Below are 288,358 nucleotides of genomic sequence, written 5' to 3'. Positions count from 1 at the left end.
TATCAAGACATACTGTACAGTCAGAATCTTCTGATTGACCGAAATCCTCTTATGTGAAAATGTTGAGCAATCAGGAAATGTTCCAGCAATGCAGCACAGATAACAACTGCGGAGATGGATTGCTCATATAGGACACAATACTGGGACGATTCCTATTTTAAAAAAATAGCTGCATTTTCCAGATTTTTATCTCTATTGAAATACAGGGTTTTACAGTATTAAGCATATTTAAGGTACTTTGTAGACCGACACCAGGCACATAGCGTGCAATAGTGGCACTGATGGCTGCATTTAGCCGCGAGCCTCGCCGTTTTGGCGTCCGCACTCGCTATTTCCACTTTGCTGTAAAAACGCAGCAAGGTGGAAACGGCGTTGAATCAGCACTGCTCGCCGTCACAGCTCACTAAAGACCATTGAATATACCCCATTGAGTTTAATCCCTGATTAATACAATGAATGTAACATTCTCAAACATTCTGTAAGCGCATTGGGGTGGTATTCAATTAGCAGCAATATGCACCTGCGCACCTCATAGCTCATTAAACACTATGCAATGTTGCTGCTTGTGAGGTATCAGATAAACAATTGGGTACTTGTTTCCTAGCAGGGCGCCCACGATTTTGATCATAGTACATCTTAGACAATTGCATCGCATGCAATATAGCGGCATGCAATGCAATTTTTAATTGTACAAGCTGATGGGTGCTTTCAATGTTAAATGCACCCCATTGGCAACACCACCCCCACTATCAATGCCAACCCGAAGCGTGGTGAGCACAGCGGTATGCGTCCTCGGACCTTTTCATACCCCCACTATCCACGTCGGAGTGGAGTTGATTTTAGATAGTGTGGCAAGCGCAGCGAGCCACCAAGCCCGAAGCGTGGCGAGCACACACGGATTACTTACATGTATTCCGCGGGGCTCGCTGCGCTCGCCACGCTTCGGGCTCGTATTCCGCTTACCCTCGTGGGGCTCGCTGCGCTCGCCACGCTTCGGGCTTGGTGGCTCACTGCGCTCTCCACACTATCTAAAATCAACTCCACGCCGAATGGATAGTGGGGGTATGAAAAGGTTGGAGGACGCGTACCGCTGCCCCTCGCCACACTTCGGGTTGGCATTGATAGTGGGGGGTGGCGTTGATAATGGGGGTGCATTTAACATTGTAAGCACCCATCAGGGTGCTTGTACAATTAAAAATCGCCTTGCATGCCATTTGCAGGCATGCAATGCTATGCGATATTTCATTGTAATAGCACTCCTGTTAATTTAACATGAATATTGCATCGCACACCACTAAGTATGGTATGCGATGGGCGCCATGCTAGGAAACAAGTACCGACAAATATATCTCCTTGCATCAGTCGCTGCCAATTTATGTAAAAAATAAAACACCCCCCCCCCCCCCCCCCTCCAGTCCCTCTCCTCGCCTTATGTAGAAATGTCCTACAGTATGTGCTATGCAAAATCAAGGTTTAAGGAAAAATCTATTTATCTGCTTTGTAAAATCAATGATGGATTAATGATTTAATGCCAGAAAGCATTGTAGCATGATTTATCCTTTTATGCTGACAGCTAAATCCTGATTAAAGTTATTTGTCTCTCCCTTCATTACAGGCAACCCTGTGTCAGCAGTAGTTACCTGTAATCTTTTTGTCGTACCAGCACTAAGAAAGATGCAGGGAATTCTGGATCCAAGACCTACAATCATCAAAGCCAGGGTATTTACAACGGCTGCCACAAATAGGCAGTATTCACAATACTAGGCTTTGCCATAGAAACCTGGTTCTGGTTATAATAAAATGTCACATATATATACATATCAAGAAGCTTCTAAAATGACTATGTGATATACCATTTTCTGTGGGGTTGGGGTCGTTTGGTCGACAAGCATTAGGTCGACATGGGTTTAGGTCAATAGGTCAACACAAGCATTAGGTAGACAGTGTCTAGGTCGACAGTCAAAATGTCGACATGGGGTTATTCATTTTTCTTTTTTTTACCCAAATGTCGACATGGACACAGTTTCCCCTTCGCATTGCTTCAGGCACGGTGCCTCGCTGCACTGGGCACACTATTTTATTCTCCCACAATGCCCTAACGGATGGTAGGGCATGAAATACCGCCTGTCGGCACATGTCAGCTCAAAAGACAATGAAAAACCCCATGTTGACCTAGATACTGTCGACCTAATACTTGTGTCAACCTAATACCATTCGACCTAAACCCATGTTGACCTTGACCCATGTCGACCTAACGGTGTTGACCCAATGCTTGTCGACCAACATGCTGTAGACCCAATGACCGTATCCCTTTCAGTGTGCTATGTGCTCATAGAAAAGGATTGTATTATTACACTGCCCACTCTGTGGTCATATGAAATGGCTATATATGTGTCAGTGTTTGATATAAAATGGCTGTATCACAGAAGTTACATAAAGTGACTGCATCTCCATGGAAAGTTACATATAGCAAGTGCATCATATTATGAAGTCACATAAAATGGCTGTATCAGTGTTTGAGATTACATAATGGGCGGTATTCAATGCCTACTTTTGAAAATTAGTTTCAGGGAGGTTGTAGACGTGACATGCTCCACCTTGCCCAGCCGATCAGTGTGGTATCCTGTAGTGGCATGTGTAAACTAAAAAAAAAGGGGAGGGGGTAACATGCTACTGGTTTCCCAAATGCCATCTGCACCCACCCCTGTCCTTCCCTGAGAACACCTCTGTCTGTCAATCAGGCAGTGGTGTTTGCATTTCTGAGATGTGATCACAGCATATGTGCAGAACGGATCCTACATGCACACAGCTTCCCAATAATCGGGAAACTCGATCAGTACTGAATAAGGCTGTAATGCTTATGTGATCTTATATGGTTATGTGGCCCACACTATTGTATCATTGTGGCTCCATTTTAAATAGTAAAGAATAATTGAAATGATAATTTACTTTATTGGGGTCACAACCAGCCTACACACACACACACACAGGGGTCACAACCAGCCTACACACACACACAGGGGTCACTACCTGCCTACACACACACACAGGGGTCGCTACCAGCCTCCACACACATACACAGGGGTCACTACCAGCCTGCACACACACACAGGGGTCGCTACCAGCCCCCCCCCCCCACACACACACACACACACACACACAGACACAGGGCTCACTACCAGCCTGCACACACATATACAATGGGGTCACTACCAGCCTGCACACACACACAGGGGTCGCTACCAGCCTCCACACACAGGGGTCACTACCAACCTACACACACTCACGCACATCACTACCAGCCTGCACACACACAGGGGTCGCTACCAGCCCCCCCACATACACAGGGGTCACTATCAGCCTACACACACACATCCCTACCAGCCTACACACACACATCACTACCAGCCTGCACACACACACAGGGGTCGCTACCAGCCCCCCCCCCCCCACACACACACAGGGGTCACTACCAGCCCACACACACACATCCCTACCAGCCTACACACACACATCACTACCAGCCTGCACACACACACACACACACACACACAGGGGTCGCTACCAGCCCCCCCCCACACACACACACACACAGGGGTCACTACCAGCCTGCACACACACACACAGGGGTCTCTACCAGCGCCCCCCCCCACACACACACACACACAGGGGTCACTACCAGCCTGCACACACACAGGGGTCACTACCAGCCTGCACACACACAGGGGTCAATACCAGCTTACACACACACAGGGGTCACTACCAGCCTGCACACACACAGGAGTCACTACCAGCCTGCACACCCGCACACACAAACAGGGGTCACTACCAGCCTACACACACACGGGTCACTACCAGCCTGCACACACACAGGGGTCAATACCAGCTTACACACACACAGGGGTCACTACCAGCCTGCACACACACAGGAGTCACTACCAGCCTGCACACCCGCACACACAAACAGGGGTCACTACCAGCCTACACACACACGGGTCACTACCAGCTTACACACACACACAGGGGTCACTACCAGCCCACACACACACACAGGGGTCACTACCAGCCTACACACACACAGCGGTTTAAACACAGTCCCAGCCAGTATGAAGCTGCCGAGGAAGAACCACATGCACTGCCACTAACCTGGGAACGGAGTACTCCTGCTCCTCCTCCGAGCTCCCTGGGCTGTCAATCTCCCCACAGCTGCTTATTCCCCGTCACTCCTCCTCCTGGATGTCTTCATCATGCAGCTCCCAGTCCCAGTTGAGGGGAAGAGGGGAGGGCTCTGCTGCTGCTGCCAGGGATGCTAGTAAAGTCTCCCTGGTTGCTGAGTCTCTGCTGGGCGGCTCTAATAGGACTATGCATACTAGTGCTGACCTCCTCCCCATCACGCCAGAGTAGCATATGCGCGGTGTGGTTTTTCAGACCGTGTTTTGGAATTCTGGGGGATTGGAAGGGCTTTGTGGGGCACTGGGGTACTGGTGGCTGAAGCGGGAGTCTCCCACAAAATGGGGGAGTGTCGGCAACCATGAGTTAAATATCATGTCCCCAGTAGTGCCAGTTACATATCATGTCCCCAGTAGTGCCAGTTACATATCATGTCCCCAGTAGTGCCAGTTACATATCATGTCCCCAGTAGTGCCAGTTACTTATCATGTCCCCAGTAGTGCCTGTTACAGATGTCCAGAGTATTGCCTTTCTCAAAAAAAGTACATTATTAAAACTATGGTTTTTGGAATAATTTGGATTAAAAAAAAAGTCTTTATCACTGTGTGAAGATACGTAAACTGGCAGCTTCTCCTTGTGAAGTTGCAAATAATGGCTGCATTACTGTGTAACTTTACATAAAATGGCTGCATCACTGTATGAACTCAAGGTGGCTTAATCTTTACATTATGCAATATTACTTAAAATGGCAGAATCACTGTATAATGTTTTGTAAAATGTCTGAATCCCTGTGTATCATTTGCTAAAATGGCTGCATCTCGATGTAATATGACATAAAATGGCTGCATCGCCATGCAACATTACTTAAAATGGTTGCATCTCCATGTAACATTACATAAAATGGCTGCACCTCCATGTAACATTACATAAAATGGCTGCATCACTGTGTAAACTTACATAAAATGGTTCAATCTCTATGTAACATTACATAAAAGGAATGTATCACTGTATGAAGTTAAAGAATGACTGGAAGCAGCCTAGGATATTATCAGTATATAATGAAGCCTGTCTTGATGGAGAGGGGAGACTGGTGGGGGGTGCAGAAAAGCCTGGGATGCAGGGGGGTTAAAGGTTAAACCAGACCAATGGAATGCAATGCTTTCATTTTGTGGTTCCTGACTCATGTTCTGTATTACAGTTATCATGTGATGTAAAGTTGGATCCACGCCCAGAGTACCATCGCTGCATACTAACATGGCATCACCAAGAGCCACTGCCTTGGGCACAAAGTACAGGTCAGTGCTCCTATGATAAGTGCTATGTTGGGGTTTTGGATTGGCACAAGCTGCAAGCATAGCTAATGTCACTCAGTGCTTTTTCTGCCTTTGTACCCACAGAAGCAGCATATAAGTGTGAGGTGACACCAGCAGCCATAGTGAGTCAGACATCATGCATCTGCCATATGGCAAGTGCAATATGCTATGGTGTGACCAATATTGTGCCAGTAATGTGTCTCTTTACTTATATCTGCCGATGGGCATCTCAATAGGATGATTCCAATAAATACACAATAGCTGCTGCAGTAAAAGTTGCAGCCGCTACCTCTGAATCATCTCCAATCTGTATATTGAGACAATGTTGTCTTGACCATTACTAATGAACACAAAAGTCTTCATATAAAATCTAAAGTATGAACACCTTTATATCTTTGATTTAGTACTTTAATAATGAAATGGGAATCTTCTTTTCCGCAGTGATGAAATTATCTATTAGGTAATGCAAATAGATGGCCGACATTATGTGGCAGTACTATACACAATCAGAAGCTGCTAGACCAGGGGTGGGCAATTATTTTGGCTGGGGGGCCGCTTCACACTTCCAGTAAATATTCGAGGGCTGCACATAAAATTATATGATAGATATATATATATATATTTATATATATATATATATATATATATATTATACACATACACACACGTGTGTATTTGTATGTCTATATATATATATATATACGGTGTGTATATATATATATATATATATTATATATACACACACATACACAGTATATTTTCACATATCGTAATATAGGCTGGCAGAAGCAGCTTCTTACTTTTAATTGTTAAGGGTCACTATTTCCATAGTTAATGCGATGTGCGCTGCACAAAGCAATCTGACATAGGCACTCACCCCACCATCAAAACCAATCACTGCGCACACCTTCATCACTTCTCCATCACTGCACAATCCCTGATAGCATCCCCATCACTGCACAATCCCTGATAGCATCCCCATCACTGCGCAATCCCTCATAGCATCCCCATCACTGCGCAATCCCTGATAGCATCCCCATCACTGCGCAATCCCTCATAGCATCCCCATCACTGTGCAATCCCCAATAGCATCCCCATCACTGCGCAATCCCTCATCGCATCCCCATCACTGTGCAATCCCCAATAGCATCCCCATCACTGCGCAATCCCTCATAGCATCCCCATCACTGCGCAATCCCCAATAGCATCCCCATCACTGCGCAATCCCTCATCGCATCCCCATCACTGTGCAATCCCCAATAGCATCCCCATCACTGCGCAATCCCTCATAGCATCCCCATCACTGCAAATTCCCATCAAACCCCCTCATTTCCTACCCACCACTGTACCCCCTATCAGCGAGCACCCTCTGATCACCCAAAATTACTTCACATTTCATTCATGCCCCTCATAACTGCACTTCCTTCACATCCCTATCAGAACATCACCCACCAAAAAACTGCAGCCACCAGTCTGCGGGGAGCCTGAGCGAGGGGAGCCAGGACAGGAGGATCATGCAGGACTTTCTGATGCTAGCAGTCGTCAGTCACGCCACAGGGCTAAAAGAAATGCAGTGCCGCCGATGTCCGACCGCTCCCGCCCCGCACAGCTTTACTGGGAGTGTGGGAGGGGACGCGGTCACACTAACCAATGGCGGGGAGGCAGCTGCCGCGTCACCGCGTTCCCTCCCACACTCTCAGTAATGCTGTGCACAGTGGGCGCAGTCAGGCATCGGCGGCACTGCACTTCGTTTAGCCCTGCAGCTGCCGGTTAATTGACAAGCGGCTCATCTAGTTGGGCCACTTGTCATAGTGATAGAGGTCAGTGCTGCGGGCCAGACCTGAGCGTCTCGCGGGCCACCTGTTGCCCACCACTGTGCTAGACAGTACTGGGGATCATCATCCTGTACATCTGGGACAGCCTTCTATTACTGGTAAGTACTTATCATAAGGCCCCATACACGTATGTGACTTCTCTGAGGTAGAAGTTTCATAATATTTCCCTTGAACCACCTGGCAGCTTCCCAGTCAACAGGATCGCATGCGATATCATATATGGTCCTTTTGCATACGCTGTATCATATACGATCCCAGGAATGGCTGGAGTGTGGTATTGCGGTCCGACAAGGGGGATCCCAACGGCTAGTATCCCGACGTCGGAATCCTGACTGCTGGTGCTCCGACGGGGGCAAGCACAAAAATCCCCTTGCAGGCTCGGTGGCTCGCCACAGGTTCCATTCTCCTTCTATGGGGGTCGGGGACCCCCACAAGGGAAAATAGTCAGTTGGGATTCCCCCTGTTGGATTCTGACGTTGGGATACTGACCGTAGGGATCCCCCTGTCGGGCATTCATCCAGCACCCAAGGGCTGTGGGAATCCTATAAATCTATAGCCCTTGTAATCTCTGGTTTCAATGTGATGCACTCAGGACCACATATCCGGTCGGAATCGGATCTGAAACACATGAAATTTGACACTTTTCATCCAATTTCTTGGCCTGATCTATCTGAATCCTGTCAAAAGGGCTCAAATTGCACTAGTGTATGGTCATCTTTAGGAATGTACCAAATGTCATTGTTTGCACATGAATTACATTAATTGTTACTTTCCTGCCTGCTCCTCCTTCAGTCTCTCCCTGCATAAACCATTTATATGCACAGATCTCTACATGAATGCATGCACAGCATAGAAATGCTGTCTTACATAAAATGAATAGCCTAAAGTCCAACTGTAATGGAGCCCAGAGTATGGATTCACTGTAGCCATAGCTTAGATTTCAGATATATTTTAAAACACTCACAAAAGACTCTTGTCCAGGTCACTGGTCTTGGTCCCACAAAATGGAGACGACATGTTCTCATTTTGTGAAACAGACATGTCTCCACTCCCAAATGGCTGCAGACCGTTAATCAAGCTGCTATGTGCCCTGGGTTGAAGTAACATGCAGCACTATGGCTTTGGGGCATGCGCAGTCCCCAAAACATTGGTCATTTGTGACCAATTAAAGGTTGTGCGATGGTGAGAATCAGCAGCTATATCTGGAATTGTTCGAGGCACACATTGTGGTAATAAACTTTAAGGCAGGGATGGGGAACCATACTAAAACTGTTGCAGGGCATGCTGGGATTTGTAGTTCAACAACAGCAGAAGGGCCGAAGGTTCCCCTTCCCTGCTTTAATGTAAATATTTCTTTATTTAATTATTGTAAAATGTAATTATCTTAAGATTTTTAATATATTGCATTGTGGTGATAGTTTGTATTGATATACCCAGTAGGGGTTGGGATCATTTGGTCTACAGCATGATGGTCGACAGTCATTAGGTCGACATGGGAAAAGGTCGACAGGTCATTAGTTTGACAGGTCATTAGGTTGACAATGTCTAGGTCGACATGGGGATTTTCACTGTTTTTTTTTTACCTGAATGTCAACACAGTCGACATGGACACAGTTTAAAGTGCTGCGCTCGCAATGTGTCGGGCACTATTTTATTCTCCCACCATGCCCTAGTGGATGGTAGGGCATGAAATACCGCCTGTCGGCACATGTCGGCTCAAAAAACAGTGAAAAACCCCATGTCAAACTTTTGACTGTCGAACTAATGACCTTTCGACCTTTTCCCATGTCGACCTAATGGTGTTGACCTAATGACTGTCGACCATCATGCTGTAGACCAAATGACCGCATCCCACCCAGTAGTTCACCAAACGGCCACCAAATGGACATTGTGCTGATGTAAATGTGCTCTACATTACTCACAGGTAATCAGATGAGCAGTCGCCTGATGAGTATGCGCAGTGCCAATGGACTGTTGATGCTACCTCCAAAGACAGAGCAGTATGTGGAACTTCACAAGGGAGAGGTGGTGGACGTCATGGTCATCGGGCGACTATGATGGCAGCCGCAAGAGAGAAGCTTTGATGCATGTCCACATATTATTGACTGTATCCTGTAATATGCAACAGCACAGCTAGTTTTTATGATTTGGATAAAGTTGATCAGTGTAGTCAACATCTCGAACTAAAATTTCAACACCAACAAAAATAAATGACTTCGAGGAGAAAAATAAACCTACATTTTTTTTTCAAAAAAATAAATAAAAAAAAAACCTGTTATAAAACCTTATTCTGATTATAAGGCAACTTTTCCTTCATTGCAATTGCTTTGTGTGTTATAATGCTAGGTCTAATAGCGGTAGCTTTTAGTAGACAGCAGTAGATGCCTGCAAAAGTTGTGTTTCTCTCATCCTTAAAGTACAAATACTTAAGCTCTTAAACAAGGCTGTCTGCTTAATTTATACTAGCTTAGATAACACTGCTGTTTCCCTTATCAGTATGCTTCATAAACGCTTCACACAAGAGCGCTGCTTGTTCTTTATCTTGTATAATGTGTTGATGTGCACAGTGCCAACTGCAAAGTGGTTGGGCCCTGGATAAAGACTTCTGCCTACTTAACAAGGAAGGAGATACGTCCTGGCCATCACTCCGCTCAGTACTATTGGGCAGTAACTGAATACCTTTTCTTTGAAAAAAAAATTGCTTCCTTAAGTGCTGAGAGCCTTTTTAACCAATACATTAAAAAAAAAAATGTACAGAAAAAAAAAAATCAAAAACTGATCTTGTACAGATTACAGTGTACCAGCATTCATGTGGAGAAAAAAAAGCAAAGAAAATATTGAAGAACTCTGTACCATAACATTTTCTGTAATGATATTGAAACAAGATGAATTAAATCCTTGATCATTATTTAAAAAAATTAGTAAAATCTGTTTCTTTTTGTCATATGTTAATTCTGTCATAAAAATTCGTATGATTCTGTTTTGCTAAATTGCCTTGAAATCATGGATATTGCTGCTTTTCCAGCTTGCATGACACTTTGATGGATGGGCTGTATTCTATGTTTAGTTAAAATTGATGGAAGAGTTTGTAGTTCCATAGATGTGGTTTGAAGCCACAATGGTTGTCCTGAAACAGGGCTTCTGCTCAACTGGCTGAAGGTCAAAACAAGTGTGCTGTGACATTGGTCTTCAAAGTTGGCGTGGATAAAAGCAAAAAAGAAAAAAATCAGTGCAATATTACAGCTCCTGCAGGTCACCAGAAAAGTAGATACTAGTCACTAGTGTATGTTGATTTACAGAGTCAATATAGGCAAAACTCAATTGGATATTTTTTAGTTCTAAAGGGGTGTAAGCATGTTGAGATTTTGAGATGAGCCAAAATCTCCTAGATATTCTCTTGATTAGATACCGATGCTATTAGTCAGTATCTCCTAGCAGGCCAGGCAATTTTGACTAGATCATAGTATATCATTACATTCGTTTAGACAAAATCGCTTAGTACAAAAACTCCAGTGCATCTAGTCAAAATCACAATATCTCACCATGTGTAAGGGGTTTAACAGTTTAAAGTAATTATATAGTATAATAGTAAGAAAGACTATTCCAAGCCCAGAAGCCCATAGTTATGGGAGATAAGGACAATCAGTCATTGCGGTTAGATTTCGCCTGTCTTATGTGGTGTGATAAATATAGACACTGTCCATATAGTATTAGACTGACACATTTCCTTTGTTCGAATACACACACTGCCGTACATCCCACTAGTCAATCTATTTATAATGCTGGCCATAGACTGGGTAAAACTCTCCATCAGACCGATTATCTGATGTTGCCTTAAACTTTGAGATTATTGCACAGTTTATAGCCACCTTTAAATATTATTCTCCTGGACTACTTACCATTGGCTAATATGATGCGACAATGTTATGATGTTCTTTCTTGTATACTTTAGATGTTCTACCCCATCACTCTTTTCACAAAAACATGTCAATTGTGGTCACAATTATCACACAAGGATGAGACATATATATTGTGCTGCTGTCCTATTTGTGGAGGTATTAAACTGGTGCGCTGCAACAAGAGATTGTGTGTTATGTCCAGATTTCTTAAAACAGTTGTATTTTTCCGTGAATTATCATTGGATACTTTCATTACCCTAATGAACCATCCCAACAGTCCTGCTGATATTTAATGTCTCAACAAATAATTTTGTTATGCAGGAAGATTTACTAAGGTACCGTTTACACAAACCTAAATTATTTCTTGTGCTCTGATGTGTAGATGAAAGAAAGATGCCTAGGGGTAAATGTACTATAGCTTCTAAAACGTAAAAGTGGTGATGTTATCAGTGGCGGCTCTTACCTCGTTGGAGAAGAGGGGCTGCCGAGATGCCACCCTCCGGTCCCGCCACTGCTGGTCCCTACCGCTGCCTCCATTTTCTTGTCCCAATCATTGTCACGGGGGCCCGGCGCATGCGGGGTAGTTTCTTCGGTAGTACGTATGCGCTGCCCCCAGCCTATGGGGATGCTTCGGGAGCAGACCTGTAGAATTGTATTGACAGTCCCAGGTCCAGCGCATGCGCCGTCTGCGGTACTGTGCATGTGCAGAACCTGTTTTTGTAGTTTGCGCCCGCAGCTGTGCATAGAGAGGCATTCCGGAGGGAGGGAACACCACCTCCCTGGGGGAACTGCCTTGAGTGACTGGCAGGTTGGTCTTCCAATAGGAAGTCACTGCCGGTTACAGTGAAGCCAGAGCAGTCTCACAGACCACAGAGTGGCTGATTTTACTTGGGGGGGGGGGGGGGGGGGCTGCAGCCCATAGGTAAAAACCGCCACTGGATGTTACCCATAGCAACCAATAAGATTCTGTCTATTACACCCCAGAAAATGATACAGAAGCTAAATGATTGCTATGGGCAACATTACCTCTTTTCATTTTAGAAGCTTCAGTTAATGTACCATCGAAAACCTCAAAACCAGTTTTTACAAATCAGAAATTTATGTGGCAGTTTCCAAACTCCATGGCTACCTGTGGCTTATTGGTCATACAAAAGATATGGTAGGACATTCAGCATATGTCTCAAGCTATCTTTCCTATAAAGCCTAATAAAACCTCAAAACAACCTTCTGTAGTCTTTTATCATCCAGCCATGGTTATCTGGTGTGAGTGCACTACAGGTGTGAGTGAGAAACTTATCTTTATTATCTTTTTTTTGCTGAAAAAGCATAGTCACAATGGGTCAGATGTATCAAGTTTCAAAAAGCTCTAAAATGGAGAGTGATGACAGCACTTGGGGGCGTGGCTTTGGCGGGCAAGTGAGTGGACGTGCTCTCCTGTTGCTCCCCACTCCAAATATCCTGTAAGCCCATCCTGCGCACTTACACCTCTCCAGACTACCTGTGTTGGTGGGGGAAGCCTCCTGGCCCATCCTGGTTGTTTCCGGTCTCGGCTCCGTGCGACCGCTGAGGGGATATCCAGCCTGCCGCTGCGGGCCTCCTTGATCGTGGGGCGAGCCGGCGCCATTTTGTTACTGCGGCTCCAGACGGCCGCACTTCTTATATCCTGCCCGGACCTCTCTGTCGGCACCCTGCTGGGCTGAAGCTCTGCCCCCGACGACTCCCTGCGGGATCCTTCGAATTGGACCGCACGGTCTGAGGCGGCGGGCTGGGTCCTCCCTGCTCTCTGCTGCCGGGCGCCATCTTTGATCGCTCCCCCCTCCTGTGACTTCGGCTGTGGCTGTCGGACGGTTGCAGCGGTGAGCACCGGTGGCGCTGTTGGGAGTCTCCTCACACGTCTGGTGCCTTATGCGGAGCCCTGTGAGGACCTGAGTGGAGGGATTCTGCCCCACTTTCCGGATACACCGCGGCCTTACATTGCTGGAACGGGGAGCAGGCTTCGGCCATCTTGGATCTGAGGGACACTGCAGTATCAGGTGCCATTATTCACTGCATTCACAGCCTTCTTCGGTGCCTGTTACATTGGCCTGGTACACTGATTCTTATCTACAATTGAAGCTTGGAGGTGTGCTAGCCACCACCAAGTAATCTTTGCACTTCTCTGGAGGACTATACTGCTGATATCATAGGCATGCCTTCCTCTGTACAAATGCTCATTAAGGCTATTGAGGAGTCCACCCAGAGAATTATTAATAAAATTGATAATGTGACCCCCATGCCTATATGCTCTGTGCCCAGACATTGCACATTGACAGAGTCCCAGACTTTCTTTGTTGCTGATTGCCAGGTGGAGAGGTCTTCTGTAACTCCGGATGTTGGTAGCGTAGCTCCTTTTGTCTCTCTGGATATTGACCTCGACGGAGTGCTGTCTCCCATGGGATGGCCTCGTCCAATCCTCTGTTGTGAGACTGTCCCAGATTGCTTTATTCTCCAGGACTCCTTTCCTGTTTGTCTCCAGAATATATATATAACTCCTAGGTTCCACGGCTTGTGTCTGGACTTTGTGCTCCAATATATCTTCTCTTCATCTGAATATCCTCAGGATCGTGATGGAACAAATGCTGATTACTCTCCTGTTCTTCCTCATGTGCGATGGGCCATTACTGGCTTTCTGTCTATGTCCTTCAATGAAGCTGAATATTGGCCTGATTAATAGAAGATAATTATACTTAACACTGCTATTACTAAGAACCTGGCCGGCCTGATTTCCATATCCTCTGATGTAGCCTCTTATTATACTGTATATCTCTACATTATGTGCGCTAAATCTGCAACCTGAGTTGGGGTAGCTCAGCTTTGATTAGGGCCATTAACCTACTGCTTGTTGTGTATTCCTAATTTCTTTATCCTGGTGGTATATGGCCCCATGCTACTAGCTTTGGGCTAGCTAGCCCAAAAGTGCAAAATATTTGCCCCAGTCAATTCATGTGTCTTATATAGCCCCTGTCAGTTCTCCGATCTATAATCCTCATTAGTTAGTTAGTTGGGTGGGTGGGTGGTTGGGTGGTTGGGGTAAATCAGATTTTCTGGTAAGTATTAGCTTAACTCTGTGTTAGCTAAAGGCCACTGATTTACTCCTCCTTATAGTATATTGTAGATAGTGGGGTAGATATTAGAGTTAGTTAGCTTAGTTAGTTGATCGGGATCCAGGTATACCTAGAGTTGGGGTTAGGTCATACAGGGTGGGGGGTTCTGGGGGGCTTTACTTTGGGTCTAGCGGGCAGTTAGGGAGGTTTTGATTTCATATTTAGAATGTAGTCAAGTATCCGGATGGGCATAATTTTACTTTATTCTCTTCCCTTTCTCATATCCTGTTGACATTGCGATACATCACTGTGTTTTTTCTTATTTTTTTATTTTTTATCTATTCTTTGTCACCAAATGTCTGGGTGCACTTGCCTTGATATATGGACAGATCTGAATCCTGATGCTCCTATCCTTGAATGTTTACCCGAATGGCGCCTTCGGGTTTATGTTGTGCATGTATATTTATCCTAAGAACGGAGTGCTATTCTATGTCCTATTGCTACCTCTGCTTAACTGTTTATCCCTCCTTTGTATGCACCCAGATCTGATAATGTCTGTGTGCTTTTTTCCACCTTTCATATATGTATCGTCACCATCAATATGCCCTCTGAACATGGTTATGTAAATGGTTAAAATTTCAAATAAAAACTACACAATTAAAAAAAAAAATGGAGAGTGATAAACAACCAGCCAATCGACCTTACTGTAATTTTTCGAACTCAGCCTGTGATATGGCAGTTAGGGGCTGATTGGCTGTTTGTCACCACTCTCCGTGTTATCACTTTTTGAAGCTTGTTGCATCTGGCCCAATGTGAAATAAGTAGAACACCATAGGAGACTGTGCTGATTAATTACATAGGCAACACTTGGATATTGTGTGTGACTGAGTCTGTATGCAGAGCACTACGGTAATTGTATTGGAAATAGCTTTGGCTGATACATTGTAGCACATTTAAGCTACAATGTATCAGATAAAGCTATCTCCAATACAATTACCATTGTGCTCTGTATACAGACACAGATATAAATTTTTTGGACATATATTAAATGATTCCCCTCCAGTCTCCTGGTACATCCTATCCCATCGCCACTAGCAGTGTCACAGGACCTGGAGCGCCTAGAAGGTCTGTTTCGTGCAATTGACGCAATTATATATGAAGGCACATCTGTATGGTACAGCATATGGCCAGCATAGTTAGATCATGTCCCCATGATACTGTCAATTCTAACAGTTGTATTACATGCCTGCTACTACAGGTGTAAGCTAACAATTGTACTACCACAAATAAATACACTATATTTTTACAGTATTAAATATGGTAGCCATTATCCAAGGGTAGTGAGGGACCTAGTGCTTTTTTACAGGTGCTGGAGCTTGATCATTTTTGGGTCCCCTTCAAAGACCAGGTGGTACTGTAAATGTACTATGCCATGGTTTGATTTGACTGATGATTTAAAGTAACTGACTGCTCTAGCACTTCTTTGTGCTTCCATTTTAAAGTCATCAGTAAGCGCCACTGACTCCAGACATGATTAAGTAAGCCGAGCAGGAAGGGTATAAACTGGATGTATCACATGCCTACAATCTAGCATAACCATATGTGCACCACCACACACCGGTTTGAATTTCTATCTTTCATAATCAAAATAGTAAACCCTGCAAATTCTGTTCGGAGAACCACATTCATTATGCAAACTGTGACTTAGTAAATCAGCCCCTCCCCCCTGCTTTGCCTTAAAAGCTTCAGCAAGTTTATTTGCAACTGTATTTGCTCAAAAAGTTGAATATTACACATCCTTAAAGAATTCTGATTTGGAAGGCGTCAGACCCATTTGGATGAGGAATAACGCTTGTTGGAAGACCTTTCAAGAAATTTCAAAAATGCAAAGAAATGTTTTACCATTTACAATGTTTTACACTTTTCTACAATTAAGTTTGATCATTTGATGCTGGATTTTATATTTGTTACTATCCTAAAAATGGTCAATTATGTTTGATCATTAATAACCATGTTTGTTTAAAAGTTTAAATTAATTGGAGTCTAAAGGTGCCTACACACTGTAAGATATTTTAAATTATATGGCCGTTTTCGACGGATCGGAACATCCAATTTTTAAAAAACTTACCATGTGTGGGCTTGATTATGATCAGATTCTTGTGCCTTTGGGTTGTTCATGATCCCTTCAGCAGGTGGAAAGATGAACGACCCATCCTTCAGGATCATGTCTACGTCGTTCTATGTTGTAAACATGATGAAGAATGTGGCCATGTCCCGGCATCAACATCTCTTGTTCCCCCCGCTGCTGGCAGATGGAGACAGAGACCAGCCGCGGGCAGGAAATTTCAAAACTCCACTGATTGGCTAAGAGAGCTCTCCCAAATTCAAATGATTAGGAGTTGTGAAACCCCTGATCATGGCCACACAGAACGATTGAGTAAACCCTCTGATAGTTTACTCAATCATTCTGTGGGGTCATGATAAGGGGTGTTCTGATTTTCAAGGGAAGTTGGATAGATATCGGATTATCCATGTGGCGGCACTTTAAAATAACAAATCTTTTCTTGTAATCTGTCCTCCATTGTGCAACATGGTGAGCCCTTTATACATGTGGAAGTCCTGAAAATATGTGAAGATGCTGTAAAAGCAAACAACAAACTACCTACCCTGTGTTTTCTCATGTATTTATTACTGTATGCCAATGTTTTGAACTGATATGTGAGATTGTAGATGAGTAACTGGTATGTAGATGAGTAAGTAGTATTGGTTTGGCTTTCAGTACCTGTTTATTTATCCATACACATGGAGGTATCTCAGCCCATTTCTCTCTTTTTAAATTGCTTTAGTTCGTTAATAATGTCTGTCTTGCATGAACCGTTGATCAAGTAATGCTATTATGTTTCAATTTAGTTAGTCCCGAATTTGATTTAGCCATTTAATTCAATCTCTTTTTTGTTCCTGGTTCAGTAGCTCAGAACAAGTCCAATTATGTATTTAGGATCATTCTAAAGTTTTTTCTGTTGATCTGTTAGATTATAAGTGGATGCCGACACAGCCTACTGGTGCAATTGAGAATTTACTGTTCGGGGAAGAGAGATTGCATTGCAGCCCTTAACCAAATACTCCTCCGTTGGTCTGAGGTTCATCAATATATATGATGTTTTGATCATCTAGATCGCCTTAGCAACAGTACATTGGCCACATCACTTTCTCATGACAGAGCAGTTTCACACTGTAGGGCAGGCATTCCCAACCACGGTCCTCAAGGCACACCAACAGTGCAGGTTTTGTAGATATCCAGGCTTGAGCACAGGTGACTTAATTAGTATCTGAGGTATTCTGATTAAACCATCTGTGCTGAAGCCTGGATATCCCTAAAACCTGCACTGTTGGTGTGCCTTGAAGACCGTGGTTCGGAATGCCTGCTCTAGGGGGATAGTAATAATTTCTCTACTCAAATTTGTGTTGGTGTCTTTGACTGTAATTACCTGTGAGTATAAAAATGAAGGACAACGATGGATGTAGTTGGTTTTTTCAGATTCACCTCTCTGTTCATCACACCAGATGGCACAGTATGTAGAGAAAATCACACATAGCTAGTGGCAGGTGCTCAATTAGTTTAGTAATACCATTTAGGTGCATGAGACTTCCGCTTCCGGGTTGGATGGAGGCACAGCTCCGTCCTTGAGCTCCGTTCCATCCGCCCGCATCCACTATTATTACAAGGCTCCTGGAGCTTCTACGGTCCCCGACCCCGTCCACATAACTCTCGGAACAGGAGGTGAACGCAGATGGAGCGAGACCCGGCTCCCCAGACCTCCCAGACGCCGCTACAGCCGCGCGCTGACAGAAGGAGAACGGCAGGCAATATGGCGCCGGATGACGCCGGAGAATCACAACTCCCAGCCTCAAAGAAACCTTCTGCTAAAGGTACTTCTCCTGGGGGACTTGCCAGACAGGGGCTGGACACCCCTGTCACATACAGGGAGGTAGTGGAGGCCATCACAGCAACGATGACCCCCCTCCTATCCAGAGCAGTAGATGACATAACTGCGCAGATACAGCAGCTCTCCCAGAGAGTCTCAGTCGCTGAAAATCAAATAGGGTCCATTGCCCATAACATGGCTAATGCGCAGCAGGATATTATAAAAATATCTAAAGAAAACTACCAGCTGTGGAACAGAGTTGAGGAACTCGAGAACAGGTCCCGCAGAAATAATATAAGATTGGTCGGCCTACCTGAATCTCTAAAAGGCCCCGAGCTGGCCCGTTTTGTGAAAATCACCCTGCCTTCGCTACTAGGCATAGAAGCGATTTGCCAAGACCTCATGATAGAGAGGGTACACAGGGTGGGACCGGCACCCACGCCCAATAGACCACGTCCCCGAGTTACACTCTTTAAATGCTTAAACTACCTACATAAAGCAGAAATTTGGTCCGCTTCCAGGAAAGTTAAAAACCTCTCCTGGGAAGGCAACAAGTTATTTGTGTTTCAAGACTTTTCGGCAGAGCTATCCCGAGCACGGAAAGCCTTTTCCACTATTTGCTCCACACTTGCCTCGGAGGGCCGGAAGTTCGGCCTATTGTATCCAGCCAAACTCCGTATATATGATGGAACATCCTTCAAAGACTTTACAAATCCTCACGACGCTGCTGCTTACCTGAAAGAATCTTCCAATCTCCCCCCAGAAGACATCTCGGACACCACTAACTGATAGTACGCCTTTAGAGAGTTTTCAACTTCAATACTATTCCAGGACTCATATTGTGATCTCCCTCTCATGAGTTAAAACAACCAGCATGAAAGAACCACATCAGGCGACAGTCTTAACAAACCCCTGGACTACTTCAAGTTATCCCCCTTCAACCCCGGTTTGATACCCAGTGATCCACTCATATATGTTTTACTAATGCCAGATGTGCCTTGAGTTTTTCATCCTTATCTAATGTAGATAATAACCAGTCTAAGTTACTTAATGCTACTAAATATGCTGGGGGCCCGGGACTCCCCCAAAGATGTTTCAGTTTATATTATATTGCTGTATGATTATGTGTGTTCCCTATGTTCTCTCTCCTTTAAGCTAAGAATTTATTTCTATGATTAGTCTAGAAAGGGACGGCAAGACCGACTCTTAGTTTCCCTACCCCAGTTAGAAAGTAGTGGATGTTAGGATGGGCCGGCGGAGCTGTCTGCTTCAACCGGTAAACCTCAATTCATGCTACTTTCCATTTAATATGCCACTGATTATAGGAAGTTCGCTCCAAGGCCCTATAGCCTGTGGAGTTGCTCTTGTTGTTCTATCCTCTTTCCTTCTTTCCTTCTCCCCTCATTTCCCTTCCCCTGGATACCCCTATCTTTTGTGTCATGATGGCCCTGTCTCGCTCGCTTCTCCCCCTCTGCTCTCCGCTGTGGGGCGCAGCCCACAGATTCCTTTAATTCAAAAATCTCCACGAAGCGGAGAAATAGGTGACTGCCAAGGTTCAAAACTTTTCTGGAAATATATTCATCGATATGTGAAATGATAGTTGATTTAAAAATAGCCACATGGAATGTGGGTGGGATTAACTCCCCAATAAAACGGAGAAAACTCCTGACTTATCTAAATAAAAATAATGTAAATTTGGCTTTTCTACAAGAAACCCATCTGGTGCCAAAGGAAATCCCAAAATTACAAATGTTGGGTTGGGTAGTACTTGCTCATGCTTCTTTCTCTTCCAGAGCTAGAGGGGTTGCGATCTTGGCTCGAAGATCTCTCGCACTGGACATTATTTCATCAGAGGTAGACGCTGAAGGCAGATATGTGGTGGTCAAGGTAAAATGCAATGGACATCCATACACACTGGCTAATATATATGCCCCTCCTCCCTGCTCTAAACCCTTTTTTAGGTCCATAATCGCTCTTCTTTCCCCCTTTATGGAGGATGACCTTATAGTGGGCGGAGACTTTAATATGGTTCTTTCCCAGGTATTAGACAAGTCACTCGTAAAAAGCAAGCCCTCACCACTACCCAAGGTGGGGGTTAACATGCTAATTAAATCCCTGAGACTAGTGGATGTGTGGAGGGCCCATCACCCAGACGAACGTGATTTTACCTGTTTATTGGTCGCGCATGGTTCCCTCTCCCGAATAGATTTCCTGTTAGTTTCCCACTCTCTTTTCCCACTGATAAACAACTCTCACATAGCCCCAATAGTCATATCAGACCACGCCCTAGCTTCAATAACTATTCAATTCCCCAAAGAACCGGGATCAGCCAGGCTATGGAGATTCCCCTCCCGTTTCACCAAGTCGGCTAAATTTAAACAATTCTTGGAGATGGCCTGGAAAGATTATTGCACTAATAATGGTGAACACCTTTCCTCAGACCCAGTTCTGTTTTGGATGTCTATGAAGGTGGTACTAAGAGGTGCACTCCTGTCCTTCACAGCCGCCTCCAACAAAGAATACACAAGAAAATACCTATCTCTACAATCCTCAGTCTCAGACTCCTTCCACATCTACAAACAATCCCCTACCCCTTTGTCCAAACAGAACTATTTGATGGCTAAAGCTCAGTTTGAGGGCTATATTTCGGAGATGGGAGACAGACAGCTCTTTTCAATATCCCATAAATTCCATCGTTTTGGGAACAAGTCTGGTAAACTCTTGTCAAATTTACTAAAAGGTACCACAAAACCGGCAGTAGTCCATCCCCTAAAAACCCCATAAGGTCTTCTAACCAAAAGCAATAAGGAAATAGCTCAGACAATGCAAGCCTTTTACAAAGACCTTTACACTTCCACCATCAATTCCCCCAGCCCTAATTCCAACACCTCAGCTTTGAATCCTTCTGAAACTGTGGTCACTGATCCTCCCTTCCCTATGTGGAATTCTCTATCTTTCCCGAACCTGACCCCTGAACAGTCTGAATCCCTTGTAGCACCAATCACAAGTGAAGAGTTGGAGAGAGCCATTAAATCACTAAAACCAAATAAAGCCCCTGGCCCGGACGGCTACAGTGGAGAATTTTACAAACTATTGACCCCTCTTATTCAACCTGTCCTTCTTAAAGTGTTTAACACCCTTCTCTCTACCACTACCCCCCCGGTGCAGTTTAATGCAGCAGTTCTAAAGATCCTCCCTAAACCTGGCAGAGACCTCTCCCTGCCAGGATCATATCGCCCCATTTCATTATTAAATTTAGACTATAAATTACTAGCGAAAGTTATAGCTGATGGGCTCAAAATAATTCTGCCCTCTATTATACATCCAGACCAAACTGGATTCATTGCAGGAAGACACTCCAATCTCAATGTCCGGAAGGTCATAGCTGCAATTTCCCCAAACTTACATGGCCCTGTCCCCACAAATCAGGCTATTCTTTCGGTAGATGCCGAAAAAGCCTTTGACCTTATCGAATGGTCCCATCTATTTTACACCTTACATAGATTTGGATTCCCCCCCCCCGCCTTCACGCATATTTTAAAAGTCCTCTATCACCACCCCCACACACAAGTTGCTTGCAACGGTTTCCTATCTTCTCCCTTTATAATTGAAAAAGGAACCAGGCAGGGATGCCCCCTTTCACCCTTACTCTTCGCGATAGCCCTGGAACCGCTGGCGATGACCCTGCGAGCTTCCCAGGTCTACAAAGGCATTCATATCAGACAAAAGGAGCTGAAAGTTTCTTTGTTTGCAGATGACATGCTGCTATTCATCTCCGACCCAATTACATCTTTGCAGAAAATATTCCGACTCATAGAAGAATTTGGATCAAAGGCAGTAATAAAATCAATGTAGCCAAATCCGAACTGCTCCCTCTAAACCTCTCCACTCACCTTCTAAACCAGATCACTTCCACCTCCCCACTTAAAATAACAAACACTCACTTTAAATACTTAGGCGTTCAAATAACAGGCGATCCCCTCTCACTATATGACCTCAACTTTAAAACTACTATTACCAAATTAGTTACAAAAATGGAAGGATGGATGGACTTGCCCCTTTCCCTACTAGGTAGAATTGCGGTAGTGAAAACAATCCTATTTCCCAAACTGCTATATGTAATGCAACTTCTTCCGTTCTCTTTTACTTTAACTGATGAAAAACGTCTAAAACGCTCTATTACCAGGTTTATATGGCAAGGAAAAAAACCTAAGATAGCATACTCCAAACTAATCCTGGACAGGGGGGAGGGTGGAACAGGGACTCCTGATTTCCCCACTTACTCTTTAGCTATCTTGTCCCGATGTGCAGCAGACTGGATCTTAGAACGTAATACCTATACGGACTACACCTTAGACTCAGAGATATTTTTCCCATACTCACTTAACGCCCTATTACACTCAAAAAAATCTCTTATACCCCCAGCAGTGTTCAACCACCTTCTCTTTCGAGACACGTATCTAGCCTGGATAAAATTCCATAAAAAATTAGGTCTGACCCACACTTCATCAACACATACCACCCTTTGGGGCAATCCATCATTTCCCCCCTCATTTACTAATAATCTTTTTCTACAGTGGAAGGAGAGGGGACTATGCGCGGCGAACCAAATCTTTGACCCAGGGGGCTCGATATGTACCTTTGCCACATTAAAGGAGAGATTCGCTCTCCCCAACTCCCATTTTTTTATGTTCTTGCAGGCCAGACATTTTGTATTATCACTGTGTCAGGGCCAACCCGACTCCTCATCACCAAACACAATTAAGATGCTCTTACTACGTTGGGCGAACTCCCCGTATAAGCTAAAACATATTTATGCCCCATTGGTGGGTCTCCATGCGCCCACATCCTTTCAATCCCTTGTCAATGCCTGGAAAAGAGATGTGCCCTCTATAAATTCCGCCGAGATATTATTCACAAATTTTGCCTCCTCACTCAAAATATTAGGATCCTCATACCTTCAAGATGTCCATATAAAAACAATTCATAGGGCTTATATGCCTCCGTCTACCAGAGCATACTTTGACCCCACTGTCGATGCCCATTGTTCCAGATGCGGGAGATCTCGAGCCGACTTCCTACACAGTTTGTGGGACTGTCCCAAGATTAGGAGGTTTTGGTATAAAGTATATGTCTTCATAAACTCACATTTCTCTTTAAACCTACAACTGTCTCCTAAAGCTAGTCTATGTCTGATATTTAATGACTGGGATCACGATCCTAAGGTTATTCCTTTACTTCATATGTTATCCATGTTATTCACGGTCGCGAAAAAATTAATTTTAAAACATTGGACTGTCAAGACGGCTCCCTCCCTTGGTCAACTCCATACCATAATGCTCCAACATATTTACTTCGATAAAAAGACATTGCTGACCGTACCAACCGCCTCTCCTGGCAGATTTCACAAAAAATGGGACCCATATATCTCTACGCTCTCACCAGCAGACAGACTTAAGATTCTCCAATCAAACGATTTAATTACCTGGAAATCGATATTACACCCTTCCATGAATACATCAAGCACCTGATCTAAATTGGGTTTTGTTCTTCTCTCACAGCAAACCTACCCTCATCCCGAGAGATACCCAAACCATGATATGCTTTTTAAAAAAAAACTAAAACCATCCTCCTCTCCTTCATCACAGCTATGAAGACTTATCAACGTTTTTATTAAACCCGAATGGAGAAACCTTGTCTTCCTCATCAGCAGTCTGGGTTGACGCCCCTTGGCGGCGACGAAGTGGGCCGGAAAAACCTGACGAGACAACACCCCCCCTCCCCTTTCTCTCTTTTCTACCTTGCCCCTATTCCCCCCCCCCCCCCTCTTACCACCATTACAAATATATTCAGTTTTCCCAACGGGTTGTTGATCAGATAATTTTAAAAAGAAAGAAGTTAAGCACAACCTTGAGTCAGTAATGTTTTGTTTAACTGGGCGCTTCAGCCCCTGAAGAGTTCGAGCGAGAACTAAGACAGCTAAACTAACCAATAACTAGACCTCTTTTATTACTCTTCGGAAGTTTATAAGACATAATGATGCAATTGATTGTGTTGCGAAATACTTTGACATGATTTATTATATGCCATGTAACGTCTGGCTGGAAAGCCTATTTCATTCAAATATGTAATACTCAAGGAATGTTTCACAACAATCTTTATTGTTTAATGTTTGTTTGTCATTTACAAATACCAATAAAAAGTTATTCAACAACAACAACCATTTAGGTGCATGAGAGGAGGGGTAATACTGAGTAAGTAATGGTTAAGTACACAGTATATATTATGGACACGTAAGTATGGGGCTGTTACCTGGGCATAGTATGATGGGCTGATATTTCTCCTATTCACAGAGCAACAGGTATATTTTGCCTACCATAACCCACAGACTAAATATGTATATTGTTTATATGGCGCATTAGGCTTTCGCAGTGCCAGACATAAATGAGCAAAAAACATTAAATTAGGGTACAAGGCGATTTAGCACAATACATGGTAAATAAACACAGTTGCATCAGGGGACGAGACCCTAAAGCAATTATCAGAGTGGCAGATTTTATATATATAGCTGTGGGTAGCTGTGAGTATAAACAAAAGGTAATGATGAGAGATGGATGGATTTAATGAAGACATGGGTCTTGAGAGACCATTTAAAGTAGGGAGGGGTAGAGAATTCCAGAGATAAGGCGCACAATGACCAAAATGTTGGAGATAGGAAGTAACCAGTTGGCAGGAGAGGCGGCGTACATTTGTTGAGCGAGCAGGATGGACTGTTAAGAGAGATAAGGTCAGATATATAGGTGACGAAGATTGGGTTGCTTTGTAAGAGAGTGTGAGGAGCTTGAATTGTAATCTGAAGGGGAGCCAGTTTATGGCTTTTAAGAGAGGGGTGGTGGACATTTAGAGAGCAAGATGATCCAGGCAGTAGCACTGAGGATAGATTGGAGTGGAGAGTAAGGCCAGAATGGAGATCACAGTAGTCCAATCTGGAGATTATTAGTGAGCTGATGACGGTCTTTGTAGCATCCTGGCTGAGAGAGGTTCTGATCCTGTAAGAGAGGTGTTGAATGTGTGGTTTAAAGGAGAGTGAGGATTCAAGAATAATGTCACGGCAGCATACTTGGTTGCTAGAGGAGATAGTTGTTCCCTCAATAGATAGTGAAATTATTGTGGAGGTGATCAGCTCAATCTTAGACATTTTAAGTTTAAGAAAGAGCTGAGACATCCAAGAAGAGATAGCAAAGGGACAGTTGGAAATAATAGTGAAGAGAGAGATCAGGAGAGGTAGATATGAGTATCATCAGCATAACGTGATATTGGAAGTCGAATAAGCTCACCTAGAGAGGATGTATAGAAAGAGAAAGAAAAGGACCAAAAACAGCCTTGGGGAACAGCTACTATCAGTGGAAGCACTGTACAGGAGTGGTGGGGTCATGGGAGAAGTTGGAAGATAGCCAGGAGAGGGCTGTGTAGTGCAGACCAAGGAAGTGAAGGATTTGGGGGAGAGGGTGGTCCACAGTATCAAAAGCAGCAGAGAGGTCAAGAAGAATAAGCAGAGAGTAGTGGCCCTTAGATTTGGCAGCATGAAGATCATTGCAGAATTTTGTGAGGGCAGATTCAGCTCTTCAGTGGAGAGGACGTATGCCAAACTTGAATTATATCAATCAGGGAGTGGGAGGAAAGAAAGTCACTAAGGCAGTTATAAGGTCCATACACACTAGGCGACTATGCCCAGCGTGTATGGACAGCTAATGACAATCATCGCTGCTTTGAAAGCCGCTCCGTTCATACACACGGAGCGGCTTTCCCCCTGCCCGGCGCTGTCAGCGGGGAGAAGATGGCTATGCAAAGCCTTCCTGAAATTTTCTCATCTGCTGGTATAACGGCTTTCCCGACGATGTTGCGGGAGCACGCAGCAGTGCTCACCGGGCCATACACACTGGGCGGCTTTGAGCTGAAAGCTGCTCAAACCTTCTGTTTTGAGCGACTTTTAGCTCAAAATCGCCCAGTGTGTATGGGCCTTTAGACTCAAGGCGTTTGGAGGCAAAAAACAGGATCATTTTGGGACGGTCATTGGAGAGAAAGTATTCATATTACATTTTTTATATGGTCATAAATCAAACATAATAAAGTATGCGAAAAGAAAAATAATTTGTGTCTATCTCTCTTGTTTTTTGCATTGTTTCTATGAATCCTTTCCTATCCAAATTATTCTCCAACAGAAATATATTCGCTGAGGGTAATTTAGTAGGGTATTATGAACAATTCAGGGAAAATTGGATATTTACACAAATGTTTAGATAATTATCAGCTAAACCAGCTATTAGACATATATACATATATATATATATATATATATATATATATTAACTTATCCCTCTCTGCTTCTCCATCTCAACCTACTAAGGCTACAATCACCACACATAACAATGAGGCCATTGACACAGATTCGTTATCCTCTCTGCTTGACATACTTCTGTCTCCTCTCTCTCCTGAACAAGCCCCTACTACTCCCTTACTTCTGTTCTTGACTGTAGATGAGTGACCACCAATCTCCCTCGCAGATCAACACCTAAAACCCTGGCACACAAAATTCACCAGCTATTTGCAAAAATGATCGCTATGCAACATAAAAAGCTTGAAAGATGCATGCAAATATGCATGACAAATACTTAAAATATGCATGAAAAGTGTTAAAATATGCTACACTAAATAATAAAAAAAGTAATTTTTAACTTATTTATTTAAAAATCAGCATACAATTAGTTGCAAATAAACCTCAAAAATAGGCCCACAGCATCTGCAGATGTTTAGTGCTGTACACAGGATTTTTTTCTTCCTGGCTGCTACAGCAGACTGCAGCCTCCAAAGCTCTTCTTGCATCAACTACAAGGACCCTCATCTCCAGCGCCGATGTATCAAATGTCAGCATAGCGTGTGAGGGCGGCGCAGTGGAAGGCTTCCTCCCTGCACCGCATACTCACTGTGACAAGGCATTTCCTCCGCGCCGCGTGATGTCACAACCCTTCCGCCCACCTCCTCTGCTACAGAAGTCTGTAAAGTCCCAGGCCAGGGGCAGGCAAAGGTTCAGGAACTTCGTAATGGCATCCGCCCCGACTGACTTTTGTCAACATGGCTTGGCAGACTAGAGCAGTATCAGACATAGCGTACATCCAAGGTTCCCCACACTGCGCACATATTGCCCCAGCCTGCACACTCTACCACTACCTGGCTAGCAGCAGCAGAGCAAAGTAGTGCTGTGACTCGCGGGTGGAAAGAAGATGGGGCCTAAAATATGCACCATCACTAGATTTTAGGTAAAATATGCAATAACCAGTGAGAATGGGCAAATATATGCAAATATATATAATCCTGTCTCTAATGATCACATATCGCTGAGCGTCAGTGGAAGAATTCACAATCTAATGCAGACTTCCTCCATTTCAAATTGACATTCTCAACAGTCATACTTCAAAAACCTCATCTCATCCCAATCTTCTAACCCCCAGGGGCCTCTTTGTCACCATCAACTCCCTCCTCTGCCCACCCCCGCCTCATCCCCATTCCTCACTATCTGCCCTTGACTTTGCCACATATTTCACATCCAAAATTGACTCCATATGGCAGGACATCAAATCCCAACAGACCCTCAACAACCTGCCCCCTCCTTTACCTAAACATCTTTCCCCATCCATTTCATCAACACTAACTTCTTTTTCCCCTGTATCTGGCGATTCATTAATGGCCCTCATCTGGTCATTTTCCCTAACCACCTTTAAACCCTTTCCCCTCCTGCCTCCTCCACTACCTGTCTCCTTCTTATTCCCACATTGCACTCCTCAATCTCTCACTCTCATCTGGCACTGTCCCCTCTTCCTTGAAGCATACTCTTGTCTCTCCTATTCTTAAAAAAACCTGACATTCTTACACCATCCTTTGTTAGCGCGCCAGATTCAGACACCTTTTTTTCTTTTTTTTTTCTTTTTTTTCTATTAGCTATAGATCAGCAAGTATATTCTATCATCAAAGGCAAGAACATGTGGGTAGCCCCTTAAACAACTTAATAAGGATTTTTTTTTCCACCCGGTAATCTGTTCAGTGTAAAAGGAACAACCTGGGTCCTGAATTCTGTGTCGCCGACCCCACGTTTTACCAGGTTTTACAATATACAAATACCTGCGTAATTCAGCAAATTACCAAGTTGAAATTTACCAAGTAGTTTTCAGCTCAGTGGAATAGCAGGTGAGACTGCACCCGGCAAAATACCCGGCACTCAAAATGCCGGGTTATTGCAGGGTTGCCAGTCTAAAAGGGGCTTTAGTGATATAGTAGAGACAAAGTTGTTAAAATTCCAGAAACCTGTGGACAATATTGCTAGAACATCTGCCTAATACACTAAAGCTGCCCATACACGTACCAATTACCCGGTACTTTTTGTGCTAAAATAGCATCGCATCCCATGCACAACATATGCACAACGATGCTATTTTAGCACAAAAAGTACCGGGTAATTGGTACATGTATGGGCAGCTTTAGGCACAGGTTCTCAAAGTCGGTCCTCAGGACCCCACACAGTGCATGTTTTGCAGGTCTCCTCACAGAATCAAGTGAAATAATTAGCTCCACCTGTGGATCTTTTCAAATGTGTCAGTCAGTAATGAATGCACCTGTCAGGTGACATGGAAAACATGAACTGTGTGGGGTCCTGAGGACTGAGTTTGAGAACCCCTGCATTAAGGACACAAAGTTTAGTGGGACAAAGTACAAATTATTTGCCACAGAGAAGGGGAAATTGGTTTCAGATTGACTAAAAAAATCTAATTGCTACAAAGTAAAAGCATTATAGCAAAAGCGTGAATAAGTGAAGGTGAACCCATCACAGTCAGAGGATCTTATTCTAGTTCACTCTTTCTGACAAAATCCTTCTTAGATGGACAAAACCATGTGCACTGCAGGGGGGCCGATGTTACTTGTGCAGAGAGAATTAGATTTGGGTGGGGTTTTACTTCAAAGTGAGATCTATATTGCAGTGGAAAAATAAAGCAGGCAGTATTTACCCTGCACAGAAACAAAATAACTCACCCAAATCTAATTATCTCTGCACATTTTACATCTGCCTCCCTGCAGTGCACATGGTTTTGTCCATCTAAGAAGGATTTTGTCAGAAAGAGTGAACTAGAATAAGGCCCAAAGTCCTCACATCATCTAAAGTTAAGACAAATAGAATGAGCTTTAAAATCGGACAAACTGTATTCACAGATATTAAAGAAGTTTTATTTGTACCAGACCTAGGAACTAACCTAATCACCATCAATATCCTTGACACGAAAAACTGCAGAAGGCAAGTATATTGTGTACAATAATAAAGGAACAATAACAGCTACAACCACCCAGTGCCAGCAACCCTGTCTTAGGTGCTAAACAGTGTTATGGCTGCTGATGATTCTAGTCAAAATATGGAACTTTGACATAGGCAATTTGGACATTTAAGGAAAGAGAACATACAAAAACTTTAAGGAATGATAACCAGAATAATTGCAATCCTGATTGTCCAGTGTGTTGCAGTTTCATCAAGAATAAGCAATCCTGATAACCCTTCCTGAAATGTGCAACTAAAACTGAAGCACCACTAATAATTGGTGCACACAGATGTGCTGTGGTCTGTCACAAGCAGAAGCATCCAGGCCTTTTCAGCAGAGCTCTGTATCACCTGTACTGTCTTTTGGGACTCCTCAGTTTCCAGAACACTGGACATCAAATCCCAACAGACACTCAGCCATGACTATGTGAATCAGCTGACTGACCAGTTTGGAAACATGTCTCAGCTTAAAGTCACGTGTTACACTCAACCTATCCATGTTCTGCCACGGGTATAAAGGAAGCTCACTCCACTCGTGCATTCAGAGACTTTTAGTTGGTTCACCCAAGAGCTTTCTGGCTCTTTTTGCACTGGTCTCATACCAGTATCTATCCTATATAGCTGGTACTTCTCCGCAACCCAGCTTATGAACCTGGATAATTGGTACTGCTTTGAAACCCAGCATCTACACTGTATAGCTGGTACTGCTCCTCAAGCCAACATCTGAACCTATATAGCTGTTACTGCTCCACAACCCAGCATCTATCATGTGTAGCTGGTACTGCTCTGCAACCCAGCATCTATCCTTTGTAGTTGGTACTGCTCTGCAACCCAAGAACCTCATCTGTGGACCTGGAACTGTACCGCCACCTAGCATCTGAATCTCTGTAGCTAGTACTGCTACATAACTCATAATCTATCCTTTGTATCTTGCAACCCAGCATCTGAACCTGTTTAGCTGGTTCTGCTCTGCATCCCAGCACCTAGTCCTTTATAGCTGGTACTGCTGTGAGCTCCAGCATCTGTTCTGTATAGCAAGCACTTTACAGTAGTCATCCTAGCATCCAAGCTCTGTGTTATTCATGCTAGAGCTTCCCGGCTCTTGTTGTGCTGTTCTCATCTATGCATATATCCTGTGTAGCTGATACTGCTCTGCAACCCAAATTCTGAACCTGGATAACTGGTACTGCTTTGAAACCCAGCACATTTACGATATAGCTGGTTCTGCTCAACAACCCAGCATCTAAATCTGTGTAGCTGGTACTGCTTCATAACTCAGCATCTACCCTGTGTAGTTGTTACAGCTCTGCAACCCAGCATCTAGTCTTTGTAGTTGGAACTGCTCCACAACCTAGCATCTACACCTGTGTATAGCTAGTACTGCTCCGCAACCCAGCATCTAACCTGTGTATCTGGAACTTCTCTGCAATCCTGCATCTGAACCTGTGTAGCTGGTACAGCTCTGTATCCCAGCTCCTAGTCTGGTACCGTTGCGCAATCGAGCATCTGTCCTGTATAGTGGGCACTGCTCTGCCACCCTTTACTCTCTACAGTAGTTGTCTTAGCATCTAAGCACTTCAGTACCTGTACTGTCTGGTCTGTGCGCTTAGTTTGAATCTTAAAGTGCATGAGAAAGAACTACATCAAGCCTCCAGCTTTGTCCCACTACTCTAGATTTTAACCCTGCAACTCAATAAAGTCTGGATTCACAATCCAATACATCCGTGAGCACTGGCCACATGGATTCAGTAGGCACTGTTGGATTGAAAACATACTGGCTGGAGACCATTGCAGTTCATCTGGAGGGAGCGCAAAAAGCAATTGGTTCTTCCAGTATGCCAAGATGGTTTGTGCAGACTGTTAATGCTGCTACTTGACCACCAACTTTAACATCCAGTTTGATAGCTTCAGCAAGCTCTTCTGTTCCATCCCAATGAGTATGATCCAATTCCATTCACATCATACGCATCAGAGGGCATCAGATTAGTAACATTGTCCAGTTACAAACCCTAGCATCTGCATTACAATGGAATGAGCAGCTTCTTACAGCTGCTTTCTAAAATGGTCTATCTGACAAATTCCCATCATGTTGTACTCCTGTCTCCATAAGTGTTCCATTACGAAATTCTGTAGTATCATTTCCAGTCTGGTAGCCTGTAACATTGTTTCCATGTATTATGGGTATTGTGGCACTGTGGAGTTGGGGCAAGCAGTAATTTTAATATTTGCCCAAGGTGCTGAGAAGCCATACACCGGCCCTGTTGCATTGTTGTATGTTTTGTTTTTATGTCTCACCTTACACACTGCACACTTATTCTTTTTTTTTATTGTTTACAAGCCAAGTGCTGCGGAGCACTTGCAGTGGTGCCACAGGTTATTGCTTAAGGAACAACTCAAGTTTTTTTATGGTCAAACTGATGGGCAAAATGAGGGCCGATGGCTACAAATCCTAAAATATGCAAACAGAAGTGCAACCCTGTCCACCACCACATACAGTAGCAGAAGGCAGTGAAGTACAGTTAACTTAATTTATTATATTTTCTGAATTTCTTAGTAAAAACTTTTGTAATATGCGGATTACCTTTGCTGGCAGCCGGATGATTCTTCTCCCCGCAGGTTCTTTTCTCCGCCAGTTGGGAAGACCACGCCTCCGTAAGAACCAGAGCAAGACGTTCGGCCAGATGCAACTATAATATTTATTTAGTGCAAATAGGACACGAATATACAATGTGTACCTAACACAATGGGTTTGTTAACAACTTACTTATCAGAGAACCAATTTCCCCGATAATCTCCAGTATACTGGGGAGCGAATAAACTGACCCCGCTGACAGCCAATTGGGTCCTGACGGGCGACAGTCTACTCCCTCGCCTATGCGATACCCAACCAAATGACACTAGGAGCTAGTACAATAATCTATGAGGTAATTAACATATCATGTAACACAGACAAATTACAACATACCGCATAACCAACAAACTGACACAGTGGATGTATCACCAAATTAAGATCCTGACCGGCATACGCCCTGGCGAAATATTTCCTGATGGACAAGGTTAGTCCAGCATTTGGGATAAAGGGCAAAGTTGAAGTTCCGCAGTGATCACTTTTAACCACAAGATGGCAGTATTCCTAAAGCTGAATTAATGTAATGCAGGACTAATAGTATCTAACAACGTGTGAGGGTTCCTGACTGAGGTCCTTTTAACCGACAGAGTGACTACTCTACTTAAACAGGACTGGGATAAACTTCCCTGAGACTGCAGCTGTTCCGGGGATTGAAAAAGGGGACAAGGCAGATCCGGATAAGGAAACGTGGGTTCTCCCTCTGTTCGCGGAAATAGACTGTGTTGGAGGTGGGGAGTGTTTAGGGGTAGTCCGGTTTTGGGGCTCCTACAGAAAATTACTATTGATTGAGGATGTCTGCGTTGGTGGCAGGGAGTGCGGCTTGTGATTTCCGGCCTGGGTGCTAGGACAACTGGTGTCCGTGGATTTAAAGTCTTCTCCGTTGGTGGCAGGGAGTGTTAGTGGGGGTTCCAGCCGGGGCCCTTACATGAACAGTACCTGCGTTACTGGAGCAAGGTGCGGGCTCCTGCCCGTCTCGACCTGGTCCCCGTCCGTCTGTAGGGCTGGCGCTGACTCCTTCCTCTTCTGCAGGGGCACTCTAGTGTGGGCTTTGCGATTGCAGCGTTGCCACACTCAGACGCGCCGCTCCTGCTCTGTCTTCCGTCCCGACTGAAGACCTCACCGGCGTCTTCAGCTCCTGCCGCCGCTGCCCGGGTCTCACGCTACAGGCTGGTCTCCGTCACTTCAGCTGCGGCGTCTCTCTTCTCCGCGACCTCTGTTCTCCCTGCACGCTCCGGTCTCCGTCCTCCTCTTCTTCCCCACGCCGTTCTCCTTCCTCCGCGCACGTGCCAGCCGTCCTCACTCCACCCCCTCCACCTCCGGCCCCCTCTGATTTGCTGGTTCAGGCTGTCAGTCAGCCTGACCATCCTGACCTCGCGCGCGCTCCCTGTTAACCCCTTATTGCTGGGTCTGTTGCGCGGCGGTACAGTGCCTGGGGCAGGTTCTAAATGGGGCAGACCTAATTGGGGGTGCCACACTTTGGCTTAGGGTGCTGTGCAAAAATTGATCGGCACTGTGATTCAAGAAAGATTATTTTCGATGCAAATTATCATGTCTTATTCTGAACATCTGTTGCTGTTGGAGATCACATTCTACATAGTAAAACCAAGGGTTAAAGTGGGCCAGAACTGCATTCCAACAGTTGTAATTGGAAACAAAACGCTTTCCGCCTCCACCTGCCCACCTTGCTCAGCCGCAGAAACCTAGTCAGAAGTTTGGTTTCTCTGTGGTTGTCTCACATTGCATCACCTACATCAATATATATGGTAGATGGGTGGCACTACAGCCAGCAGTTAATAACTTAGTTGGTCGACCTCCTGGAGTTCCTGACCCATCTTTAGTCCCCTTTGCCTGATGGCAGTGGTTGAAATGAGAGGGTGGCACATCATCAAGCTACATCTGAATCTCATGTTCTTTGCCGAGTTCTTCTGGAGTGGAGTGGAGAAGACCACTCCACTCTCCAGTGCAGCAAGTTGTGGGAGGCCAGGCAGTGCAGGGCACGGCTACAAGCTTAACAAAGTAACTGATTCAGAATAAATGTAAAGTTATGTGTAGGCAGAGTAGAGTGTATGCAAGTCAGTGTCAGCAACAGCAGCAATCTGAGTGAATATAGAGTTTTTATTGTTTTTACCAGTTATTTTTATACAGTACACAAATTATTCAATGCATTACAGAGAATATTTGGCTATTTACAACTGTCCCTGCCATCCGTACTGCCCAAGTTATAGGGGAGGTTGCATGCAGGTCACTGTCAGCAATAGGCACTTCCTGGCTGGAGATAGAAGTTATAAATTCTAAGCCATAGTGCCTGTTGCTGCTGCCACTGACTTGCATGCACCCACCCTTTGTATGTACACACCCAGGTAGCCCATGGCTACCAGGTGAGATCCCATATACAGGAGAAACGTACACATCCTGTGCTGTGGATACAGGTAATTGTATCTGGTTATATACATTATACCACCGGCTTGCATGGAACCTGTAATGACCTGGTCAGATCCTACACCATCTCAGGCATCATTTGCTGTTTGATTTCCCCATGAAGAGAATTGATAATGAATTCATGAATTGCGGCCTCCATTTGCCAAACCTTCTCAGAGTGAGGAGACTGCTCTGAGTCTGGTTGTGTTTCTTGTCTGGGTGACCATTCCTCTGCCACAGCTCAGATTTTACTGCTCTGTGCAGTGGAGAGGCTGGAGGTGGCTGCTTGCTTTTGGTGTGGAGGCTGACACAGGCCACCATCAGTGCAGGATCTGCATCCCTGAGAGCTTCTACTGGTTACTAACTGGACACATTTATACCCCTGTCACAGATCAACCTCGGCTTCAACCCACCTTGGATCCAGAACACTGAGCATGGGATGAAGCCAAAATGTTAGTACTGACCCTCTTTTCCCTGTACAGGTACTGTATAAAATTGCAAAAATAAGAAATAGTACATTGGCTATGCAGTGACATTAGTGATTTAGATATAACCACAAGTGATCACAGAGTATGTTACACAAAGAAGAACCACAACTGTCAATATTATAACAATTGTAATAGTAAAAAATTTTTTAACAAACACCCACTACCCTTGACAAAGGATAATGGACCACGTGACACTCACCTACCCCACCATACAGAGTGTATCACTTATTCTTTGCTTTATTGTGCTATTGGAGGATCCTCATCAAATATTCTTAACTCGTACTATGTAGTCAAGTGTAAGCTAAGGGTAAATGTAATCCTTCTCCACATAGAGAGAGGCAATGTTTCAATATAGCACTCCCAGACGGGATGCAGTTACCATCCCGGCGGTCGGGATCCCGGCGTTCAGAATCCCGACACTGGAATCCCGACCGCCGAAATGCCGACACATTCTCCCTCCTGGGGTGTCCACGACACCCCTGGAGGGAGAATAAATGAGTGTGCCGAGCGTAGCGAGGCACCGGGCCCGCAAGGGGGGGCGAGCCCCGTCCCCCCCTTGTCGGCATTTCGGGTGTCGGGATTCCGGCGTCGGGATTCTGAACGCCGGGATCCCGACCGCCGGGATTCAATACTGAATCCTCCCAGACATCAAATAATGGAACCCCTCATCTTTTTTCACAAACCTGGTCTGTACTTACCTTCTTAAACACATAGGTGACAGACCCTGGTAATTCCCGGGTCACCCAGTGATCCAGGTTTTCTAGATTACAGTGGAAACTTGGAGATCAGCCCCATTTTGGTTGTGCCGTTTACACTACAAGCGACTCAGAAATAATAATACTAATAATACTTTGATTTATATAGCACGTTTCCCCAGAAGGACTCAAAGTCCCTTAACAGGCATTACAAATAGCACAAAATAATTAGTAGCTGAGACCTGGGTCGAGCTGCAAGCCCTGGCAAAAACTGGGGTAGAAATAATAATAATAATATTTTTTTTATATAGCGCTCTTTCTACAATAAGACTCAAGGCTGTTAGGATTTCTGGCCACCGCCGCCACTGTCTCTCTGTGCCCGAGCGCTGCTCTCAGCAATCACGCTTCGGGCTCAGGGACCAGGGCTGGCGGAGGCCATCTTCTGTGTGGCAGGGCTGAAAGCCTCGGGACGTTGTTAGGCAACGCCCCTGAACTTACACACGATGGCAAACAGCACTGTAGGGAAGCGTCGGGACGTTGCTAGGCAACACCCCGAACTTCCGCCCAGGGACTCCGGGCGAAGGCAGCAGCGGCGTCTGATGTCACCCACACCTGTAGGCGGGTGATTTGTATTTAAGGCACCTTCCCAGGCTCATGGCGCCGGTTATAGCGTGCAGTGTGCCTGTCTAAGTAAAGTGCCTCTGTTAGCATGGTTCTGGGTCTCCTTGCGGTATCCCAGCCTGCCTGTCAGTCTGCAGAAGCAACTCCTGTACTGATCTTCATTCTCCATCTCTTAAGATAAGTCAGGGGTTGCCAGTCCTTGTTTATTATTGTATTTCTGGGGTCATCCCTCTTGCATTGTTGCGTTCATTAGCTTGTGTTTTTATTTAACTACGTTTCCACCTTGTTTATTGTTACATTTAGTATTTACATTTGCCGGTATAATTTTCCTACATTGTTCCATTTGCTTTTTGGGCATTGAAAGTGTGTGTACTTTTGCCAATTACCCTTGCGGTACCTTACCTCCTGTAGCAGCCTTGTCATCCATAAGACCGGGCGGCACTTGGGTTGGGGTGGAACTTATCTACCCCTTCGAACGTGGCTGTTATTGGTGAAGCCTAGTTCGCAGGAGGCAATCAGGACAGCTAGGGGCCTGCAAAGGACTAACAAAGGCACTTAACAGATAGAATGAATGTAATACAGTACAGAAACAATGAAGTACAGAAAAGCTTTTCATAAACAATACTTAAGGGAATGAAGGATATGCTTAAGTAAACATGAAAGTCTTGAGTCTGTTTTTGAAGCATTCTAGAGTGGGGGCATCTTGAACTGTGCAGGGAAGGAATTTCCATAAAGTCAGAGCTGCATGGCTAAAAGCTCGACCCCTCCCCCCCCCCCCCCCCAAATTAATTATGGGAGATCCTAGGTACTGCTAAAAGTCCTTCATCTAGAGATCGCAGTAATCGGCACCCAGGGCAAGGCAGTCACTTGGTCGCCCCCCCCCTCCTTCCCCTGACCGGGGGGGGACACACCAAATGACCGCCTTGTCCCTGGCCCCGGAGGCTGGGTGACCAGCCCCCCCCACTGGTGTAGCCGTCTCCTACTAGCGCTATTTGCCTGGCGGTGGGAAGCGCTGATGACTTTGAAAAGACTTGCCGGACGCTGATTGGCTGAATTCAGCCAATCAGCGTCCGGCAAGTCTTTTCAACATCTGCTTCCCGCCCACCTCCCGGGCGGTGGGCGGGAAGATTCCCGCCGCCAGGCATATAGTGCTAGTAGGAGACGGAGTGAAAGTAAGCTGCCGCTACAGCGGCTACACCAGTCCTCAGAACCCTGCTGACTGTCCCCAGACCCCCGCTGCCTGTCCCTGGACCCGAGCTGCCCGGACATCACAGCGCCCCCCCCAGATGAAAGAATGAGGATTTGATTGTGGCTGATATCTGATTTTAAGTGTCAAACCCCCATCAAGTACCATGCCAAGATTCCGCACATGATCAGAGTTTTATAATTCTGTACCCCCAAGTATCAGTCCAGTTGGGTGGCTATGCTGTTTTATCCTTAGGATTTTGAGGTCTTATTGTCAGGGCTCGGGTCTCTGGTGTTCCCAGCTGTGACAGCAGTGGGCCAGTGATGGATGCTGGGAACTGGAAATTGGGAGGCTTAAGATAAGGACAGTTCATAGGAGTAAAACTGACACTGTGGGCACAGCTAGGTGAGGGGAGTTGATGTGTCTCTGGTCAGAGGGGTGGAGTCTAACACCACCTACGGTTTTTACAAGGGACCCCCGCAAGGAGGTTTGGACTCCGCTGCATTCGGTGGGGAGGTCGCAGCCCTCTGACCTGAGTTCCCCACAGCTAACTGGCCTGTCACAGGAGATGGAAAGTGACCAATGGCAGTGAGATTGGAACTTTGAATGTGGAGCGTGGAACCTTGGTCTGCGCTGGCCTGGGAGGCAGATGAGTAGTCAACAGCCTGGAAGCAGACACAGAGGGTTGGCGGCCTGGGAGCCGGAGGGGTCTTGATGACCTGGGTGTCGACAGGAGCTTGTTGACAACCTGGGAGTCGACACAGAAGTTGACGGCCTGGGAGCTGACATGGCTGTTGATGACCTTGGAATCAACATGGGATTTGGGAATAAAGGAACTGCAAAGTTGACACCTGTGTCAACTTGGGAGTCGCAGATGGTATGGCCCTTTAAGGCAGTAGCAAACTCTGCTGAGGGATGCTGTAGTGCTCTATCCTCTTACCTTGGGAGCTGGAGATGGTAGACAGTGTGGAAGGTAACCTGGATGGTGAGGAGAGCCAGGGAGCTTTAATATCAGCAGCAGATGACAGCAGCAGATTGCACAGAGTTTTGCACAGGGTATCCACAGAGACCCTGAACAGGATCCTGGAGCCTTGGAACGCTGAGGACTGGATATACACAGGAATCAGACAAGTTGTTCAAGGCAGGGAAAATGGGCCAGAGGCCTCAGCTATATCCCCCCTGCTGGCCTGTGATTGGCTGCAAGTTGCAGCAGCAATTAAGTCCAGGAAGTACCTGTGCACACCTTTGGTCACATGGGTCAGTGCACAGGTCAGAGTATCAAGGTCACAGGGAAATCATTGGACAACAGAGTCATGTAAATGCAGGTGTCATGGCGGCGCACATGTGGCGTGGGATGCTGGCAAGAGTTCAAGGTAATGCCACTCAGATCCTGCCAAGGAGAGTACCCAGGGACAGCACAGGACAGGGTACTGTGCCGCAAGACACACCAGTGTGCGGTTAAGGAACCCTGACGCATGCGCAGATGTGAACGTGCACGGCGGTTTCTGACAGTACCCCTCCCCGAACCCCTTAGGCTTGCTGGGATTCTCCTGGTGCAACTGAGCAATCAGTAGAGGAGCATGTACATCACCATCATTGACCCAGCTTCCCTCCTCAGCACCATATCCTTTCCAGTCAATGAGATACTGGATGCGACCATACCTCTGACAAACATCCAGAACTTTGTTGACCTCGAACTCCACCCCACGATGGGTGCATACTTTTGGAAGCACAGGTGAGGATGTCTGGAATCTGTTCAGTATGAGAGGCTGCAGTAAGGAAATATGGAAGGAGTTGGGTATCTTGAGGTAGGCCCATATTCAGATCTGATTGCAGTACAAATTTGTACTGCGATGATATCTGAATAAAGGCCATAGTGACGTAATTTGATTTTGTAAGCAACAGGGTTAATTTTCTGAATGACCGAATACAGGCCAATAAATCTTGGGGCGCATTTCATGGATAAAGTTTGGCTGTCCACCCGCAACTTGAGGTTGTGCGTTCCACACAACCTCAAGTTGCGGGTGGACAGCCAAACTTTATCACCTGGTTTGAACTCGGGTACCATTCCTCTTGCAGTCTGCAAAGAAATTGTACCTCTTGGACGCTTTCTTGAGAGAAAGATGTACATTCTTCCAGATTTGAGATAAATAAGTATAAGCAGACTTAGCAGCAGGGACGTCCATTGGAGGCAATTCTTCAAAAACTGGAGGACGAGGATGTTGTGAAGAATGGAGTGTGACCTATGGAAGTGTGAGCAAATTCTGCCCATGGCAGCAGAGCGACCCAGTCATCTTGGGAGGATGAGATGTATAAGCGGAGGAAGTTTTAGAGGTCTTGGTGAGCCCTCTCCATTTGTCCATTTGACTGTGGGTGGTATGCTGATGAGAATTTGAGTACTATCTTGATCACCTTACACAGATCTCTCCAGAATCTGGTGACAAATTGAACGCCCCGGTCAGACACTATCTCCTTGGGAAGGTCATGTAGCCTAAAGATGAGCTGGATAAACAATGTTTGAAAAATCGTTCCACCACAAATTGTAGCCATTTTGAGCGATAGTGTTAGGACCTGAAGAAAAGTGGGGTCCTGTGAAGGGGGCTGCAGGCTTAAATGCATTGATCAATTCATGACCTAAATCTCCACTATTTATTCATTTATTAATATCAGTTAATTTAGTGTGTGCAGAGCCCCTACAATGTCTGTTTAAACAATGTGGTCACAAGCCATAGGGCACCCCAAAACTAGGAAAGGTGAGTGACGATGTTTAGTGTATATATTGTTTATTAGATTCATTTTTTAATTAGTCTTATTGTGGTCACATTCTCTCATGCACCCTGTATTAACCTATATTTCATAGCTTATGTTAACCACTTCCCTAGATGATTAGTGACAGGTGTGTTGGTAACTGCTCACCTTTAAAAGCATAGTCTGCTGTGAGCTTTAGACCAGATAGCATGCCTGGAGTCAAACATTATTGCGATAGCTATGTGTATTGTAGCCATTTTGAGCGATAGTGTTAGGACCTGCAGAAAAGTGGGGTCCTGTGAAGGGGGTTGCAGGCTTAAATGCATTGATCAATTCATTAACTAAATCTCCACTATTTATTAATATCAGTTATTTTAGTGTGTGCAGAGCCCCTACAATGTCTATATATACATAGATATATATATACAATATATGCCACACAATGCTTCCAGTTTGATTAGATACAGTATCTGTGCCCAGTTAGTAATTTAAAATATCCAGATCCAAGTAATGATACATCAGTTCCTTGGAAAAACCAACACCAGACGAATATGCATATAAAAGCTTTGTATTTCCATAAGCCAAAGTCCAGGCATCACATGGCAAGCATCATTTAAAGCACAATGGCACCCTCAGGTAATGATAATGGTATACGTTACATATCCCGGCTTCATAAGCCACAAGTTCCCTTAATGGGCCATTTCGGCATTATCCATGCCTTTCTCCAAAGGGGAAAAGATTTGCAATCAGTGATGACCGGAAGCCACTATAAGTAGCCTCCAGTTACACACCCACCTGGCACCCGGAAATGACATCAGATGCCAGGTATCACATACAAACAGGCGGGGAAGAATTATAGGTTCCCAGGTGCACGCCGGATGTGGTCATAGTTACCATGGCAATGAGGCCAAACATATGTATTGCTAGTACCATAATAAATAATCACATAACATCAATTGTGAATACAATCTACAAATTATTACACCACACCAAAAAGACAAACATACATAGAAGAACACACTATATACAAATGGAAGAAATGCATAAAGAATCTAGGTAATCATAATAGCAATACTGGATCGATCAGTGTGTGCATATATAGCTCTAGAAACATAAATGAACAATGGGCAGTCCCAATTAATTCCATTGTATTTGATTAGAGGAATGGTGCAAATGTAAACTCCTCTTTTAACCCATCTGGGTTCATAGATCGTAATTCATGGATCCAGTAACATTCGCGCTGCAGGAGCATTTTGTGGCGGTCCCCTCCCCGTCTCTTAGGTAACACACAGTCAATAGGCATAAATGAAAAGTCACTAATCTTGTGACCACAATTGGCATAATGTCTTGCCACAGGTGGTGTGCCAGGCTCGATTTTAAATAGTGTCTTTTTGATGGAACTTCTATGCATCGAGATTCGCTCTTTTAGCATATGGATGGTCTTATTGCTGTGCGTATTTCCTTTGATGCGATCGAAAATGTGCTTGAAAATGTTATTCTTGGCTTCTGCATCTTAGCACTTCTTGGCTTTAGAAGCTCTGTCCTAGTCAAACCTTTAGCCCGTGTCTTGGCTATCTGAATTTCTTTGTGGTTGTATCCGCGAGATCTGAAATCAATTGAAACATTATCTAATGTTTCATCAAGCTTTTTCACATCAGTGGTATTACGGACTGCTCTTACCATTTTAGAGTAAGGCAAACCCCTTTTGAGGGGTTGAGGATGGAAACTATCAGCGGCCAATAGTGTTTTTAGTGGTAGCTTTTTTAAATAAAGTAGTGACAAATTGGCCATCCCTGCAGTACAATATTATGTCCAAATAATCGATACAACTGGAACTATATGCACAAGTAAATCTGATTGATCCGGGTAACTTGTTTAAGAATTTAACAAAGTCCAGCAGCTCACCTTCGGTCCCAGTCCACACCATAAAGATGTCATTGATGTGACGTGCATACAATGCTATAAATTAAAAAAAACTAAATTATGAATAATGTTTGTGAACTGATATTGATACATAAAAATGTTGGCATATGATGGGGCCATATTGGACCCCATCGCTGTCCAGATTCGCTGTAAAAAAATGAATTATTAAACAAAAAAAGTAATCAAAAATTCCATCGGTGGGCCCTTCATAGTGTGGACTGCAGCCTACTACGCTGCAGACCGCTTGTAAACCATCTTCACTTCTTGGGGATTCAGCCACACACTAGAGGTGATCCTGTATACTATTTTTGTGATGAGGTGCCTTCTACAATGGATCCGAAGTTCTTTGTGTAAGTGTTAGGTTCCCAAATATTATTCTCTGTTTATATTTCTGAGATATCTGTATACTGTAATTCCTTCTATTTGTTATCTTTTTTGTAATCATACCTTGGATCATTTTGTTTGAATTAATAGATAATTAATTCTAGCGTATTCTCTGTGTCTCTTAAGGAATCTACGTGCCTGTAAGGCCAAACACTACCTACTGTAAGTGAATTTTGCAATTAGTAAGCCTGCATACAGATAGCTGCAAAAGTATGTGTGATATCTATATTATATAAACACACATACATACATACATACATAGCTATATATATGTTGATATTTTGAGTTATTTTGCTGATAGCAGAAAAGAGGAGGATATACAAATATCCAAAGAGGGCGCTTAGTGCGAGTTTGCTTGGCTAATTAGCAGCAGTCTAAAAAGGGGTAGTCAACCCCAATACAATATACAAGAAAAAAGGGGTGTTAAAAAACAATTTAAAGCATAAAATTTCTTAAAAGAGAGGTCAGGTGTATAATGAAAAAGAATTACAATTTATTAAAATAGACACAAATGTACATATCATAAGAACAACAAATAACAAATGACTGAAAGTTGATGTATAGTCACCCTTAGATTTGCGAATGTCCAGTCCACTGAATTTGTTGTGGAAAAAAGACTTTGATTTATAATCCACTCAAACGATTTTTGGGTAAAGATGATTTCACATCTGATGTTGGTGTCCCGATATGAGGAATGAATTTCCAAGAGACGGGGGGCAAGGAAGCAGTGGGAGGGATGGTACCTCAGAAATTGTGGGGGGCCAATTCACTTGATCTGAGGGACTTTCAGACGATGGTATTAACCTTCTCAGAGCTGGTGAAAAATTTTCACTAACAGGGAGCACTGTGCGCCTTCATTGATGTTACCGGGCTGTTATTAGGGGGTAGCGTACCTCCAAAAGATTGTGTTCGCCTCGGGTAGATGGAAGGTCCAGGTGCTGATTCCTATTGATGGAAGGTGATCTGGGAAAGGCAATGGTCCCACTGTAAAATGGAGTATTTTCCGACTGCAAGTAGTAGGTTGGAGTGGAGTTCAGTGTTTGTCGTGACAAATCTGTAGGGTGACTGGGGTCATCTGTTTGCACCTACGCGTTTCGCTGCCCACAGCAGCTTGTGGGCATTTGTTATTTGTTGTTCTTATGATATGTACATTTGTGTCTATTTTAATAAATTGTAATTCTTTTTCATTATACACACGACCTCTCTTTTAAGAAATGTTATGCTTTAAATTGTTTTTTCATAATATATACCCCAGCGCAGTCGACCACCCCTTTTTTCTTGTATTTTGCTGATAGCAGTGACCTGTTTTTCAGAAATCACATGTGTTGGGGGCTCAGATCGGGGCATCTGGAGAATCAGCCGGCCAGTTTGTGATCAGGGAAGATCTCATATAGCCTGCAGAGCAGAAAAGGAAGACACTGTTCATCAACTAGTCAATTTGCTGTGCCCCGTGGTGCATCCAAGTAATAAAAGTGGAATTAGTTCCATCTGGGGAAAAATTAGGGTTATCAAACAAAGGGGTCGAGGTGGATAATTGGATTTATATTTTCCAAAATCTGTTCCAGAGAGCCAAAGTGTGGCCAATGGCAGAATGACAGACAACAGGAACTGTGGACCGCCAGGGGTACTGTGAACCCATGTTAAACTTTTATATCCATCCAACACCCTCGTCTCAAGCAAGACAGATTTCTAGTAAACTGAGAAGTGTGGCAATTGGAACCCCCCAAGTGTCTGTATCTAAATATCTGCAGATATATGCAACCAAGATCTCTGTATTATCTGATTAATATGTAGTTATTTTCTCATTCAGTGTGCAATTGGGATACAAACTGTTTTTTTTCCTAACCAGATTTACCCCTCCCTTTTGGCACCTGAATGACACACCTCTAATTGAGCAGCTTACCAACAAAAGTGTTGTGCAGTTGAGAGGCATAGATGGGTCAGCATTAGGAGGGATTGCTGACACCTGAGTGCCATTGGAGAAGCCAGGGGTATCTCCAGGTAAGCTGGCTCTCAGACGTTATAAGCCATTATCATGTGGCCTTACAATGGGCTATTAAGCCCAGACATAAATGTTATTGCTTATGGGATGGGTTTGGGAATGTGGTGCCCCCTGTGTTGGTAGGGCTGGTCTGCTCCATGTTAGCACACCCTAACACTTTATTAACTCTTATTTTTCCTATCACATTGTATATATTTTGTATTTTAATCCCACCTTCACTTCCCTAAATAGCACTTATGTGCTTCTTATTAACCCTTACTTATTTTCATTTGTGTGCTGCCCTGGAGTACTCAGCCTGTGTCGGCATGTTGGGGGCCCACACCCCAGACCCATACCCAGTATTAGGGACCCCCAGTGACAGAGAGGCCTTGACGTACGGCCTGGGGGCTTAGCCCTATATCTGCAGATATATGCAACCAAGATCTCTGTATTATCTGATTAATATGTAGTTATTTTCTCATTCAGTGTGCAATTGGGATACAAACTGTTTTTTTTCCTAACCAGATTTACCCCTCCCTTTTGGCACCTGAATGACACACCTCTGATTGAGCAGCTTACCAACAAAAGTGTTGTGCAGTTGAGAGGCATAGATGGGTCAGCATTAGGAGGGATTGCTGACACCTGAGTGCCATTGGAGAAGCCAGGGGTATCTCCAGGTAAGCTGGCTCTCAGACGTTATAAGCCATTATCATGTGGCCTTACACTGGGCTATTAAGCCCAGACATAAATGTTATTGCTTATGGGATGGGTTTGGGAATGTGGTGCCCCCTGTGTTGGTAGGGCTGGTCTGCTCCATGTTAGCACACCCTAACACTTTATTAACTCTTATTTTTCCTATCACATTGTATATATTTTGTATTTTAATCCCACCTTCACTTCCCTACATAGCACTTATGTGCTTCTTATTAACCCTTACTAATTTTCATTTGTGTGCTGCCCTGGAGTACTCAGCCTGTGTCGGCATGTTGGGGGCCCACACCCCAGACCCATACCCAGTATTAGGGACCCCCAGTGACAGAGAGGCCTTGACGTACGGCCTGGGGGCTTAGCCCTATATCTGCAGATATATGCAACCAAGATCTCTGTATTATCTGATTAATATGTAGTTATTTTCTCATTCAGTGTGCAATTGGGATACAAACGGTTTTTTTTCCTAACCAGATTTACCCCTCCCTTTTGGCACCTGAATTACACAACTCTGATTGAGCAGTTTACCAACAAAAGTGTTATCTAAATAGGATAGCAGGCTGAAAATATGGTTCTTATTCCTCCAGCTAGGCTGAGGACATCATTGCATTGGCGATTTGGAAGCGGTCTTCTGACTTCCCTTACATAGGGCCTTATTTTGGTTCATTCTTTCTGACAAAATCCTTCTTAGATGGACAAAACCATGTGCACTGCAGGGGGGGCAGATGTAACATGTGCAGAGAGAATTAGATCTGGGTGAGTAATTTTGTTTCTGTGCAGGGAAAATACTGACTGCTTTATTTTTACACTGCAATATAGATCTCACTTTGAAGTAAAACCCCACCCAAATCTAATTCTCTCTGCACAAGTAACACCTGCCCCACCTGCAGTGCACATGGTTTTGCCCATCTAAGAAGGATTTTGTCAGAAAGAATGAACCAAAATAAGGCCCATAGTTACATAGTAGGTAAGGCTGAAAAATGACTTGCGTCCATCTAGTTCAACCTGGTATAGATATCCATTGCTGATTTGGTAGGTTCTGGTATTTTACAGACAAATTATATTTCTTATTTGTACCCATGGATGTTTTTCTCCAGTAAATGTTTGTCCAACTTTGCCTTGAACGCAGTTAATGAGCCAGCCGTTACCACCTCTCTGGGAAGAGAGTTCCAGAGTTTGACTGTTCTGACCGTAAAGAAATTCTTTCTACTAGCTGAATGAAATCTTTTTTCTTCTAATCTATACTCATGCCCTCGTGTCCTAGATTCCTTTCTAGTAGAAAAGAGGGTGTGTGACAGTTCCTTATATTGGCCCTTGATATACTTGTACATGTTGAAAGCGCTGCGGAATCTGTGTGCGCTATATAAGAAACTGCTAATAAATAAATAAATAAATAAATAATAAATGTTGAGCATGTCCCCCCTTAAACGTCTCTTTTCTAATGTAAATAGTCCCAAATTGCTTAATCTCTCCCCGTAGCTTAAATTCTCCATTCCCCTAATAAGCTTTGTTGACGCCTTTGGACTTTTTATAATTCTATGATGTCCTTTTTATAGTGTGGGGCCCAGAACTGTACTCCGTACTCGAGGTGAGGTCTCACCAATGCTTTATATAGTGGCATAATTACCCTTGAGTCCCTAGTTTCCATTCCCCTCTTAATACATGCCAGAATTTTGTTGGCCTTTTTTGTAGCTACATTACAATGGGCACTACATCCCAGTTTGCTGTCTATTTGGACTCCTAGATCCTTTTCAAGTATGGAATTACCCAGTTCCTCTCCGCTAAGGTTGTAAATTGCACACTGGTTGTGTCTCCCAAGGTGCATAACCTTACATTTATCTACATTGAACCTCATCTTCCATTTTTTTGCCCACTCATCTAGAATTGCAATATCATTTTGAAACATGGTGACATCTTCTGATGATTTGATGACTTTGCTAAGTTTTGTATCGTCCGCAAAGATGTATACATTGCTGAGTAACCCTATCCCAATATCGTTAATAAAAATGTTAAACAAAATGGGCCCCAAAACCGAACCCTGGGGCACTCCACTTAGTACCGGTATCATATCTGATACGGCACCATTCACAACCACTCTTTGTTCTCTATTACATAGCCAATTCCCTACCCATCTGCAGATATTTTCACCCAATCCTAGGTTCTCCATTTTATTAATCAATCTCTTGTGTGGGACAGTATCAAATGCTTTAGCAAAATCTAGGAAAATCACATCTACAGCATTTCCATTATCAAGGTTTTTGCTAACCTCTTCATAGAACCCTAGTAGATTAGTTTGGCATGAACGATTTTTCATGAACCCATGTTGGTTAGTAGACGGTGATGATCTAAATATTCCTGGATACCATCCCTTAAAAATCCTTCAAATAGTTTACCCACTATTGATGTTAAACTAACGGGTCTGTAATTAGCGGGATCTTCCTTTTTTCCTTTTTTGAATATTGGCACTACCTCTGCTATTCTCCAATCTTTTGGTACTATACCTGACGATAGTGACTTGCTAAAGATATAATGTAGGGGGGTAGCTAGTTCATCCCTTAATTCCATTAATACCCTCGGATGAATCCCATCTGGCCCTGGTGATTTATTTGTTTTGAGTTTGCTTAGCCTCAGTATTATTTCCTTCGGCGTGAAATCCACAATGAGATCTGGCTTATTTGTCCCGTTTGTGGTAAATGTTCGTTCCACAGTCTGCTCTCCCTTAGTAAATACTGATGAGAAGAACTCATTTAACAGTTTTTCTTTTACTTTGTCCTCAGTAACACTTTTTCCACTAGTATCAGTTAGTGGGCCTATGTTTTCCTTAATTAAACGTTTACTATTTATGTATTTAAAAAACTTCTTTGGGTTGGTTTTGCTTTCAGTGGCTATGCACTCTTCATATAATATTTTAGCTGCTTTGATTACCCCTTTACAAGTTTTGTTTGATTCTTTGTATTTTGCGAACGCCTCCTCATTCAAGTTATTTTTATAGAATTTAAAGGCTCTGGTTTTATTGTTGATAGCTGACCTTACTTCTTTGTCCAACCATGGTGGCTTTTTTTTGTTGAATTTACCTTTAGTTACTTTAGGAATGTATTCAATAGTTAGTGAATCAAGCACCTTTTTTAGAGTATCCCACATTTCCTCTGCATTTTTCCCTCCATAACTGTTTCCCACCCAATTCCTGTTAGGGCTTCCCTGAATGATTCAAAGTTCGCTTTTCTGAAGTTTAGTATTTTTGCAGATCCTTTTTGATGTAATTTACTGAAGTTGATTTCCAGTGAAACCATATTGTGATCACTGTTCCCTAATCAATTACTTTTGTGTTTGAAACTAAGTCTGTGTTATTTGTTAATACTAAGTCCAAGAGTGCCTCATCACGAGTTGGAGTTTCTACCGTTTGTGTAATAAACTGGTCTTTAAGTAAGCTTAAGAACCCATTGCTTCTTGCTGATTTACCTGTTTCGTTTTCCCAATCAAAGTCGGGTAAATTAAAATCCCCCATAATTAATACCTGACCCTGATTTGATGCTTGTTTGATTTGGTTTAAAAGAAGAGACTCTTCCCTTTCATTTATATTTGGTGGTCTATAGCATACCCCTATTATAAATTTGTTTTTTGTTTTTTTATTATTGTCGGTTATCTCTGCCCACACTGTCTCCGAGTTGTCTTCTTCCAGGTCTGTGCTCATATTTTTCTCACATGATGTTAAGTTATAATTTACATATAGGCACACACCCCCGCCCCTTCTATTTTCCCTGTCTTTCCTGTAGAGTGTATATCCCTCCATGTTTAATGCCCAGTCATGCGACTCATTACACCATGTTTCTGTAATACCAATTATGTCGTAGTCGTCCCTACTGATCACCGTTTCTAGCTCCCCGATTTTACTCACTAAGCTTCTTGCATTAGCCAGTAAGCATTTTAATTTATGTTTATTTTTAGATATGGCTCTAATATTGTGATTAGTTTCACCCCAGGACCCATTTGAATTCTTTACTAGCTTCCTCTTTCCCCTCTCCCCTTCAATAGACTCTCTACAGGCCTCCCCACCATGCACACAGCCTGCCCTCTTTATAGTTCTGGGAATTCTTCCTCTGTCATTCCCTCCTTCCCGTATACTAAGATCATCTGTACCTAAGAACTGTAATGGGGTAACGTGACTGTTATAACATAACATTTTATTACATGACATTCCTGATGCACCCTGAGAGTTACCCCCGATTATACCCTTGTTATGTCCCAGGACTTTGTCTATGTCTCCGTCCCCCCCCCCCCATCTCCTTCCCCCATATGATTCCTGATCCCAGTCCGGCTTCTCTCCCTGATGGTCCCATAATGTCTTGCTGCCCCCACCCCCCGTCGCCTAGTTTAATATCTCCTCCAACCCTCTAACCATCCTTCCCCCCCAGCACCGCAGCCCCCTCCTCGTTCAGGTGCAATCCATCACGGCAAAAAAGATGGCGCCTGACCGAGAAGTCCGCCCAGTGTTCCATGAACACGAATCCCTCTTTCCTACACCAATCCTTAAGCCACACATTTACCTCCCTGATCTCCCTCTGCCTCCCTGAGCTAGCGCGTGGCACTGGTAATATTTCCGAGAAAATTACCCTAGATGTCCTCGCCTTTAATTTCCTATACTCTTTCTTGAGGACATCCCACCTACCATTGACTTTGTCGTTGATGCCGATGTGCACCAAGACCGCCGGGTTGCTCCCAGCCCCTCCCAACAATCTGTCGACTCGGTCCGCGATGTGCCGTACCCGAGCACCCGGGAGGCAACAGACCGTGCGGCGATCGCGGTCCCGATAGCAGATTGCCCTGTTTGTTCTCCTAATGATGGAATCCCCTACCACCACTATCTGCCTTGGAACCTCACTAACTGTCATCCCGTTTGAGCTAGAGGGACCGCTCCTCTGGTTGCTAGAGGGAGCAGTCTCCTCCAGCTCCGTCATTTCGTCTCTATCCTCCCCCGAAACTTCATCCAACCGGGCAAATTTGTTCGGGTGTGATAGATCCGAGATGTCGTTCCTGTCCCTCCTGTCCCTCTTGTTTCCCCTTCTAACCGTGACCCAGCTGGCTGCCTGATCCTCCTCCTCTACCAGTGACCCCATCTGCAACTCCTCCACTGTTCTATTTAGGCTTTGCTCAAGATTGTAAATGTCTCTCAGTCGCTGAACGGCACACTCTAGATCAGTGACCTGGGCTTCCAGGGCAAACGTTCGCTCACATCTCATGCAGATGTATTCGCACTGGGACTCTTGCTCCAGGTGCGCATACATCTTGCACAACATGCACTGAGTGAGATTCTCAATCAGGGCCCCACCCATTTTATCTACCTCCCTGCGACTAACCCCCTAGTATACAATAGAGAGTTAAATTACAATGCAATTACACACTACAAGTTAATTTCTATCAAAATATAAGAAAGTTGATACTTATCTGTTCCTGCAGCTGTGTCACACTCCTGGTGTCCTCACACCTGATGTGTCTGCAGCAGCGACAGTAGGGCACTAATCTTGTCCTCTGGTCTCCTGCTGATACTGGCTGTCTTGCAGTCTGCTGACACACCACTCTGTATCTGTCTGCTTCCTCTGTAATTTCTTCCAGTTGCACGTTTTCCTCAGTGGCCCACTCTCAGATCATGCAGCACACTATCTGCACTTTGTGGACCCTTTAACAGGTCAGGCACCTGGGTTTCAAGCAAGGAGAAAAAAAAAAACAGAAACAGTACCAGGCTATAGGCTGCTGTGGTCAGCTGACCTTCAGAAAATACAGAATTAGCTGTGGAATGATCATGTGACAGAATCTAAGATGGCTGTGCCCATGTTTGAATCCTGGAGGGAAACCTGGGATGATGCAGGCATTCCAGAGGTCTGTAAAAATGGTGGAGGAGTGCAGTGTTGCAGGGAGTTGTGACTTTTATCCGCTAGTGGCATTGTACAGCGGCAGCTTGGACAGAGTGGAGTGATCACTGGGGAGGCAGACTGAGCTCTGATCTCCATACTGTATGTGAAAAGCGCAAGTGACAGAGACCACAGCGTAAGCCTGGATAAGCATCTTAGCAGTAAATGGGTGTGTGACACGCCAACGGCAGGGGTGTGTGTGTTACCTTGAGTTACTGGATACTCTCGGTTCCGCACCGGTTCTTCTCCTCTTCGGCTGCAGGGAACGCACCGCCCCAAGAACTCAAGCAAGGCGCCCAGCAGGTACAACTGTTTGCGTTTTATTTAATACAGACATGACATCCAGGTTTAGCGTGCACTAAACTGGTAACGGTACTCTAACGACTTGCTTAACTAATAACGCTTACAATCGACAGTATCCCCACTCGACTATACCATAGGAACGGAATAGCACTAGTCAACTATTACATCTGACTATTGGGTATCGGACATACCATATATCCCTAAGGCACTATAACATGTCATACAACATAAGAATCAACACAATAAATACAACATTGGGTGGACACCTGTCTTGGCATGCACCCTAGTGAATGTTCCTGGTACTACCAAACAAACAATGTAATATTAGATCCGGAGAGGATTGGTTTCCTGGTGACAATCCCTTGGGCCACAAGGTGGCAGTGTTCTCCAAGTTAGGCTAGGGAAAAGTAGTGTCCGGAAACTTGCCGGGCTGCTAAATTGAGGTACTTTGAGAGCAAGAATAGTTCCTCTGGTTAGCTGGGGCAGTAGTAACTCTCTGGTGCTGCGGCACAAAGGGGTAGACTTCCCCAATAGCCAGGTGCTCCCCGGGTGTCCCGAATGCTTAGGCCCCCTGTGTGGCTGGCTGCCTATTCCCCCCCCCACTGGTTGCTAGTGGGGTGCTGGGCAGTGTAGAGTCTGGGCTGAACCTGTCCTAGCCCGTAGTGGAGGTGTCCGGGTATAGGGGTTATGGTAGTGACGGGGAGTGACGCTGGGCAGCCAGCACGTGGGGTACCTGTAGTCAGGATCAAGATGCGGGCTCCTGCCCGTCACAATCGGGTCCCTGGACGCTGGCGCTGGTCACTCTTCTGCAGGAGGGCTGCTAGTGTGGGCGCTGCTATTGCAGCGTTGCCGCACTCAGCCAGCCACTTCTGCGCTGCTGGGCTCCCCACTCCGGTCTCTGCTCGCCCCTCTCCTTCTTCCCGGTGTGCGCCTGGGGGTCGGCGGGGGTCGCGCTCTTCATGCGCCGCGTCCCTGCTCCCGGCGTGTGTCTGGGGTCAGCGGGGGTCAGGCGCTCACCACTGCGCCGCCGCTCAGCCTCCCTCTCGCGCTCGCAGCTCCTTCTCCACTACGGGACCTGCTGTGTGGTTGCCGCTGTCGCTCCCTGCTTGGCTTCTCTCCTTCTTCCACGCCGGACGCCACGCCACCCGAGTCTTCCAGGTCAGCTTCCTCCTCGCGCGCCAACTCCCTTCCGCGCCTCCGACCTCTCGCCCCGCCTCCTCTGCTCTCCTCATTGGTCCCCCGCTTCCTGCCTATCCATCCAGGGGTTCTGTTTCGCGCCCTCCGCCGCCTCTGTATTTTTAACCCCTTAGGTGCTGTGTCAGGGGTTTCCTCAGCGCTGCGGTTGCCTAGCAACCCAGCGTACAGTGTCCCTGCACTGGGGTATCACAGGTGGGGGTGCCACAGGTGTGGTATAGGGTTCCAACAGTCGGGATCCCGACTGGCCAGACTGGCCAGACTCAGACAGGTCGTGGACCCCCACAAGGGAGAATTGCCGGTGGCCGTCGGGAACCCGTCTGTCGGTGTTTTTAACAGTCGGGATCCCGACAGTCAGGACACTGAGGAAGCTTGATTACCGCGAAACGGACGTTTGTCCACTTATTTATTCACAAGCCAGACAGGAGATACCAGTCCTATCTGGCTTTGAGACCCCTGAGGGAATTTCAGCTCCAGCACCTCTAAATAAGGACCTTACAATAGCACTGGCTATTTCATTGGGAGGTGGTAAGATCCCCTTTGAGGGGAACCAATATATCCCTGTTTAAAATAACTGCACTATTTTAGTACTGTATATGTTATTAGAGATATAGGAAGTGTTCTATGCAAAAATAAGAAAATTAAATGACAGGAACCACAGTGGACTTATAAAAAGGTCCATTCATTGATATAGATATCGCTCCTACTGGTCACTATAAAATCTATTGCATAGGACTGTCCTATCTAATTAATTCTAATTTCTGGGACACTGAAGAAGGGACACATCGCTCATCACCCACCAATGCCGAGAGCACATGGGAGAAAGCAGCATGTTGAGTAGTCTATATGTGTAACTAATCTAACCTCAGCTCTATCATCACTTTCTGGGCACACTCATTCACGATTGAAGTGACAATTCCCTGCAAGGGCAATAGCCAATCAGGGGGGTCCCTTCCCTAACGTGAATAGAAGTAACCCATTTTTTCATATCCATATCTGCAACTGTCGCACGGATAAAACCCGCTCAATTGTGGGGATTGGTCAAACTAATCTACTAACGACAATCAGCAGCAGTTGCCGTGCAACAACCACACTGCAGGGATATACTGACACACCTTTATCTACTCAAGCTCTATTTTCCATTTCTCCGCTATCTGTTCCTATTCCTGAACATCTCTCTCATGTTTCTTAAATAGAGCAGTAAATTGGTGACCACTAGGTGGCGCTTTAATAACAAAAACACTTATATTGTGCGTTGGCTGAAATTTTCCCCTCTATAATTTTTTTTTTTGATATCAGGGGCACCCTGTCTTTTGTCAATGTTGTACAATCAGGTACATAAAAGAATCTTTCACATCAGACATTGAGAATAAGTTAAAGTAAATTTGCTAATCACCCATAATAGAGAGGTGTCCACTAATTAATTCCTTATTACCTTTTTTACAATCAGATAAGCAGTGTCAAGAATACTGCAAAATATAGACGGGGGTTTTCCTATACAGGTACAAGGAATATTGTGTGTATATGTTTTGTGTGTCACGTATGTTTTATGTTATGTCTAGAGATGTGCGGCGGCCACTTTTTCGGGTTTTGGTTTTGGATCTGGATCTCCCTTCGTGTTTTGGATCTGGATTGGTTTTGGCAAAACCACCCTTGCGGGTTTTGGTTTTGGTTTTGGATCTGGATTTATTTGGAAAAATGCTAAAAATTGCTAAAATAATAGTTTTCAGGCCTGTTTTTGCCCCTAAAGTGTTATTAAGCTCAATAACATTAGTTTCCACTCATTTCTAGACAATTTTGATCACTTCACAGCTCACAAAATCGTTTTCATTTACTGTAGTAGGGCCATAAGGTTATCCCGATGTAGCTGGATGACTAAGCTAGGCGACAGCAGTGGGCATCACATACATGTGGACCTTACACTTCCAACCTGGCACATGTCGGAAGCAGAGCAGCACTACAGGGGCAGACATTGTGGCAGTTTAATAACCCCCCCCCCCCCTTGTAGCTGCACTCCTCTTTTAGAACCTCCACACCATTAGCAAGAGAAGAGAACATTTGATTAGTTTAATATCTAACAAGACCCCTATCTGGCGTGAGGTCACGTGGTTTGTGAAGATACCTCCTTATCAAACTTGATCAGACAGGCTAGGCGTACGTTTTCCATTTCCTCCCTCACCACTTCACCACATTACATGTGTTCCTCCCGAAGGCACGCACTTGGTCTAGTACACTGACCATCAGCAGCTGTTGGGACTACTTCTTCCCAAACATTTATCAATCCATCCATACTATCCCAAAAGAAGGAGGATATACTCTGGATGTCACTGATGACATCTATTCTTCCCCAATAGAGAAGGACCGATCTTCGTTCAAAGCTATACTAGTAGCTGCGCTCCTCTGGTAGAAGATCCAATCAAGTACCAAAACCCCTGTTTGGCTTGATTGAGCACTCTTCCTCATGTTCAGCCAAGGAGCAGTGGGCGTTTCGTGCAGCACTTATTTAGTCTGCAAGGTAGTATCTGATTTTATCAGTTTAATATCTAACAAGACCCCTATCTGGCGTGAGGTCACGTGGTTTGTGAAGATACCTCCTTATCAAACTTGATCAGACAGGCTAGGCGTACGTTTTCCATTTCCTCCCTCACCACTTCACCACATTACATGTGTTCCTCCCGAAGGCACGCACTTGGTCTAGTACACTGACCATCAGCAGCTGTTGGGACTACTTCTTCCCAAACATTTATCAATCCATCCATACTATCCCAAAAGGAGGATATACTCTGGATGTCACTGATGACATCTATTCTTCCCCAATAGATAAGGACCGATCTTCGTTCAAAGCTATACTAGTAGCTGCGCTCCTCTGGTAGAAGATCCAATCAAGTACCAAAACCCCTGTTTGGCTTGATTGAGCACTCTTCCTCATGTTCAGCCAAGGAGCAGTGGGCGTTTCGTGCAGCACTTATTTAGTCTGCAAGGTAGTATCTGATTATATCAGTTTAATATCTAACAAGACCCCTATCTGGCGTGAGGTCACGTGGTTTCTGAACGCTGGGAGCATTACCAGTTGCCTCCTCATCCATCACCTAATGGGTGGAGGGGGGTGGGGTAATTGGTGGCAGGGGTGGGGTAATTGGTGGCCTCCACCTCTCTAGGACCCCAGGTTAGGAGATCCCTATATAGGTCTACCCTTATAGACCGCTATCTACGTAGTAGGGTCAATTAGTCTGCTACATCTGTCACCCAATTCACCGCTAAGGTTAATTTGTTTGAGCTGGCTGGCTAGGTGTGTTTTCCCTTACCTCACTCACCACTTCACCAAATCACGTGTGTTCCTCCCGAAGCCACGCACTCGGTCTAGGAATGAATAAGACCATGGATGTCCCTGAGGACATGTTTTCATCCATTATGGATGGGCTGGAGAGCGAATCACCCATCTCCCCACCATTCATCCATCAAAGATGTAAAAATTTATGACGCTACAAAGAGCCAACAAATGACGCAGAAAGAGGTGCAAGAAAAAGATTTGCTGGGGCCCTGCCACCCAGCCATCCATCCATCCGGGACATCCTATCCAAAAAGTACGATAGGAAGGGATAAGACCATGGATGTCCATGAGGACATATTTTCATCCATAATAGATGATGTGGAGAAAGACACCACCCATCTCTCCACCATTCATCCATCCATCAAAGATTTAAAAATTTATGACGCTACAAAGAGCCAACAAATGACGCAGAAAGAGGTGCAAGAAAAAGATTTGCTGGGGCCCTGCCACCCAGCCATCCATCCATCACATCCCATCCAAAAAGTATGATAGGAAGGGATAAGACCATGGATGTCCATGAGGACATATTTTCATCCATAATGGATGATGTGGAGAGAGAAACCACCCACCTCCCCACCATTCATCCATCAAAGATTTAAAAATTTAGTACGCTACAAAGAGCCAACAAATGACGCAGAAAGAGGTGCAAGAAAAAGATTTGCTGGGGCCCTGCCACCCACCCAGCCATCCATCCATCCGGGACATCCTATCCAAAAAGAAGTACGATAGGAAGGGATAAGACCATGGATGTCCATGAGGACATATTTTCATCCATAATAGATGATGTGGAGAAAGACACCACCCATCTCCCCACCATTCATCCATCAAAGATTAAAAAATTTAGGACGCTACAAAGAGCCAACAAATGACGCAGAAAGAGGTGCAAGAAAAAGATTTGCTGGGGCCCTGCCACCCAGCCATCCATCCATCACATCTCATCCAAAAAGTATGATAGGAAGGGATAAGACCATGGATGTCCATGAGGACATATTTTCATCCATAATGGATGATGTGGAGAGAGAAACCACCCACCTCCCCACCATTCATCCATCAAAGATTTAAAAATTTAGGACGCTACAAAGAGCCAACAAATGACGCAGAAAGAGGTGCAAGAAAAAGATTTGCTGGGGCCCTGCCACCCAGCCATCCATCCGGGACATCCCATCCAAAAAAGAAGTACGATAGGAATGGATGAGACCATGGATGTCCATGAGGACATATTTTCATCCATAATAGATGATGTGGAGAGAGAAATCACCCATCTCCCCAACATTCATCCACCAAAGAGGTAAAAAAATTAGGACGCTACAACAGCCAACAAAACGACGCAGAAAGAGGTGCAAGATGACATTGTCCTTGGGCCCTCCCACCCACCCTTATGTAGTATACAGGACATGCACAGTTTAACAAACCAATCATTTCAGCGACAGGGACTTCAGCGGCAGGGACTGTCAACTGTGGCTGAAATGATTGGTTTGTTTGGGCCCCCACGAAAAATAAATGGCAATGGCCATTGCACAAACTGGCTTTACAAGATGTCATCCTCAGCATCAGATTCCTCAGCCTCATCCTCTTCTTCACACACAATTAATTCGTCGTCGCTGGAATCAACCAATACAGGAGGACTGTGTGTATTAGGAGGACATAAGTGCTGGTGAAGGAGGTCAAGTTCGTGGAATTTGAAATTCATTTTTATGAACATCATCTTCTCCACGTTTTGGGGAAGTAACCTCCTACGCCGATCGCTTACAAGGTTCCCAGCTGCGCTGAAGACTCTCTCAGAATATACACTGGAGGGTGGACAACTTAAGTAAAGCAAAGCCAGTTTGTGCAAAGGACGCCACATTGCCTTCTTTTCTTGCCAATAATGGAATGGACAATCTGACATACCTATATCGATGCTATCGGCAAAGTAGTCATCCACCATTCTTTCAATTGTGATAGCATCATAGTCAGTAGCAGTCGACATGTCCATTATGCTAGGAAGCTCCTTCAGTCCGGACCAGATGTCAAATATATTTCCGGACTGAATAGCAGTGGGTCTCCTAGGAAAATTTAGCTTTTTCCTCGCAACCCCAGTGGTAGAAATTGAAGGAGAAGTTGTGTGCCTGCCACTTTCCGCTTCAGCTGACAAATTTTGGAGCAAGAGGTCTTTGCACCTCTGCAGATTTGTTCCCATTGGTAACAAAGACACAATGTAAGACTTAAACCTAGGATCCAGTATTGTCGCCAAAATATAATGATCTAATTGTAAGAGATCGACGACCCTTTGATCCTTGCTAAGTGAACTAATAGCGTGATCCACTAGTCCTACATATTTTGCAGATTCACTGTGCTTCAACTCCTCCTTCAATTTCGCCAACTGCTTTTGCAAAAGGCCTATCAAGGGAATTACCTGGCTCAAGCTGGCAGTGTCAGAACTAACTTCGCGTGTAGCAGCCTCAAAGGGCTGCAGGATCTTGCACACCACGGAAATTATTCTCCACTGAGCTTGACTCAGGTGCATTCCCGTTCCTCTCCCTATGTCATAGGTCGAGGTGTAGGTTTGGATGGCCTTTTGCTGCTCCTCCATCCGCTGAAGCATATAGAGGGTGGAATTCCACCTCGTGACCACCTCTTGCTTCAGCTGATGGCAGGGCAAATTTAGCTTTTCTTGCAAGTCTTGCAATCTCCTGCACGCACTTGCAGAATGGCGAAAATGTCCACAAATTTTCCGAACAACGGACAACATCTCTTGAACACCCCTGTCCTTTTTCAAGAAATGGTGCACCACCAAATTTACTGTGTGAGCAAAACATGGGACATGTTGGAATTCGCCCACATGTAATGCACTCAATATTGGTGGCATTGTCGGATACCACAAATCCCGAGGAGAGTCCAAGTGGGGTAAGCCATTGCGCAATGACTTCCCGTAGTTTTTCTAGGAGGTTTTCCGCTGTGTGCCTTTTACTGAAACCGGTGATACACAGTGTAGCCTGCCTCTGAATAGCAATGGGAGATGATGTTGCTGCTGCTGCTGTTGGTGCTGCTGCTGAAGGCAATACATCCACCCAGTGAGCAGTCACAGACATGTAGTCTTTTGTTTGCCCTGTTCCGCTTGTCCACATATCCGTGGTTAAGTGGACAGTGGGTACAGAGGCATTTTTAAGGACAGTAACAACGCTTTTTTTAATGTCCGTGTACAGCCTGGGTATTGCCTTCCTGGAGAAGTGGAACCTAGATGGAATTTGGTAACGGGGACACAGGATCTCTAGCAACTGGGTAAAACCCACAGAATTAATTGCGGATACTGGACGCACGTCTATTACCAACATAGTTGTTATGGCGTCAGTAATACGCTGTGCAATGGGGTGACTGCTGGCATACTTCATCCCCCTTTCAAAGGATTGACTTACAGTCAGTTGCTTGGCTAAGTGATCAGGACTAGCATTCCTGGTCCCTTTCCTTGAAGCAGCAGCAGCAGCACCAGCAGCAGAAGCAACAGGTGTACCTGATAAGGATGCTTCTGAGGAATCCAGGATAGGAGAGGATTCAGTCAGGATCATGACATTGGGTGCAGGACTACTTCCCAATCCCATAATCTCTGAGGATGGGGATGATGCAGTTGTTTGAGGAGATTGCAGGACCTTGGATTTAACAGAGAAAGGGGAGCAGGACGGTGACGCTGGGCGGGCTGCTACATGTTTGTTCACAGTTTCTTTTGACAAAAACTTCTGATGGATGCGCTGCAAATGCCGTAACAGTGAGGAGGTCCCAAGGTGCTGCACGTCCTTACCTCTACTTACAATAGCTTTGCAAACGCTACACACGGCTTGACAGTTGTTGTCCGGATTTGGGTAGAAATAATTCCATACATACGAGGTGGATTTTTTGGTCTTTTGCCCTGGCATGACAATGGGCTTTTCCACACCCCGGACAACAACTGTCTCCGTCGGTGCCTTAAAACAAACAACATCATCCCCAACATCGTCATCATCCGCATCCCTCTGTGTGCCAGCTTCACCAACAGAATCCACATCCAATTCCTCAGAAGCATCCTCAATAACCAGGTCAAAATCTTGACTGGGGATGCTCTTGCACACACTTGCAGAGGGCATGCAAATGGTGGAATGAACCTCCTCTTCACAAACAGTATTTGAAAGGTCCGGCTCACATATGGCATCCACGGACACACTTAGACTCTCCTCTGGGATTTGTGACATTTGTGAACTCGCCTTTGTCTTAAAAACTTTCATTCTTTTTTTTGTAGTAGCAGAAGGGCTACCATCATTCTTCTGAGACGCTGTACCATCAGTCAGAAACAAAGGCCAAGGCCGTAGCCTTTCCTTCCCACTGCGTGTGGTGAACGGCATATTGCCAATTTTATTTTTCTCCGCACGTGACTTAATTTTTTTTTTATGGACCATTGTAAAATTTGATTTCTGCTTTGCTTTTACATGGCCTCTAGGCCTTTGACCATCGGCCTTGCCATCATGAATCTGACTAGTGGTAGCAGCTTCAGAAGTTCTATCAGGTTGCTGATCTCCCACTATTTCCTCCTCCATCATCCTCCCCCCCCAAAAATTTTTTAATACTTTTATTTATTTTTCTGATTTTTTACACTGGACACAGCCTGTGACACTGGACACTGCCCCTGGTCACTGGACACTGCAGCACGACACAGCCCGTTACACTGGATATATGTCGTCACACTGGACACAGGATATATGTCGTCACACTGGACACAGGATATATGTCGTCACACTGGACACAGGATATATGTCGTCACACTGGACACTGGATATATGTCGTCACACTGGACACTGGATATATGTCGTCACACTGGACACTGGATATATGTCGTCACACTGGACACAGGATATATGTCGTCACACTGGACACAGGATATATGTCGTCACACTGGACACAGGATATATGTCGTCACACTGGACACAGGATATATGTCGTCACACTGGACACAGTATATATGTCGTCACACTGGACACAGGATATATGTCGTCACACTGGACACAGGATATATGTCGTCACACTGGACACAGGATATATGTCGTCACACTGGACACAGGATATATGTCGTCACACTGGACACAGGATATATGTCGTCACACTGGACACTGGATATATGTCGTCACACTGGACACTGGATATATGTCGTCACACTGGACACAGGATATATGTCGTCACACTGGACAATGGATATATGTCGTCACACTGGACACAGGATATATGTCGTCACACTGGACACAGGATATATGTCGTCACACTGGACACAGGATATATGTCGTCACACTGGACACAGGATATATGTCGTCACACTGGACACAGGATATATGTCGTCACACTGGACACAGGATATATGTCGTCACACTGGACACAGGATATATGTCGTCACACTGGACACAGGATATATGTCGTCACACTGGACACAGGATATATGTCGTCACACTGGACACAGGATATATGTCGTCACACTGGACACAGGATATATGTCGTCACACTGGACACTGGATATATGTCGTCACACTGGACACTGGATATATGTCGTCACACTGGACACAGGATATATGTCGTCACACTGGACACAGGATATATGTCGTCACACTGGACACTGGATATATGTCGTCACACTGGACACTGGATATATGTCGTCACACTGGACAATGGATATATGTGACATATATCCATTGTCCAGTGTGACGACATATATCCTGTGTCCAGTGTGACGACATATATCCAGTGTCCAGTGTGACGACATATATCCAGTGTCCAGTGTGACGACATATATCCAGTGTCCAGTGTGACGACATATATCCAGTGTCCAGTGTGACGACATATATCCAGTGTCCAGTGTGACGACATATATCCTGTGTCCAGTGTGACGACATATATCCTGTGTCCAGTGTGACGACATATATCCTGTGTCCAGTGTGACAACATATATCCTGTGTCCAGTGTGACGACATATATCCTGTGTCCAGTGTGACGACATATATCCTGTGTCCAGTGTATACACAGGATATATGTCGTCACACTGGACACAGGATATATGTCGTCACACTGGACACAGGATATATGTCGTCACACTGGACACAGGATATATGTCGTCACACTGGACACAGGATATATGTCGTCACACTGGACACTGGATATATGTCGTCACACTGGACACAGGATATATGTCGTCACACTGGACACAGGATATATGTCGTCACACTGGACACTGGATATATGTCGTCACACTGGACACAGGATATATGTCGTCACACTGGACAATGAATATATGTCACGCTGGACACAGGATATATGTCGTCACACTGGACACAGGATATATGTCGTTACACTGGACACAGGATATATGTCGTCACACTGGACACAGGATATATGTCGTCACACTGGACACTGGATATATGTCGTCACACTGGACACAGGATATATGTCGTCACACTGGACACTGGATATATGTCGTCACACTGGACAATGGATATATGTCACGCTGGACACAGGATATATGTCGTCACACTGGACACAGGATATATGTCGTCACACTGGACACAGGATATATGTCGTCACACTGGACAATGGATATATGTCGTCACAGTGGACACAGGATATATGTCGTCACACTGGACACAGGATATGTCGTCAGTCGTCACACAGGACAGGACACAGGATATATGTCGTGAGTGACTTGTGACACTGGACAATGGATAAGATATAGGCCGTCACACTGGACACAGCCCCTTGTATTAATGCTGCCCCTGTACACAGTGTACTACTCAGCAGCACTGCAGCCCCTGTGTGTGAGCACTGCAGCACTGAGTTAGTTAGTTAAATCACAAAAAAAACAAAGGGTTCAGGGCTAAACACAGGGCTTAGGGCTAAATAAATCACATCAGGGCACGGGCCACAGGACAGCCCCTGGACAGTGGACACTGCAGCCCCTGCGTGTGAGCACTGCAGCACGACACAGGATATATGTCTTCACACTGGACACAGGATATATGTCGTCACACTGGACACAGGATATGTCGTCAGTCGTCACACAGGACAGGACACAGGATATATGTCGTGAGTGACTTGTGACACTGGATAAGATATAGGCCGTCACACTGGACACAGCCCCTTGTATTAATGCTGCCCCTGTACACAGTGTACTACTCAGCAGCACTGCAGCCCCTGCGTGTGAGCACTGCAGCACGACACAGGATATATGTCGTCACACTGGACACAGGATATGTCGTCAGTCGTCACACAGGACAGGACACAGGATATATGTCGTGAGTGACTTGTGACACTGGACAATGGATAAGATATAGGCCGTCACACTGGACACAGCCCCTTGTATTAATGCTGCCCCTGTACACAGTGTACTACTCAGCAGCACTGCAGCCCCTGTGTGTGAGCACTGCAGCACTGAGTTAGTTAAATCACAAAAAAAAACACAGGGTTCAGGGCTAAATAAAATAAATCACAACACAGGGCTTAGGGCTAAATAAATCACATCAGGGCACGGGCCACAGGACAGCCCCTGGACAGTGGACACTGCAGCCCCTGCGTGTGAGCACTGCAGCACCTAGTTAGTTAAATCACACTACAGTGCTCAGGCCACAAGTCTACAACACAGGGCAGTGAGGGCAGGTCACGGAGCACAGCACAGCATGGAGCACATGGCACGGAGCACAGCACAGGGCAGTGAGGGCAGGTCACGGAGCACAGCACGGAGCACATGGCACGGAGCACAGCACAGGGCAGTGAGGGCACAGGTCAGGTCACGGAGCAGATGGCACAGAGCACAGCACGGAGCACACGGAGCTTCCCAACCACCCTCTTCCCTCTCCAAGATTGGAGTGAAGATGGCGGGCGCGCGTGCGTCTTTTATAAGATCCCGCTCCCGCGAGAATCCGACAGCGCGATGATGACGTTCGGCCTCGTTATTGGTCCGGAATTCAGGCGGGAACACCCGAGCCGGCTCGGATCTGGCCCGGATCCCCGATATTCGGATCTGTCGGATCTCGGGGATCCGGACCCGCTCATCTCTAGTTATGTCCAAATCTATTTAAAAAAAACTATTTTATGACAATAAATTAAACGTTAAGTTTTAATCAAGTGTGCCCCCAAACAAAGAGAGTACTTTCTCTTTTCTCTTTTTGAACTAGATGGACGCAAGTCTTTTTCAGCCTTACCTACTATGTAACCAGGGGCGGAACTTGTGACTGGTGGGCCCAGGTGCAAAAGAACAATTTAGGCCCCACACCCATGGGTGACAGGGGTACAAGCTGCTGGTCTAGACAGCAATGGGCCCCTTAGTCCTCAGGGGCCCCGGTGCAATGCACCTGCTGCACCAATGGTAGTTCCGCCTCTGTATGTAACTATGTAACTATGTAACTATGTAATGTGCTATGGAGACTCCATCACACTGGCGCAGAAGCCACTAGCACACGTTGTTTCATTTTCGGTTTGGGGTTACACTGAACCAACTCCCCATACTAGCTATTCTGTAATAGCATACAGAAGTAGAAATCTGATTGGTTGATATCATCTTCAGTAGAACTCCTATCTACCTGTAATTTTACCTGTAAGTTTACCTGTACAGCTATATACAATATGTAACAAATTAAAAATGTCTATGTGAGTATAGAAAATCCAAGCTTTCCGTTAATAATGTTACACTTTGTCATTAGTAGTAAAATAGATTTATTATGACTATTTAATATTTAGTAATAATATTTTAATTTGCATTTTGATAACAGAGCCGCTATGTTTCAAAGACATCACAACACAATTCCATTTTAAGCAGCGGGTGGCGCTGTATTCACAGCGTAGAGATGAAAGTAAATAATACGCATGCGTGCAGCTGACCTAGTCGTGCGTCTGGCCAGCGCCGCACACATGCGCAGTAGCGTCATATAGGGTAGCAGCTCGCACATGCGCAGTAGTAGCTTCTCGTCGCGTAGTTCCCTCACACATGCGCAGTGGATGTGCCTGAAGTATGGGATACTCCCGCGTCAGTGTCCTCCTGATCCTGACGTTCCTTGCGCAGGGAGACAACGTCACGGTCCCGACACTACTGGGCTGCTGCTGGGGCCGGGAGTCAGTGTGAGCCGCTGCTACTGGCTGGCTTAAGGCACAGGGAGCAGAGGGAGGACCCCCAGCGCAGTCTGTATGATTGAGGTAGGCAACCTGTGGCTTCTCTCCCATAGAGGGACTACAAGTCCCAACCCTCCGTGACATCCACAGTCTTACAGGACATGCTGGGATGTGTGGTTCTCTGGTAGCTGGACCTGTTGCTGCAGCTCCCAGTGGTGTAATGGGAAGGCCTGCATACTGGGGGAGAGGGTTAGTGTAGAGGTGCTGCTCGTCCCCTTCTCTGTCTTATGCTGATGTATTATTACTAAATGGAATATCTGCAGTTTATAACTGGGAACAAATTAGTAATAAAATGCAACTATCACGCTGAGAGGTGAGTGGGATTGGCCTGCAGGCTAACACTCTATAGGGAAATAAGGATTGCATGTAGTGCTGTTTACTGTATAGAAAGTGAGAAATTATTAGTGATCACTGAGGAGAGAGCACCGATAATCTCTGTTATGGTGTGTGGGGTCAGGCTAGCGGGATACCCCCCACACTGTACTTGTCAGCTGCCAGGATAATCCTCTTAAGGGTTAACCCATGTCATGGTGTGTCTTATCATGTGACTATGGTATCACCTTGTTGTACCTACATGTCTGCATTCAGCACCACTCCCATTGCACAATGCATGGGTGACTGTAACATGTTGTCATCTGGGATCAGCAGCACTAATAGACTTTCTATGTATTCAATCACAGAACCCCCTAATGTCTGTTTGACCTTTTTGCTTATTTAATATTTGTAGGACAGCTCTAAAATTGCTGATGTCTGCTTACAAGCATACCGTATTTGTGTGGTAGCTGATGTCCAACAGTATTCTTGTGTGTATATTTTATTATTGTGATTAGTGTATTCTCGATACTTGCAAATGTTTATACGCTTAATAATTATTGCACTTCATAATGATTAGAACCATTAATGTAGATCCTTTACTTATCTCGCAAGTGATGTGGTGGAATTTGTGTATGTGTGGTGGCGACTATTCTTATTATTTATATTTTACTTCTATAGCACCTGTTGATTTGCACTTTAAAATTGGGAACAAAGCAGGAATTGGTGTTTTGTGATAGTTTGTTTATCAAGAGGACAATCAAGGTGTCCATACACGGTACAATTATTGCATGCAATTTTTACTAGATCGCATCGCATACGTTTTGCGATGCGATCTAGTACAAAAAGTATATGCAGCACATCTCATCACACCCAGCAATTGTACTGTGTATGGGCAACTTTATGTTTTTTCTTTTGCAGTTGGCACACACATTGCGTTGTTGTTGTTATGGAAATACTGTTATTTATTCAATATGTTATTTACTTTAAAGAGTACTTTTCACCCATATGGGGCAAAATGCTTGAAACAGTGTATACGCTCATTGATTCATACTTTTTTTTTTTTTTCCCTCAATTTTGCACATTATTTGCATATAGCCATGACACTGGCTCACAGTTACAGTAGATCACTGCTTTTGTCACAATGTAATTCATATTCACCCTCTGAGTGCCATCATCTCTGTGAGAGATGTGGAAAATGTCAGCTAAAAATTCCAGCATTGCTCATGTTTGTTATATAAAGTCAAATAAAAAAAAATGTGAAAAAACAAATGAAATAAAATGATATTTTCTTTTATAAGGTAAACATTACAGGTCATTTTGGTGTATACAATTGACAAATTCACTTGACACTTAAAGGGTTAAGTTGCATATTAAGCAAATGATAAACAGGGGATTTAGAATTATAAAGTGTCCCTAAAAAAAATTCTGAAAGTGGTCCCGTGGAGGCATGGCCAAAAGCAAACATTGACATGGTTAGCAGACCAGTAGCCCTACTGCTGACCGCATCCCGGTTCATGCCATGGGCTTGTGTAAATCCCATGTCCGTGAGCCACTCCCATTGGCCAGACTGCAGCTTTAAAAAAAGTATTGTACCTTCTCATCACACACTACCACCAATTACTACATAAAGAACCTCCCCTACAATTTGTCACATTAGTGTTAAGGTCCATACACACTGGGCGACTATGCCCAGCGTGTATGGACAGCGATGATGCTAATCATCGCTGCGGGGAAAGCCGCTCAGTGCATACACACTGAGCGACTTTCCCCCTGCCCGGCGCCGACGGAGGGGAGAGGACGGCGTTGCATAGCGCAGCGCTATGCAAAGCAGTCCTGAAAGCCGCTCATCTGCTGGTATAACCAGCAGATGAACGGCTTTCCCGGCGATGATGTGGGAGCGCGCAGCAGCGCTCACCGCTCATCGCCGGGCCATACACACTGGGCGGCTTTGAGCTGAAAGCCGCTCAAACTGGGTGTTTTGAGCGACTTTCAGCTCAGTCGCCCAGTGTGTATGGGCCTTTAGGAATATGATGAACATTTTGAGGAAAAGGTGACTGAATAAATTGGCGTTATTAGTTATATCTAGATCAGCGGTTCTCAAACTGTGGGTCCCGACCTTCGCAGTATGGGGTCACGACTCTATGTTGCTGACCGTCAGGCTGATGATTTTTCTAATCTTAATCAGTGATTCAAGGAGTCTGAAAAATCGGTACTTATGTATTATCTGGACTCCCATGTTAAATGCACCCCATTTTTTCATACCCCTACTATCCAACTACGCATGGAGTTAATTTTATATAGTGTGGCGAGGGCAGCGGTCTCATAAGAAAAACGGGAGCCCAGATATTACATAAGTACCAAAAAATCTGTTGAATTGTCTGTTATTTTAGACTCACATTATTTTGTGCCTCCAAAATGCTGCCAGCTGTCTGCTGACCACACAGGTGATGGGATGACCTTCTGCAGTAACTTGCTGGGGTCCGGTAATCAATTTTATTGTCTGATGGCGTCCCAGAACAAAATAGTTTGAGGACCTCTGATCAAGATGATCTAGTGTCCATTCTATCACCCGCTATCTTTGAAAACCCACGCAGTCCCTCTTCCCTGCCTCGGGTGTCACTGTCTGCTGTAGTGCTTCTAGCACAGTGTGGTCTGTATATCAGCACTGATATGCAAACCAGACCTGTGCTAGAAACACTACAGCAGACCGTGACACCCCAGGCAGGGAAGAGGAACTGCATGGGTTTTCAAAGATAGCGGGTGCTAGAATTAGCACTACTAGATGCAGGGTGCTGATTATTGAGGAAGGGCGTATTTATATTATGAAGGGGGACATTTTAGACATGATGCCACAGTGCCTTGGAAACTATTCAACCCCCTTGGCATTTTTCATGTTTTGTTACATCACAATTTCACAACCTGAAATTAAAATGGATTGTTTGAAGGTTTGCATTATTTCATTCACAGAACATGCCTACAACTTTGAAGATTTTTTTTTTTTAATTGTGAAGCAAACAACAAATAGGAAAAAATAACAAAACTTCATCATGCATAACTATTCACCCCCATAAAGACAGTACTTTGTAGAGCCATCTTTTGTGGCATCTTTTACAGCTTCAAGTCGCTTTTGATAAGTCTCTATCTTCTTGCCATTGGGATTTTTGCCCTTTCCTCCAGCTCCTTCATGTTGGATGGTTTCTGCTTGTGAACAGCAATCTTCAGGTCTGACCATAGAATTGGATTGCGATCTGGGCTTTGACTAGGCCATTCCAATAAATGTTTCCCCTTAAACCACTCAAGTGTTGTTTTGGCAGTATGCTTTAGGTCAGGCATGTCCAACGTTGGCCCTCCAGATGTTGTGAAACTACACATCCCAGCATGCTTTGACACAGTTTTGCTATTAGAGAATGCTAAAACTATTGCACAGCATGCTGGGATGTGTAGTTTCAAAATATCTGGAGGGCCAACGTTGGACATGCCTGCTTTAGGTGATTGTCCTTCTGGAAGGTGAACATCCGACACATCTCAAATCACAGGCAAACTGAGTGAATACTTTTGCAAGGCACTGTATATTTATATGTGTTCTAAGACATTGCTTATAATGGAAACTTTTATCATGAAATTCCCTGCCACTGAGTCTATGGTAGGATGCTTGTGTGACTTGCACAGTGTAAATGGATTAAAGCGTAGAGAGATCAAGTACCAAACAATTAGTTTAGAAAGCCCTACACACACTAGACAAAGGGGGATATTCACTCCCGGGTCACGACAGTTGGGCTGGCCCGACAGCCGTGACCCTGTCCTGTTCTCTGCCGGCTTGACAGGTAATCCACAGGCAGGATTGAATGTCCCGCCTGCCGAACGCCGAAAAGGGGGTGTGGCCATGATATATGGCTGTGGAACGTTGAGCTGCGGCCGGGAGCTCGACAATCCACGGCCGTTTTCAGCAGAAAGGGCCTGACTGCTTCTAAAGTCGGACCCGTTCTGCCGAGATCCCTGTTCAATGCTGTCGTGAAAGACGGCATTGAATAGGGCCTAGCCGCTATTTCCTCCACTGGAAATAGTGACGAGTGATTGAATACTCCCCTTTGTCTTTGAGCGACCTGCATGAGAAGGGGTAGGGTCAACAATGTCGTTGAGTGTGTACGCACTATATCATTTACCCATGGCCACTGCTGATACCAGTGGATGCCGATGGTGATTGTAGTGTCACGCGCTATGGTGATTGTAGTGCCACGCGCTAGCTCAGGGAGGCAGAGGGAGATCAGGGAGGTAAATGTGTGGCTTAAGGATTGGTGTAGGAAAGAGGGATTCGTGTTCATGGAACACTGGGCGGACTTCTCGGTCAGGCGCCATCTTTTTTGCCGTGATAGATTGCACCTGAACGAGGAGGGGGCTGCGGTGCTGGGGGGAAGGATGGTTAGAGGGTTGGAGGAGATTTTAAACTAGGCGACGGGGGGGTGGGGGCAGCAAGACATTATGGGACCATCAGGGAGAGAAGCCGGACTGGGATCAGGAATCATATGGGGGAAGGAGATGATGGGGGGGACGGAGACATAGACAATGTCCTTAGACATAACAAGGGTATAATTGGGGGTAACTCTCAGGGTGCATCAGGAATGTCATGTAATAAAATGTTATGTTGTAACAGTCACGTTACCCCACTACAGTTCTTAGGTACAGATGATCTTAGTATACGGGAAGGAGGGAAGGACAGAGGAAGAATTCCCAGAACTATAAAGAGGGCAGGCAGTGTGCATGGTGGGGAGGCCTGTAGAGAGTCTATTTAAGGGGAGAGGGGAAAGAGGAAGCTAGTAAAGAATTCAAATGGGTCCTGGGGTAAAACTAATCACAATATTAGAGCCATATCTAAAAATAAACATAAATTAAAATGCTTACTAGCTAATGCAAGAAGCTTAGTGAGTAAAATCGGGGAGCTAGAAACGGTGATCAGTAGGGACGACTACGACATCATTGGTATTACAGAAACATGGTGTAATGAGTCGCATGACTGGGCATTAAACATGGAGGGATATACACTCTACAGGAAAGACAGGGAAAATAGAAGGGGTGGGGGTGTGTGCCTATATGTAAATAATAACTTAACATCATGTGAGAAAAATATGAGCACAGACCTGGAAGACGACAACTCGGAGACAGTGTGGGCAGAGATAACCGACAATAATAAAAAAACAAAAAACTAATTTATAATAGGGGTATGCTATAGACCACCAAATATAAACGAAAGGGAAGAGTCTCTTCTTTTAAACCAAATCAAACAAGCATCAAATCAGGGTCAGGTATTAATTATGGGGGATTTTAATTTACCCGACATTGATTGGGAAAACGAAACAGGTAAATCCGCAAGAAGCAATGGGTTCTTAAGCTTACTTAAAGACCAGTTTATTACACAAACGGTGGAAACTCCAACTCGTGATGAGGCACTCTTGGACTTAGTTTTAACCCCTTCCTGACAGAGCCAGTTTTTGCGTTCCTGACAGAGCCCTTTTTTTCAAATCTGACATGTCTCACTTAAGTGGGGATAACTTTTTTTTGCTTTTACTTATCCCAGTGATTTTGAGATTGTTTTTTCGTGACACATTGTACTTCAAATTAGTGGTAAATTTTCGTCGATGCAGTCTGTGTTTTTTTGTGAAAAATACCAAAATGTCGTAAAAAAATGGAAAATTTAGCAATTTGCAAAATGTTAAATTTTCTGCTTGTGAGACAAATAATCATACCACTCAAAATAGTTAATAACTAACAAAGACCATATGTCTACTTTATGTTGACATCATTATTTCAACTTCCTTTTAATTTTTTGGGACACTAGGAGGCTTACAATATGAATAGCAAATTCTCAAATTTTCAAGAAAATTTAAAACACTGATTTTTTTAGGGACCAGTTCAGTTCTGATGTGACTTTGAGGGACTTGTATGTGAGACACCCCCATAAATGATGCCATTTCAAAAACTGCACCCCTCACAGTATTCAAAACAGCATTTTGGAAGTTTGTTAACCCTTTAGGTGTTTCACAGGAATTAAAACAAAGTGTAGGTGAAATTTCAAAATTTCTTTTTTTTTGCAGATTTGCAATTTTAATACATTTTTCTAAGGAACACAGTACATTTTACTAGAGAAATGTGACTGAAAATTGATTCCCCCAATTCTTTTGTTTTCATAAATATCCTATGTGTGGCCCTAGTGTGCACGGTGACCAAACCACAGGCTTCATAATAGAAGGAGCACCTACTTGATTTTGGAGCCTCCTTTTTATGAGATTATTTTTTAGGCACCATGTAGGTTTCTAGGCACCATAAGATGCTAAAAGTTAGGAACCCCCCCACAAGTGACCCCATTTTGCAAACTACACCCCTCAGGGAATTCATCTAGGGGTATAGTGTACATTTCAAACCCCCAGGGGTTTCACCAATTTTGATACAACTGGGCAGTGAAAATGAAAAGTTACATTTTTTTACACAAAAATGCAGTTCTGGCTCAAAATTTTTCATTTTCAGAAGGTATGAAGGAGAAAAAGCACCCCAAAATATGTGCCCCAATTTCTCCCGAGTACGGCAATGCCTCACATGTGACCAAAAAATACCAGTTGGGTGCATGGCAGGACTCAGAACGGAAGGAGTGATTTTTGGATTTTGCGGCTCAGATTCTGGTGGAATGAATGGTGGGTGCTATGTCGCATTAGCAAGACCCCCCAAGCACCAATACAGTGGAACCCCCCCACAAGTGACCCCATTTTGCAAACTACACCCCTCAGGGAATTCATCTAGGGGTATAGTGTACATTTCAAACCCCCAGGGGTTTCACCAATTTTGATACAAGTGGGCAGTGAAAATGAAAAATTACATTTTTTACACAAAAATGCAGTTCTGGCTCAAAATTTTTCATTTTCAGAAGGTATGAAGGAGAAAAAGCACCCCAAAATCTGTGCCCCAATTTCTCCCGAGTACGGCAATGCCTCACATGTGACCAAAAAATACCAGTTGGGTGCATGGCAGGACTCAGAACGGAAGGAGTGATTTTTGGATTTTGCGGCTCAGATTCTGGTGGAATGAATGGTGGGTGCTATGTTGCACCAATACAGTGGAACCCCCCCACAAGTGACCCCATTTTGCAAACTACACCCCTCAGGGAATTCATCTAGGGGTATAGTGTACATTTCAAACCCCCAGGGGTTTCACCAATTTTGATACAAGTGGGCAGTGAAAATGAAAAATTACATTTTTTTACACAAAAATGCAGTTCTGGCTCAAAATTTTTCATTTTCAGAAGGTATGAAGGAGAAAAAGCACCCCAAAATATGTGCCCCAATTTCTCCCGAGTACGGCAATGCCTCACATGTGACCAAAAAATACCAGTTGGGTGCATGGCAGGACTCGGAACGGAAGGAGTGATTTTTGGATTTTGCGGCTCAGATTCTGGTGGAATGAATGGTGGGTGCTATGTTGCACCAATACAGTGGAACCCCCCCACAAGTGACCCCATTTTGCAAACTACACCCCTCAGGGAATTCATCTAGGGGTATAGTGTACATTTCAAACCCCCAGGGGTTTCACCAATTTTGATACAAGTGGGCAGTGAAAATGAAAAATTACATTTTTTTTACACAAAAATGCAGTTCTGGCTCAAAATTTTTCATTTTCAGAAGGTATGAAGGAGAAAAAGCACCCCAAAATATGTGCCCCAATTTCTCCCGAGTACGGCAATGCCTCACATGTGACCAAAAAATACCAGTTGGGTGCATGGCAGGACTCAGAACGGAAGGAGTGATTTTTGGATTTTGCGGCTCAGATTCTGGTGGAATTTTGGTGGGTGCTATGTCGCATTAGCAAGACCCCCCAAGCACCAATACAGTGGAACCCCCCCACAAGTGACCCCATTTTGCAAACTACACCCCTCAGGGAATTCATCTAGGGGTATAGTGTACATTTCAAACCCCCAGGGGTTTCACCAATTTTGATACAAGTGGGCAGTGAAAATGAAAAATTACATTTTTTACACAAAAATGCAGTTCTGGCTCAATTTTTCATTTTCAGAAGGTATGAAGGAGAAAAAGCACCCCAAAATCTGTGCCCCAATTTCTCCCGAGTACGGCAATGCCTCACATGTGACCAAAAAATACCAGTTGGGTGCATGGCAGGACTCAGAACGGAAGGAGTGATTTTTGGATTTTGCAGCACAGATTCTGGTGGAATGAATGGTGGGTGCTATGTTGCACCAATACAGTGGAACCCCCCCACAAGTCACCCCATTTTGCAAAGTACACCCCTCAGGGAATTCATCTAGGGGTATAGTGTACATTTCAAACCCCCAGGGGTTTCACCAATTTTGATACAAGTGGGCAGTGAAAATGAAAAATTACATTTTTTTACACAAAAATGCAGTTCTGGCTCAAAATTTTTCATTTTCAGAAGGTATGAAGGAGAAAAAGCACCCCAAAATCTGTGCCCCAATTTCTCCCGAGTACGGCAATGCCTCATGTGTGACCAAAAAGTTGCAGGACTCAGAAGGGAAGGAGTGATATTTGGATTTTGCAGCACAAATTCTGGTGGAATGATGGTGGGTGCTATGTCGCATTAGCAAGACCCCCAAAGCACCAATACAGTGGAACCCCCCCACAAGTGACCCCATTTTGCAAAGTACACCCCTCAGGGAATTCATCTAGGGGTATAGTGTACATTTCAAACCCCCAGGGGTTTCACCAATTTTGATACAAGTGGGCAGTGAAAATGAAAAATTACATTTTTTTACACAAAAATGCAGTTCTGGCTCAAAATTTTTCATTTTCAGAAGGTATGAAGGAGAAAAAGCACCCCAAAATATGTGCCCCAATTTCTCCCGAGTACGGCAATGCCTCACATGTGACCAAAAAATACCAGTTGGGTGCATGGCAGGACTCAGAACGGAAGGAGTGATTTTTGGATTTTGCGGCTCAGATTCTGGTGGAATGAATGGTGGGTGCTATGTTGCACCAATACAGTGGAACCCCCCCACAAGTGACCCCATTTTGCAAAGTACACCCCTCAGGGAATTCATCTAGGGGTATAGTGTACATTTCAAACCCCCAGGGGTTTCACCAATTTTGATACAACTGGGCTGTGCAAATGAAAAATTACGTTTTTTTACACAAAAATGCAGTTCTGGCTCAAAATTTTTCATTTTCAGAAGGTATGAAGGAGAAAAAGCACCCCAAAATATGTGCCCCAATTTCTCCCGAGTACGGCAATGCCTCACATGTGACCAAAAAATACCAGTTGGGTGCATGGCAGGACTCAGAACGGAAGGAGTGATTTTTGGATTTTGCGGCTCAGATTCTGGTGGAATGAATGGTGGGTGCTATGTTGCACCAATACAGTGGAACCCCCCCACAAGTGACCCCATTTTGCAAACTACACCCCTCAGGGAATTCATCTAGGGGTATAGTGTACATTTCAAACCCCCAGGGGTTTCACCAATTTTGATACAAGTGGGCAGTGAAAATGAAAAATTACGTTTTTTTACACAAAAATGCAGTTCTGGCTCAAAATTTTTCATTTGCAGAAGGTATGAAGGAGAAAAAGCACCCCAAAATCTGTGCCCCAATTTCTCCCGAGTACGGCAATGCCTCACATGTGACCAAAAAATACCAGTTGGGTGCATGGCAGGACTCAGAAGGGAAGGAGTGATTTTTGGATTTTGCGGCTCAGATTATGGTGGAATGAATGGTGGGTGGTATGTGGCATTAGCAAGACCCCCGAAGCACGGTGAAATTATGAACCTAATAATCCATAGATGTGTGGTATATTTTAAAACACTCCTTTATACATAGGCCGGGTTTGTCGGGGCAAGTGTCACACTGGAAAATAGTTTGCTTTCTTATTCCCTTTTTATAGCAAACTTTGCACCTTTTTTGTGTCCTGCCCTTTTTTCCAGTGGAGGGGATTTCATCAGGAAAATGCTGCCCTGGTACAATACGGGGGCCAGTACTAGAAGTACTGGGGCCCTCAGCCTGCTGGTTCCCAAATATTAGGCCCTTTATGACTTCCTCTTGAAAGTGCATAAATGTCCCCCTCTGGCCGGTAGAACGGAATAGCACGTAAGCGTTATACAGTGCCATCTGGATGATATACACGGCCAGCTTCTTGTACCAGATTTTTGTTTTCCGCAGGGCACTGTACGGCTTCAGTACCTGATCTGAAAGATCCACTCCGCCCATGTACCTATTGTAATCCAGGATACAATTAGGTTTGGAGGTGTGGGTACTGGTACCTCGTACAGGGACGGAGGTGGTACTGTCTCCGTGAATTGTTGTCAGTATAAGGACATCCCTCTTGTCCTTATATTTGACCAACAACATATTTTCGGTGCATATTCCCCTGCTTTCACCCCTTCTCATTACTTGGGCAATGTGCGTTTTTGGGAGGCCTCTTTGGTTCTTGCGCACAGTACCGCAAGCTGCTGTACCTCTTGAACCAAGGGCCTTAAACAGGGGGATGCTGGTGTAAAAGTTATCCACATAGAGGTGATAACCTTTATCCAGGAAGGGGTGCACTAAATCCCAGACAATTTTTCCACTAACACCTACGAGGGAGGGGGGGCATTCTGGCGGTTCAATTCTTGAATCCTTCCCTTCATATACCCTAAACCTGTGGGTGTACCCTGAGGTGCTTTCACACAACTTATACATTTTTATGCCATACCTTGCCCTCTTACTGGGAAGGTACTGGCGGAATTTAACCCTTCCTTTAAAATGTATAAGGGACTCGTCTATGCAAATGAATTTATCTGGGATGTACATCTCTTCAAATTTGGCACTGAAATGATCAATGACCGGCCTGACTTTGAATAGCCGGTCAAAGGTGGGATCATCTCTGGGTGGGCACTGTGCATTATCGTTGTAATGCAAAAATTTAAGGATCGTCTCAAATCGAGCCCGGGGCATGGCCATACGGTAAAATGGGGTGCTGTACAGAACATCTGTACTCCAATATTGCCTAATTTCTGGCTTTTTTACTATGCCCATATGAAACACCAGACCCCAAAACGTCATCATCTCTACTGCATCTACAGGGGTCCACCTAGCAAATGATGACGTGGGGTTTTGAGCAATAAACTGCTGGGCATATAAATTAGTTTGGTCCACCATTAAATTTATAAAATCATCAGAGAAAAATAATTTGAAAAAGTCAATTTCTCTGAGACCTGTGGAATCAAATTGGATTCCTGGCATGGCCAAAAACTCAGGAACCTGGGGCTCAAAATTGTCTGGTGGTGGGGTCCATACGAGATCAATTATTGGGGGGGGGGTCTCAGCTGCTCTACGGGGGCGTCTTTGAGGGGGTCCCTCATCACCAGAGGAGGAAGAGGAGCTTAAGGCGAATCCTTCAAATTCCCCGCTTGCATCACTGGCTGTGTCAGAGTCAGAAGCAAGCAGGGCATATGCCTCCTCCGCTGAATACATTCTTCTGGATGACTGGGATGACATTTGGGATGACATTTGGGATGACATTTGGGATGCCATTTTTATTTTTGTGTTACTGGTAGTGAAATGTTTCAACACGTGTATAGTGTAGGGGGGGGTACAAACTTTATTTCAACCCGGGGGGTATGTAGTGTGTAGTGTGTATGTAGTGTGCAGAAAAAAAAAATACTTTATACAAAAAAAAAAAATGGAGGGGTTAAAAAAAAAAAAATTGAAGGGGTTAAAAAAAAAATTGAAGGGGTTAAAAAAAAAAATTGAAGGGGTTAAAAAAAAAAAAAAAAAGGTCCTGCGCCAAAAATTGAGCACAGATGTTGGTCAGTAACGTCCGTCACTGAACAGCGCTGAAAGGCAACAGGAATTTGATAAAAAAAAAAAAAAAAATAGATCAACCCTGTGCCGAAAAAGATGATCAGTGATGTACGTCACTGATCCGCGCACAGCGGCCACAGGACACCCACAAAATCACAGTGTGTGTAAAAAAAAAAATAAAAAAAAGACCCCACAGCACACACAAAAAAAAAAAAGGTGATCAGTGATGCGACACTGATTACCAGTGAGGGGCAGCAGGTGCAACTGACAGTGCAACTGGCAGGTATATATAAAAAAAAAAAAAAAAAAACCTCTGCACCCCTAAAAAGTTGCTGATCACCTCAGATATAGTGATCAGCACAAAAGGCGGGGGCAGCAGACACAAAATTTAGCACTCTCTATCACTCTCTATCACTCTCTGTCGCTATCTCTCTCTATCTCTTTATCTCTCACTATCTAACACTATATGACACTGCAGCAGCAGCAGTGACAGGTATATATATATATAAAAATACCCTGCGCCCCCAAAAAGTTGCTGATCAGTTAATTTATACTGATCAGCACAAAAGGGGGGGCAGCAGTCAGTTATATAAAAAATATATAGCACAATCTGTCACTATCTCTATCTCTCTCTCTCTATCTCTCTCTCTATATCTCTCTATCTCTCTCTATCTATCTATAACTATCACACTGCAGCAGCACAAAATATAGCACTCTCTGTCACTAGGCCTCTCTATCTCTCTCTCTCTATCTCTCTCTATCTCTCTCTATCTCTCTCTATCTCTCTCTATCTCTCTCTATCTCTCTCTATCTCTCTCTATCTCTCTCTCTATAACTATATCACACTGCAGCAGCACAAAATACAGCACTCTCTGACACTATCTCTCTCTATCTCTCTCTATCTAACTAACGCTATTACACTGCAGCAGCACAAGTTCACAGGAAGTCACAAGTAACAGGATCCAGGAAGCATCCAGCACACTACAAGCACAGATGAAGCAGCCAAGATATTTGCAAGGATCAGGTAAGTATTTTGCAAGGTTCTGGTCAGTATATCGCGGCAGATTGGCACGGTGACCGCACTGCACGCAATTCCAGACCGGAATGGCGTCTGCAGTGCAGTCACCGTTAGTTTAAACCCCCCTCCATGGCTGTGATTGGTCCGTCGGTCCGACGGACCAATCACGGCCTTTGGGGGCGGGCGGGGTGAGGTGGGGTGACACCAGTGTCACCCTTACACCCCGCGGTGATTGGTGCTGTACTTTACAGCACCAATCACCTCCGATCGCGTGTCACCGGCGAATGTTATTCGCCGGTGACACAGAAAACGCTGTAATTGGCTGTTCACACTGAACAGCCAATCACAGCGATCGCAGACGGGGGGGCGGCATCGCAGCCCCCCCTGGGCATGCACGGACATGTCTGCTGTCAGGGACAGCAGACATGTTGAAACTGTCACCGCGTCTATAGACGCGGTGACAGTTAAATGCCATGACGTACATTTACGCCATGTGTCGGGAAGTACTTCCCGACCATGACGTAAATGTACGTCAATTGTCGGGAAGGGGTTAACAAATAACACAGACTTAGTTTCAAACACAAAAGTAATTGAACAATTAGGGAACAGTGATCACAATATGGTTTCACTGGAAATCAACTTCAGTAAATTACATCAAAAAGGATCTGCAAAAATACTAAACTTCAGAAAAGCGAACTTTGAATTATTCAGGGAAGCCCTAACAGGAATTGGGTGGAAAACGGTTATGGAGGGAAAAAATGCAGAGGAAATGTGGGATACTCTAAAAAAGGTGCTTGATTCACTAACTATTGAATACATTCCTAAAGTAACTAAAGGTAAATTCAACAAAAAAAAGCCACCATGGTTGGACAAAGAAGTAAGGTCAGCTATCAACAATAAAACCAGAGCCTTTAAATTCTATAAAAATAACTTGAATGAGGAGGCGTTCGCAAAATACAAAGAATCAAACAAAACTTGTAAAGGGGTAATCAAAGCAGCTAAAATATTATATGAAGAGTGCATAGCCACTGAAAGCAAAACCAACCCAAAGAAGTTTTTTAAATATATAAATAGTAAACGTTTAATTAAGGAAAACATAGGCCCACTAACTGATACTAGTGGAAAAAGTGTTACTGAGGACAAGGGAAAAGCAAAACTGTTAAATGAGTTCTTCTCATCAGTATTTACTAAGGGAGAGCAGACTGTGGAACGAACATTTACCACAAACGGGACAAATAAGCCAGATCTCATTGTGGATTTCACGCCGAAGGAAATAATACTGAGGCTAAGCAAACTCAAAACAAATAAATCACCAGGGCCAGATGGGATTCATCCAAGGGTATTAATGGAATTAAGGGATGAACTAGCTACCCCCCTACATTATATCTTTAGCAAGTCACTATCGTCAGGTATAGTACCAAAAGATTGGAGAATAGCAGAGGTAGTGCCAATATTCAAAAAAGGAAAAAAGGAAGATCCCGCTAATTACAGACCCGTTAGTTTAACATCAATTGTGGGTAAACTATTTGAAGGATTTTTAAGGGATGGTATCCAGAAATATTTAGATCATCACAGTCTACTCAGTGCTTACCAACATGGGTTCGTGAAAAATCGTTCATGCCAAACTAATCTACTAGGGTTCTATGAAGAGGTTAGTAAAAACCTCGATAATGGAAATGCTGTAGATGTGATATTCCTAGATTTCGCTAAAGCATTTGATACTGTCCCACACAAGAGATTGATTAATAAAATGGAGAACCTAGGATTGGGTGAAAATATCTGCAGATGGGTAGGGAATTGGCTATGTAATAGAGAACAAAGAGTGGTTGTGAATGGTGCCGTATCAGATATGATACCGGTACTAAGTGGAGTGCCCCAGGGTTCGGTTTTGGGGCCCATTTTGTTTAACATTTTTATTAACGATATTGGGATAGGGTTACTCAGTAATGTATCCATCTTTGCGGACGATACAAAACTTAGCAAAGTCATCAAATCATCAGAAGATGTCACCATGCTTCAAAATGATCTTGCAATTCTAGATGAGTGGGCAAAAAAATGGAAGATGAGGTTCAATGTAGATAAATGTAAGGTTATGCACCTTGGGAGACACAACCAGTGTGCAAGTTACAACCTTAGCGGAGAGGAACTGGGTAATTCCATACTTGAAAAGGATCTAGGAGTCCAAATAGACAGCAAACTAGGATGTAGTGCCCATTGTAATGTAGCTACAAAAAAGGCCAACAAAATTCTGGCATGTATTAAGAGGGGAATGGAAACTAGGGACTCAAGGGTAATTATGCCACTATATAAAGCATTGGTGAGACCTCACCTAGAGTACGGAGTACAGTTCTGGGCCCCGCACTATAAAAAGGACATCATAGAATTAGAAAAAGTCCAAAGGCGAGCAACAAAGCTTATTAGGGGAATGGAGAATTTAAGCTACGGGGAGAGATTAAGCAATTTGGGACTATTTACATTAGAAAAGAGACGTTTAAGGGGGGACATGCTCAACATGTACAAGTATATCAAGGGCCAATATAAGGAACTGTCACGTACCCTCTTATCTACTAGAAAGGAATCTAGGACGCGAGGGCATGAGTATAGATTAGAAGAAAAAAGATTTCATTCAGCTAGTAGAAAGAATTTCTTTACGGTCAGAACAGTCAAACTCTGGAACTCTCTTCCCAGAGAGGTGGTAACGGCTGGCTCATTAAATGCGTTCAAGGCAAAGTTGGACAAACATTTACTGGAGAAAAACATCCATGGGTACAAATAAGAAATATAATTTGTCTGTAAAATACCAGAACCTACCAAATCAGCAATGGATATCTATACCAGGTTGAACTAGATGGACGCAAGTCTTTTTTCAGCCTTACCTACTATGTAACTATGTTCATTCTAGCACCCGCTATCTTTGAAAACCCATGCGGATCCTGTTCCCTGCCTGGGATGTCGCTGTCTGCTGTGGTGTTTCTAGCACAGGTCTGGTTTGCATATCAATGCTGATAAACAGACCACACTGTGCTAGAAGCACTACAGCAGACAGCGACACCTCAGGCAGGGAAGAGGAACTGCATAGATTTTCAAAGATAGTGGGTGCTAGAATGAACATTATGACTGATATAGTGCCTTGGGTTGTCTACTGTGTATGGGGCTTTTCTAACAGCCTAGAAAATGACTGAAGAGGATTGGTTCTTTTTCTCTCCAAGCTTTGCTACAACAGTGTTATTTACAGATGTCTTTTCTTTTACGGTTACATCAGTCATTCCAAATAGCCCCTCTCAGCATGCCAGGTAGCTTGTGCATCAGCTGTGGGAAGTGTCTTTATGGTATACATAAAACAACTAGGAGAGACAAAACTACATTGCTAGCTTTCTGATCAGTTTCATATGCAAAATGTATATCTATGTGAAAAGGGTTGTCATGGTTGCCTACCTGACCCTCTCCATGAGGGAGAAAATGCTCTGTTCCTGGACTTCCCTGGTAATGTGTGATAGCAGCACCTGTGGGGAGCTAGTTAATTAATAATAAAGGTGTGTCACCACAGGTGATGGCAATCATACATTAACAGGGAAGTCCAGGAACAGAGCATTTTCTCCCTCATGGAGAGAGTCAGGTAGGCAACCATGATTCAGGTTCAAATAGCAGCATTTTTTGTCATAAGTTTAGTTTGGCTTCACCTGCAACTATGTATGTGTGTAAAACCAATTCATTCATTACTACAGTGGTTCCCAAACTGTGCGCCTAGGCTCCCTGGGGTCCCTCGGAGCACTTGCAGGGGTGCCTCAGGTTGGTGGTCCAGAACCAATTAAAATTATTTATGGTCAGTGTAATAGGCAAATTCAGTGCTTGTGGCTTTCAATTATAAAATATGTGGATAAACAGAAGTGAATCATTTTCTTCACCATATAACTGGACCTAAGGATATCATTTAAGCACAATTTTATTTTTATCTTTGGTAACAAATTTTTGGCCTAGGGGTGCCTCGAAAAATATTCTGATACTCTAGGGTGCCGTGATTCAAAAAAGTTTGGGAACCCGTGCATTACTAAATTGCAGCCCAGTCTTTCTGTGAGCAAGTCAGAAAGCCAGTTTTCCCAACATTGTTATTCTATCCATAATGGTATAGTGATGGGACTAATGTATACAGCTGGCTGGCATCCTTCCAGGCAACACATCTCATTTGGTGAATATAGCACTAAAAGGGAAATTGGCATTGGAACACATCCATATGTCAGTTAATGCTCAGTGTGTATACAATATATATATATATATATATATATATATATATATATATATATATATATATATATATATATACAGTTCAAAAGTTTAGCAGGTGTGGAAGAAATGCTGCAAAGTAAGAATGTTTTAAAAAATAGAAGTGTTAATAGTTAATTTTTTATCAATTGTCAAAATGCAAAATGAATGAACAGAAGCGAAAAATAAAACAAATCAATATTAGGTGGTCCACCCTTTGCCTTCAAAACGGCATCAATTCTCCTAGGTACACTGTCTTGCACACCGTTTTTAAAGGCAGGGAGGATGTTCCAAACATCCTGGAGATACAGTATGGATGTAGGCTTGCCCAGATCCATCTGTCTCTTCATGTTATTCCAGAAGGACTTGCTGATGTTTAGATCAGGGCTCTGTGGGGGACATATTATCACTTCCAGGACTGATTGTTATTCTTTCTGGTTTTTGTCAGCATCACCATTATACCTGACCAACTCCATTTATTGACATGCAGACCCAAGCATGCATGAAACCTCCACTATGCTTAACTCTTACTTATTGTACCACTCTTCAGCCTTTCAGTGAACAAAGGGCCTCATTCTGGTTCACTCTCAAATTCAAATTACTTCTCAAATGGACAAAACCATGTGCACTACTGGTGGGGCAGATGTGACGTACAGAGAGAATTAGATTTGGGTGACATTTGTTTTCTGTGCAGGGAAAATACTGACAGCTTTATTTTTACAATGCAATATAGATCTCTCTTTGAAGTAAAACCCCACCCAAATCTAATTCTCTCTGCACAAATTGCGTCTGCCCCACCTGCAGTGCACATGGTTTTGTTCATTTGAGAAGGAATTTGCCTCTGAGAGTGAACCAGAAGAAGGCCCAAACTGCCTTCTGTTACAGCAGAATATTTCATATTTTGATTCGTCAGTCCAGAGAACCTGTTGCCATTTCTCAGCACCCTAGTTCCTATGTTTTTGAGCAAACTGGAGTCGCTTGGCTTTGTTTACACATATAAAAAGGTATGGCTATTTGGCCACAATTCTTCCATACCATTTCTGACCAGACTTCTCTGAACAGTGAATGGGTGTACCTGGGTCCAACTGGTTTCTGCCTGTTTTAGCTGCTGAAGGGAAGTGAGCATGGTCTGATTTTTACTTTGTCTGTGGTCCTTAATGTTGCACGTTTGTGCTTCTTCAAAAGAGCTTGAACAGCACATCTTGAAACCCCATACTACTTAGAAATCTTGGCTTGAGAGAGACCTTCCTAATGCAGTCGAACTACCTTGTGTACCTGTGCCTAAGGTGCTCATATACTGAGCCGATTTTGGCTGTGTTTTGTTCGGTTTTCATCGACGCAGCGGCGGCTGCGATCTTGTAGCCGCATTTGCCGGGCATCGGGATCTGGCTGCTGAATATTTTGAAATGACTAGCCGGACGTTGATTGGCAGAGAAGTTTCTCAACCAATCAACGTGTGGACCAGTCATTTCAAAATGACTTTTTTCACCAGTTAGATTGGACAGATAAAAAAAACTGGGTACATACCTAAAGATTTATCTGTCCAATCTCTCTGGTGTAAATGAAAACCTGGAAATTATTGGGAACAAAAACGATCACATCACAAAAACTGGAAAACAGACAAGTCATTAAATTAATATTGCGTGGGTTTCCTCCGGGTACTCCAGTTTCCTCCCACAATCCACCCAAAAATATACTGGTAGGTTAATTGGTTTCCAACAAATGAACCCTAGAATGTCTGTGTGTGCGTGTACATGTGGTAGGGAATATAGACTGTAAGCTCCCCTGGGACAGGGACTGATGTAAATGTTAAATATTCACTGTAAAGCGCTGCGTAATAAGTGTGCGCTATATAAGAATCTGCTAATAAATCTGATATAACAAATGTATCCACTCAATACTTTTTATCTGTTTTCCAGCATTTGGGAGCAAATTTCTGATTGTCATATTCCCCCATACATTTCCAGGTTTTTATTTTCACCAGATAGATTGGACAGATAAATCTATAGGTGTGTACCCATAATCAAACTCCTGGGATGCTTATACTGTATACTTTGGGTTTGTGAATCATGTCCAATCCAGTTAACTTTGAATATGAGTAATCAGTATCCTACATACATAACCCTTTGAGTGCCAAGGGAATTTCTCAAAATAGGTGTGAAAGTTACAAAGCAAATATTTTTATTGATCCTTTGAGTGCCAACGTTGCTGTGAGCGATCATCAAAATATCCGCAAAAAGTGCCGCTCACAGCTTGTTTGGGTGCAATATTTAACTAAACTTCAATTAATTTACTTGGCTGTACTGTATTTATTAGCCTCCCATTAGAGTTGATAGTGGCTAAGACAGTAGACTAGAGCAATTTAAACATGCTTGGGATAGACATAAGGATATCCTTATTAAGAAATAAGGATTTGCAATTTATTTGATCAAATTACTTCATTCTTACGGATCATAGCGTGCATGCAATTATAGCAAAATTATCTGACCGCAGTCTCTCCGCAATTTCACTTACAGGAAGTCTGCAATTGGGGGTGGTAACGTGACATTTTCTGTGAGTTTCTAAAAAATGTCAGGTGTGACCAGGCTTATTGTCAACGCCAGCCTTGATCAGCTTTTCTGTGTTGCAGAGTTGTGGAAGGGCCAGACTTACATTTACACAGATGGTGAGTGAATTGTGTATGGGTGTAAGACAGTATAGCAATATTTTCACACTTCACTCATAGATTTGCATGTTGAAGGTCTTTTCTGTCTGGTCAGAGGCTAACTGTTGCATTTGCAAATGAGCGATCAGCAGGGTTTATGGGGGGGGGGGATCTTAGAATGCACACCCGATTTACATGAGGTGCTATCATGCTGGGACTTGTAGTTCTGCAAAGAAAGACATGTGGTGCAGATGCACACTCCATATTATTAAATCAATAATAGAGGCTCTTGGTATATTTATTGGCCAAGAAATATTTGCCCACCAACCAGCTTCACGGTGGCCTCATTTCTGGTGGGTCCCTAATACTAAGAATCTGGGGCGCGGAACCCCAAAAAGGCCAGCATAAGCCAGTCACCCCAGGGCAGCACACAAGTGAAAAACTAAGCTATAAATGTGTGTTAATAAGAAAGAAGCAGGAGCTAGAGGTTAAAAAGTGTAGTGCTAGGAAGTATAATATTAGTGAAAATAAATAGTGCTAAATAAATGTTAGGGTGTGCCACCCCGAAAGCAACTCGGTTACACCAACCCAAGGGGAGCCGCGCCCCAAATCCATCTCCAAGACTAGCAATTAGTGTAAATTTTTAGGTCTTACCTTCATTGTGCCCTCAATTTGCAGTCTGTGGCTACCAGGGACCAAACTGGTGAACTAATGTTCAGATCAGGTGGGCGGGGTGCTACTGTTGCATTTGCAAATGAGTGATCAGCAGGGTTTGCAAATACACATTATAGCGCATACTTTACCCGGAAATACCTCCCAGGGACTCACTTTTTAGAATGCTCGGGACCCGCTAGGATTGTATTGACCAGGCAGCATTGGCGAGTTACAGGAAGGACAGCGCTGGCTCCTGGGTGTAACGTGGTAGCAGTGGGCAGGGATGGGTGGAGGGTTCCAGGCAGCACATGAGGGGTGGTGCCTATTGTGGATGACAGCAGCCCGGTCACAGGGGTCCAGTAGTTGCAACTTCCCGCAGACCTCTGGCTCCTGGTCTCGGCAGCCCCTGCGCTGATTTCTACTACTAATCCCCACACTGAAGCAGCAGCACGGGAAAGAGCAGTGCCGTTGATGGTCAGAAAAAGGTCACAATGCTGCTTGCTCCTGTACTGCTGCTTCAACGTGGTGATTATCAGTAGATGCCAGTGCTGGGGCTGCCCAGACAAGGAGCCAGAGGTGAAGATTACCCATATGGCAGCGCAGGTTAACTCCATGGCAGAGAGCCCCATGGCAGAGCATGGTAACTCCTGGCAAAGAACATGCAACCCCTGGCATCAAGCATGAAACCCATAGCATCGAGCATGTAGGCCAGCAGAACTTATGTGGCAAAATATATAATAGGCTATACGGCGTGTGGTATTATATGTAATAGGTATTATGGTGTGTGGCATAATGTGTAATGGGCATAACGGTGTACAGCATCATTTTTAATGGCCATTATGGCATGTGGTATAATATGTAAGGGGTGTGTGATGTATTTTAGGCCTACGGCACGCACTGTCCCTATTTTTAGTTTGTCTGACTCCTACACTTTCATCTTGGCTCCTAGATTTAAAATACCTTTGTTGAGCCCTGATTTAATCTCATTCCCTTTTTACCCCCAGCACTGCCTGCCCCTAACCCTCTCCTTGGCCCCCTGCACCGACCCAACTGTTAGTTACACATACCTCCCCTTTCCATCTATGGGGGGATGTGTAGGTGGTCTGTGGCTGTATGGGGAGCTCAAAAAGCATAATATGTGATAGGACCCCAGAAACAGTGGTGTGGGACCAACAAGTGAGGGGTCACTGGGACCCACAATTTCACTAACTGTGATCACTGTATCAGGTATGATTCAGACCCTCTAGCAACATTGATGGCTGCTCTATATACAGGGTCTTTGTGAATTCTCATTTTCCTTATTATATTTCCATTATATGTCCATTATCTTCTTGAAAATCACTGCACTAAGGTAAAAAAAAAAAAAATGTCTGAATCCCATTTAAGCTATGTTTTTGGATTGTGGGAAATTTCCAGCCAGACCCTTTATTGCCATTTCATGCTACAGTTTATGTACAAACTTCATAAAGTTTAAGGAAGTTATAAATACAAAATGATGCAGCATACATCACAACTGCATGACACAGTGAAGCGTGTAGTGACATGTAGAGACTGTTCCTATTAGTTGCCAACATCTTCTATTGTGTAATGTGAGATCCAGAGATTGCATGTTTGTCCACAATGCATACACGTTTAAAGCTGAGTCGTATGAAATGTTTAATTGTAGTTTTCTTGTCAGCGGAAAAATAAACAGTACTTGTGTATTATCAGGTGCCTGGCTATGCTGCGTTTTCAACGTAGGATCAGCTACGTTGTCAGCGTAGCCGGCACCGTCATAATACAGGAGGCAGCACTGGGAGCAGGGTGGTGTGGTTTATACTTGCCCTCCTCCGGGCGGCGATCCCCGATGACTCCCCGGCAGCAGCAACGGTTACTCCCCGGCGGCAGCGTTCAGTCCCCCTCCTTCGGCACTTGCAGCGGATGCTGTGAGTAATTCAGTGTATGGCCACTGGCGGTGCATCACATGGTTTCCCTGCTCCCCCACCGGCACTACGCTAATTGTGTACAGCGTCCGTGGCAAGTGCCGGAGCAGGGGGACTAAATGCGACTGCCGGGGAGTCACTGTGGATCCCAGTGGGAGTCAGCGGGGATCGACGCGGTGCCCGGGCCGGAGGAGGGTAAGTATAGACAAGCCAATTTATCCCCACTATCCACGTCATACCCCCAGTATCCACGTCGGCGTGGAGTTGATTTTATAAAGTGTGGCGAACCCGAAGTGTGGCGAGTGCACACGTATCTGCGTCCCCTTGCGGGGCTTGCCACGCTTCCGGCTCACTCCAAGCCGATGTGGATATTGGGGATATTAAGCATCGTGTATTTTAAGGGCTCCAGAGCCACTTACGTAGTTTACGTAGCGCGGTATTGGTATTCTGAATACACCACCACGTAAACCATGTAATGGGTGCCCTGATAATACACAAGTACAAAATAAAAGACAGAATTCTGTAATCCAAGCGTAATTCAGATCACTCGGCTTTATAAGGCGCCATTGAATAACTACGCAGATAATTTTTGGAATAAACTCTTCAGTTTGTGAAAGTTACTATGTTTAGAATCAAAATATATGTTTGTATGTATCCCATGCTGCACTCTATAAACAGAGCCGTTTTTTTACATACAGGTTGTGATTCCCATATATGAAAGGCTTGATATTAGGAACATTTCGGGGTACTTGTTTAGTTTCACGATTTTTTTTACCTGTTCATAACCCCACTATCCACTACACATGGAGTTAATTTTATATAGTGTGGCCAGCGCAGTAGTCAGCGTTCCCTCGCAGGGCTACCACGCTTCTGGCTCGCTGCGCTCGCCACACTATATAAAGTCAGCTCCATGCGTAGTGAATAGTGTGGTTATGAACAGGTAAAAAAATATCATCGGTTCGCCCGATATATCGGCCAATATCGCATCCGATATATTGCCCGCCGTGAAACTAAACAAGTACCCATTTTAGCTATAGGATATTTTGGAATCCCTTTTGGTGGGGTAGAGGAGCTTGTAATTGTAGTTCCTGGTGATGGAATGGCTGCATACTGGCACTTCTACTTTACCAGTCATTTCCCACTGATTAGTGGTGTGAGAGCACATCATAACGTCAAAGCTTCACCAAAACATTCCAGATAACAGAATAACGATATAGGAGACTCAACCATTATTTGTTCTTTAGAGATTAAGGGGTAAATCAATTACTGTAGGTGAGAGTTTACATAAGTCCTACTACCTTGGATAAACTCGCACACTTCACTTCATTGTGCCCTTGAGTATCGCACATTTCAATTAGAAATTTTAATTGGTAGTATTAAATTATTCCCCTCCAGTTGGATTCTGATTATTAGTCTTTACAAGTGATTGCAACCTGATTAGTGGTATGTATGTATGTATGTATGTATGTATCTATCTACGTACGTACATATACACAGTACACAACTACTGGGTACTCGGGACTGCCTGATGAAGTTTCTTCTTGGATAATAGGATGTGGAATCGACTAACTTTATGCTCACTTGGTTCCAGTTATTGTGTCAAATAAGCTGAAAAATCGTGTTTTGGTTTTTTTTTTTTGTGAGTGGCATATCATTTTATCTTTAAATAAAAAAATCTCTTTACACAGTAATTTGCTAGTGTTCATTCTAGCACCCGCTCTCTTTGAAAACCCATGCAGTTCCTCTTCCCTGCCTGGGGTGTCTCTGTCTGCTGTGGTGTTTCTAGCACATGTCTGGTTTGCATATCAGTGCTGATATACAGACCACACTGTGCTAGAAGCACTCCAGCAGACAGCGACACCCCAGGCAGGGAAGAGGAACTGCATGGGTTTTCAAAGATAGCAGGTGCTAGAATGAACACTAATTTGCTATTTGATATATCCTATTTCAAGAGTGTGTGTATACCACAAGCTCTCTGAACTAACATGTATCATTTAAGTTGTTTTTATTTTTCAAACACAGTTTTAATTGAATCAAACATACAGTCTGACATAATCGAATCATCAATTGGGACAGAATAACAAATACAGTAGCGAGGATATCGTGAGAAGATAACCCTAATGGGGCCTACACACATGCCGATATTAAGGCATTTTCTAAGCAACTTTGTTTAGTTTGGAAAAGTGGCTTAGAAAATGTCCCTACATCTGTGTGTGTGTGTGTGTGTGTGGGCTATAGCAACAGCAAAGCTCGTCCCCGCGCTTCGCTGGCTGAGATTGCTTGTCAGTGACCAGCAATCTCACTGATCAATGATCCACTGGGAACACTGGCACTGTCAGCTTGCTAAACACAAAGCACATTTGGGCTGATAGCTTGCTCTGTGTGTGGGCTGTCAGCGTTGTGCGCTGAGCGACAGCACCACAGCAGTACCCGATGTAGCATAGCTAGGTAAGCCCTACACACATCGCTATGTGTGTAGTGCCCATTAGAACTGTCCCGAAAAAGCGATATCCATATACAGGTATAAGCACATTTGACTTTGCTCCATACACAGTATACAAATACAGTTTAAGTTTATTCATTCTCTACTTGCTCTTCAAGCCACAGTAATAGTCCTGTCCATACTTGAGAACAGGTGAGGTTAGTACTTCAATAATATCCATGAAGGTATCTGGACTCATGATGGATTGACTCTAGGTCAACAGTCATAAGGTCGACGGGGACAAGTTCGACAGGGTCAAAAGGTCGATATAAGTTAAAAATATTTTTGAGCCGATGTGCTGACAGGCTGGATTTCATGCCCCACCATCCACTACAGCATGTAGTAGTACACAATATAGTAGTGTGCCGAGCGCAGCTTGGCACTGCGCCCGAAGCATGTCGAGGGTAGTGAGCCATGGAAGGGGACGTAGTACACTTAAACAGTGTCCATACCGGCCTATGTGACATAGAAACCCCACAAAATGAAAAACTCATGTCAACCTTTTTTTTCATGTTGATCAATTGACCCTGTCGACCTTATGACTGTAGACCTAGACATTGTGGGGGACATTTACCGAAATGGATTCGTAGAAAAAAGGTGTATTCGTAGGGAGAAATACACCTTTTTTTTACGAATTTGTATTTTCGGGATTTACAACAATTCGTATTCCTAAAGATGGAACATTCGTATTTGTATTTACAAATACGAATGTCCTACACCATCGATAGGATACGACAGAAATCACCATTCAAAAGAATGGTGATTCCTGATTTATGGATAATACGGCTGCTAAGTGATGTAAAACACCCACGCAAATACGACAGGAAAATACACCTTGCTTTCCCTGTCGTATTTGCTTTAAGCCTGCACGGATCAGTCAGATCCGTGCAGGCTTTAGTGTAAAAAAAACGGCGTGGGGTCCCCCCCACAGCCATAACCAGCACCAGGCTGACAGAGCCTGGAGCCTGTAATTAAAAATCAGGGAACCCGACAAATAGGGGTTCCCTGATTTTTAACAACCAGCCCCAGGCTCCTGCTCTGGGGCTGTTTCCCAAAATACGGGGGACAAAATGACTAGGGGTCCCCCGTATTTTAAGAACCAGCCCCAGGCAAAACCAGCCACAGCCAGAATGAATTCTAGCCAATCAGGAGCCGCCTAGTGGCCAATCAGGAGCCAAGTCGGCTCCTGATTGGCTAGAATTCATTCTTAGTCCAGACGTCGAGGAGGCAACATCTCTCCAGCTCTGAAAGTCCCGACAGCCGGCAGCGCGTAAACAAAGAAGAAGACAGAAGACAGAAGATAAAGAATAAAGTCCTGGAAAAGAAGAGAGAAGACAGAAGACCATCCATGGAGGACCTGGTGAGTAGGATTTACGGTACTCTTTACTTAGAAGGGCGCCCACGATTTTGATCGTGGGCATCGTTAGTAAAAAATCTCGGGCATCTCGGGGATTGAATGCACTAAAAAATCGGGTGAGATCAATCGACGAGATGCCCGAGATTTCCCATAGGGAACAATGTTAAATGTCTCAATTGACCCAATTTTCCTGTTCAATGCCTCAATTGACCCGATTTTTCCATAGGAAACAATGTTAAATGGGCCACAGAGGCCAAATAGGCACCCTGAAGTGTATAATGGCCACCCGAATTGTTAACGCCACCCCACGATCAACGTCAACCCGATGCGTGGCGAGCGCAGCGAGCCCGCGAGGGGTGGCGGTACGCATCCTACGACATTTTCATACCCCCACTATCCACGTCGGCGTGGAGTTGAGAATAGAAAGTGTGGCGAGCGCAGCGAGCCACCGAGCCCGAAGCGTGGCGAGCGCACGCGGACAGCTGTGAAGCCCGCGAGGGGACGCGGATACCTGTGAAGGTATCCGCGTCCCCTCGCGGGGCTCGCTGCGCTCGCCACGCTTCGGGCTCGGTGGCTCGCTGCGCTCGCCACACTTTCTATTCTCAACTCCACGCCGACGTGGATAGTGGGGGTATGAAAAGGTCGTAGGACGCGTACCGCCGCCCCTCGCGGGCTCGCTGCGCTCGCCACGCTTCGGGTTGACGTTGATCGTGGGGTGGCGTTAACAATTCGGGTGGCCATTATTCACTTCAGGGTGCCTATTTGGCCTCTGTGGCCCATTTAACATTGTTTCCTATGGAAAAATTGGGTCAATTGAGGCATTGAACAGGAAAATCGGGTCAATTGAGACATTTAACATTGTTCCCTATGGGAAATCTCGGGCATCTCGTCGGTTGATCGCACCCGATTTTTTAGTGCATTCAATCCCCGAGATGCCCGAGATGGGCGCCCTTCTAAGTAAAGAGTACCGGATTTACTTCCACAGGTCCAACATGGATTTTCTTCAGACAGGACGCCGACCTCGGAGCCGCCGACCTCGGAGCCGCCGACACTGGAGCCAGCGACCTACCGACGGGATCAAGATAGGTAAGTATCAGTGTGTTTGTGATGTGCGTATTAAACTTTTATTTCAAATGTGTGTCAGTGTGTTTTGTGCACTATTTTTTTAACTGTGGAACTACAAGTGCCAGCGGGCCCTTTAATGCCCAGCAGGCTGGGACTTGTGGTTCTCCAAGTCCCAGCTTGCTGGGGAGGCTTGCTGGCACTTGTAGTGCCACAGTAAAAAACAATAGTTTTATCTTTTTTTTTTACACCATAATCAGCCCGATGCCCACCGCCCAGGGGCATCGGGGACAGTACCAGGCTTCAGCCTGGTCAGGTAAGTCCTGGAGGGGGGGTACCCCTTCATTGGGGGGGTCCCCACTCCCCCAGGGCCCCTGGCCAGGCTGACTGGTCGGTAGGGATGAATGCTTTGGCCGGGGGGACTTGCATAAAAAGTCTCCCCCCGGCTGTGGCATTACCCTGCTGGCTGGTTTTGCCTGGGGCTGGTTCTTAAAATACGGGGGACCCCTAGTCATTTTGTCCCCCGTATTTTGGGAACCAGCCCCAGAGCAGGAGCCTGGGGCTGGTTGTTAAAAATCAGGGAACCCCTATTTGTCGGGTTCCCTGATTTTTAATTACCGGCTCCAGGCTCTGTCAGCCTGGTGCTGGTTTCGGCTGTGGGGGGGACCCCACGCCGTTTTTTTTTTCCATTTATTTATTTAAAAAAAAAAATTTTTACACTCTGCAGCCTGCACGGATCTGACTGATCCGTGCAGACTGCTAGAAATAATTCGTATTAGCAGCCGTATATACGGCCGCTAATACGAATTGTTACACCATCGGAGGGTTACAAAGCAGTCGTATCTGACTGCTTTGTAATTTCCCCTCCGGAACACGACTTTGCATACGACTAAAACAGTCGTATGCAGTCGGAGGGGAAATACCAATACGAAAAACTAGGTTTTTCATATTGGTAAATTTCCCCCTGTAGATCTAAAATACCATCACCATCCATGAAACCTGGACTGTTCCTGGACAACTGAGTTTGAGCAGCACTGATCTGAAATAAGTAAATTCTCCCCGTCCTTGCGTGGGTTTACTTTGGGTACTCCGGTTTCCTCCCACAATCCAAAAAATGTACTGGTAGGTTAATTGGCTTCCAACAAAAATTAACCTTAGAATGTCTGTGTGTGCGTGTACATGTGGTAGGGAATATAGATTGTAAGCTCCACTGGGGCAGGGACTGAATAGTCAAATATTCTCTGTAAAGCGCTGCAGAATATGTGTGTGCTATATAAGAAACCGTTAATAAATAAATAAGCATTGTATACCAGTTTTACATCAGGGCTTGATACATTTAGATATATATGTATCTTCACAAGTCCTCTAGCACCACTGTTGCTAGGACCACACACCTTTTCTGTTGTCAATAGTGCAGCATTCAATTATCTATGCCAGCGATCTTAAACTGTAAGTCTTGACCACAAAGTGGGCCCCGACCATCTCAGCATGGGGCCGCGGCTCCAAGTTGCTGACCGGCAGGCCGATGACTTCTGCAATATCTCAAAGGAGTCTAAAAAAATCACTTGAATTTTCTGTTCAGACTCCTCCCATCATTATGTGCCTCTAAAATGCTGTCCTGCATGTGGTGGCCATTCTGTGGTAACTTGCTTGGGTAATTTTTTATCGTCTGTTGGGGTCCCAGAGCAAAATAGTTTGAGAACCCCTGATCTACGCAATGGGCCACAATATGTTTATACTGGGTATGAGTTAGGACATAGAGGCTTCTCCTTTATCACTTTGCAAGAATAAATTGATGTACACTATGGAGCACCCCATCTGTTTATTTTTCTAGATGCTATTTCCCCTAAGGAATCCCGAGATGCCATTACCGCGGGGAGCCGCAGTCTGAAATATAGAGAAAGGACCAAGTGGCGCCATTTCCTTTTGGGAAAGGAATTCAGACTTTTATAATTTTTTTAGATCCAATATTGGACACTAAGTTTGTTCTAACTACTTATTGATGTATCACAGAAAAAAGAGGAAAACAGGAATGTCCTGTTTATATGGGTGCACCTATAGTGATTAAAAATTTTACTTTTATTAGGTATACTTTAAAAATGCTGCAAAATGTTTTTTTTTTTTTTTTTTAAATACAAGGAGAATGAACAAACAACGATTAAAGTAGGAAATCACAATTAATAAAATAAAGGTGGCAGACAGGCTGCTCTCCCTAACTTCACTTCTGTAGTAAGGACGGATTGGTGTGTGTGGACGTGGTGGGTGTTTGGGTGTATTACACAGTGGATGTTTTCACCGGTGATATCCACACAAGAGGTAACGGTACTGTCCCTGCTTAATGTCAGTGGAACAGGCACTTAGGCTGGTCACCCTTTTACCCAGATAATAGCTGGGACAAGTTATGGGTTGCGCTATGTGCCGTGTCTGGTGCATTTCTCCACTGCGAGCCCGCATGTGGAGATTAAAGCTATTAGCCTATATAGAACCGGCTTTCAGTAGTTTCCCGTTACTGTTTCATCAGGATCTATCAGGCTATTGCGTTGTGATGTTCACCGCAATGCTCTGAGATCACTAATGACAGACAGGAGCGTATATGCGCCGGTCCTCACCAGCAGTTCCTAGTACTCAGCCAACCGTATGCTCTCCGTGCCTGGAATCAGAGCTCAATGGCTGGGCACTTCAAAGGTCAGGTTTGGCCGGTACTGATGCCTCTTGTACCCCACTACCCTTATAAGGGCTGTGGAATAACGTGGGATGCTCACACACACACACAATCAAAATTACATCCTAATAAGAAAAATAATAAAGAGTGATAAGGAGAGCTAGCTCTGTCTGCACCCATATAAACAGGACATTCCTGTTTTCCTCTTTTTCTGTGATATATCTCACTGTCCTGGGGTAGCACACCTCCTTCCTCATTTATTACTGCATTAAATTGAATCTTTTGGGGGTCATATAAATACTCATTTTGTGGTCTTGTGCGACCGACCTTTCTCCTCTTGGTCTATACTTATTGATGTAGTGTGTACACAATTTGCTTATAAGCGCACGTACAGTATATCATATCCTATTTATCTATATATCTATACAGTGGGGAAAAAAAGTGTTTGGACAGCCAACGATTGTGCAAGTTGACTCGCTTAAAAAGATAAGAGAGGTCTGTAACTTCCATCATACACAGAATGTGGTAAATTGTGTTCACTCTACCACCCTGCACATTTCAAAATCCATGTAGTTCCTCTCTCCTGCCTGGGGTGTCGCTGTCTGCTGTGATGCCTTTATCACATTGGGCCTGTATCTTAATACAGACCAGATTGTACTAGAAGCAGAGACCCCAGGCAGGAGAGTGGAACTACACAGATTTTAAAATATACAGGGAGCTAGAGTGAACACTAGATGTCAAAAACCCAGGAAATCACATTATTTGATTTTTTTTTTTTAAACCATTTATTTGTATATTCTTGTGTAAAATAAATATTTGGATAATCAAAAAGAAACTCAATACTTTGCAATATAACCTTGGTTAGTATTGACAGACGTCAAACATTTCCTGTAGTTCTTGACCAGATTTGTACACACTGTAGCAGGTATTTTGGCCCACTTTTCCATGCAGATCTTCTCTACATCTTTCATGTTTTGGGGCTGTTACCGGGCAACACAGACTTTCAACTCCCTCCACAGATTTTCGATTAGTTTGAGGTCTAGAGACTAGGCAACTCCAAGTCCTTGAAATGCTTCATACGGAGCCACTCCTTAGTTGCCTGGCCGGTGTGTTTGGGGTCATTGTCATTCTGGAAGACCCAGCTATGTTCCATCTTTGGTGCTCTTACTGAGGGAAGGAGTTTTTTGGCCAAATTCTCACGATACATGGCCCCATTCATCCTCTCCTTAATACTGATCAGTCGTCCTGTCCCCTTTGCAGAAAAGCAGCCCCAAAGCATGATGTTTCCAACCCCATACTTCACAGTGGGTATGGTGTTTTTGGGATGCCACGCATCATTCTTCTCCCTCTTTTGATTTAAAAAAAATCATACAATGTGATTTCCTGTTTTTTCCCCCCACATTCTCTCTCTCACAGTTAAAGTGTACCTATGATGGAAATTACAGACCTCTCTCATCTTTTTTCAACTTGCACAATCGATGGCTGTGCAAATACTTTTTTGCCCCACTGTATATCTCAAACCACATTCCCTCCCACCCAGGCACATTACATAGCAGCCTACTTCCCTTTTCCCTGGCAATCTACTTCCATGGGCACACAACTAACCAAACCAGCCACATTGCTGTGCAGATACAACCCATGCAAATGTCCACATTACTACGCCTATAGAGAACCCCCCTCCTCCCTTGATGGAGGCCCTAACAGAACCACTGACTTCTGGGAAATTTTTATTCAAACAACCAACTAATGTTAAGTTTATTTGGACCTTTAGGTGAAATTACTGTTGTAGGAAGTTACTAATGTAACAATATATGCTCCCACTGTTCAGGAAGTGTCCCTGTTCTGGGCGCTGTACAAAATGGTAGCCCGTGTGGTATGACACACTCTGGACAGGTGCACTCCTTGTTACAGCAAAGTTTTGAAATTATTCTATTTGTTTCTAATATTATAACCAGTTTGACAGAAGAGTAGGTCATTGTCACTGTAAGAGAGCTGCAGTTTTATTTTAAGGATGTCCTTTATCACATGATTTAGCAGTTTATGCAGAGAACATTAATACCTTTTCATTTACATGGTCTGCCTGTACTCTGGTCTTTGTACCGCTTTCCCAGGCTTGCCCACTAGTTGCTATAGGAACTAATGGTCTTGACCTAAGGAATGCTTGTGGAATGCTAATCTCTTTTGTAAGACCGAGAACTCCCAGCTGGCTCTATGAAAGTGTCAGGCAGGGATTCCAGGAAGGGAAATACAGGTTAGCTTGAATCCTGTGTGTGTGTGTGTGTGTGTGTGTGTGTGTGTGTGTGTGTGTGCGTGCGTGCGCGCGCGCGCATTTAAGGTTTAGTTTAGCTGAAAAAACAACAATGTCACTTTTAAAAATAGTTTTCATGTTTTCCTGAATTTGGGAAAGTGCAACAGGCACAATGAGGAATTGAATGCAACTAAGCCAGAGCTAAGCCACTGCATACCCACAGATGTATGTGCATTTTATGCCATATGCCATATTGTACAGAATGTATCTTTGCCCATGGTATTTACCCATACTCGAAAGTAGTCTTCATCGGAGCATGTTTGCGCCAGCCTGTGCTTGTTACATATTGAAATGTGCCTGGAACCTCTTGTATTTACATTGTATCATACATGCATGGTTTATGAACAAATGTAGTGTGATAATGGGCCTGATTCACAGCCCAAATGATTATTGGACAACCGCACATGCGCACATTATGCAGTGCGCATGCGTGTGCTGTCCATCCGAACACAGCCAGCTAACTGGCTGCTCACATGGTGACTCTGCCCTTGTGATCGGAGGAAAAATCCCCTGTGTGCACAGTTAAGAATGTGGACGGCATTAACGTAATCACTCGCAGCCCAGCAAGCAGGTCTGAATCGGGCCCTATGCAAGATGAGTTTCACAAACAAGCATATGTTTAACTGCAAAATTAACATTCATCCCTTTACTTACCTCAAAACTTTTCCAACTCGACCTCTCCGCAAGTTCTGTGTCTTTTGTCTTTTTCTCTGGTTGCATTCCTCATACTAGCACACTTTATATTAGCCATCAAATTTCCCAGCATATACTTATAATATATACATCTTACCTCTTCAGGAAAGTTTATCAGGTTGGTGAACCGCCACTTAACTTCCATAAGCTACAGTATCCATTTCCCATGCCCTCTATACAGTTCATGCAACACTAAAGGTCCATGCAGTGTATAGACAGCGATGATGGGCAGTACGCTTATGTTATGGTTAGCATTACTGCCTCACAGCGCTGAGGTCATGGGTTCAATTCCCACCATGGCTCTAACTGTGCGGAGTTTGGATATTCTCCCTGTGTTTGTGTGGGTTTACTCCGGGTACTCCGGTTTCCTCCCACAATCTAAAAATATACTGGTAGGTTAATTGGCTCCCAACAAGAATTAACCCTAGAATGTCTGTGTGCGCATGTACATGTGTTTAGGGAACATAGATGGTAAGCTCCACTGGGGCAGGGACTGATGTGAATGATCAACTATACTCTGTAAAGCGCTGCGGAATATGTATGCGCTATATAAGAAACTGTTAATAAATAAATAAATGATGGGAAAACCTGTAGGCTGAAAATCGCTCAGTGCATACACACTGAGCAATTTTTACGTGGGTGGATGACTTTCCATAGATGGACGCTATGGAAAGCTGTCCACCCCATCGCTCAGCTGCTGGTAATACCAGCAGATGAACGGAGGCCAGCGGCGATTATGCGGGAGTGCGCATCTGCGATCACCTCTCATCCTGACCCGTACACACTGGGTGGCTTCTGAGCTGAAAGCAGCTCAAACGATAAAACTGTGCTGCTTTCAGCTCAATATTGCCCAGTGTATATGGGCCTTTAACATGTTCTCTATCAATAGAAAATGGGAGGGAACTTGTTTGGCATTTATCCTACTATTATATTCATTAGGAATGAGCTTTAATGAAAATTGTTTGGTCAAATACAGTATATATTAGATACTGTGGGAGGTACAACTTGCATCGTTCTAGTCCTATAGACTCTTGATGGTGCCGTAAGTCACAAATATTCCTTTGAAAAAATATTTCTACTTAGCAACAGTAAGGCTATTTTGAATCCAACTCATGATGCTACCTAGGAGTAGGTACACTGCACAGTCCAGCATATCTTGCTCCTAATTCTTCTTCCGGGACTGTCTTCTTATGTCATATATACGTTATTTTTGGAAGGCAGAGTGTTATGTTCATTGCACACCTTTTAGCCAAGAGGACTGTGGAACACAGGGTGTGGCAATAGCTATTCATCCTAACTGTTTGCAGAACAAACTTCTAAATGTGTATTAGAAAGTTTAATACATTTGAAAGGTTTGGTATTTTTATTCAGCATTACTTTCAACTCTTGCGAAGATTTGCCAATATTGGTTTATATATTTGATTTATAAAAAAAAAAAAAAAAAAACGCGAGCCACCTATTCTATTCTCCCTCTATAGGGGTCATAGACGCCCACGAGGGAAAATAGCTGACGGCCGTCGGGAACCGGGCTGTCTGTGTTTTGACAGTCGGGATCCCATCCGGTGCCCTGCTACCAAAACGGGTATGAAAAGATAAGAATAAATAAATGACTATTTTAATATCGTCTCTAAATTTGCTAGCTGTATTGTTTTAAATTCTTTATTTTCGTGTTTATCTCTTAACTAATAATGTATTAAATAAAATTGGGATGAAATTGGCTGCATGTTTCAAAACTTCATAAATTAAAAAATAAATAACAACAAAGTGAAAGATTAGGGGGTGAAAACGTACTATAAAATACCCTAAATCATCTTGTGTTTGAATACGGCTCGGCAAATTATTGTAAACCGCAATGACTGAATACCCTCATAGAGTACAGCCCTATAACTTGTTGGTTTAAATCTAATATGGGAGGAAAATAAATTGTGTATATGCCAAAATTACAGTGGCGGCTCTTTAAAATAGTTTATTTTTGCTATACATTGAGCCCCACGTAACATTTGCAGAATGTGCTGCTCACTTTTGTATAAATAATGCATAGTTGCTTTCAAACGATCTATTTATATTGTCTGTATTCAGTTGTGGAACTGCTCATCCATAAACATAAGTCTGCACAATGTCAGCCTCTCTGTCAGGCCACAGAGCGGACAACAGAATTCCTCACATGCCTTACATATTCCGATTTACTTCTTAAGAGCCTGTTTACCTTATTTGCAGTACCATTCCTAGATGGCACGGTGTCGTCATACCAGAGCAGAGGCTTGACATGCACTTCAGGAGCGTATACTGTGGCTAAAATTTTATTTTGAAAAGAAGTACTGGTTTGTGAGAAGTGTCAGTGTTGAGTTGATTTGTGTTTTACAAATAAAGTCTCCTTCAGGAGGATCAAAGAGCATTTATTTATTAACAGTTTCTTATATAGCGCACACATATTCCGCAGCGCTGTACAGAGAATATTTGACCATTCACATCAGTCCCTGCCCCAGTGGAGCTTACAATCTATATTCCCTACCACATGTACACATGCACACAGACATTCTAGGGTTAATTTTGTTAGAAGCCAATTAGCCTACCGGTTATTTTGGGATTGTGGGAGGAAACCGGAGTACAGGGAGAATATACAAACTCCGCACAGTTAGAGCCATGGTGGGAATCGATCCCATGACCTCAGCGCTGTGAGGCAGTAATGCTAACCATTACACCCAAGTGAAACCTCTATAACGCGTGTCAAAAAGACATGCAAAATGATATTGCAGTGACATTTCTCACTGTGCCAATTTTAAAAGGCATCCCAAAGACCTACTTCTAGTCTGTAGAGCTGAACCGCAGGGATGGAATCTGCAGAGGTCTCTGCCTTTCTCATGCAGCGTGCCAGCCTGCGATAGAGTAACAGGATGCACATTGCAGGTAGTCCTTGCATAGCTCCAGGAAATCAAGAGGGCGTTGTAAGGAATATACATTCCAAGTACGCCAGTGTAACTTACTCCTCACTGATAGCACTGCAAAGTCCTGCGGCAGTTATCACATACACAAGTTTTATTTTCCCCTGACAAATTAATTAAGGTCTGTGGGTCCCTGGGAGGCAGTTGGTAACCTGGGCAGCGGGGTCAAGGAAGCGCGGGCGGGCTTGAGGTCCCTAGTGCGTATGGACAATCAGTGGAGGCGTCCCTGCGGTGGATGGGAACTGAACTAGTTCCCATATGCCGCAGGGACCCCACCACTGATTGGCCTATACGCCACAGGGACCCCGCCGAGATTGTCTATACGCTGCAGGCCCCCCCATGCCCGGACCTGGCTGCCCAGGGACCCACAGACCTTATCTTGTCAGCGGCAGATATTTACTGCGCAGGGCGGCAAAAGCCGGGCAGGGCAGAATTCTGCGGCTTTCAAAGGGGCAGGGCGCAGCGCCCTGTGAAAGAAGCCTAGCGGGAACACTAGGGACAGAGGACATATACAGTAGTTTATGATAATATGTACTCCCAAGAGGCGCAGTGGTGCTCAGCTTAATAAGAAAACAATTCATTTTTTGTCATAAAAAAATGTATTAAAAGAAATTAATGAACACATCATACATATATTAAAAATTAGGAAGTGCACTTCATTATTTACTTCAAGGACACACTGACCTAACAAGACAAACTACATATAACATATAGAGGCTTAGTAATTGATTTTTAAATATATATTTTCTGGTAAGAGGCTAGGATTAGATTTTCAAATGAGGCATAGGAAATCAGTTGTTAGCAAGGTATTTCATAGTTACCAGTCCCGCACAAAAGAATAGTCTCTTTAGTAGAGATGTGCAGGCTCTGATTTACTCTGATTTCAAAGCAGGCACTTATTGGCTATCAACTGTCCACAACTGTCATGTGATTTGGGACAGCCAATAAGACCCTACTTTGAAATCAGAGTAAATCAGAGTAAACCAGAACCTGCACATCTCTACTCTTTGGGCTGTAGTTTGTTAAATACCAGCTCTGATGTTTTATCCGCCTTCTGGAGTAAATAGTCCAACCTCCTATCCTAGGAGGGACACTCCAAGTTCTGAGAACAGAGCTTTTGCCAGCCGCAAAAGTCAGATGGGTAATTGCTTGTACTGTTGTGAGTTCAGCGGCAGTACACGTGTGGTCCATGGGTCAGGCAACAGGATACAGCCACAATACGCATTTCTCCGCCTGTGTAACCACGTCAGTGGCTTCCTCAGTTGTGCTGAAATCGATATCTGCCCGGCTATTTATCGCCATCCTGCAATAATTCTTCCCTCTCCATTTTATTTACTATCATCAGGGATTCATCCAAGATGTTTTTCGGATATCCCTGTTCCTGAAATGCTGAATACAACAGTTCACTTTGTTTTTGGAAAGCTACGTTTGTTGAACAGTTCCTTTTAATTTGCATAAACTGACTCTTTGTGATGTTATTTTTCCACTTATTATAGTGGTTACTTTGATAATTGAGAGAGCGATTTTGATCAACCCTTTTTATATATGTTTCAGTTTGGATTTTTCCATCCTCCACCGTGAGGGCAATATCCAGGAAATTGATACCCCCTTTGTGAAAATTACTAGTAATACTAGAATAGGTGGGGGGTGGGTGGGATGGGAGGGATAAACTAGGTTATGGGTATAGGTTAGCTATAATTGTGTTACTAATATCCTGTCTGTGTGATTTAATTAGATTTTGGCTAAGACCACTAGTTTATCTCCTTCTATAGTTTTTTTTTAAACATTTTTATTGAATGCAATGCATAACAATTTGAATACATTGATCAATTCCAACAGTATTAAGTTAAAAAACTTACCTAGATAGACTAAAAGATCTTAACATGTATAGTTTGGAGCAGAGAAGGGAAAGGGGGGGCATGATAGAAATCTTCAAATATATCAAGGGTTTTAACATAGTACAGGTGGGAAATTTTCTTCAAAGGAAAACAAGTAATAAAACACGAGGACATGCACTGAAACTGGAGGGAGGTAGGTTCAGGGAAAATGTTAGAAAGAATTACTTCACAGAAAGGGTAGTGGATAAGTGGAATAGCCTCCCATCAGAGGTGGTAGAGGCTAAGACAGTAGAACAATTTAAACATGCTTGGGATAGGCATATGAATATCCTTACAAAGAAATAAGGTTTAACCCCTTCCCGACATTTGACGTACATGTACGTCATGGTCGGGAAGGACTTCCCGACATTTGACGTACATGTACGTCATGACTTCTAACTGTCACTGCGTCTAGAGACGCAGTGACAGTTAGGTGATGTCTGCTGTCCCTGACAGCAGACATCCCCCCTCGCCGCCCAGGGGGGGCAGGGGTGCCCCCCCCGGTCGGCGATCGCTGTGATTGGCTGTTCAAATCTGAACAGCCATTCACAGCGTTTCCTGTGTTACCGGCGGCTAAGCCGCTCGGTAACACAGGGATCGGTGGTGATCGGTGCTGTCAAGTACAGCACCGATCACCTCCGATGTGCAGCCCCCCCTCCAACCCGCCGGGCACTCACCCGGCAGCAGCAGCAGCTCCCCCGGCTCCCCCGGAGCGTCTGAAGCGCACGCAGCGCTGACCTCCTCCCCCCTCCCCCCCGCAGCAGCAGCATCAAGCTGCAGAAAAAGTAAAAAAAAAAAAATATATGCACTGAAAAACTATATATATATATATATATATATATATATATATATATATATATATATATATATATATATATATATATATATATATAGTTTTTCAGTGCATATATTTTTTTTTTTACTCCCCCCCCGCAGCAGCAGCATCAAGCTGCAGAAAAAGTAAAAAAAAAAAAATATATGCACTGAAAAACTATATATATATATATATATATATATATATATATATATATACACACACACACACACACACACACACACACACACACACACACACACACACACACACACACACACACACACACACACACACACACACACACACACATATATATAGAAAAGAAATATAGAGTGCGCTAAATACAGTTCAACAATTTTAAAACAATAAGCATTTATTTATAGTCTTCACAAAGACTTTCGATTAAAAAGTACAGCTGGTCTGTTATTGATACAGATGGTGTTGTAGGCCCAACGCGTTTCGTCAATAAATTGACTTCATCAGGGGCTTAGCGAACAATAAGTCAGCAAGGCGTAAAATCACTGTAAATAATACAAATAATAGAGTTCATTTATATGAACATAAATACAAAAAGCACATCATGGATGACGGTCATGATAAAGAGTGGAGGACAGCGGAGAGGAAAAAGGAATTTTTATGCCTTAATAAGCTCCTAACATAATAGGTAGCAGGCGTGAGGATTTTAATCCCGTTAGATAACATCGAGTACTTAACATAGAAAAAGCAATTAACATAGTCCCAAGGGGTACAGAATCACCAATAGTGTGTAGTCACCTAATATTGATAATATTAATACCTTAAGCCGAATTGGCGGATCACATACAGTGTCTAGCAAATGACGGAATGATACCCAATGCACAGCCTGAGTAGGTGGAGGGTGTTACTATAGGGAAGAATGTAAATATTACAAAATGCTATATGCGCACCTTCATACTATAGGAAGTAATGTAAATATTACAAAATGCTATATGCGCACCTTCACCAGCACTTCTAGCTGGATGTTCTCCAGTGAGAGTATAATGAAAATACGTCTGCGGGGTCAATGACCCAAAATAGTCATTCACACAGGTGTGTTTCAGAGATGTACCTTAATAGGAAAAGGGTAAATCTATGGGAAAAAATATATGGATAATCAAATGATGATCTTTAACTAATCCCTTCACCTTCACCTTTAGCCGATATGTGACAGACATATATTTTGAAACTTACAGCGTCACAAGAATAAGTGCGGATGCAGTAACAAAATGGTCAAAGACCTACATCAGTTTTTCAATAGTTTTCAGGTATGGTTCCTAAAGCGCTGTAAGTTTCAAAATATATGTCTGTCACATATCGGCTAAAGGTGAAGGTGAAGGGATTAGTTAAAGATCATCATTTGATTATCCATATATTTTTTCCCATAGATTTACCCTTTTCCTATTAAGGTACATCTCTGAAACACACCTGTGTGAATGACTATTTTGGGTCATTGACCCCGCAGACGTATTTTCATTATACTCTCACTGGAGAACATCCAGCTAGAAGTGCTGGTGAAGGTGCGCATATAGCATTTTGTAATATTTACATTACTTCCTATAGTATGAAGGTGCGCATATAGCATTTTGTAATATTTACATTCTTCCCTATAGTAACACCCTCCACCTACTCAGGCTGTGCATTGGGTATCATTCCGTCATTTGCTAGACACTGTATGTGATCCGCCAATTCGGCTTAAGGTATTAATATTATCAATATTAGGTGACTACACACTATTGGTGATTCTGTACCCCTTGGGACTATGTTAATTGCTTTTTCTATGTTAAGTACTCGATGTTATCTAACGGGATTAAAATCCTCACGCCTGCTACCTATTATGTTAGGAGCTTATTAAGGCATAAAAATTCCTTTTTCCTCTCCGCTGTCCTCCACTCTTTATCATGACCGTCATCCATGATGTGCTTTTTGTATTTATGTTCATATAAATGAACTCTATTATTTGTATTATTTACAGTGATTTTACGCCTTGCTGACTTATTGTTCGCTAAGCCCCTGATGAAGTCAATTTATTGACGAAACGCGTTGGGCCTACAACACCATCTGTATCAATAACAGACCAGCTGTACTTTTTAATCGAAAGTCTTTGTGAAGACTATAAATAAATGCTTATTGTTTTAAAATTGTTGAACTGTATTTAGCGCACTCTATATTTCTTTTCTATCTCTATTTGCTTATCTGGGCCCTGCTAACAGGGTTCTATTAGAGTTGCCGCTTTCATTACCATCTTGGGCGCAATAGGGGAACCTTCTTCTGTGATATATATATATATATATATATATGTGTGTGTGTATATACCGCACCGATCGCCAGCCCCCCCCCCCCTCCCACCCGGCAGCCCCCCTCCCTCCCACCCACCCGGCTGCCGCAGCACCAGCACCCCTCCCACCCCCCCGCCAGCCGCAGCGCCAGCCCCCCTCCCAAAGCTGGTGACTAAAATGGGGTCACTTGTGGGGGGGTTCCACTGTATTGGTGCTTCGGGGGTCTTGCTAATGCGACATAGCACCCACCATTCATTCCACCACCAAAAATCACTCCTTCCCTTCTGAGTCCTGCCATGCACCCAACTGGTATTTTTTGGTCACACGTGAGGCATTGCCGTACTCAGGAGAAATTGGGGCACAGATTTTGGGGTGCTTTGTGTCCTTCATTCCTTGTGAAAATAAAAAATTTTGAGCCAGAACTGCATTTTTCTGTAAAAAATTACATTTTTTTACACAAAAATGCAGATCTGGCTCAAAATTTTTCATTTTCACAAGGAATGAAGGAGACAAAGCACCCCAAAATCTGTGCCCCAATTTCTCCCGAGTACGGCAATGCCTCATGTGTGACCAAAAAATACCAGTTGGGTGCATGGCAGGACTCAGAAGGGAAGGAGTGATTTTTGGATTTTGCAGCACAGATTCTGGTTGAATGACCCCCGAAACACCCATACAGTGGAACCCCCCCACAAGTGACCCCATTTTGCAAACTACACCCTTCAGGGAATTCATCAAGGGGTATAGTGTACATTTCAAACCCCCCGGGGTTTCACCAATTTTGATACAACTGAGCTGTGAAAATGAAAAATTAATTTTTTTCATTTTCACTGCCCAGTTGTACCACAATTGGTGAAACCCCTGGGGGTTTGAAATGTACACTATACCCCTAGATGAATTCCCTGAAGGGTGTAGTTTGCAAAATGGGGTCACTTGTGGGGGGGTACCTAACTTTTAGCATCTTATGGTGCCTAGAAACCTACATTGTGCCTAAAAAATAATCTCATAAAAAGGAGGCTCCAAAATCAAGTAGGTGCTCCTTCTATTATGAAGCCTGTGGTTTGGTCACCGTGCACACTAGGGCCACATATAGGATATTTATGAAAACCAAAGAATTGGGGGAATCAATTTTTAGTCACATTTCTCTAGTAAAATCTACTGTGTTCCTTAGAAAAATGTATTAAAATTGCAAATCTGCAAAAAAAATGAAATTTTGAAATTTCACCTACACTTTCTTTTAATTCCTGTGAAACACCTAAAGGGTTAACAAACTTCCAAAATGCTGTTTTGAATACTGTGAGGGGTGCAGTTTTTGAAATGGCATCATTTATGGGGGTGTCTCACATACAAGTCACTCAAAGTCACATCATAACTGACCTGGTCCCTAAAAAAATCAGAGTTTGAAATTTTCTTGAAAATTTGAGAATTTGCTATTCATATTTGAAGCCTCCTAGTGTCCAAAAAAATGAAAAGGAGGTTGAAATAATGATTGCAACATAAAGTAGACATATGGTCTTTGTTAGTTATTAACTATTTTGAGTGGTATGTTTATTTGTCTCACAAGCAGAAAATGTGACATTTTGCAAATTGCAAAATTTTCCATTTTTTCACGACATTTTGGTATTTTTCACAAAAAAACACAGACTGTATCGACCCAAATTTACCACTAACTTGAAGTACAATGTGTCACGAGAAAACAATCTCAAAATCACTGGGATAAGTTAAAGCAAAAAAATGTCAGATTTGAAAAAAATGGCTCTGTCAGGAACGCAAAAACTGGCTCTGTCAGGAAGGGGTTAAAAAAGGGTTGAGTTTACCTGAAGGGTAAAAAAAGGGGCAGACTAGATTGGCCAAAATGGTTCTTATCTGCCGTCAAATTCTATGTTTCTATGTTTCTATGTACAGATGTTCGGAACAGTCACACAAGTCAGAACTACTCTTAGTGAAATAACTATCAACAAGTCTAACCTCTATGCTTCTGATCACTGTTGTTGAAGATATATAAGTGAGCAGAAGGCTCTCAAAAAGGGGGGACACCATTTGCGATAGTCTTCAAATCATACCAGGACGTTGAACTGAAGCAGTTCCTCAGCCCATCCTTGGTGGTTTGGGACAAGGTATCTATATAAGGCATCCATACATCCGCAAACTTACTGACAAATTTTTCTTTATTTGTGGCAGCCTCCTTCCAATCGATATGAAACAAGTACTGGATTCTAGGGTGTATCAATGAGAATGGCATTGGTGTCTTGTCAACCCATTGAGAAACAATAGTTTTTTTTCCCCGCTGCTGCTAACTTGTTTAGTAACTCCTTCTATAAATTAATAGCTTCTCTCTCCGACATGATTGTAATAGTTAATTAATCTAGAAGGTTTATTTTGGGCATATCCTTCGTATGATATACTGAAAATAAGGGGGGAGGAGTCTGTTTAGAGTATCATAGTTTACAATGGGTATAGGGGGAATGAGATTTGAGGGATCCAAGTACGCCTGAGTTGGGGGTGGGGGGTTATGTGGGAGGTTTATTTTGGGCAATTTTTTTGTTTTTATTTTTTGGGATGGTTTGTTTTGGGGTTTTTTTTCTCATGGTAGACCTCATTATTTTTTGACCTATGGTTCGATGTGATGTTATCTTATTCGTTTTTACCAATATTTGTTTAGTACACTGAATGGCACCTTCTGCTGGGTGGATTGTTGGTTCCCACTGTAGAAGTATCAGCAATTGTCATATGACTTTATCTAGTACTACAACATGCTGGATGGTTCCATATCGATTGTTTACGATAAGTCTACCTTATTGTTTGTTACTGTAAAACCTAATAAAAATTACTACATTTAAAAAATAAATAAATAAAAGAATACAAATACAAAAATTTGTTTTCTTAATATGCCTGAATACGAATGGATACAGCTGTTATAGCCATATGCAAATTTGTATTCCGGAGGAAAATGTAGTAATCTGTCGTATTTGATTCAAATTTTCCTATGGCGTATGGATTCGTATTTTTTGCCTATACAAATTTGTATTTTAAATACAAATTTGTATTTTTAAATACAAATTAGTATCGGCTGCAGTGTTAAATTGAAAAATAAATAATAATAAAAAAAACACAGTTTTTTCTTTTTCTATTCTCTTCATCCATTTTGCATTTTGGACATGTGGCTGTGAACTGTTTGTGGTACCTGGTATGGTCCGAACAGGAACCATTATGATGTGACAAGGTCCTTCCTCTTCCTGCAACCTCTATCTCTCCCTGCATAACACCCTCTTCTAATGGATTGTTCCCCATGCAATTTTTGGTCCTTGTGTATTCTCACGGTGCCCGTTACGTAGTTAGCGTAGCATCCCTCTCAGAATCAGCGTAGAGTTCCCAGCGGCCAGCGTAGGAAGCGTCCCTGTCAGTATTAGTGTAGTGTTTCCATCCATTTGCGGCTAGCCGGAGCTTACGTAGTTAGCATAGTAAGTCAGGCGTCCGTTAGTATCAGCGTCGTGTTCCCACCCATTTGCGGCCAGCCGGAGCTTACGTAGTAGCGTAGGCAATCAGTGTTATGCAGTTAGAGTAGTCAGTCAGCGCTTATTACATTGTATGGGAACCATTGACTATTTTAACCTGCCCGACATGACAGGTGTGAATGTGTTCCTGAAACACCCCCACTATCCACGCAAGCCCGAATTGTGGCGAGCACCGCAGTATGCGTCCTCCCGACCTTTTCATACCCCCCCACTATCCATGTCGGTATGGAGTTGATTTTATAAAGTGTGGCGAGCGCAGCTAGCCACCAAGTGTGGTGAGGGGACGCGGAATACACGTCAAGTAATCCGTGTCCCCTCGCAGGGCTCGCTGCCCTTGCCACGCTTCGGGCTCGGTGGCTCGCTGCGCTCACCACACTTTATACAATAAACTCCACGCCGACGTTCATAGTGGGGGTATGAAAAGGTCGGGAGGACGCGGTTCCCTCGCGGGGCTCACTATGCTCGCCACGCTTCGGGCTGGCGTGGGTAGTGGGGGTTTCAAATGGAGGCATTTGCCAGTATGTAACATGGAGCACTGGCAAATGTGCACACCGCACATTTGCGGGAGATGCACGAGCTACCGAACCCCTAACCCTGTCCGATTCCCTGAAGCAGACACCGGCATGGTTGCCGTACCCTGCCACAATAATTACTGAGACGCAGGAGTGTCTGAGACACTCCTGCATCTCAGACAGATAGAGCGCCTCTTCGCCGGCGCCCGCATGATCCCCTCTCCGATGGCGTCCGACAGCGCAGGGGATCTGACTGTTACTGACGCTGTGTGAGAGGCACTTACTAGGCTTGCCAGGGACACTTGGGGACAGAGCTGCAGCTCCCGGGGACAGTACGGTGACTTGCTGACTACGCAGGACTGCCGCGGAGTCACTACGCTAGGCAGCCGTTGGGCTACGCTGACAACGTAGGTTAGCCTGCAATGAAAACATAGTGTATCCGGGCGCCGTGATAATACACAAGTACAATTTTTTTTTACATTTTAATCTATTACATGTAAAAATAATATGATAAATACTGTTAATGATATGCACAATAATGATATCATCTAGTGTGTATGCTCAATATTGTCAATGATGTGCACTACCTCGGGTTGTTAACAATATTCTTTGTCTAAACATGAAGCTCGATGTTGACTATATCTTCAACGACGGCATGGTCAGTGGGGGCTGGGTCACGTCTTGTAATTATAACATTAACTTCAATTGTTCAGTGTATCATTCGCCTGTGAGTTCAAGGGAAATCAAAGACGATAACGTCAAGTGTGTACCCAGCTTAAGATATGTGACTGGGAAAAGGAGGAAATTATCATGACTAGCCCCAGTATTTTCCTAATGTACAGTATGCACATTGGACTTGTAACACGCTTTAAAATAACAATAACTATACCATCCAGTGGCTTCATTAGCAACTGCTAGGGAATTTCAGATTAACTCTGCCCTGTAATGTGTACCTGGTGGCTGCTCAGGTAAACAGCCTCTAGGAAAATCAATGTTCGATGTTTAAAAACCCATTATTTTACAAATTTAGAAAAAAAAAAATATATTTTTAATAAAAAAATTGGTACTTGTTTCCTAGCACGGTGCCCATCGTATACCATCGCATACCACTAATTAAGGTATGCGATGGTATGCGATGAGACCCGATTTTCGGGTCCTAAGAGCCGCACTGTACAATTTTAATATTGTCGCATTGCATGCCATTACAATGGCATGCGATGCGATTTGTAATTGTACAGCCACCCAGATGGGTGGTTACTATGTTAAATGCACCCCCATTGTTAACTCCACTATCAACGCCAACCCGAAGCGTGGCGAGCGCAGCGGTACACGTCCTCCGAGATTTTCATACCCCCACAATCCACGTCGGCATGGAGTTGATTTTATATAGTGTGGCGAGCGCGGAATACATGTGAAGTAATCCGCGGGGCTCGCTGCGCTCGCCACACTATATAGAATCAACTCCACGCCGACGTGGATAGTGCGGGTATGAAAAAGTCGGACGACGCGTACCATTACCCCTCGTGGGCTAGCTGCGCTCGCCACGCTTCGGGTTGACGTTGATAGTGGGGGTGGGGATAACAATGGGGGTGCATTTAACATAGTAATCACCCATCAGGGTGCTTGTATAATTAAAAAATCAAAACGATGGCATAAGATGAAAATTGTGGGCGCCGTGCTAGGAAACAAGTACCAAATACTTTTTGTATACGTTTTAAATACATGTTCTTGACCTAATTCAATCATTTAAAAACATGGAGAATTTCTAAGCAGTTTTTGTAAACAAAGTTTGCCAATTAATTTAAACTTAAAAATCTAGGGGTTGCTACAGTAATGGCTTCAATCATTATGTCATACTGTTCTAGTGCAGGGAGACTACTGATTTTTGGGGGGCACTCCTCTGCACCCATGGAAAATAGGCCATATCTCTTACATCTTGCCTGCTTCCTATTAAAGCGGGCAGAATAAGGAGATTGGCAGGGGACTAGCATTTTTGGAAACTTTTTTTTAAATTTAGGCTGTAAGCTCTAATGAGCAGGACCCACAACACCCTTGGTTTTCTCTCCATGCACAATCCTAGTCTCCAGAGCTTTCTCACAGCCTGATTCCTTCCATTTGCTCTCCCAGACACAGGGTAACAAATTGCTTCTTTAAATAACTAATCCCATTCAGTTATTTTTATGTTGGACTTTTGCTGCTGTACTGTCGGTTATTGTCTGAATGATATAACAATAGACGTTAGTGACCGTGCCCTGGGTAAGCAGACAACCAGAATTGTAGGGAATTGGAGTGCATACCAGAGGAGGCTCGCGCATTGGCCCTTATTCAGGTCTTATTGCAGTACAAATTTGTTCTCAAAATGGGCATAACCATGTGCACTGCAGGTGGGGCAGATGTAATATGAGCAGAGAGAGTTTAATTTGGGTGGGGTGTGTCGAAACTATAATCTAAATTGCAGTTTAAAAATAATGCAGCCAGTATTTACCCTGCACAGAAACCTAATAACTCACACAAATCTAACTCTCTGTGGGGAGAGGTTGGAGCTAATGGATATATCAAAGTATTTATTTATATAACTGCTAAAACAACAGTATAGCATAGTACCAATATTAATGTATGGGTTGCATAGATGTTTATGTATGCACCAGGGCTTCCTTAATTGAGAGTGACCATGTATTTTAATTAAACCTCAGAAGACATGACTACGTAACACGCATATCGGACATACACGCTACTCGGTATGCTCCCATGTGAACGATGTGTCTGATTAGTCAGATCGGATGACCTATCACCTACTGTGTATCCTGCGTTTGAGAAGCTGATTTGGAGTAGTTGTCCAGACTTATTGCATTTTTCGGGCTATGGAAGGAGAACACCTGATTTGTAAATGCCGCTAAACAATGACTAGCAGATGAGGCCATTTTACGGTTCTGATATCCAACCTGATTAACTCGTTTATCCTGAACGTTTTATTCTGTACTTGCGAATCTGATGGGCTCACAGATTTTACCTGATGAAGTGCATGCAATTCCTCCTTCAAGCTCATTACTGGAGAGAGCTAAAAGTTGTGATCTTGTCTGTGACGAGACAAGAATATATATGTTGATTATTCTGTAATTTGCCCCCATAAAATGCATATCCTTCTGGGGCCATATGTAAAAATTTCTCTCACAAATTGTCCTGCTGCAGCTGCCGCTAAATAGGACCGACAGTCTCCAACTGCTGTTGATTAAGAGGAATCTCACGAGACCTACCAACCTCTTGCGAGAATTCCCCTGTACTTGACTCCCGGAAAAGCCGCCGGGCGGGTATGCGGGCCACTCAGACCAGCTACGGGGGCCGCATACGGCCCCCAGGCCTGAGGTTCCCCACCCCTGATCTAGAGGAAGGCCATTGAGGTGGAGTGTGTATATCAATTGTTTTGGACAACATTCATTTGATTTGTCGGTGGACAAAAGTCCATTATTTCTGCTCCCCGCTTACGAAGAATTAAGGAATAAATGTATGAATCAATGATAAGAGTGGAAAAGTGAGCCAGCGGAGAATTTGCCCATGGCAACCAATCAGCACTGAAGTAACATAATTTGAATGCTATAAAATTATACAGGGCAGCTTATTGGTTGCCATGGGAAATATACCCCTAAGGATCACATACGGTTTTAGGTTGTTCTACTGTTCAAAAGGGGGCAGAATAGATGGGTCATGTGGTTCTTGTCTTCAGTCAAATTCTGTTTCCTTAATGCCATTATTTTTCAGCGTTTGGGTGGTAGTTAATTTTTTTTCACCAGCATTTCAGCACACTGTCCCAGCAACATGTGCAAAAAAAAAAAAGGCGGATCAATTGAGTATCGCACTACAAACTCACATCATTTTAATATAGAGAGTGTGCACATTATAACAATTGAATGCTACCCTTTGTTTGTTTGGTGTGTTTCTGGATTTGTCTTTAGTCTTTAACTGCTCCTTAATTTAAACTTTTCCGCATTGAGTGTTTTATAGTTTTTCTTCTATTCTTTTCAAAGTTTGCTATCTGCTTTGATTTTTGAAATTGAGAAATTTGCAGAATAGTAGCAAATGATGTCAGGAAGGGCATAAATACTTTTTGTTTTCCTTTTTGTGTAGCATGTGATGGGTAAGAATGAGCAAAGCTGAATTAATGGGTATAAAAATGGCAAACATTGTCTCGTTGAATAGATCTTGCATTCCATTTACTAGTGACAAACAGTCATTTGTCAGAATATTATTTTCATTCATGAGTTTTTGCCCACACATGCCCTATGGCTTCATTGTATATTGTAAAGAGAGTGTTCATGTCAAATTTACTGTAAGTATGCAGTATGCCATGCTGTGCAACTAAAGAGCTGTAATACCCATTGGGTGCCAGACTGCTATTACATAATGTAAATTACTAACTTATACCCCTTTCAAACCGGCCACCCGGCAATTGCCTAGCAATTCTTGAGTGTCTGACCCCATTTCACACCACCCGCTAATTACTGAGTTAAAGCTTTTTAACCCGGGAGTTTGCTGAATAACTTGGGTTTTCCTGTGCTGTCAAAGGGTCAACACGGGTCTTAAATCCCGGCACTCCAACCCTGAACAAGAGCAGGGTCAGTGTTCCGGGATTTAAGACCCGTGTTGACCCTTTACACCAGGGGTGGGGAACCTTTTTGTGCCAAGGGCCATTAGTATGGGGAACAAAATCATTCAGGGGGCCATATGTAAAAATGTATCTTTTAAATTATCCTGCTGCAGCCGTCCCACGCTCCGGTGGCCGCTGCTGATTAGGACTGACAGTCTCTGGCTGCTGTTTATTAAGAGGAATCTCGAGAGAACTCTCAACCTCTTGCGAGAATTCCCCTGTTCTTTACTCCCGGCAAAGCCGTCGGGTGGGTGGGCAGGCCATTCAGACCGGCTACGGGGGCCGCATACGGCCCCAGGGCCTGAGGTTCCCCACCCCTGCTTTTACACCAAACAAAAACCCTGGGTATCTCAGCAAATTCCCGGGTTGAAAAGCTTAACTTGGTAATTTGCTTCTGGTGTGAAAGGGATATCAATATTGTTTTGTTTCTTCAACTTCATTTGTCAGTAGAGCAGCACATGTCTTTATCATGTGATCGCACTGTTGTAAATGTTGTGATGAATAGGAAATGTGTTTTACTAATGAGCTTATAGCTTTAGAAAAGTGGCTAAACATATGTCCTGTCTTTTCTTTGTAGTAGTATTTGCAGACATCTGCTCTTAGTAATTCAGTGTCTTTTTTTTGGCTTCTGCCTCTTTGAATTCCCATTAACATTACAAAAAACAAAACATGATCAATAACATTTTATTTGATATACATGCTAATTTGTATCGTTTTTTTTTTTTATGCGCAGGTTTTTTTGTCCCTGGAGATCTAAAATGGGACTTTTGTGCATAGACTTCTGGAAAGAGATCCATATATAAATCCCTGTGCTGGGTACTTTCAGCAGCCATGACCACTTCTCATGTAAACGGTCATGTAACAGAAGACTCTGATAACGAGAAGCAAGGTGACGAGCCACAAAAGCACAGAGAAATGGCAGTTGACTGCCCAGGAGATTTGGGTACAAGGGCAATGCCCATAAGACGAAGTGCTCAGCTAGAGCGGATTCGGCAGCAGCAGGAAGACATGCGGCGCAGGCGTGAGGAAGAAGGAAAGAAACAGGAACTTGATGTTAATTCCTCGATGAGGCTCAAGAAATTGGCACAAACTTTCCCTAAAACTGGAATAGATAACCCTATTTTTGATACTGATGAGGGGCTTATTTTAGAAAGTCCCAGCCGTGCTGTAAAAGTATTAGGTAAGGACATGTTTGAGAAATTGATTTCATATTAAGCTTTTTTTTTAAATTTTTTATCAATTTGTGCATGCAATTTTTTTATTATATTTTCACCATTGTAATGTGACATGTATTTTTTTTTTGTTCCAAATATTTTTATTAGTGATTCTTTAGCTAACAAAAAAATATAATTTCAATGTCCGTTTCTACATATACAATAATGATACATATATATTTACTTGCTGAACACAGTTAAGGCCCATGCACACTGGGTGACTTTGCGCTGAAAGGTGCTCAAAACAGCATGTTTAAGCGGCTTTCAGCTAAAAGCCGCCCAATGTGTATGGCCCACCGTTGAGTGCTGCTGCGCGCTCCTGCATCATCGCTGCGAAAGCTGTTCATCTACTGGTATTACTAGCAGATGAGCGGCTTTGAGGGCGGCTTTGCATAGCACTGCTCTATGATGGGGCAGGGGGAAAGCCGCTCGTTGTGTATGCACTGAGCAGCTTTCCCCCCAGCGATAATAGTGATCATCGCTGACCATACACGCTGGGCATAGTCTCCCAGTGTGTATGGACCTTTAATCTAGTACATGTAAAATATCAAGATCTCAAAATCGTACATGGGGAATTAGCTGTCACTGGTTACAAGGCGCTACAGCAGTTTGACCTAAAAGAAAGTAGATCCAAGTGCCGATGTAGGAGCCTGGTGAAGTGGTTCTCCTCTTATAATGGGGTGTGGCATGAATGCCTGACAATCGGGATCCCACCTGCTGATGCTCTGAGAGGGGGGCGAGCACAAAGAAGCCCCTTGTGGGCTCAGGGCCTCGCTTCGCTTTCCACAGGTTCATGGACCAGGTTGTCGGACCACCGGCAGTCGGGATTCTGATGTCTCATTGTTGGGCACCCCTTATCATTTGGATGGGAGAAACCGTAATAGGTGGCTAAAGGGAGATCCTAAACCCCTTAGGTTGCAACGTAAGCCCCCTTCTGTAGCTTGGTAATAGTGGCCAATCTGTACTTGTACCAGCAGAGCAAGCCCATCCAGTTGCTCAGTAACCGCAAACAGTGACCCATCTCCACTGGCTCGCAGAGTAAGCCCATTCAGTGGCTCGAATAGTGATCCATATAGATAAGTGAGGAAAATTGATCCAGGAGATAAGGAATAAAGACTTAAAGTGGTGGAGAGGGTGTATTGGCACGTCCAACATTTAGAGTCCAGGTGCTTTGCTAAACTTGCACCCATGCTACTACCACAATTCATATATTACATAACCTAGATTGTAAGGTGTTCAGGAAATACAGGTTATACATCTAATATTAGATGTTCTTTGCAAACTGGCAACAACCCAGTCTGACTAATACTTGATCTCCCAATTTAAATTGATGTATGCTTTATACTGTGAAAACAAAGGTGACCAATTGAGCTACAGTTACAGCAAATAAATGTGGGTCAACCCATCTGCCTTTCCCTTCTACACACACCTGAGCCAATGTCTGATTCATAAATGAAGTAGTCAACTTGAATTGATGATGGAAAACTGAGACCATAGTAAAGAGCTTGGCTGTAGCATTCCTGGAAGGGAGAGGCATAAGGACATAGTTTTTTTTATTTTATTACCGGTAATCATCAGACAAATATCTACTTATAGATGTTTCTCCATTCCATGTACAAAAAAATTAAACAACGATAAAGTTAAATCTTTTTCTTTAGCAAATTTTGTTAAGCATTGAATGATAAAATGTGTGATGGTTTTTAACCCCCTCCCCCGCTACCACCACCCTAGAATTTTTTTTTTTTTTTCATATAGAGAACAATTACAGTTGTGCTCATAAGTTTACATACCCTAGCAGAATTTGTGATTTTTCTGGCCATTTTTCAGAGACTATGAATGATAACTCACAAACTTTTCTTTCCCTCATGGTTAGTGGTTGGGTGAAGCTATTTATTGTCAAACTGTTTACTCTTTTTAAATCATAATGACAACAGAAACTACCCAAATGACCCTGATCAAAGGTTTACATACCCTGGAGATCTTGTCCTCAAAACATGCACACAAGTTGACACAAACTGTTTTGAATGGCTACTAAAGGTAACCATCCTCACCTGTGATCTGTTTGCTTGTAATCAATGTGTGTGTGTGTGTATAAAAGGTCAGTGAGTTTCTGGTCTCCTGAAAGACCGTTGCATTTTTCATCCAGTACTGCACTGATGTGTCTGGATTCTGAGTCATGGGGAAAGCAAAATAATTGTCAACGGATCAGCGGGAAAAGGTAATTGAACTGTATAAAACACGAAAGGGATATAAAAAGATATCCAAGCAATTGATAATGCCAATCAGCAGTGTTCAAACTCTAATTAAGAAGTGGAAAATGAGGGATTCTGTGGAAACTAAATCACGGTCAGGTAGACCAACAAAAATTTCAGCCACAACTGCCAGGAAAATTTGTTTGGGATGCAAAGAAAAATTCACAAATAACTTCAGCTGAAATACAAAAAAAGTGGCGTGGTTGTTTCAAGATGCACAATAAGGAGGCATTTGAAGAAAAATGGGCTGCATGGTCGAGTCGCCAGAAAAAAGCTATTACTACGCAAATGCCACAAAGCATCCCGCTTACAATACTCCAAACAGCACAGAGACAAGCCTCAAAACTTCTGGAACAAAGTCATTTGGAGTGATGAGACAATTTTACTTTTTGGCCACAACCATAAACGTTACATTTGGAGAGGAGTCAACAAGGCCTATGATGAAAGGTACACCATTTCTACTGTGAAACACGGAGTTGGATCGCTGATGTTTTGGGGATGTGTGAGCTACAAATGCACTGGAAACCTTGGTCAAAATTGATGAATGCAGCATGTTATCAGAAAATACTGGAGGAAAATTTGCACTCATCAGCTTGGAAGCTGCGCATGGGACCTCCTTGGATGTTCCAACATGACAATAATCCAAAACACAGAATAAAGTGAAGGTTTTGGAATGGCCATCTGAGTCTCCTGACCTCAATAACATTGGGGGTTATTCTAGTCCATTCTTTCTGACAAAATCCTTCTTAGATGGACAAAACCATGTGCACTGCGGGTGGGGCAGATGTAACTTGTGCAGAGAGAATTAGATTTGGGTGGGGTTTTTCTGCAAAGTGAGATCTATATTGAAGTGTAAAATCATTCAGTCAGTATTTTCCCTGCACAGAAACAAAATTACTCACCCAAATCTAATTCTCGCTGCACATGTTACATCTGCCCCCCTGCAGTGCACATGGTTTTGTCCATCTAAGAAGGATTTTGTCAGAAAGAATGAACTAGAATAAACCCCATTGAGCCACTCTGGGCAGAATTCAAATGTGCAGTTAATGCAAGACAGCCCAATAATTTCCTGTTGTTGTAGTCAGATTCATGCCCCATTCACTTCATTATCTCTGTCTTTTTTTAATAATTTGAAATTGTGTCATAGAATTTTACATATTTAAAAAAAATATTCTTTGTTTCAATTGGTTGCTTACAATGAATAAGTTGTTTAATGATTAGAAATGGTGAAAGTATGGTGAAAGTTCTTCCCACTCTTAGGGGATAAATTAACTAATACCACATTCACACGGCCAGTGAGAACAACCCGGCATTTAAATGCTGGGGACTGCAAAGTTGGACCCCTGTTATCACTGCTAGGCAAATTCCCTTGTGAAGCCGGTAATTTGCCTTTCAACACAGGTTTTTTTGCAGTGGGAATGGATCAACCGGGCATACGAAGCAGGGCTGGAGACCCGGGAATTTCGGTTGTGCTGCTAACACACACAAAAAAAAAAAACCTGTGTTGAAAGCCAAATTACCGGCTCGAAATGCTTGACCCGGTAATTTGCTTGGCAGTGTGAACGTGGTATTAGATGGGAGTTCTATTTAAGATTGAATGTTTCCCATAGCAACCAATCAGATTCTACTTATTTATTTAGCACCTTCTAGAAGATAATAGATATAATCTTACTGGTTGCTATGGGTAGCATCCCATCTTCAATAGAACTTCCATCTTAGTAAATGTACCCCTTAATCCTTGTCAGACATGGATAAACCTCCGGTACCAGTTAATTAAATTACTATACAGTCATTTCCTTGGTACTGTTCCGCAACTCCATTGACCCCCCCCCCCCCGCTCCTCACAGGGGACCCGACCCATGCCCTTTTCAACTGATCGCAACATGGAAAACTCTAGCTACAACATCTTTGGAGTGGGTGAGTAGTCATGCCGCCTCCTAATTCCACCACCACACTACCCCCTAAACCTCTGACCCTTATCTCTTGGAATGTTGGGGGCTTACGCAGCCCCATCCAAGAGGAAAAGGATAGTTACCCGCCTTAAACGTTTTAACCCCGACATAATATTATTACAGGAAACACACTGGACATCTGAAGAGCCAGCTATGCTAAAAACCCCATGGATTGGTTCATGCCTTTCTGCATCCTTTCATAGAAAAGCCAGAGGTGTAGCAATCCTGTTTAGAAAAGATCTACCAATATCCATTTTAGATGAAACAGACCCAGAGGGACGATACATAATCCTAGACATTGAAATCTACAACACTAAATATACTCTTGTGAACTTATATGCTCCTAATGTAAACACCCACACATACATCCGAGACTTTGAACATACCCTCCAAACCAAGGCCAAATACCCAATAATTCTGGGTGGCGATTTCAATATGGTAGAGGATCCTACAATAGATAGAACCCCATGCTTACCTACTAAACCCAACGGACAGGACACACACACACACACACACACACACACACACACACACACACACACACACACACACACACACACACACACACACACACACACACATCTATCGCTGACCCATAACTCTCTCTCTCCCGTATTGATAAGTTTCTAATAGCCAACGAACTAATAACTGACGTAAGCAGAGCTGACATTTATGACATAGTAATCTCTGACCATGCCCCAATTATGGTTGCGCTGAATCACTCACATATGCATCCAACGGACCGGGTTTGGAGATTCCCCTCTTACTTGTCTAGCTCGGATGACTTCAAATCATACCTAACATACAATTGGACCAATTATGTGGACGAAAACCTAGCCTATTGGGACCGTCCAGACATTTTCTGGGAAGCCTCAAAAGCAGTCATGCGAGGCCACATTATTGGATATGTTGCCAAAAAGAAAAGAGGCTAAGGTTAAACATGACACCCTTAATAGAGAAATGACAGCAGCCTTCCATAGTTACTCCACTAACCCATCAGATTCCACTTTACATACGTACAAACAGGCCAGACAAATATTCGAAACCTACTTAGCTACCCAAGCAAAACACTCAATAGACTATACTAGGAACAGATTCTACAGGTGGGGAGACAAAGCTGGTAAACTATTAGCGAAGATATCCACACCACCTAAACGACGCAATATCATCACCTCACTAAAACATCCAACCACCAGAGAAGTTATAACCAAAACCTCCGAAATTGCCTCCCAATTTCAAACCTACTTTGAAAACTTGTTTGCCTCTTCACCTGTGGACCCTGCCGCTCAGGAATCTTTAATTCCCAATGAGGTCTTACCCCTCCTTACACCAGAGCAAAAATCTGCCCTTACTGGGAACATCACAATGGATGAAATTAACTTAGTAATATCCAAACTGCCTAATGGCAAATCCCCAGGACCGGATGGACTTTCTGGTGAATACTATCGTATGCTCCAGCCCCAAATTGCCCCTACTTTACTAGAATTATTCCAAAACATATATAAAGACAACACTCAACCACCCTTTTTTAACGAAGCCCATATCACACTCATACCCAAACCAGACAGAGACCCTAACTTACTAACTTCATATAGACCAATAAGTCTCCTAAATGTCGACTACAAAATATTAACTAAAATAATGGCCCTACGACTCCAATCTATTTTACCTGACATACTCACCCAGTCACAAATGGGATTTGTACAAGGAAGGCACTCGATTAAAGCAGTACGCGCGGCGATAGCAGCAATCATTTCCTCCCACGACTCCCCTCACTCTCGAAATATGCTTCTAAGCTTAGATGTGAATAAAGCATTCGATATGATATTATGGCCACATCTATACTATGTTCTGGAAAAAAGGGGATTTGACCCAGAATTAATAGCCTTCATTCGCACTATATACCAAAACCCACAGGCCTCACTACTAATAAATGGTTGTAAAGGACCCCGCTTTAAACTAGAAAAAGGAACCCGACAGGGATGCCCTCTATCACCCCTCCTATTCAACATCGCACTGGATCCCATTCTACGTACACTACACAACTGGCCAGAATTCAAAGGCGTAAAAATAGGCACACAAGAGCTAAAACTATCGGCATTTGCCGACGACATCCTCCTTTACGTAAAAAACCCGGAGACTACTTTACCCTTATTATTAGATAAAATAACATCCTTTGAACCTATAACTGGATTAAGTATTAATATCAACAAGTCGAAAGCCATGCTCCTATATGGACCCAATACCCCCCCCCCCCCCCTGTGGGCAAACTTCACATATCCCATATTTAGGGGTTTTACTACCACGCAACCCTGCTAACATATACACTTTAAATGTCACCAAAGCTATTAACACCCTAACCAACGATATCAATAGATGGGAACATCTCCCACTTTCATACCTGGGAAGGGCAAATCTATTAAAAATGGTAGCAATCCCTAGATTACTTTACCCCTTACAAATGCTTCCTGTGTTACTAACGAAAAAAGACACTCAAAACATTACAAAGCTCTTCCGAAAGTGTATCTGGAAAAATGGACGAGCACGTATAGCTATGAGAAAACTTGTTCAACCAATATTCAATGGGGGCATAAACTTTCCAGACATCACCACATATAACTATGCAGCCCTATTCAGACACCTACGGGACTGGCTACACGGCAGCTCAATATACACCAACACAACATTAGATCAAGGATCCCTAGGCAATACCAATCTAATCAGCTTTTTACACCAACACGACCAGGAAATACCCGAAAATGTAAAACATAACCCTCTCCTATGGACCACTAGGAAAATATGGCACATACTGCGACATGCAGCAGGTTTGAACCAACACCTCTCCCTCAATCTACCCCTTCTAAATAACTCGGCATTCTTGGACGGCATGGCGGCTCACCCCTTCAACGCTTGGAAACTGGCAGGTATCACCTCAGTAGGGTCGATAACAATGAAAGAGGAGAGGCGCCCTTTACGCTTCTCCGAACTATCAGCTCAATATACTACGGTCAGCCCATACCCGTTAGCATTTGTACAGGCTAGATTTTATGTATCGCATGTTCTCAATCATTTTGCAGACGCTGACTGGACTAATACTCTGGATACCATGTTGTCTTACCCAGTTCCGACCTCCAAAGCTATATCAATACACTACACCTACCTAAGACAAATCATTGATCACTCTGTAATAAAAGGGGGAATGTCTACTTGGCTAACCCACTTTCCCTCATTAGACATAGCACAATTGCAAAAAGGTCTTCTCTACTCTCGACAGACTCTCAAGGCCAGCATGTACACACAGCTTTTTCTCAATATATACCATAACTCGTACCTATCTCCCATTAGAAGATACCACATAGGAACCTCTAATACTCATACCTGCCCAAAATGCCACATGGAAAACGCAGACAACTTCCATTGTTTGTGGGCTTGCCCAATAATACGCTATTTCTGGCTTCTAATAAAACGCTACGCGGAGGCCAAATTAGTCACATTTGTCCCCATGAACCCAGAGTGGGCAATTCTAGGCATATTTGATCCGGATTTGGGCATGACGAAAGAAAGCAAAAAACTCTTACTGGCCTTGAGCGCTGCGGGAAGAAAGACCATCCTTCAAAGCTGGATTGATCATACACCCCCCACAATTCCCTGTATTTCTAGCAAAATTCCACTTCTTATTCAGAATGGATTGGGTAGAAGCTGTTGTAGATAGAAACAAACATGTAGAGAGGTTTTTCCGTCTATGGGACTCCTACATACCCACCTTACCGCTTAACACAAGAAAAATGATACATGCTAGTTTGAAATCGACCACATGGTACCTTACTAGAATGGCTGCCCAGGACCCTCCTGTCCCTCTTGAATGATAATTGACTAACACACATAACGGAAATGTTACCAAGATTGATTATTAAAAATGTATGACGGTTGGATCCATGACCCTAAAATTCTGTACATTGCTAAAATGACTTACTATATGTCAAATAATACACAATGTTTGATAGATATTACCTACTATATGTATACAATGTCTCAATAAAAAAAGTTTTGTTAAAAAAAAAAAAAATTACTATACAGTCATGATGACATTTACAATGATGTTAACAGTTACAATTTTAGCCTCTTTAATATCAATACCCTTCAAATTGTTGACATTATCATAATGCCTTTATTTTATTTATTTATTTGATTGTTAGCCCAATGGTCTGGACTTGCGTATTTGTATTAGTTTTCTTTAGATTGATAAAAAGCAATACATTATATGGCAGGCCCTGCTTGGCTATGTGAAATTCTACTTTATACATTCCAGGCCTGATAGAGAGTTTTGCATAAAGTCAAATAGGTGTCTGTAAACTCACATTTCTGCAGCTGGTATTATAAGTTGCACATGGGCCCTACATGTGAGCCTCTCAGTGCAAGTGGGTGCAAGATATCATCAGATAAAAATACATTGCTGATGCACAGGGTGATAAACTGTACAAAAATAACTTTTTTGCACTTCCAGGTCCAGATCATGTCCTTAGTGATATATATATATATATATTGTATAAATAGGAAATGTAAGCAGGTTTACATGGTTACCCCTAGCAACTCCTATAATGGGGTGTCTCAAACCCTTAATTAACTGCTCAAGCATGTATAGATGCTCCATGGAATAATGGGGCAGATGTATTAAGCCTTAACAAGAGATAAATACAAGGGTGATAAGGAGAGATAAATGGCCAGCCAATCACCTGCTAACTGCCATGTTACAGCCTGTGTTTGAAAAAATGTCAGGAAGGAGCTGATTGGTTGGACGTTTATCTCTCCTTATTACCCTTGCATTTATCTCTTGTTAAGGCTTAATACATCTGCCCCAATGTTACATTTTGGGACATTGTATAAATACTAAGGGGCAGATGTATTAACGGACGTTAAGTGGTTATGTAGTAGTTAACACAAGTAAATGGTCTGTTTTACGTTGTATGTATGAATTTTGCACTTTACGTCCTCAAGAGGCAGCCCTGAACTTAATGTTCAGGCACTGTCCTCTTGCTGTAAGTCATAAGCTTTAACGTCGCAGGCAATGTATTATTGCCTTCCCCGACGTTAAGCCCGATTTATTAATTTTTTTTCCTCATCGTCAGCCTCTTAACTCCTTTCCCCCCCTCCGATCCTGTCAGCATGCTGGCGCCACCGGCTGCCCCACTCCAGTCCCCCCTACCATAATTTTTTTTTATGGTCCCTGCTGCTTTCAATCCAACACCCAATCCAACACTCTCGCGGCGGGAGAGTTATCAGAAATCACAATTAAAAGACCAGGCGGCCGATGATTGGCTGAGAACTCAGCCAATCATCGGCCGCCCGATCTTTTGAATATGATTTTTCACAACTCTCCTGCCGCGTCCCCACTATTCAGGAGACAGCATGCCCGGTCTTTTAATTATGATTTCTGACAACTCTCCCGCTCTCTTGGGGACCCTGTGGAGCAGTGTATTAAATCAGCGGGGTCCCTACAGTGCACTGTAAATAATTAGGTATATCCACCGGGCTATCTTGCAGGATCGGAGAGCTGGGGGTGGTGGGGGGGGGGGGGGGTGTTGGATTGAAAGCAGCAGGGACCAAAAAAAAATAATGGAAGGGGGGACTGGAGCGGGGCAGCCGGCGGCACCAGCATGCTGACAGGAGAGACCATTGTCGGCATGCTGACGGCATGGGAGGGGACAGCAAAGGAGCTAAAAAAAAAAAAGAGAAACAAGAGAAGGAAGGGGGGACTGGAGCGGGCAGCCGGCGGTTCCAAAATCCTAATCAAAAGACAGGGCAGCCACTGATTGGCTGAAAGAAGACGATAAACTGGGATGTAAAAAAAAAAGGCAATTAAAGACAAGAGGTGAGTTAACGATTAACATTACTCACTAACATCAGCTTAATAAATTAGGGTGAAATCTGTCCCTGCTCCGGAGCATTATGCCAGGAGAAGTGGGAAACATTAGATTTCACCCGTTTAGGGGAGATTGATACATCTGCCCCTAAGTCCCACAATGTTAAATAAATCAGTAAAAGCCCAAGTCTCCTATCTTAAGCTCATAGCGGTTTAATTTTTTTATTCACATCATAGATTTGTATAGCATGGGTATAAGAATGTAACCAATGTGTTACTTTTTATAAGACATGGGAAATATTGTATTGAAAATACAATAAAAATTTAATCTTTAAGGAATACAAGTTATTTTTTTTTTCTATCTGATTGTTTTACCTTCACCATTTTTGTACTGTTTCAGTTGGAGTTACTTGTTGAATGTTTGATTATGACTGTGTGTGAACCTAATAAATGTCAATGCATAGTTCCATGATTTTGTTACCCATAAATCCATTTCTCTGATTCCATAGGGGACACTAGAGCTATGACAGTGGGGTATAATTGGGTTATTGAAAGGAGCCAGAACTACATTTTAGAAGTGACTGACTGGTTCCTCTTCCTCTATGCCCCATCTGTCCTATTTATGGAAACTTGAGTCCAAGTGGAGACTGAGAGCACAGAACAGCTAGAGAAGGAGGGGGAAAAAAACCCCAACTAGAAACATAGAATTTGACGGCAGATAAGAACCACTTGGCCCATCTAGTCTGCCCCTTTTTTAAACATGTTACAGTACCTCAAACCATATTTGATCCTTATTTTTTTGTAAGGATATCAATATGCTTATCCCAAGCATGTTTAAATTGTACTACTGTATTTGCGTCTACCACCTCTGTTGGGAGGCTATTCCACATATCTACTACTCTTTCTGGGGTAGATTTATTATAGCGGCGCTAAGAGTGCCGCTATAACACTCCCTGCTTCGCCTCATTAGCGAGGCGAAGCAGGAGGGGACACCGACAAGATCTACTAAGATCTTGCCGCCGAAGCGGGGGAGCGCTAACTCCCCCCTCCGGTGATGTCCCCTCCAGCTGACAGCGCATCAGTTAACACTGATGCGCTGTCTGCTTCTCCCCGGCTGGCTGGACTGCGCATGCATGGGATCTCGCTACTCACGCGAGATCCCAGCGCAGCTCAGCTCCAGCAGCAGGGACATCGCTGTCCCTGCTGTAGGTATAGGGCATCGCTGCCTGCAGCTGGCGAAGTCGACAAGGGGTGACCATCATGCCCTATTTAGATGCTCTATTGCTGAAAGCCCCTTCCAGGGAAAAATTGCAAGAAGATGCTCTGCTGACATGCCGATTCCTCCTACGTCTGGGTTGGATTATCAATTTCCAAAAATCTCAACTTCAACCAACTCAGGTTAATTTTTCTGGGTATTGTCCTTGACACGAAAGAAGAAAGGGTCTTCCTTCCACCGGACAAGGTGGCGTCCTTACAGAACGTAGTACGGCAGGTACTTCAAACACAGAGTTTCGGCTCATATCTGTACTCTGCTGTTAGGAATTGCTTCGAACACAGCTACCAAAAAGTCCTTTCAGGCGTTTCCACACACGTTTTCCACACACTCTTTTCAGTGGAGTCTCCTCAATCAATGGTCGGGGTCACCCCTTGATATCTGCAAGAAAATTCTTGTTCTGAAAAAGTCTTGTTCAGAAAGGCTAGTTTATCCCTTCGGTGGTGGCTACGTACGCCAAACCTTCTCCAGGGATGCAGTTTCAAGACCTTGTATGTGGACCATTTTGACCACAGATGCCAGCCTCCGCAGCTGGGGGGCGGTGGCGGAGGGTCACGGTGGATATTTCAAGAATCGTCCCTTCCGATCAACATCTTGGAGTTACGTGCTATTCGTCTGGCTCTCCAGCAGGCGCACAACCTTCTAACAGGGAGAACAGTTCGCATTCAATCGGACAATGCAACTGTAATTTCCTACATCAATCACCATGTGGGTATGTGCGGCAATGAGGGAAGACAGGCCTATTCTGGAGTGGGCGGAAACTTATTTGGAGAACTTTTCTGCCATCTTCATCCCGGGTGTGGAGAACTGGGAAGCAGACTTTCTCAGTCGCCAGTATTCTCATCCGGGGGAATGGGCTCTGCATCCGGAGGTCTTTCAGCAGATTGTTCAGAGGTGGGGGTTGCCCCAGATAGACCTGATGGCCTCCAGACTCCACAACAAGCTACCTCTTTATTGTGCCAGGTCCTGGGACCCAGCAGCAATGGCAGTGGATGCGCTGTCAATCAGGTGGGATTTCGATCTTGTTTATCTATTCCCTCAGTTTCCTTTGATTCCAAAGGCTCTCAAACAGATAAAAAGAGGGTCAGGTTCCGTGATTCTAATCAATCCGGTTTGGCCGAGGGGGCCGTGGTTCTTCGACCTTCATCCTCTTCTCGTGGAACTCCCTTGGCGACTCCCTCTCCGACCAGATCTTCTTCTACAAGGTCCATTCGCTTGCCCAAACTTATCTCGGCTGCGTTTGATAGCCTGGCTGTTGAGGCAGACTTGCTAAAGAGGAGAGGTGTTCTTCCGGTAGTTATTCCTACCATGATGAGCGCTAGGAAAGGAACTACCTCTCGGCATTATCATCGCATCTGGAAGGCCTCTGTCCGTTGGTGTGAGACAAAGTGTCCAAAAGCTTTATTCAGTCTTCCAAGATTGTTGGAGTTTCTTCAAGCTGACCTTGTGTCGGAGCTCCTTTTCTACCGAAGTTGGTTACTAAGTTTCATGTTAACCAACCCATTGTAGTTCAAGCCTTCTCACAGGGTCCGGTTTCCTTGGATGTAAATCGTACCCCATTGATTATGCTTACTGTGCTATAACCCTCTCAGAAGAAACCACTGGATTATGCTCAAAATGGCATTGGTTCTATTTTACTAGAGATATGCCATGGGTCTAGATTTTGGCATTGTGTACTTGTTAAAGTCTGCAAATCAGATTCTCTCATTGTAATGGTGTGTACACACGTGCGAGTACTGTGCAATGGGATCGCATCGCACAGCATGCATGCGATCTGCATACAACTTTGACTAGTGCAGATCTGCACTAAGTAGTCAAGGCAGCCAAGACTTTTTGCTTGCGATACGTGAATGTGCACCACCGAAGGGATTGCAAGAGTTAAGAACCTATGCGATCTGCATGCAATCACGATGAGATTTTGACTATATAGTCAAAATCTATGGCAGATTGTACCCGTGTGTACACACAAGAAGATAAATCCTAAGCAAAACCAGAAGGACCTGTCCTTATGATGAGCAATATCATACTTTTCAGGGGTTGTAATGGTAAAAACTCCCCTACACACACTTCCCATCACAGTCCTGGATATCATATGATGTTCTGGCACATCCTTGTTTACATGACTATTTTATATATAGGTCCAGTGTCCATTTATAACTGAAACACTGCCAACTGCTGGCAGCGAGTGAAACTACATCTCTTTCACACATACAGAAACAGAGGCATTCACACATACAGAAACACAGAGTCAATCACAAGGTAGCAGACTAGCTTTCAAAGCCTTTGCTTCGAGCTGGCTTAGCTAGTATTAGATACATCACAGGTGTCTAATTTTCCAGTCAGTGTGGTATATAAATCTGTGCTCCTTTTGTTCTAGTGTCACTTTATTGGAGCTGTAACATTACTAATGATGAACAACACACATTCTATTTTAAAGCACAAGTAATGTAGTGACTTGGATGGCTGTAATCCCAATATTCCGCTCTACATTTATTACCGGCTTGCTCTGTATTTCAGGAACGTTGATGCCTTGGGGTGTAGGGGTTATATACACTGATGTTTTATTTTGTCACATCCCATCTGTTATGTTTGTATAAATCACTTGTTTTGCTTTATCAGTGTATAACAGCGGTGTTTTGTAGTGTGCTCTCCCTTTAGTATTGTATATGCCGCATGCAAAGACAATAGGGTCTGCATGGGCAACATTGTTAGGTTGCATCTCATTATACCACAATTAACAGGTCATCCATTTGTTATGGGCAGCTGGCTCCTACTGTGTGTGCAACACTGAAAGCAGCATTGTACTGTTTTATTGCTGGTTTGCTTATTATTTATTTATTATAATGTCATGACGGCTTCTAGCATCGATGCTTGCAGCTTCCACAGCTGACCTGTCCCTGTATATCACGAGTTATACAGCTGTGGGTGTAAAGTGACAGCTGGTGGCAATAGGGAGGGTTGGTGCTGCAGTTTGATGTGTTCATAGGTCTCCCAGCTCTCGCTTCATCAGACCAGCTTATTCTGTCAGCTTCCAGCTAAAAGTGAGTGCGTGACTCTAACAACATTGTTTCAAATCCTTTCAAGTGTCAACTTTCTGGGGATCCAGTCTTTATGAAACCGGAGCTATCTGGCGTATAGCTATAATGTATTCTCGGTTCTGTTTAACGTCTGAGCAGTCCGTATCTGGTGGAATGTGGTTGTTTAACAATAATAAATAGGGAATTTCAGTATACGCTCTCTAGATTTTAAAGAAACTGATATCAACACTTTATTTAAATTGTTTATTGTTTTAAAAAAAATGAAAAATTTATTGATTTCTAACTCCTATTTCTTAAATAATAATGACAATAATAAACTTTGTTCCATGCGTTGTATCTGTAAGGCTTCCCCAATGCTTACTAGTTTGCCAATTTGTTATTGAAAATGTGCTTATTTACGGAATAATGTATAGAGGCATAATATGTGTTCTTCGTTTTCGTTTTCATTTTCCTGGTTTCCCGTGTTTGTCCAGGCTTTGTCTCATAGAATTGTTTATTCATGAGTGGACCTCATTGTATTATGCAGCCTGCATCGCAATGTCCACTCCCAGCATGCTTTGGTTTATTACCGTACAGAATTATGCATTTATCTTTTCACAAAGATGGAAAAAAACAGGTTGCTGGGGTTATATTTCCTTTTTCATAAAAAAATTTTTTTTTGGGGGGGGGGGGGGGGTGTTTAAGCCGTTTTTTTGCGCTTATGTTTTGATGACAAATAATCCTACTTATATTACTTCCTGCTCCTATCCTGCACCGTTACTGTAAAACATTAATAGTAGAAACCTTGACCAATTGATTTAATGCTTTCTAAAATTAACAATCCAATAACAAAAGTTATTAGACTTTGAGATTTATTTAACATCTTTCAACAAACCTATGTTTTACTGCTCATTATTCCTTATTACATCTGAGTATGGCCCAACACTAGAGTCCTTCTTTCTATTTGTTGTTTGACTATATATTGGATATGTGTAGATAGATAAAACCTATTAAAACATACAAAGTTCACTCAGATATACTGTAGATGAAATTGAAAATAAGAATAACAAGTTAATGTAAAGTATTAGTCCTACTTATTACTTATAATTACATGGAACAGATCTGACTTTAAAACAAGTCAGATCTGTTTTGTTGGAAACGGACGTGGATTATCAAATTCACAGCTGATTTTCAGCAATCAGCAGCCATTTTTGTCGACACGCCCACTTTCCGACACTGTCGAGTTAGTCAAGCTGAGAGAAAACGGCCCAGGATTTTGACTGTTGGGATGTTCCGACTGTCGAAATCCCGGATTGAATACTCCCTTAAGTGTTAGCACTGAGCATACTACTGGCAGTAAACATTTTTAATAGAAACTCTATTTTTCACAGAATGAAAAAAAAAAAACACAAAAAACTAAAAACAAAGCCATTTCAGCTTTTTCTGCTTAACCCAGTGGTTCTCAACCCTGGTCCTCAGGACCCCCACACAGTTCATGATCATTTCCTCAGGACCCCCACACAGTGGAAAACTTGCACTGTGTGGGGGTCCTGAGGACTGAGCTAGAGAACCTCTAGCTTAACCAGTGGCATAGCGATAGCTCCCGAATACTGCAGGGTGGCGTGCGGGCACTACTACTGCTGGAACGAAGAAAAGAGAATTATTTTTGGATTAACCTTGTGCTTTAATCGCTGCTCTGTCAGATTGTATGTATCACCTCACATACAGAGAACAAATACATAGAAAGAAAGGGGGTACCGACAGTATCCTTGAGCGCTGGTCCTAAATGTGTCTCTCAGCAGGTGAATACCCAAAACACAGAAAAAATATATACACAATAGTGCATTATCATAGGGGGTATGAAATATAACAATTATCAAATATGTCTTTGGAACAAATTTGAGAAGACTCATACCCTATAGTTTGGTCTCCTACTAGGCAGACCAAACAAGCTTTGGGGGGGAGCGGTTCTTTGCCGTCAGATTCCCAATGAAATCGTGAGTTTCCAGGAAGTGAAACGAAGTTGGAACGCAAATCTGCGTCATTCACAGCCGGCGGAAATAAGAAGAACGTCATTTCCGCTGACGCCCGGAAACTACAGAATGATCAGATTCACTACCTACAATGGGCGGAAATGGATGTGCGTCACATCCGTCCAATGCAGCGATGATAATGGAATACTGATAAGCACCAGCTGAACGGAATGGAGGATGTAAGAAATGGACATTGCAATCCAGTGTAACACACTGGAAAAATGAGGGTTTAGATGATAGATGATCCATGTCTGGAAATAGGTTCCCCCGGAAGGGGGTATAAATATGTGCATTGTTCTATGCTCCACATGCCTTGAAAAAGAGACCATTGTGGTCTAGAAACGTGTTGGCCGTGGAGCAAGAGGGGCAAACACACTGGACCTTCACCGGGAGAGGCTGCAGGGACGCCTGATAATACCATCTGCCTATTTTGTCTGCAATTTCTTGTGGACAATAGAAATCGGTGAGAGTCTGCTGATTTGACCCCCCTATATTGTTGTTTTTAATGTATTTGCAAATAAAGCGGTATTACACCATACCAGCTTTTTCTCTCTTTTATGTATGCAATCGGTTGTGGGACTCTGAGAAGATCTGACGGTGTGGAACCGCTCCCCCCCAAATGCATTTGAGGTCTGCCTTAAAACAGTAGACCGGGGTACATGTTTTTCACTTGTTTTATATGTGGAATTGGATATCGGGAATCTAACGGCAAAGAACCGCTCCCCCCCAAAGCTTGTTTGGTCTGCCTAGTAGGAGACCAAACTATAGGGTACGAGTCTTCTCAAATTTGTTCCAAAGACATATTTGATAATTGTTATATTTCATACCCCCTATGATAATGCACTATTGTGTATATATTTTTTCTGTGTTTTGGGTATTCACCTGCTGAGACACATTTAGGACCAGCGCTCAAGGATACTGTCGGTACCCCCTTTCTTACTACTACTGCTGGGGCTGTTGTGACACCCGACTGGACTTGCTTACTCTACAGGTCCGTCTTGACTGCACCCATGAAAATGCCTCTCCAAAAATGATCACCACCTCTTAGGAGACTGTTATTAGGGATGCTATAGGAGGCAGTGGCCATTTTGGAAGAGACATTTGTATTGGGACAGTTGCGACAGACCCGCTGTGGCTGAAGGGGGAAATACTTTGACAACGAGCGGAAAGCTTGACAGGACCGCAGACCCATGGCAGCACCTCAAGGGTATCCCATAACAATGAGCAGATACGACACTGCACTTTGCATTTACTTCTTAAGTAGAATGCTACAATATATAGCTAAGTATGTTTTCTTCTTTATATATGTTCACTGGCAGAAGTGGAAGATTTGCTGTGCTCCCTGAAAGAGATCCAGCACACATTGGTAGACTCGCAGAGCCAGGAAGACCTGTACTTACTTCTACAGCTGGTGCAAAATGTAGACTTTCAGAATGCATTCAGAATCCACAATGCTGTGGCTGTCCACATGAACAAGGCCAGCCCCCCGTACCCACTCATTCCGAATGCCCAGGAGGTAACGCATGAGGTATGTAGCCTGTTTGTTCTCTGTTTAGATTACGTGCTGTTAAAATGTAACTTGGCTTATGTCAGCCACTGCGGCATAGTGACTAGCAATCTGTGCCTAATTTGGTTCTTTATCGGATATCATATGAAACTGATAACTAGATCGTGTTGTCCTGCAGCCCCAGTCCTCTGTTTTTAATGCAATATTTATTAATTGCTGTTCCAGTCTGAACTATTACTTTGCCCCTGCCTTGCTTTTTCACACTTGGCATCTTCCTAACATGTCAAATGTTGCCTTGAAATGACCGGAGTCCTTGGCCCTTATTCAGATCTGATCGCAGAACAATTTTGTTCTCAAAATGGGAAAAACCATGTGCACTGCAGGAAGGGCAGATATAACATGTATAGAGAGAGTTAGATTTGTGTGAGTTATTTTGTTTCTGTGCACGGTAAATACTGGCTGCATTATTTTTGCACTGCAATTTAGATTTCGGTTTCAACACACCCCACCCAAATTTAACTCTCTGTGCACGTTACATCTGCCCCACCTACAGTGCACATGGTTTTGCCCATTTTTTTAGAACAAATTTGTACTGCGATCAGATCTGAAGAAGGGCCCTTATCCGTTCTTGCCAAGTGCTTAGTCCAGGAAGTCAAACTTGTTTTTTGACTCTATCTTGATCACCTGGAATCTTTCTACGTGAGACCTAATGTAAATAGAATTTGGCTGCCGTATAGTCTAAACTCTACATGACTCACAAGTCACTTTGAAAATCTAAATTCCGATAAGGGATTTCTTATCTGCATGTTTCTGACATATTTTTATGTAACTTAAAGCACTATATCAAAAATAAACACAGACACAATGGGCGGTATTCAATGAGCCAGAATCGCCAAGTTTTATGGCGATTCTGTGTTTTTTTCGTGTCTGACGGTGATTTTTGGAGCTCCTAATGCGAATCACCCTATTCAATGACCTATAATCGCCGATAAGGACCGGTGAATGAAGCACCAATCGCCAAATGTTATTCTCTACAAATCGCCGTTTTTAGTCTATAGGATTTTGCATGGGGAATCGACGGTAGTCGAGGGGAATCGCCAAAAGTGTATTCAATGAGAAGTTGGCGATTCCTTTTTCTTGTTACATATCGCCGTTCCTCACCGAGTGTCCCTCGTCATCTTTTTCTGGTGAACTTTTATAGGAACATGTCAAATAATTGGTTTTAAGTGTTCTATTTAACTGTGCAAGTGTAATGTATTATTATTTGCTGCCCTTGTGTGATGTGATGGTCGTAGAAGTGCTATACAAATATATATTTAATTTTTTGAGGTATTTTTTTTTTCTCCCACAAAGCACTGTTCTTACCCATGGTGCACCTCACTTACCCATGATTCTCCTCCCCACCTCACTCCTTCGTTTGGCCTTTGTGCAGATTACCCAGATTTTGCCGTCTGCTGTATTGGAAGCGTTTATTCAGGGTAATTTGCATTTTTCTTGCATTTCACTGCAATTTTTTAAACACTGACGACATTAATGAAGCTGTTTAGGGAAACGCAGGGTTGGCTGAGAATCGCCGTTAGGGCCGGCGATTCTCAGCCACGTTGAATAGGGTGACTCGGCGACTCCCCACGAATCCCCATGCATGGCGATTGGCAGCAAAAAAACGGCGATTGGCTGGCGAATGAAAAAACTGAATCGCTGTGACCAACGATTCAGCTCATTGAATACCGCCCAATGAGTGAGATTTATTCGGATGAGAGATTCAGAATGTGAGAGATTTGGTAAGAAATCTCCAGTTTTTTAAAGCAGCAATCATTCACACTGTTAAATCAGTTGGAACTGGAGAATTCTCACCAAATCTTTCACTTTCTGAATCTCTCATCCTATTAAATCTCACCCATGAAATCACTATATTCAAGGGGAAAAAATACTATAGCTGCAGATCTATCCAAAGCGGTCTCAGAGCACAGCGGCAATATAGTGTAGTACAGAAATGTGTTTTTATTGAAGTCCTATTGATAAAAAATAAGATTTAACTTGTATGTAATCATGTGATCATCTCGGTACTAGAAGGATAAATTGTCATAAGGTATACATAACCAACAGACCTTTGTATCAAAAGGATTAGGAAAGGAAAGCCAATGTGGTTTACAAAAGACGTATCAACAAGTGTGAGAAAGGAAGTCTGCTTATCTTCTTCTTATAATAAAGTTAGGAGAAACGACTTTGTTTTTTATGTCTCTCTCTATTTTAATTTTTTTTGGTATGGTTTAATGGACATTAAGTATGTGAAATGTTTTTGTAATGGCTCCCTAAGTTGAGTTTAACATTTTCGCTTTGTTTCTTTGTAAGGTGCAGCATCTAGTACAGTCAAGTCATCACAGAGAAGGCCAAGAACTTATCGATTTGTTAAATACGCCACATATTCAGGTATAGTGCTCCCTATATTCCATTTTGTTCCTTTTGCTTGGCCTAAAAGAGATGATAAAAAAATGACGAGGGTTGTTATATATGTGCCTACCCCCTGGTACAGCTATATCATCTGCTGTCCTCCAGCTGCCCCTGTTTGTAATAGACACATGATGATTATTGCAGCTCAGTAAACAATGTAAAATTATTGGTTTACACTATGCTTCATTTCCATTGTAGATATATTCTGTGATCTCTTTATAATGGATAAAATGAACCGCAAAGTTGAGTCGCACACTGGCCATCTCAGTGATGAGTGGGTATGAAGTTGGTCGCGACCAGATAAGACAGCCATCTTAGGTTTAGTCCCAGCCGCGACATGGCCTCCAGTGTCATATCATCCTGCTAGTGCTATTGGAAGATGGCAATCACACACAGACAGCATTCCAGTTACCTGTGATATTGCAATGCGATGGGCCAGTTTACGATTATACTTACAATGGGTATAAGCATAATTATCAGTATTCTCCTCAGGAATTATGGCAAATGAAATCTTTCTTTTGTGTCCTTTCTTATTCCTCGTCTGCTCTCTTCACACCTTATGTCACTACTACTGGGGGGAGGGGGGGTTGGGATCATTGGGTCGACCTAATGATGGTCGACAGTCATTAGGTCGACACCGTTGGGTCGACAGATGTCTAGGTCGACATTGCTCAAGGTTGACAGGTGTCTAGGTCGACAGGTGTCTAGGTCGACATGGGACAAGGTCTGCACATGCGTTAGGTCGACATGGGGTTTTTCACTGTTTTTACACCTGAATGTTGACACAGTCGACATGGACACAGTTTTAAGTGCACTGCATCCCCTCACATGGCTCGCTGCACTCGCCATGCTTAGGGCTCGGTGCCTCGCTGCACTCGGCACACTATTTTGTTCTCCCACCATGCTAGGGCATAAACTACCGCCTATCTGCTCACAAAACTGTGAAAAACCTCATGTTGACCTTTTGACTGTCGACCTAACCCATGTTGACCTAACGCATGTGTACACCTAGACACCTGTCGACCTTGTCCACCTAGATACCTGTCGACCTCGAGCCATGTCGCCCTTTCTGTATGTCGACCTTATGACTGTCGATCATCATTAGGTCAGCCATTCGACCGTATCCCACTGTGGGCATTATGTATATATTGCAGCTGTGTTCCAAATGTGAAATCCGAAACATTCTGGAGAAATAATCTTGTTACTGTAATCTACAAGTTGCCATGTGTACTATTGATTGCTGGATAAGTGTGTAACACTATGCCTACATTGGGTGTCTCATGTTAGGTCTACTTTTCTATGCTGCTAAAGAAAACGCGCCAGTTACACTAAGCTTCAATAGTGATAAACAACCAACCAATCGGCTCCTACCTCCCATGTCACAGACTGTATTTGAAAAATGTCATGCAGGAACTGATTGGTTGGTGTTTATCACTCTGCACTTTACCACTTTTAAAGCATAGTGCATCTGGCCCAACGTGTTTTTGTGGACTAGTGCTTAGATTTGTCTCCATCCAATAGTCACCCTGGCACACCGTCTCATACACAAGAAAGACTGTAATCTGCTATGGGAGTTTGCTATGCTTCAAATACTATAGCTTTTCCTAGGAGCTCTGTTCCATCCCATGGTCGTTGCCCTTATCTAAAGTTTGTGGGAATTTATCTTAATCACTTCCCGCACGGTTCCCGAGAGAACATTCTGCTCTACTTGCTTTTCTTTCATTTATGTGATTTTAGGCTGCGAGCTTCATCAATTGCATCTCGCATTTACATATTTCAAAGTAACTGTGACTTTTATTCATTAGAACACTCTCCTTGTCTGCTATCAGATACATTGTTCTTTATAGATCTTGCTGTAGACACCAGTGTGTATATTGTGTATTAATCCAGCAAGTCCACTTTTAGTACAGTCTGGAAAATTGTGCGCACGGTGCCGTGCACATATACAGTCCCATACCATACCTGGATTCTCTTTGGCCTGCTTGGTCTGTATTAGCCAATAGGATTCCCTTCAATGGCTGGCTCTCTTCTTTTTAATACCATATGTGGTCGTTTTGTTATGTACGTGATATTAGTACATTGATTTATTCGATACATACTGTGCTAATATTATTCATTTCTCAAAACCGGAGCTTGAGTGCTTAATTGTAGTTTTATATATTAAGCAGCTGTTTTCTGTATCCTAATCAATATTTGAAATATTGAAAACTGATGTTAAGGTGTGTATGTATATAATAGCGTCTATGTATGAGCTCCATCATATAATAACCATGATATATAACACTGCATGTGAATGTTAGGATTCCTTTTATTTGGTATGAATAGGAAAAAAAAAATATATATATATATATATATATATATATATTATTCTGCCAGCTACAGATATGTAGAGATGTTAAAGATTGCAGCACATTCTAGTTTACCTTTGAAACTATCACTACTTACGTTTAAGTGTTTTAAATACGTTTTAAAATAAGGTTGGATAAACATTAATTGGTTAAAAACATCCACGGGTATGAATAAGTAACAATCTGCCTTTAAAATATCAGAACATACTATACAACAAGGGATTAGCTACTATAAACATAGGTTGAACTAGATGGACGCAAGTCTTTATTCAGCCTCACCTACTATGTAACTATGGGGTAGATTTATTACTAGGCGATCAGGGGAATCTGCGCTATCCCCGTGTGTTATAGCAGGGGATAGCACTTCCCCTGATCTATCACACCCGCCGAGCGTTTACTCCAACGCCGGCGGTGTGGGGCAGGAGGCATAGCGCAGGGGCGATATTTTGCACTGCGCTCCTGCCAGATTTATGAACGGTCAGCATCGCTGACCGTTCCGCCGCCTACAGCTGTCGACTTCGCCAGCTGCAGGCGGCAATGCCCTATACCTAACAGCAGGGACAGCGCTGTCCCTGCTGCTGGCGCTGAGCTGGGATCTCGCGAGACTAGCGAGATCGCGCGCATGCGCAGTGAGCCGGCCGGGGGGGGAAGGAGACGGGAGTTAATACTGATGCGCTGTCTCCAGGAGGGACATCGCAGGAGGGGGGAGTTAGCGCTCCCCCACTCCGGCGGCAAGATCTTAATAGATCTTGTCGGTGTCCCCTCCTGCTTCGCCTCGCTAATGAGGTGAAGCAGGAACCCATAGTGCCAACATCTCTGTGTGAGATGTGCAAAATATCCGCAAAAAATGCCAGCGTCACTCACATTTGTTATATGAATTCAAATAAATGTGTGTTGTCAGTAATAGTCTGACCTCATTCACCTATTGAGGGTGACTTTCTAGCCTTAAACATTTTGGAGAATATGCAAAAGCGATGGCAATTTATTACATTCTGTAAAGGTGCCCATACACGTCCCGATGCGGGCGTGCGTTTTGATCTTAAATAGCATGCATCGCATGCCTTGTGCATGCGATGTGATGAAAAGCAAGTACAAAAAGTATGTGCAGCACATACTCTTTGTACTGTGCGATGAGGTGCCGCGGGAGTGCGCACCTCAAAGCACAGATCGCACCACCCGCTTCGTGATGACTATCACAATATATTTTTCTTTGTTAATGCCTCAAAATGGCAGTTTATATTACATTGTCCCTGAGTTATCTCATGCTGTTTCTTGTTTCTGTACGGGAGTGTCATTACCCCTATAGAGACTAAATAGAGATAATGCATAAATATGAAATAAACTATATTCCATGCATTGTATTAACAAGTGTATTTCCCCAATGGATTAGGCCCTTCTGTTGGCACATGACAAGGTGGCAGAACAGGAGATGATGCCGGAGTCTGTTTCAGAAGATAGGTTCTACGAAAACATTGGACAGTACGGAGATGAGACAGTTAAAATTGTAAGAATAGAGAAAGCAAGAGATATACCTCTGGTAAGTAGAACTCTTCAGAGGAAAAAGCTCAGAAATACTGAAGCTAGAAAACCTATTTTTCATTAACTGTGTATTTTAGTGACCTGTCTGTAGCAGATGGTTTTAATTATATTTATTTATATTTCAATTTGTTATCCATTTGCCCGTGACCGCAACCGAGTTGCAAAGCCGTGCCCTTAATGTGCTTCCTAGTTTCAACCTAGTTTTGTTTATAGGGCGCTACAGTGCGGAACGAGCTGGACTCTGTCATCATCAGCCGTATAGTGAAAGGGGGTGCAGCAGAAAAGAGTGGGCTGCTGCACGAAGGTGACGAAATCCTGGAAATAAACGGAATAGAGATTCGAGGGAAGGACGTCAATGATGTATTTGAGCTACTAGTAAGTGAAAATATTAACTATGAAGCGAATAAAGCACAGTATATCACATTGCAATGAAAACCTTTATGAATACCTTGGGCAGTATTCAATGAGAAAAATTTTCCGTGTTTTATGGAGAATTTGTGCATTTTTCACGTTGAATGGAGAATTTTGATCTCAAAAATTGAACCACCCTATTCAATGTGATATTTTCGCCGTCTTTCTAAGTGATTTTCATGGTGTCTCTCCATGTAGCAATTCTCCATCTTTTCATGGAGAAGTGGAATAAAATAAAAGTATTTTTTTTTTATTTATTTTTTTTGGTGTAAAAAAAAATCAGGAATTTTATTCTGTGAAGGGGCATGCTATTTTTATTCATGTGCTTATTGCACATGAATATATATTTAATAAAAAAAAAATATTATTTTTTTTTTTACACATAACAGCCAGCAGGGGGCCGGAGCCGAGAGCCGCTCATTAGATATTTATATATTCACTGCACCCGATCATTACATATGCACGATCGGGAGCAGTGAATATCCCTGGTCCCCTGCTGGCTTTGGGGGGGCAGCCTGTGCTGCCTGGGTTGCGGGGAGCCCTCCTCCCCTCCACATACGTTCTGGGGCAGGCAGGGAGACTTCAATCTCCCTGCCTGCCACCGTCCCACGGCTCCCTGCAGCGGACGCTCGTCCGCTGCAGGGGTTAAGATTCGCCGCAAGGGGCAACGAGCCCCTGCGACATTGAATAGTGTATAAAGACCCGTGATGGAGAATCTCCAAATATGGAGAATCTCCGTAAAAACACGGCGAGTGCATGGCGAGAGAAAAAAACCTCTCGCCATGCACAGAGAAAATTCTCATTGAATACTGCCCCTTGACATAAGTGTATTGCGTTACACTTTTATGTGCATAAAACTACACATTATCATTCAGCAGGTTTGTTTTTAGAATACACATGTATTTTTTCTTATGTACATCAGTGTGAGTATATAGATATACAGTATACAAATATATTTGTGTGCGTGTGGTAAAGATTATGTATATATGATACTTCTGGTTTTATTCTTTGTTTGTGTGTTTCAAATCATTTACTTTTAATGGATTGGTGACCTTATTTGTTTGACTACTTTATATATTTGATGTCGTTTACTAGGCTGAAATGCATGGAACTCTGTCTTTTGTGCTTATTCCGAGTCAGCAGGCCAAACCTCCACCAACCAGAGAGACTGTGGTAAGTTACCCGCAGTCTGATTTGCTATTCCTATTAAACCTTTACCGAGTATGACAGTTTGTGCAGCACTCTGCAGTCCCAGAACATTTCTGCACACTACATTTTGTCCCAGTGGAGCTTACAATCTAGCTTCCCTACCACAGGCACATAAATACTGCACAACCAAATTATGCAGAAGGTGAGTATGTTTTCAAAGCCCATGTTCAGTGACTGCATTCCTTATCCAGTGGTTTAGAAATAATGACACATAAGTGCTTTCTGTAGAGAACTGTCTGAAAGAACCAGTGCGTGCCCAGCACACTGCTTCATTCTCCCGACTGCACCGGGGGTTTAGATCTCTTCATTCCAAAGTTGTTGGCATCCCAGCAGGGTAAGAGAACTTCAGAGTTGACTACACACTCGTTACCTAAGCCTTTAAATCTGAAGGACAGGGTGAGCAGCCATGATTCTATACTGCTGTGTATAAGCTAGCATTGAATCTACGACAAAAATGAGCAAAGAATGGTACTTGTTTCCTAGCACGGCCACAATCGCGGCCATCGGGGGTAATTTTTAGGGGCCTGCAACGCGACCGACGCGATGCCCCCGATTTTTCCATTGAAAACAGTGAAAATCGCGTCGGTCGCGGCTAAAAATGCTTAAATGGTCCACACGCGATGGCCGCGATTTCCCCATAGGGAACAATGTTAAATGGGTAACTTTACCCGTGATGACCGCGATTTCCCATAGGAAACAATGTTAAATGGGTCAATTTACCCAAATCATCATAGGGAAGAATGGTAAATGGGCCAGAAACCCCCCCAAAAAAACCTGACCAGTGAAATGTCCCCCCAAAAGTAGTTTACGCCACCCCGCGATCAACGTGAACCCGAAGCGTGGCGAGCGCAGCGGTACGCGTCCTCCAACCTTTTCATACCCTCACTATCCACATCGGCGTGGAGTTGAGAATAGAATAGTGTGGCGAGCCCCGCGAGGGGACGCGGATAGATTCACAGGTAAACGCGTCCCTTCGCGGCCTTCACAGGTGTCCGCGTCGCCATGGACACCTGGGAAGCCCGCGAGGGGACGCGTATAACTGTGAAGGTATCCGCGTCCCCTCGCTGCGCTCGCCACGCTTCGGGCTCGGTGGCTCGCTGCGCTCGCCACACTATTCTATTCTCAACTCCAGGCCGACGTGGATAGTGGGGGTATGAAAAGGTCGGAGGACGCGTACCGCCGCCCCTCGCGGGCTCGCTGCGCTCGCCACGCTTCGGGTTCACGTTGATCGCGGGGCGTATAGTACTTTTGGGGGGGACATTTTAATGTTCAGGGGTGTTTTTGGGACATTTACCATTGTTCCCTATGATAATTTGGGTAAATTGATCCATTTCACATTGTTTCCTATGGGAAATCGTGGTCATCGCGGGTAAATTGAGGCATTTAACATTGTTCTCTATGGGGAAATCGCGGGCATCGCGTCTGGCCCATCGCACTCGATTTTTTAGTGCATGCGATGGCCCCGATTTTACCCCCGATGACCGCGATCATGATCGTTGTGGCCGTGCTAGGAAACAAGTACCCAAAGAATCCTTATACCTTGTTATACCCCTACATATACAGTACAATGTGCATTGTGTTTGTGTACTTTCCCTGCAAATCTACCAGCTACCTAGTGTTGTAATTACATTGGCATCATCTAATGTCCCAGGACAAAAGGTTGTGTCCTTGTAGTCTCATTTTTGTGTGTCTAGAGTAGTATACAATACTGGTAACCTTTTACAGCATCTCTGATGGGAGGCTCTTCCACTTACCCTCTACCCTTTTCTGTGAAATCATGTTTCCTTCATGTCTTGTGTTCTAATACTTCTCTTCAGCTGAAGAATGGGATGCTGTCGGCAGGTCGACTACTATTGGTCCACTGGCCGTAGGCCGACCTATCTAAGGTCAACGTGGTCAAAAGGTTGATACAAGCAATAGGTCGACACGAAAAAGGTTAACCTGAGTTTTTCACATTTTTTCACCACCAAAACAGTTTTTTTCATGCTCCCATCCTAGTGGACATAGTTAGATTATAATAATTATAATAGTGTGCCGAGCGTAGCGATGCACCCGGACCAAAGCATGGCGAGCAAAGCGGTACAATTATACAGAGTCCATGTCGACAGACACCAAGAAACGTGAAAAACTGATGTGAACCTTTTCCATATCAACCCAATGTTTTTTAATGTGTCAACCTATGAGCTGTTGACCAATAGTGTTCTACCTATTGACTGTCGACCTTATTTGTGTCAACGCTATCACTCATACCCCTGCAGGACCTTGTTAAAGCCTTAGGTTTATTAGAATGTTTATATCCTGTCCCCCTTTCCCTTCTCCGCTTCAAACTATACATGTTAAACATCTTTTATTTTTTCTTGGTAATTTTGGTGATGTAGGCCATGCACCATTTACTCTACTATGTATGCCAAATGTTTGCTATTATCCATTCTGGAAAACTAAAGAGAAAGAAAGAATGTCCTAGTGTGTCGGTGCACCAAAGAGAAATATTAAAATATAAAATATAACCTTTATTACATATTTATTAAAAGGCTGCGAAAAATATTTAAAAAGACCTATAACAACAGACAGTGAGATTCACACAATGTTTAAAACATAGGTGGGGGGCAGATGGTACATAAATGATCTCTATGAATCGTATGAATAAATGTCTTTTATTGGCAGTGCACGAGTGAGTTATATAATTGTTACTGCAGGGACGTGTCCTCTTTCAGTTTACTGGTCAGGTGACCTAGTTATATCCAAAGACTCTGTCCTAACAATCCTATCTGAGTTCACTTAACATGCAGGTGTGTTTTAAATGGGTAACAGCCATATGACACTTATTGTTTCCTCAGTGGGATGTGTCTAGTGACACTGTCAACGGTATAGTAGCCTTGTCAACGGTATAGTAGCCTAGTCACCAGGGTATCTCCCAGCAGACAAATGCTGGTGAATACAGTCCTGCAAACAATTAGATGGTCACCTGAGCTAGAGTCTTATGCACGGTGCCATAGAGTTAGGCAGTAAGCTCAATTAGACTGCTTGTCCGTGAAATCTCAGCCCTTATAAGGGCTAGAGACTGCACTTGTGGACACAGAATACAAAATGCATAATATGAAAAATAATGCACCAAACTGCCCGCGCACCACTAGCCGGCACGCGCTTCGCAGTTCAAGCTTCTTCTACACGCACACACAAACCCCCGCAAGGTTGTCTACACGCATACCCCCCCCAAGTGGGTCTACCCGCACACACACCCCGCAGCGAGTCTGCCCGCTGCTCCAAAAGGAGGCGGTACTCAAGGGGTTAAGGTGCAAAAAAAAAAAATTGTTTTGTATTGAGAAAATCAAACCGTGGTCACATCAGTTGCCCGACGTTTCGAGGCCAGAAGGTGTGCACAATGTGACAGTGAGTAAGCTTACCTTATATAGCAAGTGCTGGAAGTGCATTCACAGATGACAGCTGGCCCCGAATCTTCCTGCCGCGCGCACATCATGGAACACTTCCAACGGGTGTACGCTGTGATCACTTCCGGCCAGTCCATTCCCGAGTGTTTCCTGGTGCTTGGGTTAGGGGGGCGTGCTCAGTCAGTAGCGTCCGGTTACCAAGGTGACGTCAGTTCCCATGGAAACCTCAGGACGTCCACTGTCTCGTGCCGGGCTCGCTGTCATACCTAATCAAAAACAAAGTGCTGGTGATGTATAATGTACAAAACTTTAAGGTGGACATATAGTGATTTTAAATTTTGCGTCAATGTGAAACAAACAGTTTAAAAACATGCTAATGGGCGGGCATTGGTTAAATGCTACATACAGTATGCACTAAATCAGAAGCATAACTGTGCATGCACAAATATTTTGGTAGAATGGAAGAATGTTGCTGGAACAGTCTAATTTGTAGATTGTTCTTGGATTGCATGCACACTGTTGCTCTCCCGACTTTGCAATGTTCTGATCATATCTGCATGCTGGATAGGTAACCTTGAGATGCATCTTTCAATCCACAGGGCTTTCTGGATGATAGTAATCCAGTGGCTGAACGATTTGACTGTAAACGAAGTCTCTGCAAAGTTTTTTGAAAGAATTGGAAATTCGCTTGCACCAGGACTGTATAGTCAAAATAATTGGCTGGAAACGGGTTTTTCATTTTTAGACTGAGACATGATATTGGCTGGGAGCGTTAATACTCACTGTGTGTCGATTTATAATCCTTTCTTTGAGGCAGTCGGGGTGTATGGTATTTAAATTGAAGAGTTTTTTGGCTTCCATTTGCAACAATTTCTTTGCTCGGTCTCCACAATCGATACGGGGAGGAGACCGAGCAACAGGAATTTAGCATGGGTTCTTATGTATAACACATTGGGTCTTCCCAGACCAATTGGTGATATCGTCTTCATTTTGACCTTTTATAGGTATTCCCACTTAAAGAGATTTTACCTGCAAATTTGTCCTCAGAAAGAATTATCTTTAGCGACATTGTCTGGAGGAAGATCATTCTCCGTTCAGCCGATCTACTAACATAGATAATAAAATAATAGGTACTTCATGTATGCAAGGGCCCATTAACCATCCTGTTATGAATTGTTTCTTCTTGTGAAGAGTACCTTTAACCTATTCTTGTGATCCGTTAACCCCCGAGTTTCAAGTGTCTGAGATATCTCAATTAAATTTATATAGATCTGGAATAACTGCTACCACTGTGTGGAAAAGGACTTTGTGATAAACATTTGAAATTATATGGACTTTTTACTGTATGCTAGAGTGAAATTACCTAAGGCTTGATTGATCTAATTGTGGTGATCAAAAATAGGGGCGCTAACTCACAATTGTACTCCATACATATGCATATATAGATAGAAAGATAGATAGATAGAGAGCTGGAGAGATATATAGGTAGATACTATAGATAGCTATAGATTGATAAGGCACCTTTGGTGACTTTTTAATTAATCACTTGAGTGGTATTCCTGGAAATTTTCCGGGCTCAGCTGCGCTGCCATAGTGGACTGTCCTGGGCATACCACTAAAATGAAGGTGTGCACCAGTGGTGGCCAGGTGTGCACCACTGGCGCATCATCTGACCGGTCATCCCACCAGTGGCTGCTCTCCCCTCCCATCAATCCCTCTCAGCTCTGGCGATTGCACGCCGGAGCTCCCCTGCCCCCGCCGCCATTAGTTCTAGTAATAAGCAGGGCAGGCGGAAGGCTCGGAGATGTTCGGCGTGACTCGGGGGGACTCATGATTTCGGGCGCCCGAGTCCTTCCGAGCCGTCCCGAACATCCCCGAGCCTGCCACCTATTCTGATCAGCGGCTGGGGCAGTGCACAGGAGCTCTGTCGTATGGCACCTGAGCAGAGACGCCGGGGTGGCCCTCAACTCTGTGGGTGGTGGGTTTTGCTGGGGCAGGACAAACCTGCCCTGGTAGGTTTGTCCTGCCCCAGCAACACCCACTACTCAAGGGGTTAACGCCATTTATTCTCCTACATTATATAACATTGTTGGAGGGGATATATTAGCCATTTAAGTATCCATATAAAAAATTATATAATTGGTTTTATATGATACAAGGCTGCGTGCTAATTGACTTGCCTCAGAACGTAATGATGTGTTTTTTTGAGCTCAGTGTCTACATTGCTTTTGTGAACATACCATGCCATTCATCTACTGCCTCTGGGCCCTGTTTTGAAGTGTTTTATTTTATTTTTTTCCGTTATGATTCTGTTTTAATAGAACGGTGTATTTTTGGATATTCCCACCTAATCGTTTAGGACATGTTTTCTAATTGTTCATTGTTACTATCCAATGAATGGATCTCATCTGTTCTCATAACAAAGTACTAATCCTCTTATCTTGTAATGTCTTGTTCACTAATTAAGTCTGACGCCCAAACTTCAAGAATTAAACTACTGAACTTTTTTTTGTTATTCTTAATAGAGCGACTGTGTAGTAGTTTCTGTGTATACAATTACATTTGTATGTTTTTTATTACTCTTTGGTGTTTTTTTCTTTTAGAATTGTCATTTAAAAAATCTTTTGTAAGTAATTTCCGTTTTCTCCCAAGGTCCATGTGAAAGCACATTTTGATTATGATCCTACAGACGACCCATATGTCCCATGCCGAGAGCTAGGCCTTTCCTTCCAGAAGGGAGACATTCTCCACATCATCAGCCAAGATGACCCCAACTGGTGGCAAGCCTACCGGGACGGAGATGAAGATAATCAGCCTCTTGCAGGACTTGTACCTGGTAACATTTGCTTTGTTCATTGAGAAATGTTCATCACAATGTGGCATTTAAAAACCCTGTACTTACATCACACATTACAGATTAGCGTTCAAGTAACTAAAATTAGCTGTAAGCAGATGGCGAACTGCTGTTTCAAATTGTAATTGTGATAAGAGGCTTGTATTAACACGACTTTCCCAAGGGTTTTTTTTTTATCATCCTCCCCGTCCCCTTTTGTTTTTGTTATCATTACTTCAATTCAAACACATTTGAGAACTTTTTATTTTTCTATCCAAAGGAAAAAGTTTTCAGCAGCAGCGGGAGGCCATGAAGCAGACGATAGAAGAAGACAAGGAGCCTGAGAAATCAGGTAAGACACTTGCTGTCTCTCCTGGATAATAAATGACCATGTTGTTCAGCAGCTCTGTGTAAAGGGCCACTCTTCCTGGCAGGCTGTCTGTTTATATAAAGTGAGAAAATAACATTGCTTATTATGTCATTTGTTTAACTCTCCAGTCAGTCTGTATTTTTGCCAGTTATTTAATGTTGTTTTTATCTAGAAATATGATTAGTTATTGCTAAGAGTACAGCGGTCAATTCTGATTTATGTCAGACATTTAAACGGGATGAGCTCACTTTTCAAACTCACTTTTCCAAAGTTTACCAAATTTCTGTGTATAGGAGCTGTGTGCCTGGCGCTCTGTGTATAGGAGCTGTGTGCCTGGCGCTCTGTGTATAGGAGCCGTGTGCCTGGCGCTCTGTGTATAGGAGCCGCGTGCCTGGCGCTCTCTGTATAGGAGCCGCGTGCCCGGCGCTCTGTGTATAGGAGCCGCGTGCCCGGCGCTCTGTGTATAGGAGCCGTGTGCCCGACGCTCTGTGTATAGGAGCCGTGTGCCCGGCGCTCTGTGTATAGGAGCCGTGTGCCCGGCGCTCTGTGTATAGGAGCCGTGTGCCCGGCGCTCTGTGTATAGGAGCCGTGTGCCCGGCGCTCTGTGTATAGGAGCCGTGTGCCCGGCGCTCTGTGTATAGGAGCCGTGTGCCCGGCGCTCTGTGTATAGGAGCCGTGTGCCTGGCGCTCTGTGTATAGGAGCCGTGTGCCTGGCGCTCTGTGTATAGGAGCCGTGTGCCTGGCGCTCTGTGTATAGGAGCCGTGTGCCTGGCGCTCTGTGTATAGGAGCCGTGTGCCTGGCGCTCTGTGTATAGGAGCCGTGTGCCTGGCGCTCTGTGTATAGGAGCCATGTGCCTGGCGCTCTGTGTATAGGAGCCGTGTGCCTGGCGCTCTGTGTATAGGAGCCGTGTGCCTGGCGCTCTGTGTATAGGAGCCGTGTGCCTGGCGCTCTGTGTATAGGAGCCGCGTGCCTGGCGCTCTGTGTATAGGAGCCGCGTGCCTGGCGCTCTGTGTATAGGAGCCGCGTGCCTGGCGCTCTGTGTATAGGAGCCGCGTGCCTGGCGCTCTGTGTATAGGAGCCGCGTGCCTGGCGCTCTGTGTATAGGAGCCGCGTGCCTGGCGCTCTGTGTATAGGAGCCGCGTGCCTGGCGCTCTGTGTATAGGAGCCGCGTGCCTGGCGCTCTGTGTATAGGAGCCGCGTGCCCGGCGCTCTGTGTATAGGAGCCGCGTGCCCGGCGCTCTGTGTATAGGAGCCGAGTGCCCGGCGCTCTGTGTATAGGAGCCGAGTGCCTGGCGCTTTGTGCATACGAGCAGCGTGCCTGGCGCTTTGTGCATACGAGCAGCTTGCCCGGCGCTCTGTGCATACGAGCAGCGTGCCCGGCGCTCTGTGTATAGGAGCCGTGTGCCTGGCGCTCTGTGTATAGGAGCCGTGTGCCTGGCGCTTTGTGCATTCGAGCCGTGTGCCCGGCGCTCTGTGCATACGAGCAGCGTGCCCGGCGCTCTGCGCAATTTATATGCACATTTCCATTAAAAAGATGCTCAGTGTGGCCAAGTCAGTACTTGTGTAGTTTCATGGCGCTGTGCATCTGAGTCCCCTTGCGGGGCTCTCTTCGCTCGCCCACGCTGCGGACTCGGTGGCTGGCTACGCTCGCCACGCTATCTAAAGTCAACTCCATGCCAACATGGATAGTGGGGGTATGAACTATCCATATTGGCCTGGAGTTAAGTTTAGTTTATTTTAGATAGTTTGTGGCGAGCGTAGAACCCGGAAGTAGCACGGCGCCATGAAACTACACAAGTACCGCCAAGTCGCCTAGGATCTGCCAAACCTTGAGGGGCTTTCTGAAGCCACAATGGAACTGTACAGAACTGTAGAATTTTTACTACATTCTTTTTAGTGTTACCATAACTATTGACGCTTCCTAGTGGTGTGGTAGAATTTCTGTTATGTTCTATTATTTTTGTTTTGAAACGCATGGGTTTTAGCCACTTCCATTTATTGCAGATACACACATTGTGAACCTACAGTGAGCTGCAAATGATAGTGGAAGTGTAGTATCTGTCTGGAAGTGAAGTATCTGCCCTAAGACTACAGTGTTTACTGTACCTAGCATGTCGGCCATGGATTGTATGATTGTTTACTGGTTGGAGTTCATTGTATATTATTCTATTAAGTTTGTTTAAAATATATTCATGGGCCATGCACTGTCAGAGCTGGGCAGCCTTATCAAGTTGAACAAAATGACTTGTTCCTGTCTGTCAGCAATGTTTCTGATTGTTCTACTGCAGACAGCCTGTAAGCTTGCTGTAATGTGACATTTTGCTGGCTTGTCTCTTGGGATAAAAGGCATTTCCTTTCGGTACATAGGAAATGGCTTCTTATTTTTTTTCTTACTACGTCCTCATGTCGGCAGAACATTAATAAATCATCTTCTTCAGTTATTATTTTCCTATTTGCTACTAAGGTCTTCTGAGGAAGCGTATATAGTTAAATTATTCAACTTGCATGACCTTTACAGTTGAAATGATTGTTTTTGTTTTATGTACACTGTTGCTAATCATGTATCTGCCATAATCAATGTTTCCTTGGTCCCAAAATGAGTAATATCCTTGATGATCACCAGATTTTATGAGATTGTTATCCTTTGTCAAAATAGCCGGTGTATAACCTCTATTAGCCTGTGCGTGATCTGTTCCATATGAAACCGAAATGGATATTGCTAAATGACATCAAACACATGGGCAAATTGTGCAGCTCCGCCCCCTGGCATGGTCACACCACCCTTGCGAATAAGGCTACTTTGTTATAGAGATGTGCAGGTTCGGTTTTACTCTGTTAGCCAATAAAATTTGGATTGGAGATCGGCTGTCACATGTTTTGGATATCCAGTACAATCCCAATTTGAGAACCGAGTAAAACAGAACATGCACATCTCTTCTTTTTTATTGGATTTATTTCCTTGGTGCTATCATTTATGGCTGGCAAATATATTGCCGCTCTCTAAATGCATCTTGAACTTTAAAAAGGAAATCTTTTTTTGTAGTCTGCATTTGACCTACAAAGGTGGTTGTGATGTTTGCTATCAGTTATTGGTATTCGTGGTTTTTCTCCCCATGGTGGAAATAGTGTTTTTGTGTGTTTACTGTTTGTTGATACTCCTGTATTGTTGTTTTAAAACTTTTTGCCATCAGAAAAAAAGATAAAAACAATGCAATCTTTCTTGTATTTAGAAGCAGGTTTGGTACAAATTCTTATTGTGCTTTTCTTACATATCATTTGGTGTGGCTAATACATGTCTCTGTAATTTGCAGGGAAGTTGTGGTGTGCGAAGAAAAACAAGAAGAAGAGGAAAAAAGTTTTATACAACGCTAACAAAAATGATGGTGTGTGGGGTAGCTCAAATGTCTTTTTCTTGAAAGAAATGATAAAGTTGGTTTACTAGGGGAGAAAGAAGTCATTTATATGCCGCAAACTCAAATCTCTAGAGGGTAGCAGTAAGTTCATAGAGAGAGCAGTAATGGAAAGACCATTTCCTTAATCATGAGGGAAAGCTGTAAGTAAGTGCTGAGGTAGTGGTCGCATTAGTTAGACGTGTGTCCAATAGACAGATATTACACATAGTGACAGTGTAAGAAGGAATGAAACTCCTTTTATTCATTGAATACATACTAGACACCAGCAGACTGTGGCACTTACCTTCTCCCCTGAACCCTGACCATTTTAAGTTGATTCCTAACCCGCCCCATTAGTATCTAAACCTCCCCTCTCAATGCCCAACCCCAACCCCTTCGCACCCCCTTTTTAGAGCCTAATTCTTACCCTCCCTTCCTCCCTTAAACTCTGCTGCTCAGTGCTAAACCCTCCACAGCCTAATGCTGTTTGGTATTTATGCAGGCAACCCAGTGACAAGGGTCCTCATTTAATGTTCTAGCACCAACATCTTATCCGGTGCCTTACAGCCTTTCTGGCTGAAGTACCTTTTAATCCGGGTATTTTACTAATGTGCGTTAGGATGTGAGGAAGGTAAAGAATCTTCTTTGTATACATAAGAAGGGAGGTGCCAGAACTCCGACTGTCATCCACAACACCAGCACCGGAATCCCGATTGTTGTCCACAAACCAGTGCCCGAGTCCCGATATCACTAGTAATACCTACGCCTTTATCTCCACATTCAGCATCCCGGTCATAATTAGGCTGGGGTCTGTTCGCCTTAGCCCATGGAGGGTGGGGATAGATTTAAGCGCTGGGAGGGGGGAGGGGGGGGGAGGTTAGGTTTAGGCTGCAGGAAAGGTTTAGGAATATGTGGGTTAGGGGGAAGAGGTTAAGCATTGTTACCCAACCCCTGAGCAGCAGTTTATATATTTCAAAATGAGTAATTTTTATCATACAGTGTTCCTGCTGCTAATAGTTAGGTTGCCTACAGTTGGTAACCAATCATCAGCAAGAACACATAACTGCATCAAGATGCAATCGTGCCTGCACCTCTCCTGTTCCTCTCGTGCAATATACTTCTAGCAGTGAAAAAGTACAAATGCAGACCATTGTCAGTCTCCGATTTTCTCTCTCTAGATTATGACAACGAAGAAATTTTAACATATGAAGAAATGTCCCTCTACCACCAGCCGGCCAACCGAAAGCGGCCCATAGTTCTTATAGGGCCACAGAACTGTGGGCAGACTGAGCTGAGACTGCGGTTGATGAACAGTGAGGCTGACAGATTTGCTACTGCTGTACCCCGTAAGTACTTTCTCCTCTACTGAGCTTACTGGGGGATATCCTATAAGCAGCAGTAATGGATTCCTGTGGGGTTATCCTATTAACCCCAATTCTGGCTCTTATGGGGGGGGCTTAGTCTCAGCTGCAACAGGCAGGCTAAGGCAAATCCACAAAAAACGTTTTTTTTCCCAGCTTCCGTGGTTGTGAAAATACATACAATAAACCTGGGAATTTGTTTGTAAAGTACACACCTGTAGATTTATCTGTCCAATCTGTCTGGTGGGAACAAAAATCTGGTAATGAATGAATGTAGTGTTCCCGCTAGGCTGTTTTGGCGGGGCGCTGCGCCCTGCCCGATTTTTAAAGTGAAAAATGTGCCCTGCCCCTCTGGCAGCGCCCCGCTAAACCAGCCTGCCTTTGACCCCGCTGTTTTGACCGGGGAAGCCCGGCGCCGCTGTACATAGCGATGCCCGGCACTTCCCCGGCAGTTTACAGCCTTCCGGGTGGCCGGGTCCGCCCCCCTGTGCATGACGCCGCCGGCCGCGCCCACTCCTCTGCGTGATTCCGCCTGCCGGGCACGCCCCTTTTCATCACGGCGTGGCCTGGGCACGCCCCTTTTGTGACGTTGGCGGCCCGGGCACGCCCAAAATAGTGACGTCGGCGTGCCCGGTCCGACCCCCCCGCCCGGCCCGCCCTAGTTCCTAGAAGGAACACTACATATGAATATATATATCCGTATGCTGCAAAATAGACAAAAATAAATTCTGCACGTCTCTTATTTGTTTTCCAGTGTTTGGGAGCAAATGATCGATCCTAATTTTCTCCAATACGTAGTCAGATTTTTGTTCCCAACAGGATACTAATCAGGTATAATAATTTGGCCACTGAATCTATTATAATGCTGGAAACAGTTGTGCCATTTGGCTAATTTCTACCATGGTGGCTTTATTCGAATATATTATTCCAGATTCACATATTTTCTTTATGGAGATAGTTCCCCTATTTGAGTGATGAGCAGGGCAGCCAATGCTTGTTGCTCCTTGCCTGCTCTGTGTGAATGAGTGGAAGGCACTAGCTCAGGCATGGCCAAACTATTGTCCTCCGGTTGTTGTGAAACTACAAGTCCCATCATGCCTTGCCACAGTTTTGCTATTAGGGAATGCTAAAGGCATGCTGGGCCACAGTTTGACCATGTCTACAATTTATTTATTTATTAACAGTTTCTTATATAGCGCATACATATTACGCAGCGCTTTACAGAGCATAGTTATGAGCAATAACACATACTGAATTACAGCACAAGACAGTTTATGACAAGTACATGGTAAATATGGATAGTTGCAACAGAGCACAGGACACTGAAGCAGTCATCAGGGTAGCAGAGGTTTATATATTCTAAGAAAGGCACATGAGGAGAGAGGGCCCTGCTCATGAGAGCTTACTTTCTAAAGGGGAGGGTTAGACAGACAGGGGTGACACAGAAGGGGAAGAGGTGAGCATAAACAGGTTAGGATGAGAGATGGTCAGGTTTTATGCAGGAGGGTGGGAAGAGGTCAGCTTAGTCTTTGATATTTTAAGTCTAAAAAAGCGCTGGGTCATCCAAGAGTAGATATGCGTAAGGATAGAGGGAGAGAGATCAGGAAAGGAGCGGTAGATTTCAGTATTATCAGCATAGAGGTGAGAGTGGAAGTCCGCTCACCCAGAGAGGATATGTAGAGATAGAGAAGAGGAGGGCCAAGAATAAAATGTTGGGGGACACCTACTATAAATGGAAGAGCATGTGAGGTGAAGTCATTAGAGTTACAGCTGTGCATTTTCAAAAAGACAGTGGAAATACAAGCATATATAGTGATATTCAAAGTTTTAGCAATTGTAGAGATGGTGATATCACGGATAAATAGCCAGATAAAGCAGCCAGGACTAGTATGTTTTATAGGTATGAATATGAAGTGAGCTCACTCAAAGCAGTCCCTTGGTTTTCTGAGTTGATGATGTTTTCTTTCTGTGTCGCTTTGATACCAAGATACCAAGTTGGTTGTCAGTTTCTGTCCAGGCTTGAGCTACTTAAAAATCTTCCTACTTTAAAATCTGACAAATATCAACAGTCAGCTTTCAATGGTCAGTCTGGTATCCTCCACAAATACTAAAAGCTGTTTCTAAGTTAATTAATTGAGACCCCATCCAGCCAGTGCCCCTCTCCCACTAGCAATAAAACTAAGATAAACAAATGGTAAGAGGTTACATACCATCCCAGCCACTAATACATTCTAACTCACTTTAATTCTTTTTTTTTTTAATTCAATATTCTTTATTAGACATGTTTACAAAAAATAAAACATACATACTTTTACATTCTTGTTTTCTTATATTCTTGATGTACCAATATACTTTAAACATAACGAACATACATCATCTACAATCGAAGCAGACTCCCTAGTGGCGCCTCGTGACCCTCCCTGAGTCTACAGGGGCCCCCTATTGGGATCCACCTACTGTGCACGCTTCTTCTTATACCATCTCATTCCCCCCCATTCATTCTCCCACAATCATACCCCCCGACCCCCCCCCTCCCCCCATGTGTCTCTATGGTTACGTTATTAGGATTCTTTGGTTCACTTAACTTATCCTTACTTATTTTTTTTGGTTACCACCTGTGTTTTTATTATCTCTTTTACCCAAGTGTATCTCATTTTGTGTGCCCACCTCTAGTATTTTTCCTGTGCTTCCCTATCCTGCCATTGGGTATGTGCCGCCTGCCTCCCCTCTATCTATATCTATTTATGTCTTTGTGACTTTAGCTACAATATCTTACTGTTTACCATTTTTAAAGTGCTCTTAGTGCTTTGTCCATTTTTTAACTATGCCTATATTTTTATTTCTCACATCTATTTATGTGTGTATTTATTTATAGTTGCCTTTATACATCAAGGCCTAGAGTTGTGAGGTGCTAGTGTAGACAGGCCCTGAGGAGCCCTCCTTGCTGTGTTGTGATTTCAATTTCTGTGCACTCTCTAGTTTATCATTTTTACGTTCGTGTACCTATTTGTGTTGTTCTATATTTTTATGTTTAATATGTGAGTTTATTCATAATATTTTGATTTTATCCATTTGTCCCATATTCTACTGTGCTCTTTTCTCTCTCATGCAGCAGGAGACACTGGAGATTACATCGGGTTTAGAGCTGGGAATGCTGGGAGCTAGGCACACTAAATTTGTTTCAGGGCAGGCTGGCTCCTCCCCTCTAAGACCCATCATACCCCCAGTTAGAAAATTGTGCCACGGGAGCTGGTCACAGTTTTTACACTGCTCCAGAAGTGAAGATATTTAAAAGAAAGGAACCCTTCCCTGCTTCACTTAAAAGTGTGGGTCCGGGTGTCCTGCGCCCTTGGTTACACCAAGCAGCCTGTCAGAGCCTCACTAAAGGCATCTGCCAGACTTTCCAGTGTTCCTGCGGCCGCCTACGAAGGGACCGTCAGACACAGACACAGTGAGTACCGCTGCATCGCGACCGCGCGCTTTCCCTAAGGCGGCAGCGGGGGTCAGAGCCGCGCTCCCCCAGTCTCCGGCGGTGCACGCAGAGGTGCTCGTCGGAGGTTTAGTGACAGGTGCGCGGCTGGAGCCCTCAGCAGCGCGTCGGAGGGAGCGCGGGAAGCCGCCATTTTGGGTGAGGGTGCAGGCGGGAAGAAGCCTGAGGCTGTTTGTAAGCGGCATGGCGCGGCCACAACACACACGCAAAAGCCCTGTTAATGTCTGCTTCTCCCTATAGGTGTTCAGCAGCATCGGGCTACACAGCGCAGTAGTGTGGGGAAAATTATTTGTCCCAGTGAGGACAGTACGGGGCAATAGGTGGTAGTTTCTAACCTCCAGGACCCAACACCCCAGTAACATATCTGTACTGTGTGTCTCTTTGGGTGTGTGTGTGTGTGAGTACAGATATCTGTATACTATCAGACCGGGTTTGTGCTGAAATCATGACCAGCAAATCAAGTACCAAGGCTTCACAGAAGCTATATGTCTGTACTGTGTGTAATGCTAGATTTACACAGCACTCGGCTGATGGAAAGACTAATTTATGCATGCACTGTTTCTCCACCGTCTTCCCAGGCAGGTGATTCAGGGGAGGCACCCACACCAAAATGGGTATCTCTGTTGTCAGGTACCATGGAAAGGTTATCTGCAGAATTAGCAGAAAACCGTAGTGCTGAGCCTCCATGGGTGACTACTCTAGCTAGATCTGTAGACACCCTGGCTACATCCATGCAAAATCCCCAAAGAACAGCACCTGTGAGACAAAAGCGTCCTTTACAGGTTGTGTACTCTGAAGGGGAGGGTGATTCAGAGGAGGATCATGCTCCTTATAATGAAATGGAGGAGGGAGAATGGGAAGAGGTACAGGAGGTTCTCCCAGAACCTGAGCCTGAACCCACTCACATGGGAGTGGAAGCTCTTATTGTGGCGGTAAAACAGGTGTTAAAATTACCAGACGATCCAACTCCAGAACCACAGGAGTTCGACCTGTTTGGACAAACAAAGAAATCCTCCATAGTTTTCCCCTGTCCAAACCAGGATAAATTGTTAGCAGCATGGAAGCAGCCTGACAAACGTTTCCAAATTCCAAAACGTTTTCCAGTGGTCTATCCCTTTGAAGTTTCTGCCCTAGGAAAATGGGAGACCCCACCTCCAGTGGATGCATCGGTGTCCAGATTATCAAAAAAGACCACTCTACCGGTCCCTGGCGCATGCTCCTTAAAGGACCCGTCAGACCGTAAGTTAGAGTCCACCCTAAAAACCATTTACATGGCGGCTGGGGCTCAACTCAGACCAGCTATTGTCTCTGCCTGGGTAAACAAGGCCAATGCCAAATGGGCGGACATGATTATTGAAGGACTAGACTCAGGTATACCTCCAGAAGAAATTAGACAACTGGCGGAACACATAAAAGAGTCAGCTAACTATTTAGGAGAAGCGGCCAGAGATATCTCTTTGATATCCGCACGCATTTCAGCTAACGCTATATCCGCCAGACGAGCTTTATGGCTCCGCTCCTGGCAGGCCGATGCTGAATCTAAGAGGGCTGTAGAAGGACTCCCGTTCACGGGAGAGGTCCTCTTTGGCCCAGAATTGGACAAGTGGATAGCCCAAGCAACAGGTGGCAAATCTGCTTTCCTGCCAACAGCACCTCCACCTGCTAGACGCCAATACACAGGGCCATCGTTCCAGTCATTTAATTCCTTTCGCCCACAAAATTCCTTTCGAGGAAGGGGAAGAGGTTTCCACTCCACTAGAGGTACTCGTGCCAGAAGTAGACCTCAGGCCACTGTCACCCGTACAGAGCCCAAACAAGCTCAGAAACCAGTGGCATGACAATTTGCCAGCTTTCTTAGGAGAATCTATAGTGGGGGCAAGGCTACTGGACTTCAGAACCCAGTGGTTCTCTCTAACAGAGGACCCTTGGGTTCGCAGCCTAATTTCAGAGGGTTATCGGATTCAATTCGATTTTCCTCCCCCCACTCGATTCTTCACTACAGCTCTCCCCACTGCACAAGACAAGAGGATGGCACTTCAGAGTGCAGTAGACACCTTACTTGCGGCTCAGGTAATCATCCCAGTGCCTTCTACTCAAAGGAGCAAGGGATACTACTCCAATCTCTTTGTAGTGCCCAAACCGGATGGGTCAGTACGACCCATCCTAAACCTCAAATCTCTAAACCTGATGGTGGCCTACCAACCCTTCAAGATGGAGTCTATTCACTCCGTCATAGCATCCTTGGAACACAACGAGTACATGCTCTCGCTGGACATCAAGGATGCCTATCTTCATATACCAATATGGAGGCCTCATCAAGCTTATCTGAGATTTGCTATAGGCAAGGAGCATTTTCAGTTCAGGGCCCTGCCCTTCGGATTATCATCGGCACCCAGGGTCTTCACAAAGACACTGTCGATCATTATAGCGTACCTCCGGAACCAAGGGGTCACTATAATACCATATTTAGACGATTTACTCGTCAAAGCACCATCTCCAGCAGTACTGGAACAGCATGCTCTGTTGACGGTCCAAACCCTAACCAAGCTGGGCTGGATCATCAACTTCAAGAAGTCATCACTCCGACCAACACAGAGGATCCTGTTCCTGGGACTCTGGCTGGACACAAGAGAGAGGAGAGTATTTCTGCCGGACGACAAGATCAGCGACATACAGAGGCTCATTCGACAGACCCTGAGTCACCGTTGAGTACAACTACACCTGTGCGTAAAGCTTCTTGGGAAGATGGTGGCAGCATTCCCAGCCATAACGTGGGGGCGCTTCCACTCAAGGCCTTTCCAGTTAGACCTACTGAGGAAAGGAGCGGGTTCGCATCTGTTGCTATACAGACAGATCCAATTATCCACTCGAGCCCACCACGCCCTATTGTGGTGGCTCCACTCCGACCATCTCAGGCAGGGGCGCCGATTTGCAATATGGGATTGGATCCTATTGACAACGGATGCCAGTCTTCGAGGGTGGGGTGCAGTGGTACTTCACCTTCGACTTCAAGGGCGATGGAGTGCAGAAGAAAGTCTATTGTCGATCAACGTCCTAGAACTAAGGGCAATCTACAACGCTCTGATAGAAGCACAGGATCTCCTACAAGGGAGGTCTGTAAAGATCCAATCAGACAACGCAACAGCAGTAGCGTATGTAAATCGACAGGGCGGCACAAAGAGCCGACAAGCAATGATAGAGGTCACCAGAATCCTCCAGTGGGCGGAGAATTGGCAGGTACATCTGATAGCCATATTCATCCCGGGAGTAGAAAATCTAGAAGCAGATTTCCTCAGCAGGGAGGATCTACACCCGGGGGAGTGGTCACTACACCCCGAGGTGTTTCAAGAACTCACAGAGAGATGGGGAACTCCCGAGGTCGACCTAATGGCGTCAAGAAAAAATCATCTCCTGCCAAGGTACGTAGCAAGAACAAGAGATCCAGGGGCCATAGCAACAGACGCATTGGCAATTCCGTGGACGTTCAACCTGGTGTATCTATTCCCACCTCTGCCATTACTGGGACAGGTGCTAAAGAAGCTAAAAAGGGAAAGAACACAGGCAATTCTAATCGCTCCGTTTTGGCCACGGAGAAGCTGGTTCTCGGACATCCAACAAATGCTAGCCGATCAACCATACCCTCTACCGCAGAGACACGACCTTCTGCTTCAAGGTCCATTCCATCATCAACACCTAGCCTCCCTCCATTTGACGGCGTGGCTATTGAATCCGACGTCCTGAAGGAAAAGGGGATTCCAAGGACAGTCATCCCCACTATGTTAAAGGCGCGCAAACCATCTTCAGCTGCTCACTACCATCGCATTTGGAGATCGTATGCTGAGTGGTGCACAAGCAAGAGGTGGCCGTTTCGGATATTCAAATTATCCAGGCTCTTACTATTCCTTCAAAGAGGCCTAGACGGTGGCCTCCGCCTAGGGTCACTTAAAGTACAGATCTCTGCACTGTCGATACTATTCCAAAGGAGGTTGGCCCTCCTTCCGGAGATTCAAACTTTCTTACAGGGGGTTCTTAGGATACAACCTCCCTTCGTTCCACCGGCTCCGCCGTGGGACTTGAATTTAGTCCTGGCATTCCTACAATCAGAAATGTTCGAACCTCTGGAAGAGGTTCCTTTAAAATCTCTAGTCTGGAAAACTGTACTCTTGCTCGCTCTGGCATCAGCACGGCGTGTATCCGAGCTGAGTGCACTATCATGCAAAGCACCATATTTAGTATTCCACGAAGACAGAGCAGAATTGAGGACTCAACCGTCTTTTCTACCTAAGGTAGTGTCCTCTTACCACATAAATCAACCGATAGTAGTCCCTTCTTTTCAAGGTGCTTCTACGTCTCAATCTTCCCTGGACGTAGTTAGAGCTCTTAAGATTTACGTCAAAAGAACTGCACAGATCAGAAAATCGGATTGTTTGTTCGTTCTATACGATGCTTTCCGCAGAGGATGGCCAGCGTCAAAGCAGACACTGGCCAGATGGATTCGGCTGACCATTCGGCAAGCATACATCCATGCAGGAAAGACTCCGCCGTCAGTGGTGACAGCACATTCAACCAGGTCAGTAAGTACATCTTGGGCTGCCAGGCGAGGGGCTTCTGCATCTCAGCTTTGTAGGGCAGCCACATGGTCTTCAGTGAACACGTTCGTTCGCTTTTACAAATTTGACACCTTTGCAACACCGGCGACAAATTTTGGTCGGTTGGTGTTACAGGATCCACAGAGCTCACCCGCCCGGGGAACGGTCTTTGGTACCTCCCCGATGTAATCTCCAGTGTCTCCTGCTGCATGAGAGAGAAAAGAGGATTTTGGTACTCACCGATAAATCCATTTCTCTGAATCAGCAGGAGACACTGGACGCCCTCCCAGCTCTTGATCCTGTTGGTTGTGGGGCCAGTTCAGGCCCGGTCTGTTCATAAAGTTAAATATGACTGTTGTATGCAAGTTGTTGTATTCTAGTTGTATAATTATGTTTTTTCGTTACCATCTCCTCGAGTAGGACAATTTCCTAACTGGGGGTATGATGGGTCTTAGAGGGGAGGAGCCAGCCTGCCCTGAAACAAATTTAGTGTGCCTAGCTCCCAGCATTCCCAGCTCTAAACCCGATGTAATCTCCAGTGTCTCCTGCTGATTCAGAGAAATGGATTTATCGGTGAGTACCAAAATCCTCTTTTATGTTATCCATTTCTCTAATTGAGGCATATTTCTCATGGGCTATCGTTTTATTTACCAGGTTTATCCACTCGTTCTTTCTCGGGCTTTCGTGTGACATCCAGCCTCTCGCTATTAGCACTTTTGCCAATGCCAACATTTTTTCTATGATCTTATTATTACTCCCTCTCCTACCATTCTTGATATTAATCCCCAACAAGCATGCTTTAGCACCTGTACATTCCCTATTGACCCCTATTTCGGCCATGATGCTCTTCACTTCTCCCCAAAATTTCTTTGTTTTACTGCACTGCCATATCAAATGAAAAAATGTCCCCTTCGTTTGGTTGCATTTTGGGCACTGGTCATTTTTAGTTCCGTCAAATTGTCTCAACCTCTCTGGAGTGATATAAGATCTGTGTATTATGTAGTATTGGATTTGTTGAAATCTAACCGACCTCGTCGCTCTTGTATGCGACGACATCGCCTGACCCCACTCTTGGTCCGTCATGGCCCCTATATCTCCTTCCCACTTTTCCCTGGTCTTTTCAATCTGGGGGTTTTTTAGTTCCATTATTAATCTTTTGTATATCCCCGCCACGCTGACCTTATTCCCCTGTTTTAGTATCTTTTTTATCGGGGAGTCCTGGATATCTATTATTTTTCCTCCTAGCACTTTTCCCAATCTACTCCTGAGCTGTAGATACCTAAAGCCATATCCTTTTGGGATGTTATATTCCATTTCTAATTGATTATACGTCTTAAGTACCCCATTCTGATACACCTGGCCAATAGTTTTTATCCCTACCTTCTCCCATGTTGTTTTAATCTCCGTAGTTTCCTTCCTTAGTTCTAATTTCCCCCCGTCATCTCCAACCCATATTGGGATCTCAGGGTCGAGACTATCATTCCCCAGCATCTTGTTCGTATATCTCCATATTTTCATTGCTTGTGTCAGAATGGGATTTTTTACTCTGACGATATTACTTGACAGAAGTATTTGCCCCGGGTCATAATTACCATATGTCTGCGTGATCAAAGTTTTTATTTGCTCTGTGGCCTCTCCTTTGGTCCAAGACTGCAGATGGCTTAATTGTGCTGCCATGTAGTAAAGCCTAAAGTGGGGAAGGCCCATGCCTCCCATCTGTTTAGTTCTCCTGAGGGTATCCAGTTTGATCCTAGCTCTTTTTTTACCCCATATGAATGATATGGTTATGCTATCTAGCCATTTAAACAATTTTACGGGTATATACCAGGGTGCTTGTAGGAATATATACAATACTTTTGGAAGTATTACCATCTTTATTAGGTTTATTCTACCTGTCATCGTAAGTGGGAGTTTACTCCATGTTTTAACCTTTTCTTGGTATATTTTTATGGCTGGGATAATATTTAAAGTGATATACTCCTTGGGTGCGTTTGATATTATTATACCCAAGTATCGTGTGTTGTTGGTCCATTTTAGCGCTATACTTTCCATGCTCTCTGGACATTTCCCCACCAATGGCAGGATGTTGGACTTTCCCCAGTTTATCTTTAACCCGGAGTACTCTCCATGTTCCTCCATGATTTTCAACACTACCGGTAATGCCTGCCTATAATTAGCCAAATATATCATCATGTCATCCGCATACATCGAAATTAGTTCTTTATTCTGACCCATTTGTTCCAACCCCCTTATTTCCTGATTATCTCTTAGTCTACATGCTAGGGGTTCCATCGCCAGATTAAAGAGTACTGGAGAAAGCGGACACCCCTGTCTGGTTCCCCTGGTCAGGCCAAAGGGTTCTGTAGTGTACCCATTCACCTGGACTCTCGCCGTTGGTGATTGGTATAGTAATTTTATCCACTTTATTATTTGTGGGCCAAGTCCAACTTTCTCCAGTACTACCCAGAGGTAGTCCCACTCTACACAATCATATGCCTTTGCCGCGTCCAGGGTAACCACTGCTGCTTCGTCTCCATGTGCCCTTTCCACCTGGGTATTAATGAAAAAACGTCTAATGTTTATAGCTGTACTTTGCCCCTTCCTAAACCCGGTTTGATCGGGATGGATGATTTTATTCACCATTCCCTCAATTCTTTTTGCTATTATTTTCGCTAAAATTTTTGCATCCAAATTGATTAGGGATATGGGTCTATAGGATTCAGGGTTCGTGGGATTCTTCCCCTCTTTAGGTATCACTACAATGATTGCTTCATTCATTGATGTTGGTAGTTTCCCCTCACCCCTACAGGCATTAAATACTTCTGTCAACCACGGGGCAAATACTTCCATATACTTTTTATACAGCTCGGGTGGTAACCCATCACTGCCAGCCGCCTTTCCTTTTGGCAGCTCCTTAATAGCCCATTTCACCTCCTCTATCCTTATGTTCTGCTCCAACCCTTCTTGCTCTTCCTGGCTGATGGCAGGGAGGGACACTTTGTCCAAATATCTTCTTATCTCCTCCTCATTTTTCTGTAGCCCTGATGTATATAACCCTTCATAAAACTGGGTAAATATCTGTGCCATTTCTTGAATTTTATCTGTAACTACCCCATTCTCTTTTTCCATCCTTAATATATTATTGGAAGGAGTATTGTTACTGATTAAGTGGGCCATATAGCTGCCTGGTTTATCACTGTTTAAGTATCTACTATGGGATTTGAACATTTCCTGTCTCACTGCTCCTTCTTTAAGTTCATTGACCCATATTTTATTGACCCGTGCCCACTCTCTCTTATCGCTGTCTGATTTGGTTTGCCAATATTTAATTTCCAGGTCCTTACTTTCCTTCTCCAACTCTTGTTTTTTTTCCCGGGAACCCTTCTTTATATTTGCAATTCTTTTTATTAATGAGCCCCTGATTACTGCTTTCCCCGCATCCCATACGAAATCCTTTGTGGTTGTTTCGTCATTATGCTCGAGATATTCCTGCCACTCTTGTACTAGTTCGAGCCCATTCCCCATCTGACCCAACCACACTGGGTGGCATTTCCAGAGGCTGCGCCCTCTCTCCAGTATCTGTTTTAATTGTATCATTATAGGTGCATGATCCGATATACCTCGGGGAAGGTACTCTATTTTTTCTACTTTGGCTAATGTCTTCTCATCCACAAACGCTATGTCAATGCGGGACAGTGCTTCATATGATTGGGAGTGGCATGAGTATGCTTGGGTGTTAGGGTATTTCTCCCTCCATACATCCTTCCATCCAATATTTATCATGAACTTATCCAGGCCCTTATTTCCCCCTTTCCCCACCCCTAGTTTCCTTGACCATCGATCTAGTTGGGGATTCATGACATTGTTAAAATCCCCAATACAGATCATATCTGCCCCCTGGGACCTTGACATAAAGTCCACCGCATGTAATAACACCTCATATTGAAAGGGAGGAGGTATATATACCGCCATCAAACACATTGGTTTGTTAAATATCTCACATTGCAGAAATATATACCTCCCCCCCCCATCTATCTCCTGTCTGATACAACGAAAGGGTACATTTTTATGAATGATAACTGATATTCCTCTTGAGTCGTGGGTGAAGCAGGCGTGAAACATCTGCCCCATCCACGCCCTCTTCAATGCCATGACCTTGTCCGGCACCAAATGCGTTTCGCTTAAACAAGTTATGTGAGCCCCGTATTTTTTTGCCTGGTTTAAAACTGTAGCTCTCTTAATTTTTTCATTTAATCCCCGAGTATTCCAGTATAATACCTTAACCATATCCTACTGATATTTTATAACCATAGACACTACACACGTGTAACCAACCCATCTTATCCCTCTGTCGCTGTTTGTGAACCATATATCCACCCTCCCTCCCCCCCCCTCCCCCCCCTCCCCCCCTCCCTATATGCCACCCCCTTGACAGCATATTTTATACCTTCCCCCCCCCCCATTCAATCATATCCCCCCCCATCCTCATTCACCCTGGGTTATAAGGCTGGATTTTTTATGTCCTGCCCTATTCCACCATCCACTCTTCACTAGGGGCACTTTTTACCCTAGTGACCTCCCTGGATGACCCGCTTCCCGGCGTGCTGCCCATTTACCCCATTTTTCCAAGTTTAATTTTATTTCTTTTTACGGAGGAATCTGTCTGAAGGGACATCGAGGAGACAGATATAGCAACACAAATATATGAGGGGGATGGGAGATAGACAGAAAGGAGAGAGAAAAAAAAAAAAAAAAACAACAGGAGGGGGAAAAACCTTTAGGGAACACCCATCACCAGGTATACAATTTAACTCGAGGGGGGTATCGGATTCGCCCTGTTTCATCTCCTTTATCCCTAGATATCCGAACCGGCCTCCTCCTCCTGATGGCACACCACAATGAGTTTTTAACGAAACACAGTCACGAAAGTACCAATTATCTCATAGAGATCTAATTGACCGTCTTTTCTATCAATACGCGACCTCCTGCTCCCAATTTTTCTCTCGAGTCCCCCGGGGAGCCTTTACTAAGACATAATCCAAGAAATACAAGTTTACTCGGGTGGATTGAGTTAGCACTTTTGCCGTTTCCTTCATCGCTAACTGGCAAAGCCCGATCTTCTGTTCACACATTTTTCTTTTCTTTTCTCTTTTCTTGCTTTCCTTTAAAAAAAAAAAAAAAAAACAACCAAAGGGGGTTCTTCTCTTCTTCTTTCCTTCCCGCCCTCCCCTCTTCCTCCCCCTCCCCTCCTGTGCCCCACCGCTCCATCTCTGTTTGTTTTTTACTAATTTGATCTGCCTGTTTATTTCATGCCCCAGATTTCACATCCTCCCATTACTTTCTCCGACCATCCAACCAATTTGAGATTTCTTCGGGGGATGCAAAAAATTTGGTTACTCCATCAGCAATTATTCTCATCTTTGCCGGGTACACCATCGAATACTGAAGTTCATGCTCTCTCAGTCTTTTTTTTATATTCACGAATTTCAGCCTCTCTTTCTGTACCTCCCTTGCGTAGTCTGGGAATAACATGATATTTGATCCATTTATCTCAAGCTGGTTCTTGGCCCTAGCCAGGCGTAGTATACAATCTCGGTCCCGATAATTTAGGACTCTTGCAATCATAGTCCGTGCCGGAGCCCCTGGTGGTAATGGTTTACTGGGTACCCGGTGTGCCCTCTCCACACAGAACAGGGGGGACAGGGCCTCTCTTCCGAACTGCTTTATTAGCCAGCTTTCCAGCCACTTTTCGGGGGAGACACCCTCCATTTTTTCGGGTATCCCCACTAATCTTATGTTGTTCCGGCGGGCTCGCCCCTCCATCTCTGACACCTGGCTTTGTAAACCTACTACGGCACTTTTTAGCTCCTTCATTTGGGACTCAATTGGTACCTGTCTGTCTTCAATATCTGAAATTCTTTTTTCCGTCTCTTCTAATCTTGCTTGGGTTTTTTGTACATCTAACCTCAGCAGGCCAATTTCTGTTTGGGTTTGCTCAATTTTTACTCCTAACCGGGTTTCACTACCCTTGATGGCCTCCAACAATTTTTGCATCATTACCTCGTTCATAGACTCAGTATTTATTGACTTAGACAGTATTGATGTGTCCGGGGATAATGATTCTCGTGTTTCTTTGTCTGGGTTTTTACTCTGGGGGTTGCTTCTAGTGAATTTTTCCAGCTTTGCGGCTGCCGCCGCTGCTGCAAGTCCAGCTTTCCCCTGTTTAGACATTTTTAAACACCGGTATCTCGCTTTGGCCGTCACCCCTGTTCTCTTTATACTGTTTGTCTCGGGTGTACTTCCCACCTGGTATGTCCGCCCCACCACTCCTTCACAAACCACACTTGAGCTGTTTACCAATGTCAGTGATTACAACAATTTTTCTATGATCATGTACTCACGTCTTCCCTTGCAGTACTTCTGGCTTGATTAGGCTTGTAGGGTTTGCGAGGGTTAACTCACTTGCTGTATCTCAGCTGTCTCAGCTTTCTGCCACGGGAGACTCTCACCTATTAAGTTGTTGCTTATACGAGGGAGAATTCCGGTTTCCCGTGTCTCTACCGTGTTTTCCTTGCTGGGGTGGTAGGTTCTCTTGTGGCTTGTGCCTACAGTTCCAAACATGGAGGTCCTTGTGTATCCACAGTGACTCTGGTACGGCTGTGCCTCCCCCCTCCACCACTCTGCAGGGCAGTATACTCGGTTGGGGAGACAAGACACCAGCTGCCCGTTATTTACAACTGCGTCCACCACTGTCCTTCCACTATACAGGCAAGCAGCCAACAGCCTGGGCCAGTGCTGTATATGCTACTCCCGTACCTGCTGTGGGGTAATCTGCTATTGTCCATATGCTGGAGTCGGCATCCAGCACCCGGCGTCCCTCACTACTCCAGGCTTGTTTTCCCCTCTTTCCAGCCGCTTGCTGCAGGGGAAGCGTCCGTCAGCTGTGCTGCTTCTTACCCTGCAGGCAGGCACCCGGTGGACTCCGTACTCTGCGTGTCTGACTGTGTGTCTGATTTCCTCCTGCCAATACGTCGCCGGGATCCGCTGTACGGACTGACACCACTCCAAGGGAGGCGCTCACTGCGAGACGCCGGCACTAGTGTCGCGTAGCTGGGATCATGGGGGGATTTTTTTTTTTTACCGCCTCCTGCTCCTTCTCAGAGCCTCCGTCCTGCAGCAGCACGCCGCATCGCTCAGGACCTGCGTCCTACGTCATCCGCTCCGAGGTCACGCCCCCAACTCACTTTAATTCTTAATACAATTGCACAATTACCTATGATAATGCAGTATGCAAGGCAGAATTTATTTATTTATTTATTTACAGTTTCTTATATAGCGCAGCAGATTCCGTTGCGCTTTACAATAGTAGACAGTGATAAGACAAACTGGGTAACAGACAGACATGGAGGTAGGAGGGCCCTGCTGCAAGCTTACAATCTATAGGAATGATGCAGACTCAATACTGGCAATGGCATGTAAAGTTAAATACTATGATAATGCAGTATGCATTACAATAGTTAATCCAGCTGTGTTTTTACTTAATGTTTGTGACTGAAACTAAAATGAAAGTGCAGATAAGTTCCACTGATCTAAGGGTGTTCTCTAATACTTGATATTCCCACCAGATCCCAAACATTTTTGATGGTTTTGAGGTGAGTTGTGGGGAAAATTTGCTTTGTCGTAAACATATAATTTATACTGAGTTTTAGAGAAGCAATTAGGATTTTTTTTGGAGCATTTAGGTTTCTTCTTTTTTTTTAGTTTTTGTTTATTATTAAGTTGGGAATGAAATTCTAATTGGTAAGATGTAGCTCCCGGGTATACCTGTCCAAAGCTATTCAATTGACTGCACTGCGCCTGACACACTACTGCTGCTCTGTCTCAGGCAACTGCATTTTCTTGGTTAGGTGTTGAGCGCGATGATGTTGCCACATGAGATAACACCGCAGCTAGCTGCGAAGCAGTAGTTAACATGAATTTCTATTCATACCTGAGGAGGGTGTGAGCAGAAATACGCTCGATACCCACGTGACCCGTTGAGTTGCTCAAGGCTCTTAACTTGGGGACTTCTGTAAGTTAAATTTATTACAACGCTAATTGAATTCCATGCTATATTTTTAGCAATGATGTGTCAAAAAATAAAAGAAAAAGAGTGTGAATGTTGCAACACCAAACATCTTGTACTACCTCTTATATTATTAATACAACTAAAGCTTTTGATTGGGGCAGCACAGACGGTGTAATGGTTAGCATCACTGCCTCCCAGCGCTGAAGTCATGGGTTCGATTCCCACTATGGCTCTAACTGTGCAAAGTTTGTATAGTCTCCTCGTTCGTGAGTGGGTTTACTCCAGGTACTCTGTTTTCCTCCCATAATCCAAAAATATACTGGTAGGTTAATTGGCTCCTAATAAAATAAACCCTAGAAATAATGTGTGTGCGTGTGGTAGGGAATATATTTGTTTATTTATTAATTAACAGTTTCTTATATAGCACACACAAATTCCGCAGCGCTTTACAGAGTATAGTTGAACATTCACATCAGTCCCTGCCCAAGTGGAGCTTACAATCTATATTCCCTAGCACATGTACACGCACACAGACATTCTATTTTTGTTGGAAACCAATTGACCTACCAGTGTATTTTTAGATTATGGGGCGAAACCGGAGGACCCGGAGGAAACCCACACAAACACGAGGAGAATGTACAAACTCCGCACAGTTAGGGCCATGGTGGGTATTGAACCCATGACCTCAGCGCTGTGAGGCAGTAATGCTAACCATCACACCGTCCGTGATGCCCAATATAGATTGAAAGCTCTGCGGAATATGTGTGTGCTATATAGATAAGTGTTAATAATTAAATAATTCTGTCTATAAAGTAGTAGAAAAAAACCCTGTGCTCCTTTGTCTCCAAAAAATGATGTTCTTGAGTGTCCTGTGAGCCTTTTATTCTATTATACCAATGCATACGTGATATTGATTGTATTTAACAAAGGTCATCATTCAATGAGACGTTCATTGCATATAATAGAAAATGATCTGGTTTATATCTGCATTAAATGAACTATACTTGTCTGCTTTGTGTCTTTTTCCAGATACTACTCGGAATAGGCGAGATAACGAAGTAGCAGGGAGAGATTATCATTTTGTTTCAAGGCAAACGTTTGAAGCAGACCTGACTGCTGGCAAGTTCATCGAATATGGAGAGCATGAGAAAAACATGTATGGCACCAGCGTCGACTCGGTGCGACAAGTCATTAATTCTGGCAAGATTTGCCTTTTAAGTCTTCATACACAGGTGAGAGAGTGGGGCCAAAGCCACACGCAATCCTGACCTCGGACTTATGTACTTTTACATGAAACATAGATGCATAGAATTTTACGGCAGATAAGAACCACTAGGCCCATCTAGTTGCCCCTTTGCTGGACATTTTTATTTTGCACCCAGCAGTAATAAAATATAAAGGTTGAATCCAAATTTCTATACACAAGAGAAGAGACCATTTTGTAAATTAAAAGCTAATCACCTTTTTCCATTTGCAAGCCTAAGATTTTGTACCAGTGCGACCTGGCTTGCAAACTTTCACACTGGCATAAAGCCAGGTGGGTGACATCATTGGGAGACGGGGCCGGGGTGGTGCTGGGAGATGAGGCATCACCCAGCGGTGACGTCTGCATTGCAGTGAACAGGACCTGTGTTGGGTCGAACTTAGTTACCTGTTTCCACTGCCCCTGGGTTGGAGTAATTTCCACGAGCAAAAACCTGGGTCGATGCGGGATATTTTTGCTAGTGGAAAAGTGGTGTTAAAGGATTAGATACATGATACAGATGTATCCTGTGTAATCCTTGCCGGGCGCCCACCAGATCCCTTTTACTGGCGAGCAAGGCTATAAGGACTGAGACGCGCGTTCATCCCACACGCGCACGGCGGCTGGGCAGCGTCTTCCTGCCCGTCTCTGCTTCAGGGAGACGCTGCCGAGTACGGGGGGGGGGGGGGGGGGGGGAAGGGGGTCGGGGCGGCAAGGGGGACCGGTGGCGGGTGAGATGGAGGGGACCGGCAACAGGCTCCGTTGCCACGGGGCGCGCGAGCCCCTGGCGGTAGCCGGCGATAGACTCACCAGCCCCTGCAAAGATGTGACCGGCTACATCTGTAAGTAGCCCTTTAGTTAGAACTATTCAGCTACATCTTTTTGATATGGTTAACACTTCATACCAAATCTTGGAGCTGCCGATAAAGTTGAAGAGAAAGAGGGACCGACTTGCCCTTAAGACAAGTCGGACTAGTGTATTGGGGGGCCTTTAAGGTATCCATACAGTGTTTTGTCCATGCGATACAAGCTCCCGAAATGGTATCATTGGATAGACCGCAACTAAATCGACACCACTAGGTCGACCGGGTCATTATGTCGACACAAGCATTATGTTGCATTGGGGAAGGTCAACAGTCAAAAGGTCAACATGGTTTTTTTTTATTTTTATTTTGTTGCGAATGTCGACACAGTCGACATGGACACTGAAACGTAGCACCGCATGGCTCGCTAGGCACACTATTTTCTTCTCCCAACATGTCCTAGTGGATGGTAGGGCATGAAATACCGCCTGTCTGCACATGTCGGTTCTAAAAAAAAAAAAAAAAAAAATCCCATGTCAACCTTTTCACTTTCGACCTAATGCTTGTGTCGGCCTTCAGTCATGCTGACTTTCCTGCATGTCGACTTTCAGTCATGTCGACCTTCATGCATGTCAACCTAGTGGTGTCGACCTAATGCTTGTAGGCCTAGTGACCGTATCCCACGCACTTCACATCGCACAGCACACAAAGTATGTGCGGCACATACTTTTTTTTTTCTAGATTGCGTTGCATGCTTTTTGTACTAGTTGCAATGCAATCTAGTACAAAAAGTATGGAGTACATTGCTCCGTGTATGGGCACCAATATATCTATTTTCTTAGCTGATGAGAGAATTAGCTTGGCATATTTGCGGCAAAAAAATAATACTCTGAGGTTCGTCAGGTTTTGCTGTTAAATGCTCTTTTGAAGATTAAAACAAGAGAACAAGAGTTGGACTTAGTGATCTTGCGATGATGGACAGATGTGTCCTACATCATTTCTGCGGTCACACCAAACATTCCTTCCGAGGACAACATGTCCCATACTATTCAGCTTCCACTTAGCATTTTCTTCATATACTTTTGAGCAAATCTCTATCTCTGTTTTAGTGTTACAAAACGGCTTCACAAAAATGCACTGATTAATTTATAAGCAACACTGTATATCTGTACTGAGTCTGACTGACTGTATGTACCAAGTGCCACAATGCAATGTTTTCACTGCAAGTTACATTTTTGTATACAGATTCAGACTCAGTCACAAGTATTATACAAGTGCTGCATATCAAATGATTCTGTGCAGCTTGTGAAGCTGTTTTGTTGCATCTCATTGTGACAAAGACAAATATTCATGCAAAATGTCGTGAAAAAGTGCAGATCCCTCGTACCCGACATCTCACTCCTCAAGGTGAATCTTTATTGCGTCACAAAGAGATGTAGATTAAGCAAGAGCAGAGGTCACTACTTTTGAGTATACAGCAGAACTGTTGGTTTTGTTTTTACTAATAAAGTTGGGAGGCCATTAATTAAATTTCCTTTATGCCTGGTCAGCCCAGTGAGGGTTAGGGAGTGTGATAAGCGAGCCCATACTATCAACAGCTGTGCTTTTGCTTCTGCAGTTCTTATGAATCTGCACTTTATCTCCCCACTGCTAACAGCAACATAGCTGAAAGATAAATAACCAGGCCATGGGTGATCTTTGGCAGCTGTTAGTGCTGAATGCCTTGTGTATGAGGTGCTGCCCTAGACTTCTGATGTATTACAGCATTACTGTGTTTCTACTGGAATGGGTTACATAACTCTTTTGACCCTACAGTTATTTCTTCCACCATTCTGAAGTGCGATCTACAGTATTATTATTATTATTAACCGTTTCTTATATAGCGCACACATATTACGCATCGCTTTAAAGACCATATTTGAACATTCACATCAGTCCCTGCCCCAGTGGAGCTTACAATCTATATTGCCTATCACATATACACGCACACAGACATTCTAGGGTTAATTTGTTGGGAGCCAATTAACCTACCAGTATATTTTTGGATTGTGGGAGGAAACCGGAGTACCCGGAGGAAACCCACACAAGCACGGGGAGAATATACAAACTCCGCACAGTTAGAGCCATGGTGGGAATCGAACCCATGACCTCAGCGCTGTGAGGCAGTAATGCTAACCATTACACCATCTGTACTTGCCCCAGTATGTTTAAGAAGATGTTGTGTTCGTTTCTTGAGTTGAGTTGAGTGGTTATGAAATGTAGCCCATAGCACTTCCTGGAGTAGTTTATACTCAGATATACTCCAAAATATCAGGGTTTTTGCACTTGGACGCGCGTTAACCCGGGATTTTGGTAGGTCTGAAAGGGTTGACCCGGGTGTTAATACCCGGATCTCCGACCCTTATTTTTACCTGGGTTGAGGACCTGGGATTTACGACCCGGGTTGACCCTTTTCAGACATAAGAAAACCCAGATTTTTCAGCAAATTACCAGATAGAACTGCTTCACCCGGTAATTTGCTGCTGTAAGTGTGAATGGGTGCAGGCTGCACCCAGGAAAATTAGGTACCGGTCAAAGGGGGGGGTAGTCAATGTCAGGGGCACGACTGTCAAGCAAGCTCGACAGCCGTACCCCTGTCCCGTTCTCGCTTTGCTCGACTTGAGCTCAGAGGTCGGGATTCAATGTCCCGGCTGCTGAGCGGTGAGAAAGGGGCGTGGCCGCGAGCTGAGGCAGGAAATAGACAAGCTCCGGCCGGGAGCTCGCCTATTTCTGGCTTTTCTCGGCAGAACGAGCCCGACAGCTTGTGATGTCAGGCTCGTTCTGCCGAGAACACCTGTTAAATGCTGCCGGGGAAGATAGCATTGAATAGGGCCCCGCAGCCTTCTCCCCCGTCGAGAGATGGCTGCGGGAGCACGACAAACATTGAATACCCCCCAAAATGCCAGATAATTCCCAGGTAGTATGTCTAAAAGAGGTATTAGTGCGTGCCAGTTATACAGTTGAAAGCAAATAGGTGATTTGTTGCATTTTCTTTACATTTGCCTTATATAAATCATTTTTTAATCTTTTTTTTTCAGGTTCTGAAAATGTTGCGCAATTCAGATTTAAAACCATACATTATATTCATTGCTCCACCGTCCCAGGAGAGGTTGCGTGCTCTGCTAGCAAAGGAAGGTAGAAATCCAAAGGTAAGAGATCCAGTGTTGCACATGAAATCCCCATTTACCAGCAAGGATTTTGCTTTAAGTCCAGCAGGAATAATGAAAGGTTGAATCCACGTTTCTATACGCAGGAGAAGCAGAGGTACTGTTCTGTAAGTTAGAGGCGAAGAAGAATAGATACATTATTAAGTAGCCCTTGTGACTCATCCCTTCGGGTTTGTATCTTCAAGTTAAAACTATTCAGCCGCATCTGTTGTGTGATCTGGTCCTTGTCCCACTGTATTTCCTGTGTATTCTGATTGACATCTGAGAGATCCCAGTTTTGTCAGTCAGCAGCTGGTCTGCACCAATATATATTTATGGGCAGTTTGGTACAAACCTGCCACATTAGCTCATGAGTTGGCACTTTTTCCAGATCTGAAGATTCTTCTGTTAAGTGTGCGGGTGATCAAACGCAGTTCTGGACCAGACAATGTAAATATATTTTCTTGCTGATATTGGCAGAATATATGATTTATCACTCTTACGCCATGTACAAAAGGCGCAATGTGCTAGGCCATTTTGACTAGATTGTCAAATCGGCCTAGCATGTTATCCAGGATTACACCCTGTGTATAGGGCTAATCCCCTGCGGGCAATAGCACTCGGCAGAATAGACAGTGCAGGCAGGCAATTTTGACTAAAGCCGTGTACACACAGTGAGATATTGGCTTATGGCCCATTTTGACTAAGCAATTTAGCTAGATGCACTGGTGATTTTGACTAAAGCCCTGTACACAGGGAGCCGACTCGGCCTTTTCTGCTGAGCGATGTGCTGCAACACGAACCCTCAGCACATAGTGGGACACCCACTCAGGACAAAATGACGATAACATTTCTGCTGAGCGGGGCTTTGCCTATGTTTGTAATAGGCAGAGCCCCACGATCTGGGGGAAGCCAGTGCAAGCAGTACCCTGCACAGTCTATTTATTCTCTTGATACCGATTCCGATGCCCTGGGGCCCCCAATCGGGATCAAATCTAGATCGAATGCAGCTTAATACTGTGCGATTCTGACTAACTTTCTATTTGATTTTGACTATATAGTCAAAAACTAATCATAATCGCACCGTGCGTACACAGCATTATAGTTTTCTGATACTTGGGATCTGAACGTGTGTGTGTGTCTGGCAGGAATCCGATGTGATACCTTCTACTCTAATTCTAATAACCCAGGTGTCTGCTAAAACCACCGCAGTCTTTTTGGTTCTGTGATGGCATACAGCAGGTTTTACACTTTTTTATTATTATTATTATTATTATTTTTTTTTTTATAAATCCTAACTAATGATTGCCTCTGGGTCATGTGTTGGCACACTGGACCTTATTCTTGTTGACTCGCAAGGCTGCAAATATCGCAACCCTGCGAGTCCACCAAACTTCACCCCCCCTTGCACGCACAATCCCCCGAAAGCTTGCGTGTGGGGGTGGGGGGGAATAATTTCATGGTCGCCGACCATAAAATGATTTCTACAGTACTCGCAGACCTAAGACACCTCTGCGGTGTCTTAGGTCGGCAGGCGCCCTGTGCGGAAAGTGGGCGGGCAGCTGACCCCCCCCCCCCCCCTGCATCCGCATCATTGTCGAGACTCCAGGGGAACGCCCAGCATTTCATGGTAATGCCCATGGGTACGACTGCTCGCCACTGCCCCCTGCCAGCAGTGCTGTGCGTGAGTGGCCGGTGAATAATCAATTCGCCGTGGCCAATCGCAGTTTATGCGCAGTCGCACACATTGAACACGCAGGGGAGCGAATGGACCAGAATATGGTCCAATATACCTTGAGCCAATGTATGTATACATTGGGCAGTAATAGTGGCCACATGTTTAATGTTAACAGATCATTTGCGTGTGTGTGTGTAACCCAGCATTCATAAGCCTGGCGGTGAGTCAGAATGAGTAAGATTTACTGGCAGACTAGCCCTGCCTCAGGTTGAAGATAAGAAATGTGTTGGAGAATGTGTGTCAGTGTTGAAAGGTATGGTAGTACTTAGGAGTGGCGTACACTTTTACTGCACTCACTCCAAACACTCTTTCTCTGTGCACCAGTTTCTTCACCGAGCATTTTTTGCTCAAATGTAATGTCACATGACAACACCACTTTCCGAAACTGCTCTGATTAAGTGATGTGACACTTGTGTATATTTGTGCGACTTTGTATAATCTACAGTATATGAGTGTTACATACAATGAATCAGTCCAGCCACACAAAACTGTTTTACTGCATCGTATTGTGACAAAGGTGCACATTCGAGAGAACGGGACTTTGCTCAGTGTGGTTCTCGCTACCCAGGCGGCTGCTGCCTCATGGCATATATGAGGCTAGGTGTGTGAGGACACCTTGATAACTGTAGAGGTATTAGAGGTATCTTTTTTTCATCTTGCAAGTTCTGTACCTTGTGCATGTACTGTATAAGGTTTTGTTTTATGACACTCTGCAAATGATTGCTCTCTTGCAGTGTGGCTATTTAGCTGAAATAAGCTAGCATTACCCTGATCTAAATGTCCTACAAATGAAAGAAGAATTGCAAACCTCTATATATTAATTTTAGAAGGATCGCTTTTATAAACAACTTATTTAGCCCGTGATCTGTAGATGTGCAGAATTATATTGGCTTTGTAATTGGTTGCTTCGTTTCAGAGTTATGTGGCAAAACATCTATCTGACATTTACAGTGCATAATGAGTGTAACAGTATGTGAACTCTGCAGAGAGAGTTAGATTTGGGTGGGGTTTTACTTCAAAAGTGAGATTTATATTGCAGTGTAAAAATAAAGCAGTCAGTATTTTCCCTGCACAGAAACAAAATAATTCACCCAAATCTAATTCTCTCTGCACATGTTACATCCGGGCCACCTGCAGTGCACATGATTTTGTCCATTTGAGAAGGAATTTACCTTTGCGAGGTGAACCAGAATAAGGGCCTATGTTTGTTCATGGTACAGGGAGTTCAAAAAGTCCCTACACAGGGATTGTGGGCTAAGCAAGTCTACCAGTAGAGAATGTGCTAAGTAATATGACAACATAATTGTTTTTAAACACTATTTACATGTAATAAAAGAGAAATTGTGACATTTAATTGTACATAAAGCTACATAGGAGATAGAGACAGCGTTCACTGCAGAGGGACTTTCTGACTGCAGGTAATGCATATTAACCCAATAAAGTGCTAATATGTGAATAATATAATATAGCTTGAGGAATTGAAAAAATACACCAACAATTTGTTATAAAAGTTGCCAAATGCATTTAAATGATGTACATTATACCTTGTTCACATGAATTTTCTCATTGTCTTCTATAAATTGGAATCTCGCTGTGACACTGTAAATCTGCTTTATGCATTGATTGTGTATGGAAGTATAAGTTGCCATGTGGCCTGTTAATAACATTTCCCTTTGTTTATAGCCAGAGGAACTGAGGGAGATCATTGAGAAAGCAAGGGAGATGGAGCAAAACAACGGGCACTACTTTGACACGGCCATTGTGAATACTGACCTTGACAAGGCCTTTCAAGAACTCCTTCGACTAATCAATAAACTTGACACAGAACCTCAGTGGGTTCCCTCTTCTTGGTTACGATGAAGAAAAAGTGGATAGTGACAAATCCAGGGAGGTTACAATGCACATGCTAAATAATCACGAGCCGGAGAGCCACTTTCACACGGATGAACCTTGCCCAGTGTTGGACCACTAAGTTAGGCTTAATCCGGTTTAAGGAGCTGCATTACCAATACCCATCAAACTGTATAAAACTACAATCTCTAAATTGTGATTATAGCGATCTTCAGATTTGTTTTGTGTGAAATATTTGTTGGCACTCCGAGGGGTGATCAGTGGGTGCCCAGCCACGGTGCATATCATTTAACAATTCCATTATAGTGTTGGAAGGAAAATAATGGTCACTGTAATGGGCCGCCATTACATCATTATCCGAATAGGGTCCTATACTCCACAATCTAGGGCAGCTAGTCCGTTTATAGTGTATACCGAGCACAAGCTCTGTTCGGCTCCATGATCAGGCTGGGGGTATTTGGCTGTGTTGCCACACGTGTCATCTGTGGGAAGGATTTTTTTATTTTTTATTTCAGAGACTAAATCACTGGGGATTTCTCATAAGTAACTGGATGTACATATAAGATAATAGATTGTGTTTTAGCAATGTGCTTTAGAAATCCATACGGTCTATCACAAGCTGGAGTGTACAAATTCTGACACTATTTTTTAAACAAGAACAAAGTTAGTTTTTGATCCGGGACTGTAAGACATTCCATTCTATATTCGCACTTGATGCCAGTGATCTTTCTTGTTTTAAAAATTGTGAAGAATGTAAACTTTTATTTTCTTTTTTTTCTTTAAATAAACTTGAGTAATACAGTTTGCATAGGTGGTTAGCGTAAGTGCAGAATTCTTTCGTTTAAGAAGCTTGCAGTCGTTCTAAGCCACAGCTACTGTCAAAAGAAAGAACTGTAAATTATTCTCACTAAGAATGCATAGCCTTTGTGTATAACTGGTGAGAAGCCTCAGGTGCAGCTGTAAATATGATTGTTATAGAAGTCTATGCCATTGTGCTGGTGCAGTACTCACAATATAACACTGGGGGTGACATTTGCGTAATGAATCGATTGTATGAGGGGACCTTAATATCTAGGTGTGTGTGTGTGTGTGTAGCAATCCAATATACAGTATAGAGTTATTCTGTCTGAGTCATGTGACACACAAGGCTGCTCCAGACAAATGAGCTGCCAAAGTTCAGTGTATGTACTTCTATTGCCTTTATCATCATTTTATATGACACATAGCTTTGAACAATTCTACCATATCTACTTTTTTTTTGTTTATGGCTTGTTATTATTTTAATAGAACACGAAAGCAAAAGATGTTTAATTTGACTCTTTCTTACTGGTGTTCTGCTGGTGATGCTAATTGTTCTAGACCAGTGATGGCTAACCTTGACACTCCAGCTGTTGTTGAACTACTCATCCCAGCATGCTCTGCATCAGTTTTAGCATGGCCAAATTGTAAAACGGTAGCAGGGCATGCTGGGATGTGTAGTTCAACAACAGCTGGAGTGTCAAGGTTAGCCATCACTGTTTTAGAAGAAGGGTTTGCAATATGTTTCTGGAAGGGCAGTGCATACTGTACTTAGAGTAGAGACAATCTGACTATCTGGTGGTGACCTGTAACTTCTGACTAAAGTTCTTGGAAATGTCAAAGTACAGAACTGTATATAAGCGCTTCGCATTGAAAGTCAGCGGGGTGTATTCAATGCTTTCTGCGAGCTGTGACAGAGAGCAGTGCTGACTGCTCGTTGTCATAGCGAGCACAGTCGGTATTTAATTGACCCCCTGCACACGCCGTTTTTGGAGCGAGGGGGAAATGGCGTATGCGGCCGCTAAAACGGCCGCTAAAACAGTAAGGCTCGCGGCCAAATGCAGCAGGCTCCCAGCATTGGCCGTGAGCCTCGCTGGGGAATCCGATTTCCCCTGCACATTGAATTGGGTGAGCGGCTGGTGCAGGTGTTAAACGGCGAGGGGCTTGTTTTCTGCGATACCCACCATTACCCCTCTCACCGGTCGCATTGAATACACCCCAGTATGTTCACATGAATTAGTTATAAAGCTCAGCAGGAGCAACTGGAGGGCCATGATCATCTACGACTACAAGAATGTAATGTTTGCCTTGTTTGTAAATATACTTCTTGGGCATATGGAAACCTGTTGTATTGCACACCACTCGTACGACGACGAACTTCGTTGTTTGATTAGAGTAGGTGTGCTGCTACTACTACTACTACTACTACTACTACTACTATTTAAGCATAAGACCAAGTAATACCAATCACAGTTTATATAATTTTTTTTTTTTTTTAAGTATTATAACATACTATTAACTGATATGTTGTATCTTGGCAGGAAAGAAGCTAAATAAATTAATTTATAACTTTAGTGATCAGGTAACATCAGTAAGGGCATGCACTTCCTCTTCGTTTAATGTCTGCCTTGGAGCATTGCCCCTTGTAGTAATTTAGAGATTAATTAAGAGAAGGTGATTGTACAAGCAATCTATTGTTCTTTATTTTAACAAATTCTCAAAATTCTAATATTCATGGCTGAATGAACCAGGAATCCTAACACCGCTTATGGTCCATCCAGTGTTTTAGTAGTTGTAATAGTTACTGACAGAGGGCTTGATTGGACAATAGAGGGATTAGTGCTGCGTCTTTGGGAGCAGCAAATCAGTAAAGTTAACAGCTGCATGTGCCATCTTTTGTAATGAGCTCCCACCATTGGCTTCTCAGGTTCCCTGTATACATGCAAAGAACAGCATCGGATCAACATCTGTAACATTCGTCACACATTTGAGCAAAACCTAGGTTACCATTACCACCTCCAAACACCTGCAACCTCTCACTTATCCTACGTCTAGAGCAGGGGTGGGGAACCTCAGGCCCGAGGGCTGTATGCAGCCCCCCATAGCCTGTCTGAGTGGCCCACAAACCCTGCGGCTTTGCCGAGAGTCAAGCACAGGGGAATTCTCGCGAGAGGTCGGTAGTTCTCGCGAGATTCCTCTTAATCAACAGCAGCCGGAGACTGTCAGTCCTATACAGCAGCAGCCGCTGGAGCGTGGGACGGCTACAGAAGAAAATTTTGTACATATGGCCCCCGAAGGATTTTTTTCCCCATAAAAACGGCCCTTGGCACAAAAAAGGGCCGTGCCTATTTTCCTATAGATTGTAAATATGTGGGTAGGACCCTCTTGTCTCTCTGTTAGCTTTTTTTTTCTATTCGTACTGCTTTTCAATTGTAAAGTGCAAAATAATAACAGTCAACAATAATAAAGCTACACTTTGACCACTGTCACAAGACTTTTGTGACTCACATGTAGTGTGTCTCTGATGCATGCACAAAACTGAAAACATTCTGTATTTGTGACCAGAACAGCGGCCACCACTGACTATAACCCCAAGTGGATTTATCATTATTATGACAAATTTTGAATGCAGTAGTGGCAATTACTTCTCCAATCAGGTTTCATCGATTAAATCTGTTCACAAGTTTGGCTGTGGCTAAATGGGTGTAACTGTGCCCCAACAGGGCATTCACTCTTATAAGTCAGGTGCGGCCTATTTACAGGTAGTCATACGCACAGTTACTGTAATTTCAGAAGCAAACTTTGCAGCTAGGACTGGTGTAAATCTGTGCTGGTAGCAATGGCTGTTGGATGTACAGGGGCAGTGCAGCCCACACTGAATATTGGAGAAAACTCTGCATCATGCAATGCGGCAGCAGATGTGACTGGCTCTGAATCAGGCCCTGTGTGTTCACTTGTTTATTGTTTTCATGAATTGTCTTCTCTTATAACCGTGCATTGACCCAGTGATTTCTGCCAGTAGTGGCAACAATTGTGCTGGACATGCTGACATCTCATATGACCTTTCCGGTTCCTTCCTGGTTAAAGAAAGACTGTGACAAACTTCTGGGGAACTACGAAGTCGTCTATGTAATGAAGTGAACGCTGTGGGCCTAATTAATAGGTGTACATGAATGCTGCCGCAGCTGCGAGTGTACGCAGCGGCTGTGACCCACAGCTTTGTTATTCACAGCGGCTGCGTACAAAGATGCAGATCATTTGATTATCAGAATTGTGAGTATCCATACAGTATTGCAGCATGGCCACAGGAGATCAGATGCTGGAACTACTATGCGTATTAGATTGCAGTTTCTGGCTGAGACTCCTCAAACGGTTATGACCTACCTGCATTTTTGCCACCGCTCACCGTAACTGCCCTCAAATGGTGCCTGACTGTCAATCACTTTGAATAATCCTCTCTGACCTCTGTCACAAGACTATTGTGACACATGCGCAGTGAGAATTAGATACATGCACAGTTGATTATAATGACTCCACTGCATACAAATTGGGTTTGAGGACCCTGTGATAGTTTGGGGAAGGAGTCGAGTCTAGTTGTGACCCGGTACCCAAGTCCTTCTTTCTTTAAGTAATGAATATCCTGGAGATTTTTCTTCTGCTGGCTGAATACTGCTGTAAGTCATGTGTCCTATCCTGGGTCTAGTAATCACCCAAAAGTTATTGATATGTTTACATTATCTTTTCTAAAAATCTGAATATCCATTGTAGTCTTAAATATCCTGTACTACAGTTCAAATCAATGGCATCTAATTATGAGGACTCATTACATACATTTTACTGTATCGTTGTTCAAACTCCTATAATGATCCGATGCGGATTAGCAGAGTTTGACTACAGAGCCAATGGTTTTCTTTTTTTTCCCCATAATCATCTTTTCTCCTATGAAAACCCTCCTGTAGTAATGCATGATACAGAAATCTTCTCCCATGGCAGAGTGGGCATGTTATGACATCAGAATCGCTTTATTGCCAAGTATACAGTGCGACTCAATACACGTGGAATTTGTTTCCGACCACCACTGCTCCTAGACATACCGAACAAGTAATATGACCGTGACAATACGGGTGGGGGCAGCACGCTGGAATAGGAGTAGCATTTAATATTATGGTTGCTTGGGGAAAAAAATTATGAAAGGTCTGAAATAATGGGTAAATGGGTGCCAAACCTTAAATGGTAACCATACACACGTGGCTCATTTCAGATCTTATTTATCTTCAACATATGTGGAATCTCTGGTTGGTTATTTTCATATATATGGGTACCATAATTTTAAGCATGGGTAGGCAGAAAACTGCATCTAAAGGTTCAGGCACGCTGGGTGATCTTTCCCCTGGCCAGCTATTTTCACTTTGGTGGATGACTTTTCTGTAGCAGCTTTGTAACGCTGTCCACCCTGTCACTCATCTACTGGTAATACCAGCAGATGAGCGGCAGTGGCCGGCGGGAGCACACATCAGTGCTCACTGCTCATCGCTGCTCCATACACATTTGAGCTGAAACAACAAAACTGAGCTGCATTCAGCTTAAAATCACCCAGTTTGTATGGGCCTTAAGGCGAAGGACACTCCAGGTATTCACAATAGAGATACCTAAGATGCAGTGGTGCTTATACTGTATTAGAATTTTAAAGGTTTCAATCAAGTTTGGAAGTTTTACAATCAAGTGCTTCATTCCAAGGCCTATTTGCGATAAAGTAGTGGGGGACACACACACTCGGTCATACACAAAACTTAATGTGTGTGTGTGCCATTCCGCTCCCCCCTGTCATTTGTACACATAGCCAAATACACACTATAGAGACAACTACAGCATGTTCAGAGCTATCCCTATAGATTGTAAGCTTGCGAGCAGGGTCCTCCTACCTCCATGTCGGTTTGTATCTACACAGTTTGTGTAATCACTGTTGTTTCCAATTGTAAAGCACTACGGAACATGCTGCGCTATATAAGAAACTGTAAATAAATGTCAGGATAATGTCATTAAACGATATAATTAACAACAATATCGTTTAGTATGTATGCATTCAACTGTTTGCCCAGGAGTTCAAGGTACAATGCTAACAAGATCTATCAAACATATACTATAGTGTGTACCCAGTTAAACCCCCTAATGCCGGAGTTCCCAAACTTTTTTTAAATTCACAGCGCCCTAGAATATAAGAATTCTTTTTACGACGCCCCAAGGCCTAAAACTTTTTCTTTTTAAATGTAGAAAAAAATATTAAACTAAGTCAAATTGTTTTTATATGTCCTACTTAGAAGCAAATCTTTTCCCTCACCACATAATTAAACCTGTTTGTCCACATGTTGTATGATTGGCAGCCACCAGCACACACACATGCAAGCGGCACTCACATTTGTTATATAAATTCAAATAAAAAATGTTTTGTAAAAAAAAGATTATAATTCCTATATAAGGTAAACCTTACAGGTCATTATGATGAATACAAATATTTTGTTGGGCAATTTGCACGCCTAGTTTGACAAATTAACTTGGCACTGAAAGGGTTAAACAGTTTTTTCTTCTTTTTTTTTTTTCTTGTTTAAACCAGTTTTTTTGCATTATTTTTTTATGTTGAAATAAATTTGATAATATATTAGAAATCTGTGTCAACCATGTTTTAAGGCTTTCCAACATTAATAATGTTAATAGGCTTTGATTTATTTGACATCCTTTATAATAAAAGGCTAAAGGATCCCATAGACGCTCCGTTTTTGTCGGCTCCGTTCTGTACTATGCGATGCGCGCTCCCGCGCATCATATAGTACGGTACAAAAAGTATGTGCTGCACATACTTTTTGTACTAGGTACACATCGTATCGGATCGCAGTGCATGCACAATGCATGCGATCCGATACGATGTGTACTTTTACAGTACAAAACGGACCGCAAAAACGGACCATGTAGGGGGGGCTTAACACTGCTCCTCCCTGGAAGGAATTCGGGAATTGTGCATTCTGGCAGCCACTAGTTGGCGCCCTATGGAGCAGTTCAAATGCTGCTCCGTTTGGGAGTGCACAGCTGCCGGGCTGACGCTATTGTTATGTTGTTCCATCATTATAACTGGCTGGTAAGTAGTCTTTCCATAAAACCATTTTTGTATAGCTTATTTTTCTTTTTCCATCCAAATATATGTAGACTAAACCTAAAACATATAAAGTGCACTCAGAGATGAAATATTAAAATAAGAATACCAAGTTGATGTTAAGCTTTAGTCCTACTACGCAGCATAATTCATTTTTTTTTTTTTTTAAACAAACCATGGTTTCTGTCTGTTCATCAATAACTATAGCGTTTTAGTGCATTTGCATCATGACATCTATCCAAGGTGGGTAAGTGGGCGGAACTGCCCATTTCAGTGCATCACAAAATAGATGTGTATGTACCATAAAAATACAAAGATATAAAATTACGTACACCTATCCCCAGATTGGGCATTGCGTCTATTTTGCCTAATAATTTACTCAGTTTGTGTCTTTCACACTGCTGACATCACAAAGTACACATACTCTGGACACCTATAGTATGCTATAGCAATGTGACAATGGCAGTAATCTTAAAATGCAACAGATTGGTGATCAGTAGCATAATACATACCATACATCCCACCAAGCAACATTGTTCTAATTATACACTACCATGATTTTGAGAAAAGTGCAAACAATTTGTCCATGGAACAAGATACTATAAATCTAGTGTGAAATGGAGCGGCGTCTATACTGGGTAGGCACTAGACAATTCTTTTAACAATTGTCCTTTCTCAATCGGTAGGAGCGGCAGATCATTCACATGTGCCAGTGTGTACACACAATTGCGAGCTCCTGTGAGTCGTTCATCACTTCTATAGGTTGGCTGTGCATGCAGCCCAATCTGATATCGCCAGTGATTTCCACCAAATTGTGCAGTGTGTATGCACCACCTACATATACAGTATACCTGATCTATTTTTAAAGAACAAACTACCAAAGGAAGCACAATATATTGTTCGGTCATTTGTAAGATTGTACAGCATATTTTGTCCTGTTCAAGGAATGTTGGGATGATATTGGGCTGACCATCTTGTTCTCTGCTTATCGCCTAGTTTGTACCCAGCTTGTCATTCTGTATAATGCAAAAAACTGTGGGTGAATGAGGATACATCTGTAAGTTTTCAAAACAGTTGGTGACTATAGATGTGAATGAAAGGCTTGCTGAGTAACTCTTGTCTTTAACTGAAAACACTGGATATGATTTATTTTTCTTGCTAAACTGAAGCCTTTATAATAAAGGCCTGGGATTGTATATATTATATATTGTTCAGTATTAACTTAACCAAATTGGTCATAGTGTAACTGAATGTGTCTCCTACTGTAACAGTGCCTAAGAGGTTTTGTGATTTGGCTTATTATGAAGCGCTTGGTCTCTTCTTCCTTCAGCTTTCAGGATGCTTCAGTATCCATTTAGAATGTGAAACAAATGTGTATTATACTTTTTTAATGTAGTGCACTCACTGTGTACAGTTCTGGATGCTTTGTAGCCAGAGATACTGTAAGTTAGTCATACACTGACCAAGCTAGTGGCTCAGTTAGGCATATCCTTTACCAGACCTCGGTCAGATCTGGCCATACATATACATACCCTTGAGGTAGCCAAAGTGACCTGCATGCTCAGTAGACATCAATCATCATTAATGATGCCACACAGTTCACATTTTCCTGGTCACCTGACAGGTGTGCTTATTACTCACTGACACATTTTTATATATCCACAGGTGGAGCTAATTATTTTACTTGATTCTGTGTTGAGACCTGGAAACATGCACTGTGTGGGGTCCTGAGGACCGAGTTTGAGAACCTGTGCACTAACCGATAGTGAACTATATCTTTCACTATATCCGCTAGTGCAGAGGCAGCCAACTCCTGTCCTCGGGAGCTACCAACAGTTAATGATTTCCAGATCTCCTCATAGAATCAAGTAAAGTAATTAGCTCCACCTGTGTGTAATAACTGAACATGTCCACCAGCTAGGTGGTATGGAAAACGTGAACTGTTGGTAGCTCTCGAGGACTGGAGTTGGCTACTACTGTTCTAGTGTGTAGGGGGCTTAAGACTACACTTGCTGTAGTATCATTGAATTTATGGTGCTAGCAACCTACTGGCACTGACAAACCTTTGCTATACCCTGCTACACCTTCAGTCAGGAGTGTTGCAGTCAAAACCCAAAATGTTAGATAAAGGAATAGTAGTAATGTCTAGGTAGATTGATGACAGACCACTAGTCTAATGGTGCCCATACTTTAGGGAAGTATCCAAGCAATTTCTCAGTCTGGGATAACTGATTGGTAGATTGCATCAGCATTGTAATAGTATGTACACACGGTGAGATTCCCTTGCTATTCGACTTAAGATTCAAGTGCTATGCAATCTTTGCTATCTCTGTACTTTTAACATACAATTCATACAATCCGCATTAGATTTGCACTATAGTCATTGCTGCCCTGTCTATCTGGGTTTCGATTTGTGCTGTCACGGGAGCGCGCATCGGGATGGAAAGGTAAAAAACCTGTGAGATCTGCTTGCGATTTTGACTAGTAAAAATCGAATGTCAAATCTCACCATGTGTACACAGCATAAGAACAGGGAATCATCCTGTAGATGTACGGGCTCCATACCCTGACCTACTTAAGGCTTATTATTATTGGCAATGTCACTTGTATTACAGTTTAGCCCTTAAAGAAGAAGTATCAATGTTGTAAATTATGTCTTCACTGGTTGTATTTGATGATTCAATCATTATTTTCAATATTCTTCGTAAGGTCTGAATCTGACAAGTTCATGGTGAAACCAGCACTAAAGAAATACATATTTAAAGCACATCAGAATACGCTGGTGTATATTAGTGATTTATATATTAAAGAGAAGCATCTGTTATACTGACAAATATGGGGGGTTATATAGACTTTTGCCATCTGTGAATTACAGTATGCTTATCTTTGTGTAAAGGTGCCCATATACGTTACAATTATTGTATACAATATCGCATCTCATTACATCTCGGTTTTGCGATAAGATCAGATGAGATGAGATCTAGTACAAAAAGTATGTGCTGCACATACTTTTTGTACTAGATTTCATCTCATCTGATCTCATCGCAAATCCGATATGCAATGAGATGCGATATTGTATACAATATTGTATACAATAATTGTAAAGTGTGTAGGCACCTTAAGATATTGTGCTTTCACAGATGGAACAAAGGAAGTTGGGTGTTAATGAAAGTGCTTTGCTGTGGACATTTTGTGTAGAGGTTGATAAATAGGTAAAAAGATATATAGGTAAATAGACTTGTGTTGAGGAAAAATGAACAGGCTTTTAACAAATAGTGCAGCATACCAACACTCCCATTTGTAGGGTGAGTCCACGCTGTTGGCCCTTCTCTTTCCAGCTTTATGCTTGACACAGTGGACAGTAATTGTTTGGGAAAGTTATTAGAGGCTGATTGCTACTAATTTGGTTGATTTAAAGCTGCCTATGGTACAGTCTGTATGATGGTAATTGGTAAAATGGAAAGAAGTCCATGAAAAAGTTGAGGGGTAATTAATGCTAGCAGACAGAATGTCCTCATAGATTGAGCTACAGATGATACATAGTCATTCTGAAAATCAAGATGCTTCCTCTTTATTTCCTAAAGTTGAAATAAAGTTTTAAGTCTTCATTTTAGCAGAAAATAAGAGATCCACTGTGCATTCCCATGTCTAATGACTTAAAAGCAATTTGAGGGTCAAATTTGATATTGCCTCTGCCTAAAATTGACTTGACAAAAAAGTTGTCTGGGCAAATGGAATGCAGTAACAATAACACTGTTGACGGGATGCAGTTTAAATCCCGGTGGTCGGGATCCCGGCGTTCAGAATCCCGACGCTGGAATCCCGACCGCCGAAATCCTGACACTTTTTCCCTCCGTGGGTGTCCACGACACCCCTGGAGGGAGAATAAATTAGCGTGCCGAGTGTAGCGAGGCACCGTGCCCGCTGCGTGGCGAGCTCAGCGAGCTCGCAAGGGGGGGCAATCCACGTCCTCCCCCCCTTGTCGGGATTTCAGCGGTCGGGATTTCATACTGAATCCCTGTTCACACCTCAATGTCCATTATGCACTCAGGAGCATGTAAGCCACTGTCTGTGATATGTCTACATTGTAACAGGTTGACATTTCAACATTCATCCTGTACACCATGACATTTTGTCCAAATTGACATTCTCATTTCGACCAAATGAATGTTAAACATTCATTTGGTTTACTTAAGAATGTTGACATGAACATAATGTTGAAATTGACCTTGTTGCCAGTCATTTGTCGTACAATAAAGCTTTTGCAATTGCAAATGTTTGTTATACTTTGCATTCTTTTGTACAATCTATTTTAGTCTGTACAATGCAAATTTTATAGTAAATTTCCAAAATGTTAATTGAAACGTTACTCAAAAGTCAATATGCAATTTTGACACCATTACAAACATGAAAGGTTATTTAGCAGTTCTGGAATTATTTTGCAGCATTTAGCCACCTGACCACATTTAATAAAATTTGGGGGTACGGTCATTGGGTCACCAGCAAGTTGTTAGACAGTCATTAGGTCGATATGCATTTAGGTCGACATTGGGTTTTTCACTGTTTTTTGAGCCGACATGTGCTGACAGGCGGTATTTCATGCCTACCATCCACTAGAGCATGGTGGGAGAATAAAAGCCTGAAGTATGGCAAGTGGCACACTTTAACCTGTGTCCATGGGCCTTATTTTGGTTCACTCTTTCTGACAAAATCCTTCTTAGATGGACAAAACCATGTGCACTGCAGGGGAGCATATGCAAAATGTGCAGAGAGAGTTAGATTTGGGTGGGGTTTTATTTCAAAGTGAGATCTATATTGAAGTGTAAAAATAAAGCAGCCAGTATTTTCCCTGCACAGAAACAAAATTACTCACCCAAATCTAATTCTCTCTGCACATGTTACATCTGCCCCCCTGCAGTGCACATGGTTTTGTCCATCTAAGAAGTATTTTGTCAGAAAGAGTGAACTAGAATAAGGCCCCATGTGTTGACATTCAGGTCAAAAACAGTGAAAAACTCCATGTCGACCTAATGACCCTGTTGACCTTCCTTCATGTTGACCTAATGACAGTCTAACAACTTTCTGGTGACCAACTGATCCACACTCAAAATTTATACTTCAGTTTTACAATGGTGTTGCCCAAGTGAATGTTTTCACCCATTATTTATATATATATATATATATATATATATATATATATATATATATATATATATATAAATTTTTTATTGATATCGTTCCCCCCCCCTCCCAAAACAACAAAAAAATGTAATCTCTTACAAGCAGTCTTTCATTTATTGAAAAACCCTGTAAAAGACTATAAAATCCTTTATTACATTTTCCGTTTCCCTTTGCTTAGGAAAAAGCTATTTTTAATTTGTAAAGGTCAGAGCGTTGGGGTCATCTGGCTATAGTATACTCCCCAAATCAGCATCCTGTTCTATGCCAGAGAAACAGCCGGTTCAGGTTTTGATTTGTTTCCAAATATATTTTTGTCAACATAATTTATTTGTAACTTTTTTTATTTTAACAGAATCCTGGAGGACTAGTATTAGATTTTAGAACTTTTGCTATATTGCTGTGTGTGTGTGTGTGTGTGTGTGTGTGTGTGTGTGTGTGTGTGTGTGTGTGTGTGTGTGTGTGTGTGTGTATGTATGTGTAATAATCTTCAGGCTGCAAAACTCATGTCCTGTCTGGCACACACGATCTGTGTAAATTGAAATCTAGAGAGATTTTTTTTTTTACATTATTTTATTAGAAAATAACTTTTTCTGTTCACGTATTATATTGTGATGCATTATTTTTGGTTTGTCCTCATTTATAGTCTGCGATGAGCAAAGATGTATGAGATACTGGATTGTCATTAGGTCCTTGTCTTTCCTTTTCCAAACTGTACTCTAAATTGGCATTGTCTAGGCAAGATTCTCTTGACAATTAGCAAAACACTACAGAATTGGGGCATCAGACAAACACTAATTGCAGATAGGTATTATAATTATATACTGGTCACCTCATTTTTTTTTTTTTGAGCACACCTTGAAATGTATTTTAATTATTACAATCATCTCTTAATATAATTGCAGCAATGTTGTATTAAGGGTTTAGTTCATGACTAAATATCTGTTATTCCTAAAATGTGATTGAAGTGTATACATAAAGGTAAAAAAAATTTAAAGATTGTAAAATATGTATTTATATATTTCCATATGATGCACTTTTTGTGTTTTTATAGAACACCTTAATTTTTTTATGCAAGAATCCATTTGATTGTGATCCTCCAGATTTACATTTGAAAATATTTGTTTTTGTTTTTTAAACGAACACATTGGGAAAAGATGAACCACCACAACTAACTTTATGAAAAACATAAAGCCTTAAACATTTTTGTCTAATCCTTCTTAATTTTGTATCAAATCATGTATCTGCATTGTGTATGGATGAGATGTCACAAACTGCACAATTATGTAAAAATGTAAGATTCTATTTTAGATTTCAAATAAATTACTGTTGTACAATTGTTTGTGGATCTCCAAATAACACACTTCTGTAATATCTCATCATCTATATATACTGTATGTCTAGTGTCTGTGTGTCTCCAAAACACTGCCATCTGTTGGCAGTGAGTGAAACTGTACCTCTTTCTCTCACACAAACACAGAGGCAATCACAAGGTAGCAGACTAGCTTTCAAAGCATTTGCTTTGAGCTGGCTTACTAGTTCCTTGTATATTTGCTTCAGTTTAAGTAAGATGTGAAGCACTGGTACAGACATGGTTACCTGACATCCCAGCATACCATGCCACCGTTTTTTAGCATTCCACAATCTGCTTGAGAACCACATGTTGTCCAGGTGTATTTAATGTGTAAGTGAAGAATGTATGTAGCTTAACGGTCCTCGAGAACTTTTTCCTTTGTACACAGCTCAACATTGTCTAATTGCAGATAGAAAAAGTTAAGCAGGTATCTTATTTTTTCATTCATGCCAATGGTGGTCACTGGGACAGTGGGGTGTGGGTGGAGCTTCAGCTACAGGCACCAAGTAGAATAGAGTTCTTCAAGTGCAGCCCAGGCTCCTCCTCCTCCACGCCCCTACAGGCTTCAGTTGTTTCTTGGTGCCTCAAAGCACAGGTACCATGGGACAGGGCTCCGTGCCCTGTCTGAAATCTTCATTTTTATTTTAAATTTTTTTTTTTTTTTACACGGAGACAGCGTTACGCTGCTCCCCTGTGGCTGGCAGCGGCGCGCTGACTTTCATAGCCAGACCCGCCGCTCTCCTCATGACACGGAGGACGCCGCGCTCCACCACAGGTAAGCGGGCCCTCCATGTGAGGGGACGCGCGCACCATTTTATGTGCGCACCGCTAGCGGTCGAGTCACCGGGCGGGGTGCAGCCCGGGTGACCCTGGCAGTGGCACCCAGTCTTTTCTGCGCGGCCACTAGACCACCAGGGAGCCGTACTGTGGAGCGCCATTTTTGTTAATGGCGCAGGGCACTGATGGTTCCAGGGGAGGCGGGACCTTGATCCACAGCTCCCCGCCTCCACGCTCAGAGCGACATAACGCTGTTTTCCCGCCTGAGCTTAGCTTCCCCACGCCCCAGCAGCGTACTGAAGACGCCATTACGCGGGACTACACTGTGGGAGAAGTGCACCGGAATCCCTGCTCCTCTACACGCTACAGGAACAGGTTTTTTCTGCAGCCCTCTGTACCTCAGTATTTAGCTGAGAGTCAGAGAGTATAGTGTCTTTTCTACTGTCATCCATCTGTATACCTTTATAGTTTCAGAGGGTGTTACTGTCCACTGTATTATTGTAACCAGTGCACACAGGGCCTGTCTGTGTTAAAATGCCACAGAAAAACCCCAAAGCAAAGCCAGCTAGGGATTCACCTAAGCTGCATGCTTATACATGCACTAACTGTAAGGAGAATTATTCCTCCATACAGGAGCAAGCTGGTTTGTGTGAACGCTGTTCCACACAGGACTCCCTGGGGGGCCCCTCAGTCCCAACACATGGGGAACCCAGTTGGGCTTCCACTCTCTCAGCAGCCATGAAGGAGTTAGCTACTCAGTTAGCTGCAAACAGAGAGTCTGCTGCGCAGCCATTGCCAGCTCAGCCTGCTGTTGCTGCATCAGAGCCGGCCTGGGTACAGGGTTTATCCTCCTCTGTTCAGGATTTAGTCCAGGTGTCTGCTTCTCTGCAATCTGCATTGAGGGCTCCACCTAAACGCAAAGCACAAGCTCCTTTAGCCTCTAATCAATCAGATGCTGGGGATGACTTGGACGACCAGGTGCGGGTCGACACAGACGATGATGCTGACATAGATGATGTTGACATAGATGAACCTGATAAGGAGGAAAGAATGACCCAGTCCAGAGTAGACTCCTTAGTTAAGGCTGTTAGGATGTCTCTCAATATACAGGACACCCAGGCCACAGCACCTGACACACTTCTTTTTAAAAAGAAAAAGAAGGAGTTGGCTCTCTTTCCCTCAAATTCAGACTTAAATGAGGTCTTATCTGAAGCGTGGCAACACCCTAACAAAAAGTTTTTAGTGTCCAAACGCCTGATTTCCTTCTTCCCGTTCGCTCCAGCGGACCGTAAGAAATGGGAGGAGCCTCCACAGGTTGATGCTCACGTAGCCCGCCTAGTTAAGGCTACTACCCTTCCCATTCCTACAGTGGCCTCTCTTAAAGATCCTACTGATAGGAAGATTGAACACTGCCTAAAATCAGTGTTCTCCAATGCTGGCGCGTCAGCAAGACCAGCTATGGCCTCAGCCTGGGTAGCAAAGGCAATTGCAACTTGGGCTGACTCCCTGCAGGAGCAGATTTCCTCAGGTACATGTCGCTCTGAATTGTTATCAACGGTGGACCTCATTAGGGAAGGGGCCACATACCTGGAAGAGGCAGCGATAGATGCAGCTGCCCTCTCCTCAAAAATTTCAGCTTCTTCAATTGCTGCCCGGCGTGCACTGTGGCTGCGTACTTGGAACGCAGATTCTGATTCCAAAAAGGCATTAGAGGCCCTTCCATTCTCAGGGGAGGTTCTGTTCGGCTCTGAGCTGGACAAGATTGTAGCCACCATTGCAACGTCCAAAACAGCTTTTCTGCCTTCGGCACCGGCTAGGCCTAGATCTCAGTCCTTTCGGACCTTCCGTCCACAGGGGAGGCCCAGGGGTCAGCCTTCATCAAGGGCGCAGGCCCCCACAAGGCGTCCATCCGCTCCCAAGACCAAACAGTCCTGGGCGGGTCGCCGTCAGGCCCCAAAACAGGCCGACAAGCCCTCAGCATGAGGATCAGGCGGCCCACCAACCACATCAGGTGGGCGGTCGCCTGTTGTCATTTGCCGGGGTTTGGCAGGCCACTACCACCGACAGGTGGGTAAACACCATAGTGGCCCAGGGTTACTCCCTCTCCTTTCAGGGGCGTCCGCCATCTCGGTTTTTCACAACAAGCATGCCCCGGGAGAAGGACAGAGCGGCTGCTCTGACCAGCTCCATTCACACCCTGCTGGCAGCAGGGGTCATAGTACCTGTCCCGCTTTCTCAGCGAGGAGCAGGTTTCTACTCAAGCCTGTTCCTGGTGACAAAGCCGGACGGGTCATACCGACCCATCCTCAATCTGAAGGGCCTGAACAAACATCTCTGTGTTCCCAAGTTCAGGATGGAGTCCCTCAGGTCTATCCTGCAAGCTCTGGAACCGGGGGACTTCATGGCATCCCTGGACATCCAGGATGCCTACCTCCATGTGCCAATTCGATCGGACAGCCAGTGCTACCTCAGGTTTGCAGTCGAAAGCAACCACTACCAATTCATAGCCCTCCCCTTCGGGCTGTCGACCGCGCCACGAATCTTTACAAAGATTATGGCCACCATGGCGGCGGCCCTAAGGGCCCAGGGCGTTCATCTACTACCATATCTAGACGACCTCTTGATACTGGCTCAATCCGCACAGACACTCCAGAGGCATCTGGAGCTAACGGTTTCCCTCCTGCAGACCCACGGCTGGCTCATAAATTGGCAAAAATCCTCAACAACCCCATCACAGCGGATGGTGCATCTAGGAGCCTTGATAGACACAAAACTCTCAGGGTTTACCTGCCGGAGGACAAGTGGATACTCCTCAGAGACCTCCTGAAACTCTTCCTGAAGCAACACAGGGTCTCTGTGCACCTGTGCATGAAAGTCCTAGGCAAGATGGTCTCTTGTTACGACATGGCGGAATTTGCCATCCCTCAATGGGTGATGTTAACAACGGACGCCAGCCTCCGAGGGTGGGGAGCTGTTCTGGCAGAACATTCCTTCCAAGGCCGTTGGTCGAGGGAGGAGGCGCTGCTCCCAATAAACATACTGGAGCTAAGAGCCATCCTGCTAGCCCTCAAGTCAGCAGGCCCTCTGATTCACTCCAAACCGGTGAAGATTCAATCAGACAATGCCACTGCGGTGGCATACGTCAACCACCAGGGGGGAACCAGGAGCCTAGCAGCCATGAGGGAAGTAATATCGATTCTGCAGTGGGCAGAACATCACCTGTTAGCTTTGTCAGCGGTACACATACCAGGGGTTCAGAACTGGGAGGCCGATTTTCTGAGCCGCCAGGAGGTACAGTCAGGCGAATGGGGGCTCCACGAGGATGTGTTCCAGGAACTAGTCAACAGATGGGGACTCCCGCAAATAGACCTAATGGCCTCAAGCGTCAACAAAAAGTTACCCCGCTACGGGGCTCGCTCCAGGGACCCACAGGCATATCTGGTGGATGCCCTGTCGGCTCCATGACCATTCTCCCTGGTCTACATTTTTCCTCCAGTGGCACTGCTACCAAGAGTCCTCAGGCGCCTCAAACAAGAAGGGACCACAGCAATCCTCCTGGCCCCAGACTGGCCCCGCAGAGCCTGGTACTCAGACCTTCGGGAGATGTCTCTGCAGCCACCTTGGAGACTGCCAGCTCGTCCGGACTTGCTAGTACAAGGACCATGCCTTCATCCGAATCTAGACAGACTAGCTTTGACGGCGTGGCTCTTGAAACGGAAGTTTTAAGAGAGAAGGGATTTTCATTACCGGTTATAAAAACCATGATAGCAGCAAGGAAAACTGCTTCTTCCCAGATCTACTATCGAATCTGGAATGCCTTTTTCACCTGGTGTGCGAAGAAGAACCTTCCGCCTAGGGAGTTTCGACTTTCCAGGATCCTGGCCTTCTTGCAGGCGGGCCTGGATTTGGGCCTAAGGTTGTCCTCCTTAAAGGTCCAAGTTTCCGCACTCTCTATTTTGTTTCAGCGGAAGTTAGCAAAGAAGATGGCTATACAGACCTTTTTGCAGGGCGTCCTTCACATACAGCCTCCCTTTGTACCCCCAATCCAACCTTGGGACCTCACAGTGGTGCTCTCAGCACTGCAAAGACCACCGTTTGAGCCTCTAGAATCCTCAGAGCTCAGGTGGCTAACATGGAAAACAGTGTTCCTACTGGCTATTTCTTTGGCCAGAAGAGTTTCGGACCTGTCAGCCTTGTCTAGTGCATCCCCGTATCTGGTGTTCCACCCGGACAGGGCAGTCTTAAGAACAAAAAAGGAGTTCCTACCCAAAGTTATTTCCAGTTTTCACATAAACCAGGATATCGTTGTTCCTGTTTTTTCCCAGTTGGAGGACTCCCCAGAGTTACGCTCTTTGGATGTTACAAGAGCTTTAAAAGTTTACGTTAACAGGACTCAATCCTTACGCAAGACAGAGGCCCTGTTCGTGCTCTATGATGCAAACAAGAGAGGCTGGCCTGCAACGAAGCAGACACTGGCTCGATGGTTGCGGCTAACTATAAAACAGGCTTATGTATCTTCCAATAAGCCAGTTCCATCCTCTATCAGAGCCCACTCCACGCGTTCGGTAGCGGCCTCTTGGGCGGCTCATCAGGGAGCCTCTGCAGAACAGTTGTGTCGCGCGGCCACTTGGTCCTCTCCACACACCTTTCTAAAATTTTACCATTTTGACACGTTCGCCAGGGCAGATTCTGCTTTTGGACAACGCGTCATCAGTGCAGCTCAGGTGCGTTCCCTCCCGTAAAAGGGACAGCTTTGGGACGTCCCAGTGACCACCATTGGCATGAATGAAAAAAGGGGATTTTGGTCCTACCTGTAAAATCCTTTTTTCTGAATCCATGGTGGACACTGGGCGCCCGCCCTCGCACACTGATCTACAGTAATGGGGGTCGGCTTACACCTTCCTGAAACTTATTCTTCCTTCGGGTTGCTGGTTTCTTTCCTGTTTCTCTTCCTTTTCCTGTACCTTGCGGGTAAGCTGTTGAACAAACTGAAGCCTGTAGGGGCGTGGAGGAGGAGGAGCCTGGGCTGCACTTGAAGAACTCTATTCTACTTGGTGCCTGTAGCTGAAGCTCCACCCACACCCCACTGTCCCAGTGTCCACCATGGATTCAGAAAAAAGGATTTTACAGGTAGGACCAAAATCCCCTTTTAATATCATTTTGTATGTCACACCTTTCTTTTAATTGGTGGTTCAACATAGGCAATCGCAGGGGGAGTTTCCAGTTGCCTGGAAATCCCACTCCTCTTGGCAAGTACCTCAAATAATGACAACAATAGCACTGGTATATACAGTTATATGATCAATGGAGCTGCCACCACACCATGCAGTGTAAGGGACAGCGCAGAGCTGCTGCACATGTCTAGTGTACCAGCTTCTACCACATTTACTGTATGTGTGGGTCTGAGTCCTCAAACATCGCAATGGACTGGGAAAATACGGATGGCTTTATTTTTACACTGCAATATAGATCCCACTCAAATCTAATTCTCTCTGAACATTTTAAATCTACCCCACACATGGTTTTGTCCATCTAAGAAGGAATTTGCCAGAAGGAGTAAACTAGAATAACATTAAAAGCTGATAACCCAGGGATTGGAACCATAAAACCAACAGGCCTTTCCATCAAGTTAAAGGCTGGCAGTGTTCGAAGCCATCTTTTGCTTGTACAAAAGTACTCGGCTTTAGTCAACTAAGCTGGTGTATACTATAAGTTGAACCAGTTTTGTATAGCTGATAAGCAGAAAAGTTTCCATTCTGCTCTGTGAGATGGCGCAATCGTCTGGGTGGCAGTTTCTGAGGCTGGAGTCTGCCCTTCTGCTTGTGATGTATCGCATTCTACCCCATTTGCCTCTGCCGGTAGGGGGTCCGATTCAGAGGTTGAACGCACAGGCAGGTCCGGACTCCAACTCTGATCCAATGCATAAGGGACCGTGGATCTGATCTGATTGGATGGCAAACACATGCGATTTGGGGTGATTTTACGACCCAATTTGGCCTCAAGAAAAATCCTGTCAATCCTCTGTAAACTGTGCTAGCTACAAGGGAAGGTGTTTGATTCTGCACTGAGTTGGTCTATCATTCAATAACATAGTGCAATGTGCAATTAGTGCAGTATGATTTTGTTGACCAACATATTCAGTTGAACCCTATTAATGGGTTAATAATTATGGTTGGTGACGCATTCGTGATTCAAGGCAATAGTTAGGTTGTACAGAAAGAAGGAAAAGGACTCCCTTGACAGGTGAAATATATAGGGTAGGGAAAGGGGGAACGTGATAGAAACTTTCAAATATATCAAGGGTTTTAACAAGATCCAGGTGGGAGTCATTCTTCACAGGAAGAGGAGCAACAGAACATGAGGACATGCACTGAAACTAGAGGGAGGAAGATTCAGAATAACTTCACAGAAAGAGTAGTGGATAAGTGGAATAGCCTCCCATCAGAGGTGGTAGAGTCAAATACATTAGAGCAATTTAAACATGCTTGGGATAGGTATATTGATATCCTTACAAAGAAATAAGGATAGAATATGGTTTGAGGTAACATGTTTAAAAAAAAAAAAGGGGCAGACTAGATGGGCCAAGTGGTTCTTATCTGCCTTCCAATTCTATGGGTGACATTCTATGGATTGAGATAAATCCGCATGTTTTCATATCGCACCACTTCGCACTTTTGAAAATCGCAAGATTGGCCCGTTTTTCGCATATTTAATGAGATGCGAAAAACAGGCCAAATAGTGCGAATAGGTGCGAGTTGGTGCGATTTCTTTAGTCCTGAAAATGTGCGATTTTCATGTCTGAAAATCGCACGTTTGCAGGAAATCGCAAATTAAAATAAAAAACCAGCGCGGGGTCCCCCGCCAGAGCATAACCAGCCCCGGGCTCATTGAGCCGGTGCTAGTGACATAAAATCAGGGTCCCTGACAAATAGGGGTCCCCTTGATTTAATGAAACCAGCACCAGGCTCAAGGTCCGGCGCTGGTTCCTGAAATACGGGGGACAAAATGACTAGGGGTCCCCCGTATTTTAAGAACCAGCACCAGACCCAACCAGCCAGCAGGGTAATGCCACAGCCGGGGGACACTTATTATATAAGGTCCCGCGGCCAAAGCATTATCCCCGTGGCTGGTCAGCATGGGCAGGGGTCCTGGGGAAGTGGGGACCCCCCCTCCAGGACTTACCAGCCCATGCTGAAAGTCCGGGGCTGTCCCCGATGCCCCTGGGCGGTGGGCATCGGGCTGATGGAAAGTGTAAAAAATAGAATCAAAACTATTGTTTTCTACTGTAGAATTATGAGTCCCAGCAAGCCTACCCCGCATGCTGGGACTTGGAGAACCACAAGTCCCAGCATGCGGGGCATTAAAGGGCCCGCTGGCACTTGTAGTTCTACAGTACAAAAAAATAGTTAAATAAAACACACTGACACCCTGAAAAATAAAAGTTTAATACACACATAACACACACACTGATACTTACCTACCTTGAGCCCGAAGGTTGGTCCCTGGGTCCGGGGTCCCTGGAGAGAAGAGTCCGGTAATATATAAGAAATATATAAAAATATATAAGCTGTTGAGACATATGAGACACATATAGAAATATATAAGCTGTTGAGACACATGAGCAAAATATATGTAGGTTTGGGTCCCATGTAATGTAATTTTTTTTTTTTGCATTGCATGTTCTAATTGTATTTTTTTTTTCAGTAATTACAGGTTGGTTAATCAAATAGGCTGAGGAGGAGGCTTCCGACAGTTGGACCGCTTAGGGGGCGGGAACCAGGAAGTACACTTCCGACAGTTGGACTGCATGAGGATGGGCACCAGGAAGTATGTTGGCAGCTCACTCGCTAAGCCATTAATAATATGAGGGAGTGCATTTCAGCAGAATACAGGAAGTCTGCGTTCCATAGGGGCCTGTTTTGTGACAGTTGGGTCTCCATGATCGGCGTCACTTACGTCTGCTGGACCGCAAGTGCGGGCTTATCATTGTTCACCAGTATTGTCTAAAGTCCGGAAAAGGGTAAAGGTCAGCTGAGTCCGTATTTTAAATAGACCATGTAAAAGTACACATTGTGAAAATATAAATATAAGAGTCAATAGTGTTATATAGCGCCCATATACAATTTCCTGTCTTTCCTTTACTTCATAATACCATAATCAACATAAACGTTTTCTTCAAATATAAAACATTTAAAACATATAAAACAAATCAAACTTTTTCTTGGACTTGGATCTTGTATCAAAGGTGTATTCCTTAGATTATGGATCAACGCGTTTCGTCTCTTTATGAGACTTCATCAGGGGCAAACCGTTTTTTAAAACCGATCTTTTAGATCAAAAAACAGTTTTATCTGATTTCAATAATGATTGGTCCCAGTATAGGCCTAAGCCTTTTACTGTAATAGATACTTGAGGGCAACCTATTTTCCCTCTGGTCCTGTAGGTATCATTAGTGGATAAACTATAATCACGTCTCCTTATGCTATTTTAATTTTAAGGTGTAATTACACCAAAAAAACATTGGGGGGTGTGCTCTAGATTGAATATATAGTCCCCTTGTAGTTAAAGGAATGAAGACTCTGGACACATGAGAGCACACACGTACAGGAGCCAGCAAGTCATATACTGGACATATCTATAATATGATCCTATTAAAATACTTACCAAATTTTCTATAAAAAATAGAATAACTTTTTGACATGTAATCTATAAAAAACTGTAGTAGATAAAATAAAAATATATAAACAATATATAAGTGTATATTTAAAAAGTAATATAGACACAACAGAAGGTCATTAAAAGTCTGAATATATTCCAAGACTGTATTTAGCTCTAAAGACTCAATGGGTCTTTTGGGAAACAAAGCGTCCAATTTAGAAATACAGTATATATCCTGGCGACATATTTTAAACCTATCACCACCAATGTCACATCAATGCATTCTAGGCCAACTACTTTCAGATCTTTGCTCCCATGGAACTCACATGGTGGCATGAGACACTATCCAATAAGTTTTTGTTCATAATAGTCCTTCGGTGCTCAAGGAATCGGACCCGAAGAGGCTTGGTGGTCTTTCCCAAGTAGACCACAGCCGCAGGTATATAACAATTGGCATCACAATTGATGAACCCCTTGATGGGCTTTAATGAATGATCAACCCTAATTTCAAGGGTTCTCTTATGAATATATTTACATGTGATACAAGAACCACAGCCACATTTAAAACAACCCTGGTTCTTGCAGGTAAACCAAGTGGAAGAAGATGTTAGAAAGGAACATCATAATACAATTCAAAGAGAGCTGGGGGCCAAAAGGTACTTCAAGGACTTATTTTTTCTAAAGATAAAGGAAGGTTGAACAGGTAGTAAATCACATAACACAGGGTCTTGACGTAAAATATTTATCTTTTGAACAATCTTCTTGATGTCAGTTGAATTGCTGTCCTGTCTGAAAAGTTTTTTTTCCGGAGGGTTCCCCAACAAATCAGTCCTGTCAGCTACCCTAGCAAATTGGGCAGCTTCCTTAACCAACTTGATATGGTAACCCCGTTCTAAAAAGGAGGAAAACAACTGAGACTTGTTTCTCAAAAACAAATGGATCAGAACAATTACGTTTATCCCTAACAATTGGCCTTTTGGTATGTTTTTAATCCACGGTGGGTGGTGGGTGTTATCGAAACAAAGGAAGGCATTGGTGTTGACTTCTGTAGTAAAAGTGCCAATCTGACTATTATTGTCTCATACGGACAAACTAATAGCCAGAAAATCTATTTTAGACTAACTATAAGTATGGGTAAAAATCAAATTAAAGGGGATGTTATTAAGGTGAGAAACAAATGAAAGTTTGTGATCCCCATCATTGACATGGCGTCTCTCAATTGCCTTAAATCCCAGATCATGGGGGATTGAAGGCAATTGCATAATTTACTGTAATGGGGCATGATGACGTCAGGCTCTATCACAGACCCTGAAGTGCAGCTGAAAGTCTCTTCTTCAGGCTTCTATCGGAGAGGGGATAAAAGAAGTAGGCAAGTACGACCTAAAGAGTATTGAGACTTTTCTCAATGTCTTGAACCACCCAGATGCAACTTTCAAGGCACTAAAATAAAAAGAATCAAAACCAGATTCAACCCAGGGTTCTTACTATGTTGAACATGGATCAATGAGTTACAAGTCAGGTTCTCTAACTTGAGATCATTTTCTCAGTGTTTACACTCAGTACTAATATGGCTTCCACTATTATTGGCAAGAGTGGAACCATAGTAAGTGTAAACTATGAATAGTGAATAAGAAGCTACAAGGAAAGCAACCATTAGTACAAACCCAGTAAAATGCATATACACTTTATATGAATACATTTGGTACTCTGTATGTATTGTTTTTATTACCTTTTTGGAATGTTAAATATCAGATAAGCTGTGATTTAAATGTTATCGGTACAGGAACACTGTTGATGTTTATGCTGACATACTGGCACTGAGGGCATCCTTGTTTTTTTATCTATCATCATTTCACTATGATCACACTTTGCTGGCTGACTTCCCAGATTTGTGGAACTGTACTTTGGAGGACATTCAAGGTATAATGCTGATGTTCACATGTTGCACTGCATGAGTTGACTGCTTGCCTTCCTCGGTGGTGGTTATGCAGAGGCACATAAATATTAATTCTTATGGGTGAGGTATCAAACTCTTCAGGGGTTATGTTGCCGGACTGCTTACAAACTCAAATGCTTAACCATGTACATTGGAGGTCATGCTTGGATGAAGATTCTGCACATAGCATGGGGCCTGTGCAGGTGCCAGAGGTGCTTTTGAAAGTTGTGACTGCAGCTGCTCAAAATGGGCAACACCGCCCTTGCTCATTCAGGTACAGAGGGGGCTGATACTAGCATTAATATATTTGTGTTACACTGGCACTCAGATGGTTAAACAGATAGGATCTTACAGCGTTTGTTGCTTTGATTCACTTCAAAGCTAAGATCCAAATTCTTATTTCTAGAAAAAAAGATCGCCATATATTGCAGTGAAGTTTGAAGATAGTGACAAATTTAATAGTCTCACATATAAAACAAATTTAAAAGCATTTCACCACTGATTGTGGAAAAGTCCTGTGAGGTGTTGTCAACACGCAGAACAAAGTTGGAATTCGGGTAAGCGAAGGAGAGGGTGCTGGCTCCACAATCCTATACTATCAGCATGCGTAAACCTCAGGTTCCTAGGCTTGTTTAAAGCAAGTCACCAGCCTGATGCATTTTGGACTTTTTTCCTTCCGCAGAGGCTTGGTGACTGTATATACAAGGGACATCTATATATATTTTATTAGCACTTGAGTCCCATAAAATCCATATAAATTACCATAAAAGAAAAACATAAATTTAGGGTTAAAGATTTATTTATTTTTTTAATTAAAATTCACAATTTAACTCATTCGGTGCTAAAGTGCATCATTTATGAATCCACCGCATCTCACTTTGGGACAACCTTTTTTGTATATCCCTATTTCTCCACAAATGGATTTGATGTATGGCCCAGAAAGTTTTTAAATTGCATTCCACATGGCAAATTGCATTCCACAGATGTGGAGGGGAACTTCCTGGATGGTAGATCTAACAAGCTCCAGAAATGGCTTCCCTCCAGAGGAACTTCTGGCTGAGTGGAACGGATAAAGTGGGCATTTATGGTATCGGCGAAAGGCAGATAAAAATAAAAATACCTTACACCCAGAAAACCTTGTAAGCCTCTCTTCAAAAGGGGCAACACTTTTCATAGCTCCGGACATCCTCTACCCAAAAAATGCAGCACTGGGGGGGGGGGGGGGGGGGGGAATAAAATTAGGCAAATCTGTGATATTAAACAAAGGGAATAAAATGGACGCAAAAGTTAAAAAGGGGGAATAAATGGGGTGTGAATTAAAACCAACTACAGCAGATAGAATAGCACACCCAACCATCACTTCAAAAGATGTGTATTTGAAAGATGGGGGAAAAAATGACACCCAAAATTAAACATTTGAATATCCCTCAAAATCTGAAAACAGAATCAACCTTTCATCCAGCTGGAAAAGGAGACAGAACTATTAAAAAGACAAATACAGGTTGATATCCCTTATCCGAAATGCTCGGGACCACGAGCATTCCGGATAAGGGAATTTTCAGTTTTTTTTAAATTCGGATACGGGATGCACGGATATGGGATATTCAACCTGTATTTCTAAATGGAGATACTTTCTTAATAAATACTCAATGCAAGGTTGTTATTTCTTTTTAATGTTTATATGTTAACATAGCATACTAAAGTCCATTCATTCAAAAACAAACATACAATCAAATATAATAACCATCCAAATTTCAATGAAAAAAAAAAAAAGCAGCTTAATTTAGTGCAACTTCTTATCAGCAAATGGATACATCTCTTACTCAGAACCACAAGAAATAGTTCTCAATATGGCAAAATTTACAATAATTTGTCAATATAACTGGAATTTTTGAAATATGCGGCTTCCAATCCAGCCGAAAATGGCGAGGGGGGGCATACATTTAAAACTTATTTATTGTCATGCCTTTGTCGGAATTTAGTATTATCGCCTTTTTGCATTATATATTCCTCATTCTACAGCTTGCAAACAAGCCATGGCGATTTGACTCAGCAATATTTTAAAAAGTGGAGAGTAATGCATGGAAATAAGCTTGTGTTCAGTGTTTCACATATTTTCTTATTAATAATTTGTTGCTGAGAGCATACGGGGAAACAAACCATTTAAACATAGTGCACTGAATTAATGGGGACACAACATGATGTAGCGCGTTGCACCACTGAATAAGAGCTCCACCATATTCAGGTAGGGGGAGGGGGTCTATAAGTAAAGACTGATACTGGTTGTTGCAATGTGAAAGAGAAACATTTGTAACTCCACAACTTGTAGCCAAATGAAAAACCGTTCTCTGTTTCTGGATGTGACTAGTACTTATTACATGCGCACAGTTACCGTGACCAAGCCTCATACACAGGAGCCATGCCACAGAAGTATTTTTTTCTTAAATGGACATGTGGATATTGTAAATATAAATTTTATACATTGGTCTTCAAATATGTGAATGTCCCACACACATGGGGAAAGAAAGAAAAAGAATTATAAATTCACATGGTAGGCAAAGAAAAAAAAAATATGCACACAACAAAATAAAATCACAAATAATAATAATTCAAGGCTTCCCTGATATATAAAAAGTTATGCAGATTCCACACATTGGACATTATTTCTTATGTGTTTGAGCTCAGTGTATCACTATTGTGTTGCTGTGGGTCCAGTGTGGATTACTAGCACTACCTCCTCTTCCCAACGCCGCTCTTCCCCACTTTTCCACTGCTGCTGGATTTACTTGAAGATTTTGAGGTAAAAAGCCTGGTCATGAATTCGGAAACGTCTGGTAGTTCGGGGTTGGAGTTCAGCATGTTCATGGATTGCTCCATTTCCTTAGGAAAAGGAAAAACGCATTTAGATGGGAAAGTGCTACTGTATGCAAAGAGTTCTCTGCTCTCTGTGCAGTTACTTACCCGACGCATTTCTGGATCACTAGTGTTCACAACTTTAGGAAGCAGAACAAAGATCAGAAGAGGGAGAACCATCATCATCACCTGTACAATGCAAACAAAACTTGTCAGGACTAATGGCTTGGAACATTAAATAATGGTGCGGTTTATCTTTGTATTTTTTTTTTTATCTTACACACAGGTATGCTTAATAAATTCCAAAATATAGAAAAGAGATCTGAAAATGCAGTGTTCTTGTGATTTTACCTAATACATAGACAAGACAACTACGTGTTTCTTCCTATTGTTACTATGATGAGCACGGTTATATAGCGGAGGAGTATGGGGAAAGGTAGAGGGATTATTTAAGTGTGTTTAGTAAGATTTTGGCTGTAGAAATTTATCCTGAAAACCTTTATGCCCAAAGCATTCTGGATAATGGACCTCTGTATACAGTAACCTCTGCATTTGTTAACGCCTTCCCGACATTTGACGTACATTTACGTCATGGTCGGGATGTACTTCCCGACACATGGCATAAATGTACGTCATGCCATTAAACTGTCACCGCGTCTATAGACGCGGTGACAGAGGGACGATGTCTGCTGTCCCTGACAGCAGACCTCTTCCCTCATTGCCCAGGGGGGGCAGCGATGCCCCCACCCATCGGCAATCGCTGTGATTGGCTGTTCAATGTGAACAGCCAATTACAGCATTTTCTGTGTACCGGCGAATAACGTTCGCCGGTGACACAGGGATCGGTGGTGATTGGTGCTGTTAAGTACAGCACCAATCACCACCGGGTGTAAGGGTGTCACTGGTGGTCACCCCACCTCACCCCACCTGCCCCCAAAGGCTGTGATTGGTCCGTCGAACCGACGGACCAATCACAGCCATTACACCTCAAATGAAATAACGGAGACAGCCCTGCAGCCGCCATTCCGGTCAGGAACAGCGTGCAGAGCGGTCTCCGTGCCCATCTGTGCCTATACTGACCTGATCAGCGTTGGTGGCATCCGTGCTGCCAGCTCCTGCTGTGACTTCCTGGTGCTTGTGCTGCTGCTGCAGCAGCGTCATTGTGTCAGAGATTTAAATTGTGTGATAGAATTTTGTATCTGCTGCCCCCCTTTTGTGCTGATCAGTGTAAACTAACTGATCAGCATTTTTTGGGGGGGTGCAGTTTTTTTTTTTTATATATACCCTGTCAGGTTGCACCCACAGCTGTGTGCCTGCTGCCCCTCACTGCTAATCAGTGTTGCATCACTGATCAGCAGTTGTTGTTTTTTTGAGGGTGCTGTGGGTTTTTTTTTTTTAAATTTTTTTACACCCACGGTGATTTTGTGGGTGTCCTGTGGCCGCAGAGCGCTGATCAGTGACGTACATCACTGATCAGCATTTTTGATCTAATTTTTTTTTTTTTGGATCAAATTCCTGTTGTCTTTGACTCATCAGAAGTTTTTTTAAATTTTTTTTTTTTGGGAGGGTGCTGTGGAGTCTTTTTTTAAAAAATTTTTTACACCCACGGTGCTTTTGTGGGTGTCCTGTGCCCGCTGAGCGCTGATCAGTGACGGACGTTACTGACCAACATCTGTGCTCAATTTTTGGCGCAGGAGCTTTTTTTTTTTCTTTTAACTTACACGTGTTAAAGCACTACATACACACTACATACCCCCCGTGTTGAAATAAAGTTTGTCTCAAAGACCCTCTCAAAGACGCCCCCGTAGAGCAGCTGAGACCCCCCCCCCCCCCCAATGATTGATCTCGTATGGACCCCACCACCAGACAATTTTGAGCCCCAGGTTCCTGAGTTTTTGGCCAACCCAGGAATCCAATTTGATACTACAGGCCTCAAAGAAATTGACTTTTTCAAAGTCTTTTTCTCTGATGATTTTATCAATTTAATGGTGGACCAAAGTAATTTATATGCCCAGCAGTTTATTGCCAAAACTCCACGTCATCATTTGCTAGGTGGACCCCTGTAGATGCAGTAGAGATGATGACGTTTTGGGGTCTGGTGTTACATATGGGCATAGTTAAAAAGCCAGAAATTAGGCAATATTGGAGTACAGATGTTCTGTACAGCACCCCACTTCATCGTATGGCCATGACCCGGACTCGTTTTGAGACCATCCTTAAATTTTTGCATTACAACGATAATGCACAGTGCCCACCCAGAGATGATCCCACCTTTGACCGGCTATTCAAAGTCAGGCCGGTCATTGATCATTTCAGCGCCAAATTTGCTGAGATGTACATCCCCCAAAAATTCATTTGTGTAGACGAGTCACTTATACATTTTAAAGGAAGGGTTAAATTCCGCCAGTACCTTCCCAATAAGAGGGCAAGGTATGGCATAAAAATGTATAAGCTGTGCGAAAGTACCTCAGGGTACACCCACAGGTTTAGGGTATATGAAGGGAAGGACACAAGAATTGAACCGCCAGAATGCCCCCCCTCCCTCGTAGGTGTTAGTGGAAAGATTGTCTGGGATTTAGTGCACCCCTTCCTGGATAAGGGTTATCACCTCTATGTGGATAACTTTTACACCAGCATCCCCCTGTTTAAGGCCCTTGGTTCAAGAGGTACAGCAGCTTGCGGTACTGTGCGCAAGAACCAAAGAGGCCTCCCAAAAACGCACATTGCCCAATTACTGAGAAAGGGTGAAAGCAGGGGAATATGCACCGAAAATATGTTGTTGGTCAAATATAAGGACAAGAGGGTGCCTAGAAACCTACATGGTGCCTAAAAAATAATCTCATAAAAAGGAGGCTCCAAAATCAAGTAGGTGCTCCTTCTATTATGAAGCCTGTGGTTTGGTCAACGTGCACACTAGGGCCACATATAGGATATTTATGAAAACAAAAGAATTGGGGGAATCAATTTTTAGTCACATTTCTCTAGTAAAATCTACTGTGTTCCTTAGAAAAATGTATTAAAATTGAAAATCTGCTAAAAAAATGAAATTTTGAAATTTCACCTACACTTTGTTTTAATTCCTGTGAAACAAACTTCCAAAATGCTGTTTTGAATACTGTGAGGGGTGCAGTTTTTGAAATGGCATCATTTATGGGGGTGTCTCACATACAAGTCCCTCAAAGTCACATCAGAACTGAACTGGTCCCTAAAAAAATCAGTGTTTGAAATTTTCTTGAAAATTTGAGAATTTGCTATTCATATTTTAAGCCTCCTAGTGTCCAAAAAAATTAAAAGGAGGTTGAAATAATGATGGAAACAAAGTATACATATGGTCTATGTTAGTTATTAACTATTTTGAGTGGTATGATTATTTATCTCACAAGCAGAAAATTTAACATTTTGCAAATTGCAAAATTTTCAATTTTTTTACGACATTTTGGTGTTTTTCACAAAAAAAACACAGACTGTATCGACCCAAATTTACCACTAACTTGAAGTACAATGTGTCACGAGAAAACAATCTCAAAATCACTGGGATAAGTAAAAGCAAAAAAAAGTTATCCCCACTTAAGTGATACATGTCAGATTTGAAAAAAAGGGCTCTGTCAGGAAGGCAAAAACAGGCTGTGTCGGTAAGGGGTTAAAAGAAAGCTATTAAGCAATTAAAAAAAAAAAAAAAAAACGACAAGTCTAAATGAATTTAGAGGCAAGCTGAATTAAATTGTGGTAAGTACCGCTTCTAGAGAAAACTTGTTTTTAATTTTTTTACAAAAAAGAATGCTTAGGCTACTGAACTCTCAATTTCACCAATTCTAATTGCCAAAGTCTTCCTGACTAAAACACAAGTGTACAGAGAAAGGTTACTGTACAATGCCACAGGGAATAGTCTACCATTACTGTAAACCTCTGCTAGCCATTTACTGGTAAAAGCTAGAACGAGTAACTTACTGCCAAGGTACTCACTGCTCTGACATACATTAATAAGAACACATTAATAAGAACAAATGAAGCCCTAGTTGAGAATGTGTCAAATACCAAAGCATGCAACATATGGTGAGGCCCACAAAGTAATGCCATTGCATGCATGTGTATTTTAGCGCAACCACTGTGTAAACCAACATCTTCAGATAAAAGTTGTACATCAAAAACCTACCATTGGGTTCATAAGAAAGTCTGTCCATCCCCAAGTTTCTCTCTTAATGAAATAGGAGGGAGGCCCAGATGACTTCATCTGCAGAGGATATGGCAGACGGACGACTTCTGATGTTTTGATGTGATTCACGTATCTGGCCCTGGAGAGGAAAAATAATGTAAATGCTAAAACACAAAATGAACATTTTACTGCATTTTCTATAGTTAAAAATAAATATTTTCTTATAACTATTGCTATAGGGCCCAGAGGCATAGGGGAGTGCCTGGACCCAGCATTTAACATTGTATACCCTGCACAACCCTTTGAAAGTTTTCACATACAACAAATGTAGATCTAACATAATCACAAATCTGCACGCCATGCAACACTTGGAACACAGGTCAGTGACCGTATAGAAGCTGTTGTGTGTCCCATTGGACATATGTCATAGGGCCAGAGTTAGCTAGAGGTACGGGATGACAGTCGATCTCTGTCATTTTTAAAGCGGCAATAATTTGCCTTGTAGATGATTGCCGCTATAAAACACAAAATAAACAACTGGGTTCAGCCAGGAACCCATACCTCCAGCGAACTCAGACTGTATTACATCTTGGCGATACTTTTCTTATGTGTAAGTGGAGTCAGTTGCCGCAATGCACAAGTGGATTGCAGCAGCTATATTATGAGAATATGAACTGAGCTTGAATTTAACACATTTACACAAGAGAAAACTGAATTGTTATTTTTGTGGCAATAATTTACAAGGCATGGTATTGCCGATTTAAAAAAATTAATAAAAAATGTCCAAGTTTGACTGCCAACCAACACCTCTGACTATTACTCCCGCCATATAAACAGGATAATATGAACCAGTGCAAATTAATCACACCAATATAGTTGAATAGCCTCAAGGCTCAGAGAATAATTTGAGGTTTAAAGATTTAATACTCATACATATTATCACATTAATATGTAATATACTGTTAAATTGGGATATATTTCAAAGTAAAGAAATATTCAAGCCCTCTTGAAGACTCACATTTAAACATTAATATAGTGCTGGAAATAGTCCAATACTTATGCAAGTTTGACGACACAAGTTTCTTTTGGTCAATATAGCTCGAGGAAAAGAGTTTCCGTACTGAATTCAGAAGAGGATTCTTCACCATTAGAGCAGTCACATTTTGGAACTCATTGCTGGTGGAGGTGATTACAGCAACTACTGTTAATGAATTTAAATCAAAACTGGATGCATTTTTGGCCACTAAGGGAATCCGTCAGTAGTTACAAGTCAGATATGTTGAACTTGATGGACTAATGTCTTGTATAATTTTGGAACTCCAAGCCCCATATTCATGATTTCTACTGCAGGAGCTGACGGCAGATACTGATGATTATATATGTGTGACCTGTGCTCTGATTGGAGAATGGCCAATCTATTCACTGTATGGTATAAAATACCTGCTGCCAGCCAGCACTGTGGCTACGTCACTGCTGCCTGCAGCCACTTCCTGCCTCAGTAGTCACGGTTCTCGCTCACTGTTGCCACTGCGTCAGTCGCTGTGCAATCTGAAGCCAGACTGCATAGTGACACAGCACACATGCCAGAATAGTCATGAATATGAGACTTATGGGTTCCACAAGTATTTTGATCAAAAGGAACGTCTAGTGTCAGACATATAAAGATTGGACTATTTCCGGCATCATATTATTAATAAAAAGAAATATTCTAGCCCTCTTGAAGAATCTCACATTTTAATATCAGTGGCAATATATGTTATTGTGATACTATTTATTAGAGTATTAAACTATTTATTAGAGTATTAAATATTTTATATATTTAACCACGCTCATCTAGCCTACCAATTGCAGACTGATCACAATTCGATCCACACCGCAGCCTGGAGAAGCATGGAACTACATAGCTAGTGTGGCGTTGCCGATGTGTAATGCTTACGTTCACCAGATGTTGCTTTCGAAAATCACCATTGCGCATATGCGAGGTCACATGCAGTCCAAGAACTACTTTACTGTATGTTAAATGCAGTAATGTACAGTGTGCTTTACAGATGAGCACTATACAGATCATGTATAGTATGTATGCTGAGCTAAGCTCGGAATACATTATCTTTCCATACTGTATTCCCGAGGTACGGATTTGCATCTATGTAGCATATTAACACAATTGCGATTGGCAGAGACTCCACAAGGAAGGAGCCCATTATGGAGCGGAGCTCGGCCGACATTTCCCCTCAGTGTCCCCGGAGCTGAATGTGCCATTACAGAGCAGATTTTAAAAAATGGTGACAGGACAACAGTACTACCAGACATACAGCAGCATTTACATAAAAATACAGTTTATTATACAATAAGATTGCTTACATTGTGACAAACCCTTGAGCGCCAGCTGGATTCGCTGGCATCGAAAGTAGTAATTTCTAAAGACATCAGGGATGTGTGAAGGAGCTGACAGGCCAATGGGACAGCAGCTTTAATGGCCTAGCGGTTAAGGCCACAGCTTTTTATCCACTGTGCCTGCCTACAGTAGGTTCGGATCAACTAATGTTTTGGAATTACACGGTTTGATTATTTTCTCTGTCTACCACCATTTTGTACGGTATCCGGACTGATCATGATCGACAGGGTAAAGGTCTCTCATGAGTCAGTCTATGTTTTATACCATAACCATTTTGCACACTATAGTATTGCCCCATGGACTCTGTGGGGAACTTCATGCCTATCATAGCTCCGGCTAATAGTGGGCTGAGCAGTCGGGGGCAGGTGGCGCTACTGGGAGCGATGCGAGCCCTTGAAGTCCCTTGCTGCATTGCGGTGAGTGGTGCGGCCAGTGGCCTGTGCAGTGTGACCTCTGACCACATCACGCAGCACAAAGCCACACACCGGGGTTGGGTAAGTAAGCTTTGTTTATATAGTGCACTTTCTCCAACAGGACTCTTGAGTCCTTTGCAAACATTAAAAATAACAATGCACATACTGTAATACAAAGGGTTATTAGTACAAGGAACAGGCAACAATGGCAGTACAGATACATATGTACATCACACATACAGATATGCAAAAGACACATTCTAATAAGGGACACGAACATGGGGAACATATTTACTGAGCGGTGCAGCACCCAGGCAGCCATTCAGCGGCGCCACATGGTGATTGCACAGCCAGTTAGGTAGCCAGTAACAGTACAGATATATATATATACACTAGATGTACTCTAATGAGGGACACAGAAATGAGGAACATATAATTACTGAGCTGTACAGTACCCAGGCAGCCATCCAGCAGAGCCACATGGTGATTGCACCAGACAGCACTGTACATATAGAACACACTAGTACAGTACAGTACAGTACAGGGTCCACAGAACTAGACATAACACAATTAAAGCACAATTCTTAGTACACAATACAGCTGAGAAGTGAATGAGAATAGATGCAGGTATAGATTAAAAGAGCTGTAGTTGAAATGCAAAAAGAATACTGTGAGAACAGGAGGGAAGAGGACCCTGCTCTAAGACCCGATTGTCCCAGCAGCTCACCGGGAGGGATCACATGCGATGGCACTTCATGTGCCAAGTTTTGCATGTGATTTATCACATGCAACTCCCGGGGAGTTGCAGGGACAATGGAAGTGGGGGACAGCAGCGGGTCTTTAGCAAATCTTATGTGCAGCCCGTCCGACCTCCCGACTCCGATGCGCACAGGGCCGCACATCGGGTCGGAGCGGATCTCTCCAAATGCAATTTGGGACTTTTTCACGCCCCGATTCATATATGGCTGAGCAATATATTGCTCAGTTTCTCCTTTACATCAGCGACCAGAGATGGTCGCTGATGAAAAAGAAACTGCCGGGGGGAGCCCGGCAGTGGAAATCAGCTGGTCGCAGGAGCATGTTCCTGCGACCAGCGATCACCACAGGGGCAAAAACGGGAGCGTGCACCCGGCGATATATCGCCGGTGCACACTCCAATTGCGGGCAATATGGTCGCTCAGCGACCATATTTCCCACGATTTTGCACTAAATCGCCCCCGTGTGTACGCACCTTAACCCTACATGGACCCCAATTAGTGCAGTGCTTCGGGCATGGTGCTTACCACTGCACTCGGAATACTTTAGCATTCCCAATTGGAGTCCACAAGGATGTTTTACGAAACAGTTTAAAAAAACGGAAAACCGTGAAAAATACGTGTCTACCTTTTTTCTGTCTCAACCGGACACCAATAAAAGGAAACCTATTTCTTAAGACATAGTGTTACTATTTTACTCAATTTAGTGGTTTTGTGGAGACATACAGTAGCAGCGGGCTTGATGGGAACAAAAAGTAGAGGAGAGTGAACAACTTATTTTAAATAATCAGAAAGCAACATAAGGTTCTGCTACTCTCATAAGTACAGGAAATATATCAAATAAAGTAGGCTTAAACTTCCTGTTTAGACACTAATCATTAACCAATGATAGAAGTAGTTACCTCATTTTCCCCTTAGATGTGATATCAACACGGGCTGGTTCAAAACGATATGCTGGAGACACAACTTCAACCACATAGGAACCAGAAGGAACATCGTGAACAGCAAAGCTTCCATCAGTCCTGAATATAGATAATGAGAAACCATTATTGTAACAATTTAAATTTCACCTATACATAGTATACCAAAAACGTAACACAATATAACAAATTATCAAATGAGAGTTTTGCAAGAAGTAAATGTTATTAATTTAATGAGGAAATAATTAGCATTGTTCACTGCTTTAGGTCTCCACAATAAACAAATAGCCAGTGTAAATCAATCCCCAGGGCGACGGGGTGGGAGGCTGTGTTGATCGACGTGCTTAAGCACGGATTACTCAGTACACATCGCTGCACCCGCAACGTGTGCAGAACAGCATTTTGCCTATGCTAAAAACGCTACGATCTCAGCAGTAAATACAGCACATGCACTGTCTTTCCCTTCAGGCAATGATGACGCACAGGATGGCACATCACCATCGCTGGGGGGGGGGGGGCATACACATGGCGCGATCCATGCTCCATTTTAAGTGATCTAGTTAGATCGCTTACAAATTAGGCTGAATTCGCTCCGTGTGTATGCCCCTTAAGGCAATAAAGGGATGATTTTACTATATGTGGAAATCGGCGTGTTGTGCGGAAGCACACATCAGACAGCGTTATGGTGGTTACAGTCAGTGTGGGTAGTAAGTCTAATACAGTTTGTAGGCAGCTGGTTGCAAATTTCTTATAAAAGTGCTCTCCAGGTGGTCTTGTCTCTTCACTGTGGAGGTATATACACACACTCACCATACTATCTCTTTAAAGAGGGCCACTCATTAATTACACAGGTACGGTGGCTGGTTAAAACCAGGTGAAGGAACCTGCATAATTCATTAGTGTCCAAGTTTAAAGGGACACTAATAGTATGGTATACTATACACACATGGTAATAGCACCTCAGTATTATGACAGGTGACTTCAGCCCACTCCAAATAGTCTTCGATCCATTGCTCTCTTCCAGCAACCCCCATAGCACTCCACCTGCTGCAATACCAGCACTATAAATTATATGTCTTGTAGCCCCAGATAAATGGTACGCCCCACACAAGCTGATACAATGCCAGTACAATAGTTGCCGGACTGTACTCTAAGCTAAATGGTATGGCCCATACCTCTGATGCAATGCCAATACTATAGTTACAGGACTGTACTACCCAGGTAAATGGTATGCCCCATACCAATGCCAGTACTATAGTTACAGGACGGGACTATGTAAAAACCGGACTAGTCTCCGGACCGCCGGACAGGACATCAAAATCTGCAGTCCGGAGCTTATAGGGTCCGGTCCGGGGGGTGTCCTGTTCGGGGGGGGTGTCTTGTCTGGGGGGGGGGGGGTCCCTGTGATAGCTATCATCAGGGACATGGGGAAGGGGAGATTACAGCCTCCCCCTGTGGTCCGGACCGTCCGGTTTTTGCTACATGCCCGGACCATACAGGGAGACTTTATTCTTTCTACCCCTCCTCCTCTACCTGGTGACAGGTGTCACAGGCAGAACCCCCAGACAGGACACCCCCCGGACCGGACGCTACAAGCTCCAAAATGCAGAGTTTGATGTCTGGTCCGGCGGTCTTGTCCTGGTCCGGTTTTTACCCATACCCTTACAGGACTGTACCCTCAGCTAAATGGTATGGCCCATACCCCTGATGCAATACCAGTACTATAGTTACAGGACTGTACCCCCAGGTAAATGGTATGCCCCATACCAGCTGATACAATGCCAGTACTATAGTTACAGGACCGTACCCTCAGCTAAATGGTATGGCCCATACCCCTGATGCAATGGCAGTACTATAGTTACATGTCTGTAAATGGGCGCAGCTCCAGGATGTACGCCAGAAGCAGCATCAGGCACCACTGCGGCCACAGTCAGAATGCAGAGGTCTCACCTCAGGAACCCGACATGCTCCTCTCCGTCTATCAGCACCCGGGCACCGCTCACCCAGTCCTGCGGTCTCACCCCTGGCACCACCGCCCGGCCTTCCACCTTAAACCTGTCTGCCGCAGATCCTGGACTAAGCATCTCCGAGTCGGCCGCGCTCTGCGACAAAAGTGCCATCAGCATCAGCGACAAGCAGCGCCATCTGGAAGCTGAAAGAAGAACCATGGCGGATGAAGAGAGAAGAGGACAGGGAATGGGAATGACTGACACTGTCCTCAGCCAGCACCTCCTCTTCCGGCCTACAACACAATCTTAGGAGGACGCCATATCCTGCTGCTGCCGGTACAATTCAGAGACATCACCGGCTTCCTCCATATTCTTGGAGACGGTTTTCTAATGCGTTCATAGGAAACTAAGCTGATGATCTCCGGCAAAATGGCCGCTCCACCGCAGCTGCAGTGTACTGGGTTTTGTATTAGAGGATTTTAAGATTGTTCAAACAACAGTGCTGAGATATATCCTGTTGCAGTGTTGTCAAACTCATGGCCTTCCAGCTGTTGTGGAAATACACGTCCCAGCATGCCCTGCCACAGATTTTATATAATGTATTGCTAAAACTGTGTCAGGGCATGCTGGGACGTGTAGTTCCACACCCATACCTCCCAACTTCTGTCCGGAGGAAATAGGGACACTCGCGCGGCGAAGCCGAAAAGGGGGCGGGCGTATGCAAATGAGGGCGCGGCTTATGCTAATTAGCCGCGACCTCATTTTCATACGAGAATAGACGCTGTGCGCATGCGCACAGCGTCTATTCTACTAGATTGGGGGGTCTCCCAACTGCCACCCCCCGCAGCGGGACAATGCCTGCCGCGGGTGGGACGTCGGGACAGGACCCGAAAATCGGGACTGTCCCGACGGAATCGGGACAGTTGGGAGGTATGCACACCAGATGGAGGGCCATGCGTTTGACACCACTGTGTTATGCAGGGTTGGGATCATTTGATCTACAGCATGATGGTCGACAGTCATTAGATCTACACCATTAGGTCGACATGGTTCCAGGTCGAAAGGTCATTAGTTCGACAGGTCGTTAGTTCAAAAATGTCTATGTCGACAGTCAAAAGGTCAACATGGGGTTTTTCACTGTTTTTTTTACCTGAATGTCAACACACTCGACATGGACAGAGTTTCAAGTGCACAGCATCCCCTCGCATACCTCCCAACATGACCCTCTCCAGGAGGGACACAATACTCTGTTTCTGGACTTCCCTCTTAGTTTATGATTGCCATCACCTGCTTTGAACAGGTTAAGTGATAGAAAAGGTGTTTCACCACAGGTGATGGCAATCATACCTTAAGAGGGAAGTCCAGGAATAGAGCATTCTGTCCCTCCTGGAGAGGGTAATGTTGGGAGGTATGCCCTTGCATCGCTCGCAATGCGTCGGGCACGGTGCCTCGCTGCGCTCGACACACTATTTTATTCTCCCACTACGCCCTAGTGCAGGGCTGGGCAACACCGGCCCTCCAGATGTTGATGAACTACACATCCCAGGATGCTTTGCATTAGTTTTGCTATGTGGCCATGCTGAAAGGTAGGTAGGGCATGAAATACCACCTGTCGGCACATGCCATCGATTACCCGCACATGCTCAAAGGAATGCGTCGCCGGAGGTGCGCGCATGAGTAGTAGAACTTTTCTGGCAATCAAATCTGGACAGTTTTCTTCTGCGCATGCGCAAACCTCCCAGCCGCGGCACCGTCCCGGGCCGCTCTCTCTGCTCCTGCTGCCTGCCCTGCAGTGCACATGCGCACACACAACTCCTGCAGCACAGCGAGCTGCTGCCGTACACGTCACATGTACACCCCGCCGGGCGGCCAATAATAACTGCACTGCCATTGAATGACAGACCAAGAGACCACTCAGACCTGCTGCTGCATCATCATCATTCATCACTGGCGACTTGACCTGCCAAAGAAGGACAGCCGCGGCACAAACTGCACAGTGTCACAGTGACAGTTTTTGAGAAAGAGAAGGCTGTCATTAGTGTGGCGCACTGGTAAAGAGAGGTGGTTTTAATAAAAATAAACTTTTAATTATTACATCTTAAAATGGCGATATATAAAACACATAACATACATGGGTAAAGTTTTGACAAGGTAAAGATAAAAAAGGAATGAATCCTTGCTTAGTGTGTTTCGATATCCCTTAATGAAAGTTATGGACAGTGGTTGTATCAGTGCCACACTCGATGGGTGCACTGATCACTGCCTTCAATAATATCACAAGTATCTCCACTGTTCGGCCCCCTCATATTTATTTTATGATGATTTGGTGTGTCTTGTTCAAAATCGCCTGGTGTGTATCCACACGTAATTTCGTATGCAATAAATTGGTTGGATATGGAGTATTATACTTCCTCAATTAAATTGCATTATAACCGAAAGATATGCCACTGTAGGTGTATGAAAGAGGCCGCAGTGAGGTTGGTGAGGCGGATTCGGGTATTTTGCCTAAGGCATATGCCGCTCATACACTACCAAACTCAGGCTTTAATAAATACAGTTGGTTGGTTGGCTGCAGTGACGTGCGGTGAGGTCAGTGGTTGGTGAGGCACTAGCAGCAGCATGACGGTGCAGGGGAGCGGCAGGTCCTAAAAACATCAAAGAGCAACCGCATATCCTGCACCTGTTGTGGTTATGCCACTGCGCTCAACCTCCACAGTGGTACCCTTATACACAGTATGCAACAGCAATACACTGTATATACATACAAGGGCGGATCCAGGAAAAAATGACATGGGGGGCACCAAGATAGGCGGAGGGGGGGTAGTTGTGCCAGTGTGCACGCTCAGAGAGCGGAGAGAGAGGAGGAGAGCCGAGAAAGGGTGGGAACGGGATTAAAAATAGGCCCTGGCCCTTAAAGTACACATGCCCACCTTGGCGTAAATAGTGAATATTGTAATTGTGCGCGTGCAGCAAAAGGGGGTGTGGTCTTGAGTGAGGTGTAGCACACCATAATCCACTTCTACAAATTATGCAACAAAATAGTAGACCCCGTTATACTTGCCCCTTTCACATAATGCCACACGGATTGAGCCAAAGTTTACATAACGCTACATGGATTGAACCAAAATTCACATAACGCTACACGGATTGAACCAAAATTCACATAACGCTACACAAATTGAGCCAAAATTCACATAATGCTACACGGATTAAGCTAAAATTCACAACATGCTCCATAAAAAGGACATTGCATGCCGAAGGCGCGCCAAACATTTGCACCATAATACCCGTTACACATTAAGCCACATGCAGTATTGCCTATTTCAAATTATGCTACATAAGTTCTGCTTACCTACATGCTCATACCACTATCCCCCATCACACCAGCCCCACACTGTCCCCCTTCACATCAGCCCCACACTGTCCATCACACCAGCCTCACACTGCCCCTTCACACCAGCCCCACACTGTCCTCCTTCACACCAGCCCCACACTGTCCTCCTTCACACCATTATCCCCATCACACCAGCTCCACACTGTCCCACATGACACCAGCCCCACACTGTCCTCCTTCACACCAGCCCCACACTGTCCCCATCACACCAGCCCCACACTGTCCTCCTTCACACCAGCCCGCACTGTCCAATCACACCACTATCCCCATCACACCACTATCCCCATGACACCAGCCCCACACTGTCCCCCATCACACCAGCCCACATTGGCCCCCATCACACCAGCCCACATTGGCCCCCATCACACCAGCCCACACTGTCCTCCTTCACACCAGCCCCGCACTGTCTAATCACACCACTATCCCCATCACACCACTATCTTCATGACACCAGCCCCACACTGTCCCCCATCACACCAGCCCACATTGGCCCCCATCACACCAGCCTCCATCAAACCAGCCCACATTGGCCCCCATCACACCAGCCCACATTGGCCCCCATCACACCAGCGGCCAGCCCACACTGTCCCCCATCACACCAGCCCCACACTGTCCTCCTTCACACCAGCCCCACACTGTCCCCATCACACCAGCCCCACACTGTCCTCCTTCACACCAGCCCCGCACTGTCCAATCACACCACTATCCCCATCACACCACTATCCCCATCACACCACTATCCCCATGACACCAGCCCCACACTGTCCCCATGACACCAGCCCACATTGGCCCCCATCACACCAGCCCACATTGGCCCCCATCACACCAGCCCACATTGGCCCCTATCACACCAGCCCCACACTGTCCCCCATCACACCAGCCCCGCACTGTCCTCCTTCACACCACTATCCCCATCACACCACTATCCCCATGACACCAGCCCCACACTGTCCCCCATGACACCAGCCCACATCACTCCAGCCCACATTGGCCCCGTACACCTTACACATATACCCCACATGACGAATGCCCATGTACACATAAAGCCCCGTACACATATGCCCCACATTACTTATGCCCTTTACACATAATGACACATAATGTCCTATACACCAACATTATTAAATTCCCATATACACATAATGGTCTTTACATATGCCCCACATTAGTAAAAATACTCTTACACAGATAATGCACCTTACACATATTCCAACTGTCTGCTCCCCGGCTCTCCAACTTCCAGACAGGTGGCCCCCGGCACCTGCATTTCCCCCTGCTACTGTCCTCCCGCCTCCCTGGCTTTTTCCCGTCTGCACAGTCCCTGCCCTGGGGCTACCACTTACCCTCAGGCTCCATGCAGGGCTCCTGGATTCTCCGGCTGGATGTGTCCCCTTGCCATGATGACAGCGCCGGCGGCCATGTGCTCAGAAGACACAGCATTGCAGAGGCCGTCACGGGACTGGGAGCCGTCTGTATGCCGGACATGCAGGGAGGGGGGCTGGGGTGCCGAGATCCGGGTTTGGAAGGAGGGCTTTTACGCTCCCCTCTCCTGGTAGGTGAAAGTATTTGGGTCCGTGCAGCCGCCGAGCAGGGAAGGGAGGGAGGGGGGTTAGTGCGGAGGTTCTTGCACCCACAGTGTGGGGAAGGGGGGGGGGCGGTGCGGAGGGTGCAGATGCAGATGGGTTGCTTCTGATACGCTGACAGGCAGCATTGAGACCAATCATAGCTGCCTCAGTGACAGGACAAGCACCCCCTGTCACTGAGGCACCGCTATAGGTGCCGCCTGTACAGTTTTTTTTAATGGGATTTTGCAGCCAGTTGCTTGGCACCGCCCCCTGCCCACCCCCTGTTTTTGGATCATGACATTGATAGCCGGAGGCACGGCTCCCAATGCCTCCGATACCAATTTAAAAAAAAAATATGGTGTAAAAATGAATATGATTATATAAAGGATATACTTATGACACATAATGTGTCATAAGTATTTTCTTTGTATTTTATTATCTTTATCATTAATAACAGGGGAGGCACTGCCTCCCCTGCCTCCCCTGACTGCACGTCCCTGGTTGGCTGTGGATATGGTGTAAGACACTGTTTATGATGCGTTTGGTTCACCAATCATCATTGTATTGTAGAAACAAGTGTGGGGATAATATGCAGTGGGCCCCTACTTGGTGAGTCCCCTTAAAATTATTATCATCTGATTAAATGCGTCTTATCACAATCGCCCAGTGTGTACCCACAATGGAGATTGGTACAATAAATTGGTTGATTCATACATTCGAATTTTTACTGAATATTACAGTTTATTTATTTGTATTAGGTAGCACTTTGGCTGTAAATACGTGGAGGAGCTCCTAACGGCGAATGAGGTCGGCAGGAGTATTGCATATAGCATGCCGCTCATACGCCCAGGTTCTCTCTGTACATCTGGCTGTTCTCCGGGTATACACACGGGCAGTGTTATTGTAGTTTGTATGCCGGTGTTACACTGGGAGACACCGCAGTGTGATGGTCACAGTGCGGCTCCCCCTATCAGTGCAACTTTGCATGGCGGTTACACGCTAATGTTACAGGTAGGCAGTATGGACGCCGGACTCCTTTAGCAGCACAAACGGCTGGCTGCTGTGCAGCAGGATTGGAGGAGATTGTGGTCAGGGTCTGACCCCAGGACTCCTGTCCGATAGTCTCTCTGGTACTGCCTGTGGTGCGCAACAATCACAAATCAAAATACATTGTGTATTGGGGAAGGGATATGGGAGTTTAGCACATTAAGTGTGTGTGGTCTAATATCACAAGTATCCCCACTGTTCGGGCCCCCTCACATTTATTTTACGATGATTTGGTGTGTCTTGTTTCAAATCGCCTGGTGTGTATCCACACGCAATTTCGTATGCAATAAATTGGTTGGATATGGAGTATTATACTTCCTCAATTAAATTGCATTATAACAGAAATATATGCCACTGTAGGTGTATGAAAGAGGCCGCAGTGAGGTTGGTAAGGCGGATTCGGGTATTTTGCCTAAGGCATATGCCGCTCATACACTACCAAACTCAGGCTTTTATAAATACAGTTGGTTGATTGGCTGTGGATATGGTGTAAGACACTGTTTATGATGCGTTTAGTTCACCAATCATCATTGTATTGGAGAAACAGGTGTGGGGATAATATACAGTGGGCCCCTACTGGGTGAGTCCCCTTAAAATTATTATCATGTGATTGAGTGCGTCTTATCACAATCGCCCAATGTGTACCCACAATGGAGATTGGTACAATAAATTGGTTGGTTCATATATTAGAATTTTTACTGAATATTACAGTTTATTTATTTGTATTAGGTAGCAGTTCGGCTGTAAATACATGGAGGAGCTCCTAACGGTGAATGAGGTCGGCAGGAGTATTTGCTTATAGCATGCCGCTCATACGCCCAGGTTCTCTCTGTACATCTGGCTGTTCTCCGGGTATACACACGGGCAGTGTTATTGTAGTTTGTATGCCGGTGTTACACTGGGAGACACCGCAGTGTGATGGTCACAGTGCGGCTCCCCCTATCAGTGCAACTTTGTATTCCGGTCACACGCTAATGTTACAGGTAGGCAGTATGGACGCCGGACTCCTTTAGCAGCACAAACAGCTGGCTGGGCTGCTAAAGGAGTCCGGCGTCCATACTGCCTACCTGTAACATCAGCGTGTAACCGGAATACAAAGTTGCACTGATAGGGGGAGCCGCACTGTGACCATCACACTGCGGTGTCTCCCAGTGTAACACCGGCATACAAGCTACAATAACACTGCCCATGTGTATCCCCGGAGAACAGACAGGTGTACAGAGAGAACCTGGGCGTATGAGCGGCATGCTATAATGCTATAAGCAATACTCCTGCCGACCTCATTCGCCGTTAGGAGCTCCTCCACGTATTTACAGCCAAAGTGCTACCTAATACAAATAAATAAACTGTATTATTCAGTAAAAATTCGAATGTATGAACCAACCAATTTATTGTACCAATCTCCATTGTGGGTACACACTGGGCGATTGTGATAAGACGCATTTATTCACATGATAATAATTTTAAGGGGACTCACCCAGTAGGGGCCCACTGCATATTATCCCCACACTTGTTTCTACAATACAATGATGATTGGTGAACTAAACGCATCATAAACACCATATCCACAGCCAACCAACCAACTGTATTTATAAAAGCCCGAGTTTGGTAGTGTATGAGCGGCATATGCTATAGGCAAAATACCCGAATCCGCCTCACCAACCTCACTGTGGCCTCTTTCATACACCTACAGTGGCATATATTTCTGTTATAATGCAATTTAATTGAGGAAGTATAATACTCCATATTCAACCAATTTATTGCATACGAAATTGCGTGTGGATACACACCAGGCGATTTTGAACAAGACACACCAAATCATCATAAAATAAATATGAGGGGGCCTGAACAGTGGGGATACTTGTGATATTATTGAAGGCAGTGATCAGTGCACCCATCGAGTGTGGCACTGATACAACCACTGTCCATAATTTTCATTAAGGGATATCGAAACTCACTAAGCAAGGATTCATTCCTTTTTTATCTTTACCTTGTCAAAACTTTACCCATGTATGTTATGTGTTTTATATATCGCCATTTTAAGATGTAATAATTAAAAGTTAATTTTTATTAAAACCACCTCTCTTTACCAGTGTGCCACACTAATAACAGCCTTCTCTTTCTCAAAAACTGTATCTAATCTTCTGTTCTAGTGGCAGCACACCCTAAAATAAAGACTTATTTAAAGTCTCATCATTATATAAAAGGGTTATATCACATACACAGATATCCTCACCTGTGCGATTGGAAAAAAGCCTTTTTTTTCGTGTGTCACAGTGACAGACTGAGGCTGGCTGACTGAGACAATGGGGGTTATTCTAGTTCATTCTTTCTGACAAAATCCTTTTTAGATGGACAAAACCATGTGCACTGCGGATGGGGCAGATGTAACTTGTGCAGAGAGAATTAGATTTGGGTGGGGTTTTACTGCAAAGTGAGATCTATATTGCAGTGTAAAATCATGCAGTCAGTATTTTCCCTGCACAGAAACAAAAAAACTCACCCAAATCTAATTCTCTCTGCACATGTTACATCTGCCCCCCTGCAGTGCACATGGTTTTGTCCATCTAAGAAGGATTTTGTCAGAAAGAATGAACTAGAAGAAACCCCAATGAGTGGTAGTAGCCAGGCAGTAGGAAAAAAAAAAATCGCCATCAGATGCCGTCCATCAATGGCATAAAACTATTCGACTCTCGCCTATCGATGCCCAAAACATCGAGCACTAGGTCCCGACCATCAATGTTTTGGGAACATCGATAGTCAATGGTCATCCCTATTGCATAGTGTACTATCAGAATTAGAGATGGGCAAAGTGACTCACTAAAGAGAGCGGGGGTCAAATGAGTGTTCAGTGAAAAGATATGATTCTTTCGGATGTCTCACTGACTCAATTGGAAAAAAATTACTTATTTACGGTTTGAGTGTACTAAGGGTAGTATCTGTTCGTTCTACAGTATTTACATTTCACTTGATTCTAGTAATGTAAAGCGAATTTAATACATTAATCTCACAGGTGGTTATTTTTACTTATTTTTCTATTTATCCTGCTGAACACCGATAAGATCCCATATGCCGCCGGCCGGACCCACTTGTCTGATAAACAGCATCAGGCCTCAATGTGTTCAACACCACACACACAAGTGTGAAAATTAACCCAGACAGAGGGGACCATTTGATACCAGACAATGATGTTGCACACGGCTGTTAGTGGTCACATGGTGTAATAGAGGTGTGATACACCAGGAAGTCAAGCAAGTGGCAGACAAAGACAGATGGAGCCCAGCTCACTGGGGTCCAGATGCACTAAGCTTTAAAAGTGATCAAATGGAGAGTGATAAACCACCAGCCAATCAGCTCCTACTTGACATGTCGCAGACTGTGTTTGAAAAAATGTCAGGCAGGAGCTGATTGGTGTATCACTCTTTATTTTATCACTTTTGAAGTTTAGTGCATCTGGCCCATGATCTTTACTTCATGAATCTGGTGCTCTAAAATGAAAGTTAAAAGTACTACACAGCCCAGCAAACACAGATCTAATAAATAATTATTTATTTATTAGCAGTTTCTTATATAGCACACACAGATTCCGCAGCGCTTTACAGAGAGAATATTTGACCATTCATATCAGTCCCTGACAAAAACAAAGACAAAAAGCAGCGCATAAATGATATAAGGTGAATCAATATAAAAAGAATATTTTTAGAATAAACCAATTTTTAGGCACAATGACATTCATAAATGGTTAACCCCTTCACGACAGAGCCAGTTTGTGCCTTCATGACAGAGCCCTTTTTTTCAAATCTGACATGTCTCACTTAAGTGGGGATAACTTTTTTTTGCTTTTACTTATCCCAGTGATTTTGAGATTGTTTTCTCGTGACACATTGTACTTCAAGTTAGTGGTAAATTTTGGTCGATACAGTCTGTGTTTTTTTGTGAAAAATACCAAAATATCGTGAAAAAATGGAAAATTTAGCAATATGCAAAATGTCACATTTTCTGCTTGTGAGACAAATAATCATACCACTCAAAATAGTTAATAACTAACAAAGACCATATGTCTACTTTATGTTGCAATCATTATTTCAACCTTCTTTTCATTTTTTTGGACACTAGGAGACTTCAAATATGACTAGCAAATTCTCAAATTTTCAAGAAAATTTCAAACACTGATTTTTTTAGGGACCAGTTCAGTTCTGATGTGACTTTGAGGGACTTGTATGTGAGACACCCCCATAAATGATGCCATTTCAAAAACTGCACCCCTCACAGTATTCAAAACAGCATTTTGGAAGTTTGTTAACCCTTTAGGTGTTTCACAGGAATTAAAACAAAGTGTAGGTGAAATTTCAAAATTTCTTTTTTTTTGCAGAGTTTCAATTTTAATACATTTTTCTAACGAATACAGTAGATTTTACTAGAGAAATGTGACTAAAAATTGATTCCCCCAATTCTTTTGTTTTCAAAAATATCCTATATGTGGCCCTAGTGTGCACGTTGACCAAACCACAGGCTTCATAATAGAAGGAGCACCTACTTGATTTTGGAGCCTCCTTTTTATGAGATTTTTTTTTAGGCACCATGTAGGTTTCTAGGCACCATAAGTGCTAAAAGTTAGGAACCTCCCCCACAAGTCACCCCATTTTGCAATCTACACCCCTCAGGGAATTCATCTAGGGGTATAGTGTACATTTCAAACCCCCAGGGGTTTCACCAATTTTGGTACAACTGGGATGTGAAAATGGAAAATTACATTTTTTTACACAAACATGCAGTTCTGGCTCAAAATTTTTCATTTTCACAAGGTATGAAGGAGACAAAGCACCCCAAAATCTGTGCCCCAATTTCTCCCGAGTACGGCAATGCCTCACATGTGACCAAAAAATACCAGTTGGGTGCATGGCAGGACTCAGAAGGGAAGGAGTGATTTTTGGATTTTGCAGCACAGATTTTGGTGGAATGAATGGTGGGTGCTATGTTGCACCAATACAGTGGAACCCCCCCACAAGTCACCCCATTTTGCAAAGTACACCCCTCAGGGAATTCATCTAGGGGTATAGTGTACATTTCAAACCCCCAGGGGTTTCACCAATTTTGATACAACTGGGCAGTGAAAATGAAAAATTACATTTTTTTACACAAAAATGCAGTTCTGGCTCAAAATTTTTCATTTTCACAAGGTATGAAGGAGACAAAGCACCCCAAAATCTGTGCCCCAATTTCTCCCGAGTACGGCAATGCCTCACATGTGACCAAAAAATACCAGTTGGGTGCATGGCAGGACTCAGAAGGGAAGGAGTGATTTTTGGATTTTGCAGCTCAGATTCTGGTGGAATGAATGGTGGGTGCTATGTTGCATTAGCAAGACTCCCAAAGCACCAATACAGTGGAACCCCCCACAAGTCACCCCATTTTGCAAAGTACACCCCTCAGGGAATTCATCTAGGGGTATAGTGTACATTTCAAACCCCCAGGGGTTTCACCAATTTTGATACAACTGGGCAGTGAAAATGAAAAATTACATTTTTTTACACAAAAATGCAGTTCTGGCTCAAAATTTTTCATTTTCACAAGGAATGAAGGAGACAAAGCACCCCAAAGTCTGTGCCCCAATTTCTCCCGAGTACGGCAATGCCTCACATGTGACCAAAAAATACCAGTTGGGCGCATGGCAGGACTCAGAAGGGAAGGAGTGATTTTTGGATTTTGCAGCACAGATTTTGGTGGAATGAATGGTGGGTGCCATGTTGCATTAGCAAGACTCCCAAAGCACCAATACAGTGGAACCCCCCCACAAGTCACCCCATTTTGCAAAGTACACCCCTCAGGGAATTCATCTAGGGGTATAGTGTACATTTCAAACCCCCAGGGGTTTCACCAATTTTGGTACAACTGGGCTGTGAAAATGAAAAATTACATTTTTTTACACAAACATGCACTTCTGGCTCAAGATTTTTCATTTTCACAAGGAATGAAGGAGACAAAGCACCCCAAAGTCTGTGCCCCAATTTCTCCCGAGTACGGCAATGCCTCACATGTGACCAAAAAATACCAGTTGGGCGCATGGCAGGACTCAGAAGGGAAGGAGTGATTTTTGGATTTTGCAGCACAGATTTTGGTGGAATGAATGGTGGGTGCTATGTTGCATTAGCAAGACTCCCAAAGCACCAATACAGTGGAACCCCCCCACAAGTCACCCCATTTTGCAAAGTACACCCCTCAGGGAATTCATCTAGGGGTATAGTGTACATTTCAAACCCCCAGGGGTTTCACCAATTTTGGTACAACTGGGCTGTGAAAATGAAAAATTACATTTTTTTACACAAACATGCACTTCTGGCTCAAGATTTTTCATTTTCACAAGGAATGAAGGAGACAAAGCACCCCAAAGTCTGTGCCCCAATTTCTCCCGAGTACGGCAATGCCTCACATGTGACCAAAAAATACCAGTTGGGCGCATGGCAGGACTCAGAAGGGAAGGAGTGATTTTTGGATTTTGCAGCACAGATTTTGGTGGAATGAATGGTGGGTGCTATGTTGCATTAGCAAGACTCCCAAAGCACCAATACAGTGGAACCCCCCCACAAGTCACCCCATTTTGCAAAGTACACCCCTCAGGGAATTCATCTAGGGGTATAGTGTACATTTCAAACCCCCAGGGGTTTCACCAATTTTGGTACAACTGGGCTGTGAAAATGAAAAATTACATTTTTTGGTACTTGTTTCCTATCTGGGCGCCCAGGTTTTCTACGTACGGCACCGTACTGAAATCGGATCGCATCGCATCGTACACATACACGATATTGAACGATGCGATGCGATGCGATGCGATGCGATCCGATTTCCCATAGGAAACAATGTTAAATGGCTCAATTTAGCCAAATTATCATAGGAACAATAGTAAATGGGCCAAAAACACCCCTGAACATTGAAATGTCCCCCCAAAAGTAGTTGACGCCACCCCGCCATCAACGTGAACCCGAAGCGTGGCGAGCGCAGCGAGCCCGCGAGGGGCGGCGGTACGCGTCCTCCGACCTTTTCATGCCCTACTATCCACTAGGGCGTGGAGTGAGAATAGAATAGTGTGGCGAGCGCAGCGAGCCACCGAGCCCGAAGCGTGGCGAGCGCAGCGAGCCCCGCGAGGGGACGCGGATACCTTCACAGTTATACGCGTCCCCTCGCGGGCTTCCCAGGTGTCCATGGCGACGCGGACACCTGGGAAGCCCGCAAAGGGACGCGTTTACCTGTGAAGGTATCCGCGTCCCCTCGCGGGGCTCGCTGCGCTCGCCACGCTTCGGGCTCGGTGGCTCGCTGCGCTCGCCACACTATTCTATTCTCACTCCACGCCCTAGTGGATAGTAGGGCATGAAAAGGTCGGAGGACGCGTACCGCCGCCCCTCGCGGGCTCGCTGCGCTCGCCACGCTTCGGGTTCACGTTGATGGCGGGGTGGCGTCAACTACTTTTGGGGGGACATTTCAATGTTCAGGGGTGTTTTTGGCCCATTTACTATTGTTCCTATGATAATTTGGCTAAATTGAGCCATTTAACATTGTTTCCTATGGGAAATCGAATCGGATCGCATCGCATCGCATCGCATCGTTCAATATCGTGTATGTGTACGATGCGATGCGATCAGATTTCACTACGGAGAATAGCATGGTGCTCAATTAACTTAGTGGGCGCCCAGATAGGAAACAAGTACCCATTTTTTTACACAAACATGCACTTCTGGCTCAAGATTTTTCATTTTCACAAGGAATGAAGGAGACAAAGCACCCCAAAGTCTGTGCCCCAATTTCTCCCGAGTACGGCAATGCCTCACATGTGACCAAAAAATACCAGTTGGGCGCATGGCAGGACTCAGAAGGGAAGGAGTGATTTTTGGATTTTGCAGCACAGATTTTGGTGGAATGAATGGTGGGTGCTATGTTGCATTAGCAAGACTCCCAAAGCACCAATACAGTGGAACCCCCCCACAAGTCACCCCATTTTGCAAAGTACACCCCTCAGGGAATTCATCTAGGGGTATAGTGTACATTTCAAACCCCCAGGGGTTTCACCAATTTTGGTACAACTGGGCTGTGAAAATGAAAAATTACATTTTTTTACACAAAAATGTACTTCTGGCTCAAAATTTTTCATTTTCACAAGGAATGAAGGAGACAAAGCACCCCAAAATCTGTGCCCCCATTTCTCCAGAGTACGGCAATGCCTCACATGTGACCAAAAAATACCAGTTGGGTGCATGGCAGGACTCAGAAGGGAAGGAGTGAATTTTGGATTTTGGAGCACAGATTTTGGTGGAATGAATGGTGGGTGCTATGTGGCATTACCAATACAGTGGAACCCCCCCACAAGTGACCCCATTTTGCAAACTACACCCCTCAGGGAATTCATCTAGGGGTATAGTGTACATTTCAAACCCCCAGGGGTTTCACCAATTTTGGTACAACTGGGCTGTGAAAATGAAAAATTACATTTTTTTACACAAATATGTACTTCTGGCTCAAAATTTTTCATTTTCACAAGGAATGAAGGAGACAAAGCACCCCAAAATCTGTGCCCCCATTTCTCCAGAGTACGGCAATGCCTCACATGTGACCAAAAAATACCAGTTGGGTGCATGGCAGGACTCAGAAGGGAAGGAGTGAATTTTGGATTTTGGAGCACAGATTTTGGTGGAATGAATGGTGGGTGCTATGTGGCATTACCAATACAGTGGAACCCCCCCACAAGTGACCCCATTTTGCAAACTACACCCCTCAGGGAATTCATCTAGGGGTATAGTGTACATTTCAAACCCCCAGGGGTTTCACCAATTTTGGTACAACTGGGCTGTGAAAATGAAAAATTACATTTTTTTACACAAATATGTACTTCTGGCTCAAAATTTTTCATTTTCACAAGGAATGAAGGAGACAAAGCACCCCAAAATCTGTGCCCCCATTTCTCCAGAGTACGGCAATGCCTCACATGTGACCAAAAAATACCAGTTGGGTGCATGGCAGGACTCAGAAGGGAAGGAGTGATTTTTGGATTTTGGAGCACAGATTTTGGTGGAATGAATGGTGGGTGCTATGTGGCATTACCAATACAGTGGAACCCCCCCACAAGTGACCCCATTTTGCAAACTACACACCTCAGGGAATTCATCTAGGGGTATAGTGTACATTTCAAACCCCCAGGGGTTTCACCAATTTTGGTACAACTGGGCTGTGAAAATGAAAAATTACATTTTTTTACACAAAAATGTACTTCTGGCTCAAAATTTTTCATTTTCACAAGGAATGAAGGAGACAAAGCACCCCAAAATCTGTGCCCCCATTTCTCCAGAGTACGGCAATGCCTCACATGTGACCAAAAAATACCAGTTGGGTGCATGGCAGGACTCAGAAGGGAAGGAGTGATTTTTGGATTTTGCAGCTCAGATTCTGGTGGAATGAATGGTGGGTGCTATGTGGCATTAGCAAGACCCCCGAAGCACGGTGAAATGATGAACCTAATAATCCATAGATGTGTGGTATATTTTGAAACACTCCTTTATACATAGGCCGGGTTTGTCGGGGCAAGTTTCACAGTGGAAAATAGTTTCCTTTCTTATTCCCTTTTTATAGCAAACTTTGCACCTTTTTTGTGTCCTGCCCTTTCTTGCAGTGGAGGGGATTTCGTTGGGAAAATGCTGCCCTGGTACAATACGGGGACCAGTACTAGAAGTACTGGGGCCCTCTGCCTGCTGGTTCCCAAATATTAGGCCCTTTATGACTTCCTCTTGAAAGTGCATAAATGTCCCCCTCTGGCCGGTAGAACGGAATAGCACGTAAGCGTTATACAGTGCCATCTGGATGATATACACGGCCAGCTTCTTGTACCAGATATTTGTTTTCCGCAGGGCACTGTACGGCTTCAGTACCTGATCTGAAAGATCCACTCCGCCCATGTACTTATTGTAATCTAGGATACAATTTGGTTTTGAGGTGTGGGTACTGGTACCTCGTACAGGGATGGAGGTGGTACTGTCTCCATGAATTGTTGTCAGTATAAGGACATCCCTCTTGTCCTTATATTTGACCAACAACATATTTTCGGTGCATATTCCCCTGCTTTCACCCCTTCTTAGTACTTGGGCAATGTGCGTTTTGGGGAGGCCTCTTTGGTTCTTGCGCACAGTACCGCAAGCTGCTGTACCTCTTGAACCAAGGGCCTTAAACAGGGGGATGCTGGTGTCAAAGTTATCCACATAGAGGTGATAACCCTTATCCAGGAAGGGGTGCATTAAATCCCAGACAATTTTTCCACTAACACCTACGAGGGAGGGGGGGCATTCTGGCGGTTCAATTCTTGAATCCTTCCCTTCATATACCCTAAACTTGTGGGTGTACCCTGTGGTGCTTTCACACAGCTTATACATTTTTATGCCATACCTTGCCCTCTTACTGGGAAGGTACTGGCGGAATTTAACCCTTCCTTTAAAATGTATAAGGGACTCGTCGATACTAATACATTTATCAGGGATGTATAGCTCTGCAAATTTGGCACTGAAATGATCAATGACCGGCCTGACTTTGAATAGCCTGTCAAAGGTGGGATCATCTCTGGGTGGGCACTGTGCATTATCGGTGTAATGTATAAATTTATGGATTGCCTCAAAACGAGCCCGAGTCATGGCCATACGGTAAAATGGGGTGCTGTACAGAACATCTGTACTCCAATATTGCCTAATTTGTGGCTTTTTTACTATGCCCATATGAAACACCAGACCCCAAAACGTCATCATCTCTACTGCATCTACAGGGGTCCACCTAGCAAATGATGACGTGGGGTTTTGAGCAATAAACTGCTGGGCATATAAATTAGTTTGGTCCACCATTAAATTTATAAAATCATCAGAGAAAAATAATTTGAAAAAGTCAATTTCTCTGAGACCTGTGGAATCAAATTGGATTCCTGGCATGGCCAAAAACTCAGGAACCTGGTTCTCAAAATTGTCTGGTGGTGGGGTCCATACGAGATCAATTATTGGGGGGGGGTCTCAGCTGCTCTACGGGGGCGTCTTTGAGGGGGTCCCTCATCACCAGAGGAGGAAGAGGAGCTTAAGACGAATCCTTCAAATTCCCCGCTTGCCTCACTGGCTGTGTCAGAGTCAGAGGCAAGCATGGCATATGCCTCCTCCACTGAATACATTCTTCTGGATGACTGGGATGACATTTGGGATGACATTTGGGATGATATTTGGGATGCCATTTTTATTTTTGTGTTACTGGTAGTGAAATGTTTCAACACGTGTATAGTGTAGGGGGGGGGTACAAAATTTATTTCAACCCGGGGGGTATGTAGTGTGTAGTGTGTATGTAGTGCAGAAAAAAAAAAAATACTTTATACAAAAAAAAAAAATTGAAGGGGTTAAAAAAAAAAAAAATTGAAGGGGTTAAAAAAAAAAAATTGAAGGGGTTAAAAAAAAAAAAAAAAAGGTCCTGCGCCAAAAATTGAGCACAGATGTTGGTCAGTAACGTCCGTCACTGAACAGCGTTCAAAGGCAACAGGAATTTGATCAAAAAAAAAAAAATAGATCAACCCTGTGCCGAAAAAGATGATCAGTGATGTACGTCACTGATCAGCGCACAGTGGCCACAGGACACCCACAAAATCACAGTGTGTGTAAAAAAAAAATTAAAAAAAGACCCCACAGCACCCACAAAAAAAAAAAAGGTGATCAGTGATGCGACACTGATTACCAGTGAGGGGCAGCAGGTGCACAACCTTTGGTGCAACTGACAGTGCAACTGGCAGCAACTTGCAGGTATATATATATAAAAAAAAAAAACCTCTGCACCCCCAAAAAGTTGCTGATCACCTCAGATATAGTGATCAGCACAAAAGGCGGGGGCAGCAGACACAAAATTTAGCACTCTCTATCACTCTCTGTCACTATCTCTCTCTATCTCTCTATCTCTCACTATCTATCACTCTATGACACTGCAGCAGCAGCAGCACTGACAGTTATATATATGAAAAATAACCCCTGCACCCCCAAAAAGTTGCTGGGGGTGCACAAAAGGGGGGCAGCAGACACAAAATATAGCAGTCTCTATCACTCTCTGTCACTATCTCTCTCTATTTCTCTATCTCTCACTATCTATCACTCTATGACACTGCAGCAGCAGCACTGACAGGTATATATATATATATATATATATAAAAAAAAACCTGCGCCCCCAAAAAGTTGCTGATCAGTTAATTTATACTGATCAGCACAAAAGGGGGGGCAGCAGTTAGTTATATAAAAAATATATAGCACAATCTGTCACTATCTCTCTATCTCTCTCTATCTCTCTATCTATAACTCTATTACACTGCAGCAGCACAAAATATAGCACTCTCTGTCACTAGGCCTCTCTATCTCTCTCTCTCTATCTCTCTCTCTCTAACTCGATGACACTGCAGCAGCACAACACAGCACAACACAGCACAGGATGTCACAAGATGAAGCAAGATCCCAAGCAGTGATCAGGTAAGTATTGAGCAAGGTTCTGGTCAGTATATGGCGGCAGCTGGGCACGGTGACCGCACTGCACGCTATTCCAGACCGGAATGGCGTCTGCAGTGCAGTCACCGTTAGTTTAAACCCCCCTCCATGGCTGTGATTGGTCCGTCGGTCCGACGAACCAATCACGGCCTTTGGGGGCGGGCGGGGTGAGGTGGGGTGACACCAGTGTCACCCTTACACCCCGCGGTGATTGGTGCTGTACTTTACAGCACCAATCACCTCCGATCCCGTGTCACCGGCGAACGTTATTCGCCGGTGACACAGAAAACGCTGTGAATGGCTGTTCACACTGAACAGCCAATCACAGCGATCGCCGACGGGGGGGGCGGCATCGCAGCCCCCCCTGGGCATGCAGGGACATGTCTGCTGTCAGGGACAGCAGACATCGTCCCTCTGTCACTGCGTCTCTAGACGCAGTGACAGTTAGAAGCCATGACGTATATATACGTCATGTGTCAGGAAGTACTTCCCAGCCATGACGTATATATACGTCAAATGTCGTGAAGGGGTTAAAAACAGCATGTTCCAGATTGTAATGGATTATGAATGAGTATGACCTATGTCATTGGGCCTAAAAATTGGTTTATTATTAAAATATTATTTTTAAATTGATTCACCTTCTTATATCATTTAAGCGCTGCTTTTTGTCTTTGTTTTGTCCATTGTATCAGGGGACTGACCATCTCCTACCCGGCAGCTGCATTTAAGATAACCACTCAGGATATTAGCAGTCTTTGGTTCCTTACTTAGTATTAAGGAATCATTGTGTAAACTTCCTGTCCCAGTATCTATATTCCCTACCACATGTCCATGCACACACAGACATTCTAGGGTTGATTTTTTTTTTTTTTGGGGGGGGGGGGGGAGCCAATTAACCTACCAGTATATTTTTGGATTGTGAGAGGAAACCGAAGTACCCGGAGGAAACCGACGCAAGCACTGGGAGAATATACAAACTCCCCACAGTTGGGCCATGGTGGGTTTTGAACCCATGACCTCAGTGCTGTGAGGCAGTAATGCTAACCATTACACCATCTGTACTGCCCTAATAATAATATTCACCTTTCTGTGATACTATTCTGCTTCTGTAACTAGGTACACTACCGTGGTGCTTCCAGATTGCTCTGCAGCAACCCTGTTTCAGCAGCACAGTGGTGTAACTCGAAATTTTGCTGCCAACCAGCCTTGAGCAGTGAGTGTGCAGGCAAGGGGGGGGGGGGGGGGGTCACCAGCCGCGAGCACTGGGGAAGCTGGCAGCAAAACCTTAGGGTGAGCGGCGACGTGCACAGTGGAAGGGCGGCGGCTGACTGCTGCAGCTCACAGAGGACTCCTGCGGCTGCCTCCAGTTTTCCAGGTCTCCCCCCAGAGTCACAAGTGAAATAATTGGCTCCACCTGGGGATCTTTTAAATTGTGTCAATGAGTAATGAAAGCGCCGGTGCACCTGCCGGGTGACCTGTAAAACATGAACTGTGTGGCTGGTTTCACACACTCCGGCTCCTGCCGGACGGTGAAATCCCGCACGGCCAGGGAGCCGTGCCGCACACACTAGTTTATCATGGAGGGGATGGCCACAGCCCGGCAGCCGTCCCTTCCAGTGGCGGGATCCGGCTGCAGCCATGCGGCCGGGCCGTGGCTGTCCCGTGTGAATGGACACAATAGTGTCCATTCACAACTAATGTGTGCGGCACGGCTCCCTGGCCGTGCGGGATATCACCGTCCGGCAGGAGCCGGAGTGTGTGAAACCAGCCTGTGGGGTCCTGATGACCAGGTGTGACAACCCCTGGTCTAAATAGCACATTTTACCTGGAAGAAAAAACTGGATATTCCAATTGTGGATATGGAGAAGCCAGTGTAATTTGCAAAAGGGGGTACTTGTGTAGTTTCACGGCGCCACCACGCGCACAGTCTGTCTCAGAAACTTGGCAGCTTGCCAGACGCTCTGTTTAACTGTGCGTGTGCCGCTCTAGCTGTTCTCAGCGTAGCGCGTGGCTGCTTCCCATATGTAAAGCTACATTATCAGCGTAGCGCTGGGCACCTGTTCACAATGACACTAGTTGACGTAACAGCTGGATTCAGATGCTAATGCATCTGAATTTTGTAGGGTGTAGGGGTGCACTGTGCAAAACACTCCTAAACCTGTTCACAATGACACTAGTCGACGTAACGGCTGTCGACCTTGTTAATTCCACTATCCACGCCAACCCGAAGTGTGGCGGTACGCGTCCTACAACCTTTTCATACCCCCACTATCCACGTCGGCATGGAGTTGAGAATAGAAAGTGTGCTGAGCGCAGCGAGCCCCGCAAGGGGACGCGGATACCTTCACCGGTATCCGCGTCCCCTCGCCACGCATCGGGCTCGGTGGCTCGCCACACTTTCTATTCTCAACTCCACGCCAACGTGGATAGTGGGGGTATGAAAAGGTCGTAGGACACGTACCGCCACGCTTCGGGTTGGCGTGGATAGTGGAATTAACAAGGTCGACAGCCGTTACGTCGACTAGTGTCATTGTGAACAGGTTTAGGAGTGTTTTGCACAGTGCACCCCTACACCCTACAAAATTCAGATGCATTAGCATCTGAATCCAGATAACCCCCTTCTTAGCGGCTTGCAAGGACTCGGGATTCAGACGCTAAAGTGTCTCAATTGTAGCGTGTACATTACGCTAAGCTGACAACGTAGCGCTGCGAACAGCTAGATTGGCACGCGCTACGCTGGTAATGTAGCACTGAGAACAGCTAGAGCGGCACGTCTGGCAAGCTGCCAAGTTTCTAACAGACCATGCGCGTGGTGGCGCAATGAAACTACACAAGTACCACTAAAGGTCTCAAACACAAGTTCATAAGTTTCTCTCAGTACTTTGTGACTGTCACAGTTCTTTTAAGACAAAGGTAACTTTTACACAGATATATTTTGTAAATTAGTGTTAAAATACTTTTCATTAACACAGTATATAGTAATGAACAGGATAGTTCTTCGCAGTACCGATCATTAAGGTGTGACTTTCCAAATTGTAGGCTCTTAAAATGTGTGTTTTAGCCTTTTCCTCTCATCTCCACCGACAAGTTTGTTTTTCACCAGTTCATAAAACACTACCACTATATATAGCTAATACTTCTTTCAGCTAAAAATATGCATAAAAATAATAATTCAATGACACTAAGGAGAGAATTCATGTTGGTTTGCAAAAGCAAACTCCTCTAATGGGAAAAAAACCATGTGCATTGCAGGTGGGGCAGATGTAACATGTGCAGAGTGTTACATTTGGGTGAATTATTTTGTTTCTGTGCAGAATAAATACTTTATCCTGCAGCTTTATTTTTACACTGCAATTAAGATATCAGTTTGAACACACCCCACCCAAATGTAAAGGCCCATACACACTTGACGATTTTCAGCTGAAAATCGCTCAAAACAGCCGTTTTGAGCGATTTTCGGCTCAAAATCGCCTAGTGTGTATGGCCCAGAGATTGCCCACTAGCGATGATGCGCGCTCCCGCATCATCGCTAGGAAAGTGGTTCATCTGCTGGTTTTACCAGCAGATGAGGCGATGATGGATGGTTTTTCATCCATCATCGCCATGTGTGTACGCCTGCCGGGCTGAAAGATTAACCACTTGCAGCCCGGCGGACCGCCCCGCTGCCCCCCCGCCCCCTCGCCTGTCATACTCACGGCACCCTGCGCTCTCCCTCTGGCCGCTTGGCTGGCGCTGCTGCTGCTGCTGCTCCCCGGCCAGGTAAAACACCCGGCTGGCCCCGCCCCCCGCCCTGCACAACACGGAGCAGACAGCACAGAAGTGCTGTCTGCCCAGCTAAACACACTGACCACCAATGTTTATATATTTCTGCCCACTGCCACCAATGTATTAATTTAAAGGCAGCAAATGTTATATAATATATATATATATATATATATTATATTAAATATATATGCGCTCCGGCACTACTCGCTCCACTGGGGAAGGGGGTGTGATGCGGGTGCCGCGTTGCTCCACGGGGTATCGCTCCGAGGGAGGGAAGGGGCTGCGGGTGATGCGGCCGGCGCTGCATGGCTCCACGGGGGGGAGGATGGCGGGTGATGCGGTGAGGGCTGCCACGTCGGAACCCTTGGAATTCAAACCCAGCCCATTTATAATGAAAGATTTTCAGCAAAGTCTTTCGCCCTTCTGAAAATCTCTTGCTCTTTGGGGACAATAGCTCAGTGTGTACGCACTACTTTGGTGAAAGATATATCTATCAAAGATTTTGGCAAAGTCTTTTGAAATGAAAATCTTCAAGTGTGTATGGGCCTTAACTCTCTATGCACATGTAACATCTGCCCCACCTGGTTTTGTCCATTAAAGAAGGAGTCTGCTTTTGCAAACCAACCAGAATCACCCCTAAATCATTACTGAACAAAAACATCTATAGTGTAATTATTCTAAGCTGGCCTCTTAGAGCAAATAATTTCAAGTGAAGTACAGCATGATAAAAAAAAATAAAGGAAAAAGGAACAGCAATTTCATAAAATTGGCAAAAGTTTTAGACCCATAAATTAGGTCAGAAGACCAGCGCCAGAACTTTGAAAGTGATCAGGATGCCAACGCCAGAATACTCACAGCTGGCATTCCCATTCGGTGAGGATGCAGAGCGGCATAGCATGTGACCAGGGAAGGGGGTAGGTTTAGGCACTAGCAGAGTTGTTTGGGTCATGTTGTGGGGAGGGATGGTTAGGATGAGGGGGGTAGCTTGAATGGGTTAACTTAATAACGAATCTCCTGTCAGGATTCTCTGTATCGGGTATCCGAGTCTTGACTGTCAGGAGATCATAGGTATGCCTTGTTTGCGATTACTATAGTAATAGGTCAGGTGCATGCAACCAGTGGCTCTCCAGCTGTTGTGAAACTACAAGTCTCAGCATGCCATACCAGTTTTAGCACTCTCTAAAAGCAAAATTGTGGCAAGGCATGCTGGGACTTGTAGTTTAACAACAGCTGGAGAGCCACAGGTGGCCTACGCCTGTAATAGGTGATAAGACACTGTAGTACAGAAGTGCATAGATAAACATGTGAAATAATAATAATGATATTTATTTAGCGCTTTTCTCCCAATAGGACTAAAAGTGCTGTACCATTGTCTTTACAGCTCGAACGACAAAACAAGCTTAACAGTGGAGGTCAGTGAAATGCTTGAGTAAATAGGTACGTCTTTAGTCTATTTTTAAAGGATTCTACAGTGGGGGCTTCTCGCACTGTGCGAGGAAGAGAGTTGCATAGAGTTGAAGCAACAAAGTTGAAAGCTCGACCCACAGATGAATTCAGGGAAATTCTGGGTACTGTTAGTAGTCCTTCTTCAATGGATCGTAGTAATGGAGTAGGACAGCAAGGAATCAGAAGCTGCTGCAGGTACCTTGGACTCTGGTCATGTAGGGCCTTGAAAGTGAGTAAGCCAATCCTGAAATCGATTCGCCATTTTATAGGTAGCCAGTGAAGGGCGTAGAGAATGGGAGTTATGTGGCTGGAGCGGGGTTGGTTAGTTAATAGTCCGGCAGCTGCATTTTGTACCAGCTGCAAGCGGTGCAATTCTTTTGGTGGAAGACTCAGGTAGAGAGCATTGCAGTAGTCTAGTCGTGATGATATAAAATGCCTATATGACTTTAGGCAGGTCTTCTGAGGGAATTAAGGGCCTTAGTCTAGTTCACTCTGACAAAATCCTTCTTAGATGGACAAAACCGTGTGCACTGCAGGGGGGCAGATGTAAAATGTGCAGAGAGAATTAGATTTGGGTGAGTTATTTAGTTTCTGTGCAGGGTAAATACTGGCTGCTTTATTTTTACACTGGAATATAGATCTCATTTTGAAGTAAAACCCCACCCAAATCGAATTCTCTCTGCACAAGTTGCATCTGCCCCACCTGCAGTGCACATGGTTTTGTCCATCTAAGAAGGATTTTGTCAGAGAGTGAAGTAGAATAAGGCCCTAAGTGCTTGATTCTGGCTATGTTTCTCAGATGAAAGAATGATTTGATTGTGGCTAACACCTGGGGTGAGATTTAATAGGATGAGAGATTCAGAAAGTGAGCGATTTGGTAAGAAATCTCCAGGTTTTTTTAAAGCGGCAATCATTTACACTGCAAAACTAGTTTGATTTTGCAGTGTAAATGATTGCCTCTTTAAAAAAAAAACCTGGAGATTTCTTACCAAATCTCTCACCCTATTAAATCTCACCCCTGATGTTAAGTGTCAGGCCATTATCCAGGACAACACAAAGATTCCGCACATGAGAGTTTTTTAGTGCTGTGCCCCCCAGCTTAAGACTAGTCAGTTGGCTATGCTGCCGTCTTGTCCTGTGATTTATTATCAGGACTTCTGTTTTATCTGGGTTCAGTCTCAGCCAACTCATCCACTCCTGGAGCTCAGCTAGGCAGCCATTTAAGGTTGTTTTTGTGTTATCGGTGCCTAGACCAATGTTTTCTAGGAAAACTCTGTAGCGTAGCATTTCGGATGCAGATATACCAGTCACACACAGAATATAGGCTTGTCATATTAAAAGTTGATTGTGTGTCCTATCCAAAAGATGCATTTTAATGCAAGAGTGGGGTGCAAAAAGCTACTAATGGCCCCCATACATTGCAGCAACTTCAGCCCTTGGAGAAGTCGCACACAGAGCTCCCTGGATCACATGCAATATCGCATGTGGGCCTTTTGCATATGATACAACGCATGCAATCCCAGCTGAGCCTATCCGGCTCGGAAGCAATCCAGGAAATTGGGGTGACTCGGAAGGTCCGGTGTGATGCACATGGGACCACGCATTGCATCGGGTAAGTCAGCTGCAATTTGGGCTCTTTTCCGTGAGTGACTGCTCCGATCACAGGCATATAGCCCAAATTGCAGGTATATCGCCCAGTGTATAGGGCCTTAAGTCATGGCATGGCTAGAAGGGGATGCAGTCAATTTGCCAGCGGTCAGAATCCCGACCGCCGAAATCTTGAAACTTTCTCCCTCCGTGGGTGTCCACGACACCCATAGAGGGAGAATAAAATAGTGTGCCGAGCGTAGCGAGGCACCGGGCCCGCTGCGTGGCGAGCGCAGCGAGCCCGCAAGGGGGGGGGGGGGCGCTCCACGTCCCCCCCATGTCAGGATTTCGGCGGTCGGGATTCCAGTGTCGGGATTCCGACCGCCGGCATTACATATCGGATCCGCTAGAAGGGCTGTATAACAGGCAAGTGAACATATTAGAATTAGTCCTTTTAAGTCTAATAGTTTAGACTTAAAAGGACTAAGCATATATTTGGAATAACATGGCACTATAGTTACATTTCAACACACTTTGGTATTAAAAGAAGATAGATACCTGTAGATAGATAGATATAAAATAAATAAAGGTGGCAAAAAAACAAAACGCTTTTCTATGCCAAAAAGTCTTTAATATTAAGCTTCAAATAATACAACACATTTAGAAAACAGCTGCAGTATCCAGTGTCTGGTGGTAAAATGTTTTAGGCACCACATTTTGCAGGGACTTCTAGTCACAGAACGGTTTTTGTTTCAGATGTCTGTCTGTCGGTCTAAGAACTTGATCCCAGTGATAATGCAACAACTCAGTAGCCCAGTTTCAGGGGAGGGGAACTCGCTGTCAAAGTCCAACGTGCAGGAGTACTCGGTAAACGTTACCTCAATGATTTAGAAACCGCTACCTGGAAATAACGCTACTTCAATATGAAGCAGGCACTCACCACTTGGTTTTGTGGCTGCATAATAAATGCACATTTTAGTGGTTTTACTACTTGTTTCTTGTGGCAGTATAATCACTCCAAGGTTTGTAAGAATCCATCAAAAGTCTGTTGAATTCCACAATCAAGTGCAGGATATTTGGTGAACTCTCAGATCAATGCAGCTGTGATAAATAGCCATCCAAATCCTGCCCGAAAAAAGAAAGATATATAAACAATAATAAACAAACCATAACTCATATTTGTTATTAGATATAAAGAAAAAAAAAGCTGCTGTCATGTTACAGGCGGTGTTCATCTCTCTCCAAACTTTGATACATCTTGACCAAAGATTTGTATTTGAAGTAGCTTTTACAGAGATGATTAAAAGTCCCCATACACTATGCAATTTGGGCCTGATTCTACCAGATTCTGGTGGATCGGACTGAATAATCGGATGAAATCTGCCAAAATCGCATGTGTATGCCATCTGATCCAATGTCCCATGCACATCTGATGGAGCCGGAGATCATACGTGCTGCACATAAATTAAATCTTAAGTGCAGCCGTCAGCGGAACATCATGGCTTCTTTTTAGCAGCCGAGATGTATCACATCCGATGCGGGTGCTGATTGGCTGAGAGAGCTCTCTCAGCCAATCTGTGGCCACCTATTCATTTGTATGGGTTTTTCTGTATTCTCCTGCAGCCCGGCTCCATCCGTCTGCAGCTCCCATGAGTTACATGCGATAAGTCGCACAGAATTTGTCACATGTAAAATAAATCTAACAAACAGCGCACATATACCAGTTGAATTATATTTATTGCTCAATTAAGAACATTGTTCTCTTTATAGGACAAAAACTAATCCACTAGGAAGTGGCAACAATTTGTTCTTTTTGTGGAGAAAAAACTGAGATCCACTATACATTTATGAGCCGGGATATTGCTAATAAATTGTCTACATAAATGGACAGTGGGACAGTGCTCAGGGATTGTATTAATTAGTGTAAGCTGGATTTTATTAAGGTTGCTTGATATTAAATGTATTTTAATTGCTTGGATTTTTATAAATAAATATAATTCATTTGGTGTATGTGCGCTCTCTTTGTTAGATTTATTTTGTGTGTTGATTGACTTCCAGTGTCATTCCTGGGAGCTGCACACTTATACCAGATTTCATTATAATAGATTTAAGCGCTCATAAAGAATTTATATGTTACACAACTGGTTAATATTAGAGAGTTTATATAATTAATTGACATATTTGCGCCTGATTTGATTATTATCTTTGTTTTCACATGTAAAAAAAATGGCACATCAAGTGCCAAATTATACTGTATGTGAGCTCTCCCGGGGAGCTGCCAGGGAAATCAGGGACAAGTCACCCTAGTGTATGGGAGCATTGGGTTGCAATATCATGAATAGCCACTGCTAAAACATTATATTAAATTGTAACCTCATAACACCTGCATAGTAACAATATACAAGTGATACCATTCTTAAAAAGACTGAGCTGCATAGCTCTACCACAAAACTACACCTTCAAGGGCTTTTAGACCAAAGGTTCTCAAACTCACACAGTGCATGTTTTGCAGGTCTCCTCACAGAATCACAAGTGAAGTAATTATCTCCACCTGTGGCTCCTTTAAAATGTGTCAGTGGGTAATGAGTGCACCTGTCGGTTTACCTGGTAAATGTGTACTATGTGAGGACAGAGTTAGAGAACCACTGCTTTAGACCATTCTCAAAAAACAGAGGGGTCATCTCCTCTGTCTAAACTCCAGACACAAAGTCCGTTTTGCACCTGTTATCACTTTATAGATTATCAATATTAATGTTTCAACTATGATAATCAACTGAATATAAATAGTAGGGGGGTGATATAATGTACAATTGTAGAAACAACCAGATACAAGAAAGGGGGAAAGTGTTGTCACTATTATTATTCACCTCCAATGCGTTTCCCCGTCTGCGGTCAGCATCATCGGCTTCCTCAGGAGAAGTATATGTGAAGAATACACTTGCATATTCTCTGAGGAAGCCACTGATGCTGACCACAGCTGGGAAAATTAGTTTTTAAATTTACATTCACCTGGGAGCTGAACTGCACCTCAATACTAGACCAACCTTTCAGACATATATCCATTGGGATCCGTGGACTGTAGAAATAGCTAATTTGGTCACCAGCAGCTGGGAGAACATGGACAGCTGACATCTCCATAAAGCTCTGTGTGATCTTAGCAGGTACCTACACTTGTCTGGTCAGACTCATGACATTTACACTTTCAGAATACTCAAACTACTAACATCATCTGCTAATTAGTAAGTATGTTTAATTTATATAGCGAACTTTCTCCAACAGGACTCAAGGCCTGTTTCGGACTGTAGCATAACTAAACCAAAACAGTGAACAGCTACCACAGAGAATATCAAAACCATCTTGCTTCTATGCTATACTAACCTTACCGGACAGTATAATACAACTAACAAAATGCTAATTAACTAACAAGTCGGCCTTGTAACAGCTTCTGCTGATGTATCAATTATTTTAGGTTATTTGGTAATAATAATTCACATAATACACAGTACTAAGAATTTTATATATGGGCATAATAACTGCTTATCGATCAATCAAATCGACTGGTTTATTAAAAATGTAGCTCAGATCCCCAGCGCAGCTTTATTCTCTGCACTTCTGTTTTTCCTGGGATTGAGCATCCCAAAATATTGCATCCGCAGGGGACAAGGGCAGTATTTTATTGAGCACAGCGCGCTAAGCACCAAACTATACATATTGTTCTATTGTTTCTCCACAGACTTGATAATATTGTGCTCCGATCATAGTGGTCGGATATCATTGTTTTATTACTCTGCTGCAAAAAGTTAAAATGTAAACTGCAAACCTAGGAGGTCCACCACAGCATTCCCCAGATACTGCATTTTTTTACCTTCCCAGGAAAGAAGTGTCTTAGGGAAAGGAAGTGCTAGTCTACACACCTCACTCCAGCAGTAAAAAAAATAAAATAATGTATAAATATCATGCAGATAACATCAGCTCTCTTTGCCAGAAATTACAACAAATACATAAACCTTACCCAGATTCCTATACCACATTTTATTGCCAGACATATGTCTTTTTGCTATTCAGTATCTCTCAGTCAGTATTTATAATTAGCAAAAGGCCCATGCTGTATAATACAAATAGGTGGTTACACAAACAGAACAGGAGAGAGATCGCAAAGTAACACTGTCATATGCATGATTCCCTGAGTCTGTTGTGCATTACAGATGCTAGCCTAACAGGAGTTGCACAAGTAAGAAGACGGAATCACTAGTGTGTCACAAGATTTACCTTGGCGATGTTGCCAGTGTAACCCGGTACTGATGCGAGGTGACTTTCTTGCTGCCACATACCACTTAGATGATGTTTTAATACCAGGACATTTCTGGAAACAAGAGACATGATGTAAGATGCAGTAAATGTCACATCATCAATACAGCACAATTAGATATACATGTGCCATGCATAAACCACAATGACCAAGGCTTAGTAATCACTTCATTATTGCTTTTATGAAGGATTCACTGCAATCACAGAAAGTCAGTGAATTCTGTATTACTTTACAATGGCATTCACTCTACAGGAGCAGCAGAGACATCAGATGTGACCTAAACACAAGAGACTGAGCACTTACTCATCTGATTGCTTCTCTGGGGTAGATAGCGGCATCCACCATCGCTTCACAACCGCCTGGAGCCAGTTAAGACCAACTATAACATATCTGTAAATGGAAAGAAGCATATAGACAGACATCAGATAGTCGCCAATAACCAATATAGAAAAACTTGTGTAAAGGTTTCTCAAGCAGTTGCGGCTGAAGATAACTTGCATGGAGGTCTACAATGACAAAAAACAAAAAGTCTGTATGTAGATTTAAAGGACACACAGACCTAGAGGAGTTAAATCACAACATAGGCCCTGCGTCAAAGATCCAGCAATTGTGTAACGAAAAATTGGCAATTAGCAGCATTTATTGAATAAAACAAGAATGCAGGTGCTTTATGCAGAACATATTAGACCAGTAATATCTAAGCTAATGTCCAACATCACAATGAATATCCATAAAATGATCTGTCTAGAAAGTGACCTTCACCATACTGCTCTACCTAGTCCACAGTAATATAAAATAGTCATATTGCTTTTTCAACTGTATGGTCAAAAGTAATTGGCAACACCTGTTAGTTATTGATTTAAGTGTTTCAATCAGACCTGCTGAAATCACGCACCCAGCCATGAAGTCTCTATTTGGGATACAAAATGGGTCATTCTGAAGAGCTCGGGGACTTCAAAAGTGGAAGCTGTTACACCTGCAATAGGGGTTCCAACTCTGTATTCAAATACCTGAATATAAAATGTCCTTACAGTCTCTGTTGGCGTAATGGTCGGTGTATGAATATTTTTGCCCATAAAGGGGGGAGATTCTCTAAAGTAAAAATGCGGTAAAAACCCTGTTATCTGGGTTTTTACCACATTTTGGGATGCTCTAAGCATCTCCCGCCGGGTTACTGCAGCGGGGGGGCATCACCAGAAAAATCTGGCGATGCCCCCATAGAAGCCTATGAGCTTCTAACGCCACCCCGCACCGACTCCCCCTCACCTGTGTCTAGGCAGCACAGAGTTGTGCTGCCCGGACCTGTGACCTCCTCCTCCCTGCACTATGATCCTCTTTCAGGTGCAGGGAGGAGGAGAGCCAGCCCCCCCCCCCCCCCCGCAGCAGCAGCACACTGAGCACAGTGCCGGGTAAGAGAGGGAGGGGTGAGCCGCCAGCCGTGCTGACTCACAGCAAAAGGACAGCTCTTAATGCAAGAGCTGTCCTTTGCCATAATTATCGCATATGCGATAATTATGTATGCGAAGGGCGGCGATATGCGACAGAGCTGGGCTGCAGATGTAAGAACATCCCACCCACAGTGTATAGAGACACATACAGTACACTTGCAAACCAGGCATTTTAACAATAAATCTTTGTGCACAGTAGAAACTGCATAACTTTAAATGTGCAACTCACTCTTCAAATTTACTTTTAAGCAGAGATTGAACCAGCGGTAAAAGATCAACACAGCAGCCAGCTGAAAGCGTAGTTTTGTCTTCTTGTAAGCTGCAATAAAAGTACAACAATTTCTTAAAGATATAAAATACAAAAAAAAAAACACCTTGATACAAACATACAGCAGATACAATAAGGATTTAGGGGGTATACACACACAGGGTGATTTTACCTTATTTTCTAAGCCAGGCATGTCCAGACAATGGCCCTCCAGCTATTGTTAAACTACAAGTCCCATCATGCCTTGCAATAGTTTTGCTATTAGGGAATGCTAAAACTATGGAAAGGAATGCTGGGATGTGTAGTTTCACAACAGCTGGAGGGCCACAGTTTGGAGATGCCTGATCTAAAAGATCTGTCTAGATCGCTTAGAAACTAATCGCACATCGCCCGTTCAGATGGCACATGCAGTCAAGATCTAGATAGAGCACCTGCATGTGCTGAAGAAAGCGCTGCTTAGCACAGATCATTTAGCACACGTCGCTATGTGGGTAAAGGGTGGAGTGTGCCAACTAGATCACACAGCACACGTCGCTTTGTGGGTAAAGGGTGGAGTGTGCCAACTAGATCGCTCAGCACACGTCACTATGTGGGTAAAGGGTGGAGTGTGCCAACTAGATCGCTCAGCACACGTCACTATGTGGGTAAAGGGTGGAGTGTGCCAACTAGATCGCACAGCACAAAAATTAAAGCTCCACAGCGCCCCATGTGTACAGGGCTATCGGGAAAAGGAAACCAAACAAAAAAAAACCAAAGCACTAGTATCAATGCTTGGTGAAATTGTCATTATTTCTGGCCATACACAGGTCTGACTTGTCAGAGGCACAAGTTGGAACGGTTTTCCCCTTGAACCCCCCCGGGAGGACTACCTCTGACTTGGCATTTGTTACATGTGATAAATCGCAAGTGATTTATCGCATGTAAAAGGACTCCCTGGGAGCTGACAGCAGAGATCAAAGGAAATCAGATGGGATACATCGCAGGTGATAAATAGCACCGACTATGTGCCGGTTACAATTCATCTTATGTGCTGCAAAGATCTACAGGCTCTGATCCGATGCATACGGAAACGTGGATTGGACCAGATGTCAAACATCTCCAATTTGGGCCGATCACACCCTTAGTATATGCCCAATCCATCGGAATCATGTCAAATCGCCCAAATTGGATCTGTGTATTGGCACCTTTCGTTTCCTCTTTTAAGGAGATGGCATAATATACCACAGTGGCTCACAGAGTCGGGAATATGAACTTGATTCCTAACCATGGCCCAATCTGTTTGACTTTTGCAACTTCTCAATGTCTGAGTATTTCATCCCTTGCTTCAATAAAAATGTCTAGGTTAATTGACTAAATAAACCCTAGCACAGGCCTGACCAACCAGTGGATCTCCAGCTGCTGTGAAAATACATGTCCCGCAGCATGCCCTGCTACAGTTTTGCTATGAAATTTTGAAATTGTGGCAGGGCATGCTGGGATGTGTAGTTTTACAACAGTTGATGACCCACAGATTGGCCAGGCCTGCCGTGATGTGTTATCGTTTCACTGTGCTTAAATTGAACTATAATTAAACTGTTGGATGCAATGGAATATGGATTGAATTAAAAACATTCTCCATGCAGTGTTGTGTAATTTGGTGGTACAATAAAAAAAAAAAAAAAAAAAAAAGTGGGAATTACCTGTTTGTTAGAACTGGAAGACAATCTGCAATCACTCCTAAATCTTGCATTCTGTGGAGACAGGAGTAGTATCTGCTGTAACTACAGATTAAACATTACAGAATACTGGCAAAAATAAAAAACATACTTTAAAGAAAGCAACCCCACCCCCCACAAAATATAAAAAAACACTAATTGTATTACCCGGCGGCTAAAAGCTGTGTGCACACAGCGCGATTTTGGCTATTAATCTTGACTATATAGTCAAAATCGCATAACAAGTTAGTAAAATCGCATAGTGTTCAGCACCATGCGATTCAGATGCGCGGCCCGGTGGTGTCAGTATCTTATGGATAAATACACTGCACAGGCAAGTCTATCTTGACTAGGTTGCCTGTACAATGTATTTGGCCTAGAACCAAATAGCAAAATAGTGTCAATCTAAAGTAAATCTTAAGCACAGGATAGTAAAAACTGCCCATTAACATGAATCTCACCACACACCGGGAGCAAAACAGAGCAACTCAATTGTTGCTGTTTAGACACCCATTAGTGACATGTCTTCTTGCAGTGTCTGGATATAATGCTGGAACCACTGCATTCTTCTTGTTTATTTTTAATGGTGCATATATGTTTTTTAATGATTCAAATATATTTTTGCAGGTTTATTGCATAATTAATTACTCATCGCACATTGCGATGAGTAATTAACCTAAAATTGGTGAATTTAAATGGATGTCTCGGGGGCGTGGCCTAGAGTAACTGAGGAGTAGACGTGCCTGCTGGCTCTCCCACCTAATATCCTGGATTATAATCCTATTTCGGCGGCGCTACCTCCTGTATTTGCGATACAACAATCTGTGAGCCTCTCCTGCATCCCCTGCGGCAATTCAGCTGAGTCCTCCTTGCGTCTTTCTTAGCCTGTGGCCGGACAATCCTAACGGTGGGCCCTGCAGCGTGGTGCTCCGGGCTGCGCCATCAGCTACCGCCAGATGCTGTGCTGCGCGGGTGAGTCCCCCGGCTGAGCTATTGGACTCTATTCTATTATTGATTTGGACTAGATACCCCCAGCTGTTCCCGCAGTTCAGCTGGAATATATTGGTGGTCAGGGCGTAGCCATCTTGGAACCCACTGCCTGTGTATGTACGGAGCGCGTGGTGAGCTGGACGGCTCCTTCTTGCTTCTCTGCCATTTTGAGATCTATACTCCTGCCGCAGTCTGTCCCATCTGTGCATCAAGTGGCTGATCGCCATTAAAGCACTGGACACTGTGTTGATACCTCTACGGTGGGACAATTTATTATATGATGAACACCAGAGTCATGGATATTTCTCATCTCCTCACATATATTAAAGCCTCTACCCAGAGACTCCTTCATAAGCTTGATGCAATACAAATAAAATCTTCCCTTTCCATTGCCCCTGACAGAGGTGTTGAAGGGGATACAGATGATACACCAATTTGTTACACCCCTGTATATCCTATATGCCCAGAGGGTGCGCTGTTGGAAAAACCTTCTGTTTCCTATACTTTTGTGACAGGGGAAGTCAGGGATGGAACTTTTCTCCAAGATTATTGCACTCCTGCGTTTCCTGCAAATCCTACAACCCCAGTTATGGATACATCCTTCCTTATAAGTATTCCTGAGGCATCCAATGATGGAGATGTGATCACTGTACCTACCTGCAATGACCCTGCGATTCTTACTAAGCCTGTGTACGATGGGAAGCGGCTTCTTTGCGAGACTTCACCCGGATCGCTGGCCTACTGTCGCTCCACGTGCGAGAGCCAGGAGATGGCCGTGCTGCTCCCAATAATGCTACCCCTGTTCCTGTTGACTAATCTGATATTTCTAGTATCCAAATATGCTGAACGCTCCGATACATATTCTGTTCTGCATGGGGATGGGACTGGTACTATATTTATCCCATACCAACATGTTTGCAGGTGGCCAGATTGATGTAATACTCCATTTACCTAATGTGGAGTCTCTTTCCAATTGTGCTCACTATACAATACATTATGTTGTTTTACATCATCATATCCTGCTATGATTTTATTTGATCTCATGTGTATGCTAAACTACATTCTGCTGCTTTCTATTATTGTATCCTGTTTAACATATATTCGGTCTTACTTGTCTGCTGATATTACTATATCCTGTCATCTATGACTGTAATCACAATATATATATATATATATATATATATATATATATATATATATATATATATATATATATATATATATATATATATATATATATATATATATTTAATAATTTTCCTATACATGCTTCTGGTGGGAGAGCCAGTGTCAACTTAGTTAAGGTCATTAGTCTTTTGTCCCTATATTTGGGTGGGAGGGGGGTATAATTAGTTAGTGTTAAAGAAAGGGGGGGGGGGTGGTAAGATGTTTTAGGGAACCAGGTATGCCTGAGTTGGGGATAGGTCATACAGGGTGGGGGGTTATGGGGAGGTTTCATTTAAGAGGGTTTTTATTTTTGTTTGACACGTCAGTGCCAGTACATTCTTTTAATATCCTGTTTTGATTTGGAAGGTGGATACTCCCTGTAAAATGTATGATGGGTGGACGTCTACATTTACCTGCAATATGATTATAACTTATGCATTCCTGTTCTTTTATACTAAATACATGCCCGAATGGCGCCTTCGGGTATTTCCGTTATAATACTCTGTGCTGGGAGTGCTCTTAAAATCCTGCATTTGATATTTGTTTTTCCCTATGTTTTGTTTTTATCCACTGTTTACGCTGCACATTATCACATACTTGCTGCGTACTACCTATGTATTGATGTGTCTACCAGCCTGTTTGTTTGGTTTCTTTTATAAAAATCAATAAAAATGATTGAATTTAAATGGATGTCTCTTTATAATATTTGGGAGTAAACGCAGAGAACAGAGTATTATGTGTAAAGAAGGTAAGTTGCAACTTACCTTCTTTACACATAATACTCTGTTCTCTGCGTTTACTCCCAAGTATTATAAAGAGACATCCATTTAAATTCACCAATTTAGGTTAATTACATACTTACTTATGTCCAAGATTATTTACAATGGATGAATCCCCATACCAATTCCATGTTTGTAGAAGTACAGCATGGTCACAAAGACATACCTGACTAGATAGGCTATGAGTTCATTCACACTGCGTTTCCTCCAAAATGTGAGGGCTACATTTAGCCGGAGATTCCTGCTGAAGAGAACCTGGGCCATTGTTTCATGATCCTTGGATATCTATAAACAAATTACAAGTCAGTCCACCTCAAATTCAAAATATGTAATTAGACAATGACATGAAATCCTAATGACAGAAATTGTCATGTGGCCATACCAGGTCAGGTTAAAAGGAAATCCATTCTGCACATGTCACTGAAGCCCCTGTCACAAGCACCACTTAGTCACCGTTGTCCCCTCTTGCACAATACTATGGTTTATACATCTGTGATGTTATTCAACATATGACCCACACCTGGGTGGAGAGCTCACAGTTTAAATATATTTATTCATCATTTAACCACTCAGTAGGTCTACTATTTGTAATTAATAACTGGTCTCAAAACAGGAGTTTGGTACCTCCCTGTCTTTTGGCTATTGAATGAATTAGCTGCGTGCACAGTGAGGCCCCAAATCTTGCAAAATAAAACTAGATAGTGTATTTATAACAGTAAGACTAGCAGTTGGGGTTAAAAAAAGTACAACAAACGTTTTTAAAATAATGGGTCCCGCTTCTCCTGCATAACGTGGAGAAGCGGGCACCCGTAGTGGCCAAATGTATTATTCCCCCCCCTGCCAATAAGGAGAGCTGTTATGCCCAGCATTAAAAACTCTCCATATCGGCAACCCCGGCATCCCTGCACGAACCCTGGACAGCGGTAATGCGCATGTGCAAGATCTCGCTTCTAGCGCGAGATCTCCAGCGACAGCAGAGCTAGCATTGTCCCCGCAGTGGGGGATAGGACAACGCTAGCCCTGAGCAGCTAAATACTGGGGGGCGGTTACAGGGGACAGCGCACATTAGGTGTGCTAGTAATACATCAGGAACAACGTAATCCCCCTCCCCCCCAGTTAACCAGCGTTAAGTTCAGAAATGCACTTAATGTTGGTTAATACATCTGCCCCACTGTACAAATACATGTTGGCCAGTAATATGAAAATCCCATATTTGTCAATCTCCGACATGTCAGCCGTCTCTGTAAAAAAAAAAACCTCCCACACCAAACTTTGTGCCCGGCTTTAAAAAGCAAAGGCAAGTCCAAATGGTCACCAAAGTAACAATAGGTGTTTGTTGATCAAAAACGTTCTTCTTTAAAATATAGTACAAGGATTTATTTTGTGCGTTTGGATTCATACTGATCACGGAGCAGTTCTAAGTAACACAGAATTAACCGGATAACAATAAAAGCGGAAATGAAATGTGCCTCTCAAACAGCTGAAAGAAGGCTGATAAGTGATCCTCTAGATAGCCACACCCCAACAACATGATCTGCTCTCTAGAATTACGGTGACAGGCTGTAAGCCATACTCCCATATGTCACGGACCCTGCAGCTGACATGCACTCTTTATTGTCTTAGTCATCCTCTAGCTTCCTAGCGATTGCATCGGTTGCAGCTTGGGAGCTGGAGTAGGGCTGATGAAGTAGCAGCAGAGTGACACTCCTTGTTAAATAAAGTTCAGACAGGATATTCCGGGCAGAAGAAACATCTCCCCTAGTGGTTGTCTCTCCGGCATGTGACCAACAGGGAAAGCCACTAATACTTTGTGTACTTGCAAGTGAGGTCACAAGTGTGGTGGGTTTTTAAAGAGAGTAGGGGCTGCAGCCACTCAGTAAAATAAGCCATGGCTGACAGGTTTATTGGCTATTAAATATTAGACTAACAACCAATGCAGCAGGGATCAATGCAAATGATGACATGTTCTGTGCACAGCTCTGCATAATTAGACTACATTGTGTCTGTCCAGAGCTTATTTTAGTACACGGAGTACAGCCATACCTCTGCAAAGAAGTTGCTATACTTTGAAGACGCTCCCTCAGTTTGAGAGGAGCCCGAGTCACTGGAGTTCAACACAAAGGTGTGTCTGTCGTTCTGGAGCTTCTCGTGCAGGTTTCCAGCTGCCAGCTCATTTTCCTTATTTGCCATGTCACAGACCCAGCCTTTGGGATGCTGTTTTCTTCTAAAATAGGGGCTCAGAGTTTGGTGCTGGGCTTTCCTCTTGCAAAACACCACTTTATGAAGCTGCTGATTGGTGTTTGAAGGCTGTCCAATGAGTGTTCTGTAATACATAGGAGAATGCGCATTCTTTAATGCGGGAAGATAACACACAGACTAACTAAAATGCGTTATAGGTTTAGGACACACACAAAAATACTTCTATGGATTTAACATTTATTTGCTAGCAACAAAAAAAAAAACAAGTCAATGATTGCAGGCAGCAGTCAAATAAATCCCTGGCAACATATGTTGCTTGAACCCTTATTGCAAGAGAAGAATCGGAAACCACAATATCAGAATGCACTGCAATAAGTCATAAGCACACATCATAGTACATAGCATAGGGACTGAACCATCTTCAATTAAGAATAGCTATGATCGCTGTCTGCATGGTTACAGTTACACACCAACTACTTTCTATTATACCAATTAGTGTTCCCTCTAAACTTCTTTAGCAGGGTGCCGCACCCTGCCTGTTTTTAAAACCTCAAAATGCACCCTGCCCTTTTTTTGTGTGGCACTGTGCGCCCTTGAACTGCCCTCAACCATGCCGCTGTGAACTTTCGGTGTGCCATCATGTGTAATGGGCATTATGGTGTGTGGTACACTATAATGTGTAAGAGGCATTAAGGTGTGTGCCATAATGTGTAATTGTCATTGCGACAGATATGTCGGGCAGAACGGATGGTGTAATGGTTAGCATTACTGCCTCACAGCACGGAGTTCATGGGTTCAAATCCTACCCTGGCTCTAACTGTGCGGAGTTTGTATATTCTCCCCGTACCTGCGTGGGATTACTCCGGGTACTCCGGTTTCCTCCCACAATCTCAAAAATATACTGGTAGGCTAATTGGCTCCCAACAAAATGAACCCTAGAATTTCTGTGTGTGCGTGTACATGTGTTAGGGAACATAGACTGCAAGCTCTACTGGGGCAGGGACTGATGTCAGTGTTCAAAAATATTCTCTGTAAAGCGCTGCGGAATATGTACCTGCTAGATTAGAAACTGTTAATAAATACATAAATAAAATAAATATGTAATGGGTATAGGGGTATAGTAGACTATGTCCATGTTTAATGAGTGTAAACCTAGCGCAGTGTGCAATTCTTTATATATAATTTTGTTTCTAATGTACATTTGTAATATAAAATGTGCCCTCCCGATTGAAAAAAGTGCCAGCCCGGTGGTCAGCACCCTGCCGTAGAAAAAAAGTCTTAGAGTGAACACTACCAATGCTGGTGACACAAGCTGTTATGTCTACAATTATGACAATTAGCCCCTATACCATATTACACACCAATAAAACAGTTTCTGAAATACTGTTATGACCCTATAGTGTCAGTAGGAATGTGGCTGCTTCACCTAACAGAACTTGTCCAATTACACATGTGATCAAATTGGACTCAGATTCTGTTATTTCCACCATACACAAGGCTATAACTAGGGGTGTGAGAGTGATGATATAGAATAGGGTACTCGGGACAACAGTTATTGCCTCACGGCACTGGCATTGCAATGCTCCGGGGACACCCTGCAGGTTGTACAGCGTCATTAGGACTCTTGTGCCAATGGTCTACTGCCCGTTTCCAACAATATTTAGCAGAAGAAAAACAAGTAGATAGGTTTGTATAAGACCAATATGATGACAACACTGCCAATTACTACTCGGTGGTTAATGACCTGATGAAAGTATGTTTCTAGAATAATTAAAGCTTACGGGTACAATAAAAAGGTACCAACCCGTTTCCTTCAGAAACCAACTGTTCCAGTGAAAGATTATCCTATTAAATAAACACAAAGAGAATACCAATAGCATGTTAAATGATTTCTGAACACGAATGTACACAAATACTAAAAGCAACAGTTCACATACTTTTTACCACTCACAGATATGCAAATATGAAATAATTTGAATCAATAAATAAAATAAAAAATAGATAAGCAGGTCTAATTGTTACGTTTCATTTGTTTCTCTTATCTACTTTTAGGACTGGTGTGAAAATCTGAGGTAGTTTAAGGCCAAATATCAGCAGAAAGATTGAATATTCTGCAGGGTTCACAAACTTTCAATCACAACTGTAAATTGGGTCATTGAACGGCTTATCTCCCACAGTGTAAGCCAACATGGCTGCTTCACCTGGTACGCTTGATGATGATACATAGGGGTACTTACAATGCCCTGTCGGCGAGAAGTGCCGATAGCACGCCATCAGTGTATTCAAGTCCCTCCTCTTCACCTGCTATTTCCACCACGCTCGTTCCCTCAGGCACGGTGGAAACGGTGAGTGTTGCCATTAAAACCTCGGGTCTCGCCACAAAATGCGGCACATTTGCTGGGTTTGACGGCGAAGAAGGCTTGTTTTCAGTGAGGAAAAGCCATCCTCGCCGTACAAACCCCCTTAAAACTTCAAACCAGTGTTGAACAGCAACTTAACGAGTAGAAATGTTTAACAAGCTAATTTGCTTTACTGTGTGAATAGGGGGTGGGGTGGGGGTGTCAGGCTGAGTCTTGCAAATTAAACCGGCACTGAAAAGGCTGAATAAAACCTGGGAGTTTGGGGCTATTCTGTCTGCAAAGTGTATTATTTAGTACCGCAGTTTTTTTAGCTAGCAGTATTTAACATCACCAAAATCTGCACAATTAAGCTGGGTAAACACCTAAAGATTTATCTGTTTAATTGATCTTGCGGTAACAAAACTCTGATAATGTATGGGAGCATAATGTATGGGAGCATATGACAATCATTTACTCCCAAATGCTGGAAAAGGGACACAAACCATTGTTCAAATAAATTTGTTAAATTAAATGGTTGACCATTGTCTGTTTTCCCAGTGTTTGGGAGCAGATGTTCAATTCTCATTTGCTCCCATACATTACATTTTTGTTGCCACCACTTAGATTGGACATAAGAATTTTTAGGGGTGTACCCAGCTTTAGTGTACCTTGAGGACAGAGGTTGGGATTGCCTGTACTAGCCTGTTACTCTAGCTCATGTTAAACCTGGCATAAAGGACACTTCACTGTTTGATAAACAATATATTTTTTACCGATCTACTCTTTCCCTAGTAGTGTAGCACTGGGAACTGCGCTCTGAAGCAGTTTTCTCCCAATCTCTCCGGTTTCTGTGAAAAAGTTGTTCTTTGACCTGGTGGAACCTATTTTATAGTGCTTGTCAGCCACAAGCTCTGTTTATAATTCCCTACACACCTACAGTACTCTGTGCATTCGTTATATGCATGTAGGATACAAATGTAAATACTGATAATACCCATACCTCCTTCATGTTCTGCTTGGCTGAAAGAGAGACCCTTTTCCTTGGGTATTCATTTGTACAACCTTCATCCGGGTCCCGCTTCTTAGCATTGCAGGCTCCAGATGCCATAATCCCTAGAAAATCTGTAATTAAAACCACCACCATAAATTTACTCACAATGGGAAAAGATTATAATTTGGAAACAGAAGTACATAGGGGAAGGGGGGCTATATGCAAAGACAAACTCAGTGAGAGGATTAGCACTCATTTTGCAACATACCCAGTAGCAACTGAAGGACGTCATCACCTTTCATGGATCGTTTTAATGTGCTGATCATTATATGGTCCCCACAAATTAGGGCCTGGGGCAAATTGCATTAAGCATGGCTTTTAGTAAACACACATCTCTGTACAGTGACCCTGCAGCATGCAGTGAAAATTGGAATAATATATTATAGCTTCCACAGCACCTCCTTTAGGAAGCTGAAGGTACAATGGACGTAGGCCCTTATTCTGATCTGCAGTCTTTCCTGCGTGTTTGTGCAGGGGAGCAATGTTAAGCGACTGGTTATCACAGAATTGCCACCACAAGTGTGGTTAGCAGACTGCACAGTAGCATTCCAGAGGCACACAATAATTGAATTGACTGCTAATGTGATGGAGTGGCAGTGGGTGTTTACTCAATGAGTTTTCCCCTTGTTCTTCCCCTCCATAGACACAAAGCATAAAGTCTGGGCTCAGTGCTCACCAGATGCTGCTTCCTGGAAATGTCCCTTTTTGCCCGATGACCTCTCCCCTCCCTTCCCCTGTGCTGCACTAACTGACAAGTGGTTCTTCACAGATTCAGAGTCCTCATTATTGGAAGCTGGCTCCTCTGAGTCTGAGTGCGGCCTGTCTTTCTCATCTGTAGTCTGAAGTAATATACAATCAAACTGGATTTTTTTTAGATTTCTTAAATTATTGACAGATATCAAAAGGCGTCATCAGCCTGCTGGTCAGTAACATGGAGTTGGGATCCCATGCTGATATGTTCGGAAGAATATCGGGAATCAGTGAGCAGTCTCACAGAGGCACTCTAAAGGTGTTCGCAAACTGTCTAAAAATGCCCTGCACATAAAGCTTTTAAAATAAAGCAAACAAACCAACCCTAAATGTTGGAACCGGGCCTATTACTGTAGGAAGGTTTGCTTTACTTGATGGTGTAAAAAATACCCCTTTCACATCGTACCTTAGATCGGGGTTATTGATGGGTTAGTAACGTATGGACCGGAATTCAGTTGTGGTATAACCCAGGTCATCCAACCCGGCAATTCAACCCAGGTTATAAAGGGATACGGTCGTATTGTCGACCCGACTTAGGTCGACAGTCTTTCAGTCGACACAGTTGGGTCGACAGGCAACAAGGTCAGCAGGGTTCTAGGTCAACATGGATGAAGGTCGACATGGGTTCTTTCACTGTTTTTTGAGCAGACAGGCGATATTTCATGCCCTTCCATCCACTAGGGCATGGTGGGAGAATAAAATAGTGTGCCGAGTGCAGCGATGCACCTTGCCCGAAGCATTGCGAGCGATGCGAGGGGCTGCGGTGTACTTCCAACTGTGTCCATGTTGACTGTCGGGTAAAAAAAAAACCACAAAAACAAAAAAAAACATGTCGACCACGGGAACTGTCGACCCAACGCATTTGTTGACCTAAACCCATGTCAACCACCCATGTCTAGAACCCTGTCAACCCAACTGTGGTCGACAATACGTCCCACACCTGTTATAAAATGGGTTAAGCCATCTGTATAATGGCTTTGCAACGTGAAAGGGGTAGAAATGTACTGTAGGTATCTCTTTGGATAAAGGGAAGAGTAATATTGAAGACAACTTACAAAGCTACCCCCCCCCCCCCCCAACACACACACTTCATTTGAAGAAAAACGTATCAGCATTTGTTTAAATGCTGAAAACAATCAGACTACACTTATAGTTTTAAAAAGATTATTTACATTTTTAAACAATGTTCTATCTAATTACAACCTTAAAAAAGTACAGTAATATTTTTTCATGATTAAATATGTATAGCAGAGCCATATTACACAGTCTCTGCCCGATTAACTTATCTACAGCACAAAAACTCATCAGGGCTCATTTTTTGCCCTTCAAGTGTTGGGACTGTCGCAGCAAACAGGGTGAGACACGGGAAAATGTACAAAGATGGGAGTTCTATTTCAGATGGGCAACCAATCAGATACTCTCTATTCTATTCAAGAAGGTGCTAAATAAGAAGTAGATTCTGATTGGTTGCCCATAGCAACATCCCATGTGAAACAGAACTCTCATCTTAGTAAATTTCCCTCACAGTCTATTCTGCTCATACTCGGAAGCTGAGAACATGTAACTATAGGCAGTGTGTATTCATGCACAACTCCTTTCTACTTGTGGCTGGAGTAGTGTAATAGGGTAATAATTGGGGCTTCACATTTTGGCATGGGTTGAGAGGGATGTGTGTGAATATACCAGTTTTCATTCAGACTAATGTTTTACAGCAGCACTAACGGGTATCTGGACTTTAGGTTGACTACTATTTGAAATAGTTAACACAACTACTCCACTAGGAAAGTGTGTAGGAAGAGAGAAGGGGACTGGTGAGGGAGTAACACAAAAGCAAGATATTGTAAGACAGAAAAAGGGTGACATGGGGATCTGCTGCACTTCATCTGTCTCGAAGGACAACATTAGGGAACAGTGATCACAATATGGTTTCACTGGAAATCAACTTCAGTAAATTACATCAAAAAGGATCTGCAAAAATACTAAACTTCAGAAAAGCGAACTCTGAATTATTCAGGGAAGCCCTAACAGGAATTGGGTGGGAAACGGTTATGGAGGGAAAAAATGCTGAGGAAATGTGGGATACTCTAAAAAAGGTGCTTGATTCACGATTGAATACATTCCTAAAGTAACTAAAAGGTAAATTCAACAAAAAAAAGCCACCATGGTTGGACAAAGAAGTAAGGTCAGCTATCAACAATAAAACCAGAGCCTTTAAATTCTATAAAAATAACTTGAATGAGGAGGCGTTTGCAAAGTATTAAACAAAACTTGTAAAGGGGTAATCAAAGCAGCTAAAATATTATATGAAGAGTGCATAGCCACTGAAAGCAAAACCAACCCAAAGAAGTTTTTTAAATACATAAATAGTAAACGTTTAATTAAGGAAAACATAGGCCCACTAACTGATACTAGTGAAAAAAGTGTTACTGAGGACAAGGAAAAAGCAAAACTGTTAAATGAGTTCTTCTCATCAGTATTTACTAAGGGAGAGCAGACTGGAACGAACATTTACCACAAACGGGACAAATAAGCCAGATCTCATTGTGGATTTCACGCCGAAGGAAATAATACTGAGGCTAAGCAAACTCAAAACAAATAAATCACCAGGGCCAGATGGGATTCATCTGAGGGTATTAATGGAATTAAGGGATGAACTAGCTACCCCCCTACATTATATCTTTAGCAAGTCACTATCGTCAGGTATAGTACCAAAAGATTGGAGAATAGCAGAGGTAGTGCCAATATTCAAAAAAGGAAAAAAGGAAGATCCCGCTAATTACAGACCCGTTAGTTTAATATCAATTGTGGGTAAACTATTTGAAGGATTTTTAAGGGATGGTATCCAGGAATATTTAGATCATCACCGTCTACTCAGTACTAACCAACATGGGTTCGTGAAAAATCGTTCATGCCAAACTAATCTACTAGGGTTCTATGAAGAGGTTAGCAAAAACCTCGATAATGGAAATGCTGTAGATGTGATTTTCCTAGATTTCGCTAAAGCATTTGATACTGTCCCACACAAGAGATTGATTAATAAAATGGAGAACCTAGGATTGGGTGAAAATATCTGCAGATGGGTAGGGAATTGGCTATGTAATAGAGAACAAAGAGTGGTTGTGAATGGTGCCGTATCAGATATGATACCGGTACTAAGTGGAGTGCCCCAGGGTTCGTTTTTGGGGCCCATTTTGTTTAGCATTTTTATTAACGATATTGGGATAGGGTTACTCAGCAATGTATCCATCTTTGCGGACGATACAAAACTTAGCAAAGTCATCAAATCATCAGAAGATGTCACCATGCTTCAAAATGATCTTGCAATTCTAGATGAGTGGGCAAAAAAATGGAAGATGAGGTTCAATGTAGATAAATGTAAGGTTATGCACCTTGGGAGACACAACCAGTGTGCAAGTTACAACCTTAGCGGAGAGGAACTGGGTAATTCCATACTTGAAAAGGATCTAGGAGTCCAAATAGACAGCAAACTGGGATGTAGTGCCCATTGTAATGTAGCTACAAAAAAGGCCAACAAAATTCTGGCATGTATTAAGAGGGGAATGGAAACTAGGGACTCAAGGGTAATTATGCCACTATATAAAGCATTGGTGAGACCTCACCTCGAGTACGGAGTACAGTTCTGGGCCCCACACTATAAAAAGGACATCATAGAATTAGAAAAAGTCCAAAGGCGAGCAACAAAGCTTATTAGAGGAATGGAGAATTTAAGCTATTGGGAGAGATTAAGCAATTTGGGACTATTTGCATTAGAAAAGAGACGTTTAAGGGGGGACATACTCAACATGTACAAGTATATCAAGGGCCAATATAAGGAACTGTCACACACCCTCTTTTCTACTAGAAAGGAATCTAGGACACGAGGGCATGAGTATAGATTAGAAGAAAAAAAGATTTAATTCAGCTAGTAGAAAGAATTTCTTTACGGTCAGAACAGTCAAACTCTGGAACTCTCTTCCCAGAGAGGTGGTAACGGCTGGCTCATTAAATGCGTTCAAGGCAAAGTTGGACAAACATTTACTGGAGAAAAACATCCATGGGTACAAATAAGAAATATAATTTGTCTGTAAAATACCAGAACCTACCAAATCAGCAATGGATATCTATACCAGGTTGAACGCAAGTCTTTTTTCAGCCTTACCTACTATGTAACTATGGGCCTTATTTTGGTTCATTCTTTCTGACAAAATCCTTCTTAGATGGGCAAAACCATGTGCACTGCAGGTGGGGCAGATGTAACATGTGCAGAGAGAGTTAGATTTGGGTGGGGTTTTACTTCAAAGTGAGATCTATATTGCAGTGTAAAAATAAAGCAGTCAGCATTTTCCCTGCACAGAAACAAAAGTACTCACCCAAATCTAATTCTCTCTGCACATGTTACATCTGCCCCCCTGCAGTGCACATGGTTTTGTCCATCTAAGAAGGATTTTGTCAGAAAGAATGAACCAAAATAAGGCCCTATGTAACTATGTAACATGACAGTACATCATTTGCAGGAAATGGCTAAACAGGTTCCCAATCTTTTCTGAATCACGGCACCCTAGAGCAGTGTTTTTCAACCACTGTGCCATGGCACACTAGTGTGCCTTGAGCTGCTCCCAAGTGTGCCCCCAGATCTAGAGATGCCCAAACCAGTTTACAGCCACCACCAGTTCAACTGTTATTTACTGGTCTCTTTTTTTTCATGAAAAGGGTCAATGTATTTTAGTTTTGTTACCTGTGGGGACCAGTGTGATTGTTTTTTATAAGGAGGCTAATAGGTTTGGATTTTTCCTGTGGGGGGGCCAATGTGTTTTGTCCTGTGGGGATCTCATGGTGTGCCTTGGCAATTTGAAAATCTTATTTAGTGTGCCACAAGGTAAAAAGGTTGAAAATCACTGCCCTAGAGTATCAGAATGTTTCCATAGCACCCCTAGGCCTAAAAAGAATGCAGAAACATAATTATAAAATGAAGTAGATTGTGTTTATATGTGCTTCTTGGGTTCAGTTATGTGTTAAAGCAGTGGTTCCCAAACTGTGTGCCTAGGCTCCCTGGGGTGCCTCAGGACACTTGCAGGGGTGCCTTGGGTTGGTGGACCAGGATTAATTCATATTATTAATGGTCAATGTAACAGGCAAAACTAGTGCTGGTGGCTGCCAATCATAATATATGTGGACAAACAGGAGCAAATCCTGTCCCTCACCAGATAACTGTGACATATACACACACAATGTACTTAAATAAAAAAATTTTTTTTTAAATATCTCAATACTAAACATTTGGCCTAGCGGTGCCTTGAAAACATTTTGATGCTCTAGGGTGCGGTGATTCAAAAACATTTGGGAACCACTGTGTTAAAGGGCAGTACGGATGGTGTAATGGTTAGCATCACAGCCTCACAGTGCTGAGGTCATGGGTTTGATTCCCACCATGGCCGTAACTGTGCGGAGTTTGTATATTGTCCCTGTGCTTGCGCGGGTTTACTCCGGGTACTCTGGTTTCCTCCCATAGTCCAAAAATATACTGGTAGGCTAATTGGTTTCCAACAAAATTAACCCTAGAATGTCTAGGTGTGCCTGTACATGTGGTAGGGAACATAGATTGTAAGCTCCACTGGGGCAGGGACTGATGTCAGTGTTCAAATATTCTCTGTAAAGCGCTGCTGAATATGTATGCGCTATATATATTACTGCTATGCCATTACTGATGTCCTTGTGTTTTCCCCCTATATCCCTATAGATTGTAAGCTTGCAGCAGGGCCCTCTAACCCCCAAGTCTGTTGTTACCGAGTTTGTTTTATCACTGTCTACTATTGTAAAGCGCAACGGAATCTGATGCGCTATATAAGAAACGGTAAATAAATAAACTGATAGTGAACAATAACCGTAGGCAGGGTGGCATTAATAAAAAATAATGTAACTAACTGCATTTGTAACTCATGGTTATCAATGTCATCCTTAGTAGTTAGTGAACTGTGTGGTGAGCAGAGTGGAATATAGTTTTGCTTTTTACATTAAGTATAGTGCTTGGTCTCTTTAATAGGCTACAAGGATGCACATTCAGCATCACTGCCCTGGACGGTCACCGTTACTTTCTGAGGAACATTACACTTCAGGGATGGATACTGTTATCTTGACCAAACACTGAGCACAATATCTTTGAAAGCTACCCTTACAGCCACAGCATGCACAATCCACCAACAGCCCTATAGCACCTGTGTCCTAAACCCAAATGTGTTTCTGTGCATGTTATCATCACCACACGCTGTGACTATGATAGGCAATCCCGGGATCTGGCCCCCAAAACGCTGGGGTCTCCAATCCCGGGATTTCGGGATTAGACTGAGCATGTGCATTCTTGCCTTACTTATTTAAACACACAAAAAAAGACCACTAAATTAGTGGAAGATTGGGCGCTAGTTAGTATTAAAAAACAAAAGAAAAATTATTTAGAATATAGTAATTTCGAATCTAGTCAATCTAGCACAACTGATTGGGAGAAATACAGACCAAGCTGCACGTCATCACGCTCTCCAAGCTGCCAGGAGAACTCCAGTGAGAGTCAGGTGATACAGCGGCGCAGGTGAGAGCAGCACCAGCTGTCCGGTTCAAACTACATGGGGGTGAGTGAGACGCCAGCCAACAACATCTACGCGGCGTCCTCCCCTACCACCCCGCTCACCGGAGGGACACTCCATCACCAGCGCAGACATCTAAGCACAATGTGTGCAGAGAGACACTCCACTACCAACGCAGATATCCACGCACAGTCTGTGCAGGTGAGAGACGCACCACTGTGCAATTCACTTCCCCAAAGTTATATACCCCCAAACCAACTAAAGGCACAAGGCTGTGCACACATTTATTCACGTGTACTACACCTTTAATTGAAAGGACTGTATCTGCAAATAAAGACTATTAGGGTCCGTACAAAAATAAGACCCGTTCAGTCTTTTTCAAAAAAATCTATTCTCTGTCCAGAATTCTAGATACATGGACTGAGTTTACAGCATTCTCTATCCCAAGGCTCTAAAATACAAAGTATAACATTGTTTATATTTTAATCTTTATATATATATATATATATTTTCTATATAATTTTTTTATACGTATTTGTGTATTCATTTTTTCTGCTTGCATATTGATTGCATGGTATATAAAATGGTTATGCAGTTGTTATAATACTAATATTATTCTGTGTAGTTGTAGGTGGCCGCCTATAAAATTGTATTTTATATGATAAACTTTTTTTTATATGAAAATAAATATATGAAAACCAATATTCAGAAACTGACAAAAATTGTGTGTGAAGTGACTTCATCCATGGTGCGAATAGATATATAAAAACAGCGCAAATACTCCATCTTTGTTCTTATATTTACTTATTAAAACACCCTCATATTTCAAACACTTTAATCTTAATTTGCACAGTTATCAGTATGCATCCAATTAAAAAGACCCAGAAACATACAATGATACAGATGGAGACATATTCAACTAGCCTTCTCCAGATAGCCATGGCTCACCAAGGCCTATTGTTCTCAGCTGCAATACAATACATAGAACAATAGTGTTCATTCTAGCACCCGCCATCTTTGAAAACCCATGCAGTTCCTCTTCCCTGCCTGGGGTGTCGCTGTCTGCTGTAGTGCTTCTAGCACAGTGTGTTCTGTATATCAGCACTGATATGCAAACCAGACCTTTGCTAAAAACACCACAGCAGACAGCGACACCCCAGGCAGGGAAGAGGAACTGCATGGGTTTTCAAAGATGGCGGGTGCTAGAATGAACACTAGAACAATACAGTAGGGGATTATCATAGGATTAAGTCCGACCGCTCTGGCTCACGCATTTAATTAAAGGGCTAGATGAGGATGGCTCTATTTGTATGCACAGGTCTACTGTACTTCAACATATGAACACTCATAAGTACAGGTGATATAACACATCGCAAACAGTGCTTTATAAATATAGGTCTCCTGGGTCTAACCATGATAATCAGCTCCAGTGGCATCTGCACAGTGCAGGTCTACAATCCAAACTTTGTGATGTCACCATGCTTTTGGACTTTGTGGGTCACAAAGTAATTTCATAATGAAATGAGTTTGACGTCAACCTCTGAAAGAAGCCAATGTATAAAGTGCAGATGCCACTGTGCTGATTACCATGGTTGGACCAGAGAGAACTATATAATCAAGCACGGTTTGTGACATATTGTTCAATCATCTGTTCTTACGTATAAATGGCCCATTTTAAATGTACTTTCTCATTTTCATACGAGAATAGACGCTGTGCGCATAGCGTCTATTCTATTAGATACGGGGGTCTCCCAACTGCCACCCCCCGCAGCGGGACAATGGGACAGGACCCGAAAATCGGGACTGTCCCGCTGTAATCGTGACAGTTGGGAGGTATGCATGAAACATCAGGTTACCACCCCCCAGACGTCTACTTCCTGTCAATCACCTTGCGAACAGCCAGCGATTAATAAAGGAAGCAGGCTATTACTGCAGGACGGCCTCACGCATGAGTACTATGGGCCCTAAACATGCACAGTCAGCCACTGTGCTAATTTGCAGCCTTACGATCAGGTCTGAATTACCTCCTATATACACAGAGAAACATATCTATATACATACACTTGTAAAGAAACACCTGACACTCACTCAAAGTAAGTTGTAAACTTAGCCATGTTGCCATTCTGTAAAATACTTGCACACGCTATTCAATAGACATCCTTGAAAAGGCTATATACTTACTGTAACATTTCAGTAGCTGGCAGTCACTTTCATCAGGGAAATTGGGGATTAGGTAGATACCGGAATGCCAGACTAGTTCTGGAGTTTGTAGTCTCCCGCCCTGGGGGGAGCCTGTGATAGCTGTCACCGGGGAGATGGGGAAGGAGAGATAACAGACTTAATCTCCAGCTGTAATCTCTCCCTTCCCATCTCCCTGGTGACAGGTGTCACAGGCAATCCACCAAATGGGACACTACAAACTCCGGAATGGCATAGTTTGACAAATAGAGCCTGTCCGGTCTGGCATTCTGGGGTTTGTTCTGGGTTATTACCCATTCCCAGGAAATTGTTCCTGATTAAAGGGTCTCATAACTACTGAAACATTACAGTCTCAAAACACAGAAGTCTGTTCTCTATTTGTGCCAACAAAGGGGATTATACGCACATCCTAGGGATACAGTGACACATGAAACGTGGGTCTTACAATTGTAAAGTGAGTAGTATAAAGGTGCATTGCACAGGAATACATAGTCCCCCTATCCAGTGACTACAAAGACAACATACATGTACTGCTGTAGCCCCTACCTCTGCATTAGCCCCTGCCTCTGCATTAGCACCTACACGCTATACCACAGCAGCTACTGCATCCCTCGCAGGAACCTGACAGCATCAGGACCACCACTGGACACTCCTTGGCCTACTGCTGCTACCGGGCAGACCACAGTGTCCCCGGATCACCCTACCCCCTTCCAACGCCAGAGGGCTCTCTCACCGTCTCATGGCCCCAACCTGGGGTAACAGGCTGGATCACACACGGAGCGCCGGTAGTCTCACTGCCTCACATCCGAGGTCCGGGCGACGCTTCCTGAATGAGGGGCTGCGCCATTCAAATCGCCCCGCACAGCATGCTGGGAGAGCAGCAGCGGCCACTGCCGTCATCACATCCCGCCCAGGAGCGCTCTAATTGGTCGCCAGTGCTATCCGGAAAGGGTGAGAACGTTCCATGCAAAGGTTACGTAAAGCAGTGTACGTATATTGCGTAACGTTACTCCTCTCACGTGACTGTGTGTGTGTGTGTGTGTACTGTATTATATTTGTACGGACTGGAGGAGGCGTAGACGCGTAGTAGACTCACTCCGTCCGTCCGTCAGTAATAGTTATGTAGTGCTAGTGTGTGCGACGTAGTACTGTACGTGCTGTAGTCTATGTACTTACTTACTGCATGTCCTGTACTGGTGGTGACTACTAATGCCGGATTTCCACAATACACAGGATGCTGTATGTAATGGTCACAGCTTAGATTTAATTAATCACAGTCTTGTTATTAAACTAGTCTAGTTATTGGAATAATTTATGCAGTGCCACAAAGATAGTATTATCAGTATTATAATAATAACATAATTGTTAAAAGTAATTTATATGGCAGAGCTTTACAAACAATATTAAGGGATTGATGCATACAGCACAACTTTACATTATATTTGCCTACTTTTAATGTTGCCTCTTAAATGAGGCCATTCTATTTAAAAGGCTGCAAAATTTACAGCTTTGCGTGTCATTCTAACGCATACTTGCCTACTTTTGAAAAGCAAAATGAGGGAGATTTTAGATGATCGCAAAATGCACTGAGAGCAGCGTCGCGCATCATTATATACATACATATATAGAGATCAGTGGACCGGCACTCTGTTTCTGCTGTCGGGGTCAATATGCTTGCCTGGGTGCCTGCTTCAGTGTACATGTGTTCAGGTGCGCCAATGTAGATTGCTGTAGAAAGCGTCACTCCAGGGCTTGTGATCAAGTTAACATTTATTGGGTCAACACCGTTTCGGGCCTCCTGATGACGGGCTGAGGCCCGAAACTGCATTGACACAATAAATTTCCCCTTGATCACAAGCTCTGAAGTGACGCTTTCTACAGCAATCTACATATATATATATATATATACATACATACATACATACAGTATATATAGATATAGATATATAGAGAGAGAGAGAGAGAGAGAGAGGAAATTATAAAGTCGGAGTATGGAACAAACTAGAGGACTTAGTTCTGCGCGCGCCGAAGGCGCGCGCGCTCTGCAAAAGGGGGTGTGGCCACGGGAAAAGGGGCGTGTCTTTATGTGAAGTGTACCACACCACATACCACTTATACACCACACTAGTCGGACTCCTTATACTATCTAGTACTAGTGCCCTTACACATTGTACCACACAGTATGAGACAAAATTCAAGGACAAAGGGACAGGGAGAGTGACATCAGAGAGACAGTGGGAACACAGAGAGAGTGACAGCAGGGACACAGACAGCCACATATGTACTGTATATTGGGCATCATGGTATGTGGCATATGCTCATTATACATATGCCACACACCGTGATGCTCCATTATACATATATGCCACACACCGTGATGGCCATTATACATATGCCACACACCAATGCCCATTATAAATATGCCGCACACCATGATGCTCATTATACATATGCCGCACACCGTGATGCCCATTATAAATATGCCACACACCGTGATGCTCATTATACATATGCCACAGACCGTGAATCCCATTATACATATGTCACACACCCTGATGCCCATTATACATATGCCACACACCCTGATGCCCATTATACATATGCCACACACCGTGATGGCCATTATACATATGCCACACACCGTGATGCCCATTATACATACGCCACACACCGTGATGCCCATTATAAATATGCCGCACACCGTGATGCTCATTATACATATGCCGCATACTGTGATGCCCAATATACATATACCACACACCGTGATGGCCATTATACATATGCCACACACAGTGATGGCCATTATACATATGCCCCACACCGTGATGCCCATTATACATATGCCACACACATAGATTCCCATTATACATATGCCACACACAGAGATTCCCATTATACATATGCCACACACAGAGATTCCCATTATACATATGCCACAGACCGTGAATCCCATTATACATATGTCACACACCCTGATGCCCATTATACATATGCCACACACCGTGATGGCCATTATACATATGCTACACACCGTGATGCCCATTATACATATGTCACACACCCTGATGCCCATTATACATATGTCACACACCGTGATGCCCATTATACATATGTCACACACCCTGATGCCCATTATATATATGTCACACACCGTGATGGCCATTATACATATGCCAAACACTGTGATGCCCATTATAAATATGCCACACACCGTGATGCTCCATTATACATATGCCACACACCGTGATGCCCATTATACATATGCCACACACCGTGATGGCCATTATACATATGCCAAACACTGTGATGCCCATTATAAATATGCCACACACCGTGATGCTCCATTATACATATGCCACACACCGTGATGCCCATTACACATATGTCCCACACCGTGATGGCCATTATTCATATGCCAAACACTGTGATGCCCATTACATGTATGCCGCACACCATGATGCCCATTATACATATGCAGAACACCGTGATGCCCATTATACATATGCCACACACCGTGATGCTCTATTTTACATATACCACACACCGTGATACCCATTATACATATGCCACACACCGTGATACCCATTATACATATGCCACACCATGATGCCCATTATATATATATGCCACACACCGTGATGGCCGTTATGCATATATGCCGCACACCGTGATGCCCATTCTAAATATGCCGCACACCGTGATGCTCATTATAAATATGCCGCACACCGTGATGCTCATTATACATATGCCACACATCGTGATGCCCATTATACATATGCCACAGACCGTGAAGCCCATTATACATGTCACACACCCTGCTGCCCATTATACATATGCCACACACCGTGATGCCCATTATACATATGCCACACACCGTGATGCCCATTATACACATGCCACACACCGTGATGCTTATTAAACATACCAAAATAGACGGCTCCGGTAGTCAACCACATGTTCTTGCCAACAGCTGCCCTACTGATTTGAGAAGTTTAGCGATATAGTGGCTTAGACCGTGCCCGCCCAAAAAGCAGAAATGACAGAATGACTATAGTAAGCTATCCCATGTTCATTATTATTTCACATAACAGTAGTCATGGGAACATGACAAACAGGTGACAAGCTGTATGAAAGCTTGTCAGTGGCACACACTGCAACCTACATACACTTACACCGCATATATATATATATATATATATATATATACACATATACATACACACACACACACACACACACACACGTATACATATATATATATATATACACACTTATACATTATATATATATATATATATATATATATATATATATCTTTTAAGTGCCCCTTGTAGGAAGGCAGGCAGCTAGAAAATTAATGGGGCATGACGACAGGAGTAGTGGAGCATGTCTTGGGACGGAAGCCAGTCGGGGACCAGTGATGGGGGGAGAGGTGATCGATAAGAAGCAGGCTTAGTGAGTGGGGGAGAGGAATGCAGCTTACAGTCAGAAACAGTCAGTTAACTTTAAGCTTTTACTTACTGGCTGCTGCGGCTGCTGCTCCTTACACAGCTGAGACGAGTCTGACACTCTTGTGTGCTCCCGGCTCCCGCTGCCCGACTCACTGTCTGCCAATGCCTCAGTCCACTCACTGCCGCTGCCAGTGCCGCTCCAGCACGCTCAGGCCAGCGCTACCCACACAGCCCCGCGATGGCCTTTCTAATTACGTCACGGCGTCGCGCATTTAGGCCCCGCCCCCACAATGACGCGTTCGCGCATGCGCATTACGTTTTTATTGGAAAGGGGACAAAAAAGCGGGAGAACCCCAGGGATTTGCGGGGGGCGGGAGAATGATTGTAAAAACGGGAGACTCCCGCTAAATGCGGGAGGGTAGGCAAGTATGTTCTAACGTTGCCTGCACAAACGGTCGACCCCCCCCTGCGCATGCCGAATATTCCTGCACGCATGCAAATGGAGGTCTGGATATACATCTCTGTATTGTTTAGCAAAAAATAATATTTCACCAGTCATTTTCTTGTGTGGCTTACAGTATGTGACACTGAGGAGGGCCGCCATCCAGGGGCGTAACTAGAACTCTGTGGGCCCCATAGCAAAATTTTGGAAGGGGTCCCCCAACATTGTCACGAGAGAGAGAGGTTGTAAGGGAGAGACAGGGAGTGATAGGGTGTAAGGGAGAGATAGGGAGTGAGAGAGGGTTTAAGGGAGAGAAAAGGAGTGAGAGTGAATGTCAGGGAAAGATAGTGAGTGAGAAGGGGGGAGAGACAGGGAGTGTAATGGAGAGGAAGGAGGAGAGATAGGGAGTGAGAGGGGGTGTTAGGAAGAAACGGAATGACTGGGAGAGAGAGGTTTCAGGTTGAGGGGGAGTGAAAGAAAGTGAGAGAATGACCGAGAGAGGAAGTGTGGGGAAAGAGCAAGGGAGGAGAAAGATAGAGGAGAAAAAGAGAGACTAGGGCAGAGAGATATAAAGAGAGAGTTGAGATGGAGAGGGAGTTAGAAAGATGAGAGAAAAAGGGGCAGGGAGAAAGAAAGAGAGTAGAGAGAGGGGAGTGTGGGTAAGAAAGATAAGAGCAGGGGGAGAGAAAAAACGGAGACAACTCGGGAGAGAAATGGGGTGGTGGAAAGAGAACAACAGAGAAAGAGGAGGTGGGGGGGAGAGGGGGAAAGAACAGGGGAGAGAGGGCGAAGCGGGAGGGATTGGGGGGAAAAAACAGGGTAGCAAGAGGACATGGGAAGAGAGTGTAGGGGATATAAAAAGAGTTTCCTGCCACAGGCACAGGTATCTGCTGCTCTCCCGTGCGCCGCACCAGCTCTCCCTTGCAGATCGTCTACCGCCAGAGGCAGAAACAGCCCCGGCTCTTCTTTGTACAGTGTCTCCTGGCAGAGACACAGGCAGCCCCGACTCTCCCGTGCACAGTCTCTTGCTAGATGAACAGGCACCCGACCCCTGCTCTCCCGTGTGCTGCTGTACTGTCTGTGCTCCAGCTCTCCCAAGCGCAGGGCCCACTGACAGAGACACATCCAGCCCAGCTCTTCCTTGCGCAGCATCTCCTGCTAGAGGCACATGCAGCTCCTGCTTTTCTATACGTGGCTCTACTGTGCCGGCTCTCCTGTGTGCAGGGGTACTGCTAGCACTTGCCTCTCCTGTGCCTCTGGTCTCCCCTGCTGAAGGGGGACACAGGACAGCGGCGCATCCACTACTCACACTAGAGTATATTAAAAAATGGGGGGGAAATCAAAAGGGTGCAGGGGATAGCCTGCAGGGCCTTCAGGGCCCCCCAAACGCCCAGGCCCCATAGCAGCTGCATCCCCTGCATGCTCTGTAGTAACACCACTGCCGCCATCAACTGGTACTAATGGATTGAGCCCAGGCTCAGAAGTCGTCCTGCAGCCTCCACTCTCGGGGCCTGATTCTGATTCACTCACAAAAGCAAATTCTATCTCTAATGGATAAAACCATGTGCACTGCAGGTGGGGCATATGTAACATGTGCAGAGGGAGTTAGATATGGTAAATACTGGCTGTTTTTACACTGCAATAGAGATATCAGTTTGAAGTACAAACCCCACCCAAATCTAACTCTCTAAGCACATGTTATATCTGTCCCCCTGCAGTGTTTTATCCAGTAGAGATAATTTGCTTTTGCGAGCGAACCAGAATCAGGCGCTCAGTACACAGTGTTCTGCTGTTGTGTGAGAGGCAGAGCAGAAAGACAGGCTCCTTTAAGTATGTAACATATATGAAACTTTAATTACAACCACTTTTATTTAACACATATTTCTCAGTATTGTTCCCAGGACCTCTCACATTGCAGTCAAACACTTTACACCAGGGTTGCCGACTTTAAGATTCTCCTCTCCGGGAGAAGCCCGGAGAGGAGAGTTTCAGCAGCCGCTTAGGGGGCGGGGCTTATGAGTGACATCACCAAGCCCCGCCCCCATGTTGTTAAAGTAGCTAATTCAGTGACCTCCGTGGAGGGTGCGGGGCTAAAATGACGCGATTGTGCCGTTTTAGCTCCGCCCCCTCCTCTGAGACCCGAGGATTGCGGCATTTTAATGCCGCAATCCGGGGGTCAGCGGGGGTCCCCCCTGAATCCGGGAGGGTTGCCCACCCTTCCAGGGGCCGGGAGGGGGTACCCGATTTTCGGGAGACTCCCGGAAATTCCGGGAGGGTCGGCAACCCTGCTTTACACATGGATCTGTTTGCTCCCGCATAAGAAGCAAATGTGGGGTATTCAATGTGTGCTGATATATCCGACAGTTGGAAATATCAAGACAATGTGGCTGATTCCGACTGCGCTGAAGGCTTGCAGATTCCACTTTTGAAAATGTTGAATCTGCATTGTAGAAAATGGATGCTGGATTGTGAAATCGCCGACCGTTTCCAACAGCATGGATTGTCAAAAATGGCCTCAGATTCTCGAAAACTGCTCTGGATTCAAAAATCCAGGGTCTATTTTCGACAATGCAGATTTGCCTTTTTAAAAAGTGGAATCTGGATGCCTTCAATGTTCTGAAAGTCGGAATCAACATTGAATACCCCCCCCCCCCCCCCGCTTTAAATTCTAACAATAAAGTATGAAGTTACAAATCCTTAGTGATGTGAAATTTTATAAAAGAGTTCAATTTAAAAATACAATCTGCGTGAGATGCCCCTCCTGGCCCAGCCTCTCTGAGCAAGTCCTGCTTCTAAAGAACCCTGTTTATTCATTACCAGTTATTTATATATTACATACATATTTAGTAACGCTTTACAGAGAATATTTATTCATTCATATTAGTCCCTGCCTCGGTGGAGCTTAATATCCATATTCCCTTCCACATGCTCAAACTAGCATGCTGGATGTAGTCGCCTTGCCTACTTTCCCCAGGGGCCAGGAGTGCCATCCGATTTTTGGCAGCCGCCGGGTCATTCCGGGAGAGTAGGCAACTATGCAGTAATGCTAACCAGCACACCATCTTTGTAAAATGTAAATAAATGTTGTTTATACAGGATGTTCAAACATGCACTCCTACATTTGTATTTCTATTGTATTTTTTGGAACATTGTATTTTAAAGATTATTTCATAAACCATTATGGTGGTGATGACACAAGTCATGCTGCCTAGCGTACCCTTTTGTGGTGCTTAATGCTATAGCTGATTACCTCTGCTGCCGTGTATACAAGGACTGAGTTAGAAGAATGTGGAGTTATTTTTCTAGAACAGGATTCAGCATGTGATCAGATTACAGCGTAGGCAGGTGCCAGTTCAACCTGTCTTCCAAACATGTCATCATGGATCTGTAGAATGATTCCATATACTTTACTGGTGCCTGTAAACAAGGGAACGGGATGACTGTATACATCACGTCAACACCCAGGAACATGTTATACTTTTCAGTATGAATTATTCTCCAGCAACACAATGGGCTGCCCCTGTCTAGCCTACTTTCCCATTTCTGGACTAAATAACATAATTGATATTATAAAAAAGTATACCCTGAAAAACCCCAGACCAAAGGTAATGAAGCTAATGCTAGAAGGTATTGTGTAAATGATGTTCATTATTGGGAACAAAATATCAGATTTTCATTATATAAGTACTTACTGTTCTGACATCATTTTATGCGCTTATTAAATATAAACTGGAAGATAACTGTTTTAGCAAATGACAGGAACAAATAAGGTCCAGCCAGGAAATCTGCTAAAGGATAAAGTGGCAGATTTGAATTATAGGCTGCAGACAGGGCCACCGACAGTGCCACCCGGCCTCGGTTAAAAAGGGCATGGTCACTGACAGGGAGAATGGGCACAGTCCTGTAAATTTTTTTAGCAAGGGGTGCGAGCCTTGTGTGTGTGGGACACTTGCTCAGGCTCAGGGAGAGAGAGGACAGGCTGCTGCTGCTTCTCTCCCCTGCACAGCACTGAGCAGCATGTGCTTAGCTGGGGAGAGAGGCTGTGCTGCGGCTGCAGCCTGTCCTCTCTACTCCCACTGCCCAGCTCTCTGCAGCAGGGGAGGGGGATACAGGACTCTGGACCCTCCAGCAGACCCGGGCCCATGTAAAATGTGCCCATTCCTCCCTCCTCTCGAATCCACTGGCTGCAGAAGAGCAGCCACCTAGTAAAATCCGCCTCTTCAGTGAGCCATTTGCAGTCTGTGACTGCAATGACTTCTCTGTGACTGGCAGTGACTTCCCATTGGAAGTAATACTTTACCTGCCAGTCATCCTCAGGATAGACATTATAGCTAAATGTTTAGCTATAATAGGCCCAATGCCATGTAATACAACAGAGTGTGGCTTATATGAATGGGATCTGTTGAGCAATGCCAAAATTGCACAATGACCTGGTATAACAGTAATATTGATCTTGTTTATTTTACCAGGAATTATCAGGCTGAGGAATAAATATGTTTAGGTAAGAAGCATGTATACATTTTAACAATTCTAATTGACTACTCTCAAAGTATTTTGACGACCTATTGTAAAACTATCTTTTTAAATGTTTATAATTTATGTATGTTTTTTATACCACGTGTGGATCAAGGGATCAAGTGTTAAATTGGCAATTAGCACTTGATAAATTAGTGGCAATTAGTCTTTTATAGGTTTTCCAAAAGGTTTTAGGATTTACAAAACATTAAAATATAGTGAGCTAAACAGCGCTCACTTGGATTAATATACTTTATATTTCCAACCCTAATCTTAATCCCAATATTATGTTGTTTACTGGTATCAGGCATCACATTAAATATTATATTATCTCACATTTATTAACACACACATATTGAATTCATATTATTTATTGGTAATTCCAATATAAGATGGTTATTAAACACATATAAATAAAAAAATATATATATTTTTCACTAACAGGAAGTGAGGTAATACCCACTCCCCTATAAATAGGAAGATAAGCACACCAGCAGCACACTTGTTGGCTGGACACTGAGATGAGCACACACACTTTGACCCACTTGTGGAAGTCGAGTTATATATATCCCACAGTAGAATAGTATGGCCGCCATTTTGGTTCGCAGAGTTATGTAAATAGAGTATAGGAACCAGTAGGAATAATTATGCGAACCCTGTGTGCAGCCATATGGTGACCTGCAGGGAACATCCAAGACTCACCAACCTCCAATGAGACATAAGTCTTTCAAAGGCATATGGTAAAAAGGAACCTGCTGGCTTCCCCATTCCCTCTGCGGCTCATCACGAGGTCATTGACTAAACATACATCCATCTATATTTGTTTTTCAATTGTATATAACTTTAATAAACACCTTTTCTTACAAACACAGTTTTTCTCATTAGCCTTCTTACATATCTACAATCTTTACCATACCTCAATCCACAACATTAACCATAAGGTGAGCGCTTAACAACAAATCTGTTACGTATACTTATTTTGAGTGTGGACAACTCAGTTAAGCTGCCCCCACAGACCAGGGAATAGAGTGCTATAACCAACCACCAATTACAGCAATAAATTATCAACTGTGGTTCTAAAACATGTATTTGAAGCCATGTGCAGAAGTGAACAGATGGTTTCCAATTGCACAGCAAAGACCCCTGGACATGATGACAAGCCTTGGAGAAAAAGACCAAATAAGGAGAGGAAACCTGACCCTCTTGACCAATTTAGAACTTTATTGTATCCCATTGTCTGAACCCTATATATTTGTGAGCAATCCAGAGATTTCCCTTCTGGCCTGTGCTCAGATTGAATACAGATAACACTGCGGCAATGTGTGCGTACGATTGAGAGATGGAAATTGTACACCTTTGTATTGTTTTGTAGTTGTATTTGAGCTGATTGTATTTCAATCTGTTTTTCCCCTTTTCAATATATATTGTTAGTGTTGTATAGGGAACTGTATAATCTGTTATTGTATTCTTATTTCTGTAATCCCCTGTTGTCCGCTAGGGACTCAAATATACGTTTAAGGACTTTGTACCCTTATTCCTGAATTTATACTGTCTCGTGTATTATTTGCAATAAGCGGAAAGGTTTACAGGAATTTACACCTGGTGTATGTACTTATAACTATGTACTAAGAACTGCGAACAGGATACAGCCATCAGGGCATCGGGTTTAGTGTGTGTAATATACAAATAAGGTTCGCTACGTGGTGCTACGCTTTAGTTCGCCCATAGTTAGGAATAAAAGGTTGTAAGTTTATGGACACAGTACATAAACTGCGCACTTCACTTATTATCATTTCGGTTTAATACTAATTAGGTATTAACACTCTAGAGGTAAGGATTATCCCCTCAACACTGGATTCTGTTAAAAGTTGGATTATTGTATGTAACTGTGTACTATAGATGCGTTAAAATACTTATAGGGTATTTTATGTTACATGATCCCTCTAGGAATAGGAGACCAATTCTATCCTATTCCGCAATAAGTGAATATGCTGTCACAGAACGGTATATAAGCGCATTTTATATCCTATGGGGCCCATTATAATATGTATTCAAAATTTGGTCTTTGAATTAATTCCATCTTATTTATGGTTTTTGTATATTTTTCTCAAGGAAAACACTGTTCCTTCTACAATAATTGCCTACATATAGTTATGAGATCTTAAAAAATTCTCTCATATTCTATTAAGGTATGTACACTATATGTCAAAAATCACCTTTATAAATAAAATAATAAACATTACTAAGGTTTTGAATATCCCCTTTGTCTACCGTCCAATGGGATACTGGGCTTCACTACTATGGGGATTGAGACCTCCGCAGGAGAGACAGGTACATCAAAGAACTATGGTCTCCCTTATTCCTTTTCTTAGGAGAAAATCAACCAAAATAATATTTCAACAAAATAAAAAGAAGAATTTATTTATTTTCTTATATATTTACTCATTCCCAAATGGGTCCGAAGGTATGTACCTTATGAATTGATCATTATATCACTTTCTATATCCATTTCATCATATTAAATGATTTATTAATTAAATTCCCCCCTTCCATTTATTCAAATTCTATTTCTACTTTCCCTCCCTTTCATTCATCTATTATTGTTTTTTAGCATTAAAATGTATGTAATAATGAAATGTAATGTTATTTCTATGGCACTTACTGTTGTATTCTACAGTTATATATCAATTATTTATCCCCTGATGAAGTTTCTTGAAGAAACGAAACGCGTTGGGTAACTGCTTTATTTTAAGAATGGAAAACAACTATTGTACACTGTGAAATACTCCAGCTACAAGGAGCCGTGTAAAAAGGAATTATTGAATTTTATGCATTTTTAATAAATGTATTTTATGCGAACAAATTAAGTGTTCTATGTGAGACTGTTATTGGGCGCTTAGAAAACACTATTGGTATTTGGAGATTTTGTTGTAGTCCTTACTAGTAGAGGGCTAAGTGTTGGAAGCGACCACTATAACAGTTTAGCACAATTTTTAGAGATATTGTTGATAGATATATATATATATATATATATATATATATATATATATATATATATATATAATAGGTCCAAGAGACCGGCACAACACACTGCACAGACGCTGATTCTTACTTCGCTGGGTGCCTCCACTAAAGGATTCAGATAAACAAAGTTTGGTGGTGCGGCACTCCCCGCAAATTAACGAGACATGATGCTGGTTTAAAGGCAACGTTTCAATGTCTTTAATGAGACATTTTCATCAGGCTAACATGACAAATGAATGTAACATACCTTTATACACCACTGTGAACACAGGTCAGCGTATCGTCCCGCCGTCCACTACGTGGGCGCACAGAGACTGACGTAATCCTGCTAGCGTATAGTGCAACCATCACCATGGTAACACATGACAACAAGACAAAAACAAAACAACAATATGCGAACAGGTATAGATGCTAATAGCGCAAGTAAATCAATACATTCAGGAACACTGTCGGTTCACTTATTTATAACCGAACTTACTGTGTGAATAATCAATTGCGGAGATACGTATAATAGCACGGATATAATCTGAAAAATAGGACTGTAATATGGTATGTCTAAAGCAATGACATACAATGCATGGGTAAGACACCACTCATTTAAATACACACCAGTGGTCATTTTCTAGAGAGACAGCTAATGCCCAAATGCTCATTTAAGCCCTTGGGTGCCAGGGTATCAAGGCGGTAGATCCACCTTGTTTCACACTTCAATAACAATAAACCACGGTTGCCACCCCTGATGTTTAAAGGCACGTGATCGATCATTCGATACCTAAGCGATGGTAATGAATGTTTAAATGCAACAAAATGCTTAGGTACCGGCAGATCACATTTACCACCTGCACGAGCTTGTCTAATAGTAGACCTATGAGTAGTTATGCGGTCTTTAAAGGATCTTTCAGTTTTGCCTATATAAGATAGGCCGCAGGGGCAAATTAATTGATATACCACGAATTTTGATTCGCAACTCAAAGTATGCCTAATTGTAAATTTCGTGCCTTGTTGGGGATGGTAGAAGATGTTACTGGGAATCATGCATGTGCAAACTGTACAAGTGCATCTAATGCACCCCCTGGGTTTCGGTTTTGTGGGTTGGTTGAACTTAGTTATATCTGTTTTTACTAGCATATCACGTAAGTTAGGGGCTCGCTGATAGCAAGCTAGTAATTTGGTATTGGGGATGTTGATATCGCTATCACTTTGTACGATAGGCCAAAGTTTTTTGGATGTTTTATTAACAATTGGGCTAGCTGTAGAATATGTGGTCACCCATGGGATGATCTGTGGCAATTGTTTGGTGGAATTCAGGGAAAGCAACTGTTCTCTAGAAATGCCTGAAGCCCTTTCCCTTGCTGCCAAGAGATCGTTCCATTTGTATCCCCTAGCTAAAAATCTCTGTAATAGGGCATCAATTTGCAATTCGGCTTCAGCCGTGTCTGACACAATTCGCTTGATGCGAATAATTTGGGAATATGTCAGGCCTTTAATGAGGCTGGCAGGATGTGCGCTATTGCCATGTAAGAGGTTATTTCTGTCCGTCTCTTTTTGAAAGAGACCAGTCTCAATAAGGCCATTATTCAACATTAACGTCACATCAAGAAAGTTGATAATTTTTTGGTCACATGTAATGGTCAATTTGACAGGGCTCTCACTCGAGTTATGCAAATCAATGTGCTGTTTGAAATTATCAATGGGACCAGCCCAGATGATAAGCAGATCGTCGATAAATCGCCGATATAGCAAAATTCTGGCACTCAAATGAGGAACGTCAAAGAATAATTTCTGTTCGATGGCAAACATATATATATTCGCATAGGCCGGAGCGGCGATAGAGCCCATCGAACAGCCGTTCGTTTGAAGCCAGAATTTGCCATCGTGCAAAAAATAATTCTTGGTTAGTATGAAATGTAACAAAGACACAAGAAAATCAATGGGAGGACCAATATAATCATTCTGAGCAGCCAAAAATTATTCAACAGCCTCAATGCCTGCACCATGAGGAATAATGGTACACAGGCTTTTAACATCTAAGGTTATCAACCAAATCTCTCCCTCAAGGACCGGCAAACCTCGTAACGTTTGTAACAATGTTGTAGTGTCCAATAAGTAACGGGGGTGACGGATAATGTATGGTTGCAAGATTGCATCAATGAAGACAGATGATAATTGGGACAATGATTGCCGGGCCGCAATGATTGGCTGACCAGGGGGGTCAACAAGTGATTTGTGGATTTTGGGGATGCTGTAAATCACGGGCACCACTGGAAACCTGGGGATCAAAGCATCACTGAGAGACTGGTCAATCTTATTGGCTAGTACCGCTGTTTGTAAAAGATTTTGTAATTGCTTCTGGTAAACAGAAGTAGGATCTCTTGGGAGAAGCTGGTAAGTGTACTGATCGGACAGTTGTCCATCTAATTCGGCTTTATACTTCGCAAAGTCCATAACGACCAGAGCTCCTCCTTTATCTGCTGGCCGGAAGATTAACTCCTGGTTGTCCGCCAATTTCTTAATAGTCAAACGTCAAAATTAATTTGCCCCTGAGGCCTATCTTATATAGGCAAAACTGAAAGATCCTTTAAAGAGCGCATAACTACTCATAGGTCTACTATTAGACAAGCTCTTGCAGGTGGTAAATGTGATCTGCCGGTACCTAAGCATTTTGTTGCATTTAAACATTCATTACCATCGCTTAGGTATCGAATGATCGATCACGTGCCTTTAAACATCAGGGGTGGCCACCGTGGTTTATTGTTATTGAAGTGTGAAACAAGGTGGATCTACTGCCTTGATACCCTGGCACCCAAGGGCTTAAATGAGCATTTGGGCATTAGCTGTCTCTCTAGAAAATGACCACTGATGTGTATTTAAATGAGTGGTGTCTTACCCATGCATTGTATGTCATTGCTTTAGACATACCATATTACAGTCCTATTTTTCAGATTATATCCGTGCTATTATACGTATCTCCGCAATTGATTATTCACACAGTAAGTTCGGTTATCAATAAGTGAACCGACATTTTTCCTGAATGTATTGATTTACTTGCGCTATTAGCATCTATATCTGTTCGCATATTGTTGTTTTGTTTTTGTCTTGTTGTCATGTGTTACCATGGTGATGGTTGCACTATACGCTAGCAGGATTACGTCAGTCTCTGTGCGCCCACGTAGTGGATGGCGGGACGACACGCTGACCTGTGTGCACAGTGGTGTATAAAGGTATGTTACATTCATTTGTCATGTTAACCTGATGAAAATGTCTCATTAAAGACATTGAAACGTTACCTTTAAACCAGCATCATGTCTCGTTAATTTGCGGGGAGTGCCGCACCACCAAACTTTGTTTTTATATATATATATATATATATATATATATATATATATATATATATATATATTATATACACTAAACATCGGCACTCACCTTTCCTAGTTTTGGGGTGCCCTATGGCTTGTGACCACATTGTTTAAACAGACATTGTAGGGCCTCTGCACACACTAAATTAACTGATATTAGTAAATACTGGAGATTTGGTTCATTGCATTTAAGCCTGCAGCCCCCTTCATGGGACCCCACTTTTCTGCAGGTCCTAACACTATTGCTCAAAATGGCTACAATACACATAGCTATCACATTAATGTTTGATTCCAGGCATGCTATCTGGTCTAAAGCTCACAGCAGACTATGCTTTTAAAGGTGAGCAGTTACCAACACACCTGTCACTAATCATCTAGGGAAGTGGTTAACATAAGCTATGCAATATAGGTTAATACAGGGTGCATGAGAGAATGTGACCACAATAAGACTAATTAAAAAAATTAATCTAATAAACAATATATACACTAAACATCAGCACTCACCTTTCCTAGTTTTGGGGTGCCCTATGGGCTTGTGACCACATTGTTTAAAAGGACGCACTCTCCAGTATTTTAAATGCAATTAAAATCAGCTGTGTATTCAAAATGCTTGACAAATAATGAAAGAATACATTTCTGTGATACTCACAGAAATGTATTCTTTCTTCATTTGTCAAGCATTTTGAATGCACAGCTGATTTTAATTGCATTTAAAATACTGGAGAGTGCTGCCTTTTTTTCTATATACATGGACTTTGTTAGGTTCTGGATAACACCTTAGGAGATGCTGTTTAGCTGGATGGGATGCGATCTTATTCCCACTCCCATTGTGAGCAGTACTATGATGCCTTGTATCCTGTCTCCTGTTAACCGGCTTGCATGCTGATAAGTATTTGGATGACTTGATCTTCTGTATTTGGACTGTATGTACTGCCAATGGATATCTTTTTCACGTTTTGCTTATAAAACAAAATCTTTTTTCAAATTGGTGTGCTTGGCTCTAATTATCCATCTATATATATATATATATATATATATATATATATATATATATATATATATATATATATATATATATATATATATATATACACAGTATATATATATATATATATATATATATATATATATATATATATATATATATACAGTTGTGCTCATAAGTTTACATACCCTAGCACAATTTGTTATTTTCTGTCTATTTGTCAGAGAATACTTTATTTCACTCATGGTTAGCGGTTGGGTGAAGTCTTTTATTGTCAAACAACTGTGTTTACTCTTTTTAAATTATAATGACAACAGAAACTAGCCGAATGACCCTGATCAAAATTTTACATACCATGGAGGTTTTGGACTCATTATATGCACACAAGTTGACACAAATGGATTTAAATGGCTGCTAAAGGTAACCTTCCTCACCTGTGATCTGTTTGCTTGTAATCAGTGTGTGTGTATAAAAGGTCAGTGAGTTTCTGGTCTCCTGAAAGACCCTTTAATTTTTCATCCAGTGCTGCACTGACATTTCTGGATTCTGAGTCATGGCAAAAACAAAAGAACTGTCAAAGGATCAGCGGGAAAAAGTAATTGAACTGTATAAAACAGGAAAGGGATATAAAAAGATATCCAAACAATTGAGAATGCCAATCAGCAGTGTTCAAACTCTAATTTAGGAGTGGAAAATGAGGGATTATGTGGAAACCAAATCATGTTCAGGAAGACCAACAAAGATTTCAGCCACAACTGCCAGGGAAATTGTTCGGGATGCAAAGAAAAATCCACAAATAACTTCATCTGAAATACAGGACTCTCTGAAAAAAGTGGTGTGGTTGTTTCAAGATGCACAATAAGGAGGCATTTGAAGAAAAATGGGCTGCATGGTCAAGTTGCCAAAAGGAAGCCATTACTTTGCAGGTGCCACAAAGCATCCCACTTACAATACTCCAAACAGTACAGAGACAAGCCTCAAAACTTCTGGAACAAAGTCATTTGGAGTGATGAGACCAAAATTGAACTTTTTGGCCACAACCATAAATGCTTATGATGAAAGGTACACCATTCCTACTGTAAAACATGTAGGGTGAATGCTGATGTTTTGGGGATGGGTGATCTACAAAGGCACTGGAAACTTGGTCAAAATCAATGTCAAGAAATTTGCACTCATCAGCCCGGAAGCTGCGCATGGAACGTACTTGGACGTTCCAACATGACAATGATCTAAAACACAAGGCCTAGTCAACCTGTCATTGGCTACAGCAGAATAAAGTTAAGGTTCTGGAGTGGCCATCCCAGTCTCCTGACCTCAATATCATTGAGACACTCTGGGGAGATCTGAAACGTGCAGTTCTGCCCAAGAATTTACAGGAACTGGAGGCTTTTTGCATAGAAGATTGGTCAGCTTTACCATCTGAAAAAATAAAGAGCCTCATGGACAACTACCACAAAAGACTTCAAGCTGTTTGATGTTAAAGGGGGCACTACACAGTATTAAGAACTGGGGTATGTAAACTTTTGATCAGGGTTATTTTATTTGTTTCTTTTGTCATTATGATTTAAAAAGAGTAAACACAGTTGTTTGACAATAAATGGTTTCACCCAACCACTAACCATGAGTGAAAGAAAAGTTTGTGAGTTACAGTATCATTCATATTCTCTGACAACTGGCCAGAAAATCACACATTCTGCTAGGGTATGTAAACTTAGGAGCACAACTGTATATACAATCCTTTAGACTCTGCACTCAATATTATCCATTTTTAAATTCATGCGCCGGGTGCCATCCCTTGGCTTTGTAGGTAGGTAGTTGTGTGTGTGGTGGCACTCTCGGTCTTTGTAGAAGTAATACCCTTACAACGGTATATGCGGTTTCAAGGTTTCGGTTTATTACAATCTTTGTCAGGAATCTCATTCTATAAAGACCGAGAGTGCTGCCACACATACAAATATATATATATATATATATATATATATATATATATATGTGTGTGTGTATCAGCATATATGGGCGGCACTCTCCATAAATAAACAGTCGTTCAAGCTGTCATAAGGTCAATGTTTCGAAGCAGTATTTTATTGCTTCTTCATCAGGCCATCAAACAATAACACAGACATTAAAATAATTTCTACATACCACCACTGTGTTCGTTCTCCATGTCCCGTCGTCCAGTTGCGTCATACGTCAATGTCTCACCCGGCCGCGTCACGCCATGCGTACATCGGACGCTCGGTACCCATGGAGACACACAAACAAAATATAATGAATAAGTGACATACAATATAAATATACAAAACAACGCAAGGATCTGGTACAAGAAACCTGGTAAATCAATAAGACAAATATATTATATAAATAGTCATATATTAAGAAATGCTCTGAAAATGACTAACCGATGTGATGAACAATAAAGATAAATATAAAGAATTAGACAATGGCTACAAAAAGCAATGAAGTCCAGCATATTCATTAAGGCCTCGGGGGGCCAGTGTTCCCAGCCTATTAATCCAACGGGCCTCACACTGCAACAAACGGAGTGATCTATCACCTCTCCTGATAGAAGCTGGGATGTGATCAATAATAATGTATTTCAACATCGGTATTGTATACTTAGCTGTCAAAAAATGGCGAGACACCGGTTGGTCGCCAGCTTGATGGATGAACGGTGGCCTGCCATTCTCTCACGCAGGGTCCATTCCGTTTTGCCAATATAACACATACCACACGGGCATGTGATCATCTAAACAACAAACTTCGTAGTACACGTTACCCAGTGTCTAATCAGAAACTTCTTGCCACTGAAAGGATGGCAAAATGAATCGCTGGCCGTTAATGCCCAGCACGCTGTACAGCCCAAGCATCGGAAACAGCCAGCGCGTGCTGAAAGAAATTGTTCACTGCTTTTAGATTGCATGCGGGCCACATCACTTTTAACAAGTACATCTCTGATACTAGTGCCCCGTGTGTAACAGGACATAATGTTTGTATCACTGAGATATAACTGGTTATCCGTCTGGATCATCGGCCAATATTTTTTGGCAACAGAATTGATAATTGATCACAGAACTTTCAGAGTTAAAATGATTAACCCATGGCAGCCTCTTAGTACTAGTACACTTTTCATTATATGTAAGTAATTGATCACGGGTTTTAACAATCGCCTTATCCTTAGCAGTAGATAGTAAGGCCCTAGAGTAACCCCTAACCACAAATTTTTCCAGGATTATATCAATCTTTTTGACAGCTTCCTCCTCGTCACTGCATAAACGTCTCACTCGTAGGGAAGGGCAAACTTAAGGGGTTTAGGGTGACAACTAGCTGCATGAAGTAGGATATTGCGATCAGTACTCTTAGTAAACACACTAGTACTGATGTTACCAGCGGAAACAGTAAGAAGTACATTGAGAAAGCTCACAGTACTAGTATCAATAGTGTAAGTAAACTTGATGGAATTATTAGTAGCATTATGACTCACTGACTCACTGCCTCGTCAAATCACAAACAAATCATCGGTGTATCTAGCATAAAAAAATATATGACTAGATACATCGAGGTCTTTGAAAAAAAATATCACGTTCAGCCATGAGCATGTAAGCGTTTGCATACGACGGAGCAAAATTGCTTCCCATCACACACCCGCTTTGTTGGATGTAAAAGTTGTTATCATAGAGAAAGTAATTGTGGGTTTATGCCATCTCTAACAAACCAAGAACAAACTGGATGTCGGGGCCTTGATAACAAATATTATCAGATAATAAATCTCGAACTGCCTTGAGACCACCATCATTAGATATCACTGTATACAGAC

General features: G+C 43.5%; 4 protein-coding genes across 40 annotated transcripts in view; 2 read left to right on the top strand and 2 right to left on the bottom strand.

Annotated features, from left to right (window-relative positions):
• Positions 1-11,400, top strand: part of GPHN (gephyrin) — a 435,418-nt gene extending 424,018 nt beyond the window's left edge. For all 37 annotated transcript variants that reach the window (XM_083166733.1, XM_083166721.1, XM_083166724.1 and 34 more), the window contains 3 exons: positions 1,616-1,719; positions 5,369-5,465; positions 9,243-11,400. In XM_083166733.1, coding sequence (XP_083022859.1) covers positions 1,616-1,719; positions 5,369-5,465; positions 9,243-9,376 — 335 coding nt within the window. In that variant the 3' untranslated portion in view covers positions 9,377-11,400. The remainder of the gene's footprint in view (positions 1-1,615; positions 1,720-5,368; positions 5,466-9,242) is intronic.
• Positions 11,401-65,059: 53,659 nt separating this feature from the next.
• Positions 65,060-185,495, top strand: PALS1 (protein associated with LIN7 1, MAGUK p55 family member). Its single transcript, XM_083167176.1, has 14 exons — positions 65,060-65,271; positions 115,743-116,189; positions 133,930-134,138; positions 136,470-136,547; positions 140,307-140,453; positions 140,669-140,830; positions 141,962-142,039; positions 148,117-148,300; positions 148,578-148,649; positions 151,980-152,051; positions 153,239-153,406; positions 170,598-170,800; positions 174,692-174,802; positions 178,221-185,495. The coding sequence occupies exons 2-14, from the start codon at positions 115,841-115,843 to the stop codon at positions 178,395-178,397; spliced, it is 2,010 nt and encodes a 669-aa protein (XP_083023302.1). The 5' UTR covers positions 65,060-65,271; positions 115,743-115,840; the 3' UTR covers positions 178,398-185,495.
• A 19,392-nt stretch (positions 185,496-204,887) lies between these two features.
• EMC7 (ER membrane protein complex subunit 7) lies at positions 204,888-216,996 on the bottom strand. Its single transcript, XM_083167863.1, has 5 exons — positions 216,674-216,996; positions 214,706-214,825; positions 210,241-210,379; positions 206,196-206,276; positions 204,888-206,114 (listed from the first exon to the last, which is right to left on the bottom strand). The coding sequence occupies exons 1-5, from the start codon at positions 216,889-216,891 to the stop codon at positions 205,965-205,967; spliced, it is 708 nt and encodes a 235-aa protein (XP_083023989.1). The 5' UTR covers positions 216,892-216,996; the 3' UTR covers positions 204,888-205,964.
• Positions 216,997-242,609: 25,613 nt separating this feature from the next.
• On the bottom strand, positions 242,610-268,713 carry KATNBL1 (katanin regulatory subunit B1 like 1). Its single transcript, XM_083165818.1, has 10 exons — positions 268,502-268,713; positions 258,194-258,315; positions 256,659-256,699; positions 254,699-254,978; positions 252,822-252,940; positions 249,705-249,755; positions 247,987-248,076; positions 246,613-246,699; positions 246,270-246,363; positions 242,610-243,125 (listed from the first exon to the last, which is right to left on the bottom strand). The coding sequence occupies exons 2-10, from the start codon at positions 258,299-258,301 to the stop codon at positions 243,093-243,095; spliced, it is 903 nt and encodes a 300-aa protein (XP_083021944.1). The 5' UTR covers positions 258,302-258,315; positions 268,502-268,713; the 3' UTR covers positions 242,610-243,092.
• Between the last annotated feature and the right edge of the window lie 19,645 nt (positions 268,714-288,358).

Source organism: Crinia signifera, chromosome 12 (genome assembly GCF_055691185.1).
Source record: "Crinia signifera chromosome 12, ASM5569118v1, whole genome shotgun sequence".
In the NCBI taxonomy this organism is placed as follows: Eukaryota; Metazoa; Chordata; class Amphibia; order Anura; family Myobatrachidae; genus Crinia; species Crinia signifera.
Note: the sequence above shows the minus strand (reverse complement) of the source record. Positions and strands in the feature narration are given on the sequence as shown.

Excerpts from the sequence above, each read along its gene's own strand:
- EMC7 (XM_083167863.1), bottom strand. The coding sequence starts at position 216,891 with ATGGTTCTTCTTTCAGCTTCCAGATGGCGCTGCTTGTCGCTGATGCTG. Across the intron at positions 214,826-216,673 it reads GAGCATGTCGGGTTCCTGAG|GACTGATGGAAGCTTTGCTG; the intron begins GTGAGACCTCTG and ends ATCTATATTCAG. Across the intron at positions 206,277-210,240 it reads ACTTTCTTATGAACCCAATG|GTGATGATGATGGTTCTCCC; the intron begins GTAGGTTTTTGA and ends TGCATTGTACAG.
- KATNBL1 (XM_083165818.1), bottom strand. The coding sequence starts at position 258,301 with ATGGCATCTGGAGCCTGCAATGCTAAGAAGCGGGACCCGGATGAAGGT. Across the intron at positions 252,941-254,698 it reads ATAGCAACTTCTTTGCAGAG|ATATCCAAGGATCATGAAAC; the intron begins GTATGGCTGTAC and ends ATTTGTTTATAG. Across the intron at positions 246,364-246,612 it reads CCAGAGAAGCAATCAGATGA|AAATGTCCTGGTATTAAAAC; the intron begins GTAAGTGCTCAG and ends TCTTGTTTCCAG.
- PALS1 (XM_083167176.1), top strand. The coding sequence starts at position 115,841 with ATGACCACTTCTCATGTAAACGGTCATGTAACAGAAGACTCTGATAAC. Across the intron at positions 134,139-136,469 it reads CCCAGGAGGTAACGCATGAG|GTGCAGCATCTAGTACAGTC; the intron begins GTATGTAGCCTG and ends TTTCTTTGTAAG. Across the intron at positions 153,407-170,597 it reads ATTTGCTACTGCTGTACCCC|ATACTACTCGGAATAGGCGA; the intron begins GTAAGTACTTTC and ends GTCTTTTTCCAG.